The following is a 287,745-nucleotide window of genomic DNA, read 5'->3' as shown; positions in this document are numbered from 1 at the left end:
TGCGCATATCTCGTAGTATTGAAAGACTGAGAAGTTCGGCAAATTGGTGTTGGTTCATTCTCGGAACAGCGCGAAAAGACGGGAGGTGAAAAACGCACTTGAACATCTTAACACCTCATGGGTGTATGAAGGGTGCTTGGTTGTTTCATGGCTACAGCCCTCACGTGTTAAAGGATAAGCTAAAACCGTGGATGTGCACTAATTATGCTTTCTTGCTTACCAACATTTCGTGGCAAGTAAAACTTACCGTCTTTTCTGCGCCTTTTCCTGATTGCGCGTGTAATTAGTGCTCGTGGTCGTGTGCAACAAAATTTTTATAGCACTGAAGCAGAAAGCGTTTAGCCATGAGACAAGCATACACCCATAGAGATGTAGTTTTTCTTTCTTTTTTTTTTTAGAGTGAAGGAAAAAGACAAGACAGCGTTGATTGTTGGCTGAATTGTTGTCAACCGAATTATTACTGGAGGGAGAAGACTATGTACCTATATCTGAGCGTCTCGTGCAGCATGACGCCCCAGACAACAGCGAATGCGCGCCCGGAAAGAAGCACGGGGGCAACTACATCATGTACTTTCAAGCCAGCTCCGGAATGGACCCCAACAACCGCTTGTTCTCCAATTGCAGCCGCGGCAACATCTCCGAAGTCATCAAGCCCATGGTTGCTGGCACGTCACCCCGGGAGAACTGCTTCGAAGGCGAGCTTCTACCGGTCATTTGCACTAAAGCGCACGAACCTCTTCAATGGGCGGTTTGGGGAGGGCCGTGCGATGTTTCCCAAACACGTGAACAAGGAAGTCGGCTCAAGGTTGCCGGCGTAGTTTTAGGAACTGACATTACAACAGTTAAATATGGAACTGCAGTTGTTCGAACACCGTGGCAACGATGGGCTTTTTTTTTTTTACGATCTGACACGACTTCGTTAATGAAAGTGCAGGACGGCATTTTTATTCTTTATGGTTTCATTTTGTTGCTTAGTAGCTATGCTTAAACATTTTAGCGCAGTTACGTTCTTCTTTTTGGGGGGGGGTTGACTACTATATCACCGTATAACCTACTTTTCACTGCATAAATATTGATACTTTCATCAATCACGTGTCGGTAAATCTAGGTACTTAAGCAGTAACCCTAACCTTGTGCTGTCATTTTTGTGTAATATTCAAAGAAAACATTGTAAAAGAAAAATTAGGTGCTGAATGAGGCTAAATCATTGCCATAAACTGAAATAACGGCGAAAAATTAGCTTCGAATGTATACGAGTGTATGCGAGACGGTCGGCGTTACAGACAAATCCATTCGCTGGCCACCCTACGTAACCAGTGCTGGTTGAACTGCTGTGAGTGCTTTGTAGCTTCCACTGACAGCCGTCGGATATCCTATGGACGCGGACTAGAATAACGCTCACGTACTGTGCACTTGGTGCATATCTTAAAGAGCACCAGGGAGTATACTTTATTCCGGTCCCCCCCCCCCCTCCCTACGGCTTCCCTCGTAATGAGATCGGGATGTCGGCGCGTAACAACCCAAGTATAGTTTAATTTATAGCTATAGCAACCTGTTATTCTTAGTGCGAAGCTTCCGAAGAAATTTATTTATTTATTTATTTATTTATTTATTTATTTATTTATTTATTTATTTATTTGCCATGTTTTGTTTTGTTTTATTATTTTCCGCTGATTTTCTTTAGCTATTACCTGGGCAAAGATGGCGCGTTACTTGAGACAAAGGTTGCTTGCGTTGCAAATCGCCTTTTTTAGCTGGCTAAATTAACATTTGCCGCCTGAAATACCTTTCGTGTGGGGGCTGCTTCAATTGATCTTATTGATTGCATCACCTGAAGTGCACCGGCGTCGGGCGGTGCGTTCTCGCCAAAACTCTGGTGGCAGACGGCCGCTCAGGAGCTCCGACACAAGCGGCGTTGCTGCGTGCTGTTTGATCGACGTTTGACGTCGACCACGATGCCGCGCGTCCTCGTTGACTGTTTTCGCCGTCGTTGACTGTTTTCGCCGTCATTGACTATTTTCGCCGTCGCTCACTGTTTTCGCCGTCGTTCACTGTTTTCGCCGCCGTTGGCTATTTTCGCCGTCGTTGGCTGTTTTCGCCGTAGTTGTCTGTTTTCGCCGCCGCTGCATGAGAACTGTTGTGGAATTCCCTAAAAGGAGTGAAGTGCTCAATCGCACGCTTTAGTTCTCATATTGAGAGGGGGGGATCAAAAGTGGGCATGACAGATTTATTAAAATACAATTAAAATTAAAGCAAGGTTATGTGGCCAGGGGATAAATAAGACAGGCGACCAGAGTTTGAGAGAACAGTTAAACTCGAGGAGGAGCTTTGCGCCGGTCCTCACGGTCTTGTAAGCATGCGTAAATACCTACTAACTGAGATGAAAATTTGCAGGCGGATATATGGAAACACGGGCGACGCTAGAAGGATTCTACCGAATAGAATTCTGTAGGAGTACGACTGCCTGTGAATTCCCCATACAAACAACGTGTCCGCTAACTGCAGTCAATTGATTTTAGTTACTCATGTGGCTTGTGGGGACAGTTATCATCGCACTTTGTGTGCCCCTGGCCCCATCACTCATGCACAGAGGAAGATTTTAGGTACCTCACAGTGCCTAATGTTCAGAAATCTGTAAATTTAAATTTTTGTCCTCCTACATACTGCATATGCGAAGGGCACGTTACTAAGTGATGGAAATGAGACGATAATGGCAAGGCCAAATTACTGGTACTATTCTGGAAAGAGAGAACCTATAATATGCAGGGGACCTTTCCTCAATCGCCCATTTCTCAAGGACACTTAAAGGGAAGCTGAAGAGTCTGTCGAATTCAATAAGACGTTCATTTACGGATGCGGGAACCTTCTAAACCATGCAAGTAAAATTTTGTGGGGGATTTTTCACTTAGGAGCTACGCAATCGTCGGTTAAAATTGCGCCGTAGCTCCGTCCCCGTCGAGCGCCGCGCGCTGCTGCTGTCGCTGACGATGCGAGCGGAGACCGGAAACCGCGGCGTAGTGACGTCAGGACTGGTGTTCCGTTCCTTCGCAGTCTCCGCGACCGTGCCTTACCGGGCTTATTTCTGCGTGCGTGCCGTCCTAATCTGCTTCGCTCGACTCTACATTCCTTTGTTTGTGTGTATATAGGAGTGGTAGTTGACGTAGGCCGATCATGCCGGCGTTCTGTGCAGCCTACGCTTGCACGAACACCAGCGGCCGCGACGATGTTCCGATGTTCCATTAGTTCCTACAAGACAAGAAGCTTTCAGCTAAGTGGGAGGCTGCTGTGAAGCGAAACAACTTCAAGCGCGACGTACTGACGTACTGACGTACCATGACGTACTGCTCTTCACTCATTTTTTCTAGAAAAGCTTTCAGCTTCCCTTTAAGCGAGAACGGATGGACATAATGAGCTAATCAACACTTTGAAGGAAAGCTTGATTAACAGCAGTGGAGAACGAAACTAATGGAAGCGTTTTATGTTTGCATAAGCTGGAGTGAGCCGACGAAAGGAAATAATTACGCTCGCGTCCCATCTTTTCCAACTCTGGTCTGCCCTTGCGTTCATATGTGACGAATGAAAACAATGCCCGAGGTTAGTTGTAGCAGTTGCCAGCCCTGTCCGTTCCTTTAGTTCTTTGGTGTGCGATGCTCGACATTCTATCTCCGAATCAAGGGTGAACCAGTCTGGATAAAGTAAATCACCTGCGCCAATTCCTGCGGAACCGCAAAGATCGAAATATCCGAGAGGTCGAATTTAAGAAATCGCAGCAGAATGAACGAGTTCTATCTCTTTTATTGATTGAAATGACCTGTAATATATTTTCACTTCGTCCTTTTGAAGCGCGAATCAACCAGCACGCTGTGAAAACCGCAGTCGATCTAAACGTTGCCTCAGGGTTGGACTGTTAACATCTTGAAGTGGCAACGCAAGACGACAAAGACAAGTACCAACTTGCCCAAATGTTGGTTCTTCTATTGGTCAGTAGCGTTGCTAGCAGTGTCGTTATCCAGTGAGCGGGCCACAAACATCATCACTCTCGTTGGCGGTGAAAAAATTGTCACAAAGGGCCGTCCGGCGAACTTCTAATTTTTTCAAGGTTTTCAGGAACCTCTACCTTCTTGAGGGTGAGCCAGTGAGGCGTCACTTGTGGTAGAATTAAACGAGGTGGCGTACTTTCGCGTTCGAAATAAATTAGTATTTCTTCAGTAGCAATGTATGGTTTCTTGCCTGGACTTTTCATTGCGTTCGAATTAAGCGGAACGTCGGACTAACAAAGGTCAAATTAACGGGAGTCGACCGCACTGCTTACGGCATGGTTCTAAATGTTCCGAGCTTTATAATAGGTTCGTAACAGCGGCCTGCTGGCTACCAATTCCTTTTGTTCCCTGATTGGAGATACATTTATGACAGCAATACCTCCGGATCCGTGCAGAGGACAGCCGGCCAGTCTGCGGCAACGGCATTGTCGAGGGCAATGAAGAATGCGACTGTGGCTACACGGAAACCGAATGCCTCGAACCATGCTGCTACGCACGCCACAACTCTGTCAAGGCCCCAGGATGCACTCTCAAGCCCGGCAAGTTATGCAGGTGAGAGTTGCAAAGTACTACTCATTACTCATAGCAAGTCCCATTCGAAACAGCGGTAGCGAGTGCCCACTACAACGACTACGATAGCAAAGACTGTACGACCACTTGTGGGCAGCGATGACATGGCCGGCCTCGCGTCGCTGGGCCGGGGTCGAATAATCGGTGCAAACGAATTGAGTTGCTTGCAACACATTTTACCATGCGACATGGTAGCCTTTTGGCCCTTCGTAAATAGAGACACCTAAACCCGACGGAGCTTTAACTGCTGCCACTGTAGAAGCCACCATGACGTGTTTTTCAAGCAATGCGCCATGCGCTGGCCAGCAATGCAATCAAGACTTGGGCTACTGAGAAAAGATGCGTGTGGTCGTCTGTCTTATTGGATGCTAATGTGAGCACAGTGATTTCAGCGCCACTACTGGTGTGTACCATCTGACAGAGGCCAGCAAGGTCTAAGAAGCTAGCATATTATGAAGTATCTGGGTAACTGCGTTCAGTATTTCCAAAGAACACAACAGTCATACCTATGGTAGAGATAAGGAAACCCAAAACGATCTAATTTTCCTTACACGCTATGAGAGATGTAGAGAGAAAGGAAATGGAGGTTAAACAGTTTTGCTGCTGGTGGGAGTTGAGCCCGCAAGCTCCTTCCGGCAAGTTTCCCGAAATGTGGTTGTATCAGAAATCCCCTGTAGGTCATGGCGAGACCAATGACCTGCATGCTGTCTCTGTGCATATGCGACAGTATCAGCCAACCCACAGTATTACGCGTCATTTACTGCACTCCATATAGGCCGTGCTATCACACAGCTTAAAGTGTTTGTGTTTCCACGTTACGAGCCCACGCAAACATTTATACACTTTTTTTGGCTGAGGCCGGGTATTTACGTTTCCACATTAGCGATGGCAGTCTGTCTCGAACAAGTAGCTTACGAGGTGTCGTAAGCCACTTGGAGTTGCGCGCTCCAACTGCTACGTGCGGCTTTAGAGCCCTGTGGTCAGAATGGGAAGCTTAAAGGGTCGTTATATAAAGAAATAACGATATTCTATGTATTAGTAGGTTACCTAATACACTTCCAAAAAGCCACTCTTACCGTTATAAGACGCTTAGTGCGCCAGAAAAGATGTAAGAACTAAAGACGCGGGGAGTCGCCGTCTTCAAATTCGCACACCCGCTCACCCTGACACCATAGAGTTTGACGTCGTCTACTCGTGCCCTGCAGATTTTTTTTTATTGGTAAAAATGGAGCACACCGTATTCTTAATGAACGAAAGACTAAAGTTTGGAGCATTCAGGAACCTTTACTGAACCACAAGCGGCCAAAATGCGAATAACTTTCGTTGAAATATGTGATGTCACACTCAAGTACCGGCCCCGGAGTTCCGGCACGAAATTGAAAAACGCAACACCGACAGTAACTTTCCTTCCGAATTATCAATCTACTGCCACAAAATTACAGGAAGTAGTGTTCTTGAATATTAGTTTATCAATGTAAACACATTGGATGTTTCTCTTAAGCGTACATCCCTTTAACATAAGTCTGGATTTTTGCCGCTAATGAGGGCCTCCTTGCGCAGCCCTACGGCCGGGCCCTGCTGCGACAAGGATTGCATGCCAATGCCAACGACCAAGGAGTGCGCCGCCGAGACTGAATGCCGCGAGCGGTCTTACTGCACGTATCCTCTTCATAGCATCGTCCAGCATGGATTCATTCGTGTACTATGCCGTTTAGCATATGGGATGGCGTGTATTGCAGCGAACGCCTTAGAGCCACCAATGGCACGCACGTGCCATCAGCATAAATTGAAAAGTGAAGAGGAAATAACTGATGAAAACGCTTCTGAAGCGTAATTACGTGGAATGCTATGTGTAGGCGCTGTGTAACCGGTTTCTAAGCAAGCAGTAGTTCCAACTATACGCTTCAGTGTCTGAAATAGGTCACTGTTCAAAAAATCAGCTGAACCCGGAAACGGAGCAATGCCTCGGAGTATAGTTTCGGAATTGGTCGCGTTTCAATTTATGCCGAAAATTCATGTCCTGCTTGCAGCGTACTTGCCTAAGCGCGCAGTAGCTGTGTGGTCATACGTGGGTTTTCGTCCACCTACCGTAAAACCGCCGGTTAGAGAAAACTTTCTTTGAGCTGGCGCTGTCGTACTGTAGGCCACTGTTCGTGCCATGAAGCATGATGGCTCCCATTTAGCAACAGCTGCGCCCCATGCGACTCTCTACAGTCAGGCGAGTATCTAAAGGTCGGAAAGTGATCGCGCGCCCTATCGCGATGCTTGGTGCCATCGCTTTTTAAATTGGCTGTTGCCTCTCGCACAGCGACTAATGGTGAGCAGTCAATCATGAACCATGCACCCTCCCCCACCCTTCTTCCGAATGCCCGCGCGAGTTTTGACAAAAGCGTTCTGACGCCATAATTGTTCGTAGGAGAAGACGCCACTCGATCGGAATGTTGGAGGTGGCCGGCCAATAATCGGTTTCTACGTCCACACCACAGACACGGCCCCCACCTAAAATTGGAAACCCATCTCGAAGGCGATGCTTTTGCTGACAGCACGCGTCTGGAGCAATCGGAGAGCTGGAAACATGTCTTTAACGCCATATTCTGTAAATTACCGTTGGAAAACGACTCTTACGAGCGAAAAGATTGTGGCTTAGGCCCCAGATTGTATGGACCCAAGGACCTAGGTAAACGGCTCTAATGCGCTCTGCATACTCTTGTTCCCCAGCGAAACGCCATTGCAGACGCCTTTGTACTTCTGCACCACAATTCAGAAAGGAGTTTCTCGTCCTTCCCAATGAAAACGTCTGTAGACCCTTCTCACGTCAATCCCGTGGGTGCTGCCATATTTGATCACCTGGTGACGCGTCCATTGCTTGCCTCAGCTTACCTCCGTTTCGTCCGTGTTTACAATGGATATGCATGACGCCGGGTTAGGCCCAGCAAATGTATTTTTCGGCGGTTATTGTAGACTGTGCGCAAAGCGTTGGCAACAGCTTCAGAGAATATGTAAGCGCTTTTGGAGCTCTTTATGCGTTGTCCAAACGGTGCGATCAGCGCACATGCATGGTGCTTGTAGGAAAAGCCGCTGGAAATGTATTGCAGGGCTCTATAACGTAAAGCTAGTCCAATATGTTTTCTTTTTTCAAATCTCCTTGCGTGAAATTTACGTAACCGCCGACGCAAGCATCGGGCGGTGACCCACAGCATTGCCTGAACAGCCCAACCAAACGCTCTCCTCGTTTATACGAGGCGACTTTTGTTTGCTTTCAAAACGCATAACATTGCCTACATTGAGCGGTTTTTCTTATCTAATTGGCTAACAAGAGCCGATGAGCACGCTCAAGTGGAGAGGGTTTCGAGATCCAGCGCACTCAACATAGATAATCGGATGAAGAAGGAGGTACCGGCACCTGCGATTGGTCCTCTTTCCCTTCTTTAGCTTGCGGTGGCTTGTCTAAAATCGCGGCGGCGTGCAACGGGCAGTTAAAAAATGCCGCTAAAACGGATTCTCAGCAAAGACGAGTCAGAGCGATGTCGTATACGTGCCGAAAGGGTTCGGTAACGTTATGCGGACACGCAAAAAGTTTTTTTATACGCAGAAAACGCATGCTCTCCGGCAGGCGCCAGTAGCCAGTGCATGAGCGATCGGCAGCAGCCATCTTCTATTCCCTTCGGAACGGGGCAAAGTGTGGCTATTCAGAAAAAAATTCACTTTTGTTCGGCCTATTAATGCCTCTTTAACACGTTCACGTCACTTCGACAGAATTAATTTTCGCAGTTTTGTGACGTCGAGTGACAGATAGGTGATGTGGGCGCAGCGTGAAACCTTTTGACCAATAGCAAAGGACTAATGGCGAAAAGGCGTCGAATCATAAATAATTATTTTTCCTTTGTTCGGTCGAATCATGCATAAACAGTGTGTACACGCCCTATCAGAAGGGGAGCTATCGCGGTTTTCGTGACGTAGCGTGACAGACAGGCGGAGTGGGGGTGGTCCAAAAAAGTTTTGATCGATCGCGGAGGGCTGATTGCAGAATTGGCATAGAAAAGTTAGAAAAGTTTGGAATAGATTTACGTTATAGCGCCCTAAGCTGTCCAATCATTTCGCTTCTGAATTAAATCAGGATGGGTGTCTTTTCCTCGTCGTTATTTAGTTGTGAATTCCTTCGAATTAGCGGCTTGTCATGTTTATGCCTCAGTAACGCTCTTAGGTGTGGTCACTATCTGATTGTTCATTTCGGGCCTTCTGGTTCGCGGGTGTGCTCAGTTGCGGTAAAATTGCTCTTGCGAAACACCAGGCTTGGAACGTAGAGCTCCTGCACTTTGTAATAACTTGTAGCGCTGATTTATTATCGCTCGCCACTCGCTTTATTCTGTGGACCGTCAAGAAACATTCAGCTCCGAACATTTGTGTGCTGTCGGTGCAGTCCGGCACTCATGCTTCGGAGCACCGATTCAAGAGCGCGCCCATTCTCTTATTCTTGACACACGGGCGACCGAGTGTGTTTAAGTCTGAGCGTGAGTTGTGGTGGATGTGTGTAGATAACGCACGAGAAAATTACTATGCCCGGAAGAGCCGATAATGCCTTTGTCACCGCATAACTAGCGGTACTCACTCCTGCCGACGCTCCGAAGTCGAAGTCCTTTCCTTGGAGGTTAGCGATACAACGCTGACGTAAAAGTGGATTTTTCATCCTCCAGGAAGGCCACGCATCGTGAAGAGCCGGCGATGCAAGCAGTCCTTGTACACCAGAAGTCCGTGAACTACACGTATTCAGTCCGTGGCTACACATATTCATTCCGTTCCTGTATATGCGAGTCACTATTTTTTTGCAACCAACGACTGCAGACACCTTCCTTCTAAGGAATCGAAAACGGTATCGCGTGAAGTCGACGCCACACTGCTGCTGCTTCCGTTCAGGTCTGCAGCTACCACAATAAGAATACTACACACACATAAACATACGGCTTCCTTTAATTCGCAAGAATGTGCTGTTGGGCTACTGGGTTTGTCATAGTGCTATTTTTAAATTTAAACAAAAGCACCACTTAGCAGCGACGGTTGGGAAAGTCGGGGAGGGCTCGCAAAAAAAGCGTCGCTCTAGAACGAGACATCCAAGTAGGTATGACAAGACAGCGCTGACTATCAACTCACGTTTACTGTTCGATTCTACGGAATATATATATAGGCGTTAGTAAGAGAGCCAAGACATTAAGTTTACATTCTGTACACTTGAACACAAAGCACCAATTGATAGTCGGCACTCTTTCGCGTGTATTTGACTGGCCCGCTATAGCGCCCGGAAAGGAAACGCTAGTTCGATTATTTACTGTTCCAACGCCTGTTGTGCATTGTTATGAGCCGCTACCGAAAACACGATTCTGCAGCGCACATGTCCCCAGTCCCCAAAGTGTCCCCAGTTAGGGAAAGCCGGCCGACGAAGCCCATTGCCCTAGCTAAAGAAAGTAGCCCAACGAAGTGCAGGGTGTTCCAAGCCTTGACATCGCCCGTAGAAGCAAGAACGCTGTCTGTCCTCCCGGGAAGCCCAAGGCCAACCTGACCGTTTGCAACAAGCGCTCCCAAGTGTGCATCAATGGCGACTGTGCTGGCTCTGTATGTCTCACGTTCGGATTGAAGGACTGCACCCTTGTCGGATCGCAGTACAACGTCGACCAGAAGTGCCTGCTGGCATGCGAGTCGGAAGACGGTATGTCTTTTACGCTAACGTTAAAACAATTTTGACTTTTCGTTTTTAAGGCGATTAGCATTCTATAGGAACTTCACGTACTTTTAAGGGCCCCTCACCAGGCCACGTGCCAATCTTTTGTTATATGCTGGAAGTTGTTACGTCCCCTCTCGGGAGCGTTCTACAGCGAGCCATTTTTCGAATTGGTTCATTATAATAGCCGAGATATAAATATTTCAATGCCACGAACATATGATTTCAGGAGGCGAGCGTCACCGCCAACAAGGATACTCCCTCCACTTGCCCCATCTAGCCTCCGCAAGCGAAATCCTTTCCTTGTGTTCTCCCATACTAAAGCTGGAGCATTGCGTAACCCATACGTCATGGGCCTCACCTTCCTTTCTTCTCACCTTCTGGCTGTGCTCCGCACTTCCGCTGACGGTCGCGTGTGCGAGCTGCTGCATTTGTCTTTTTTCGCGCAGCGCACGATTTTGCGCGCTGTGCACGAGAATACCCGACTATATAGAGGTGTAAGTCAGTGCTACGCGAACACTGAGGCAGACGCAAGCGGAACACAGAGCATGATCGCGCGCTGGAACACGGTAGAAAATGACATAGTTTCACTCTCAGCGCGCGTGACTGCACGACGTAGGAACAAGCAGACGAAACTGAAGTGCATCACTCTTGCTGCGGTGCGAAGTAAAACACGCAGACATTCGGTTTGTTTGTTTTATTATTTCTCTAAACTGTAATTCGTCTGTTGAATCAACAGATTACACAAAATGACAGATGTTGCCTTGGATAATTCTCGAAGTGTCTCGTGCCACTATGAGCGACGTCACAGCACATACATGTACGTAGGCGTAGCTCCTGAGCGCGGTACCAGCAAGGAGAAAGGCAAATAGCGTTTTGTTTGAAATTTCAGCTCTTTCCGCGGCGCGTGTAGATGCAGTGCTTCGCAGACACGATCGTGAGCGTGCATTGTGAGCACTGCGCTTGTCGGCTCAAAATGGCCAGACCTGGTGGGAGGAATCCTTTAAGGAACCACTTTGCTGCCGTTTACTGGGTAGTGCATAGTCAGCTGGGTAGAACGTCTGGTTTGTGTGATGAGGGAACAAGGTTTGAGACCAACCATCAGGCCAACTTTGGTCGCTGGGTGTGTGGGGGGAGGGGGGAGGGGGGAGGGGGTATGTGCCGCTCTTCAATGAACCCCTTTCGTGACTTGGGTTACCGGGTATGTGCCACAACGTCTGTGCCGCTCTTTGTGAACCTCTTTCTGATCAACTTGGGTCTGTTGGTATGTGCTATGCGACGCGATGTTTTCTCACTAGGTCTTAACATATATTTTATATATATATATATATATATATATATATATATATATATATATATATATATATATATTTCTTTCTTCCCGTTCTTCTAAACCTGCTTGGTCCTTTTTGTTTCGATTCTTTGAATCCAATTCACTGTCTCTGTTTCATTTTCTTTCTGATGAATCCTGGTTGTCGATTTATATATATCGATGGTCATATATCGATGGTCATATATCGATGGTCTGTTTTACAGTGTTGCCTATAATACATTAATTTTGTCCTTTGTATATAAATTATTAGGTGCAGTTTAAAAAGCTACACTCTTTTTTATTGCTTTATTATAGACTTGTAAACGGAATAAATTTATTTTCGGAAGTTTTGTGATTTTGTGAATTTTTATGAAAGCATCGACAGCCTAAATTAAAATGCTCTTCCTACAGCCACTTAGTTTTTACTATTTCTTTTTTCATGAAGCAAGCGTCATCGAATTCGGTGTTGTCTCCGTTCCTATCTACTTGAATAGCAGCCTCCGAGCTAAAGCTTCCTGTTAAGAGCAAGGTTTAGCTCGGGGGCTTCTATCAAAATATGTAAAAATAATGTTGTTGTTTTTTTTCTCTCGCCAACCACTGCACCGAGTTTTGTAAAGTATGCTGCATGTTAAAAAAAAAAAGTTCTGAAAAGCTTCTTGCATTTAAAATAAAAAGTTAAAATCTTATGCTTGTTGAAAGCGGAGTTGGGATTTAGCCAGTCAATTTAAAAAGAAAATGAGAGTCACAAAATTTCTAGAAAGATAACTGTCACTTTACAACTCTGATTCAGCAGTGAAAAACGATATCACTATTCAGTAAACTGCACCTAATAACACACATATTGGGACACATCCACTCGTCGTATCTCAGATGTAAAATGTTGCTACATATCTGCTCAGCCTGATACTAGACTGTTTTATGTGGTACAAATACGGCTGCTGTTGGCCTTTAAGGCAACAAAACTGACGCATGCAATATACTGCGGCTTTATATGGTAATAGATGCAGTGTTGCTGTTTTAGAGGATTTTTATACTCGCTTGTTCGTAGCCTGCCTCTCGGAAAACCTTGTATTTCGTTTTATTTCACTTCATTTTTCTCATAGCATTGTGAGCGGATTCAACAAGCACCTCTTGCCGATTTTAGCGGACTTTTTTATCTTGTTTTAGCGATATGGCAACACTAACTGGCATTCCCTGTACCGTTATATAGACATTACCAACTGTATACACTCCCCCCCCCCCCCAGCTTTTCTCGCATATTTACGTCGGAGAAAATTCGACACTCTTCTTTAAGCACCACAGTAAGCGAGTAATCGTATACCAGCGCTTCCTGTATTTCCAGCGTCGGTATCATAATAATTGCTACTACAACGAAAATGACTATTTATTGTATTTCATCTTTCTTGTTCAAATGTATCATCGCTAATTTTAAGTATATTCGAAAGAGATTGAGCCAGATCACAGCTGACTTCATTTGTTTAAATGCAGTGTTTGCAAAAAAAAAAAAGGAATGGTAACAGTGCGCAGCGATGTAAAGGCCCACTTCATAGTTCGTTTCACAATCCCTCCGTACACCTGGACTTAAATGACGCCGCTTTCGTTTGTTCTTCAAGTGTGTCCATAAAAAGTGATCATGTGGATTCGGAAACCTCTCCTCAATTCCATGAAGCTGTGAGTTTTTTTTTAATCGCTTGAGGAGGAGTGTGGGGTGGCAGCCAATGATGAGAGGGACAGTGGATGCATTGCATAAGCAGTATCGTGGTTTGCCACGGAAAGTTTCTCTGGGCCATGTTATCTTGGTAACAAAATTTTGTAGGACACCCAAATCGTTTCGTTCTTTTTTTTACCTGCCTTGTGGAAATATACTTCAGGTCTATATAGAAAAGACAATTCTCACATTATGAATGTATGGCGGACTACCACTCGACTGCATCAACAAAATGGACCTAGAAACCAAGAATTAACACAATCTTGTGTGATAACGTTCACCAAACGACACCAATCCTAATTGCAGCATACAATAAATGGTTCCTAAATGTCGCCACCACGTAGAACAATACAAGCTCAAGAAAAAATATTATAAGCTATGTAAGAAAACATTTCTTGTGGGCAAAGCTTTTATCAACGCTGCTGCGTATGTTCAGCTGTAAAGCAAGGTTTATTACTGGCCTCCTTGACGTCGTTAAAGAAGACAAGACATTTGTCAGCTATGCAAACCTTTCACGTCGAATCTAGGGAAATTCTAAGTTCTGGAATGGTGAATCTGTAAAAGCCTGGAGCGTCTCGTACGGAGCCATTAAATGTGCTGGCAAAAGTGGGAGGCTCGGGTTCCCCATACGTAGCCGTATACGTTCATTCCTGGCGTCGCTAACTTCCGTCATGCAAAATTGCTTCAAAGAAGGCATGTTATTTGAACACCGGAGAATACAGCGCTTCAAAGTATAAACGGTTCTACACACAGAAAAAACACGACAAGAACAATTCGAGCGCGTCATTATTTTCCCTTTGTGAACAAGCGACTCACAAAGGACGTATATTCGCGTCGCCTTGTTTTGTCTTGTGGGATCTATGACTCATCACTGGGGGTTACCTTTTAAGCAAGCTGCTTGAGGTAAACTTCCTAAATTCTATTTTGTAGTTCAGTGCTATGATACCATTCTTAGTCTCATTTCGTACAATGATGGCTTAGTAAACTTATAATAAGCTTCCCCACAATAGGAACTTTAATGGGGAAAACACGGAGACTGGCCTGATTGATAGAGAGTCTAGCCTGCTGCCCCAGGCTAGAGGAAAGGTTTGGGGGAAGGAGAGACAGGGTAGGAAGATGATGGTGGTATGTCAAAAATGGTGACAGCTGCTGCATATCCTACGAATTCTGTGCAACGCGCGCATGTGCGCTTCACGACACATACACCTTGGTGGAGGGGTCGAGGGTGGAGGGGCTACAGGAGCGTAGCTGTTCCCGCCCCGTGTCCGAGTGACACAGCAGTTGCTGCGGGGCGTCACCTATTTGCCACAGCATCGGCTTGAGGACCGAGTCTGGTAGGACGCTTCGAAGCACTGCCGTTGTTCTCGTTGATACTTGGAGCTGCAAGCCCGCGGAGGTAAGCGCGGCCATGTATTTGTGTTCTGGCTTGCTTTGTACCGTAAACGCAGAACTATAAGGCCGCCACGTCGCAGTAAAATGCAGCAGTTCTGGTCGCCTCTCACAGCGGGAGCTTCAAGGAGGCTCATTTACAAACTGGAATTGCGTTCGCTATGAGCAGGTTACGCGACAGGCACTTTCTTCGGAGAAGTTATCTCATGCTGAGCTTGTTGCCCGTTGCGCACGCCTCGCGTGGCATCAGTGTGCGGTTTGATATCTACAGCGTTGCGTGGCTGCACCCACACTCCAGCTACAAACTGCATCCGCAGGTAAATGCAAGGAAGCGTGCCAGCACCCCAAAATGAAGTCGTTCTGCGGGGTCAAGTTGCAACCGGGGGCCATCTGCGAGGGCACTCGCGGTTACTGCGACGTCTTCCAGAAGTGCCGCCGCTCCGACGAGCAGGGGCCGCTGACGAGGCTGCAGCAGACGCTATTCGGCGGCCGGACCATCAATTCCGTCAGAGATTACATCAGCGTGAGTGCATGCGCCCATGAATCTGGGTCTCTATTCGAAAAAAAAAAAAAGAAATATAAACTGGCACGGTAGAATTGTCCGCAAAGGTAAACTGCAACCAATCCTGCTGTTCGAAATATTGTTTGCGAAGGCGGCCTGCCAATCGGAAGAAGCACTTATGAAAGAGCGTCCGAATTCACAAAGCTTTTCGTTCGCGCGTGCTTTTTTTGCCATAGGCTTGTTAGCTTCGCTATAATATTAGTCCAGCATCAGGATTGGCTGGAATTTTCTCTCAATAATTGTAGCGTAAGAGCCGTTTGTGAATACGGGCCGAGGACGTTTATGAATTCGATCCTTGAACCTCGCCTTTGCATGTAGGTGGTGTAGCGGTGGCGTAGAAGAAGAGCATCCGCCTCGCGTGAAAGAGGACCGTGGTTGGAATCCCGGTACCGCGCAATTTTCCACCGGATTAAAAAAAAATCTGCGTGTTGATAAAATTGCGTAAACAAGGCCTGGAGTGCGGCCTGATCCCGGTGACCAGAAACGGTAACGCATTCCCTCACCAGAGCTGGATCGGCCACCCTGGTGCAGTACTTGGCCACAACCTCCCATATATCAATACAACAATCAAACCCCGGCCCTCAGTCTCCAGCAACTGCGAAGCAACTGACCACGGCGGCGGTCAGACCTGTGGCGCAGCAGAGGGTGCTAAAAATCCCTGGATCCGGACAGGCCGCCATTGGAATCTGAACCTGGCAACGTTTAACACTAGAACGTTATCTAGTGAGCCCAGTTTGTGGAGGAATCAGAGGACAGTAAATGGGATATAACAGGGCTCAGCGAAGTTAGGAGGACAAAAGAAGCATATACAGTGCTAAAAAGCGGAGAGACGAGAACTGGGAGTTGGATTCCTGATTAATAAGAATATAGCTGGTAACATACAGCAATTCTATAGCATTAACAAGAGGGTGGCAGGTCTTGTTGTGAAACTTAATAGGAGGTACAAAATGATGGTCGTACATCCAGTCATGATGACCAGGAAGTCGAAAGCTTCTATGAAGACGTGGAATCGGTGATGGGTAAAGTCAAAACAAAATACAATATACTGATGGGCGAGTTCGATGCCAAGGTAGGCAAGAAGCAGGCTGGAGACAAGTCAGTGGGGGAATATGGCATAGGTTCTAGGAATAGCAGAGGAGAATTATTAGTAGAGTTTGCAGAACAGAATAATACGCGGAAAATGAATACCTTCTTCCGCAAACGCGATAGCCGAAAGAGGACGCGGAGGAGCCAGAATGGCGAGACTAGAACTGAAATAGACTTCATACTCTGCGCAAACCTTGGCATCATACAAGATGTGGACGTGCTCGGCAAGGTGCGCTGCAGTGACCATAGAATGGTAAGAACACGAATTAGCCTAGACTCCAGGAGGGAACGGAAGAAACTGGTACATAAGAAGCCGATCAATGAGTTAGCGGTAAGAGGGAAAATAGAGGAGTTCCGGATCAAGCTACAGAACCGGTATTCGGCTTTAACTCAGGAAGAGGACCTTAGTGTTGAAGCAATGAAGGACAATCTTGTGGACATCATTAAGGAGTGTGCAATAGAAGTCGGTGGTACCTCCGTTAGACAGGATGCCAGTAAGCTATCGCAGGAGACGAAAGATCTGATCAAGAAACGCCAATGTATGAAAGCCTCTAACGCTACAGCTAGAATAGAACTGGCAGAACTTTCCAAGTTAATCAACAAGCATGAGACAGCTGACATAAGGAAGTATAATATGGATAGAATTGAACATGCTCTCAGGAACGGAGTAAGACTAAAAGCAGTGAAGAAGAACCTAGGAATTGGCAAGAATCAGATGTATGCGTTAAGAGACAAGGCCGGCAATATCATTATTAATATGGATGAGATAGTTCAAGGGGCTGAGGAGTTCTATAGAGATTTATACAGTATCAGTGGCATCCACGACGACAATGGAAGAGAGAACAGTCTAGAGGAATTTTAAATCCCACAAGTAACGCCGGAAGACGTAAAGAACGCCTTGGGAGCTATGCAAAGGGGGACGGCAGCTGGGGAGGATCAGGTAACAGCAGATTTGTTCAAGGAAGGTGGGCAGATTGTTCTGGAAGAACTGGCCACCCTTTATACGCAATGTCTCATGACTTCGAGCGTACCGGAATCTTGGAAGAACACTAACATAATCCTAATCCATATGAAAGGGGACGCCAAAGACTTGAAAAGTTATAGACCGATCAGCTTACTGTCTGTTCCTTACAATGTATTTACTAAGGTAATCGCAAATAGGATCACGAACACCTTAGACTTCTGTCAAGCGAAGGACCAAGCAGGATTCCGTAAAGGCTACTCAGCAATAGACCATATTAACACTACCGATCAGGTGATGGAGAAATGTGCGGAATATAACCAATCCTTATATATAGCTTTCATTGATTACGAGAAAGCGCCAGATTATGTTGAAACTTCAGCAGTCATGGAGGCATTACGGAATCAGAGTGTAGACGAGCCGTATGTAAAAATACTGAAAGATAAGCGGCTCCACAGCCACCGTAGTCCTACATAAAGAAAAACAAAATCCCAATAGAGAAAGGCGTCAGGCAGGGAAATACGACCTCTCCAATGCTATTCATAGCGTGTTTACAGGAGGTATTCAGAGACCTGGATTGGGAAGAACTGGGAATAAGAGTTAATGGAGAATACCTTAGTAACTGGCGATTCGCTGATGATATTGCCTTGCTTCGTAACTCAGGGGCCCAATTGCAATGCATGCTCACTGACCTGGAGATGCAAAGCAGTAGGGTGGGTCTAAAAATTAATCTGCAGAAAACTAAAGTAATGTTTAACAGTCTCGGAAGAGAACAGCAGTTTACGATAGGTAGCGAAGTACTGGAAGTGGTAGGGAATACATCTACTTAGGGCAGATAGTGATCGCGGATCCGGATCATGAGACGGAAATAATCAGAAGAATAAGAATGGGCTGGAGTGCGTTTGGCAGGCATTCTCAGATCATGAACAGCAGGTTGCCATTATCCCTCAAGAGAAAAGTGTATAATAGCTGTGTCTTACCAGTACTGTCGACAGTGAAATCGTGTGCTGATTTCAGACTACTTCGTGAAGAGTCGTGTGCGCCACAACGACTGCCCCGCAGACCATTGCTGCCAAGTGATGTAGCTTCGTTGTCATGGAGCAATGACCTGGAGCGTCACTTTTTCAGAGGAAAGGATCCAAGCTACGATATCGGTGGCGGTGCCCTTTTCTTAGAACCTATAAATTTCATTTCATGGTCATGATGTCATGATGAATTATTATGAATCTCCCAGTGAGCTGCTGCGAGAGGATCGTGATGCGCCGCTTTCATGCGATAAGACCACGCCACATCAACTCGACGATGAAAAAGATGCCACCAAGGTCGACGCGAAACCGGTGTCGGAGCTCGTAATCGTCAAACACATCGAACGGATGAGCACAGTCTCTAATGACGCACTGACTTTGCCATGCCAGCGCAACCAAACATATCCACAGAGCTCGAGAAGCAGCGGCAGCCATTACGAACTGCGCGCTGGCACGCTTGCATCAGGGTAGAGCCGGGCGAGAATTCATGGCCGAAAAAAATTTCGCCCACTGGAGAGATGAGGCGGACGGTTTCGTTTTGTACCCATGCGAATGAACGATCCAGCAGCGTAAGGGTCGCCATTCTGGAGATTGTAACACTGCGTCATATTGTCAAATTATGCAATGGCGACATTTTGAGCCAATCAGAAAGGCCGTAGCAATACTATCTGCCAATGAGAGCTGACAACACGATGATTTCGGCAGTATGGCAAAATTCGGCAATGTTCAGAATGTCATCCAATGTTGCATTGAGTTCCCGAGACGCGCTTGCCTCGGGCGGTGCTGGACGCAGAGGGGCGCCGGACTTAGGGGCTCGGTGTACCTTTTCATTGTTCGGTAGATTAACTTACCGGCGGGGCAAAACGCTTCGTGTGTGTGGCCACAGGTGTTCTTCTTTTCTTAGTTCGCAAAACCGGTGTACCTCACGACTAGTCACCTCACGCCGAAAAAACAAATAGAAAGCCCTACTCGGCGTGTCAATGTGTGCTTCATCCTCCTTATTCGAATCCACGCTCCTCGTGTGCAGGCGCACCCGTTCCTGTCGCTCTTGTACCTCGGACTATTCGTGGCATTCATGGCGCTGTTCTTCCGCTGCTTCTCTGTCCACACGCCCAGCAACAACCCGCACAAGCCGAGCAGAAAGTTGAAGGAGACTCTGCGGAACCCAAAGAGCTTCTTCGTAAGTGAATCTTGGGTAACGTGACAGTATAGTTCGTGGGGAAAGCGTCAAGGTCAGACGGTGAACGATTAATTGACCCACAACCGTAACGGTAGCTTACAGTAGAAGCAGTGTAACAAAGCAGGGACAGCTGATAGCAGCTGAGGGCAGCTCGTATCCTCACATTTTAGCTGATTGCTGATACATTGTAGGAAGACGTATGTCCCTCTGCCGTAGATTTTGCTGCTGAAAACTGACCGCCAATAAAGCCCGCGCGTCTAGATTTTAGAGCAAGTCGTTGAAACTTTTGCCAAAAGGGATTTGTTCTCCTATACCGTGGTGCTTTTTTACGGCTGTTATTTCATTCTTTCCCACGACATTATCATTTTTCTTAGCAGAGTGTTCTTCTTGTGTTTATGACGACTTCGGGTTGTATTTCGCTACCGTAACAAAAAAGGAGGTTTTACGTGCCAAAACCACGATCTGATTATGAGGCACGCCGTAATGGGGGACTACGGAAATTTAAGCCACATGGGGCTCTTTAACGTGCACATAAATCTAGCCACCGTAACAAAGACTCCGCGGCCATACCTTTGGATCCTGTTCACGGGGAAAGTAACGTGTGCAGGACGCAGGTTTCTTCGGCATGACAATGTTACCCACGCCGCGGCCCAATGGATACGGCATTCAGCTGCTGAGGATGAGGTCTCGGGTTCAGCCACTGCTTGCATGCCGATAGGGTGGAATGCGAAAACACTCGAGAGATCCTCGGGTGGTCAAAATTCATCCGAAGCCTTCAACTAAGGCGTCTCTCATAGCCCTTACCGTTCTTTCGCACAAGTCCCATTAACCGCATTTCACTTTGAGTGTAAGCTGTAGGCCCGTTTTCTGGTGCTTCCTGACACTTCGCTTTACGAAAGAACGTAGTCGGGCATTTTCACTTGAGTGGTAGAGTTGAGAACAAATTTCTGCCTCCACCTGCGGTGCTAGAAAGATCCTTCGTCGCGTTAAACTGGATCATGATGACAAAAGCAGCCTTCTCTTTGAAAGCCCCGACACGTTTGTTGCACTTTTCCTTGGCGTTTGCAGATGAAACCGTGAAGCTGCATGGTGTGTGCCTCAAGGAAGCTGTGCCGCGTTCATGGACAACAGAGGCACACATCGCAGGTTGCATGAGGCATCCTGGAGCAGCCTGTGACGCGTTGCATCTTATCTCAGATGTGACGCCCGCTATAATAATAACTGTTCTTCGCAAAACATTTTAACGTCATGGGGTTCATGTTAGTAGCTTAAGCGTTCCTAAATGTTCTCTGTACGTTATTCTCAAGACAGGGAAAAACGATTATTCGATAAAGCCATTTACTGTCTCGGTAAGACTCACCTTGCAGCACGGGTTTTGTGAAGCCTCGAACAGAAGGAGTCCGAACGTATTTCCGAAGTACCGATTTATCGTACTGTATTTTCCGGAGTAGAAGCAACAGATCTTCTTCCATATTTATCTTTATTCTTCAGCAAACTGTCAATGCAGAGCTTGCTAAAGGGGCAGAGGGTAAAGGCTGAAAATGCCTGATGAAGGCTTCTGAACCTTTACACTTTTGCAGTGGCAATAGCATGCAAACGAAAAAAACGAAGCGATGTTTTCTCTGCAGACACGCTAAAACATACAGAAGAAGCACGGAACATAACGTCCCCCCATTTTACTTTTTACAATATCAAAACCATATACCGTGTATGTACATATATGTGGTATTAACATAGTTATTTTTCGCATTTCATTTTATGAAATACATGTTTGGTGTATAGAACAAAAACTTAACAAACGTTACATACCCATGCATTTACTCATACTGACATGTTCATTTAGTATGCGCGTACTTAATACACATACACAAGTTACACGCATGCATATATTTATGCACTGTGCGAATCGATGTAGGCGAAGCTTTCTGTGGTGTTTGCTTTGAATCACGATAATCACCGGCGATGTCCACGGTGAATAATAGATTTTTTCAAAGTTTAGTCTGGTGAGAAACACTATGGGAGAGATGCTTGCTTGGAGAAAAAAAATAGGTCAGAAGCGAGGACACAAACTACACAAAAAATATTTATGAGCATACTTTAATTCTGAAGTGATAAATATTTAATGCGCTTTTGGGAGATCTCTATACTGTTACTACCGGTAAAGATGTTTAATTTTTCTTTGACCTTGTTCAGAGCATAAGGTTTAGTACAGAATTTTTTTGCGCGTACATTTTGTATGCGTTTGATTCTCGTGGATGAACTGTGTCGAGTGTGTCGAGTATTGACCCGCACAAATTTTACTCCGCGTAAGCGCTACAGCCTTACGCCAAGCATTGAAATTACTGACCCACGATAGGAAAAATATACCTTCAAGAAACAAAACTCGCCGTAGAGACATCGGAGGCAGCAAATTTGCCCAGAAACTGGGTTGTATGATGTAATGTATCTATTTGACATTAACAAGCTTAAAATTAGGACCATTGCTGGCGCCCCACAAAAGCACATTCTAGGTATCGACACCGGAGCCCCAGTGTAACTCAACACCAACGAACAAAACTAAGATTTTTAAAAAAATATGCGGATCCCACGCACAGTGGGAATTAATGTAAGCGAAGCTTTCTGTGCTGTTTGCTTTGACTGACAATAATTAGCGCCGATTTTGACGGTGAATATTTAATTTCGTCAGCGTTTATTCTGCTTAGCACACACAACACTCAAGGAGAGACTTTTCATGGAGACTTTGTTGTGCGCCATATTCCATAACCTCTGAGACGGTTCAGCATTGTCATTGCCTCACAGTGCATATCGCATTGTGCTAGAAGTATCACACTTTAATTGAATTATGGAGCTCTACATATCAAAACCCCAATCTGATTATGAGGCACACCATAGTGGCCGACTGCGGATTAATTTTGACACCGTGGTGTAATTCTTTAACGTGTCGCTGAATCTAAGTGCACAAGCGTTTTTTTTTTCGCCCCCGTTGCTGCCACGGTAAGGATCAAAGCCGCAGCCTCAAGCAGTGCCATAGCCGCAAAGCTACCACGGCGGGCACAGATGTGTTGAGGTGTAATCGCTTCCGTAATGTCACCTAGACTACACGGTGCGCTTTAATGCGGCTCTGCTTCTGCGGGCACTGCGTAAGTTGTCCGCATGACAAATTTTCATGGTGCTTACTTTTTAGAAATAGCAGAAACGTACCGTACCGTGCCTTGAACTTAAATGTATACCATTTGCCCGCGGCCACCGTCGTGTCTATAATAGTAGTGTTTCCTTGCCGTCTCACGTCACCTTTTCCTTATACATGCCCCCTCCCCGGCCTCTTTTGTGGGAACTGCGAGCGAAGAATGGCAAGAATCACCCGTTTCATGACTGCGTCAGTTCTACCCATTCTCTGTCTCCTCTTCCCCATCCTATCTACAATTATATCTACATTCCCTCTGGACTTGCGCGTTAGTAGAAAGGTAAGCGCTGCAATTTCTGCAATGCTTTTGCGGGGGGTCGCGGATAATAACAGCGGTCAAAAGACTAATGTAGCTATGCCTAGGGTGTTCCGAGGGCATTGTGCAAATTCGACGCGGTACAAAGGTCCAAACGAGTTTCTTGAGTCTCATTTCCTCTCTTCCGCGCTCCTGTCATATGGGCACACGCTTAACCACCTCCCGACGCGGTGTGCCAGACAGCAACAGCAGCAGCAGTGGGAAAGTCGAAAAAACCGGCGGAAAAGACTCTATAACTCACGAAGGTCAATAATTAGAACCTTGTTCAAACGGGTGGACAACTAACGAAATTAAGCAGCAAACAAATCGGATAAAAAAGAGACGTCAGACGTACAGGTATACAACATTGTTCATATTTAAACAAAGCTGATATAAACAATACAAATAAATTTCATGAACACCTGCGTACGCAGGGGCTCGAGACAAATTTTTAATTTAAGTAGCTAATGTATGCATGGATCGGGTGAAGGGGAAAAGAACTTTGGTGAGAATGAAGAAAAGGAAAGCGTTATCCTGAAGCAACTACTTATGCCTATGCAGACGATGTTGCGCTTTTCGAATCTGAAAACGACGTCCACACGCTATATTGACGGCTACAAACTTAAATTTGTGCCCTGGAGAGGCGGTTAGATGTTAATCAGTTTTTACTCAATGCTAGGAAATGTGCCGTTCTCGTTTTTCCGATACATGACCTAGTGCACATCTCATTTTCTTACCACCATCAAGACATACCAGTGGCACAGTCTATTAATACCTTGGAGGGATTTATAACGCCTCTCTCAACTGGCACCCACACATAGATCATGCGATGGAAAAGGTACCCATGCAACTGGCATTTTACGTAGGCTGAGCAGTCGTCCAATAGGTCTGAGCAGAGATACACTCCTAATAATGGATTGTATGTACGTTCGTCCTGTATTAGAATTTGGCTGCATGCTCTTCTCTAGAGCTCCAGCTTGCAAATCCCACCCTCCAATCCTCTTAGAAAGAGAAGCATTACGCTTGTGTCTAGGGCTTCCTAAACTTGTTGCAAATTCTGTTCTTTATCTAGAATCCAGGGATCCTACTCTTTTCACAGTGCAGGTGTTCTTGAGAATTTGTGAATAACTGCTGCGACGTTTTCAAACAATATTTATTTCCCAGCCTGCGTTGTCTTTTGGCCTCAACTGGCCACGATTACATACTCCGCAAAGCAGGCCGGGAGGCCGGCAGTCCGGTAATGAAAAGCATTTACTCGTGCGAGGGAGCGATATAAGTACATTTGGAACCAAGTGACATAAACATCACGAGTTACTGGTCGGGGGGGGGGGGGGGGGGGGCATTCAGGATGACAGCGCCATCTCTCCACATCTCTCATTTAATGTTGAGAAAATCTAGAACTTTGATCTGGCAACGGGTGTCGACAGGGTTCGCGACGTGGTCTTGTACTTGTGCACAACTGCTGTCCTCTGGCATGGAGGTCATCGTCTTCGGAAACTCGCGGTTAGGATGATTCTGGCTCTGGTTGAGCTGCTGCTTCTCACAGGCGCTCTCGTGTACGACGGATTTCACAGTCACTTTCGGTCTGCGCAATCACAGACCTTGGCGTCTCGGCTGGCCGTAGAGCAACAGCTGGAGTCCAGGTTCTCTGAAGAATGTCGAATTTAGTTACATGTTGTAGCGTCAGCGTGGACAAGTTTCTGGCATTGTGGTCGTAGTAAACCTTCTGCTGACACCGGATCGCCTGAAGGCGGTCCTGAACATCTTTGCTGGGTATTGCTTCCTGTTCCAGGTGCTTTGGTGGTACCGGCAGCAGGGTCCACATCTGCCGTCCCATCAGCTCTGCACAGGAGACCTGAAAACATGATCCCTGGGGGTATTACGCCACTCAAGCAAAGCAATTTCGAAATCTGGTGTTCGGAGGAAGCACTTATGTAGCAGCTTCTTTGCCTCCTTAGCAGTTTTTTCTATACTGTTGTGTGGGTGGTACTGGCTTGACGTGAAATGCACAATGTCTAACTTGCTTCAAAAAATATTTGAACTCGCTGCTACCGAAGGGTAGTCCGTTGTCGCTGTACAGTTTTTGTGGTAGCCCATGCACAGAAAACACTTGCGCACACCCTGTATTGAGCGTATTAGCTGTGGTGGGGTGAAGATCTCGGATTTCGAAGAAAAAAGGAATAAATATCCACCACAACCCTCATGGGAGATTTGAGCCCGGATCGTGAAACTCTGCCGGATTTAAAATAAAGTTGTTTCCATTCATCCATATCAATGTCCACTCCGTTTGCAGCGCATGCACCTCAGCTTGCAACGTTACACAATAACATTGCGATACAAACCAGGTAAAAAGCTATTTTTAGCAGACGATTTATCGTGGTTCCCCGGTAATATTATTCGGTTTCGTCTTCCAATGCAGTTTCAAGTGAATGTCCTTGAATATGTTTCAGCGTCGAAGCAGCGCCTGGAAAACACTGCGCGCCGCTACAAACGGGGATCCCGCACCTGTCACTATCAGTGAATACGCAGAAATAGCGTGGCCGGACAACAAGCAGGGGATCCAAGAGCCGGCAAGACCGTAGTGAACCTGCAGGGAACAAGTTCACGCAAAAGACGGGCTAGTCTTCCGCAGTAACAAGGTAATTGTACCGAAATCGAAACGGGCAGAACTAATGCATCTCCTTCACGCAGCGCATGCTGGAGCAGATAAGATGAAGGGAAGGGGCCTTCAAGACCTTGCCTCGTCGCCGCCTCTCGGGCTTGCTGGACTGCCCACTCTTGCGTCTTGAGGTTGGAGCTGCGCAGAGCTGCGACCCACTTCGACGCAAGAACCTCCGGAGCTACTGTCATTGTAGCTGATATAACATGACACTCCCACAACATGTGTGAGAGTGTCGCTGTAGTTTCCTTACATAACTTGTAAAGAACACTCGTGTATTGCGCCGGGAAAATGTGCCTCAATCGCACCGGAGTGGGGAAGGTTTGTGTCTGTAGTTGTCACCAAACGACTGCCTGGCGACGTTTCAGTTTGGGGTGAGGTGGGGGCAATTACCGCCTGCCTAGCTGGTAGTTCTTGGTGATGTCATTCTATCTGACCAATCGTTCTCGCGTGTTTTGAACCAGGAGTTCCGAACTCGAAGAGGCGGCCTCCGATTCTGCACCGCGGGTCAGTTCTCGCGCAGAGCGGTGTGCTACCTCGTTGAAGTTAGAGGGCCCTCGTCAGTGGGGCTGGCGACGGGTGCTGGGAACCACATGATCGCGGTGCTATCGAAGTGCTGTCGACCAGCTTTCCTTAGGATCTTGAGAACTTCGGAGGAAATGCGCCCCCGCGCGTAGTTGCGAAGTGCGGATTGTGATACCGATATTCAGTAAGCCTCTCATCAAAGACCGATGATCTCCTTCGACGATCACGTCTGCCTGGCCGAAAATTTAATCATGGAACTTTGTGCATCATTAAACTATTGCAAGCGTTTCTTTTTCTATCTGCTCATAGCATCGCGGCGCTTCTGTGAGAGACCTGGACGACAAGGCGACTGGATGGTCATGTTGCAACAAAACAGCCCCTACGCCCAACTAGTTGGCATCAACCGGAAGTGTTACTGCCTTCTTTGGGTTGAAGTAGGAAGGAACTGGTGCCGTTATTAGTGCCTCTTGCAGTGCTGCAAAACTGGCTTGTTTTTCTGTCCAAACCCATGCGTTATCATTTCGCAGTAGTTCCCTAAACGGTTCGATCAAGACAGACACGTTGGAAATGAAAAGCTGTATAAAGTTCATTGTCCCGAGAAAAATTTGCAATTGCTTACCAGTTCTAGGCTCGAGTATTTCCAGGATGTCCTGCACCCGCTCTGCATCGATGCGCAGACCTTGTGTCGTGCGGATGTGTCCCACGTAACCAACCTCCGTCAGTAGGAAAGTGCACTTTCTTTTGGTTAAGTCGCAGATTTTGCTAATGGCAGCGCGTCAGCAAGAGTGTCAGGTTGCAGTCAGTCTGGTTAACCTCCCTACCTTTCCCTCTTCTCTCTCTCTCTCTCTCTCTCTCTCTCTCTCTCTCTCTCTCTCTCTCTCTCTTGCAGTCATGTTCAACCTTTGTCTTGCCTCAAACCCGTACATAATCAATTACAACCGCGATACGAAACAGGCTGTCTAACAAGCGATGTATTCCAGCTTGAAAAATGTATGGGGCCCGACGATATTCCAAAGGGCATTCGAAGGACGCGATATCGCCCGTATGGCGTATTCATAGTACAGATCTTAGAAGTTTCTTCTGTTAGTTTAATTTGCCGAAATATCGGTGCAGCATCCAGCGTGGAAAAAAGAATCTTGCCCAGGACAGCCGCGGAACTATGTCTTCTAAAGTTGGCATGGGGTAGTTTGTCCGAACCAAATCGTCCAGTAGTTTTTCCGAACAAACGCTCAGGGCCATTGGATCGAGGCAAACACGCACTTTGTCTTTTTTCACCGCGGTCACCATGTGGCTCAACTATTGGGTGGGTTCATTTACCTTTGTGATGACGCCCTGTTGTTCCATGCGCGGCAGTACTCCATCTTGCAGCGCCTCGGGAACCCTCCTAGCCGGCACGACAGTTCCCACGCTGCCGTGTCAGTTTCAATGAGTATTCCGCACCTTTCAATTGTCCGAGCCCACCGAAAATATCTGCTACAGGTTGTGCTGGGGGGGTATGGTACCCCACTGGCAACTGTCTGTATGCGGTATATGAATCCCAGTCGTTCAGCGACTGTCCCGCTGTGCGTGACTGGAACGTCTTGTTCAACGACGAAAAATTGATGTTCGCATTTCCTGTTGTTGTTGTTGTTGTTGTTGTTGTTGTTGTTGTTGTTGTTGTTGTTGTTGTTGTTGTTGTTGTTGTTGTTGTTGTTGTTGTTGTTGTTGTTGTTGTTGTTGTTGTTGTTGTTGTTGTTGTTGTTGTTGTTGTTGTTGTTGTTGTTGTTGTTGTTGTTGTTGTTGTTGTTGTTGTTGTTGTTGTTGTTGTTGTTGTTGTTGTTGTTGTTGTTGGCGTGGGGCAGAAGCCCGATTTTCGCTTTTGCCATAGCCATATGACGAAAGAACTCTGTGAGAGTCCCGCTGCAAGCTTGCTTCGGTTTATCCGGTAGCTTTGCCGGCTCATGTTTCGAGATAACGCAACAGTTTGTTCGCGCGTTACCGGTGGACCTTCGATGTAAACTGCTGCTATCCATCTACCCACTTCGAGCGACTTGATCGTTAGTCCCGCAAGAAAAAAAAATGCCTCTACAGGATATATCCCTGCCCGTGCCTCCCACAGGTCTTTTCCTTGTCCGATGGCGTTTTCTGTGGCGCCCAGCAATTTGCTAACCCGGGCAAAATGGTTTGGTGTCCCGCACTTCCTGCAGTTTTATCCCCTCGCTGGGCAGTTTCCGACACTGTTGACGCACTGTTGACGAATCAGGTAGCCGCACTTACTGCAGAGCTTCCTTTCAGCTGCAACTGAGTTCCCTATCATATTGTGTGTGCTCCCCCGTCTGCTGCGCTTATCTCTTGGAAGTACTGCTTTCCTTGCTCTTCGATCAATACAGCAAATTTCCACCGTTTTTGCAGCGAAGCTGTCTATGGCAAGGATCTGGAAAAAAATTGTCCGAAATGTTGACAAGAACAAGACGCGATGGCCGCTCTGAACGTTATCATCTTCCGTCTATGTATAAAGTGCATTGCCATTTTCGCGTGATGTTATCAGTCGCGGCGGTCGCTCTGAATGTTATAATATGCGACACATGCTCTGGGAGTGTGCCGGCAACAACGGTAATCAAAGCAGCTCCGTTGGCGACGCGTCCAGAATCGCGGCTGTTGCCAGAGTAGGAGAAGGCTCGAGCTCCGTTCTTCCCGACGCCGCCCCGGATGCGGGAGCCGCCGGGGACCTTCTCCGTAGGCGTCGCCGCCGCTGGGAGGCGGCTATCAGAAGTTCAGAGCTAGCAGACCAGCTCTGGGCCGTCCGGCAAGCCAAAGATGCCGCTCGAGTCCAAGAACTGCGAGCCGTCACCTGAGGCCACCACATCAAGAACTGCCGGACTATTCTTTACTAAAGTTTCTTCTTTTTCTTATCGACCATGTAGGACGCATGACCTTCATGGCCATATATAAAGCGTGGGATGGCGGCGTTCCTTCGTTCCCATTCGAAGATCTAAAACTATAATAAAACGCAAAGTGTACCCACCAATCGTCGACTTTAACTTCGACCTAGCGCACCCCGACGGCCAGTGGATTGTATACTTCCTGTTGGAACGGTTTGGAATCGCATGCTACGCAGACGTCAGTGTGCCGACTACGGGTCACTGGTCGTGTATAGATTTAACCTTTGCCAAGAACGTACCTAGCATAGCAGTAAAACTGACCGTGGTGTACCACAGCTACCACAAAGCTATGGTCACTGTGGTAACGAATGCGACAAAATAAAGACGATAAAAGCGATGAAGTTACGCGTATGTGTCTTCATTTTATCAATATAGTAATAACCACATATATCGTTCTAGTTGTATAGTCATCCCAATACAGCTTCTCTTGTTGTCCTCCTTCACAGAGTGGAAGGGCACTAAATGTTTTGGTAAGAAGAGCTTTCCGCTAAAAGTTTCTGCTGCAACCACAAGTCTCTAACACGAAGAACGAAACGGCTGCGTAGCATGCGTTCTTCAAGAAGTCCAAATTCACAGTTCTTGGTTAAACTTTTCAGCTCAATCAGCCAACCATTGAACGGTTCACCTTCTTTCTGATCCCTAGAACCGAAGCGGAATTCATAGAGAGTCAAGTTGTTTGCTAGTCTGTAGTAGTCTTCAAACTTTTTGGTCAACTCTTGGACATTTGTTTTTCCTCTTGCGCATCAAACTTCAAAGTGTTGTATGCTTTCCTGCCTTCTTCGCCCTATGCTCACCAGAAATATTGCTGCCTGCACATCGCGTGGCGGCTTGGTCATTTGTGTAGTAGTGGCAGATAGTTCAAATTCACTCTTCCATGTTCTCTAGTCAAGCCAGGCGTCGTATGACGTATACAGGGGCTTTGGCGCCGGCAGTATTGTAGATGTAACTGGTAGCAACGTTGGCGTTGTTGCGAAATTGTCGTTGTTGCAGAATACAATGTGTAATTACTTCCACATCGTATTCTGAATTGCCTATTACAAGATCGTCGGCAGAGCCTTCAAACAAACACCGCAATTGCAACAGATGCTTCGCAATGTGATGAAAAGTCAGATGTAGGTATATTTCCGCCCTTCCTGATTGGACGTTTTCTCTTCGGCTTCCAGATTTCATACATCTCTCTGGCCAAATTCATGGTAGTGGTGCTGGCTCTATTAAAACTAAGTCCGTCAATTATATCAGCCATGAAGTCACTGATTCGTTATCAATGTGCCCATCCTTTACTGCTTCTAGTGACCCTCGTTTAATGAGGACGTTTCATTCATAGGTACCTGGAAAAGAAGTGTGCGTTAAATTTGGGCGCCTGGCCTTAAAAGGCTACTTATAAATGAAATTCCTGGTTCTCTAACCAAGGCATCAATAAGCGGCCCAATTCCCCCATATTGTCATTTGGCTGCTCATGTCACTGCTATTAGATGCGCAGCAGTGACAGTGTGACAGAGTGACAGTGTGAGTGTCATTGTGCAAGCAGTGTCAGGCTCTGCAATAACTAACTTTGTCGATTACCGTCATGCTTTATACTTCTCGCATAGAGATTTTTGTCAAACACGAAAAAGGGAAGTGTCCACCACGGGGCTGCGCTGCCGTATACCTACGTTAAACTTATACCTACACATGTCTGATCTGGTCTCCTCGTCATTATGCTCATTCTGCGGCAAATCGGAGACAATAGACCATTTCTTGTCGTCTTGTAGGCGTTTTCCTGCAATAAGAAACATCTCACTGGAAATACCGCTTCGTAATATTGGCCTAGATTTATCTGTCTTTGATTCTATCTTTTGGAGCCTGTATTATTGGGTTCAGTCACAGAAATGTTTACTTGGCAATCCAAAATTACGTAATTGAATCTAGTCGATTACCATGCTAGTCTGATCATCCCCCATCACCCACCCACCTATGGTTCTTCTTTTAGATATTTATTTACGTATGGTTAGTTTGCGGTCTTATTTTAACTCATGCTTTTCTTCTGATTGCTTGTTTTTTAACTCTCACAAAAATTTTACTTCCTAAGTTCACATTCAAATTGTTAGTTCCCTTGTTTTTATCGACCTAATTTAACCACGCAATTCATGGGCAATCCTCCATTGTGGGTTTACGCCACTACTACTCAGGCCAACAGCAAAAGCAACAAGGAGACGATATAAGTGCATAATGAACATGAAAAATAGACGAAAATATACGCAATAGAGAGGTATAATCAGCATATATTCATGAAATCATATGAATCACCATGTACACCGACCTTGTCTTATATAGCGTAGACACTTGGTTGTACTTTTTTCTTTTGACCTAAAGTAGCATAAATGTCACTGATAATTACAGAGCATACATTTGAGTTTCCTTATATATACTGAACGAGAAAAGAGCGGGTTAACCGAGGGGCTTGATATTTATTAGTCATATCGTAAGAAGCCAACAAACACTGACACCGAGGACAACATTGGGGAAATTACTTGTGCTTAGCAAACGAAATAAAGAAACGATAAATTAATGGAAATGAAAGTGGAGGAAAAAACAACTTGCCGCAGGTGGGGAACGCTTCCACAAACTTCGCATTTCGCGTGCGATGCTCTACCAATTGAGCTACCGCGGTGCTATGTCCCCATCCACTTTCTTGAGAAATACATACTAGAGTCTAGCCATAAAGTTGGCTTCACCTTTGTCTCACCTGTACACACAATGATTATATCTTTTCTTGCTTTCTTCTTTTCCTTTCCCGCCATCCTCGTCCTAGGACTTCTCTGTGCCCGATTTCCTTCCCTACGCAGAGTAACATGTAGGCACCTTTCCAGGTCCATCGTCTAAGTTTCCTTTCTTGCCATAAATCTCATCCAACTAGCCCAACTTGAAGTCTTAATATTCCTACGTATATGCCGGCCGAATTTTTGCACTTCAATTAAGAGCCTTCTCTCTGACTCTCTTGATTAGTGGTTTCCCTACATAATCATATAAGTAAAGGCCCGGCTTACTCTTTGACGTATGCAATTCCTTGAAGAACACATATGTGGCGGTGGTGATGACCCTGCCGTCGATTACGTAGTTTACGTGCGCTTACGTAGTTTACGTGCGTTTTTACGTGCGCTTCAAGCCATTCTTGAAGTATGGATGCTGTCACAGCTTCATTTAGCGCTCTTTAAGATACTTTTGCACCATTCTTAGACACCGGTGTCGAATGTGCTTGATAACCTAAAAAGACAAAGCCTGCTCAACAGAAACAACAAAAGAAAGTTGGCATTCATTTTTAAGGAGCAGTCTATTTCGCTTTGCGATTCATATGGGTAATTGTACTCGCAATATTTTTAAACAAAATGTAATTAAAATTGCATGCATTGATATGCTCCTTTAAGCTGCACTGACGATGGTGAGACGTTTATAGGCTTGCTTCCGCCTTGAATTTATTTGTTACACAATGTTTTAATTTTCACAAATTTCAAATTTAAATTGTTAAATTTTCTTATTTTTATGGGGTTCCGTATCAATCAACTTCCTTTTGTATTAATTTTTGCACATATAGGCATTTTTTTTTGTAGTTCTTTCGTAATTCCTCGTTGAATGCGTGCTATGATTAAGAGATTCCACATCAACATTCAACAGAAGGCCTCGAGGCTCGAACGAAAGCCACGTGCCCGTGCTCGAGGTAGAAGAAGAAGCAGAACTGAAGCAAGTGGTTCGAAATGAACGCCGGTCTCGCGTCTGCCACTGGCGGCAGAGGATGTGGTCGAGGATTCCAAAGGGGAATCAGTTTCTCGGGTAAGCGCTGTATTATTCGTTTTTTCAGCCAGCAAGGTGTAAGATACGTATAGATAAGCACGTCCGCAACAATGTCCCTTCATGCTACTCTTCGGCAGAGCGATGATCGAAGCGTAATCTGGTGCTATGAAATGGGCGTAACATACCAGTGAAAAGTAGAACGAAAGAAAAATGGTCTCGTCGTCATGGCAACTGGCACAGAGTCCCCTCGCTTATCACTCACAGCATGGACGCGAATTTTTCTTCCCTTGTCACGCATGCTAGCATCACAACGTGCTAGCGTGACGCCGGCATGGTGTGACGGCTCCGCGAATGGCAGAATGACAGGGTGCTAATGGTTATTTGCCAGATACGTTTTAATACGAGCACTAAACAGCGCTAAACAACAGGGCAAAGAGAAGGACACAGACAACAGCGCTGAATAACAACCAAGGGTCTTTATCCTTTCAGTTGACTGAAAGAATAAAGACACTTGGTTGTTAGTCGGCGCTGTTGTCTGTGTCCCTATCTTTGTCCTGTTGTTTAACGCGCTCGTAATCATTTCATTTCAGTTTTATTTTCCAGAAAAAATTGACATTTCTGGTAGGGATACCTGGGCAAAAAGCTGCTTTTTGGCAGCTTGACTGGAACATGAACCAACCTTGACATGAACCAACCATCTCAAATGCGCACTCTTCTACGTTTGAATAGCGCGCCAAATTTTGCCTCTCGTCTTAAAATGGACTTCTTTTGGTATCCTTGCGCGAGATTGAGCGCTGACGACGAATATTTGACAAAGAAACAGGATCATGTCATCTTATACGTTGCACACACACAAAAAAGAAGGGAGGGGGTGCAGAAGACAATGTCCTAACAGCAGGAATTTCTAATGGAAAAGCATTGCCGCCTCTAACGTGAGAGGCCTATGATCGGATAGTCTTGTTGTGTGTCCTTTTCGAAATATGGGACATTGTCAGGACTTCCTGAAAGGCGCGCTGTCCACACCTAAATTGCACGTCTTACACCGTGCCAGCAAGTAACGTTACAGAAAAACTACACTTTATACCACGCCGAAAGCGAGACTTGAACGCTGCGGCAATCCTATTGCATTAGATTGCTTTACTCTACTAGCCTCGTGCCTCATGTGTGCCCCACCTGCGCTATGAAGAGAATCGGTTTGACACGAGCTGTGGATGATATTGCTACGAAAGAATTATTCCTATTGAAGAGCAAGCTTACCAAGCTGTTGAAGGTGACAACCTAGCTTTGCGCGGTCTGTTAGACTTTCAATTTCCTCTTTCTTTACGTAATGAAATAAGAGAGGCGAAAAAATCGTTGCACCATACCAGTCTGGGTGCTTCGCGTAATGTGAGTCGGAAGCTGTAATATGCAAAAAAACGTGTACCAGATAACTCCTTAGAAAATGCGAGAGTTAACTTAGCTTTACTTGATCGTGTTTTTAACTGTTTCCCCGAGAAGAGAGGGAAAGGGGGAGGTGGACAATACGCTATTTCCTCCCGGACTGCATATGCTAAACGGGTATTGCTGAAAATAATCAGCCTATATATCATATTGGTTACTGTTGTTGTGCTGAAAATAATGGTAAGATAGACCCTTTATGACAATACACCAGGAAACATCGTTATGCGAAATAATTATCAGTCGCGGATCCCCTTCCTATTCTTTCCTCTGTAGGCCAGGGCCGCAACCCTGCCAAGCTGGACACGGCTCTTCACGTAGGAGCCGAAACATTCGGTTCTTAGATTATTTCGAGCAGGAAGAGAGGATGCTGTCTCACCTAATAGAGAGTTTTAGAAATACCGCACCCAAACGTCCTTGCGTGCCGAAATCCTCACACTATGCTTGCATTCTTTGTACTCACTTTGTGTTCTCTTGAACACCCGGCGGTTCTCTAACCCTAACTCTAGTTGAGCAGAATCTAAAACTCCCTAACAGCTGCGAGCACGTCCGCGAAAGATCAACGCACGCAATATCCTCAAGCGTGAAACCATCCTTGCAATGATGGTCAAAGTTCAGGCTAGCTGTCCAGTGCGCCAAGTCATACCAAGGCAGCGGTTAGGTAACAGTTAGGAACGTGTTCCGGTAACAAACCCCTGCCTTTTTAAACAATTGCAATACGGTCACTGTCTATTACATTTTTTGTTTCTTCATGCATAACTCAAAGTTCTTGGAGACCAAGCTGTTCCCTGATCTGAGGATTTTATTCCATTCATTAACCGCTTCATAATTTCGTGATCAAAATATTCCTTTGTATTTCCTGCGTTTGCCAAGTAATCTTTTGTTGAATATTTATATATGTTACACATACTCTTACTACTAGGGCCTTTAAAACATAAACATAAAGGCATAAACACAGTAAAACTATTATCAGTTCTACAATGTACGTCATTGGATCTATAGGCGTTACATACATGCCTGGAACGCCATAATGAATGACGTGCAGGAGTAAAACAGCAATCATCAAATTCATCACACCTGGGATACACCTAAGCGTTGCAGAAAATTGCCCCGTGTAACTAACTGTTCATAATATTCCTTTGTATTTCCTGCGTTTGCCAAGTAATCTTTTGTTGAATATTTATATATGTTACACATACTCTTACTACTAGGGTCCTTAAAACATAAACATAAAGGCATAAACACAGTAAAACTATTATCAGTTCTACAATGTGCGTCATTGGATCTATAGGCGTTACATACATGCCTGGAACGCCATAATGAATTACGTGCAGGAGTAAAACAGCAATCATCAAATTCATCACACCTGGGATACACCTAAGCGTTGCAGAAAATTGCCCCGTGTAACTAACTGTTCATAATCACTCCTGCCTCTCCCCCTCCCCTCCATTTTGACCCCCACGTCCTTTCAGTCATCAATGCTGTTCAACGCTGTATTGAATAACGCAGTAAGACGTAGAATAGTCTTCGCATGATTGGTATATGTTGTACCGAAATAGCATAACATCGCATGGATGGGTCAAACTGATAGCAACGTACGAAGCGCTTTTACACAAAAGCTATCCACCGCGATGGCTTAGCGGCTAAGGTATTGTGCTGCTAAGCACGAAGTCGCGAGATCGAATCCCGGCCGCGGTGGCCGCATTTCGGTGGGGGCGAAATGCAAAAAACCCAGTGTCCCGTGCATTTGGGGCAAGTTAAAAATCCCCAGGTAGTCAAAATTAATATGTAGTCCCCCACTACGGCGTGCCTAATTATCAAATCGTCGTTCTGGCACGTAAAAACCCCAGAATTCGAATACATAAGAACTACTCTACGTCGAACAGCGACGCGCACCAAACAGCCCTGTGCCGCTGGGTAAGCACTTTTCCCACGCTTTCTGTATAATGTTGTTTGTTGTTCCAACTCCCTTGATTCACCATCCTTGCATACATTCAAAAACATTCTCTTCTCGTCGGCAGAAGATTCAGTTCTTAGTTATAGTTTCTTCATGTAAGAATGAGACGCGTCACTTTGCAGCACGAAGCCGAGTTTCACGCCGACTACTCTCATGATGAAAAAAAAAATCCAGATGCAATACGCGTCTTGGTATTTATATGTAAATCGAAGCTTTCGTGAAGTGGTTAATCAAATTTAATAAATTCGCCCATTTCATTTCTGCATCTTTGGCGTGAGGTAAACCGGCGCATGCGCTCTTGCGCACCCGTGTTACGTAATGTGACAGTGGCCCACGCGGCTATCATCTCGAGGAAATATAGTTGGCGTTGGCACGATAGAAGCACGTGCGCGGTTCTGGCCTGATGGTTATAGCATCGGGCTTCAGTTCTTTGCTGATCGAGGTTCCACCGCACCGTTGGGCACGTTGTTCAGTTTGTCTCAAAATGCGATCTATCGGGGAAGAGAGCAGCAGTAGCAGCACCCAGCAGCGCCCTGCAGCAACGGTCAGGAAATGGGGTATTCACTGTGACTGTTTGTTGCAGTCGACCTACGAGTCACCTGTCGTAGCGATCTAAAAGGTTACTAAGGAATGGAACTAAGCAAGGTGGACGTAGGACTGCATACACGCTTCGTCAGTGCTTTGCGTTTATCCCACCACAGCAATGTTTCGTAATTAGATTTCCAGCGGCGTACTGCATTCCTTGAGGCTGTGAAATTCTTTTCGTCAGTGTTGCTCCTCCTTCGCATCGGATGCGTTTCTCCTTCCTCCCGACACCGCAACTGGTTATACAGATTCAGCTGTTCACCCACGCTTTACAGGCTCCGTGCTCTATACGTATTCTTTTATACCCCTGTCAAGCGGGCAAGTGCACTTACAGAGAGTGCACTCGGTTTTAAGTGCACTCTCCCAACTCTAAACGTCGAAAGCGGAGTGTACTAGCAGAAGAGTGCGCTCCGGTCGGAGTGCGTTCACGGAACGCACTTGCTGGTCGAGTGCGTAGCCTCGCACTTAGCGTTTTCAACGATAGGAAAATGTAATGCATAGGAAAAGGACACAGATGTTCATTCGTGCTGTTGAACAGCTTTTAACAACATAATCCGATCAGAACTCGCTGATATTCTGTTCTAGCAGGATCAAATGCCGCCTTGTCGCACGCCTCCATCTTGTTCTGGATTGGCTAGGCATTCCTCTTGGCCGGCCTTGACTTGCAACACTCTTATGATAAAAATATTTTCGACTTGTGTTGAGTAAATATATATCAAGATTGTTTTTTTTTTATTTATAGTACAACTAGAGCAATCGCTTTTTAGGTTTCTTTTATTCGAATATACATCTTCAAAAAACACGATTTTAGTCTGTCGCTTTATTTTTTAACTGCGAGTGCGCTCTGTGTTCCCCGTTTAGCACCGCGTAGACTTAAGTGTCACTCAAGATCAAGAAGTGCACTCCCCGTAAGTGCACTTAACTTGCCCGCTTGACAGGGGTATTATAGTGTGTATGCAGAGCCAATTTTTAAAGAATCCTCGCGAAGCAAGCAAATAGATGTAGGCGGGTTGAAACATTTCAAGTAGCTATGAAAATGCTTGTAGATACTAGTGAGCTGTTTAATTATGTGCGTAGTAAAATTTTAAATTTGAAGTATTTTTTTAAGTTGTAAGAAACCATAAATGTGCGTGGGCAGGCGAACGGGTGACGATAACCGTCGGTGACGTCATTTCAGGGGCCAACGGAGGTTTTTTTCGTAAACTTCCGTAACAACCTGGGGTTCAGAGATATCAAGATAGAATTTTACACATAGCGATTGCACGCAGTCCACATTCTTGCGAGGTCCTTAAAGATGATTTTCTAAATTTCTAATAGCCGTAAATAACAAAGCAGCAAGGAACGTCGGTTTTAATCTTCTGCTGGGACTTTTAGGGGTGCTGTCGATATATGCTTCCAATTGTTTACATAGGTCTTTATTTTTTAGTCATCTTATCAGACACCCTAACAATCCTGTATCCAGTACTGCCCACAAGAATAAAAGAAGAAAATAAGCTATAATGGAGATTTTTATGTCTAGTTATACAATGGAAGTGACGACGAACAGCAATCAATCATTCGGAAACTACAACGCTGGGACGACGATACCCAAATAAGACATACGAGCTCTTGTATGTGTGTTCCTTGTCTCGTTGCAGCACTCTTGCTTCCCAGCGATGATATACCAACTAGCCAAACTATTCATCCTACAGCAATCAATCAATGAATCTTTACTCCAATATCAGGGCTGGAGAAGTTGGGTATCATGGTAAAAAAGCCCTTGAAACGGCTTGACAAGACCTAATGGACCACCATACAGCTCAGGCGCACAATACACCTATCTAGAAAAAATTTATTGCGAACAATAATAGCGTCGCAGTAGCCAAAGTAAAAGTGCAGGATTAATACGCAATACGCGATAAAGTAAGAGGCGCGTGGTAGTGCTTCACAAATATTTTGGTGGCTGCGTCCATTCGTTTACTTAACCGACGCACAATTAGGTTTACGTAGCGCTGGCACAGTGTATCGTTGTAGCTCCTTTCGAAACTTTAGGTCAAGGAATTCGAGAACACGGTCCAGTGTCGTTTGACTAGTCAGTGGCTTAGCGGTAAGGGTGCGTGTGGGACACACCTGGAACGTGCACCCCCTTCCCTCCCTCCCCCCCCCACACACTCCCTAAATTTCTGTCTTAGTACTCCTACTTCCCCCCCCCCCGCCTCCTCGCTCCCCCAATCCCCGGTCAAGTGCGTGACACCCACACCCCACAACCCCTGAAAAAACATTTTGGCTACGCCACTGGCCAGTGTCACACATGTCCTGAAACAACTGCCACTGATCGGCATTTAAGAATACTCCAACACCGGCGAGGAACAACCTTGCGGAACGTAAAGCGTTCTGGAATCTGAAATCTAGAGAAAATATGGTATGAATATCGGGAGGCGGTTATTTTCGACATTACTGGTATAGTGTAGCGCTCGTAGAAGCTCAATTTTGGTCTCAGCGAGTGCCGCAATATGTTTCGAAACTTCGATCGAGAACCTTCCAGCATTTGTGAACCAATGAGTACGTAATTAAGTTTTTCTAAGGGCAACCAATTAAATTGCCTCTTATATTATTAAGTAGATTTTGCCGCAATTAGCTAGTTGGCTGCGTGAGACTGAGGACGACGCTACAATAAGAATTTGGTCGCACGTCAAGGCAATTTCGCCGCAGCGCACACACGCAAAAACACATAGATCAAAACATCTTCAGTGGGTCGAAAGGTTTGAAATTAGTCATGGCGGAGTTTACTGACTTGGTCAACTTAATACTATGAGCTTCGGCATACAGTGTTCTAACTAGAAAACCTGTCTATGCTTCAGAATAACTGAAAGGTGGGCAAATTGGTTCAGATTTATGGCTAAATCTTGGGAGCGTGGCGTAATTCGGCCAGTAGACACGAAGAAAATAGAAAGGACATGCGCAGTATCCCAACATTTTTTTATTGAAGGGAAAGGCTGGTGTATATAACAAGAGGCAACAATCCTTTTTTAAAGAAAACGCAAAGGTAGGTTAACAAGGCTCTGTCATTGTTTTTATCATCACTTGGCCTTGATAATCTACCTTGGCGAATGTTTTTTTTTCTTATCTACCGCTGCCTCTTTTCATAAAAATAAACGGTTCCCTTCAATACAAAATTTGAAAGGACAGTGCATACACTGTCTGTTTTCTTCATCTCTGCCCGCCTTGTCACGTAGCGCTGCTCAGGCTTAGTTATAAAGTTGTCTATGCTCGCCATTCTTTTAGTGAATACCATTTCATTTATTATCAATCCTAACCAGGTGGAACAACGAACGTAACGTTCAAAAAACATCTCTGTGCAGGCCTTTTCAACAGCGGGCAGGACACCGTCGGGGAGGCAGCGTGGAAGCCTGTACTGTGCTTATGCATTGTCATCCTGCTCCTGGCGGCCATTGTTGTCTTCCTGCTGATAGCGACAGAAAGCTCATCGGAGACACTTCATCACTGTAAGCGCCTGACGTGCACGGACCCGTACGAAGCACTGGGAAGCCTTCTGAACTACAGCGTAAAACCTTGCGACGACATGTACGCCCACGTGTGCAGCAGGTGGACCAGCAACGCAGAGCATGCGGGGTTCCTCCAGGAGTCGCTCGACTACTACCTGACCAAGATGCACGACGTCTTCGAGACCTCAGATGGCAACGCCGTGGGGGAACAGCTCAGTGATGGTTTGCGGACCGGCGGCGTCCTCTTCGCGCAGTGCCTGGCTGCCATAAAAGGCAAGGACAAGATCCAGCAGGAGGCCGTGGTTCTTGTGCAGGAGCTTTTTCTGAAAAGAATAATTGACAGCAAGTCGCCGACCGAAGCCATGAGGGAGGGCACGGAAATCTCGTTCACGTTCAACCTGAACGGTTTACTAACGTTGCGTCCTCAGCGGCTGGACACTACAGTGGTGATGTACGCATTCAAGGGAAGCGCCGTGAAGCCTTCTTTACCAGCCACCGCTGATGTGAAGCAGTGCGTCAGGGACTTCGTTTCGTCCACGGCCATCGTGACAGACGTCCAGGCAGTTGCCACTGCTGTACTGTCGTTGGATCGCATCGTGGCGGCACATCATCGTCGTGCAAACTCTGTGCATAAGAAGATAGCTGCGAAGCTACTTCAAGAAGTGTCTCCCACCCTAAAGGCGCTCGTCGCAAATCCCATGGAACGCCTGACTAAAATGTCCAGCTTGAGCAAAGGATATCTTCTCGTTCGCGACTACGAAAGCACGCTGGACCTCGTTCACTTTTTTACGAGACCTTCCAGCTCATACATCCCGTGGTATCTCGTGGTGCAAATGCTGGTTGACGTGCTCCTATTCGACTACGTGGCGAGGTATGAGCTGAACGACAAGTGGCAGGCGCTGCGTGCCTGCTCCGGCGTCGTGAACAGGGCCATGTCCCACGTATGGTCATCCCTGAGCAGGCAAATGATGCTGAACAAGACGAGCCACGACCCCATTACTGAACTGTTCGAGAACGTCAGGATGGAGCTCACCTCCAATAACGGCTACCTGCACAAATTCGTGAGCGATCCCACCTTTTCTCGATTGCGGAATGCCCTCGGGAATATCTCGTTCGTGTCCAATCGTGAGCTCTTGGAACACCAACGTAAACTCGTTCTCAGGAGTAGTTTGATGGTGCCGTCCAATCAGCACTTCGTGCGCTCCTACGTAGACGTTCGCCAGAAAACACGTTCTGTGTCGCTCACCTGGCCTCCGGACGTTCTCTGTGACATCGCTGCACTTTTGGAGATGGAACTGACCCCGTCATATAGGGACGAAACGAATTCGCTGTTCCTCTCCACGGCCCTCGAAATGCCTCACATTTTCTACTCGGACGATACGGCACGCTTGCTCAACTACGGTGTGCTCGGAGCTGCATTGGCGAGAGAGCTGATCCTAGCCGTCGTTCCGGGCGCACAATTGGACAAGCTCACGGCGGTGTGGACGTCGGAGGCGGCCCGGCGGCTCATGGATCGCATGACTTGCTACGTGGACATCGCTGTAACACATGAGGAGCGTAACGCGACCGACTTCAAGTTGGAGCTCTTCCCATGGTTGATGAGTGCCAGGGTCGCGTATGACGCACTGAAGAGGCACTTCAGTTTTGCGCAGGCCGACAGCTCGACGTGGAAGACGGTGCAGAAGCAGTTCTTTCTGCGCTTCTGTCTGGCGGCGTGCCATTCGCCGAACGCTGCGGTGGTCAGCCCTCGCGACAAGTGCATCTGGCCGCTCTCTGGGAACCCCGCGTTCGCCGAGGCATTTGACTGCCCCGATACCTCGCGCATGTCGCGTCGGATGTGTCCAACATAGACGCTCGTGTCTGGTGGACGTTGGTTTATCAACTACGATTTTTTTCTATTGTCTTTTATTTACGTGGAGTATGTTGCTTGCGCTTGATTGTCATCATAACGCAACGGAGCCAACCATACTTTCGTAACTGCGACAAGAACGTTTTTTTTAATCGCTGGCGTTATTTTTTGCCTAACGGCACTTAAATCGTTGCCTTTTATTCCGATCTAAAGACTTCCATATGGGTGTGATTGTCCGTAATTATATAGAAGATATAGGAACTGTGTCTTCATCTCGCGCCATAATGGCAAATAGCAGTGAATTATGCTAATTCGTGCAAAACTTTCACAGCTTAGTTTATCATTGAAGTTAAAGTTGGCTGTGAGTGGCTTCAGAAAACTTTATTAATGAAGATGCACTTTCCGTGAGCAAGTATAGCGAGTACCGTAACGTGGTTCTATGGAATTTTTTTTTTGTTTCTGCTCGTCGTTTCGCACTGTAAAGTATGGAGCCGACAGCTGGAGAAAGGTACAATAACCGTAGTGGCAAATGAGGCTTATCCGCTTATTTACACAGCTTACATGGTATTGACGACCTTAAAGGCAGCTCCGCCTGCCTACTCGGCGTATTGGCAGAGAATCACATCGATTTCAGAAGAAGAAGAAACTTTAATAAAGAATAGTCCGGCAGTTCTTGCTGTGGTGGCCTCAGGTGACGGCTCGAAGTCCTTGGACTCGAGTGGCATCTTCGGCTTGCCGGACGGCCCAGAAATATATCGGAGAAAACATTTTATTTCTGTGTGTATTGTGGGCATGTATCATACACTTCCTCTTTTATTACCATGCTGGCCCTATGCTTCATCGCCTGTACGTGTAATCAAAGTTGTGCGTTGAGCCTGCGTGTGGCTGGCTGGCCTAATTGTTTTCCCATGAATAAGGGTTATAAAATATATTACCACCAAAACAACCTGGAAACGCATTTTGAAACAAATTTACATTCTCTCTGTATTTTGTATCGACTTCGCCTCCCCCCCCCCCCCCGCCCTTCAAGTAGCCGCTATTACCGGGATTGTCCAAGGGGTGGGCGGTTGAAATGAACAGGACAGTACGAAAAGGATCCTTGCAAAACATGGTTCTTGTGCGTCTCTTACTTGGTTAAGTATCACAGTAGAATACAGGGCGCACCAGCGGGTAAGTAGCGCATGCTAGTGAAGTGCGCCTATGCAAATTAAGTTTTGCCAGAAGACAACGCCAACTCCGGAAGCAACATGCATATTTTTAATGCAGCACGCTGGATGGCCACGAAGGCCCCCTAGAACGACGGGATTTCAGCTGCAATAGCGACGAACGACCTCAATGTCAGTGCTACGCAGCACCAGAAGCGCGTTATCACACAACTCTTGGTTCACGATTCTCGCAGACGTATACGATGACGTCAGACAACTCGGTAACGTCGCCTAGTAACGGGTGCCAACACCCGTTGTGTATTGTGCACCCAATTCACGATAAATATTTCGCCCCCGTCTAAATGTGGCTGCCTAGTACGGGAATCAAACCCGATGCCTCGTGCTAGCAGCGCAACGCCATATGCACCAAGCCATCACGGCGGGTTTGCTCGACTTCTGTTGCAGCCACGACAGTGGCCGGTTTGTATAATGAAAACAGACCCTCAGCCCGCTTATCTACAAAAAAGCTTCTCTACAGCCATTGCGAAGCAAGCGCATGCAATCCTTTTAAGTGAGATGTACGCTTTCTCACGAACATTTTTCGAATGCGAGTGAAGAATCGAATGCTCTTGGACATAAGTTCGTTCTTGGGTTATATCTAGCCCGATTCCTTTGTTCACTGGAATCATATTGCATGATAAATGGATTTCAGTTATTGGGGCTCGCCAAAACCGCCTTACTCCAGAAAACTCTTGGGGCAGCTAAACGTTGCCTCCGTAGAGTCGTGTCATTTTGCCCGTTTAGCGGAGTGGTGCGTCTGCAAACGTGCTCACCCTGTCGGAAAAACCCCTGACGTAATTTCTGTAGCCCCCACTCGTAATTATAAGCCCGCATTCAAACCACTGAGCCCCCCCCCCCTCCTCCCGCACCATGGGAAACTTAAACCAACCACGCGTTAATCATAGGTGTCTTTATTACGACACTTACTGTACAAGCTCGTTGAACTTCACATCTAAGAAAACAGCGCTCCGGAAAATTTTCCTGGTGCTCCTGACAGCGATCCGCGGTCAGCACGCCTCGCCCCAAAGGTCGAGGAGCGACTCCTTGACTCCAAGCACAAAAACGGCCCGGCCGAATGTCACATACGTCGTGGGGGCTGCAAGAAGCGTACATGCATGCAAAAACACGTGATGTCGAAGTGATCCTGTATGACTCGACGAGTTATCTTGTACAGCGCTGTCTATAGACTACATTGCCTGTTTTGTAAACAAACGGGGTATTGTGCAGGCAAACAATTCCACTCGACTACACGTTGACGCATCGTTTCTTTCTCTGTTCGCGACTTTGAACAATAATCTTCACCATGTAACCTCTATAAATTCTCCCTGTCTGTTCATATTGCCTTGCCGCAAAACTTTCTAGAGCACAGTTTATCGAGAAAAAAAAACGTTATGCCCTCATGAAGTGGGACGGCACCGCCACCGAATCTTCGTGACGTCACGCTCTAGAGCTTCTCCATAATCCAGTGTTTCGCAAAGTTACGAGAGAAAAAGCAGCTGCAAAGCAAATAAGTAGAAGTCGGCGGTGACAGGTATTCTGCAACTTCAGCTAGCTCCCTGTTTAACCGATTGCCTCCGTCATCATCCCTGCTTGAGGGTTGAGCGCAAATGAACGCTTTGTATTCATTCGTCGCATCTGTGCGCTGAACATTTACGTGTAAATATAGTAATTTCAGCGTACGTTTCTTTTTTTTTCCGATACGTGCGGCAATATACGTGGTACTGTCAACCAACTCACCAATTTTACACTGTCTTACTATTTTTCTTTTCTTTCGGCGACACTGACAGTGTTCACGACACGAGAAAGCCCAGGAAGAACTTCGTCCGCTTTCTCCGCTAACCCGATAAAGCTCGTCGTCCGTTCAAGTGCGGTCGGGCGATAGCATGCAGGCAAGACGAAGTAACTTGGCTAGCGGGCGGTTAAACACGAAGATTCGCGTTTTAATGTAGGCCGTAAAAACGTTCGTTTCCTAAATGACCGGTTACATGTTCTAAGGCTTTCTTGTTCTTGCTGCCTCTACATCTGGAAGACATTCGTTGAACAAGTTTCTTGAATTCTTTGTTATTCTAATACCCTCTTGCATATATGACCTGTATTTTGACTTTTAAAGGGCGGCAGCGTGGTGTTAAACAGCAATAACAAAATCGGGTATGGTCCCACCACTGCAATTGTCGCGCCGCATGTCACTGTAAATAACCCGTTATAAAGCGTTCATCGACGTATATATTTCTCGCTCTCGCTTCAGGAGAAACCGGCGCGTAACACACAATCACCACAAAATTACTGATGAGCAGGCTTCACTATGCATCAATGCTGAATATCACGAAATGATTTTCGCACATTCTGCAGGTCGTTGCTCGTTAATTTGACTGCACCTTTTCTATAGCTCTCTAAGCGTGCACTGGCACTATTCATTATAATTTAGCTGCAGTAATCAGTATTTCCGGCAAATATTGCTGCCTAGCGAATATGTTCTTGCCCAGCATATAGTTCATTTCCGTCAAAAATAAATCAAAAGAGAAAGGCCTGCCCACCAAAGTCGACTTGAAAGAAAAGGTCGACATTACATGGTATATGTATTGATATGTACTGAAATTGGGGCATTAAAGAATAAGCAGGGTTCTATAATTGCATAATATTTTGGCAGTATCTGCATCATTTTCTTCGGTCCATTGTCAGACGTTAGATTTCTTTCTGGGTCCTCTTATTTCTTTTATTGATGTCCAAAATTTTCAGTCAGTTTCTTCTTTTTTTTTTACGCGCATGCACGTCAACGTTGACTTCTTTCGCACCAACTTTGGTCGACACGCTTTTTTTTTTTTTACCAAGAGGCGAGGTGTGCCTATCCGAGCAATATTGCAGTCTATGGAGCAAAGTAGGTAATTTTCGACTCTATTGGCACTAATAACGCCCGCACAGTTAACTTTACCTACTCTGCGACTTGTTCTTAGTTGTTACCTCGCTGAGACCTATTTTGATACCTTTTTCGGCTTGCTACAATGTTCTGGAGGCTCGAGAGGACTGTTTTTGACAAAGAGACTAGATGGATACCCAGATCCGACGTATGCCAACTCCGTGTGAACTCGCCGAAGTAGACGTTGTCGTAAACAAATCTAAGACTTCTATTGGCCCCGAGCCTAGCTGCCTGTGGAAAGCAGAATGAACGTTACAGCGCAGATTAATCCTACCGTTAAAGCTCTAGCCAGTCGCCGCATGCGTGATTACTGCCCAGAGCACCGCGCATGCGCAGACGGCTCTACGCAGGCGCCGCTACGGTAACGGTGAGAGCACTAACACCGACGTAGTTCGCGCGATCAGTGCAAGCAAGTCGGCGAAAAGGAAAGCGCAGTACGACAGCCACGCGAAGTGTGCTTGCAAGGTTTTCCTCTCTTCGCATCATCTTATAAGTTTATGTTGCCAAATGAGTCGATCACCATGTTGTGAACTATAGGCATAAGTGCGTTCCATATAAGGCTTCAATATTCACATATGTTTTGCTGTATGAATTTTGCCGGTGGTTAGTGTGTGCATATCGATCCAACCAACTCGATTTGATCGCACAGACGCGACGTTTGTATCCAATGAGCAATGTATAGCAATCTAAAGAAATTTGCGCCCTTAAGAGTGTAAGAATGTTTACCATGTACTATTAAAGCTATAAAAAAATCTGGCTGTACTACACGACAGCGAGCTTAAATTACAACTGTGATGGGAAAAGCCGCAGTTGAAAACTTGGGACGGATTCACATAGCCTTTGTTTAGTAAGTGTCCTTTGCCACTGGCTGACCGGTTTGGCTAACGATATGTCCAGCATTAGGATCAGCTATAACTGTTTCTTACGAACGCTTATATCGTAACAGATTTTTCTACATATGGACCCTCTTCATTCATTCTGACCGCCTGCGCCGATATTCACAAAGCGTTTCATTCGTAAGTGCTCCTTGCCATTTGCCCTTTGCACCTTTCCACCTTTGCCAAAGAGTCGCCTTCGCTAATAATACGTAATTGGCTCAAGTTCCCTCTGACAAACAATTTTAGAGTAGGAGCATTTTGCGAACACGATTCCTGGGACCAAATTCACTAAGCTATATGATCGTACGTGCTTTCTGTCGCTTGCCGGTCGCCTTCGCTATAATAATACGTCCAGAGTCAGGCTTGGCTGACGTTTATCTTTACGAACAACAGCTTTTTGTGGATACGGGCCCTGGTGGCGCACCAAATGTCTGAACTACAACTATTAACGTTTGCTTCACGCAGTTCTCGCGTCGTCTGTCGCACCTGTCACATTGTTTACGTGCCCACCAAATGTCGCCAAAAAGGGAAACTTCATTCGCCCCCATCAAGCCATTCTATCTTACCAGTTTTTGAACGTGAGGACGCTAGTCATGGGACAGACCAAGCACCCCTTATGCACCCATGAGGGCGTTAAAATATTTAGTGCGTATAAAGCAGCGGCATTGTGATTGTGTGATACCAACATTATAGCCGGCTTACGTTTGTTTTCCAAGGGTAGCGTAGGATGTTCTTGAAGTCGCGGTGTGGCCTGAGTGGGTGGCTGCTGGGCGTGTGCGCGGAGAAGCAGTGGAAGAACAGCGCCATCAGGGCCACGAAGAGGAGCACGTAGAGGGCCGACATGTACGGGTGCAACTGAAAGCCAATGCGAAACCAGAGGGCCTCGTTTCATACAACCCGGTGCTCGCGATGCGCTTGGTCTCTTATGAGTTGAAAGCGTAAAGATTAACCTCGGTAGTGTGGCGTGTTTTGCATTGAACAGCGCAAGTTAGGAATATGCTCAAGTAAAACTCTTGCTTGGGCTAGTTGGTTCATGCTTGAAGTGGTAAAGGCAAGCCGCAGAAGACCAGTACTCAAGAAGAAGAACACAAACGACAGGACCGGCGCCACTGGCAAGCTGAGACGGCGATCAGGTTGACGCACAAAATGGCAGGATCGGCAGCATATTTCTTCTACATTGGGCCATTTCTTTCAACAAAGCTTTCGCACCGATCCTGCCATTTTGTGCGTCAACCTGATCGCCGTCTCAGCTTGCCAGTGGCGCCGGTCCTGTCGTTTGTGTTCTTCTTCTTGAGTCCTGGTCTTCTGCGCCCTGCCTTCGCTAGTTCAAGCATGAACCAACTAGCCCAAACAAGAGTTTTACTTGAGCATATTTCTTCTACATTGGGCCATTTCTTTCAACAATGCTTTCGCACCGATCCTGCCATTTTGTGCGTCAACCTGATCGCCGTCTCAGCTTGCCAGTGGCGCCGGTCCTGTCGTTTGTGTTCTTCTTCTTGAGTCCTGGTCTTCTGCGCCTTGCCTTTACTACTTCAAGCAAGTTAGGAAGCCAGAGCTGTAATATACCTTCTCTGCTACAGCAAAGGCGCAGAACGCCGGAACAAGGTCGACGTTAGGTACTTGTGCAGCGGATGTTTGTGCGTCTCGTATCCATCTTTGGATCTGCAGTGTAAAATATTTCATACCCTTACTCTCTTCTAAGAGTGGCAATTATTTTACAGTGCTATAGTTGCGCTGTGCAATGTTCAAGTTGCGCTGTTGCGATGTTCAATGCTAGTACGCATCTCCGATGAGTGGCCGAAGCCCGAAAACAAACCGCGGGCGGCCGGCAAAACACAGGCTCCCACAGCTAACGTGCAGCCAGCCTTTATATATATATATATATATATATATATATATATATATATATATATATATATATATATATTAGTAAAGTTATTAGTAATTTAATTTAGTAAACAATTAGTAAATTTACGTGCACGTAAATAAAGAGATGCCCAAAATGGGACTCCTGGCAAACTGAAATCGATATGTTGAAATGTTCTCTTAAAACATACTACTGATATACTGGCTGTAAAAATACCATTTTATTATAAAAAATGTATAAATTATTTACTGCTAATGATTGAGTATAGATATCACAAAACAACTGGAAAGCTTTTTTTTTTCTTTTTCTGGGAATGCTGACAACGTTGGCACTATTAGATAGAAGGCATGCCCTTCTTTCTTTTAATACTTGCCCTGTGTTATTTCGGACACCCTGCATATATGCTCAGCTTGTATTTATACAGACAATATTGTTTTCTTTCGTTTTCTCTGTGTTTGTTCAGTAACTCCTTCAGCCCGTGTGACGGTACAGTTCTGACATGTAAACCTGTAGATCGCTTGGGTGTTCTGAGTGTGCGCTTCGTGACTGATGAGACGATGGGCGCAAGCGACGTCGGGTGATGATAAAGGCACCATGAGGAGCAGAAGTTTGCACGCATGTTTCGACTCTGCTCGCTCGCTTTCCGGTTACGCAGGTATGGATTGAGACCCTGGTGACTTTGTCAGCGCCTGCGTGACAGCAATGCTGTGTTGCAGCATGCCACCGACCTCATTGCAAGACAAGTGTTATCAATTGCTGTCAACTCCCATTCCAAGTGTATTGAGACGACGGTTGTTAAAAGCGTACGCCGCACCGAAGACAGTCGAAGAGATAATTGTATATGTCCGGAAGGTTTAGATTGCCGCGAACCCTCGTTTCGAAAATGGGCTGCGGTCCACAAGTTCCGATCATTGGTGAAGCATAACGACATTGTGCACCGCTAGTACTCCCAAATGAACGGCCTAGCAGAGAAGGCCTTGTAAGAACACTGAATCAACGACTTCCCAGGAATGTTTGTAAATTTTGTGGACAGTTCCTATTGCATCAAGCTTTCTTCTTCTTTCTTTTTTACGCTACTGCGCGTACTCCTTTGCCAGATAGAAGAACGCCGGTAGCTAGGTCGCCAGCCCTATTGAATAACATTCTTCCGCAAATGTCACGAATTTTTACGAAATGACACAGGAAATTGCAGTCAACCTTCCTTGCTGACACCGATGGCAAGTCCTCTTGCTGCCGCGCCAATAGACATCGTGCCAACCCCAGTGACGAAGCCACAAATGACATCCACAAATGAACACACGGTTTGAGGGGAAAGAACACTGCGCAAGTATCAGCAATCGCTGGCCACCTCAAGCCGAGCATCAGATATCGGAGCAGCGTCGCCGGCTTTCACGGCGCATGCCCGAACCGTGACATCACAGACCACAGAGTTGTCAAGAACGAATGCTCCAAATAAATTATCTTCAGTTCCCGCCATAGCGCTTGTCATTAAGCGATGCTACGCTGAGCGTGCGCGAGGTAACTTTTTTGTCCTGTACCAGCTGGCCCTCCTGTCTCAACTCTTATACATCCATTGCCTGTTGCGTAGTGTCTCCATCATTCGGTGTTTAGGGGGCTCGTTGCCTCTGAAGCCAACCGCGTTGGATGGACGCAATGTTCTACAACCAGTACGGTATGTAGCCGGTGCGCCTCGGCACACCATCCATCACTTTGATCGTTATTCCGTCTGAGGCGAGCTACGACGGACTTTTCGAGCTCAGCTCAGCTCACACGCTGCCCCCTCCAGCGTTACGGAAAAGTGCGTCGGATTCGCATTTTTGATGCAACAGCGTTGCGTGAACACGAAAGCCGGCGTTCAGTTTAGCTGCGCAACGGCGAAGCCAAGCAGGCGAAACATCGCGTTTTGAGACCACAAAAACGCAGTTCCGCTCAGCCAGCTTGGCCGCGGTGCGATGGTGATGATCTGCTTTCCGTTGCTGGCATAAGCATGGTACGCAAGTGCAGTTGGATTATCACTGAACGGCTGTGCACAGCTTGTTACCAGAGCGGCCTAGTCCATAAACGTTGTCACAATTGTCTACTGCTGCGGCGCCTACACTTTTCTCTCTGATACAAAGCTGGATTATTCACCAATCCACAGGTAGCGCTGCCAAGGCTTCGCGTGTAGTTCAAGACAGCGGACGTTAACGCGCAAATTCAGCACACCCAGCTTTCCATTGACCCCAAAGCACTGCTGTGACAGTTGACAAGGCAGCTTTCCAAAACTTGCTAAAGAGCATCACGCACTGTAAATGACACCGCGCCTAGGCGCTCCCTATCCGCAGACAATGCATTCTAATGTATAGTGTAAAGCTTTCTGTTTTGTTTGTTTGTGTGTGTTGTTTTGTTTAGCATTAGCAAATAGTATTTTTTTTTGTTCAGAAGCCGTCAGAACTGTAATGTTCTTAAATGTTGTGAAGTCGTGATGTACAACTGGGACCTGAATGCGCTATAGCGACAAAACTAAGCATCTGGGAATTAGTAAGACCAGGACCCCACACAATGTCGAAAAGGATTTGACCGCGTATCCGTTTATTTTGTTCGCATTTCATTGAAGCATGGTAGTGAACTTCAAACAAGAGAAGACGTCAATTTAATGTCAGCACAGGCTGCATAAGTAGTGTCAATAAAAAATTCCTTCAGGAATTCCTCTGGGAGTTGTCTATGTACGCTAAGCATTGTGCCCCTTGCTCAGTTCCTTGCAGCCCGGTGTCATTATCATTGTTATGAAGCTTGATCCAACCAGTCTAAAGCTTATCAACCCTTATCAGTCATTGTCAAACTTATCAGACTCAATCTAACCCTTGTCAACTCTTATCGGTTGTTATCAACCTTATCGGAATAGATCCAACCTTTATCAACTCTTATCGGTGAATTGTTATCCACCTTTTCGGACTTGGTCAAATTCTTTCTATTCTATCGGTCAGTATCAAACTTAACACAATTGAACCGATGCTTACGAAACCCTTAGCTGTCCTTATCAACCTTATCGGACATGATCCGACCCTCATCAACTTTTATCGGTCCTTATCAACCTTATCGAACTTGATCAGACCCTGATCAACCGTTATCAGCGCTTATCAACATTATCAGAATTGATCAACAATAATTATTCCTTGTCGCTCTTTGGCACCTTATCGATCCGCGTCCAATCACTATCAGCCGTGATGAGACCCATATAATCTCTCATCACTCCTTATCATCCTTATCAAGTCATTGACTGCTTATCTGTCTATGTTGCGGAACGTGAAGCGCATGAGCCCTCATATATCGGTGGCATTTTGGTCGGTGAACAGTGCTGCCAACCTCTGAAGCCAGTTTTCCCCTAAATCAGATAAATTTCCTATATTTCCCTAGTTTCCTTTTTAGAGTACAGTTCACTTTGCCAATATACTTTTTGTAGGGATAAACTTGTTTGTTATGCAAATAGACTGCCTACGTATAGGTTGTTTATTGCCAGGCTCGTTTTTATAAATTTAACTAATGAAGTCGCTGCTTGCCGTCTAAATGATGTTTCAGTGCAACTTTTTGCAATACAATTTTTCTTTCCTTCACAAATTTTCCCTAGACATAAAAAGTTTTCATAGACAAGACATAAAATTCCTAAATATAGGGAACTTTCTCTAGGCTTCGCAGCACTGTCGGTAGAGAAACGCCCCAACAGAAGGCGCATCCCGCAACCACCGAGGCGCAACGAGGATGTAGCATGATTGGCATTACATTTTCGCAAAATCAGAATTTTTCCTGATGTCTGCAATGCACCAACTCGGCTCCACATGTAGTTCTAGAGATGGCTTTTATTCCATAATCACCAGATATTTCAACACAGCCTTCATAGAAACGTTTTATAAATTATTTTCTTCATAGTGATACGTCCTGCATGACGGAGAGGTTTCCTCGTTGGGTGGGCATAGAAATGCTCACGCATCTAAAACAGTGTTTCGCTAGTTGGTTCATGAAGCTTTAGAAAAAGATACTAAGCAAGCAACCGACAAGCACGAGAGAGTTGTGTGTGCTCCGCGACTCCGGGGAATGAATATTCTGGGCAGAAGCGAAAATTAATGGAAGCGTTATATATTGCCTCCAAATGGAACGAATGTGTGAGGGGAAAGTCTATTTCTTTGTTTAGTAGTGAAGACAGGTTCATGCGCGGCCGGTTGAGGTAACGTAATCATTTTGCTAACTTTATCGGTATTTGTTATTTTCTCTATGTTTTTTTAAGTTAATGTACGCTGCGTCCTTGCACATGTGTGGTAATATCTATATATTGACGGCTCAGATTGAAATATTTACTTGAAAGCTTGCGCTTTTTCACGACGCTACCTCTCGTGCTTGTTTTACTTTTTTTTTTTTTTTTTAAGATGATGAACGCACTATATATGCCCCGTTGCACGAAACTCCGGCCGCAGCGGCGTGACTGAGCAATGGTACCAAAAATGGCCGACGGCGCAAAGAGTAAACGCACGCCAGAAATGCCCGGATTCACGTCAAGTTCGTCAGTGAGGTTCCTCTAAAAAAAGTAAACTAATGGCTTTGAAAAGAAATTTTGGTATATTTCTGTCTGCGTGGGAATCGAACCCGGGCCTCCGCGGCGCGAAACGAGCGCGCTTCCTCGACGCCACGGTGGCTCCGCGGTTCTGGCTGACTAAAAGGCGTGGCCTAGTACGTGCGTCATTGGACACGTGACGACGCGATCAATGGGGAGGAGGTGGCGCCACGTCACGAATGTATAAAATGAACGCTCTGCCTCCCGCGCGTCGCTTGCTCTTCGAATTTCATCAGTACTGTGTTTACCGCGATGGACTCTGAAGCGTCTACCTCAGCAGTAGCTGTTCAACGTGGTTCCGCGCGGAAGTACGCCTCAGATGAAGAAGCAAGGCAACACAACACTCTAGGTTTCTCAATGGTCCTCTCAATCGACCTCATCCCACCACCGCCGACACGACCGCAACGTTTCCAACACGAAGGTTACACGCCAGACATATATCCTTCTAATGACGAAGACATTGTCGCAGCGGAATATGACATAATCACGACAGACCTACCACTAAACATAGAGGATCGCACAGCTTGAAATAAAATGCGTCGTTCAGCAGCAAAATAGTCCGATTGTTTCCGGTCTGTGGCAACGTATACGCCAACACACACTTAATCACGCAAAAAGAACTTTAATGCGTGCCGAAAACATCGAGCGAGAAAATTTCACCAAAGCAACTATAAGACTTTCGCATCCCACACGTAAGCAGCCTTAAGTGTCTTTGCCGAATTTTTCCCTTTCTTGCGTTGTTTCTTTTTCCGAAACGTCATCAGTGTGTTACGCAATTTTGTGCTCTTAGAATGTCCCAGGTTAGGTGCGTGCTCAAAATATCCCACAGGCGGGCCGGCCGGCTCACCCTAACGTAATCGCTGACAGATTTGTAGGTGTCCGGGGCAAAAAGTGTCTCCTCCAGCCTCGTCAGCAATCCCTGCTCATTCGAGCGGCGGCATTTCTGGAAGACGTCGCAGTAACCACGCTTGTCGTCACACGAGGATCCCGGTCGCATCTTGGCCCCGCAAAGCGACTTCATGGCCGGATAGTGACACGCGTCAGTGCACTTTCCTGCGGTGCCAAATCCAGTGAAAAAGAACAGTTCACAAAGCGGCAACACTGTACAAGGCAAAGTAATACTGTACAAGGCAAAGTAATACTGAATATCCTGCTTGAAAAATGATGACGACAACGATATTTGAGGGGGAAGACTGCGCCTCTCGTCTACCGTGGAGACTCGGTGGCTATGGCGGTATTCACTGAGGTTGATGCTTTGATTCCCTGCCGCGGCGGCGGCATTCCAATAGGTGTGTAATGCGCATGCACTCGCGCTTTTAGATTTAGAGCGAGAAAACTGACAGAAAGGTAGCCAATCTAAAAAACAACTGGATGCCCTGTAAAGGGAGTCAACGGATGGAATTAAGAGAAGGATGACGAGATGTTTTAATAAAGCAAACAAAATATGGGCCCCATCGCAACTAAGTGTAACACGGCTCCTGGAGAGCGGTAAGGAGCTCCTAGTGGTTAAAATTATTCCGGAAGCCCGCAATGGCGTATATCACACGCAAGTTATTGCTTCGGAACTGTATAAATTTTAGGCATATCAATTACTGCCAGCGTTTTCGCCTGATCTGCTTATGTCAAGCAGCGCTATGTGAACTACAAATCTTTGTTACGACGTCTGTAATGTCGGCCGCAAGTCACAACGAATAAATCACAACGTCACAACGAAGTAAAGCTCACGCTCTCGTGTATCGCTATGCCGAAAAAAATTACATGCACGGCACTGACAGCTGTGTATCCTTTCCCTTTACTTCCGATTGTCGTCGTTCATGTTGTCTGCTGAGCTCGTCAAGTAATTAGCGATTATTTAGACTTTACGCACAACAGAAGTCATTGTTTGACGTACCTTGGTCCTCGCACGCAATTAGGCACTTCTCGTCGACCGTATAACCGTCTCCCGACAGGTAACACTCCCGCATGCCGTATTTGAGGCAAATGGAGCCCACACAATCGCCGTCGATACACATCTGCGTGCCCTTGTTGCAAGCGGTGAGGTTGGGCTTCGGTTTTCCTGGGGGGCAGAAAGCATTTTGGCCGCTGCGTGTCGGGTCAAGGAATGTGCCCCCCTGATTAGATGATGCGACTAATACTTTCTTTATGCGAAAGCATCAAATGGCCCACTGGGCAAAAAAGCCGGCGTCTGTACGGCGAAACGGCTCCTTAATTTCCATTGGCTCCGACACCTCGACGGAGCAGAGCGGGCGACACGGAACACCGGCTCCCTTCCATAGCGCGCCAGGTGTTGGATGAGAGGAGAGGGCATAGCCACGGCGTGCATCTCTCATCCCCACTGGGCTTACTGCTGCGCGCGCTTGCCAGCCTTGGTCGCTGCTGCTGCTTCCTCGGTCTCCCGTAGCACAGGACGTCAGTGGCATGCGGCGTTCGTAGCGCAGGCTACTGCTGATTGCTGGCTCGGGCAGCACGTACCGCTATGGATACTGAAGCATCTACATCGGCGGCCGCCGCAACCTTGATGGTAGCAAACGTGCCCGTCTACGCCAGTGCGTTGCATACGAGGTAAAGGAGCTGCAGAATGCAGTAAAACGAGCTGACGCACGTCGTGGCAACGCCCTCTCCCCTCACGCAACACCTGGCGCGCTAGCGCTGCAGCAGGCGTTCTATTTCGCCCGCTCTGTTCCGTCGAGGCTTTCATGTGAGGGCCGAGTTCTTCATCAGGCGCCGCATTCAGCCATAGCGGAACGTATGCATGCGCACTGTGCCCCTGTGCTGGAATTCCATGCGCTTAATGGCGTCTCACCAGGCCCCATGGCAAATTTTTTATACGCTGGAAGTTGTTACGTGTCCTCTAGGGAGTGTTCTGCCGCAAAACTTTTTCAAATCGGATCAATAATAGCCGAGATAGAAATATTTCGCTGCCGCAAACCCATGATTTCTGCAGGCGGGCTCCAATGCCAAGCAAGACTCTCTCTTCACTCGCCGACTCTAGCTTACGCAAGCGGAATTCCTTCCCTGCGTTCTCCCAAACCGCACCTCGAAGATCGCGTGACGTATACATCACAGGCCCCGCCTTCATTCCTTTTTCTCCTCGCTTTTTTTTTCGGCGTTACGCACTTCCGCCGACGGTGTCGAGCGCCAGCTGTTGTCTCGTTCGCGCAGCGCACGATTTTGCGCACTGCGCACAAGGACACATGACTAGCGGTATACTTCAGTGCTACACGAATACTGAGGCAGAACAAGCGGATCGCAGAACATGATGAGGCGCTGGAACACGGTAGAGAATGGCGTAGTTTCGGTACCTGCGCACGTGACCGCACAACCGTGGGAAGAAGCAGACGAAGCGGAAGTACAGCGTGCTTGCTTCGGTGCGAAGTAAAACAAAAAACACGCAGACATTCCGTTTCTGTGTTTTTTATTTCTCTTAACGTCAATTCTTCAATTCAAGCAACAGATCGTACCTATAACAGATGTTGTCTTGAATAATTGTTGAAGTCACGTGTCACCACGAGCGACGTCACACTGCGGACACGACTACGTAGGCGCTGGGGGCACGACTATGTCACCATCCGGCTTTGAGCGCGGCAGCCGCGACGAGAAGGGAAAACGGCATTCGGTTTGAAATTTCATATCTTTCCGCGGCGCGTAGCGATGTAATACTTTGCAGACACAATCGTTATGATGCAATGTATGCTCTGCACTCGTCAGCTCAAAATGGCCAGACCTTGTGAGGGGCCGTTTAAAGTACTCGACCACGTATAACGGTGCGAACGTAGAAACTGTACAAAAAGAAAGTCGAACCCATTTAATCGGAGTACTCGGTAACAAACCACGCAGCTAAAGTCGAAAACATCACTCGCAGCGCAAAACTGGAAGGACCACTCAGCGGCATTCAATTGGACATTAATGCTTTCGTATTCATTCACAACTCCTAAGTGCTTAAGTGTCCTCGGATCTTTTGCTTTCTGCATGGAATATGAGCCCGTTAAGAGGAAGCTTTAGTGCGAGTGCTCCTATCTAAATACATGTAAGAGGAGAATTCGTTTTTCTCGGCAACCACTGCACCAAATTTGGCGAGGTTTGTTGCATTTAAAGGAAAACCTAATTCTAGTGACTGTTAGTTCCGAGTTTTTGATTTAGGCCTTCAATTTTGTAATAAAAGTTGGCAAAAATGAGAAATTGTCAGAAAAAGAAATATCAAGTTTACAACTCTGTAACTAAGCAATGGAAAATGATATCACAGCTCTGTGGATTGCATAAAATAGCACATCTAAAGCGGACGAAATTGATATGTTACACATGAAAGTCAGAAAATTTAGTCATATGGAAATACAGCTTTTGCTGAACCATTGTGAACAACGTAACAAATTCACGTACGATACGAAATGGCATATCGAATTTGTCCGCTTTCAATTATCTAATCGCTGCCATTTACAGAACCGTAATATCTGTTCTTGACGCAGAGCTATTAATTTGTAAACTTCCTTCTTCTATCTTTTTTTTTCAAATTCTCGGATTTTGGAAAATCTTTTTCTCAAAATTCAAGCCCTAAATCGAAATTCCCCTTCCATCAGTCACTAGAATTTAACTTTCTCTCTCCAATGCAACAAATTTCACTAAAATCGGTCCACGGGTTATCTCAGAAAAACGTTTTGCGTTTTACATGTATTTTAATAGGACGCATCGGAGTCGGGTCCCAACTAAAGCTCCTCTTGAAAGGAAGCTTTAGCTCGGGTGCTCCTGTCTAAATACATGTAAAAGGAGAAGGCGTTTTTCTCAGCAACCACTCCTCTAAACTTCACGAGGTTTGTTGCATTTAAAAGAAACACTTAAAATCTAGTGACTGTTTGTTTCGAGTTCTCTGTTTAGTTCCTCGGTGTTTTACGAAAAATTGGCAAAAATTGCACATTTTTAGAAAACGAAACTATCAGGTTTACAACTCTCCAGCTCAGCAAGGAAAATGATGTCACAATTCTGTGAATTGCATCTGATAGCACATCTAAAGCAGACAAAATTGATATGTTCTACATGAATCTAAAAAAAACTCAGTAATACGGAAATAAAGTTTTTGTAGAAGCCTTGTACACAACGTAGCAAATTCAAATTTGTCCGCTTCGAATGATCTAATGGATGCCGTTTACAGAACCGCGATATCTTTCTTGAAGCAGAGCTATTTGTAAACTCCATTCTTCAATTTCTTTCATACTATTGAATTTTGTAAAATCGTTTTAACAAAATTCAAGCGCTAAATAGAAAATCCGTTTCCTACAGTCAGTAGAATTTGCCTTTCTCTCTCAAATGTACAAATTTCATTGAAATCGGTCCAGAGGTTATCTCAAAAAAAGCATTTTTGCGTTTTAAGTGTACTTGAAGAGGCTGCGTCGGAGTTGGGCCTGAGCTAAAGCTTCTTCTTAAGAGAATCCGCAATACTGTGGAGTCCAGGCACCTGTTGATTAGCGTAAATACGGTTTGATGGCAATTGACTTACTGCAAAGAGCGAAAAGCAAGTCTCTGACGAAGTCAAAACAAATCAGTGTCAGTTTTGACATTCGATTGTGTTAAGTTTGATACCACGGCGGTTGATCGACTACGGCGTCACACTTGCACCTAGTAATCTTTCTAGGAACACCTGATGTGCATAACTACTGCAAGTGCACTGCCAGTGCCTCCAGCCCTTACAAAAATTTTTATAGAAAGTCTATAGACAGTCTATAGACGTCTATAGACTGTCTATAGACGTCTATAGACTGTCTATAGACTTTCTATAAACCATTTTGTAAGGGAGCGCAGAGCCAGCAGCTTTTCTCTTATAGATAAAAAAGAAAGGATACGAGCAGAACGCTTCCTCTCGGCACTCGGTTGCAGGACGGCAGAGCAGGTCAGAGGGATGCAGGTTGCAGTCACTGCCGCAGCAAGGTCCCGCCGACGGACTGCAGGACAGAGAACGTGCAAAGCGCGCGCAAAGCACAACGTATACACTCACGTGCAGCATGAACTGCGACCCGGTGCACGTGTTCAAGAGGGCCCGCCAAGGCTGCGCGGCCGCGGCGCCGACATACGAAAAATTGGTGTTATTAATGCCCGTAATTGTAATTGTGTTTAGTTCTCCAATGATTCGTATGTCGGCACTCCCACGCGCGCAGTCTTTGGGCCCTTCGAACACGTGCACCGTATTGCAGCTGGAAATTCGAGGCGCGTTCGCGCCGTCGCCTCCATCGGGCTGTCATGGTATCGATGTCGTCGATATCGTGACAGCACGACGGCAATACCGGTACGATGATGCCGCGTCGACAGCACGCGAGGATACCGATACCGTGATGCCGTTTAGCGCGGAGGTTTAAGTCTCCAGAGACATCAGAGACGCGTAGACCGTTTGAATGCAAAAGCTATGCGAAGCGAAGTGGGCTTCGCTCAATCGGCCCTACAGCGCAGCCGGGGCAGTGTTCTACTTTTCCGCTGAATGCTTGAGCATCGCCTCCTCTAATTGAAAATAGAGGAGGCGCTTTCTTAAGCGTTGTGTGCACAAATAGTTGTGTCCACACAACTGTCTGAGCGAAACAGAGCATAAATTTCAAGCTACGAACGCCGATGTCTTTGTTTTCAACTCAATAGCGTTAAGGGTCCCGTGTCGCAGGAAATCTGGCGTCCACCGTCGGACGTAATTCAGGCAAAAGGAATTTCGAACCGCGCATACACAACCACGCAGGCCCTCCATGTAGCGCAAGGTATTTACTGAACAAATTGAATTTCTCGAAGTAAAATACGTGAGAAAAATCGTAAAGTGCGACTTACATCCAACCTACAGACATGATAGCGTCGGATCGTAATTTGAATACACGAGAAAACATAATTGTGCTACGCGGAAACTCAAGAAAATACTTGAAGAAAAAACAGCGCTAAAGAGGCGAGGACTAATAGGAGAGCATGCACGACGAGCGTCGTACATGTTCCTTTAGTCCTCGTCGTTTAAGCACTGATTTTTCTTCACGTATGCTGCACCAACTCGCCCACATCAAGCTCCTGCTGCTTCAAGAAAATTCAGACCCCTTTTTCAGCGTTTCTACCATTCGAAAAGGGTCCATGGCCTCCGAGATTTGTGCGCGCCAGCACGCGCAAACCTGAAAGGCAATAAGCGGCGCGCCCGGTTCCTTTAAACAGCTCCAGATGGTGCTCGTCTCCGCCGCTGAAGTCAGAGGCGATTGGAAGATTGGTGGGAGAAAAGTAGGGAAACGACAGACAACGGAGGCATACAAAAACAAGTTCACAAGGGCTGCGCGCGGAGCGCCTGCTGAAGATGCTCCCGTTGTTGGATGGATGATGTGTTCTGGATGCGAAGATTGGCTCAAGCTTACGAACACACCATTCGAGACTATCGAAGAGGCAGACACTGTGGCGTCGTACATGTGCCACAAATTCGAAGCACTTGGGATGTTGAGGGATGAGTTCGCGCTATTTATGAAGCACGAGTCGGAGAATTGGCACCTAGTCTTCGAGCACGTAAAGGCAAGATTTAAGGAAGAAAGTGACAAAGCTGCCACTGAAATGCGGGCACTGCTTTGCGGAGCTTACCAAAGAAAAGTACAAATGAGTTGCTCTAGAGAATCAAATGGAAGAACTACGACGGGCCTTCCTCGGCCGTGATACTACCGGACGGTGCGACCGCAAGCCGACCGACAAGGCCCCGGCGACGGCAATGATGAAATCTGCACAGAATAGTGTGCTGGGATCTTCGACGGCTGAAACGCTGGAGGAGAGTACACACAGCATAAACATGAACAAGAGCCGGACCCTCGATATCCCAGATAGGAAAGAAAAGGAAAGTCGCGATCCTAAGAATGACCCGGGGTGGAAGGCTCAATTAAACATGAAGAAACGAAAGCAGTTGGGCCTGAAACTGTCTACTGTGATGACTCCCGAAAATCCTGTTCCTTCCCAAGCGAGCACTAACAACGTGGCTTGTCCGCAGGCAACGGCACCTCGGCTTGCGGTTGTCTTCGCGACGGAAACGCGTATTGAATTAACTATGCAGTTTATCGTATTTCAAAGAGGAGCAGGCTTGTGAAATTCCCTACAAAGAGAGATTCTGCTTTACAGGAAGTTATGACAAAGGCGGATGCGCGACTGATATTTGGGGTGCCGCAGAGGCGATTATCATCATCCATGCTGGCCTCCAAGGCATTATGCAAAGCAGCGTAACTATAGAACAGACGGCACGTAAACTCAGCAGTACAATTCCGACCTGGAAAAAGAGAGCAGAGAAGCACCTCTTTGTGTTATATGGTATACCTGAAGTGTCGGACGAAAACGCCTTGTTTGGAAAGTGTAAACAGTTTAACGGTCACTTGAAACGAGCGTGCACAGAACTGGGTCCGCGCGTGGAATTTGTCAGGGCACCACACATGGCTCAAGTTAGCCACCAGGGCCTGGTGTACGGACAGACCACGGCGGAAGAAATGAGACGGCGTCTGGGCCATAGACTATGCGCTTTTTTAGGCCTTCGTCCAACACACGCTACCCATCACCAATTGTGGATGAATACGTCAGAAGTATACCCCTATTTATGGCGGCCCTTGGACAGGTAATCCTCCAAATGGCAGGGCGAAGATTGCGGCTCAAGCAAGTACGGCTCTCCACTACGACAAGTAGTGGCCATAACTGGACGCCATGGCCTTTGCCATCGCAAACGGAGCTTCAGAATCGGTTTGATGAATATGAATGGTGCCTGCCAGGAACAGAAGTGCAGAAAGTTGCATAATGCTCTAAATGCAGAAGATATCTCTCTCTATGCAGTTTCAGAAACGCACCTCCGCAATCTGGAGCACCCCCTTGTGCATCTTAGATGGCATTGGGCAGGCAAGAATCGAAATGGAGATGACCTTAAGTGCGGCGGCGTTGGACAACTGTGGCGTCAGAATACGCAGTGGCGAAGTGCCGATGACATTGTGGATCATATGTGGGCCCTGGGGGAGGCACTGGGCAGGCCTACCACTGTGTGTGTGGTGTATGTGTCCGTCGGCAGCAAACAACACACTGCCAATACTCAGCTGGTGTAGTGCATCCTCAGGGAGGCAATAAAGTTGGCGGCAGACAGAGAGATTCTCACTGTGGGAGACTTTAATAGGCACGTAAGTGAACTGGACGGGTTCACAGATGGAAAAGGACGCCTCTTGTTTCGAATGACCGAAGAGATGGAATTAGTTGTGGCAACCCCCTGAAGGCGAACGCTAGTTTCGGTTTCAAGGAGCATCCGCGCTCACAGCGGTTGCCGGACGTCCTTACTTATTTTCTTTACTTGTCTTTTGGTGAATTATAAATCGGACGAAGCGTGGGAAGTGGTTGTCTTTTTGCGTCCGCCAAGTTTACCTCCGCTCACCCTCGCCACTCGCTCAGCGATATCACAAGTGAGATCGCGCTTGGTCAACTGCTTCGGTTGCCGTCCCAAGTATGAAGATGGGATAGATAAGACAAGAGAAGCTTGATCAGGCGTGCGACGGGCGAAAGACACAAGAAACCAGGTCAACCAAGCGTCAGACGAAGATGGCTAAACGGGGGATCGCATGTGTTGCGCGGCTCTGTGGTGTTCCAACAACGAGAATTCCAGTTCTGCAAAGTTTTTTCAGGTTTCCTATTGACAGTAGGTAAGCACAAGTATTTCACTTTATTTTCTGAGTAGGTATTCATTTTGCATCAGTAAACCAGATTTGAGTCGGCTGAAACAGGAGCAGTATCACTCTACCCATTCGTCATGATGGCAGCCCATCTGCTGTCGGTGAAAGACTTGTGCTGAAGAACTTGAGCGCGAGTTTGTTTTTATTGCTCAGTTGCCTTGCCTTAGGCTCAGCTTCGGTGCATGCAAGTTTTTGAGCACCTCTGTTACAGACGAGGCGCTATGTTAATTGTTTTGCTGGCAAAACGTATTTAATAATACCAGTAATGCAAGTGTAGCCTATTTAATGATAATTAAGTACGAATTGGTTATCCCTCTTGCGATGATTGGTTCCTTGCGTTGCTGTTGTGTCAAATTAGTGTCCGAATACTCGCCGCGCTTTTCTGTATATATGGATATGACGCAAAGTATGACGACAGGCAGATTATATGCGATTGTAAGCGCTATAGGAATAAGCTCCCTCATTCGGCATGTACTTCAAATAATAAGAGCGGTTATAAGCTACGTCCTGTTCATGAAGATGCATGTGGCCAGTTTAAAATACTGTGGGTCCTTGCTTCTCATGCTGCCAATGAAATACATGTATTGTACTGTACCTTCTTTCTGTAAGCCACAAAGTGCGTCACCGTCATGACATACCTGACAGTCAAGTTCCGTGTAACCAGCCCGTGATGGTTAATCTTCGCATTGGTTTGAATCTTCTGGAACCTATGTTCGCTCATTATGTATAAATTTCAGTTGTGAATCAAAATTGCTTCTGCAGATTGACACTTTCGCACTGCGTGGAGGTCAGTCTTTTTCCAGAATGGAATGTGTGAATAAAAGAAATACGTTCGACTTTTACTTGTGTTGAGCTTTGGATGACTGAGAAATCGGCCAGCTTTAGTTGATTTACTTGGCAACACACGAGCAAAATTAACGATTGATGGTGCCAAGAACTTATTTTCTTTATTCCGCCCCCCCCCCCTATATATGTGGACTAGCTGAACATGTCGCCCTAAACATAACCACAAGTTGGGAATTTCAAAGCGACTACTTTCACGAAATGACGACATGCAATATATTACCTGCGAATATTGGTAGTTAACGACGGTTTGCTATATAAATATTTTTCATTATAATTGCTTGGCACTGGTGAGTACGAGTGCTGTCCCAGTGCCTTAAATAATGAATGGAAGCTTCCAAGGTAAATGCGGCAGAAAAGAAACGCTTCGTCAACACAGCACCCTTCAGCGGGTCTGCTCCGTGATTTGAGCAATGTCGCCGCGCGGCCAGCGGACCTACAAGAGAGCACGAACCCAGCCCGCTTGCACGCGAAGTGCGGTAGGAGGGCTTCGCGGCAAGCCTCCTTATCCCGGCGGCGCGCCCTCTCCCTATGCCTTCGGACCTCATCAGTGACATCATGGAAGCATTGTTTTGTTTGTGAATTATTTCCAGTTGGATATCAGGCAACCGCCAGTGGTGGAAGCGGTGCTGCCGCCACGTATCGGCATGGGACCTAGTTTCCCCAAGGGAGGTATAAGGAGTTTCCGCACCATGGTTGTGGCAAATCTGAAACCACACTGCCATGGCCAGGTAAGCTGGAGTGCCCGTGGCAGCTCCACATCCATCGATTATGCCCTGGTATCAACAGGCCTTAACAACCCTCTTAGGAAGATGGAAATCGACGAGGAAGCTTTATACAGCCTGGACAACGACCACAATCATCGGCCATTTGAGTTCAGCTGCTCGGGCAGTTTGGCTGATGTCCAAAGAAACGGGGCAAGTACTTGCCCAGCCGAGCCATTCCGGATATCGCGGATGAGTTCGAGACGAGTGCGTTGAAAGTAGGGCACTCCAGGCACATTTTTGCCGTTGCCGTCACCATGATCTGTATAAAGACCAAGGGCGATAACAGCATCGCCGTGCGCCGTATGCTGTATGCGCGTATGCTGTATGTGCCTGCGAGGGTGATCCGACGATCGCGGCTCAATCTCGCATGCGCAAGGGAGTAAATCGGGGAAGAAGCGCACCGTCTTCTGTCGCGCGCAAGGAAACGGAGGGAGGGTAGGTAGGGTGGGGGGTGTCATACAGCTATAGCAACTGCGTATGGCTTGAAAGCGATCTGCTTTGCAAATAGAGTCTAGGTGGGCCGACGGCTCGCAGCTTTGTGCGGGCAGTTTTGTCACCACTCAGTTTGCGTTGAAATGATAGACAGCACGAAGGTCACTTCGCTCGCTTCTGCTGCCGCACTTCCTCACGCCAGCGTTTTGACAGCCAGTGTGCGCGGTCGTCGAGCGGGATGTGTGCATGTTTGCTCTGTGCCTGCTGGCACCATGCTTCGTTAGTTAGTAAGCGAGTGTTCACAAGTTTATACGGCAGCTAAAGCTACTATGCTTACTTATTATGGCTGTGTACTAATTTGCTATCGCAATCGATGCTTCTTCTTTCGGGCGACACTGCGACTTTTTTTCCGCTTTGACCCTCCTAATACTAACGCGTTAAAAAGGGAGAAAGAAGAGGGATCACAAGAAAATTTATTCACCTGTAGGCACGCGTAAACTGTGGTATGAACACAGCGTACAATTTAACGTATCGCACATACAATACTTTTTACTTGATATAAACGAAACACATGAGCAAACAAAATAGTAAATCGTGTCTGCTTGATACTGACTTTGCCACTTCCACTCCAAACACATTGTTATACAGCACGTACAAAATCATGAATAACATGTTGGTAGAAAGTGCACGCAAGACTGCCATCGACAGAACGCTATCTTGAAAAGCCTCCGTGCTTGCTCTGGCTAGTCAGCAGATTTCGCCTGCCTATGCGGCTAGCATTATTAGCAACCACAATGTAAATCTACAATGACGAAGTTCATTACGATTCCTTAATGTCTTTTAAAGTATCGTCAGTTATTGCAGAGTAAATATATCTTTGTTTATTTATTTATTTATTTATTTATTTATTTATTTATTTATTTATTTATTTATTTACAATACCGTTACTCTCGTTCGAGAGCGTGGCAGTTGGGCAATACAGTATATATTCATGTATATCAGTATGCATGATTTAAGTATAAAACACGATTAAAGAATATCTAGGTAGAACAGCTAAATAAAGGAAAGGAAGAAAAAGAAAAGCAATTGTCCAAGGACAGTAATAAAAAAAGGACGCCGAGTTTAGGAATACAGATGAAGGTTTCCACATGATATAACTAACATGATACTCAAAAAAAGAAAGAAACTAGCATTGTAGAACACGCATGTAACCATTTATACATGAAATACGAACGAACGGTAATATAACCCTTAACGCGCCACGAAATTGTACAGTATGGTGGAGAGGTGCGGTAATAACATATAACACTTAGAGAGAGAAAAGAAAGGATTTGAGAAGAAAAATCTAGGCAAGAAATTAGCAGGAAAAATGGCATTACAACAATCATCTTAGGACTCCGAATTATACAGTATAATATAATAATCATTTAATTTGGTAACATAGCATGGTATATGTTGACATAACAGCAACTAATTAAACATAAAAAATTAAAACAGTGCAATATCTGTGACGATGATTCACACGATGATAAAGAACTTTATTTATGCACTGCTACTTCTACCTGTGAGTTAAATCCTGATAATGATTCGATGTTGGTTATAGCAGGATTAAGTCGGTTCCATTCAGCTACTGTGAAGCGAAAGAAGGAATACTTAAAAGTGTCGTTGCTGCATGTGCATTCTGTTAAAGTGCACGCATGTTTGTTACGCGTTTTTTGATGTCTCATAATATGAAATTTACGCGGACACATCTACCTTATAGTTATTTTTAGTAGCTAAACTAAAAACTTCAGTCGAGCTTGTTTTGCTCTGGTAGATAGCGTTTGCAATCCAGACTGCGTTAGTAGATCAGTCGGTGTGTCAGCGCGTTTATATTTATTGCGAATGAACCTTATGGCCTTTCTTTGGTGTTGCTTCTAATTTTGTCATGTGAGTCATTGAATGAGGAAACCAGACCGTGTTTACGTATTTGAGAACTGTTCTAACGAACATTGTGTAGGCCAGTAGCTTCGTTGATGCGGCAGAGAGCGCAAGGCTTCTTTTGAGGAAGAATATTTTGCGTAACGCTCCTGCGGTGATATTCGTAATATGTTTATTTCACCTGAGGTCTGAGGTTAGTGTAACTCCTAGTTATTTATGCGGTGTACTTCAGTTAGCAGTATGCCGTTAATCTCATATGTAAATTTAGATGGTCTTGTTTTCCTTGTTACGGTCATGGTCACAGATTTTTTATGTTAACTGACATCTTCCAATTAGTGCACCAAGTAGCTAGAGTGTTGAGGGATGTGGTCGCTATAATTAGCCTGTAAATATACGTACATGTAGATATATGCAAGCAGAAATATCATGCGGGTACATTTTTTTTTCTACTGGGAGTGCAGAAAGGTATTGCCTACTCACGGTATGACCAAGCTGATCACTTCTGGACCTGGGTACCTGCCCGCTCGTTACAATGGTTCGTGCGTGTTGCGATGCTTCACGTATCTGTACATTACATCAGATTCTTCTTAATATTGAAGAGCCGCATTATTACTAAAGCAAATATCTTTCACCCGTTTTCGTGATGGCGGGTCTTTCACTCCTAATGCGAAGGCACCGATGCAAATGGCGCGTGCCTTCGCGCCAATGAATTGCGGGGCGCATTCGTCGCCAAACGCCAACTGTCACAGCTATTTGAATAAGTACTAGTTATTTGACTATTACAGCTCTCACGTGCTGCCGCGCGAGGGCATCAGAAGGTTTCGATGCTGCGATGTCGCGTTCGGGGACAACCCCACTCTTCTCGCGCCACCCTCTCCCTCTTTGAGAAGGCTACGGCGGTCGGACAGAAGTTTAGCAGTCGCCTTCCGCACCGGCGTTCACGCGCAACAAAGTTACCCGTTCTAGCCCCGTTGTATAGCGTTGTATAGCGTTACCCGTTGTACAGCGTTGTAGCCACCACTACAACGCTATAATACCACCGGTTAACGACTCTGTTCTGCACAGAATTACGAAATGCATGAAACAACGAACGCCACCTAAATAAGCTCACTGCAACAAATATACGTCTGCAAGCGCATCAGTATTTTATGAGAGTGAACAGCTTTCTAGAAGCTTTCGGCATTTCAATTGCGTTAACAATCATCATCGATGGTTTCTGCACAATTTAAACCAAGGCGACTGTTCTATTTCCCTTGCTGCGGGAAAGTGCTACGATATAGAATACAGCTTTTTTTCGCGTGTCCCTAACGTCCTCAGATTGGTTCAGTAGTTTACTAACTCGAGAGTATGTACGGCACACGAATTTTAAATACGAAAGGTTCAAGCTGAAGCTTCTTCTTTTATAAAAGAAGAAACGTCGGATGATATACAAAGGCTGGTCCCTCTAAGTCTGTGAATCATTATTTGCAGTTTGTATTTATTCTTGCTACAAACCGGCAAGAAAGTGTAGTCACATGACGCCTAACGCAGATATATATCTATATATCTGCGTGTATATATATATATATATATATATATATATATATATATATATATATATATATATATATATATATATATGTGTGTGTGTGTGTGTGTGTGTGTGTGTGTGTGTGTGTGTGTGTGTGTGTGTGTGTGTGTGTGTGTGTGTGTGTGTGTGTGTGTGTGTCCCCGCAGATAGACAGCGGACGTGCCAGCACGATCGTTTCAGCCAGTTGGAGCGTGGTTTACATATGTGGTTTAGAAAGTACCAGGAGTGACACCGTACATTCACTTTGGCATGTGCAAAACGCCAGCCTGGAGAGACATGGAGTGGCAACTCTGTTAGCCAACGGGACCTCACCTGCAAGCGGCGCCCGACTTGAGGGTGCACCCTTGAGCGTTGACGGTATTTCTGCGGGCGTAGCAGCACTTCTCTTGGCATTGGGCCTCGGTGTAGCCGCAATCGCACTGCTCCTCCCCTTCGCGTAGGCCGTTGCCGCAGATAGGCCCGCTGTCAGCTGTACGGGTTTCCGGAAGCAATAGCGGGTGGGAGAAGGTTTACCAAAGACTCGTGAATAGCGACCATCTTCGTTTTAATTTTATTGATCATAGTTCGCCAGGAAAACGTGGGAGACACGGCTGTGCACAAAAGCGTGATTTGTGATTAATTATGTTTCTTCGCCTTTCTTCCTCCTTTTCTTTTCAGCGAGTTAGTCTACAAATACAGGGTGTCCGGGTAAATTTAATAATTTCAGGAAAAAGTCGAAAAAGAGGCCATAAATTCAGCAAAACAAAAGTTATTGGTCACGCGAGAAAGGGACATAATTAGGTGAAAAGATTTCAAAGTGACATTACTCAAAGAAGTTACCCTCAGCATCCACAACTGCCTTAAGGCGGCTCCGGAATCTGGCACATGCGACCTTCACCGTGTCCCGAGGGCGACCAGCAGTACCCCCCCCCCCCCCTTGTATCTTGTCGATCAACGGGGTCTTGGTGTTGCTGGCATTAGCGTTTGGTTAGCTCCTCAAACTTGCCCCGCACATAATAAATTATAGGATTGCAATCAGGGCAGTTTTGGGGCCGGTGAAATCGTAAAAATTCTCGTACAACCACTTCTGAATTTTCCCAGCGGTATGACAGAACGCCGAGACTTGATGTCACACGTAGCACCGTCCGGCAGTACCCCTACACACAAGGCTTCACAAGAAATGTACAGCAGCTCCACATACCTATTCGAATTGAGGCCCGAGTCCCTATGTAAAGGCGTGTGAGGGCATCCCACTACGCTCACTGTAGACACATCCAAACGCCTTCACACTGGGGAAATTTGGATCTTTGTGACACGCGGAACATAGAAAGCTATCTTCAGCCACGGCTGCATACTCTGCATTGATTGCGCCCCTGCTTTTCATGTCGTAACTCTTTTACGGTGTTTAAAGTGCATAGAGCAGCTGTTTTATTGGCGCAATTTGGCTGCCCGGCGCGAATCATCATAATCCGTAACTCTTTTGTAATGTTTTGTTGGCTTCCTCGCGCACATTTTAATACCGTTTGATTTTATTGATTTATGAGAAACAAAAGATAACAATTATATTTCAACTAAAGCAATATATATTGGCAAAGCCTATCTCTATCTAATTACACCAACTGTCAAATTTAACACGACCATTCGGTATAACCGATATGTACTCGCTAAATGTTCCTTTCTTTCGATCTACTCTTTTCATATCATCTATCGTGCCCAGGGTTAATCGCGGGACAAGGACATCGTGCGAGCCACTGACATGAGCCGAAAAGAATAGGCGAAGAAAGAAATCGTTACGAAAGTGAGGCCGTAGCTCTGAGGCGTAATACCCCGTGACATTTACAACGAAGCTGTCACAGCGACTGAAAGCGCTCGAAAAACGGCATGAACGTGTTTTTCCGATGTTCCATGAGAACTAAATGATGCCCCGCGTTTACATTTGCGAATATTGCAAAGAATGTTCTGGATGATTCATGGGCAAAGACTGAAGTCTGTGAGTCAAATCACAGTCAGTCAATCAATCAGTTAGTCTTAGGTACCAGATAGAGTAAAAACCGACATATAAAGGTGGGACCCCGGAACCATAAGGCCGTTGGAGGGATCTTTGTAGTAAACAAAAGTTTTCACGAGTACGAATTAATAGATAAGGATAAGAATGAAATTCAGAAGATGCAAGGCAGTACGTGATTATGCAATTACATAATGCTTAGTTACAAACACATAAATATACAATACATAATAAAATTATGGGGTTTTACGTGCCAAAACCACTTTCTGATCATGTGGCACGCCGTAACGGAGGACTCCGGAAATTTCGACCAGCTGGGGTTCTTTAATGTGCACCGAAATCTAAGTACACGGGTGTTTTCGCCTTTCGCCCCCATCGAAATGCGGCCGCCGTGGCCGGGATTCGATCCTGTGACCTCGTGCTCAGCCGCCCAACACCATAACCACTGGGCAACCACGGCGGGTACAATACAGAATCATGCAAGGCGATACATAGGAAACGTTGTCATGAAAATAAAACGTTCTTTTTCTCTCTATTTTAAGGCGTTAGAAGATGTTTAAGGCGTTAGAACGTTATAATGTTTCCCCGGTGTCCTCGATAAATCTAATGTGGCGCCTAGTTTATATTTGGTGAAAGATGGTAGCGGAATACGGGTGATTGTGCACGCGAAGTTTAAAGTGTGCGCGTAACTACGGCAATTGCAGCAGATTATCTATACAAGTGCTCGAAAGCGTTGTACAGCCGTTATACACCACGTTTCCTAGTTTTATAGGATGAACAAATGTGGCACGATATTTGCGCTACCGGGGAATGGGAGCCACATTATGGGTCATGCGCTCGCATAAATTCAGAAGCATGTGACGTATTTACGATCTTTTCAGAACACTATTTGTAAAAGCGCCGCAGAGCGTTGCACGTGTTGTTTCACGAAGCACGTATAATTTTGCCCACTGTTCTTGGAGAAGTGAGTTGAGCCAGCTTCATTTCTCATGGAAATGTGGGGAACTTTATGACCGATAGGTACACAGAATTTTAAAGTGTTGTTGTGGTTAAATTACGGTCTTTGCAGTAAACTTATTTTTCACTGCTCGAAAATACGATCATAAGAGTTATGCGCATGTTTCCTCGGTGTCCTGGGGGAATAAAATGTCGCAGTGAAATTAAATTTTCAGGAAGGCCGTATTTTGGGTTATGCGCGATGCATTTTAAAATGTATAGTTTATTTACGGCTACAAAAAATATTAATGCACCTTCTAGAGTATTCGCTGATAAATTGGCTGTGATTCGGCAAGGTCGGACAAGTATGCTGTGCTTGCTTATTCGTTCGTTCGTTTGTTTATTTGTTTGTATGCTTGCATGTTTGTTTGATGGACGCTTTTTGTTTGCATGTCTGTCTGTCTGTCTGTCCGTCCGTCCGTCCGTCCGTCTGTGCCTGTTTGTTTGTTTGTTTGTTTGTTTGTTTGTTTGTTTGTTTGTTTGTTTGTTTGTTTGTTTGTTTGTTTACTGCGGTTAAATAGTTGAGCACGGTTAAGCTGGCTTTGTAGGTTTCAGCGCAAGAAGATGTACTTTTATAGGCGTCCCAGACTAGCTACATTTGTCGTGATCTTGACGAGACACCCAAGTTCGTGTTCATTACGCGTCTCGCACTGTTGTCGCACGCTGCACGCACCGCAGGAACGTGGGCCATAACAGCAGCGTCATTCCTTCCCCCGTGTAGTATGCCTCCTGATGGCCTCCTACAGACCTCACTTTCTTCCTGAATGGTTTAGCAATATTTTGGCTTGCATTCAGTACAGTGCGTCGACTGGGAGGTTGTGCTTAACACTTTCCGAGAAAGTGAAGCCAGTAAACCGTTACGCAAGTTGTGACGGTACGAAAGCGAAACGACCACGGTGATGCTTTTACCTTCGAAGCAATTCTCCCGCTTGCTGTCACCCTTCAGCATGGGCTGTATCACTCCGCTGATGTTGCCGATGCTGCAGTTCGAGAAATGGAAGTTGTTGGGAAGGGCACCTCGGGTGGCTTGCGGGTACATGATGTAGTTCCCACCTCTCTTGTCACCCGGCACGCACGGGCTACTATCCGGCTCGTCGTGCTGCGAGGCGAGGACGTTCGGCCACTGTGACGATGATTACTCGCCGGCGATTGCACCCGCCAAACAGTTATCTTAAAGCGAGTTGCTTTCTTTGCCTATCTCGCCCGTTTTCGTGGAGGTCAGTGTTATAGACAGACTACTAAACCGGCGCTCGAGCCACTGGAGATAACGCACATGACAGATCGTCAGATCGGCTTATATTTATAGCTACAGATGTGCCGGTTAGCGACTCTGTTCTTGCAACGAAACAGTAAACGCCGCCTAAATATACTCACTCCAACAAATATACGCCTCCGAGCGTATCGTTTGTTTAATAAAGCGAATAGCTTTATACAAACGTAGGGCTATTCGCTAAGACTCAAAATCATCGTCGGTAGTCTCTGCACATTTTTTTTTTTTTTAGGACTGTGCAGCACGAGCCTTGAGACCTTCCTGAGACATCAATGTTGTGTACATGCGCCTCGCTGCGCATCCACGGCAACGAGGCCCCAGATCCAATCAGCACTTCAGCAGCTGACAAAATGGACATGTCCTCTAGGTGGACTCTTGCAGAATACTTCCCCTGCACTTTTCCTCCCATGCCCTGGCGTGCCGTGCACTGGTGTGCTACGCTGTAGTTTGCGTGCCTTAAACTATTCTAAAGTACATCATACTTGAACACACCCCACCTGGAACCACGGGGAGCAGCATCGAGGCGTCCCCAGGTGTTGCGTTACAGTATTTGCACATGCTGAGATGGTACGTCACAGGACCGAATGACGTACTACCTAATTCTGAACATTCGTGAGCGCTGACGCTTTTGTCAAGTTGGTACAACTGCATTGCAGAAACAGCGCAACTCACACGAGCGCAGAAAAGAAAAAAAGGCCAGCAAATCCCACGCCCTGTGGGAATCGATGTTATGCGAAGCGGTGTGCGGGGAGCCTACCAAACTAATGAGACGACCATAAGAGCCCCAAGACGTAGGCGGCTGTTTCATGACCTACATGACAGGCATGTCACGACATTCATGTCATGACCTGTCATTTATGTTCCTCATACAGCCCTGTCGTACTTTGCCAATTCTGGTCGTACCAAGTTAACGAAACGACCATGAGAGCACCAAGACGTAGGCGGCTAGATAGATACTGTCAAAGTGGCAAATGTTCGCCCAAGAGATGATTTGCATTTAAAATTGCCCCCTTTCACCCGAAGGCGAAGCATTAAGATCGACAGCATGGTTTATCGTTGTACTGAAGGCGTCTCAGGAGGCTAGCGTGATCAGCGTGGCGTTGCAGGTGTAGCCCTTCGGATGGCGCACGAGATGCGATTAACAGAAAACACACAGACGCTACTCGACACCGTCAGCGCTCTGCGCGTTCCAGTTTGGCCTTGGCAGAGCTTGAAGGTCACATTTATGGAACCAGGCGTTTTCTACGTTTGTACCTGGAGCAGTAGAGCTCGCTCTACTACACCACCTTCAGACCAATACGTTCCTTAGTCCGGCGGTCACCCGGTACTTCATGCCGGAAACCTCTGGCATGTGCCCGACTTGTCAGGTCCTCGCCGACACCTTTCACGTCGTGACTTCGCGCCCCGCTACTCCACTCTTTCTCATTCCCTTTTCCCGTCCCTACTAGAGAGGCTTGGGAGGAGTACCTGCTCGGCTGCTCTACCTTGGAAGCTCAACGTTCCTTGGTGCGCGCGCCCGGGCAGCGGCCATCTCCAATGGCGTCCCGGACTAGGGGCTGCCACTCAGGCGCACAGCAAGCAACTCTCTTATTAACTTCTTGAAAAAAATGTTTTTACCACCACTACCACCACCACCTATCACTCTAGAACTCGCATACCGGCGCCCAAACTGGCGCGGCCGGCGTGTGTGTTCTCTGTCTACGTCCGTGTCAAGTTGCGCTGTTTCTCACCAGCATCTGAACATCGCGCTTCGCGTCCACCACTCAAGTCAGCGCACTCACAGGTGATCCAAAATTGTGACCCATCTCGTGACAGAAGGTGATCTCGCTGGAGGCCTGTGACACTTGATCGCCGTAGTTGAGGAACGTGATGATGCCCGTGTTGAGGCTGAGCCTGGTCAGCCCGTGCTTGTGGCCGTACTGGTCAGTCTGTACAAGCTGGCTCTTGTCGCACACACCCAGAGTGCTCGCTGCGTGCATGTTAAGTTCACTCACTTCATTCACAGCATCGTTCATGCCGGGTCCACACGTAAGGATAAATCGTCATTTTGGTGGCTCGCGGATTTGGCATCACGTGACACGTACTTCACCGCAATCGTGTAAACCACTGCCTCTATATCCAGTTCCAGCGCGGACAAGTTCGCTTCTTTGAGCCTCTCTTAATTCCTGCTCTATTAACTTTCGTGTTACGCTAAATATTTCTATTAGCAAAAACAAACAAAAGCATATCGTTCCTGATTATTAGCTCGCTTGCTGACAATATTGGCGTAGCATGTATACAAGCTTGACAACTTGCTCTTGGCGTACGTCCGCATTGTATATCCTGTGATATTACGTGCAGCACATGTCCTGCCTTACTTTGTTCTTACAAGACTTCGAGTTGCCAAAGCTCCAAGGTGCAAACAGTCAAGTCATTTGCTCTGAGAACCGCAGCTGTAATAGCGTTTTATACATTTCTCCATACCTTCGCTGAATCATAGGCAAAGAAAAAAAGGGGAGGATAGAGGACCTGATCCACAAAAACACCTTTAATGAAAGAGCGGTTCGACCTGTAAAGCCAATAGCCAACATTTCGTGAAGTGGTTTGCTTGCTTCTTTTGGGATCCATTGAGTGCATTCTGTTCGTAAATCTTCTGATTTCCAACCACCCAGTTCCTGTTGCTCGAAATCTTAATAGCTTAAAACAAGCGACACGACAAGAAGAGAGACACAGGGCTGAACTTCACTTAATATTTTCCTCCTTGGCGAAATGCATGCCTTTCTGAACATTTCCAATAATGCCAACCTGCTGGAAGTTAGTACCCCGCAGGTCGCTTCATCCTGATGTTCGTTTTGCTCGCTGTTTTCTCTCATCATGAACAAGCAACCAGCCCAAATTTCCGTCTATATGTTTATATTCCAAATTGCGCTTAAGCGTAATGTATTTGGCACCGTGGCGTAAAAGAAGAGACACTGACTTGTTGAATTTCCCACGTAGGCCAAACCAAGGACGCCGTCCGCGAAGTCGCGGTATGTCCACGTGTACGCGAGGCAGTAATCGTCGAAATTGCCGGACCGTGCCGTCGTCAGCAGGAAGAGAGCCGCGTCCATGTGCTCCTGACAGAACTGGTTCTCCTTGTCTGGGCAGCTTGCGGTATCGTTGATCTGCGGCAAACATGTCGGCCCTTTTAGTAGGGTCAACCAGGAACAATCTCCATAAATCTTATGCTGGACCTATCATTAAGCCATTCATAATTTGTTCATTTGACACCGAGCGATATACCTACTGGCCTGTCTGACTGGATTGAGCGGCTAAGCCCAAAGAGCGTGTTGGGACCTCGGTTTAGCGGAGGCAAAGAATACGCGTTTTGACAGCTTGAGAACGGAGAGTTGACTGGCTTTATTCAAAAGTAAAAGCAGGCGCCCAATCGGGCGCCTGCTTCCAAGAAAGAGCAGGGGGCGATGACCCCCCGTGGAGGTAAGGCTAGGTAAAATTTTCCAGAAGCGGAGACGACGTAAAGTGACGGACGGTTGCTACAAGCGAAAGCGCCGAGAGCTAGGGCCGAAATTCGCGTGTTCGACTTTTGGGACTTCTTACCAGTTTTGTTGTTTAACTGCTGTAACCATTGCTTTTCAGAGTGATTCACTTGTACCACGACATAAATACCTTAGAAACAAAACTTTACTAATTTATGTGCTTTGTACTTTTTCCAAGTTTTCTGACCATTCCTCAACTGTTACGAAACACAAGATGTAATGCAATGAGCACGAGTCCGTATCACGTGCCAGTCACCCGCGCATCATTTGTTTCCGCCCAGATATACTTTTCTGGCGAGCTTATATCTAAACCGCACTGTTAAGGGTCGTAGCAACTATCAAAACAAGTAACTGGTTCGTACAAGTTAGCACTTACTACGCATTTTACTTCTTTAACAAGGAAGCTATATGTTACCACGGAATCTCTCCTGTTCTTTTCAAACACGCGAGTTCTCAGGTGGTGTTCCTAGGGATAATTTAGAGAAATTACACGAACTCTATTACTGAGACCCATTGTCGGGACAGGGATCACAGAGAAATTGGCACGCTTCTCAGCTTACCCAGCAGTTAAGGTTGAATTCTTTTCCCCATTTAATTTCAGGACGCTGCCCTTATATATCTATAGTCTCCAATACACACGCGTTCAAAATACATCACACAAAAATACCTGAAGACGCCTCTCACACCACACGTCTTTTGGGGTATCAGCGGAACCGACTGTACCAATAATGTTTTCAGGGTGCGTTAAGCCCAATTTACTGACTCCTTTACGATCTTCTGCCGTGTGAATCATAAGGAAAAATTCCGGTGGTGCTATAAGCGTTAAGAAACTGACTTTCTTTGTCATCACTGCTTTCTTGCTGAAAGGAAGCTTGCATGATCCGACTGCACAAGTTCACGGAGCAGGAACATTTGAGGAATTCATAAAATTTATCGTGGCTTTGGTTGTCAGCCTGCAATTCGGTGTTGCAGTTTGGTGACTGAGAAGGGAAGTTTATACGATGCACTCTTCAGTTCTCGTGCTCCGGAAACTTCAAAAGTCAGGGGTACGTGTATGTTGCCGGTGATAGGTGATACAGAGACTGTGCTACGTCTGTTTACATGTCATGCCTCAGAAAATGGTGGTTGGTGATGGATCGGTCGGTGTCCAATCAGTTATATAATGTGTGTGTGAAGGTTACATGTGCGCCGAACACAAAACATTGCACGAAATTACATGCCACATATAGAGAGAATCTTTCATGTATCAAAGGTGGAGGGGTCGGCCTGAGTGTCGTGTCTCTCGCCTGCTACTCCACGTTGGGGAAGGAGTTTAGGCGAACGACAGATATATAGTACGGAGATGAAGCAAGGTACGGTAAAGATGATCATAGCTGTTGCACAGTTTACAGTTCGCGTGTAACCCATATGCGTGAGTGCGTCACGGCACATCCATCATGTCAGAGGTCACATATAGTCACAACAGGTCATATAGGTCAACAGTCAACAGGTCAACAGTCATATAGGTCACAACAGGTCACATATAGGGTGAAAGTAAACAAATTTGCACGCATCGCTGTAAGTTGTACAGTGTTCAAGTACGGGCTTCACCAAAGCTTCGTTTTACATGTGCGCTGGGTCTGCATGACTTTGTGCCTTTATTTTATGTTTTGTTTCTTTGTTTTGCATTTGTACAAAAAGTCATAAAATAAGCTATTATCAAGAGATTATTATAAAAAATAATCGGCCCTTCCACTCTGTCAAGAAGGACGACTAGCGAAGCTGTTATGCGTTCTTCTAAACTGACGAAATTATGTATATGTGTGACTATATATATGCACTTAAAGCCCACGTCTCGCCAGTGCTGCTTTGCAACCGCCGGCGCTCAAGTTCCCAGTTCTGCTCATGCCGCCGTTCTTGACGGGCACGCTGCGGGTCCTCGCCGTACGGCACACACGACCGGCCAGGCTCATCGACGGGCGCACGATCGGTCTTAGCGGCTTCCTGCCGTCGGAGCGCCCATTCCCTCGGTCGCTCCCGTCGTCGTTCTAGAAGGAGATGTTGCTCCTCTTCGGTGCGCACGATACGCGTTCGCCCCATGGAACCGCTCCAATAAGGTCGCTAGGAGACCACTGACGTCACTCTATAGACGAATACACATTGGACGATACACACGTGTACATTTATTACGGCCTTTACACGGGCACACTCGCTATAGCGGCGCGCCCCCCTAGCGGCAACGAACGAGGGCCGCGCCGAGCACAATGGGCCATCAATCATTACACTCGATACTTGCGACGAGCGCACTAGGATGAACAATGGGCCATCCATCATAGGTTTTGACATTCATGCCAATGAACCTACAAGACTAGACTCTCTTTTGCACTAACTCTGGAGAGAAAGTAAAACATCTTTATTAATAATATTTGAATGGCGAGAGCAGTGTGGGAGGAACCCTAAGTCCAGGGTCCCTAAGATGATTCCGGCGATGTTTCGAGCCCGTTGTATTACAGCTCGGAGGTCCTCGGGAGGTCCGTCGCGGAAGGCATCGTCCCACAGCTCTTTGTTGCGTAGGGGGTAAAGGAGAGTTGGCAAGGGAGGAAAGAAGTTTGCAGTGCACTCAATCGTGACGTGGAATATTGTGGGCGAGCTGCCACAACCAGGGCAATGATTTGCATAACAGTGTGGGTAGAATTCATTGAGAGAGACAAGATTTGGAAAAGTTGCGGTTTGTAACTGGCCTAATGCCACTGCTTCCTCCCGCGAGAAGGACAGCGGTGGTGCTGCGTGGGTGCGACGAATGCGTGTATAATGACGGAGAATGTCTTTGTAACGGAGCAAGGGATCCCCCCACTCTGAACTAGTCGCCTCACCACGCCGAGTCGCCCGGAGGGAAGTTTCTCGGGCAACCGCATGTGCGCGTTCGTTACCCGGCAGCGAGGTATGACCAGGGGTCCAGAGTAAGTGGATGCGGTGAGGTGTGGTTGGTGTATTTTGCGGGATCTGTTTAAGAATTTGATGTGCCGCTCTCGGGATGCCATGTCCTGATAGGAACGCCCGGGATGCCTGTTGCGAGTCCGTCAATATATACACTTCCTCAGGAACACGGATGGCGTATCGAATTGCAAGAGCAACACCGAGAATTTCTCCGTAAGCGGCATTTGTTCTGCGCATTGCAGCAGAGTCTCTCAGGGATTCGGTGCCATCCAAAACTACCGAAGATAGCCCTTTTGAGTGCGTGATGTGTCCGTGTATAAAGTATGTGTTTCCGGGATGTTTGCAAGCATGCGGCCAATGTATCGTACACGGGCTTTGCGCCGCCCTTTGTCATGCTCGGGATGCATATTACGTGGCAATGGATGAATATTTAGTGCTTGGCGTATCGCTGACGACAAGATCGTTGGGCGGGTTTCAGACTCAAGGGGTGGGACAGAATATCCTAGCCGTGTGAAAGATGGCGGCCTGTAGGAGTGAGTAGGAGGCGCTGGCGATGGCTGACCCAATGTGCCTCTAGCAGCTCGCCTAGTGTGTTATGTGTCCCTAAGTTAAGGAGACGGCGTGTGGAAGTATAGTTTGGGAGGCCATGGGCCAGCTTCGTCGCTTTGCGAATCATTGCGTCTATGCGAAGTTGCGCTTGGATCAACCGCTGAAATGGGAGATGGTATGTAAGGCGGCTGATCACGCATGCCTCCACCAAGCGCAGCAGGTCCTCTTCTCGAAGGCCCGAGCGCCTGTTGGAGACCCTCCGGATCACGGCCAGAATTTGCTCAATCTGTCTGGATAGAAGGGAAACAGTGTAGTTTGACCTGCCATCCGCTTGGACGTGTAGGCCGAGGATACGAGCACGATTAACCTGTGGTATCGGTGTGCCATCCACGTGCACAGTGATAGGGGAAGTACAGGAACGGCTCCAGGGGCGAATGATTATGAGCTCCGACTTTTCCGGAGCACATCTTAAGCCGCATTTTCTCGCGTACTCGGAAACTGTATCGACTGCTTGCTGCAGTCGGTCCTGGATGGCTCTGTCGGAACCCCGTGTCGACCAGATAGTAATGTCATCCGCATAAATAGCGTGGGCGACATCAGGGACCTGGTCGAGTAGCCGGGGGAGCCCTGCGAGCGCGATATTGAATAGAGTAGGGGAAAGAACTGAGCCCTGGGGTGTCCCACGTCCTACAAGGCGAATCGTACCGGATCGATGCGGTCCCATTCCTACGGTGGCTGTGCGATCTCGAAGAAATGCGCGGATATAGTTGTACATACGAATTCAACAGTGTGAATGTGCAACATTGCGAAGGATGAGGTCATGTTCAACATTATCGAATGCCCCTTTTAGGTCTAAGGCGATGAGTGCTCTCGTTTGGGCGGACGACGGAAGTCCTATGACCTCCTTCCGCAATTGTAAAAGCACATCTTTGGCAGACAGATGAGCCTGATATTCGAATTGAGAGTTAGAAAAGAATGATTTTTCTTCGAGGAAGGGCTGCAGATGGCCGCAAGAGTAGATGCTCCATGAGCTTACCAATGCAGGATGTTAGGGAGATGGGTCGTAAGTTTTCAACTTTAACAGGCTTGCCCGGTTTGGGGATCAGTGTGATGTCGGCGTGTCGCCATGTTTGGGGAAGCATGCCCTTGCGCCAACAATCATTGAAGATATGGGTGAGGTGGTTAATATCCGCGTCACGGAGGTTACGAAGGGTGGCGAATCGGATGTGGTCGGCTCCCGGTGCCGTGTTGCGGCGTAGGTCTTGTAGGACCAACCGCACCTCGTCAGATGTGATGTCTGCATCGAGAAATTCGTTCGCCTCGCCTACATAAGGATAGTCAGGGTACTGCGGCGGCGGGCCTGTGGGTATGAAATGCTTCTCTAGCTCTCTGAGGAGTGTCGAGACATCGTCCCTGTACTCGTGCATTAGGATGTGCAGCTGTTGAAATGTTTTTCCCTTTGTTGTGGTGGGATCTGTGAGTGAGCGAAGAATCGACCACGTTTTTGCTGTGCTCAATGTGCCTGAGAGGCGATCGCAAAATCCTCGCCAGTTATTCCTCGTAAAGATCTCTGCATACTCCTGAGATTCCCGTGTAATTTGATCTATACGTTTCCTAAGTTTGCGGTTGAGACGTTGTCGTTGCCATCGTCGTGTCAACCCTCTGCGGGCGCTCCAAAGATGAAGTAAATGCGGATCTATGTCTGGTGTCTCGGTTGTGGTGCGCAGTGTGCTCGTGGTGGGGCCTCTAGATCTTGTGCGAGAGAGTCAAGCCAGCGTTGGTACCCTTGGCGCTCAGGTGGGTCCTGGCGACGTTCCCTGAATTTCGCCCAATCCGTTATACGCACATTTCGCTCGGGCCTGCGCGCACCCCGTAATGACAAGGTGGTCGCCACAATGTAGTGGTCACTACCAAGGTGCTCCTCTAAAGGCACGTGCGCAACGACTGGGCCAGTATTGCGCACGAAAGTAAGGTCAGGGCAGGTGTCACGAGATACGCTGTTGCCCATCCGAGTGGGGTGCTCTGGGTCGGTAAGCAGTGTGTATCTCATGTTACAGATGGCATTCCATAAGCGGGTCCCTTTAGCCTGCAATTTAACGTAACCCCATGCAGTATGTGGAGCGTTAAAGTCGCCGGCCACCACACAAACCCGTCGAGAAAACATTTTTTCTTTGTCGACGCGACGGTATACACGCACGGACGCAGAAAATTTGTTGGAGTGGCCATATACAGCTTCGCTGTAGAAAGCCGCAATTACGATCGAAGCCAGAGTGACGAAGTTTTAGAAAAATGTATGCAATTTCTATCGTTCGTATGCTTTTATAAACGTCACAGTGTCGGCACGCGGAGAGATTAGCGCCAAATTTATCTCAAGTACACTTTCGGTGCGAAAGCATAGGTTCTATAGCGATACCTTATTCACCTCTAGCAGCCGATCCTGCAAGCGTGCGCGCGGAAGACTGGAGGGAAAAAGAAAATAAGAAGTATATATGCCTTATATGCCTAAGCATCTTAGGATGTTCAAATAAACTGATTTGATTGATTTGATTGATTGAGCATACGCTGTCATTATGGGAATGGTACCTTAATTCGGTGCACGGTGAAACTGACGTCTTGAACTCCGCCGAAGCTCGTGCGGCGGTAGACCTCGGAAGCCCGGGCCACGTGACCAGCAATGAGCGTGGAGAGGCGCTCGCGCGTGCGCGCCGCGTCGCCGTCCTGCTCGTGGTAGTGCTTGTACAGCAGGTGGTCGACGGCAATGTGCAGGCCGCACACGCGGTAAGTACGCACGCTCTTCCTCCGCTGCACGGGACCGGCCACAGGGCCACCGTCGTGCTCGTCTTCCGCGTCGAGGTAATAGTGCTCCTCGGCTCCCTGTGCTGCCAATGGCCTCCGACCCGTCCAACGCTCGGTCCTTGAGCCGTGTACGTGGCTTTCCTGTGTACAGGGTGTCCCGGCTAACTTAAGCCAGATTCTTTAAAAATATATATATGCGATTGCCACGTAGCGGGACAGAACCAAGGTAATGTTGTGGGCCGTCGCTTGGAGATGCTCAGTCCTTTTTTTCATTCCGCCTAACTATATGATTAATCTTAATTAATTAACTTCTTGAATATTATAGTTAGATGAAAATTGTCAGTGAGAAAATTGTAAAGCGACATGGAATACTCCCGATACAGCTTTCTGTTGCTCAATACGTGCTACAAAAAGTTTTTTCCGAGCGTGAAAGAAGCCCGCAAATTCACGCAATATTGCCGCGCGACTGGCCGCTCGAGGCAGTTTGCGTGTATTTGCAGGCAGCTTTCACGCTCGAAAGACACTTTGATGTAGCGCGTATTGAGCAACAGAAAGCTGTATCGGGAGTTAGTCATGTTCTCAGCTGCTCTCACGAACAGTTTTAGTGTAAGAATATTTTAGTGAGTACGGGTCACGATGGTTGCATTATTCCCGCGATCGAGGTATGTGCCGGTGTTCGCGCGGGGTGGAAGTGAACGAAAGGTTGGCCTGTAACGCGGCAACAGTGCACAAGTCAACATTTCTTGTTTCTTTCCTTTCTTTTTTTAGAGAAAGCAGACGCTAGCACCTATATATTGCAAATTTCGCTTAAATATTTTTTAGTAATAATCGAAACGGGCAAAAAGTTATCGAGCCCACGCGATGATTCGAGCTTCCAATCCGTAACGCTGTAAAACGGTTGCGTAAAACGCACCTCCGTATCCCGCTTCAGTGCTCATGCGGCTGTATGCTTAAGGTTACGAAACAAAGCGATCGAAATGAAACGACTGGGTGACTCCGTCACCGTAAGGTTACGGAATAAAGCGGTCGTACGAAAATACGCCGGCGCTAGTGTACGGAAGTCGCCACTCGGTGCTCAAAGATGAGATTCTCACGCCAACAGCAGCTGTGGCGGACAATTTATTTATTTATTTATTTATTTATTTATTTATTTATTTATTTATTTACCCTCAGGTCCTTTTGGCGTTAGAGAGACGGTAGCACCTATTGCAAATTTCACGTAAATATTTTCAGTAATCATTGACACGGGCAAAAAGCTATCGCGTCCATGCAGACGGAAGACCAGATAGGGTGTGTATCACATAACGAAAGAGATACGGTGCGGTCAGGACAATTTATAGGCGCCGTATAGTCGCGGCTTAGCGGAACGCGATGCGGCCTATACCCGGCGCATGCCGTAAGACCACAGCTATGGCAATACTTAGCCTTGCCTTCACGATCGACGGAGTCATTCGGCCACATTTCTAATCGAGCTTCTTCATCAACCCCGTCTAGCCAGATTTATGTCCCGTGTTTAACTTTTTTCTCATTCTATCTTTATCATCAAACTGGTTGTACTTGCGAAGTCTGTATGTGTGTGCACGGCAACCTGTTCTCAGAATTATTCTCTCTCTCTCTCTCTCTCTCTCTCTCTTCATATGCCCTATTCTTCTTTGATGCTTCTCCGCCACTGGACCAACTACCTAGCCTCCTGCTATGAATCCGACAATTTTGGGGGAGTTTTCACGGTGTTCTGACGAAATAAATACGTAAACGAACTGTGTTGCTTTGAGCGCGCATACAGCACATACCTTTGAGGTAGCCTCCTGCGTTCGCCTGGCGGAGACTGCCAGCTGCTGCATCCAGCGTGCGGTCTCCCCACGTACACCGCACCATCCTGCGCGAGGCATGCGAGCGTCTTCGGCGGCGTACATCACCGAGTGAAAAGGCGTGCGTCGGGCGAAGAACTTGTGCGCCCCTTCGACGTAGAAGCGGCCCCAGCGGGATTGGATGGACCCTTCGAACACGCCGTTGTGCAGGCCACCGAACACCCGGCTGGAGGGATCGCCTGCGATTCCCGGGGAGGGGGGAATATTATTATTATTATTATTATTATTATTATATTATTATTATTATTATTATTATTATTATTATTATTATTATTATTATTATTATTATTATTATTATTATTATTATTATTAAGTAAAGCAGATTTAATTGAGCAGAAAATAATTATATATTAATATTAATTGAGCAGATTTCTGCGTGGAGTTTAACATATAGTGCTATAATAACTGCACATTGACATCATGTAGAAAAGTATTTCAGAGCCTATCGTCTGGTTTCCTTTCTTCTTTCTCTTCTAATATTCACGTACCGAACACGTTTATATGCGCCGAAGAGAAAGTGATCCCGTGGAGCTATTCCACGAACAGGGTTTCTTACGTAAGCGAGTTGCAAGTCCTGTAGTAGTGTACAGTCTAAACTTACAAATAGCGCACGGAGGAGGCAACATGACACATCGACTGTCGTGTTTGTAAATTTAGGCTGTATGCTACAGTAATTATGAACCAATTAGCTCAGGAGAAACTGTTCTTAGCAAATTGTGAGGGAAACGATGCGTTTCTTTCTATCGCCCCCCCCCCCCCTCCACTCTCCACACATGCGCGCTCCTGGCCGCATGCGAACGTAATTTTACCTGCTGAGGTCTCTTTTTTGGATTTCTCAGAAGCACATTCGCGCATAATGCAAGCAGGCTTTACATTTATGCGATAGGACACCGTGACGCACATGCATATCAGGTACGTCTTCATTGTACAACATACGGAAATTCATTTTGACAACAGAATTACATGACTACAGGGATGTTGAGCAAGCAACACTTGTGACTGATACATCTCAATATGCTATGATCATCGTTAACGCCGGAAAAGGGAAATGTGCGCAATGCGCTTGTGACGTGTCTATCGCATGACGAACGGTGAAACTTGATTTAATCTGCGAATAAAGTGGCAGCTGAGCTTGTACCGACAAGTTTGCCGCTGTAGATGTGACCGATATCCGGCTTCACTCGACCGAGCCTCGAGGTCTCGACTACGAGGTCCTTGTGAAATACGGACGCGTCTGGCCTCAGCTTCAGATGGAACAACCTGCGAAATGAACACATTTTTTTTAGTAACTCATACAAGCATTTTCCGTGTGACGTCGCTCCACAGTACGCAATCATTATGCAAAATGGTAAATTCTCAAGACGTCCTCGAACCTACTCAAATCCACGCCAATGCTGAGGCTAATATGAAGTCAGCGACTTCACTTAAGTTTGAAATAATTTTCTAGTGAGGTAGAATCATAAGCTAAAAGCTCTTCGCGCATGTTTCACGTAATGCGGCTGCGATTCAACGTTATTGCTGCCATTTGGGCGTGTATAGTGAAGCTTTGGTACGAGCAAAATTAAAAGTTGCTGATTCCCTTCACCCTCCCAATGCAATACAGGTGCTCTGAGAGACGTCTTAGTGGAGCGCTCCGAATAAATTTTGATACCTCGGGTTTCCATTTTTAAAGGCGAAGCTTAAGCGTCGTCGAAATTTTATTGACAGTGTTTCAAAATGCTCCGATATGTATAAATGTAATTGTTATACGTTTAGAGCTGTTAGATCAGCACAAAACGGAAAGAATAAGCACTTTCTCGCATGATATAAATCGGGTTCACTGAGAGTTGAATGTACCGCGCCGTAGCCGCGTAGTCAGGCGCGCCGACGCGAGGCAGTTCAAGCGCGCCATAACGTAGAGGAGCTGTTGACCGAGATCGCGTCGCGTTTCGACGCGTACGAGCCGTGCAGCACTGTCTGCGCATGCGTGGGCGCGCATCCACAAACGTACGTGTGGTCTGGGCTTAAAGAAGCGCAGTCGACGAAGCTACAAAGGAAACCCATACGGGAAACCTGTAAATGGCCTGAAAGAAATTGTGAAAGGCTAACCACAGAGAAACTTACGGAGGACCATGCCTGCCTCTATAACGCAGCATTTACTGAATCCGCGAGCTCAGTGTCGTGTGTCCTTGCCTGTCGAAGCCTTGGAAGCGGAGGTGAACGATGCCGTGCCGATGCTGCGAGTCGCTGCCGCCCAGTGATCGCCTGACGCGCACGTGGTCCCTGTGCACCGGCCGCGGCTCGTACGACAGGGGCTCGAAGTGGCGCACGAAACCGTTCAGGCGGCGTGCTGCAAACGCACGCACGCAACACTCGCGTATAGGCCAGCGGGTGTCAGTCTCGCCACACTGATTGCTTTTAACGCGATAGCGTTTAGGACCCCGTGTCGCAGGAAATCCGGCGTCCGGCTTCGGACTTCGCATCGGCAAAAAGATTTTCGAACCACGCATGTATTTTATTTAATTACACATGCTGCAGCCTCGGTGAGGCTATTGCAGGAGTGGGCAGCGAGGGAGTGAAGAGAAAGAAGAAAGGGAAAAAAACAAAATACAGGCACAAAAAATATGAATATCAAGTAAATGCAATTGTTTTCAAACATTCTTGCACAGGTAAAGAACGAATGCTTCCAGGTAGTGAATTCCAGAGTTCAATGGCCAGTAGAATGCAGCTATACCCAGGCCTTTCATACGATGAAAGGAATTGACTGAACTAATTGAATTTCTCAAGCTAAAATACGTAGAAAAATCGTAAATTACGACTCGCGCACAAACTACAGACATAATAGCTCTCGGATTGTAATTTGACTATACGAGAAAACATAATTATGTTTCACGAAAACTCAAAGAAACCTCTTCACACACACAAATCTGTCGCGGCGTCCGTCATTTTACGCGCGCCGGCGCGATGTTGTCTTGGGGTACAGTGAACTAGAAGCCTTCCAGGGGCGCTATAACGTAAAACTATTCCAAACTTTTCTATTCCAATTCTGCTATCAGCCCTCCACGATTGGTCAAAAACTTTTTTCGACCACCCCCACTTCACCTGTCTGTCACGCGACGTCAGGAAAACCGCGATACCTCCCCATCTGATATGATGTGTACACACTGATTATGTATGATTTGACAGGAAAAAGAAAAACAGTTATTTCTGATTCGACCCCTTTTCGCCATTAGCCCTCGGCTATTGGTAAAAAGTTTTCGGGCTGCACCCACTTCACCTGGCTGTCACGCGACGTCAAAACCGCAAGAACTCACCGCGTCAAAGTGACGTGTACGCGATAAAGATGCATTAATATGCCGAACAAAACTGAATTTTCTTCGGAATAGCCGCAGGCTGCCCCGTTCCGAAAGGAACAGAAGATGGCTGCCGCCGATCACTCAGACGCTGGCTATTCGCACCTGCCGGATAGCATGGGCGTATTTGCGCATAATAAAACTTCTTGCGTGGCCGTGTAACGTTTTCGAGCACTTTCTGCACGTTTACCCCCTCATTCTGCCAACTCTTCCTTGCTGAGGGTCCGTTTTAGCGGCATTCTTGAGCTTCCGTTGCGTGCCGTCGCGATTTTCTACCAGCCACCGCAAGCTAAGTAAAGGAAAGCCGACCAATCGTAGACGCCGGCACCACCCTCTTCATCCGGTTATCGACTTTCAGTGCAGTGGCTCGGCCCCATCGAATCCCTCTCCACTTGAGCGTTCTCCTCGTCTCTTGTCAGCCAATTAGAAACGACAAGCCGCTCAGTGTAGGCAATGTTATTCGTTTTTCAAGCAAACAAAAGCAAACAAAAGTGACCTCCTATGAACGAGGATAGCGTTTGATTGGTCTGTTAAGACAACCCTGCGGGTGACCGCCCGGTGCTTGCGTTGGTGGTTACGCAAATTTGACGTCAGGATATTGGAATAGAAACATATTGGAATAGTTTTACGTTATAGGGCCCCAGTTCACTATACTTGGTGGGCCACGGAGCGGCGTGCCCGGTTCCTTGCATTAACTCCAGCTGGCGCTCGCCTCCGCCGCATCGCATACCCAAAATAGAGGCCGTAGTTCCACCACAAAGCTTGCCTTCGTGCATAGCGTTCGCAGCCAGCGTTTCCAGGTTAGCATTACGGTTACATACGCTCCAGTTGCCGGGAAGCGTGAGAAGCAGTCAGGGATCTTTGAATGCTATCTCGTTCCACTCTTAAAGGCGAAGCGTCCTACAAATTTCTTTTTTGCGTCTGAAACGTGCCAAACGCTGATTCGGTAGGGATCCGATTACTTCTTCGTTAACATGACCACTACCACAACAAGCAAAGAGAAAAGAAAGAGAATTGGGGGATGTGTGTGTGTGGGGGGGGGGGGGGGGGTGCGCTGCTTTTAAAGCGAAGCTTTCTTTGCCTCTTTTCGGCTTTTACACTGCTGCTGCTGCTGTCTTGCACGCCGCATCGGGAGGTGGTTCAGGGCATGCATATACATGGTAGGAGTGTGGCAGAGAGGAAAGACGACGCGAGAAGCTCGTTTGGACATTTGCACGGCGTCGCATGTGCACAATGCCCTCTGGAGCTCCCTAGGTGTCGCCCCAATACCCTCTTGACGGCTGTAATTATCCGCGACCTCCCGCAAAATCATTGCAGAAACTGCAGCGTGCAACCGTCCAGAGGGGTCCCTTCTGGACAGTTGCACGCTGCAGTTTCTGTAATGGTTTTGCGGAAGGTCGCGGATAATTACAGCCGTCGAGAGGGTAGGGGAGGTGGACAGAATGTTAGAGAGGATGTAGGGGAGAGCAGGCAGGAGAATGGGTAGAACCGACGCAGCCACGAAACGAGTGAATAACAGCCTTGCCAGTCTTCGCTCGCAATTCGCATATATGTGGGGAAGGCGGGAGGGGGAAAACGCGACGTGAGAATGCGAGGAGACGCGACGCTACTATTGTAGACACGACAGTGGTTGCAAGGAAAACGGTATAAATTTACGCTCAAGGTACGATGCGGCACATTTCTGCTACTTCTGAAAAACAAACACCATGCAAATATGTCGAGCGGACAACTTACGCGTGGCGTGCAGAAGCAGAGTAGCATCAAAGCATCGTAACGTCTAGGCGACATCGTAGTACCGTAGCATCTGGGTGTCGCGCGTCATTTCAGCACTTATGTGCCCACCGTGGTAGCTTTTGGGCTATGGCATCCCGACCACGGCAGCCACATTTTGACGGGGCGCGAAATACAAAAACGCTCGTGTACTTAGATTCAGGTATCTGTTAAAGAGCCACAGGGGATCAAAATTAATCCCTATTCTGCCACTAAGGCATGCCTAACAATCCGATTGTGGTTTTGGCCCGTACAGCCGGTATAATTCAATTAAATTTTAACACTTCTACCGCGATGCGATTTGCCGTGTGAAGCAATGGCAGTACTAATCTTCTCGGAGGTTATGAACAATAGCGCACAACGCCTCAAGCAAACATGTCTCGCAGTGTTCTGGGTACTACATAGACAAACAGCAGTTGTGCACGCAACGTCACATTTGCCATAAACTCACCACTCCAGTATTGCACTAAACGCTGCAGAAATGAAACATCCGCAGTCAAAATCACCGCCACTTATTGTCACTCAATGCAAACATCACAGAAAGCTTCGCTTACGTCGATTCCCACAGTGCGTGGGATCTGCATATTTTTTTTTTCATTTCTATAGCAGTTGTATGGGCACCCCAAGCGAATTTCTGCCGTCGGCGTCGCCGGGAAGCTCCGTTTAAAGTCCAAGGGCGATAACACCGTCACCGCACGCCCTGGTGAGCCGGAAGTGGCCTTTTCTTCTACGTGTGGAAAGATTGTTTTGAGATGCAATTTTCTAGTGTTTCTAATCCTCTTTAGTGAGTTTTTCCTTTTACTCTTTTACTTTTTTTATATATATACACCGACTAGTCATGCTTGTAAAGTGCCGCAAGAGTATCTTCAAGCTGCAACTTTCTATCCCTATCTCATTAAATAGTGCACGTTTTATGTAAATCTCATATTGACCCGTGTACATCGCTTATGTCCTTCATGTGATCGTTTTTCACCGTTTGACCCCTGTTACAACGTTATCGCTCGGCGAAAGAGGCGCATTCCTGTATCGGAACTTTCTCGAATGTTGTCGCCGATTATATAGCGGAAGAATCTTTGCCTAATCAGATTGCATGCGCAAAGAGAATAGCGCTGTGCATTCTAAAACATGCGTGAACCCCGGCGATATACAACGCTGGAAGGTACGATTAGTCAAATAGCCGACGCGTCTAAACCATATTTTTACGACAGGCGATTGGTCTCGTCGCTGCCGTTGTGCTTTGAGTGTTATTTCTCTGGGCTTAAGTTCGCCCATTAATTAGTTACTTTCTTACCTCGCGCTTTTGGCAGTGCCTTATTCTACATTGTCACGACAGCGCGATAATATATCGATACAATGCACCTATTTATTTATCGGAGCAGATAACTTGCACTGAAGGAACTCTGCTTTTCTTGGGTGAGGCTTGAACTGAACTCTACCAGATAACCAGCGTACCATGTATAAGGGTCGGAATATAACATTTCAGGTCTAAACGTTAGCACTATACTGGTTCTATAGGAAAAAGGCAAAGCTGACGTCACGGAAAGCGGAATGCTTGCAACATGCGCTCACGGGCGGTGTTTTGGACGTGCTGAATAAGGCACTATATACAGAAGATACTTAGGACGAATCAGACCGAACTCGAGAACCCGAACAAAAAGAAAAGTAGAATTTTGTGACCGGAGCAGCTTTTGTCATGCGCTTCTGTTCCACGTACCTTGAACAAAGCCCGGAAAACAGGTCAGTAGGAGCAGCAGCAGCCCACCATAGAGCATGGCCGTCATCTTTTTCTTCTTCTTTGCATTTTCCATGCTGCACTTTGGTTTTGCTCGGTGCCTGACGCTATGGCTAGACCCACTACGGGGTGTCGACTATGAATCGGCTGGCAGTACTAGATGTAGATGCAGATACTTGGAAATACTGGCACGTTCCCATCCTGTATTCTCTTCCCCCACACATTTCCTTTTTTCATTCCCTCGTAACCGTGGCTGAGTTAGTGGAGATCGAAAAACGTTATATGCTTGTTTTCAAGTTCTTTTTTTTTTCAAATATAGCACTAATGAAGTTTATATTTTGAGGAAATGTTAAGGGTGATATCCAGACACATTTTGAAGTGCTTGAGTCAATAGGGGGGAAAACAAAAATTGCTAAAGCGTTGTTTGTGATCTGTTTAGATAGGGGTACGTTATATATGGAACGCTTACGAAGTTTCCTTTCTGCCTTTAGGGGACCAATGATGACAACAGCAATAATGTTACACACACACACACACACACACACACACACATACACACACACACACACACACATATATATATATATATATATATATATATATATATATATATATATATATATATATATATATATATATATATACGGGACCCTGTTATGGGTCATGTGTGCCGCAGACTTGAAGTATGTAGACTGATTATGTGCCTTGAAAACAATGACTGAATTCTTGTTTTCTCCCAATTTTCATACGTTATTTGCGAGACACGTCGTTGGTTTTCCCAGTTCCTTCGGTGAAGTATGTGACGCACGTTGCAGTGGAGTACTCCACTGATGCAAATGATGACCAAGTTTTATATATCCGTGTTTGTTATGTCGAAGTTTGACATCTCTCTTTGATTGCCTCTACTTTTGGACGCTTTCTCAAGGGTGCTTGTGCAACAAATGATCTTCCTTGTAACACAGCTTGCTGTAGTCGTTTTATTCTTCATTCCTTATGTTTGTTTGTTTGTTTGTTTGTTTGTTTGTCTGTTTGTTTGTTTCCAAGAGTGGTTCATACCCGCTATGGGGGATTGGCCAAAAGATCGCTTGATTTTTAAGAAAAAGATTCCTTGCGCGAAGCTTGACTTTTTTCTCTTTGGAATGATACTGAGTCTTTTAAATGTCAGCTTTGTACCATTCTCAAAGCAGTAACAGTGGCATTAACTAGATGGAAGCAAGAAATGTATCAGGACAAAGCATCCCCCTGACACCTTTCTTGTGTCCATATTGTTGATGCTACAGATATATTACAGTTTAAAAGGGTACTGACACGAAAAATCCATACCCTGCTTCCCCCCCCCTTTTTTTTGTTTATTCTTTAATATAGCTGTCGACCCCATATAGTGTCGCGCCAGAATTCCTTTGATGAGCCAAAAAATCCCCAATTATATCCTCCTTTAGGGTGACTATTTCAAAATGCGGGCCAAAAGGAGCGCGAATTCTTGACATATGGTTTGCTGACAAGTCATCTCTGCACGTAACGAAAATCGGAGGTATAATGGTCACAAACCACTGAGGCACGAGCCGAGCCTGATCCAGTGGTCGCAAGCCGAACAATGAGCTGCAATAATGCCACATAACCATTGTTTCCAATTTCACTCTGTGCTTTTCTGCATTCGACACGGGATATAATAAGCTTGGTTCCCTGCTGTCGTTTCGATGATGATGATCTGTTGGCATCCCCTTCTAAGCGGGCCGGTGACAAATAGTCACGTAGACTGCTTTGAGCTAATCAGGTAATTTATACATGCTTATCAGTATAGAATTTTGCTTATTTCTTCTTCATTGTTTCTCTATTTCCTAAAACCCATATATGTAGCTGCCTTGTAGCTATATTTAGCAGGTATATAGAGGTTCATATAGCAGGTCTATATAGTTGTATAGCATAGGTAACCACCGAAGCCTGTAGCGAATCCGGTCCCTATCAATCTCTTCCCCTTTTTTATTTTTTTATTGCGATAGCAATTATATGGACACTCAGACGAAGCGGTCTACTAACACCTGCCCCTTAGGGTGACATCGGGCTCCCTGGACGCCTACGAGCGGTACCGGAGCTCCGGTGTCACCCATCACGGACAATGAAAGTTTTCTCACTCACTCCAGGCTCATTTCTGCCGTCGCCGTGATGTTCCGTATGAGTGAAAGCGTGTGAGGGTGAGTGAGCGGACGCGGTTCAATTTCGCTGCGCGAGCGAGGAACGCGGCCCTGATGCGTGCCCTCTCCTGTCGCACTCGAGGCAGCGGGGTGAGGCGAGGGAGGAAGGGCGTTCTTCTCCGGTGGCTACTACGCTGCCTAAACTTCCTCCTCGCCCGCCCGCCGTACAGTGGAGACAACCAGAGAGAGACACAAACACACAGAGACAGCGCTGTCTCTGTGTGTCTGTTTCTACGTCCTCGTTGAATCACGCTTACACATTCTATCACTGTTAATTTAGTTAGTAAGCGAATGTTTACAAGTTCATACAGCCAATAAAACTACTATCTTTACTTCGCACAGCTATCTCCTAATTTGCTTTCGCAATCGGTGCTTCGCCTTTCTGGCGGCACGGCGATTTTTTCACGGATAATTTAAACGTCGCTTGCTTATCTCGACTGCTTACCGGTTAATGCATGCTTCTATCCTCTTTGAATCCCAGCTCTTCCGGAAGGTGGGCGTTACCTACAGGTCTCGCTGGATCAATACCTTCGCATTGCATTAGGATGTGACAAGTTGTCTCCGGATTTGTGCAGAACGTGCGCAGCGCCCTTCTCACGTTCTCCCGCCTATCTCCCGTTATATGAAGCTTTTGACAAGGCGATAACAATGCGGCTTCGACTACTACACCGACCCGCATCAGTGGCACCGCGCGACTCCCCTTCCCTCAATTTTTGTGACGCACGGAGGTTGCCTTTGCAAACAAATTTTATGCAAAAAATTCCGCGCGGTTTTTGAATTCACCACATTAAATGACGTTATATTTCTTTGCTTGTTGCGTGTTTGAGGAATTGAGGGCGTCATACCATGATTACAGAGTCATCGGCTAACAGACAAAAAAAAAACAAAAAGAAAATAGGCGGGACGGAAATTTCGTGTCAGTTTTCCTTTATTATGAACAAGAAGAGAGAATGTATTTCTCTCCTCCATATTCGTTTTTAACCAGCTTTAGTTTGCACCAGCAGACTTTTGGCGGATTCCCCAGAATAAAGCAACAGTAACCGACTGTTGACAGTAACCAACAATCTTGCATTTATTTTGCACAGTGCCTGAGTGTTTGCACCCCATCATACACAATTAAAAATGATATTGTTAGATTAACATTACCTTTGCGAGATATGAGCTGTGCAAATTTTAAATGTTATATCACTCCAGAAGAAAGATGCCATTGTGCCATCATCGTTAAATCTTACTGCTATGTATACTACAAGAGATTAAGTGTGATGCTTCTTGCTTCCAGGGAACTGTAACAGCATGTCAAATGTCGTTTTTCATGATTGCAAAGAATTTTTAAGCCATACTAAATACGAATGAGCAGTCATGGCATCAAGTCGAGTATGAATAGAATATTTTTCTAATCTTGAATTTCCATATAGACCTTGAATAGTTCTTAAACAACAACCCTAGTCTGGGACTTAAACAAATTTACCTAGAAGCCTCCTTTCTTTTTCTTTTTCTTCAAAAGTAGCATGCTTCAGTGTCCATGGTTACTGCCATGGTTGCTTTGTTTTGGCCTTCTGATCCATGCCTTATTTTAGTGAAGCATTATGCGTAAAGTCTTACATTAATAAAAAGGTGGGTATAGGCATGGCAATTTAAGAGTAAAAATTGACAAGAAGCCTTTAAGAAATCATATGGTTTTGCACTGGCTTCATCACCAATATGAGTAACCAACACCACACAATTCTGCATACGAATGAACACGTCACAGGTTCCCACACATAAATTTAGCACGAATATGATACATCAGCACACCTAACCTTCCCACTATACTTTCCTGTGAATGGCTGAAACAGGGATGAGCATTGGTTGACAGATATCACACAAACATGTTTGACCACAACAGTTAGATTAGGCAAGTGAACCATAATATTTGGGAATTCGTTCATAGAAGAACTTCAGATATTTCTAGTTCACTTGTGCAAGCAAATGCACTGCTTAGCATTACCTGTGGAAAGCTATTCACTACATCATGTTTTAAAGGAGCATTGACATGATATTCTCAATGTTTTTTTTTAATGTTCAGTGAAGGTCCAAAGCCTTTCAACTCCCAGGAAAAAATTCTCATAGGAGTCAGAGTGCGCTAAAATTATCCTATATTTGTTTCTAAAAAGCAGTTTCTATTTTGGCACCCAGGAGCATAGTGCATCACGAGTCATGACACACTAATTTGCTCCATTCCTGCGATTGCAGCAGCTTCCACGCACAGGCGCCTCCAGAAGTGTGTGCAGCAATCGTTTCCTTTTTTATAAGCGACATCATTGTACCTATATCAATTGCTACGAGACATCAGCAAATATCGCTTTGTGTCCTGATGTCCCAATAATGCTGATGGCATTGCACTTCAAGACTGACTTTAGTGTAAAGTTTTGAATAATTCGCATACATTGTCCAACCCATACTTGCTAAGGGTCATCCCTTTACTTATAAGTGTGAGGAACTGACTTGAATTAGGTTCTGTTGTCTGAGCAATTGAAGAAATGAAAACAGCAATCTAGGTTGATTTTAAGTTAAATCATGGCTAAAGATAACTTCCTAGAATAATTGGCATCTATGTACAGTGAATAAAGTCATTTATAGTTGTCATCTTCATGGTGTACGCTTTTCTTATGCACCTTCAGTGGGGACTCTCTTTTCACCTGCTGTTTTAGTATACCTGTGGCATAGAGCAGTGAAGTAAAAAGCAATTAAAATGTCAAGCTTAGAACGACAGAAAGCTGAGCTAGTTGGTAAGGACTCATTATGCAAAATAGAAGTGAGGCATGCAGACAGGACACACGAATAGAGAAGTGGACAACACGAACGCCGACTATCAACTGAAAGGAGCACTGAGGCAAAAAAAGAAAGAAGACACAAAACTCATCTGCGCATGCTCAGGAATGGTAGCACCACGTGTCAATCGGGTACACGTGCCGGTCTACGTGAGAGATAACTGTTAAGGCACTTAATCTCTTCCTATGTAAAGTAATCGAAGGCTGACTCACACACGCACTTCCACCATTATAGATATGCCATGCCTCCACCATAAGACGCGTATCTTCATTCTTATGCCTGTACAATATCGTGCATTCATCTAACTCTGGCGTGCAGTTACAATCTCGGCAATGTAGCGAAAGATTAGAAGGCGATCCACCGGTTAACGACCTTTTATGTTCCATTAGCCTCTGATTGATACACCGTCCCGTTTGTGCTACGTAGAACTGGCCACAGCTAAGGGGAATTTTATACACCACACCCATACGACAGTCAGTAAAACTGTTGTTCTTATTGTGCTTTACCGGACAAATATCTGTTCGTTTTTTGCCTTTTACCCGCTCCTTTTTATTCTGTACGGCAGCGCATATCTTACCTAGCTTATTGGGAGCAGTGAAAGCAACATTAACATCATATCTACTAGCAACATTTTTAAGCCTTTTAAACAAGTAACGCAAGGAGGGGACAACAGTTTCAGGAACCATTTAATAAATACCAAGCCCATTTTGCTTCTACCACTGTCAACCATATATGTTGGTGCCACATTTGTTGCCAAAGGACCCAAGGAACCTATATCACTGCTGGAAGCACAACAGTGTCAATTCGCAACTTCAGTACACATGTAAACATTCAAAGTTAAGTGTGCACCTTGGAAATGCTTGTCCCCAGGACCCCTTGAAATTGCAATTGATTATATGTGCACATCTGAGCCAGCAGAACTCTCTTCACTGAGTTCGGTCGTAGGGTGTGTTTGTATGCTTTGTGCAAGTTCAAAGGGCTGCTCAGCCAACACCTGGGCCACCTGTACAACTGTCGAACCATCTTCGTTTGTCTGGACAATTTGCACCAACTTCACTGGTTGCTCTGATACTTCATCAGTCACTGCAGTGGTAAGAACTTGAGGCTCAGATAGAGTGCTTGCTGTGTCGGTGTTCATTTCTTCTGGAATGGCTGCACTGGCCGCGGCAAGGTCAAGGCTCTCATAACGAACTGTCTGCACTGTGAAAATGTTGTCCTTGTTGCAGAAGTAATTGAAGCGCGTGTGACCCGATGGCCACTTGAAGCGGTGCTGGGAGACCAGATGCCGTGACAGCGAGTTTCCCTTGGAGTACTGCTTCTGGCAGATATGACACATGTAGATGCCCTTAGGGCACTTGAGGTGTTCATCACGTATGTGGTTACGCAGAAAGTGGCTGCTACGCTCGGCGAAATCGCAACCATCGTACGGACACGCATAGCCCTTGTTTGAATGCGTCAGCAGATGCTTTCTCAAGTCGCACGGTTGCTTTGCAGCGTAGTCGCACAGGTCGCAAGCGTAAGGCCGCAGGGACGAATGACGCCACTGCATATGGCCCTTGACCGCCGAAGGCGTCGGGCACGTCATGTCGCACAGCGGGCATTTGTACTGGTTCACGTGCAGCCGCATGTGGTCCCGCAGAAGGCGCTCTGAACTGAAGCTGCGACTGCAGTAGATGCAACTGTGGCTAGATCGCTCGTCCTGGCGCGCAAAGTGGTCCAGTAGTTTCGTGCGCGACGAGAACACGCCGCCGCAGTTCGGGCATGCCAACCTTTTCTCCTGCGTGTGCGTACGAACGTGCTCCCTCAATTTGTACATCGTAGCAAAGGTAGCCTCACAGGAACCCCAACCGCAAGCGCAGGGCAACTTCGACGACGACCGCGCCCCGCCGCACGACTCTTCTGCGTGGCAGCTGACGTGCATGTAGAATGCTTCGGGATTTTCGAAGCAGTCATCGCAACCTGTCCACTGGCACTGGTACTTGTCGGGAGTTTCGGAAATGATGTTGCGAGAGCCCTTGTCCATTAGGCAGCGCATAGTTTGCGCATTTTGTCTGTCCAAAAGGTTCTGGCCGTAACATTTAATTTTACAATGAAAAGCATGATAAAACACATGCGTGCGTAACTCGGAGGTATTACTCAGCGCCTCGGCGCAGTCTCGCCAAGGACACATGTTTGTTTCCACAAAAGTTAGGTCATCGTCCAAGTGCTTCCTTACGTGCTGGTAATATACAGGGCTGTCGTCGCACGAGAAGTCGCACTGGTCCCATTCACAGCGAAGCAGCAGCTTCTCTTCCTTGAAGGCAACATTAGCAGTTGTCTTTTTGCGTATCATTGCCTTTCGAACGAAGATGAAACAACGCGACGGCTAGGATCACATTTCAACTGCTTAAACTACCAAAAATCCTGCTACACACTTTTCCCACCAATTTTATCCGCGTTTATCGGTTTGACTTGCATTGGATTGGCTTGAAATGCCATTGACAACTACAATACGGCATTTCTTGGAGAGGGGGACATTTGTGTTAACTATAAAAAACGCACATTAAGACGGAAATTTGGGAGAAGTTTGTGCAGAAGTTTCTCACTTTAATTCTTATAAATGTCCTCACTTTATGTCCAGCCTCCGTGATTCGAACATTATTGAGGTTTCGGTCAGTGGTTTCGGTCCGTCCGCACACGACGATCACCCTTTCCGTAATAGTGAGAAAGTAAAATAAGTTTTTAATGTTTGGTTATACTGTACACAGTCCTCTTTGGAATAAAAAAGAAGCGAGATATAAAATGGTGTGCAGGCGGGTTCCAATAAATTAAAGGCATAATGCTGCACCATAATAAGCCTTTAATTTTCATGGGCTTCAAGAGCTATAGCTTGCGTGATGCCCCTTGGGCGAGTAATGTGTCACGTGAAGAACTAATTCAGCAATATTCAGAGTAATCCATTTATTTCCTGGCCAGTACCGCATTGTGAATATGATCCGTATGTCCTTGCTAGATTAAAGAAAAATATATTGTGGTGCGGCATGGTGCTTCATTGAATTGTCATGGTGCAATCTATACTGCTTTTTGACATTTGTCTGAACCTTTAAAACAGACCTGCAAAAGAAAGAGACCTGTTTGTGTGGTAACATTATGCTTTTAACCAAAGATGCGGTGGGGGTGCAGGCTGTCATTAAAAAGCTTGGTTCAATCATGTTTTTAACCATGCAGTACAAACTGGTGCACTGCCTTTTGCCAGGCTAGCAGGCGCCTCACTTCGTGCAAGCATTCTTTGCATGCAGGAAAAAGCATGACTGCCACAACAGAGTGAGAGAAAATTTAATGATACGAAGTGCAGAAAGATTGGCCTGAGGTACATTCATCTAGCTGGCTAATCTGCACTGGGGCAAGAGGGAAGAGCAGCATGATGGGTGAAGATGACGACAGAAGGAGGATGTAAAACATATAGCAAACAATTAGGTCTACTCAAAGCCCATAGTCCACACACATACTTTTTAAAAAGTAAAGTAAGGTCTGAGCTGAAAACTAGATTTAACGTCTTGCTGAGGGGCCAAAATAACATCCTCCGACAATGGTGGGCTGTCGAGGCACATAAGATCACTGCTCAGCTTTTTGTCACTTTTCCATGTACTGAGGGACACAGCACATGACCTATAGCCTCATACATATGTGCGTCCACTCAACAGCACAGCAGATATGATTTATTCCAGAGTTTTCATTCTTTTGTTTATTCATTGCACATGATGCAACACACAAGGTGGAGTTTTCCATATGTAGCATACATACGTAACAATCCTTTTATTATTTCCCGACAACATAAGAAAAATAAAGGGAACCAATTATTTGCACATTTAAATTGAGGTCATAACTTCAAGGTATACCTATCTGGACAAACGAAGAGAAGAGAGATGTCTTCTTCACCAATTGAGAGAGAGAAAGAATGAGAACAACAGTGAATTAAGACAACTCCTCAGAATTCAGTAAAGTATGGCAATACTGTCCTAAGACCACACAGCAGTGCATCAGATAAATTGTATTGCACTCATATATGTATAAAGAAAAATTGAGGAAAACACGAAGCTGCATGAAAATATGCTTACAGAAGGCAATGCAACAATAACGTTGTGTGCATTTAACTCTCTTGACTAGAATAAAACTGCAGCTAATATCACATCGTTGAATATAAGAAAGGAACATTCATAACAACTCACAATGAAATTGAAGCACAAAACATGGCTTGGGCTATAGAGTATGAAATAGGTAAAAATTACAACAGCTAATCAATAAATGGAACATCATTTCATCTACCTGTGCTCCACCATGGTAATTGCCTCATCCAACAGATGTCTCTTTTCTGAAGTGCACAAAGACGCGCACAATTGCAGCCAAGAATGAGTGCTAATGAGCTGCCACATTTTAAACACAATCAAAGGGAGCATAGTATGTCATCAGCTGCATCTTCATTGCAACTGAGCCTGTCTAAATAGTATCCAAGGCGTACCAGCAATATATAACACCGTAATAACCTACTGAAATTATACAGGTATCAAAAGTACCAATTGGGCGGCAGTAAACAACTTGGCAAACTATGGTGATGTTATCCATTACTAAGCCCTAGCATTGCTTTGGGATATTGCCATGACTCAGTCAATCTAATTTCATTACCCTTTCTCCAGTTATTTTCTTGTATGACTGTTTCTTGAAGGTCAAACAAAAACAGTTCAAATTTACATGTGCTAAAGATAAGAATTCACGCTGTTGCTATGTTTCTCCACATCTAGTGATTCCCATCAACAAATACTTTATCTGTAAACAGTAAAATGATTATCAAATCATAACAGTAACACCCATTTCCTATTCATTTTAAAAATTATTTTTCACAATCATGAAAGCGTAGCACATTTATACAATGCAGCTCAAAATGCAATGCACTAAGAAAAGTAACAGACGGTTTTGCTATGTTATTTCTATAGCTCCTGTCATTTGTCAACAATTCCGCCACAATTCCCGGAATAACATCGGCTCGTTCAAGTAACCATAGATATTTGCTAAACAATAACTGGAAATCATGTTTGTATACTCTAGACATCTGTAAGGTATTTTCAAATTCCTGACAGACTTTCACTTGGATCGACATAGGCAAGCATATTGCATGCCAGAAGTCCAAGTTTATTCATCTTAAGCAAAAAAGTCAATATTAAATTCAATCGCATGTGGGTAATCCAATGCCTTTAAAACCACATAGTTTCAGTTTGCTCGCACTTATATGCAAGCAACAACTGGGTCACAAATGGGTGTTGGCCCAAGACACAGGTGTAAAGTTAACATGGTGAATTTTACCAGTTGTAAATATGCCTTATATACTCAATGTGATTAAGATTTATCACATGGCATCTTTTAATTTACAACTTTTATTTAAATTTTCCAATAATTCTTATTACCTATTCAGTTTCATGAGAATATGTATTCATGAGAACATGAATGGTTGAATACGTTTAGATCTGGGTCAGAGTTCGCACATTTATTTCTATTACTGACATTTTACCCATAATTTTTCTTTGGAAGAGACGACGAAAGAACGTGAAGTGGCAGAACCTTCATTTTGTGAAATGCCAGAACAGCAATTAGTAAGCATCCATTGTATGCACATCCACTGGGAATATTATGTAAGCTTCCATACATGTGCATATAATGCCATGAAGATCTCCTTCGGATAACCAGTATGAATATTCCTGTATAATAAGACATTCAAATCATAATAGGATGTTTCTTGGATTACCATGGTCACTTGGGTCAGCATGACAACAGCATGAGTGGATTGATTCCTAGCTACTCTTGATGCCAGCAGTCTGCACCGATACTAATGGTCACATCATTGATCAAAACATTACCACCATTCACTGCATTAACAGTGATCAATTTGGTGGACACTGCCCAATTCAGCCATCAGGTGAATTATCTCAGAAACAGTTATCCCCCAGCAAGAGAAGCAAACTCACAGAAATGACACATCGTTTTTTATAACAAGCAAACAACTGCAGTAAGACTAACTACATGGCTGTCATGATGCAAGCCAAGAACAACTACCCCATGGCCAGTGAAAACTAGTAAACTTGCATTGAGCACTATAAAGCCTGCAGACTTCTTAGAGACCAGGAATGCCATTACACATTGCAACCACTTAAAGAGCCATTCTTTGCGCACCATCGGGTTGTTTGTCTGGCTACATGGCAAAAGGCCAGCAGAATCTGACAATGACTCCGAGAAGAGAGCATACCGTACATTAGAAATTTGCCTCAGGATTGCAAAAGTTACCATGTGTCCATGCCACAGGAATACTACCTGGTGAGAAATGCGTTGTCATCGTCTATGCGAGTTATCTTAACAAGCACTGTGCCAACAAGGGAATGCTGAGATATGGAATGTTCAGCTTGTTTTGAATGCTGTTTGGCTTATAACAGACACAAATAAAGCTTTTTAGGAATTAAGTTTTCACAACAAGCCTTCGCCTTTCCATAATAAACTTTGCATTAAAGTTCATTTGCATATACAGTCGAACCCATTTTTAACGAACTTGCTAGTTCTGCAAAAAGTGGTTGTTGTATCAGCAGTTAGTTATGTGTAAACTCAGCCTTCAAAACAGGAGAAAATTAACAACACTGTAGCTAACATCAGCAGTTATGATTTGACAGCACTTTCGTCTGACACCACCTTAATTTTTGTTCCTGCCACTTTTTAACATCTAACTGCAAGGTTTTTTAAAAGTGTCATCTAAAGAACAAAATGCGTCGTTGTGGCTCCTTCGAAACGGCACCCGGTTGGTTCCAATTAACTGCCATTTTGAAACAGCTAACACATTTGCCGCCATTTTTTGTGTCCCACCATCATCGGGACACAAGCGTATTCTGCATACGATAGTGAGGCATTCTAGTTGGCTTCCGGCATTCTAGCTTCCCCAAATAGCTTGTCACCAGCCAGTCTGATGATCTTACTGCTTTGGCTGCTAAGCCTAATTAGCATCGTTTCGTTGGGAGTTGGCAACAAAAGTTGTGGTTTTTTGCCATTTGACATGACAACAACTTTGTTCATGGCCGATTTGATTGCAGCACAGCACGCGCTATTCATGCCGGAAACATTGTGCCAATTCATGCTGGAAAACGAAATCTCTGTCATTATTTTAATGCTAGAAGTAGGGCTAGTTGGCAATACTGCAGGGAAATGCAAATAATTGCACAAGTCCAAAAGGTGTTTGAAAAATCAGTCAGCGACTGTATTTGACATTTTTGTTGCCAGGATATATAAATTTTAAGGCACCTGCAAACCAATATTTGCTTCGCTATAACCAATACCAAGTTGGGTACATTTTCAATTTCGTTATAGCAGTAGAACACTCTATGAAAATAAAGTGTGGCCAACTAAATTTTATATTTACTTCGTTATATCAGATAATTCATCATATAATCGTGTTTGTTATATAGAGGTTCAACTGTATTAATCTAAGGAATGCAGCACATTGTAAATTTTTTTGGTAGAGATTAAATCATTATTACAGACAGAATACAGGTCACTCCATCAGCAGTGCCTGTTTAATGTTCAATTTATTTTGCCTCTCAGAGAAAAACAATCAGAAGCCACTGTTTGCTAACATTCCCTTGCATGCAGCAGGACTGTAGTGCTGCTTTTCTCTCTAGGTAATTGTAAGTAAGTATCTCTACAACCCCTTCACTCTTCTGTGAACTAAAAGCATAACTCAGACATGTAGGCAACATAAACATTGTGCCGAATTTATATGCCTGACAGTAGCTTCAAAAGCATATACAAATACAATGCACAAAAGATGGCAACACAGACTCAACAGCGTTCATGCCCCACTGCCACACTCCATCCACCATATACAATGACACAGCTAACCTCGTGATTTAACACACATAAATAGCAACATTCATTTGCACGTCTTTGGACAAGCCCTTCCTACAGATGTGAGGAGTCCCTGCAGGAGTTCAGCACCTCCTGGTAGTCCTGTTCGAGCACGCGGTCTAGCAGAAGGCAGTCAATCTGCCGATCATCGAGAGTGCCACCGGTGCCTGTGCTTAGGAGACTGTCAGTGTCAGAGCCTTCCTCGACTGTCTGCAGCCTTTGGGAAGTCCCGTCCAGAGTGAGTCTTCGAGCTGCTTTTGCCAATGATGCCTCAATATCCAAAGCAATGACTGGTGAAAGGTCTTCGAGGGTGGCAAGGGTGGCAAGGGGAACACCAGGGGCACTGTGTGGGTGAAAAGAAAGGCCACTTAATATCAATGAAGGTGTCAATACTCAACCATAGTTGAACCACAATAACTCGAACTAAAATAATCCAAGATTCTGGACTGTTGTAAAATTGAACAAGTTAAAGAAACAGGCAGGATCTATTCGAGCATCATGGTCAAAGTCAAGCGATAGCTTCTCGGTAGACCTGCAGAGGTAAGCTGCTGAGTAGACTTATTGGTTAGCTCTACTGGATAATGCTATGAGGCGTGTGGATGATGCGATTTGTGATGATGTATTGCCTCCAGGATCGGCTTGTACTACAAACAACATTCAAGCCATTATGAGGATACATATCATGCACTGGTGTCAGGCTTGGCTCACCAAGTCCGCTGACTGTGAACACTTTGATTACACAGTCTCCAGGATCGGCCTAATTAGCTTAGCAAGACAGCCATCCCAGCAAAATGGCAGAATTGTATTTTTTGCGTGTATAACCCACACTGAGGATATAAAAAATTTAGGAGTAAAATCGGGGTGCAGGTTATATGCAGATGCTGCCTTGAGGTGGGTGGCACTTGCCACACTGTCAAGAAGCCACACCATAAGGCAAAAATCACCCCTCGAGGCAAAGCTCGCATATAACCGACACTGATTATATCGGGGGTTTCCAATTATATTCGGTGCTTCGGGCAATCTCTGCCGAGTATGAACAATCCTTCGGCAACTCTGTATTGCTTTACATTAGTGTGCATAGTTAGATTCTTTTTCTCTGGTCCCCCAACTGCACCTTTTCCTTAAAATCGTGACTGCCTTAATCATCATCACTCTATTTTTAAATGGGCCCTGAACCGCTTTTTATCAAAGTGTAGACAGGCATTTGAAGTGAAAATAGGCTATTTCATAAATACTTTGATGCAAAACGTACTCCAATGCGTTCAGCAGAAGCGGAATTATTGGCAATCAAACACAGCCTTCGCTGTGCTACCGTTTCTTCTTCAATGACTTGCACTGCGAAGGCTATGGCAGAGTGGGGCGTGCCCACAATGCTCCCCCTTCTAGATGTCCCCCTGGTGCGCAGTTAAAATTTTATTTTGGATGTTAACGTAGACGCTACGACTTCAGATTTTGGTGCCTATGACATGCTAAACATAAGTCAAACGCGGTTGTCCTCAGCGAGCTGCAGTGTGCTTAGCCAGTGTACTCGTAGCGGAACCCCGCGATGGCCGCAGCTTCTACGCTGCGTAGCTGACCACAGCTACCAATAGCAGCCGCGTACGGGGATCCGCTTTATTATCAAATAAAGCGTCCAGAAGAGAGTGAAGAGTAGGCTGTTCTGTGGAGCTCGACTTATGAGCTCCACACACTGCATACAACAGCAAAACTTGGCTGAGATGTTCATAGCAGCACATGCTACTCGCAGACTATACTTTTCACGGAGGCCGAGTGGTGGTTCAGGGCCCCTTTAAGTCTACTGCAGGACGGAGGCCTCTCTCTGCGATCTCCAATTACCTCTGTCTTGCACTAGCCGATTCTAACTTGCGTGTGCAAATTTCCCAACTTCGTCACCCCACCACCATGACTGCCTTGTAATAGAATAGTAAATATGGTACCTGTGATTTGCGGTTATCATGACCTCAATCTAAACATAATGCCATGTTTTAGTGACTGTGAGGAACAAAGTAGCAAAAATTGTGTATTGTGAAAGTAACTCTTTATTGGGTGAACCTGTGCCCAGAAAAGCAAGTGACAGTCGAAGCACAATAGCAGCAAGCACACTCAGCATCAATCGAAATCTGATCTGTAGGTTGTGGGGATGCACGACTCTCACGCATCCCCTGATATGTTGTTTTCTCGCATAACTCCCGTCTCCTGTAATCCGGCTTTGCTGCATGGATTTACTGCGGCGGTTAGTGTGCTTGCAGGGGAGCACGAGAGATGGTGTGAGTGTTGCTCTGCTAACGCCACCCAATGGCGGGGTTACTTGGGCGCAAGAAGGAGAAGGCTCTTGCTCTTTGGTTTGGCTCGGGGTTGGCAAGCGGCGTGGATGTTCTGAGCGTGTGCCGATCCATGCTTCTGCAAGACCGTCTCGCAAGGCCTACCCCGGAATGGACGAACACGATCGTTTGAACGCGCCAATGACCGTACACACGAATGACCAGGCGTTGGTGTCTAGTGTGGGGCGAACATATTCGCTCATTATCTAGTCACGGTGAGTCGGACTTCCATGATTTGTCGCGCACCCATCGGTATATTTTGTGGATAGCAACTCAGCTAGCAGGCATTAGTCTATGAAAGGTGCAATAAATGCCCTTGTGATTGTTTGCAATACTGTGTTGTCGTCCCTTTGTCCCAAGAGCACGGGTGAGAACCCCACAAGGTCAAGTGCGTTTGCTTTTATAGATGACTGATCGAACGTTCCACCGTAATCGCTGGCACCCGCTTGCCTTCTAGAAAGTACTACACCATTCGTGTCGTGCATGCAATCTGATTACATAAGGTTCAGCAAGAACATACACAACAGACAGAATCAGCAATAACATTCCAGTAAGTTCCAAATCCTGCAGGCGTGCCTTGTGCTGAGCGACAACTTTAAATAAGTGGATGAAATACAGTCCCAGGAAAAAGGATAAATAAGTACGCACATAAATAGCATTGTTCTATATATACATAAGCCTGCAGCTCGCAGACAAATACTTGGTGAGCAGTCACTGTTTGTTCTATCTAAATATGCACGGTATTGTGCTAGCTTTCGCCACTTCTTAAACTTGCACATTTGCCATTTCAATAAAGTAGACCCCTGTTTCCCAGACAGAAAAACAAGTAGTTAAAAAGGCAGCCAATAGCACCAAAGTCTGAAACTCGTGTTTTACATTAGTTTCTGAACATTACAGCGAACTCTGTTAACAACATTTTGAACATGTTTGTCTCAACACTTCTGAGATTTAGCTTGCAAAATCAGTGAACAGAACTGTGATTCTAGTCTGTCACACTTTTTTTATATGGCTGACATCATGCATTGGTAAAATTATTTACCCATTGTTGTTTCGAGCAGGTGCAGTTAGATCAAGCATAATTTCTTCGTTGCCATTGCACTGGGTGGTGTCCGGGAACATCTGGTCTATCACTGCGGCAACTAACTGCTTTAATGTCGGCACAGCAGATTGTGGAACCCTCACAGGCTTCTCCTCTCTGACTTGTGTTTGAGAAGGCTTGGTCGGAAACACCCGGTCAACAAGTGATGAAACAAGTCCTCTGTGCTGACTAGCTGGTGATGGTGATGGGCACATCGCAGGTTGATGACCTCCCTGCACAAAGTGAAAACCGAGCTGAGAATAAAACTCGACTCAAAAATGCCCCAAACCTCAGTACAGGAACACCTAGCTGTGTTACAAACTTTACTGACCAACAATTGTAAAAACCTAACCCTTTAAGTGCAGTGGACGAGTCTCACTCGGTTACAATTTTGTTTTTTCTTTCAAAAAGCGCCATGGATGAGTCTCTCATCTACGTGTTTGGCCGCTAAGGCACCCACGCACTCTGTACATCCAGCAGAGATCTTAAAATTGATAGCTGCCAGTTGCATGTTGCTGCCTCCTCTGCCGTGCTTTTTTCAGAAGAAGCTCTTACTTGTCTGATGGCATGGCACTTTGTGGACTTTATCCCGTACAGCAGGCAGAAAACTAACAAGGCCGTGCATTGTCTCTTGCAAAGGTCGAAGCAACACTACCAATGAAGTCTATAAAGTGACATCATTCTGGTGCAAAGAGTGCGGTGTGGAACTTTGCTTTGTGTTTCGAGATCTATCGTACGAAAGCAACATTCTAATCCTCCATAGCCACTTGAACTTTTACATTTGCAAGCTCTCCTCAACAAATGCTTGCATTAAAATGTAACTGTAGCATCGAGCGGTTGCGACACAACTGAACCCCTACCAAATCTGACATTTCTAATCAACGCATGTAGTTTTTGTTATTTCGTATTTTCAGACAGAAGTTGTGAATTACCCCATGTTATATGTATATTTCGAATCTCCAAGAAATTTGCTATCCAGACGAGCAATTTAAAGAAATGTCATTTCCTGAATGCCTTTTTCTCGGTATTACTTAGAGGATTACCTAATAAGCTTTTTGCAAAACAAATGCTCCAAGTTTGTCAGAAAATAATGTTTGTCTGCACATGATCCCAGTCTTTCCCGAAAGTTTCGAAGCAACTGTGTGAGTGACAAGATCTTCTATCGGGTCCTCTTGAGGGTACTCGTGGCATGACTGGCAGCTTGAAATTGGGAAGAGTGAAGTGTACTGCTCTGCTAGATGACTGGAGCCTTGGAGCAACAAAAGTTGTTCAGTGGCTCCAATGTGCAGCGTGACAACAGGTCTGTTCATGAATACAGTAGCTTTGAAGCCTTTGATAAATACTGTACTGCCAGCATACAAAGTCTAAAATACGGACAAGCAAAGTAGAACAGGTTTTACTTAGGGGTGTTATTTAATTCAAAAGCAGCAGCATTGTTCAAAACAAATATTCCCCAGAAACACGCTTCAAGTACTGAATTGAATAAAGAATGTTTCCCCATGTCTGTATTGAAAGAGAACACATCACTTTAGCAATGCAAACATGCTTCCATTAAGGAAACAGAAGAATTCAACCAAATTGATGTAAAATGTCTGCCCACCATCACAGAAGGCAGGAACCCTAAGGAAGAAGCACAGCAGAAAAAGCTAAAGTACTCTTATCAAGATTATATTGTATTAGAGATCAGAGATTAAATCAGAGATTGGATCACTGCAAGATACCCTGCAAAAATACTCTACTGATCCAGACATAACCAAAGGAACCTGTGCCTCTGGGCAAAAACAATGCCTCCACTGAAGGACAGTTTCTCATAGGGGTAATTGTAGTAATGGTTCACAATTCCTGGTTGAGCTGGTTTCATAACAGACATTTTAAGTTGTCTTGCAAAGTTATTTCTCCCTGTAGGCTTAATAGTTGTCCTTATCCTGTATATTTGGCAAGAAATAAATACTGGAAGGTTTCAAAGACACCAACTCCAGCCAAATAACTACATATTTGATTTGTATTTGGAACTTCAAGTACTCTCACGCCCCTAGCCATTATTTGCGACACAACAGGTCACCAGACACACTACAGCAACAAGGTTTCACGTCTGCAGAACTTTGCCAATGCCACATGCACAGGTAAATGGGGCACCACAACATACTTTAATTTGCTTTCGTATGTTTCATTTCACTATGTTGATGCACTGAAGATAGAGAGGCGTAGACTGCTAAGTCACAGGAGACTAGGTGCAGTTCAATTCTAGAAAAACTAACTGTAAATGGCGTTTTATAGGATTTAGAGTCCCGAGGCTGTACTGTGTGCCAGAAGAGATGCCATAGCGACCATCTGGGTTATTTAACATGCACCCACAGTGCAGCACAGGAGTATTTTGTTGCACCCTACGCCCACTGAAATACAGCTGTGCCAGCCAGAAATCGAACCCATGGGCTTGTGCTCAGTACCAGAATGCCATAACCCCTAAATTGCTGCAGCGTGCGAACATGATGTAAATGCAAGCACACTCTGAGTACTTTCCGGGCATCAAGGTGTCGAAACTTCACACACATATATGAAATTTTTATTTCGTGTTCTCAGTTATCCTTCATTACTTGACAAAAAGGATACTTACTCATGTATTGCATCACATAAAGAAATGCTCATTCATATCACTGTTGCATGTGTGCATGATGTACCACATGCATGAACAAGCATACAAATGCTCATTCATATCACTATAGCCCGCTTGCATGGTGTACCAGATACATGCAGAACGCGTACAGCACACTCATGTAAGCACTCATGTAACTAGTATTCTAAAGCATAGAGCCCTGATTACAAGCAGCAATTTCTTTTAATTACTTTCACAGATGTATTACCTGAAATAGAACACTTATGAGCATCTGCATGGACACATCATGAAGCATTACAGTACTAGAGATTACGGTCAGAATAGCAGAAAATTGGGCAAGTAGGTTTAGATTCATGCTTTTGGGAAGTGCAAGAGACAAAGACAAAGAATGGAAGAACAACAAACACTCAGCGCCGTGTTTGTCATTCTCCCTTCTTTCATCTCCGCCTCTTGTGCTGCCCACAAGCACGAGTGCTAGAGACACCACTACACAGGGAACATGAAACAAAAATATAACACATGAGGGAGTAGGCATGACAAGCAAGTGCCCTCTGTATGCCTTAATCTTTTTTTGTATTAAACCATAGTCTTTTTGCTGGTTGCATTCATGTTTATTATGCACCAACAGGTCACCCAGTAAGCATTCTTAGTGAATTGCTAAACAGCATGAAAATGCTACTACAAACTGTGAAGCTTTGTGCAGTGCGTATGAACTAGCAGAGCAATAGCTGAATATTGCCATGCATCATTTTACATTTTGCCTAGTATTCGTTTCGACCAAATTATCACTGTTGTGAAGTTGTTTCTTGCCTCAAGTTGTGCCTATGGTATCCGGAATTTCTTGAATGCTGTTGCTAATTCCACACAAAAGGAGGCATATCTATCAGACTGCACGCACATCACAAATAGTCTAAAGTGTGTACTAGCACATGCTAATAATCCAGAATGTACACTGAGACAAGTATAAACAGTGAATGCACCCAATTTAGGGATTAGTTTCAACGAATGACAACTGTGCTCGCCACTATTGTTGCGATTTGTGTGTTGCTTATTTTTCTGGACATAAGTTTGGCCAACAAGAGTTAAATTTTATTGCAATAGCAATTATACGGACACTTCAGGTGGGTTTTTGCTGTCAGCATTGCTGTGATGTTTCGTATGATGTCCAAGGGCGATAACGCCGTCGTCATGCGCTGTAGGCTGTATATGCGAGTGAAAGCGCGCGAGGGGAGCCTACAATTGTGGCTCAATCTGGCGCGTGCAAGGGAGGAAAGCTGAGAGGAAACGCACCATTTTCCTTCGTGCGAAAGGCTGTGGGGGGATCGGAGGAGGCGAGGGCAGGCGGTGTTGTTCTCAGGAAGCAACTGCGTATGCGACCGTACACAAGGGGAACTGACGATCGCAGCTCAATCTCGTGCGTGCAAGAGAGGAAAGCAGAGAGGCGTTCTACTCTGGCAGCAACTGCCTACTTTGCGTGGCCACACGTGGTCACGCACGCTATATCTTGAAAGCGATTTGCAGACGGCTCATACCTTTGTACGTGGCATGTTCTCACCACTTTGTTTGCACTGAAGTGATAGACAGCACAAAGGTCACTTCGTTCGTTTCCCCACACCAGTGCTTTGACAGCGAGCGTCGGCAGTCATCGAGTGCAATGTGTTCATGTTTGCCAGTACGCACTGACACCATGCTTGTTAATTTAGTTAGCAAGCGAATATTTCCAAGTTTATACAATCCTTACTACGTATAGCTGTCTACTAATTTGCTATCGCAATCGATGCTTCGTCTTTCGGGCAAAACTGTGACTTTTTAACTCCCACTTTCAGCAGTGTTTGGTTCTTAACTGTCAATTCAACATGACAATTAGTGCTTCTGACGAAATGCCTTTACACCTATTTACAACTACCATTGCTTTATGCTTATCTTTGTCAATCAGCGCAAGCACTCCACATGAATGATGAAAATGTGCCAAACGGTGACTGCCACAGTGCTATGAGAGGCCTGTGCACACAACTACAATGTCAATGATCAAGAACCCAGCCCTAGTTAGCTACGTACAACCCTCAGCTGAGGCCATTTCAAAGGCACAGACACATGGCACAGGTGATGACAAGTTTTTTAGCTACACCAAAAGGTGCTAAACACAAGAGGTTTTGTAATTCACTGATTCCAAGCATTACTGTTGCTGTATGTCTTTTTTTTTTTTTACTATGCTCAAACATGTTTGGATTCATGTACAGTTCTTGACTTTTTTTTTTTGCTCCTGCAACCACTGTTATAATATGGGTCTTTTTCTTTAACACGAAGTCCTCTGTTGGAACATTCTTTTAGGGTTTATATTTAATGTTTATGCTCTCTCCTTTATAAGCCTGAAGAGGTCTACAGGGTTTGCACATAAATAAATAAAAATAGCGAAGCTAGGGGCAGTCAGGAATCTTACCTCAGAAAAGGCCCTTCGAATGCCTGCTGGATGCCTTTGAGTTCTTCGAGGCTCAGGCAATTTTCTATATGTCTCTTCACTGCAGATATCCTCATATATTTTCAGCATCTGCAACAAAACAAGTGATACATTCGTCAGCTAGCTTGCAGAGACTGTAATTGAGGTTGGTTATCCAAGTGTGATAATATTGGTTGGTTACGTGGACAAACATACACTGAAAGAGGTCTCGCAGTAAAAAAGACTGTATTGGGAACTCATGTTATGTACAGCATGGTACAATCTTAAGAAAACAGCTGATCTGTATTCAAGCCAACGTAACTTCAACATTTCAACTTCATGGAAAAAATTGTTAGTGTGAAGCATTAAGTAAACTTCTATTGATAAATAATTATTTTCCTGGCCCTTGTATTTAATAAGCTAAAATCACCACTGAAACATTATTTATGTTTTATTTTTAATTTTTATTAATCAAAGCATCTTTCATTTAAAAGTAGACTTAATTGTACACAGAGAATAGATCCACATGGGCATATTTAAGAAGTTTACAAAGCAAGCAAATCATGAGCATAGCAAAGCATTGCAAACAGTATTACTATATATATTGCAGAAAACATCTTGCTGTAGCGAACTCCAGACTCACAGGAGCACTGGGTTAATACACTTTGCAAAAAGAGGTAACAGTACAGAAGTGGAAAACAAATTTGCGATACAATATTAATGCTAAGATAGAGTCAAACATTATGACAAATTGAAGCTTGACAAAAATATGGATGAGCAAAAAGTGCATTTAAATGAGAACACTGATGGCAGAGTCTATGCTGAAACAGTATTTGTATTAAGTAGATACAGAAAAAATGAACTGTTCAAATATTCACAATTACTTTACACCACAGGCCAACAAATTGTTTCCTGATGCGGACTGATCAAGTTATGAATAATTCGTGGAACAAGTTGTGCCTATGAATAAATTGCAAGAAATTGTGGTTTATGGGGGATATTAGAAATACCCCAAGTGGCTTGGCAAGCCTGAAGAGTAGGATCAGTAAAAGTGCATGTGCGTAGAACCAACTTGGCTTGGGCGGTGTGAAAAGTGGTAAGCGTACATTAACTTTGGATTTGCTTGTTCTGAAACTCCCTATTACCAACATTGCAGGTTGAGATTCACAGGCTGCAGTTGACTGAATCGTTGGTACTATGGTGCTCACCCTTACAGTGCAGTAACTGCCCGACAGCAAAAATCGACTCGCCATAGTTTTCTGGCAGCCATACCAGGTGACACCAGTACTTATGTATGCTAGCACTGTACTGCAGAGAGGGTGGTGCAGGCATGTGAATACACAGCTGACTCAAAATAATTCAAAGCCCTAGTTCTGTTGTTTCTGTAATCTGAAGTTGAATAACAAAAGGAGTCAAACACAATTAGGACTTGTCATAAGAATACACATACACCCAGTCGTGCCAGATTAGGCATCCAGCCAGAAATGGGTATGCACAAGTATGGGCATTTCAGTAATGGCTGTTCCCTATTTTCAGTCCTTTGCAGTCATGGGCATCAACCTAATTTGTGACCATTCCAATCAGGAGCCATATCACACATTTAGATGCCAGGCAGAAAAAAGGGCTCAGGTAAACAAATGTGTGTTATATGATTTTTTTTAAAGGAAATTTGTGTATTCCTGAGGCTTTCAACAATACTTGAGCACTGTGTGGTAGCGCTCAAAGCACTTTTCTTGGTACAGGCCAGGATTTGCACTGCAGGTCTTGGGGACCTCATTGTCGCTTCCTTTTAATGTTCTCCAATCTGAGGACCTTTACTGGCCATCTGAAGGCCAAATATAGTCATCTATGGCACTAAACTCATCTTCTGATTGACTAAATTCATGTCAACTTTGTCCATAAAATGCACATGCCTAAAACATTGCCATCATTTCGGCCCTTCACACCACAATTTGTACGAAAATCTCTTCAAGCATGGAGGAAGGAAAAGTGCTGCCATTGTCTGGAGACATTGCGAAGTGCACTTTCTATTTGAAAAAGTTCACAAAAGCTGGTGCTACTAACTCAAACAGATGTATTCAAGTGTACTCTTGTACTGCTTCAAGAGGCTGACAACCAATCACAAAAATGTTTCCTCAAATGACTAATAAACATTACGTTTCTGCATATTAAGTTTTCTGCATATTAGCCTTCAAGCTTGCACTAAAATGCACACTGCATCTGAAGAAAAATTGGTCAAGAGGAAACAATGTAAGAGGGAAAATTGCAAAGGACAATTAAAAGGAAACTACTAGGAGGCATCCAGAACAGCGACAGCTCGTCTAATCATGACGACAGTAGGGATGCCATGACAATGACGACAGCACAACAATAATGGTGGCACAAGAATGGTGACTCAACAACGACAATGGTGGCAAGGGTGACAACAACAATGAGAAATGATAGCATGATAACTCCAATGACAACAGTGGCTCAAGCATTTCATACTAGAATCGAATGCAAGGCAGGAACAAGTAGTTTTCCTTGACAGCAAGAAGCACGATAATTATAGGCATTTTGATCATGCCAGTGAGAGACTCTACAAAATTTGCGCAGAGTACTCTAAACAGCTGTCACTGCAAAACAATCCATAGCCTGGCTTTCATACCTCTGAGCTAGAAAGGCTAGAGGATTTCACAAGACGCTGCGGGAAGCCATCACCCACGGCGTGGGCAAAGCCATCATCACTGCTACCACGGCCGCAGCAGTCATCGCTGCTGAGCAGACTGCTGCCGCTACTGCTGCTGTTTGGCATCAGCAGGCGGTCCTGGTGCATCTGGTCGCTGATTTGCTCCAAGTTGTGCAGAGCCTCAGTGTACGAGAACTTGACCCGCATGACATCCTCTTCCATGTGGAAGACTCGTTTTTTCTGCTCCTGCAGTGGACAGCACCAACAGGTAATTGGTGAACAAAAACTGAACAGACCCCAAACAGCTTGCAAGCATGGGCAGCACATGGGGTTTCACAGCAAGGCTACTAAAGGGAGTTCCATGACAGCTTTTATGCGACAGCAGCAGTGGAAATGTGGGGCACCTCGGTTGGCATCAAACAGAAGACAGAAAACAGCCAGCAACACATCCTGTGTAGCAAATCCAAAGCAGCCGTACTATGACCAGGCTAATGCAAAGCGTGGCCAGACACCGATGCTGACAAAGGCGGCAGGGCCATACAGGAACATGCAAAAGATATAGCGGAGGGTATAGAAGTACTAAGCTTGACTATAGTGAAGTGTTTGAAAAGACTTCGGTATAGCAAAGGAACTACACTGGAATATAATATGCGTTTCAAAAGCCTTTGGTACATTTTGGGCAGTACCACACCAGACACCTAGGACTTCAGGAAAGTGTGAGAGCTCCTTCATACAGCATTGCTGTCTTTCTGCAACGAGTTGCTTGAATTGGAATACTTCTATGAGGTTTCTTTTTATTTTTTATTCTTTCATGAAGGTGACCTTTAAGTGCCCACACCAAGAACATCCTAAAGTCTACTTCACAGCCTACTTGTTCATTGAAGGCCTGATTCCAGCACACTGTGATTTATTGCAGTTAAGTAAACCCTCACCGTTGCAACACATACGAAATGTCGGATATAGTCCAATGCTGTATATAATCTTAGCCAAAATATAGTCCATTTGGTTACCAACTAAAGCAGATACCCCCCGGCATGCAGCTTAGCCATTCTAGCAGGTCATTGCGCAGCCTAAAATGCAATACTGCAGCAAACTGCACCGGAAACATGTTTTATGTGATTGCCTTGCAAGTTCCTGAATAGTTTACGTGTTGTAAGCTGAAAACCAGGCACCACATACATATGACTGCATAAGAGTAGGCACTAGATGGTATCTGTGGTAATTAGGCAAACTTCACCCCTTCTATGAGGAAACACGGGCAAGGCACAACCTTTATGAGCACTGTCACAAGTGCCAATGATGCCATAAATAAAACATATGCCAAATCCCAACAAATGACACAATTTAATTGAATAAATAAATAATGGAAGGCAAGCAAATGTGGCATAGCAATAGAAGTGCCACATTTTCTTTTTTTTATTTCAGACATTTATCTCATTGCTATGCATAGTCATTGTGAATCTTGCATTGAGCGAAGAAACTGCAGGAAGAGAAGTGATGGAGTGGCCTCGCCTCTCTTCTTTCCACGTTTCTTTGTTTTTTTTTTTTGCTCAGCAGTGTTTATAATGAATTACCAAATAGCTTAACAGTGAACCCTGGCAAATAGTATGGTCTGTTTTTGCTCTATCAGCTAAGATAGCCAGGTATTGGAAAGCAAAATATTTTTGAAACATGAAGTCAAAAGCACACATGCGAAACAACACATTTATGAACGTTATACATCTGTTTGCATTTTTCCATAAGTGATGCCTATGGATTTAGCCCTTTACCCTGATACCTATCCTACTACAACAATCAAGAACTGCAGACGGCAAAGGGTGCAATTATCATGGTGAGGCATATTTTGGCACTCGAGTGGAGACATTTTTGTTTTGTTTCAAACTTATCAAAGACAATAAAAAAGGACAGCAGAAGTTGGCCCCAATATGAAAACTAGCCTGCCACCCTCCCCCAACCCCCCAAGAAAAAAACTTATTTGCAGTTTTGCCCCAAGAAAGCATGTACAGCAATACCAAGGTTTAGCGTTCTGCTTGAACTCTTCAGACAGTGTTCTAACGTATGCGCGGATGCAACATAAGAGGGTGTGCCAAAATTTTTAGCACCCCTAAATGCTTCAACACACCATTTAGGGCCTTTAATGGCATTGTACAGGTGCCACTGTGCTCCCTGCAAAGAGTGGCGCCTGTCAAATGACATCATTTTCAGAGTGTAAGCACTTCTATTTTCTGAGCTTTTTAATAGTCAGGACATTTAGTATAAAAGGCATGCACTGTGAATAAAACACTTCATGACTTTCGCACACACATTGCAATTCTAAAAAATTCTGAGGAATAATTCAGCCAAGAACATAGACGTGGTCTGACAACTGTCTTGGTTGAAAAGTGCAGCATCTACCTTGCATATAGGGGATAGGTAAAAGCATACCATACTTAAGCATAAATATATATGGAACAACATGGTGACGGCAAAAATTAACCTCTAGTGTCCACCCAATTGCTATTATATTGCACAACAATATTGTGTAGTTCCACTATACTACCACGTCGTCTTGTAGTCTGTCAACATCTACACTGAACACAGCTGCATGCATTATCCAAATGTATCCCTCTTTAGTGTATCACTTGGTACTTCTCCAATCGCAAAATTATCATTTTCAAATGGCACACATAAACAAAGAACAAGTTAATTTGAATACCATGGTGCTGGTTGTTGGTAAATTGAGATGTGGGAAAGAAAATTTTTGAATTTATTTTTCTCATCTCTGTCTGCTGTTTTTCTCAGGTTCAGTTATAGGGCACATACATAAACACACACACACACATACATACATGCAACAGAGCAATGGGTAAGACGCTGTGTTGCAATAAACAGACTGAACAGACATACACATGAACACTGTCATGCAGCTAACTCAGCTGGACCTCACTATAGCAACCACCAATCTAGCAAACAGATAAATATTTTAAAAAGATTATTTTATTACACTTTCGTTTCTCGTGATACCTCGAGGCAAATCCTCTGAAGGAAAAAAAAAGTAAATGCAAAGTTCATTTAGTCGTAGTCTAGTTCTACGAGAGCTCTGTAACAAAAACAAGCAAATAAAAGAGCATGCTTTGGGCCAGGAACACTTGCGGCTCTTTTACAAGCAACAGTGTCACTTGGGTGCCTTCGGTGCCTTTTGCGCGAGCTTCAGCAATGGCTAATTTGTTCCAATGCCTTTGCCGACTATTTTAAAGAAACATCATTCATAACGGATTTATTTTTGCTTCCAATTCTGCTTTTTACACCGAGATTCAGCCACAGAGATTCTCTGTCAGCACAAATCAACAGAAATGAGCAACTCCCCAATGGCCAAATTAAATGCTGTCATCAGTAATCGTATCAAATGCACTCATCTGCTTTATGCCACAAATTGCATGTGCATGCAACAGTATCTATGTCTAGCATACTGTGGTAACATAGTTATTCAGTGCCAGGTGCAAGTTACTAACACATGCACTTATATAGCAAGCTTTTCATTTACATTTGTTTAGAAATCCTGCCTTAAAAGATATTCATGCAGAACCATTCTTTCTTTTTATGTAATACAGCAAGACAGTCATTACATCCGAAAGTCATTGCTAAACTTACCTCAAGAGCTTCATTTAGCTGTGCCTTCATCTCAAAGTATGGCCTGAAAGCGAGCAAGCACATAAACATTCTCCCACCTGCCTTTTTACGTTCATGCAGAGACCATTAGCAACCAGACCACCAAGACAAATTAAATGAGTTTTTATACTTCTGTGGTCTACCCCACAAAATTGACGCTTTTGCACATGGTAAGCAAGTGACCATACACAGTGAGAAAATAAGTGAAAGTTAAAAATGCGGCACGCATCAACAAAACAGCTTCTTCTATAAGGCCAATAGAATAACACTGAACTGGCTTACTGAGTACAATGATGCATGTTAATAGCGTGCAACAGCAAATCCAATGACCACTTCAATGAGTAATAACTCTCGGCACAATGCACAAGCATACTGCTATGCTTGCGCAGTGTTAGTTTTTCAGGCACTAGCACGGAATATTGTGACATGCATTAAAATTGTTATAACAACATGTGTATCCGCTTCAAGCAAGAATGATGCAGCGAACATTTGTGGTTACTACAGGTGCTAAGTTAATTACTGCTTTTAATAAAGTTGTACCTGACATTGCTGCACACCATGGCACAGGACTCCTGATTTATTTCAACTTTATGTACAAACAATCTTACAGCGTTTACCCATACATAAATTGCATCTTTTTCCTTATGATGAGCAAAACAACGACAAGGCAAAAGCAGGAGCCAAGGTTTTGACAGGTAGACTTGTCTTTTTTGAGGCAATCTTTCTTCTGTCAAACCGTTGACTCCCAATTTTAGCTTGTTCTTGTTTTGCTGATCAGCTTGAATTTCCATCTCCCGCCTTTCCCACGTTTGCCCATCTTTTTTCTTAATATTTCATGTGCATGACAGAATAATCCAATTTGATGCATTTATTCTCAAAATGTTTTTCAGAGGTACGAAAATCAATTATAATGATCATTTAAGACAACGAAAAAGATGGAGCATTTCTTTTAACAGCATAGCAACCACGGTACAGCAGGTGACGGCTCGCACAGCCTGTCATGTAGGTAGTATGCAACACAGCAGCACTAATCAGCATGATAAAAACCTGCAGCAACTTGTATGGCTCCCATGAATTTGAGCACGCCATTAATTCTTTTATACTCCAAGTAGCAAAATAAGAGGGCAAAAAAAGCCTATGTCTATGACACTCTCTCTTTTGAACACCGCGCTGACCATATTTCCGGTCAGCATATGCACATTTTTCAAATGAAACTTGGTAGTCTGGTGCGAGCTACTGTCTGCACCATTTCGCAACATGTGAAGTCACGCAGAAGCAAAGTTTCCTGTGTGCTATTGCATGCAATGCTCAAACCAGGAACAAGACATTCAGACACTGCCTTCCGAGTGGCAGACCTTTTCAATGGTGAGTACGTCAATAGGTTTGATTAAAGCATAATAAATTATTTTTTTTCCCTACGTTTAGGCATAGTGCTGAATGTCAGCAGGGATATTAGCCCTTTTACGTCAAATGTGGTACACCCCTATATGTGAAGGAAAGCAATGTCACGTGAATATGTTCAGGGTTGCCAATTACCAGGCCCAAAACAAAGCCGTAAAATCCTTCAAAGTACTGTAGTACAAAAATATAGGCAGCCTAAATTACTGATGAGAAAATTACCCAGGAAAGCAGGCAAGCTGCGACCAAATAATGCACGCAATTAGCCCGCACTTTATGCTAAATGATATAGTGAGAGAGACAGCTTCAATTAATGATTTCAGTGTGGATGTTAACAAGGCACAAAAGAGAGCTTGAAGCCCTGTAATCATTACAGTATTACGATGGTATTACTGGAAACATTATGGTAGATAATGCTGATGTTTAAAGAAGTCATGAAGTAGCTAAATGTTAAGAGGCCAATATTATTATTATGGGGTTTTACATGCCAAAACAACTTCCTGATTATGAGGCACGCCGTAGTGGGGGACTCCGGAAATTTCGACCACCCGGGGTTCTTTCACGCGCACCTAAATCTAAGTACACGGGTGTTTTCGCATTTCGCCCCCATCGAAGTGCGGCCGCCATGGCCGGGATTCGATCCCGCGACCTCGTGCTTAGCAGCCCAAGTTAAGAGGCCAATAGCCACATAGCTACAATGTTCTAAAATTAGCCAATTTAGTGCATAGTTGGCAAGCCTGGCAACCCTGGATTTATTAGCTGTGGTGCTGTGCTGAAACAAGCATTTCTTTTGTGCTTGCATACACATGTACTGCTCATGTGACGTCACATGTGCTATACACATGTGAGAATATTTGTTTTCTATCAATATAAGTGTGTGCACGGTGATCACACATCCAACACAAATGAGATTCACGTAGACTCTCATTGTGAGCACAAGAAAACAAGAAAGGCTAAATGAGTGCACTGAAAAAAGAAAGCACTTCAGCCCAGCGCAATATGTGCCGTGCAATATGTGCATGCCCCTCCTGGCGCATGCACATGTGACCACTTGGGACCACGCATAGGTGCGTAGAAAGAAAGAAACGAAAAAGTAGCCAACATATGTTTATGAAGATTCGTTTTTCCAGTGAAACCTTTACATTAGCAGCTCAATGAATCCCAGTCGATCATTACAGCAATAAATATGTGTCCTCTGGTTGAACTCCCTGCAACAAGATGTTGCTACCAGCCTTGTGGCACCCATGTATATTGTATGTACGACGATTGTATCATGCATTCAACTGTAAGAATAACACAATTTTGAGACAATTGGAGATCACCAGAAAGCCTGGCTGATCTTGAGAATGTCTAGAGTAGTGACTAGGTTTCAAAATTGTCATGCGACACTCCCTCATGGTCTTTTCCCTTCCTCCATGAGAATAGCACACCCTACAGCAACCTGTTGATTGGATTGCAAAAACTTTTTAATGCCGATGCCAATATCTTGTCACTATTGCAGCTTTGGTTTCATACTTGAATGTAATGTACATGTCATCTTTTAAGACATTTTAATACATTTTATAGAAGAAAGTGCACACTTGAATGCAGTACCTTTGGTACGTGCCTCTGATATTCCACGAACGATAATGCACATACTGACAGGCCGTTAAAACTCTCTGATATTATACAAAACGAGGTGCTACAATACAACAACGCTAACAGCCAAGAAGCAAAAACTTTTTCTGGGCTTTTCGCTGCCACCACATTTCAACAAGTCATAAAAGGTGCTGCAACCAACACTTTACCAAATACAAACACCATGTTAGTTATGTGCAGTTTCCTAGGTGTACCGCATAAAAGGGCGTAGAGGTGGCATCATTGGCACTATGCAGTATGATATTGACATACAGGCATTCGACAAAAATTAGCAGCTGCTGCAAATTATGACTATGACCTACATACTGCACAAATCTCAGAACTTTCAAGAAATATAAATATTTGTGATGGTGAAAATTCTATCACATTAGCGAGAAACCTTTCATGCAGTATCCTATAAGTATTTTATATCTGTAAGTTCTGCTGAAAAACCTAAATCAAATGTTTAGCACTGCTGAACACTGTTCACGTGTTCACATGTGTTAGCACATCTGTTTGATTTGCTGTTAACCACAGTGTTAATTAGAGCAAGCAATAATCAGGCCAAGGACGAAAGGAAACTTTCTAACAAAGAGACAAGCATGCTTAAGTAACATAAAACAAGCAGAGTGGTAAGTCTTACAAGGGAACCAACAATGGTTATCTAGGATGCAAAAGGCTTCTCAAAACGTAACAGGACTTGACAACAAAAAAGTGGGGCAAAGGAAAAGCTTATGTATGTAAAATACATAAAGCTGAGGTACTCACAGCAACTGAAGTTCATGCTGGTTTGCTAAATTGTTAAGTTGTAGCAAACTTCTGCGTGCTGACAGACTAAGAGGTTGAAGGGGCAGGACAGGGATGGGGAGAAACAAAAATGACAATTGCCAAACCTATAGAGCATTCCTTTATTTAAAAAAAAAGAAGAAAGCAAGCAGTTGTATAATATATATATCGTACTTGACACATTATTTCAGGTCATCAGTGGCACCTGTGTGAGGAATGACCTCATAGCATGCAGTGGGCAAGTTTACCATTCCACCTACATTACAAATCATTTAACATGTATGTGGCCTTTCACTGCACATAACTGAACACATTAGCGTGATTGTGTGTGGCTCGACATTACTGTGGCAATAAGCTAAAATCTTGTGGCAACCATGAAGCAAGATATGCTTTAGAGGAAACATTACTGACATAACTGCTACAAGCTACAAGTTAACACGATAAAAATACAAAAGGGATCAGAGTGGATATATAGTTGTTTGGCTGTCATGGCGATCATGGTGATAAAGTTGTTATCTTTACCTAACAGGGTACTCCAGCATGCTATGAGTTCCAAGTCACTGAAAGTGCCTGAGACCTTATTTGTCTACACCAGAATGTAGGCTTTCTTTTTCCTAGCAACATTTATTTTTTTTTTGCTGCAGCTGTAACAAAAACATTATTTATCCCGACCGAACAATGTCAAGCAAAGCTGGAAAATGATGTGGCCATTGCTTCTGAAATGCCACCAATTTTGTTACAACTGTGTGGTTAGAGCTTTGCTTGTTGTCTCACATCTCGTAGAGCCTACTACAATGTGTGGGCCTGCTTGCTGCTGAAATAGAAGCTACGGTCCTTTAAAGTTTACAAAAAAGCGTGTTTAGATCAACCACTTTCAATATTTAACCAACTTCTGGCCTACCTTCATCACTATACCATAGCTTGAATACATATGAAAAAATGACGTCACCTCAAGCATCAGCTTTGGGAATTTGAGTACCTAGCTCGTGTACAGTATTTAGCAAAAAATCAGCTACAGGTAGGTCCTCACTGTTTCATTACAGTAAAACCTCGTTAATATGTACCTGGTTAATTAGTAATTCCAGTTTAAATATAGTCGTGATGAATCCCCCATCCTGCGGTTATTGAACTTAATATATTGGCTGACCACTTAAGCCGTAGTCACTTACCATGTGGCAAACAGTTTATGTATAGACGGTTTCACTCACGCGATAACAGCAGTGAGAGTGCGACCCCAAGAAACTTCCGGTCACAAAGCTTATCAGTCTAATGCGCCGGAACACAAAGGGCGTTTTTAAGTTGTCTGACTGTGCAGAAAGTCCATTTTTAAGTTTTGAGATAAAAGGCATGTCCATTACGTCTCAAGACTAATACATATAATTTTTCGTATAACTTATAGCAACCTAGACTAGTAAAATCATCGTCATGTATAGAGGAAAAGTGTTGAAAATCTGCGGGCTTAGATTTTAATGCACTCCTGGTACTCAATATCCCCACCAATGCTTTTTTTTGTTCGCTAGCGGGCCAGGTCAGTGAGCAAAACCGGAAGCCATTCAGGGCCTATGTTTGTAAACAGTAAAAGGGTCTATAGTACTCACTTCATCTTTAGGTGCGCACAAGTGCGAAATGTAGTGTGCAAGGACCAGAGATAGTGAAATTGCGGTGCACGGACCTTTTATGGACTGCAGTTGCCACCGATAGTGAAGCCAAAACATGGGGACCATCATGTGTTTCCTGCTCCCGTAGCTTCTGGCGCTTCCACGTCATTCATGATGATGACGGGTAAGTGGATGATGGCCTTCCGTATCTGATGCAGCGTGCGTGTTAGCCGTCATAACCGTTAACCGTGCCCGTTAACCATTCACAGAGAAGTGGGGCCTGCTAGAGAAACTGGCTCACGGCCTTGCCGAGTTTGAGGATGTCATTGTCGCTGCCAGGCTGCCACAGCGGCAAGTGAAAATCATTTGCTGCCTGCTTACAAATACTTGTAAAACTTGCCTGTGTGCGTGTTTGAGTGAGAATTAAGACACAATTATTTTCTGGCGGGTGAGTCAATAGCTGTTCAATTAGTACATCACTTAGTGGGTACCTTATCCCCATTCCCCGCCAACTATGTATTAACGAGGTTTTACTGTAACAAATAAGAAAACTTGGTTAACTTATGAAATGCACAGGCACTCACAAGAGAAGCCCGACACTCTTACCTCATTTTGATTTCCCCCTGCCTTCTCCAAAAGAACCAGCACTTGGTAGCCTTGTATTCTTTTTCCAGAACTTCATTTTCTTTTTCTGAACTACAGCTTTTGGCGCAATATTTTTTTTGGAAAAGCAGCAAACTGTGGTCACATTTTGAAGTCCTCGCATTTAGCAGCGCTACTACGTCTGTATAGTTCACCACCTTTACCACAAACCATCAATGCTGCTACATAGGGTGTTCTTGACATGATCTGGGTGATTATTGTTTGCACGCCATGCTCAACATAAGGTGCGAATACTATTTAAATGATTGGTAAATATTCTGCTTATAAGTCAAAAGGCAACATCAAATTATTCTACTAGTACTATAATCGCCCATAGACTAAGAACAGTGTGACAAATCTATCTTTATGGTAATTGGTACACTAAATACAGCAACCAATTACTGTAGCTCATCCCCACTATCCTTGTTTAAGTGCACTTTAATACACAAAAACAAAAGGCAAATTTAAAATGAGTTTGGCAGCCTATTTGCGACAAAGAACTCCTTCTTTCTAGCTCTTCCTTTTGCAGCAACTGCACTGTAAAGCTGCAAGTTTGTTTGTTTGTTCTTTTCTCTTTGGCACATAACAGAGTGTTACATCTGTTGCACAATCTATCAAAAGTGAAATGTGGCTGTCTTGTGCTGGCCTGCTGCTAAAGCTCACTCCCGAGACTTACAACAAACCTCGGCACCTAATGGTTGCCAAAACAGATGAGGCAGCTAGTGCGCAATATTTACACTGATTTAACTATGGCTGCCTTTGTGAAAGTAAACAAGCTATGCAAATTCTGAAAAGACAGCACCAAACATGCCTGAACTACTTAACACTGTCTATATGCACAGAAGCCCTGCCCTCACAGCTTCAACTTCACAGATAAGAAAGTTGGCAAAATGTATAGTAGAATTATTACTTTTATTAAATAACGACACTTGATGCTACAAGACATGACACCAGTCTGGTCTCTCTATTAATTTTCTGCACAAATACCCACAAGATCATCATGGCTGACAATACTACCTAAGTATGAAACTGAACAGAACGTCATTCTTTCATAAAATTGAGAGGGAAAGAGTGTAACCAATGATGTTGATAGTACTACCATATTTACTCGCATGATGAATGCAGGCCCACTTTTCCAATCAAGAAGTGTGTTTCTTCTTTTTCTCGCATAATGATCGCACCCTGAACTTGCTGCTGTGAAATAGGAGACACACAGTACGATTTGGTGTCTGATACGGCGTCCGGCGGGTGCGATTGTGTCTGGTGCCATGTCGGATGCAGAAACACATCATTTCTCCCACATTTATTGCGATAGCAATTATATGGACGCTCTAGGCACATTTTTGCCATCATCATCACGTCGTCGCCCTCACCGCGCTCTGCATACTGTAGGTGTGAGTGAAAGCGGGCGAGGGAAGCCGATGATTGTGGCTCAATCTTACATGACAAAGGAGCCCTGGGGGGAGAAGGGGAGGGAGGGTGGTGGCATTGTACTTTGGCAGTAACTGTGCATTACACAGCAGTGGCCCGCCCTATCTTGAAAGCGACCTGCCTCAGGGGGCTGAGTCGATGGCGGCTCATACCTATGTGCAAGCTGTGTTCTCGACGCTCATTTTGCATTGAAACGAATACTTCGTGTAGCTGTCTACAGATTTGCTATCGCAATCGATGGTTCACATTTCTGGCGAAGTGAACTTTTTTTAGAGGTGGCCGTAGCAAAAAAGTCGCTCAAAATTTTTAACCCGCATAATGAACGCAACCCCCAACTTTGCGCATATTTTTCGGGAAAAAAAGTGCATTCATTGTGCGAGTAAATACGGTATGTGTTAACGCTTAATAGAGCAAAGTTTCAAATAACAAGGAGGACATAGCGAAACAACGCTTGCACCTATTTTATGTGGGTACCCACACTGGATGATGTCAACAAAAGAGAGTCCAAGAAATTTTTTGCAAATGGGAAATGACCCATGACATTAAAGGGGCCTTGCAACACCTTTTTTAAAGGGTGTACATATATGCATGGCACAAAAGAGATCACCTCACAAGACGTTTTTTTTTTTTTAAATTCTAGAATGTGCCTAGTGTGAGTGCAGTTGTCCATCAAATGCTGCCTCTGTCGTACATCGTGATTTTCCCCTCTTTTTCATCGCTTTAACTGCGCCTGAATCTGTGTTGCTGAGCCAATGCACAGCCATCCTTGCGCAGAACTCTGGTACTGGCATGATATCTAAGACTAGTTCATTGTGCTACAATAATGGCAAGACCTACAAGATTGGTTCATCACACCACAACATAGGCATAGTGGTTCTCTACCACCAGTTGGCACTCGCAATTTCTAAAGAAATAGTATGGTGGTGTGTGCTATCACGCTGTTTCAAGTGCAATGCTCATATCATCATCATCATTTTTCCCTTGTGATCCTGTTGGGGGAACTGCTTTGTCACAATGTCTGTAGATATCCAGCCAATAGCCATTGTGCTCATTGGTGCATCAATGAAAGTACGAAAATTGGTGAGGATTTCAAGCAGTCATAGGAAAGGGTAGGCAGTCTTTTGAGTGAAGCTCTATGCTCCCCTGCTGCATAGAATGAAATAAAACTTGGCACATGCGTTCATGCAAGCATTGTCCAGTGGCTAAAGAGGTTTATGTGCCGTGTTTAATAAGTACTGCAAGGCCCCTTTAAGGTAGTTGTCTGCAGAGTGGCTTTTTGTCACAGCCAGAGAACAACTTTTGATGCACTACAGGCAGTAACTGAATTATTTCCTTAGACAGTAATTTAATAATTTCATTCCCAGCTCTCTATGCAGTGATAAAGGAAAAGCAGTCCAAAAACCTCACCTGGCCTTGACAATTGACTTTTTGAGAGCCTGGTGCAGATCAAGCACTGTTTGCTGCTGGCCTTTGCAGGCGTGCCATAGTCGCCCCTGCTCGGCCCGGCTCACCACCCGCTCACGCTCGGCCTCGTTCACCTGAACCAAGACCGCCACATGTCTTTGTCAGGAGCAACAGCATGAACATGGTATGCATCATGTGATAAGAATGCAAAGATGCAGGTCGGCAAAAAAAGAAAAAAAGCTGTTCCCCTCCTCGGTCTCCCGGCTTTGGGTAGCGAACCCCACTTTCTGTTCTAATTGATGTCCCTGCCTTTCATCTTCCTCCACCTTGCTGTCTCAAGAAGGGAGAAGAACAAGAGAAAAGGAAAGTATCCGTGAAGAAGGAAGGCACGTGGAAGGTGACGGAAGAGGAAGAGAAAAATACTAAGCCAGCGCTTAGCACCACTAAATCACTAAATATACGTATTCTAGGGTACAACGAAAGTTTGTCTGGTCAGGCAGAGGTTGAAGTGAATTTTGGTAACTGGCCAAGCCTGAAGAAAAATTAATGTTTTGTAACCGCATATGGGTACCTCGTTCACTGAGTAAGACAAGCTAACGGTGTTAAGTATGTAACACACTCATTACGTTATGGACACTGGGACAACGCTAGTATTGTAGTGAAGGAAAAGAATGTGTCATCCTGATGGCTGCTGGAATCACTGATTATTCAGTCAACACTAGCTAAGATGAACCGGACACTAGGAAATATATCACCCGTTTACACATGCTCATTATACCACGTGTTGCACACTTAAGCAACAATGTTAGCTTGTCATACTCAGCGAGCAAGGCACCCGTACGCAGTTCTGAAACATAGATCCTTCAGACTTGGACTTCAATCGAAATATACAATAGCACATTTAGAATGTAATGATAGTGATGTCTCGATAGTTGCACGTGTTAATCATGGGTGACATCGCACACTCTCATTTATCAAAGTGACATTTTGATACCTTATATCTCTTACAAACTTGCAATTTCATGCCCAGATTCCCTTTTGAATTTATTTCCCTACCCCTGTCGCCCATTCTTTAACAGACCATTGGTTATCTGTTCTACACGCTCCATGGTCTGTCCAACTGCACTCCTCCTAATGTCAGTTACCCTAATTTGTTCTCTAAGCTATACTGACATCATCTTATCTCATAATGCTACACCTAGCAATCATTTTCTATTCTATCGCTTGTTCTATTGTAGTTAGCTTCGTTTCAGGTTTTTTTGTTGCCTTCCACATATCGACTCGGCAACTATATTAGGTGCACATTACTAGTCATAAATTTGTTTGCGTTTTTAATCACTCCAGCAGCAAGGTGTACCTATTTGTCTGTTCTACTTTAAAACTGTGGAAAGTTGTCTCACCTCCAACTATAAGGCAAGATCCAAAATAGTGAATTTTGGTACATGATTCCAAGGTAGCAAGCAGTGACACACGGCACATGGTATGCACAAATTTAATTATTTGCTGTATTTTTACACAGCTGGTGTGAACATATAGCTTTGTTTACGTTCAATTACTTTTCGAGGATAGCTTTACTATTGTGAGGCGTAACACCCAGAACAGTGCTTCATTGGAACGATTGACATTCTTCACTGCTGCCTTATTTAATGAACTCACACTGAAAGTGATATACCAATAAGTGATATCAACTGAGAATGTGGTGCTTACCTCTACATTCCCGAACATTCTTGCACTCAACATTCCACTTAAACTCAAAACAGTGGATGGCAGTGCCACCACTCGACTGTAGTGGTCAACGCACTTCATTGACACCCCACAATAATTTATGAGTGGGAATGTTGTAACCAGGAGCCCTTCTTGTCTATTCAAGATGCATTGGAGTGAAAGTATATTTTCCAAGTAGCTCCTTCTCACCACATAAATCACCAGAAAGCGTAACTGAAACATATAGTCTTTTTCAGTCAAAAAGCAGCAATGTGTTTAACCGTATTTATTCAATTATAAGGTGGTTACGGTTATAAGGAGAAGGTGTAGTTTTGAGACCCAAGAAAAAGCATTTAGGTATGTACGCTAATATAAGGCTATATAAAGTAATCGGCGGATTATTCAGACTTGGTGGAAATTGCCCGAAATACAGCATAATCGAAAGCCCCCGGGATAATCTGTGCGTGTTAATTTTGCCTTGAGGAGTGACTTCATGGCAACATGAATTTCGCCTTATGGCTTTAGAGCAGTGCAGGCCATGCTGCCTTGAAATCACTCTTCACAGCAAAATTTGCATACAGTCTAACCCACCTATAACAATCCCAGATATAACGAATTATCGGTTACAATGACGACATTTCACTGGATTTACGATTCTGCAACCCTGCCTATTATACTGCATCCAAATATAACAAACCTTTTCAAAAGTGCTGTACTGCTACAATGTACACTTCAATCTTGGTCACAGTAAAAGAATGGCACACCCACAATTACAAAGTGCAAGAGAACAAAAATGAAGTGGTATTTAACTGCCGATGCCGGCGTATTGAAGGGCAAGTCCTCATATGATGAACTACTGACAGAACGACGAATTCTCGCAAAGCTGTCGACTTTGTTATAAATGAGTGACTGTATAACCCCCACCCCGCCTTTACTATTCAAATTTTCTAATTCTCAGTGTGGTTTATATGCCCACAAATATAGCACTGCCTCACCTGACAAGGCTTATTAGTTGCTAGAATTTGCACTGCCATCTAAAATCTGGATCGCCAAAAATGTGGCGTTGTTCCTGCCATATTGAAATACTGGTAACTGAATCTATCAGCCTTGCATATAAGGCGGGGGGTGACTTCAAGGCTAAGAATAATAGGAAAAGACCTCACCATGTATTCAAACAAATAAGGTACTTAGAAGAGTTGTAGTTTCTAGTATAACCTTGTTTGTGCCCATACGGGTTTCCTTTGCAGCTTTGTGCTACTGTTGGGTTCGTCTATATGTTACTTTCGTCTTGTGTCAAGTCTATTACGCTACAGTACATCGTGTTCAGTCAATACAACCTATTCTAATTTCTGTTATGCTAAATGTAAAGGGTTAATCATCATCAGGTTGGTGGCAGCAATGAACTCGCAGCCATATGCATCCATGTCCACAGCTGATAGCTGTACAGTTACAGCCAAAACCTTAGCCAAACCACAAACAATGGCAATGAAGCTGCCAGCGCACTAACCCGAACAGTAGCCTGGTTGAGCATTTCTTGAAAGACAGGGTCCAGAGAACCCTGGGCACCTTGACGCCGCAGGCCTTCTTCCGCCAGTGCCACCATCTGTCGGGCAGTGCAATGTGCCAACGACGCCCGCTCATGCCGCAGAGAGGCTTTGCACGCTGCATCTTCCAGCTGCAGAATGAATTCACAACCTCAGTCATAACCTCCGACAGAATCACTCGTTCACTGAAAGGTTGATTCACATGGCAAACTGAATAGACTGATTCCACAATGAGTTTCACTATCAGCCCCAAGATCTTTGAGTAGCACCCTCCTATGTGCGACCTTAGTGGGTGAACTCCGTTGCCATGCCGGCTGTGCTCTCACGATGTGAAGGTGACTTGAAGCTGTCGGTCGGCTTGCTCTGCTCAAGTTTTTGAAATGCGAGTCTGCAGGTTTTCGACCAGTATGTATGGAATGCTCTACGACACTACTCCCTGCGAAATCGAGCAAAGTAGTCATCACCATACTCAGTGTGGATTGCTCCTGGCGTCGTCTGCTACTCATCAGTGCGAATATGTGCATGTACAGCACTGGCTTTTTGCCATTGCTGTTTCGTTTTTATGGGGCACTCATAATGATTTGTCAGCCCTTTTTTGACAATGAATTTCGGCATTTGGCCTTCAGTTACAGTGTCTGCGCTGTAATAGTGTACTTGTCGGCTCAGCGCACGCTGCTTGTTGGGTCATGCACTCAGTTTGCCACAGACATTCCCATTTTGTTGCTGCCCAGCACATCAAGCATATCTCGAAAGAATTTTGATACCATTTTCAGGAAACTAGGTGGTCGCTACAACATGTCAATGCATGCACTGCTTAGCGGCATGACAGCAAAATGTGGTATGAGACGTCTGATAGAATGGAGGACACAATTAGTGAGCAAAACAAATTATGTAGTTCTATGCTGCAGTACTGCATAATTTTTAATTAGAATTGATTACTTTCACCATGGCACAGCTTGCCCCTGCATGTTAGTCGGCTCAGCGTAACCCCCCCCCCCCCTTTTTTTTTCCTTCCTTGCTTCTGCCGTGGGTAGGATGCACATTCTCCAGGCTAGATTCACCCAGCAATGAGAATTAGTGCTATCGTGTAAAACAGGGAACAACCTTTTCTTAGATCACCATTTCCAATATATTTTGTTTCCTAGGCAGGTCATACGCATTTCAAACTAAAGCAAGAAAATTGATAAGTTTAGTTTTGCTGGTACTTGACTGAATAAGTAGCCGGAATGCTAAACACACAAAGAAAAAGAAGGGGGGTTCTGTGTTTCTTTAACACAATATTATTATTACTACACTGATTAAGCAATATGTTCCGGGTGGTTTCCAGTAGTCGGAAAGTATGTTGAACAGAAACAGCATTATGCTAACCTAAACAAATTTTAGTTTTTTTGTTTGCATTAGAATGTGGTAATGAGATTTATTTGGTAGAAAATAATGCAAAGCATGCTTGATGATTGGGAATGACAGCATGTGGTGCCCCACTAATATCTTCAAGGTAAACTGCTTGTCAGTAAAGTAACAAGACTATTCTTGTCAGAAAAAGTTTTATATATATGCAACACCAAGGTGTCTGGAATCATGAGTGAACTGTGAAATTTGCATTCAACAAGAATGCCACTTAGTCAACACGAAATTTTACGAATGAGCCCTGCGATCGTGCTTCATTTCCAAAGCTGCACAGACACTCCTTTACTTGCTTGGCGCAATGTTTTATGACTGAGTCATGAGGTCGTGTCGCTGCCCCCGAGAAATGTGGTCATATGAAAAAAAAAAAGACTATATAAACAATAAGTTCTGAGATTTTACGTCCCAAAACCCCCAAATCATTATCAGGCACATCATGAAGGACGCCGGATTAATTTGGCCACCTGGGGTCCTTCACTGTGCACGTAATTCTAAGCACACGCATTTCGCTCTTATTAAAATGCAGCCACCATGGAAGGGGTCGAATCAGCAACTTCAACCTTAGCAGCGCAACACCATAGAAACTGGGTTATAACACAGGGCAGTTATATGGAAGACACATTTATATATAAGGTTTCTTGTCCTCCTAATGCTGTCAATTATAAAATTAAAACTGGGAAAGAATGCAGATAGTAACTGGAGAGTGCCATGCTATGCAAGCACGCAGTCAGAGCGCGAGGAAACTCATGAAAATAAAAGTTATTCTAGCTGGAGCGTGGCAGACGACAAAGGCAAGTCCCCTGTCTGACGTACAAGAGTACACCGATCGCACACGAGTCAAATAGACCCTGTTCCCATAGCAAACTGAACAGACTGATTTCACAGCAAGTTCCACTATGCCATTCCTGCCACAAAGCATGCCGGTAGCCATAGTACTTAGTAGACTTCAGGGAAACTATAGTTAAATCTACTTTGTGCTTGTACCATGACAAAACCACTTAGCCTTCAGCAAATGGCAAGGGGATGACAATAAAATTATTTTACAAAAGGAGTGTGGTTGAGGAGAGTGACCACACATCATTCTAAATTTCACTGGAGGAAATCCACAATGGCATTGTCCTCGATGTTCCCTTAAACATTGTCCAAACATTCCTCTAAGCATTGCAGCAAAGACTACCATCAGTTCAGCACCATCAAGGTCATTGTGCACATGCTCTCAACATAGCGAAGTCAATCTATCAATGCATTTTGACCCCATACCAGAGCAGCATGCAGCAAGGCACAAGGGCCAAGTCACCCAAAACTTGCTGTTGTTGAACCTTGTTTCATCAGTGATTTTGCCTGGGGACAAATCATGACATGGTTCAGCAGCACTCTTCTGCACATAATTTTACGTTGTTGTTGAGCCATGTTATGCTCTGTCTAGGGAATGGGTGATTTCACCGATTTTATTTCCTGGTTTTAATTGTTTGAGTGTCCCAAAGCAATGCAAAAGCTGTGAGTGATACTGTAGTGAAGGGCTCCAGATTAACTTTGACTACCCTAGGGCTCTTTAACACATTTCCAACATTTGGCACAGAAAGGTTTTTGTCTGCATTCTGACCTGTTGTAGTCGGGAATCGAACCTATAACCTTGTGCTCAGCAAAACAATGTTACTGCGACTGAGCCAACCCTGCAGGCTGTTGGGGACTAAATCAGTAATTCGGTCTGCCTTGTGATTCTACTTAACTCTTTCCTTGCTACAGAAAATGTGATCATTTTCAGCGTTTCCATGCATTACTGTTTTATTAGTCATAACATAAAGTGCGATAAATCAAAGAGTTGCAATATTGTAGCGCTTTTTTTTTTTTAACGGAAGCAAAGCATAAGTAACTACCTGTAATATTTTAGACAACTTTTATCTGAAATGCCAAAGAAGCACATGGAAAAAAATTTGATTGCAATTTTAGTGAAAGTTTAAATGTGCAATTTGCAAAATATGTGCCTTCCTCAGAGTTTTCAACATCAATTAGTTAAGCCATGCTAAAAAATTACAATAGTGTAAATTTTGTCGAAGTTGACATCACCCCAGTCAAAATACTGCACTAGTCAGAAAAAAGGTTGTGCTGCAAGTATGAAAGACAGGTTAAACCTCGATACAACGAAGTAGGTAAATTCGGCAATTTGCTTCGTTATATCGAAATTTCGTTGCATTGAAACTCGACCTTTTATGCGAATAAGTACTGCCGCCGATCGATTTTTCTTTGATGGAAAGGGGTCGCAGAATTTTCCGAATTATCGGGCAATCAAAAAAAGCAAATTTCAATGAGAAAACAATTCATTTTGATGAATTAGGGAGTCGGCGACGAATGATACGGTTTCATGCCGTGTCGACGATATCTTCACATAGGCGGTACGGATTGAGCGAAGAGTCACGCTTTCGCGTACCCTCTGCCCCCGCATCTGATAACGTTGCCCACGTTGAGACCACGCTATCATGAAAAGCACCGGCAGCGAGGTGAGAATGCTTCGCCTGCCTCTCGATCCAACGGGTCACCGAAACTCGAGATTATGCAACCTTCAATACTAAACACACGGGATGACAGCTTACATGATGCGACGCCGACTGGCCACGCCCTCTCTTTGCACACACGGCAGATTAACTCTAAAAGCAGGGTGCGCGGCTGCGTATGCACTCAGTTGCGCTTACAGCCTCGCGCAGGCACGGCCGAGACGCGCCAGAAACCGCGAAGCGCCAGCTTACTCTCCCCATCCCCACCCCTCGCATTTGATCGCGTTGCCGCGAGCGAGCTCCCCTCCCCCTCTTTAATTTCCTTTGCTCGGGAGGCAGGCGGCACTCTTTACGTGAAGCCACTATCTTCTCACGCTCGCACTTCTTCACTCGCACCTAAAACACAAAGTGCGCGGGGCGCCATAGGATCTTATCGCACTTGGACTTTATACTGAACATGATGCGGCTTCACTTCGGTGGTCGCTCTTGTCGCGCCGCGCGCGATTTGTGAGGTGCCATTTGCATGCAGCCGCTTGTAATTCAATCATTTGACCAGCTGCGTCCGTCCGCGGAAGCTTTTATTTATTGTCTCAGCATTCCTCTGCTGCAGAAGCAAAATTTCGTTATATTGAAATCGCATACAAACACACTTTGTTATATTGAGGTTCTAATTACATGGTATTCTTTGGACAAGAGGTTATGAAAAGTTAGATACTTTGTTATATCGAGGTTTAACTGTATATCACTAATCATGCAGAAAGCATTTGTTTTTACGCCTTGTAGAAAGCTTCTAGGTCCTTCCTTTGTGCACTCTCTTAGGCTTTCAAAGCAGTGACAGCCTAGGCAGGAAACATTAAATACCTTCCTCTTGGCTAAACATGCTGAACCAGCTGCACACAAAAAGCAAATTGATTCATGCCCCTTGAATTACCACTGGATCCTTCATGTGCTGTGTTCAATATTATTAGTGAACAATAAAGCCATTCATACAAGTAGCGCCAAAGCAGTATGAGACGAGATTGATTGAAAAGATTTGCAAAAGGCCGAGCTAAAATCAACTGGGTGCTCTTTGCCAAGTGAAAACTCCATACAAATGGAAGCATTTCTCATATAATATGTTATGCATTGTTGAATTAAATTGTCCTAATGCTGGGAAAAAATAAAGTTGCATACTATATTATTTGCACACAAAACTCAAAACAATGCGTGCTCGTGAACATAAACTAAAATTTGAGGCACCTTAGCAGCACAGCTGTCGGAGCAGAAAATAAGAAAATCTGAAAGAATTTGTTGAGCCCTTCCTGTCTTCACTGCTGTTGGTAGTTAAATATACAGCAGCCAAGTCATTCAAAGTATGATACCTTCTGCCAAAGTGTTATTTTTCAAGCCTCTAACGTGCCAAGGATTGATGGCACATTGTGGTTTTCATATCCCGCAGATATGACCTATACTTCACACCTTACATTGCTCTCACTTTCTTTTTTTTCACTTAGCACCATTTCTTGTGCATCGCAAGTGGACTCAAAATTTTTTGCAGAATATAATTAATTCTTCCAAGCTACACACTCTTAAAATTCCCTAAGAAAATTATCACCAGGTGTTACCATGAGTTTAGCCTGAAACTGTTCTGCCCACACATCAATACAGCTAAATACAGTTTTTATCTCCTTTGGAAAGCCTTACCTGGTAGTACTGCATGTCCTGTTCCTCTTAATAATTTATTTTTGCATTTGCAACTATGTCATATTCCAATATCTGGGTTTAACATTTTTGTTGCTGTTATGTATCATTCTTTGTAAGTTCTCTTTGTATCCACACCTGCTATAGCCCTTGCAGGGCTGCAGTATGTAAAAAATAAATAAATATGACCAAAAATAAAAGTTCAGCAGTACAGTGTGTGAAGTTGCTTATAGAAAACTCCTAAGTTGACTTTTGGCAGCGTATTTTAAATAACACTACCGAAGTGCCTGACAAGGGGTTGGCATCCCCCTACATTACCCTTTCTTGCTTTACAAGTTCACATAACATTCAATGCAAATATGCCACACTTAATGTCTCTGCTATTTCATGCATGCTAGTGTGCAGCGTAGGTGTGCATGACAGCAAAAAAAATATCTGCCTTTCTTCTGAACAAGCTATGTGGACAAACAATTATAGTCAAACATGCCTTTACAATAGAGTGAGTGAGTGAAATGACTTTATTGAAGAAACCAGCACATCGAGGCCTGGGCTTACTTAGGCAGCACCAGAGGCAATAGAGGGACCCTCTCTCCCAGCCACTTCTCGAGCTCGCTGAATGGCCCATAGTTGGTCTCGCAGATCTGAGCTGATCAGTGCAGCTTTCCACTGCACCCGAAACTGTTCTGAGGAGACTACATTTTTATTCTGTTATCATCATCATCATCAGCCTATTTTATGTCCACGGCAGGACGAAGGCCTCTACCCGCATCTCCAATTACCCCTGTCCTGTGCCAGCCAATTTCAACTAGCACCCACAAATTTCCTAATTTCATCGCACCACCTAGTCTTCCGTCGTCCTCTACTACATTTCCCTTCTCTTGGTACCCATTCTGTCACCCTAATGGCCCAACGGTTATCTACTCTACGCATTACATGACCTGCCCAGCGCCATTTTTTTCTCTTCATGTCAATTAGAATGTCATCTATACCCATTTGCTCTCTGATCCAAATCGCTCTCTTTCTGTCTCTTAAAGTTATGCCTAGCATTCTTCGTTCCATCGCTCTTTGTGCAGTCCTTAACTTGTTCTCAAGCTTCTTTGTCAGTCTCCAAGTCTCTGCCCCCTGTGTCATCACTGGTAAAATGCACCGATTGTATAACTTCCTTTTCAATGATAACAGTAAGCTTCCAGTCAGGAGCTCACGATGTCTGCCGTATGCAACCCAACCCATTTTTATTCTTCTGTGAATTTCTTTCTCATGGTCCGGGTTCTCTGTGATTAGTTGACCTAGGTAAACGTATTCCTTCACAGACTCTAGAGGCCAACTCGCAATCATGAATTCTTGTTCCCTTGCCGGCTATTCATCATGATCTTTGTCGTCTGCATATTAATCTTCAACCCCACTCTTATGCTCTCTCTCTTGAGGTCCTCTATCATTTGTTGCAATTCATCTGCAGTGTTGCTGAATAGAACAATGTCATCAGCAAACTGAAGCTTGCTGAGGTATTCGCCGTCGATCCTTGCTCCTAAACCTTCCCAGTTTAATAGCTTGAATATTTCTTCCAAGCACGCAGTGAATAGCATTGGACCGATTGTGTCTCCTTGTCTGACTCCTTTCTTTATAGGTATCTTCCTACTTTTCTTGTGTAGAATTAAGGTGGCTGTGGAATCTCTGCAGATATTTTCCAAGGTATTTACGTAAGCGGTCTGTACTCCTTGATTACACAATGCCTCTACAACTGCTGGTATCTCTACTGAATCAAACGCTTTTTCGTAATCTATGAAAGCCATATAGAGAGGCTTATTGTACTCTGCGGATTTCTTGGTAATCTGATTAATGACATGGATGTGATCCATGGTACAGAATCCCTTCCTGATGCCTGCCTGTTACCTTGGTTGACTAAAGTACAATGTTGCCCTTATTCTATTGGAGATTAGTTTGGTAAATATTTTATATAATACTGGGGGTAAGCTAATGGGCCTATAATTTTTCAATTCTTTAATGTCTCCCTTTTTGTGGATTAGTATAATGTTTGCATTCTTTCAGTTTTCTGGGACCCTTGCAGTTGATAGACATTTCGTATAGAGAGCTGCCAGTTTTTCAAGCATTATGTCTCCTCCATCTTTGATTAAATTGACTGTTATTCCATCTTCTCCTGCTGCTTTTCCCCGCTTCATGTCTTGCAAGGCCCTTCTGACCTCATCTCTAGTTATAGGAGGAGTTTCTGTAACCTGTTCATTATCATTCCGAATGTAGTTCTCCAGAGTCCTCTGGGTACTGTACAGGTCAGAATTCTTCCGCTGGTCTTATTATAGCTTCAAGATTGCTGATGATATTACCCTGCATATCTTCCAGTGCATACATCTTGGTCTGTCCTATGCCAAGTTTCCTTCTCACCGATTTCAGGCTGCATCTATTTTTTATGGCTTCCTCAGTCTTTCTCACGTTATAATTTCGAATATCACTTACTTTCGCCTTGATCAGTTTTGACAGTTCCGCGAATTCTATCTTATCTCTCAAGTTGGACACTTTCATTCTTTGTTGTTTCTTTATTAGGTCCTTTGTGATTAGGGAGAGCTTGCCTCCCACTTCAGTCGCTTACTCTGAAGCCAGCCGCATTATGGTTTCATTCATAAACTCTATGTCATCATCATCATCTCTCTGTTCTAAGGCTGCAAATTTGTTTGCAAGTACCAGCCTAAATTTTTCTGCTTTTACCCTTACTGCCTCTAAGTTGACCTGTTTCTTCCTGACCAATTTTGCTCTTTCTCTCTTCAAATTGAGGTGAATCCTAGCCCTCACTAACCTATGATCACTGCACTTTACCTTACCTATCACTTCTATTACCTGCATTATACTGGGTTCGGCAGAAAGTATGAAATCAATTTCATTCCTTGTTTCACCAATAGGGCTTTTCCATGTCCACTTTCTGTTGTTACGCTTCCTGAAAAAGGTGTTCATTATCCTCAGCTTATTCCTTTCTGCAAATTCTACCAGCACCTCTCCTCTAGCATTTCTAAAATCGATGCTGTAGTTGCCAATTGCCTGTTTTCCTGCCTGCTTTTTCCCTACTTTTGCATTGAAGACACCCATTACTACTGTATACAGAGGTTGCACTTTTCTCATCACTAATTCAACATCTTCATAAAATTGATCTGCTTCTTCATCGTCGTGGCTGGATGTTGGAGCATAGGCTTGTACTACCTTTAATCTATACTTATTAAGTTTGATTGTGACTACGGCTGCCCTCTCATAAATGCTGTAGAATTCGTCAATGTTGCCCGCGATGCCCTTATGGATTAAGAATCCTACTCCGTATTGTTTCTTTTTGGGGAGACCTCTATAGCGAAGGACATGGCTGTTATTCAGCAACGCATAAGCCTCACCAGTTCTTCTAATCTCACTAAGGCCAATGATATCCCAAACAACGTCTGATAGTTCCTCAACAGTACTGCTAAGCTAGCCTCTCTCGACAGAGTTTGGCAGTTAAAGGTTGACAGGGTCAGTTTCCATTGGCGGCCTGTTTGGACCTAGAAATTCTTAGCGCCCTCTGCTGCATTACAGGTCTGACCGCCGCCTTGGACAGGTGGTCCGCAGCTGCTGGGGACTGAGGGCCGTGAGTTAATTGTAGATATCATTGGGGAGGTTCATGTGCACGTTCCCATAGAATGTGTTCTAGGGTGGCGTGTTCTGCCCTACACAGTTTACACAAGTCATCCGGGTACAGTTTGGGGTAGATGCGATGTAGGTGCACTGGTTTGGGGAAGGTTCTGCTTTGAAGTCGCCTCCTGATCTGTCTAACTTGGAGCTAGGAGGTGGGAACCTGCACCTTGATTTTTGGTAGAAGCAGGTGACGTCACAGAATCTGAACATGCTGTCCCTCTCCTTCCAGGCCTCCCCTCCCGTTCCTTCGGGGGAAGCTTCTTCGCGAGTGCGGTAAGTAAGCAGGAATAAACATTTACACTGTATGACGAGTGCTTTTCAAAGAATAACTTCATATCTTGTTTGGACATGCAAAAGAATAATTGTGTATGATTATTCAAGTCGCTTTCATTGGACAAGGAATGCAATATAACATACCATACTTACATGCGCTCGCTTCTTTTTGAAGTTTGCATGAGCTTTTTCTGTAACTGAATATCTGTACAGCTCCTTATGAAAAAAAATTGTGGAGCTGCAACATTCATATGGGGATGGATTACCAGCAAAGCTGTTTAGGCTGCATACATGGGCTTCATAAATTATGAAATCATACATATTTTTCATGCGGCACAACACTATGCCGACACAAGCTGGCCTTGATAGCCCCCTGGGAATGCATGCCCGGTACTGCACTGTCTGCAGGATCGGCGCACACATTCCTGTCGCCCATACGGACGTAAGCCGGCGGGGGTGGCCCCGTGGGAACGCATGCAATGGAATGCATACAGGGGCTAGAGGCAAAAATTTCGCTGTAAAAAAAAGGGCACAAGCAACAATGGAGACCAAAGAAAGATGACATGATCAGTGCCTTAGTGTCGCCTTTTTTTGTCCCCGTTGTTACTTGTGCGCTGTTTTATTTTTGTAATGTTGCAACAAGCCCAGGTCTCCAGTATTCTGTACAGCTCCAGTGCAAAACAGTCCTCACTTCACATTCGTAACGCAAGCTCCATGCAGAGCCAATGTGCCAGCATTTTTTTATCAACTGGTTCACAAACGAATATCACTAGTTTTGCTGACATTACCAAGATTATCATTAAAGTGCATTAATCTCACCTCTTTCACTTTCATCCTAGCCTCATAATAAGGCCGTGCTTTTTCTACATGGCTTCCCAGCTTTTTGGCAAGTTGATTAATCTTCTGTGACGACTCAGACAGAAGCAGGCGAAAATTGGACCTTGCTTCCTGCAGTGCATCGAGAGAACAGATCAATATTGGTTATAAGAACATATAGTAATACGAATGAATAATACTGCTGTTGGCATAACTCACATCATGTGTGTCACTACCATTATGGTTGCACATTTGGTGAATGGTTTATTATGAGGCTCGATAACTTGATCTAGTATAATCAGGCTGTGTACACATACAACACTCGACCAGTGTGTCCGATGTAGAATAAATAAAAACCGGAGAGGCATACCCGAGATCAAGAGTATGAAAGTATGCATACGAAAGGTGCGGTGAAAAAAAAAAAAAAAACCTGAATATGCCTTAGCAAGTAACTTTAACAAAAGAGTGCAGTTCAGGTTTAGCATTGCAAACATCGCATTTTTCAGTTTCAGGTTGTCAGAAAAATGTGCCAAGATCATTCTTTTTTCTCTCTGCAACACACCTAGCTGGGTAATAGTACTCGATCGGTTCTAGGTATGGCTCTCAAAACTATGTGGCGGGGGTATCAGTGCGTCTGTCCTTGCTTGCGCACAAACGTTCTCTCTCAAGCACAGGGCAAACGCTCAAATAAACGCCTCTTTCTTCGCACCGCAGCACGCCATGCACTTGCGTGTTCTAGATGCAACTTTCAGCGCGGTAATTTATACCATTTTGTGTGCCCTTGTATCGACCATGTAAAGCGATAGAACGAATGAACTAGCTGCGAGAAAATAACATATACTACTCACATCAAGTTCGATTTCCAGCTTATTTATAAGCTCTGTGGCCGTATTCAGGCGTTCCAGTTCAAACTGCAAAGCGAAAGTGACTCGTCAACACGCGCACACTGCTATCCAGGATGACAATATCTACGTCATTGGCAACAGTGTGAATTATATTCACCTGGACTCGTTGATCGAGGGGCTCCCGATCATCTTGATCACTGCTGTCTGGCAAAGATCCTTCGTCCGAGAACGCGGTGGACATATCGATTTTTGGGCTGGTCCCTCCGCACGAGTTCAGCCACGATCAAGCACGACACGGAAACAGTTATCAGCAGCTAAGGACAGATAAATCTTCTAACGTAACAAGATATTCGTCCATGTTGTCACATATACATTGCTTTCCTTGTCCTTCCTTGACTTTTTCGCTGACGATGCTGACTTTCGACAGCCATCACAGCGCCTTGCTATCTGCCGACGAGTCTGCCTGTTACCTTTAAACATGGCCGATACATTCCTCTCACTAGACAAATCACAACTAGAGCATGAGGTAAGAATGTAATTATAAAAAATAAGCCATTTAAAAATCCATATTTATAATTGACATAAATTGGCCTAAATTTAAAGCTTTATAGTTTGATGTAAATGAAATATTGCGCTGATCTAAAAAAAAAAGCCGCTAGGTGTGGCGCTAGCTACATAACTTACTTCAGATACGTTGTAAATTTGTACAGCCACGTGACTCTTTCTCTCTCTCAAAAACATTCAGAGCTCCGAGGAGAGATCCCCGCAGCTGGGAAGTCCTGTTGGGAGCGGACTACTGTGGGCGTCATGGGCGAACTTTGTTTCTGGTTTGGATGCCTATGGTGAATGCTGTCATGTTGGAGAACCACTTCTGAACTCAGGTAAGAGTGCAGCCTGCTTTTTTTTCCCCTTCCCAACAATATAGAAGGTGGAGAACGAAAGCTTTTGCACTCGCCATTCGTTGCATCGCCCCAGCCCGCTGCCAGTTCGGGGTAGCTTATATGTTTGTTTTTCCTTGTGTGTAATTTTCATTAGAGACGGTCTTCCTCCCTTGTGAAATGGATTTGGTAAGCCTAATAATTGAGAAAGCGTGTCATGCATGCACGCTGGACTTCGCTCTCTGCTACCGTGCATCCGTTCACAAGCAAGCGCTGACTTTAGGTCGCCTTGCGAGTTGCTGCGAAACTTATTCCGGCGACTTTGTGAAGGGAGGAAGTGGGGGGGGGGGGGGTGCGCTGCGGAGCCGTAGGCTCGCTGCAGGCAGGTAATAGACTCAGCATGCGTCAGTATTTGGCCTTCAGATGCTGTTTCCAAGAGGCGGCGTGTTATGCAACTGTTCGGGGCGTCGTGGATACATCCGCTACGTACGCAGCAGAATCTGCCGGTGGTCGTCGCATGAGAAGGCACACATCGCGAGCGCACGCTGCCGTCGCAGTCGGTAGCTTGCTTTGGCGTTATTTCCTTTTTGTTCGTTTTCTTTCCTGTCCGCTTCTTTCACCGCTGACCTGAGCGCTGAAGCGTTTACGGACAGCGCGCCGGCTGCAGCGTCATTCTATGAGAAGTAGGACTGCAGCGAGCCGCTGCTGGCGGTGTATCTGACCCAGCCATAAACCGAGCCTTCTTGTGTCCGAGCAAAACCTGTGATAACTCTTGGCCGTGGTGCGCCGCAGCCGCGTCACTTGTGGTCAGCTGGCGGCCTGTCGCGCTCTCTCGGCCCTTTGACAACATTGGCGCGGCTGCACATATATAATTCGGAAACGGTGCCGTGACAGCTGCCGCACTTTCGTGGCTCCGCGCGCGGTTGTTTTTCCGCTGCTGTACCCAGAATTTGACCAGCCGTCTCCAGCCCGCTGCTTGCCACGGCAACACGCAAGAAACCTGTCGCGTCGGCGCGCTGATTGAAGGGAAACGCCAGCCGTCGCGCCATGCGTCCGCAACCTGACGTTCGGGCGGCCTTCGGGCTCCCTGCAGGCATTCATCGCTGCCGCGACTAGACGCTATTGTGTGTCGGCGGCGAGAGCCTGTCGTCCTCTTGAGCGCACACTTTTAACTCGTCGACCCGTTTTATTGATGCATTGTTCTTCCATCTCGGTCTTCTTCCTTCGCCTCCCCGGGGCGGGGACATGTGGCCCGTAATTCGCCTCACTGACTAGCTGGCACGCGGTCTCAAATTGCCGTGACGTCTCTCGGGCCTTCGGTGAAAAGGGCAATCGGCCGGAATATCGGACGCGTTGGCTGTGCTACGAGGAAAGCTTCGTCACATGACTACTCCACTCGTGGAGTCGGTACGCACGAAGCTGTAGAGGAAAGTTATATTCGGGTGGGCGCGCAAATAGCAGCGACGCGTTCTGAGTGAACGCTCCTGAAAGCGAGTCGAACTTGCCCGAGGGACGTGCGAAACTGACAAGCCTGCGTGACAAGCTTCGGCGGTAACTCCGTGCGAAAATACACATTGTACTACATCTGTGTGAAGCAAACAAGAAATTACTTCTGGCGCCCGAACTGCTGCGAGTGCACACCAATGTCCTGCTAGGTTGCACAAATCTTCACATATTACTGGCACCTTTTAGCATCTACTATGTAGCTGCTGCTGATGGTTAAACATGCCTTCATTTTTAATGTTTTTTAGTCCCAGTGATTGGGTGGCGCATCTTCCCACCCAGTTTTAGCTACTTCTAAAGGGCCAGGGATAGGAAAACAGTCAGCATTCTCAACCGCGATCGTATGCTACGAATCTACCTAGACATGTGCACATTTCATTCCATATAAGAATAGGTTCTTTCGCGACTCATTATTGTTGCTGCAAGGTATTTATGCAGCCATGCACTCTCCATTAACTTTTGCACTTTTCGATGGACCCCAAACAGTAAAATTCAAGTTAGCTTGAGTGCTAAGTTATTGCCATTGTTTTTGCAGTGCCTTGTCACTGGAAAAGGTGATATGGTAGTCAGGAAAACATGCCTGATAATGAAGGAATGTATTCAGTCATGGCAAATGTATGTACCCAGCAATAACTATTTCCTTGAGCAAAAACAGAACGCAGCTGATGCTAACACAGCATCAGTAGGGTAACATATGCCAATAAAAGTCGTTTGACAAATGTGCTTAAATGTTGTTGCAGCTTTATGTGGATTTATTTGCTTACAATCATTCTCAAGGTCAGAAAACATTGGAGAGTAGTGGCTACGCAAAATAGCTGTAGCAATGTATTATGAGTGTCGAACGAAATGTTTTTATGCGAATAGTCATGGAGAATTATTGTAGAAAAGTGTATAAACATAATGATAAAACCATAGGCAAACCTAGTAACTATCCAATATGATTATTTAAAAACAAATGAGTGCAAGTTACAAAAAGTAGTTTCCTTGTCACAGCATGTTAGCTAATACTTTCATAAATGTATTATAATTTTCGATAGGGACTAGTGATGTGGGAAGGGGTTCCAAGTGTCCTAGAAAAAAAGTTGCCCATGTATGGTTTTTGTCATATGTTCCCTTTATTGTGGATTTGGAAAAGTCTAGAAAACTCTGGAAAAGTCTAGAAAACTCCAACCCTTCTTTTTCCTTTGTGAGGGTCTGTCTGCCTGTGCACCGTAATTCCTGCATCCTGTTCTTTTTTGTTCTACTCCAACCCGGCAGTGTGCGATAGCCACTTGCTTCTCTTGCTCCATTAGAAGCCTGTGCCATGCATTACCTACCTGTCCCGGTCACGTCTGATGGCGTCCTCCTCGCTCCACCCCACTTCGTGCCTTGCCCCATCTTCCGGATTTTCTTTCCTTTGCCTTTTGCGCAACTCTTGTTTTCACTTATGCCAACTGAGAAGGGAGGAGGTCACGAGCTTCTTTGCCAACCTTGAGCAACCAGCCATTCTCTCTCTCTCTCTCTCTGCCCAACTTCAAGTGCCTTAGCAAACTTGGGCTGTCCTTGAAAAAAGAGGCACGCAATTTCTTGCACATCTCAGGAAGGGATTTGGCTTGAATTACAAGTAAGGAGCTTGAACTTGAGGCGAGATATGGCACGCATTCACAATTTCTGTTGATCTTGGTTGTTTGATTCATCCTTATATTGTAAATATTGCAGCCTTTTATTTGTTATTTTTGCAATTGGTAGGGTAGCTTTCTAATTTTATTTAGGTATGATTTTAGGTAGTACTATCTGAAAGAGAAAAGGTTGTATCATTGGCCGATTAATAACCTTACATTTGCCTCCTTAGAATTGACAGCATGCTTTGTTTACGTATAGGTTCTGAACTATCAAGTTTGAATTAGTTTGCCATTGTCTGCTTTAGCATATTCGGCAAAAGCCAAGTACCATAGTTCAAACCTATCTGCTTTAATTGATCTGTCACATGCAGTTCAGGGATTTGAACAGATAGCTGACAAAGTTTGCTCGAATTCATTTATGTGGAATGCAAGCCTACAAAACATGAACGAAAGGAAGATTTTCTTGTTTTGCATGCCTGTCTTTCTCTAACATGGGATTGATGGAATTGCATCATTTTTGTTGTGAAGCCTTTTGTAAGCTCCAACTGCTTCAAATTAAAATTCCATAAACATTTTTATAAATATTTGTGGAAATATAATAAAAAAATTTAATAAATGCAGCAGATTCAATTCATTTGGCAGTTGACTTCTATCATCAAATCATTCATTATCTAGGACACCTTGCATTATCTGAAGTCCGATGTTTTGGCAGTTGTCCTTTGTTTGTGGCTATCGAGTTTATTTTAGATTACTCTTACATATAAACAAAAACAGACTCCATGTTGTCAGCATACCCACTTCTCCTCAATACCCATTGCGTTATGAAATCGGAAAAATACCATTTACATGTGCTAACTACGGATGTCAGGATATAAACTATCAAATACCAAGGCTACTAAACATTGTTGAGCAAGAAATTAATTTTTATGCACCTCACTTTAAGCAATGTATAAAAAGCCTTCTCATACATAATCAAATTATACATAACATGCTATCACACTAAAATTTTTTCATGCACTATATATGTATGCTTTAATCTCCGCTGTAATGTGAATTTACAAAAATTGAAGCATAGTCTTTTCACATAGTCATTGTATAATGTGTAAATAATCTTGTTTATTTGTATTTTCTACCTTGTACTTGCTCGTTCCTGTTATATTTACTTTTTTCGTACATTGAATTATCACGCAAGCCAAATGCGCTTAGGAGCAAGAGCCCCTGTCAGGCCATATGGCCTTTAGCTCTTGTATCCACTTTCTGTAACAAAAAAAGAAATAAACTTCAAACTACACCATGTCCAGGTCCCAGAGAAATTGGTGGCAAAAGTGTATGGGTGGCAGAAGTGAAATTCCCTAAGCAGTAATTTTCTTATGCTATGTCTTGTGGCTGATGGTTGACTTAATGAAGTACCAGCTGGTTTTTACAGCGACGCTGTATAGCTCTAGCATCCAAGGAAATTTTTGTGTCGTAAGCGAAAAACTTCCCGAACGTGGGTCGATCCCGGAGATAGTGCAATACCAGCCCGACCCACGGCGGAGGTGAAGCAGGCTTTAAGCACAGCCCATATGCACTCCCCTACATGGGCCGATACCGAAGATAGTGCAGTGCCGAGCCAACGCCCGGTGGAGGTGCAGTTCGCCATTAGGGGCCCACATACACAGCTTCGCTTGTCATTCTTCTTCAGAGTGGAAGGGCGCAGAGATTTTTTTTTTTATACTTGTGCGGTGTAAGTACACTTAACAAGGTTATAGCACTCAATGTTGTTGCAGTCCCCAACGTAGGCCAGTATTCTAAGACAACCATTTTTCAGGGAGACCTTCACTCTTGCGAGATTTAGCATGGCTATCATTGAAGGTGTTGGCCTCTCCAGGTGGCGCCATTCCTGGCACAATGCCAAGCACGCATTCTTGGCGCAGGGCCTAGAATGCTGTCGCCCATAGACGAGGTATCAATGCAACCGGAACTAGGCGTGTGAAATCTTGCGAAAGGGACATCTCTGAAACTGATTGCTCGACAATACTGTCCCCTTTTTAAGATGCCATAAATGATTGCAACTTTTCTTTACTGTTTAATAAGCCATGCTGCTTTTAATGTCTTGTTTCTATTGTTGTTTTACTATTTCATCTTCAAATTTTTAGTTGTGCAGTGGCTGGAATAAGAAGCTTGCAGATAGGGCAGATTTGTTCTCTGTGCTAATAAAGCATGGGAAATACTGCTCGAAGCAATTGTAAAGCAATGTGGTCACTGGTGAACTATCACGCATGCACTAGCCGTGAAGGTATGGGACAAATTGTTTGAAAACATGTTTTCCTGCTTGCACAATTGTGTACAGACGTCAGAACAAGTACAACTTATATCTTGGTTTTATGAACAGGTCTTGTCAAGCAAATCTCCAACATTCAAAGACAAAATGCATAGATTGTATTAGGCTTAATTGCTAGGTTACACTACGAGCGTTGCAAATGTCAGTTTTGCTGTCGGTAGATTAATATACCAAAAAAGGTTTGAAAATGAAAGCTTTGGTGGTGCTGTTTTTATATATTTTGGGCCAACCAACTATGACATCATGAATTTTGGCCTTGTCTTCTTTCTCCTAGTTAATAATTAGAGTGTAAATTACAAGATGAGAGATATGTCACAGTTAACTTTTGTTGGCTTTTGCTGCAGAGAAAGGGAAGGACCCAAATGCATCGGGCTACATTGAAATCCACAATGTCATTTATGTTGCCAATTTTACTGTCCACGAACAAGATTTTCAGAGAAAGGTTTAGCCTTTACCTTCATTTGAGAGAATGCTTCCATCATAAAGATGCATTTAATAGTCTCGAAAGTAATTCACACATTATGGCATTTCTCTTGAGTGCAAGCATGCACGCAAGCTTGCTGGATCACGGGTGTTCACGATGTGCTCCGCAAGACCATTCCAGTGAATGATAGCCTCTGGCAAATAAGATGAATTAAATGCAGTGGTTCTACCAGTAATGCATTGAAGCTTAGGGGTTGTGTAAACGACATGAGGTATGGTAAGGCTGTACTAGAGGCAGCGTTGAATGATTTGCACTATAGGCTATCTTGTGAAATACAGATTAGAGTGACTAATCTCCATGATTGCCATGTATAAAGGGCGATGATTTAGTGTTTGTTACACTCGAGTGGCAGTTATTTCTGGAAATTAAGTGTGCGGGATGATTTTGAACCAACTCAAGGGAATTAAATAAGCCTGACGAGGTGACCAAATGGGTGATGCGTACTTGAGTTGCAGACAAACAAATGTTTGATAGACAAGCTTACAGGTAGTTACAGGAGTTCCATGGAAATTGTTTTAGATACCGTAGTGTGCATGATGCTTTAGCTGTTTCTTTTAATAAACATTTTAACAACTTTCTGTATGGGAGTGGACCAGCAGAGGTTACTCAGAAAACGAGCACTGAAGTATATATATGAACACACGTGGGACACTAAGGTATTATTGAGCAATTAATTGGAAAAAGAGTTTGTCTGGCTGAATGTCATTAAATTGCATTTTTTGATGTTAAGTGGCATTTGCGATGATGTGCACCAAGTGGTTGTGTGATCGAAGTCACTTTGAAGCACTAGGTGATGTGACGATGAACAGATTTTGTGGCAAATGATGCACTCATCTGCGAACAAACGAATAGTTGATTTAATGTTACATAGCAGGTCGTTAGTGTAAATGAGGAACAGCAATGGGCCCAGAATGCTTCCTTGAGGTACACCAGATAGTACATCACTAAATGGACATGAGTGACTTAACAACTATGAACTGTTTGCAAGATGACAAGAAATTCTTTATCCATGAGGTTGTTAATGAGTCTAGGTTAAGGAATGTGATTTTAGGTATTAAACATGAATACACGATGTGGTCAAATGCTTCTTGGAAGTCTTTTAGACTTCAGTATGCAATCTATTTGAACGTTCTTGCCCATACTGTGTAGCAGTTTGTTAGCAAATTCCATTATTTGAGTCACATGAAAAGCCTTTCCTGAACCCAAGCTGGTTAGTAAAAAAAAAAAAAAAATGCTATCGAGATGCTGCACAATGCTTTATACAATCTATTCAAAAGTCTTGCATGGGGCTGATTTCAATGATATGGAGTGATAATTACGTGCATTTCTGACAGGAAAGCTTTACCAATTTTCATGCCCTTGGGTATTTCTCCAGCTAGCAACTAACAAAACATATGAAAGAGAATATTGCTTGAATGTATGACAGTACTTTTGGGAGTTTTTGTACCTATGGTAACACCGGCAAAAGTTGATACCTTAAGACTGTTTATCAATGCTGCAATACCAGTGACACAGTAGCTGCTGCAGTATTAATTTCTATGGGGCTCATGTATTGGTAATCTACATCTGTTGATGGTAGAATGGTCTTCCTGCAGGAACACTGAAGTAACATAATTATAAAATATAAGTGGGCATCCTTCTTGATTAACTGGCGCTCCAGTCTCATTCAACAAGGGAAAAGAGCTGATGTGCTAGTAGGCGATATCGTTTTCCATAGTTTTTTTATGTTGTGCGCCATAAGCGATTGAAGGTCACGGGTATTAAACTTGGCTGTACCGATGGCACTGCCACATTCTTTATCGCCGGTTTTACATGTCTGCCATGAAGCTGGTGTGCCAAGGCATCTGACTGGGCAGCATTGAAAAGTCACTTTTTCTTGTTTTTCAGTGCACACAACATTCGGTGAAACCATGGTTTAGATGCGTTCATGCAAAAGGAGTGTTATGATATGAGTGTATTAATTCCAGTAAGGAATGTTTAAATAAAGGCCAATTGTCATAGACCGAATGCTGAAAAAACATTGGAAAGTATGTGTTGCAAAATATTTGCCAGCCGAGATTAATTGCAGTGTAGTAATCAGCATGGTTATAATCAAAAATGTGTATGTGCTAGTGCATTGTGTGCATGAAGAAATGGAAAGTGAAATTAATAAAGCTGGGAAATTCAGCAGCACATGATCACTAAATCTCTCAGAACATGAAATAGCACTAATACTGTGGAGATTTAGGTGCACGTTAAAGAACCCCAGGTGGTCAGAATTTCCGGAGTCCTCCACTACGGCATGCCTCATAATCAGAAAGTGGTTTTGGCACGTAAAACCCCAAATATTATTATTTTCTTATTTGGACCGCATTGGCTCAGTGAAAGTTCCAGAACCTTGCCAAGTTCACTCCTTGGCCCCCTTGAACAGAATGTAGCCCATTTTTACTGAAGAGGAATTAACTAGGCCCTAGCAGAAGTGTCATAATTCATGTTGCAGAAGCTGGTTCAAAAGCCTCCAGGCGGCAGTGCCACCTGTATATTCTTTTTGTCTTTTCTGGCTTGCCCAGTGTTCTCTTACTGCAAGAGTGGTATTGGTATTTTGGAAGTGCAACTTCTTAACACAGCACTGGTAAAATAATTTTTCTCTTGTCACTCGAAGCAAAGATGTTATTTGCATAGCGCCCATGAAACTTTTTACTTTGTACTTGTAGATGAATGTTAGGAAAGATTAACACAGGCTGTAAATTATGCAGTAAGGTAATGAAATACTACTACCAGAGGCATGGCACATGGTGCAATACACAAAGATAAACAGCAGGGACATAGAAGTAGTTGGTGCACCATCTTATGAGTATACTATATTTGGAGATGAGTTCAAGTATGGTTCTTGTATAAACGCTTCTACACTGTGAACAAGTATGTATTGATAGGACTGTCATGACTATCCTGTAAACATGTATGGATGTGCTTCCAAGTGTATACTTGGAAGACAGTGCTGTATCCACATTTCTTAATTCCCATGGTTTGTTTAAATTGTGCTGGGCATGTAAAATATCAGAATTCCAACTTGCCCAAATGAGCACCGCATTGACCAAAATTGCTTTTTTTTTCCCCCTCCAGGTGTGGCATCATCCTCCAAGATCTGCCTTGTGAATAGTGTTCTTGTGTATGTAAATATAACCACTCATCATGATCAAGCAGTCTTCCTTCCTTAAGTGGGCCCAAAACAACAAGAATTCCGTCAAAAGCAGTGAGTACATGGGAGCAGTTCAAAAAGTGTGCAGGTTATGTAAAAGTGTCAATTTGCCCATTTTCTGGTCTTCATGCATGTTCATGTTCACTGTGGTTTTTGTTACTCTTTGTAATAAGTAGTGGGAATTTGATGTAATTCGCGTCTGCTACTACTACTGGGAGCAGGTTCCACACAATTCTTTCATTCTGAACTGTTAAGATTCAACCCAAACAAAATTTACTGGGTACTATTGCGTGAATGAGTACTTTGCTGCATAAACTCTTAAGTTATCCTCTTGTTATTGAGTAGTTAATTGCAGAATGCATAAATGTACAAAGTTATTGTGGGAGACTAATGTTTGTGCAAGTAGAATGTGTATCAGAACAAAATTTGCATAAGTAGACTCCTTCTTATGCCACTAAATTTCTTAATCTCATCACACTAATTCTCTGGCTAACAAATTTGTCATCCGTTTTTAGGAAATGGCCAACAAGGATGTTCACCAATAGTTTTTTTAGTTAGTCACATTCTGCATTTTATTGTAATGCATTTCCCTGGAGTGGAAGCATCATACAATGCATGTGAAACTAATTATTCAGACAAATTGTGACACAGGTTAATTTCGACTCAGTTGCACAAAGTTCAAGCACATAGGTGATTGCTGAGAAGAGTTTATCCTTACTTAGGAAGGCACTAGGAATAGTTAAGGAAAATGATATTGCTAGTTTCACATTAGATTAGTATTGCTTGCTCTCCTGTTACTGTCAGGCAAATCAAAAGGAAATAACCTTCCCCCACCTCTTCAATTCAGCCCCATCTGTATTAGTCCACTGCTGGCCATATTGTGTGCTGTATTGGATGTTTAACTAGAACAAAAGATTCAAATGTGATTGGATGAGGCTGATTGACATGTTCACTCTTTTGTCGAACTGGAACAACTTCTTTATTTGGTGTGCTTTGCTAACTAACCAGTAAAGGTGAAGTTCCAAGTTCTTAGATGTTAGTCTTGGGACATCTATGTTGTATTCTGTACATCATATATTTTGCATGTTAATGTGTCTAGCAGAAATGTAATGCAGAATCCACTACAGTAGCTTAGCGATTATGGCATAGCGTTGCAAACCTCGAGGTCACAGGTTGAATCCTGACCGCTCATGTACTTTTATTTAGATGCTCAGTAATGAACCCCAGGTGTTCAAAGTTAATCCAGAGACCCCCATTGCAGCATGCATCAAATTAGGCCACGATTTTGGCATGTAAAACCCCACAATTTCCTCATCTGATAACAAGTGATACATAATCAGGTTGTCGTTATGGTACATAAAACCCCACAATTGTTTTACATTCACTAACCAAACTAATACAGTTTAAGAATGAAAAGCAGCAAATGTATGCAATATTGGGTACATCAGAAAGTGCAAACTAGCCAAAAACTAATTTGTTTAATAACAATAAAAATTGTTCTTAATGTCTTTAAATCACTGAAGACTTCAGCAGCTTTGACCACGTGGCAATGTATCCCAAATTAAAAGCATGCGAAACAGTTTGCTTGCTGTAATTTATTGTAACATCCTGAAAAAGTTTTTCTCAGTGTCAGTATCTACCAGGGAGACTTTTGGGATGAATTAGCCAGGGAGATTATTGTTTATTTTACTAAAACAAAACAAGGCCGGTATAGTGTCACACTATTATAGTCTGCTTTTATTCCCAAACTGCCATTAGCCCTTCGTGGTAGGTCAGAATCGCTTGGGCCCAGCCCATATAGGCTGTCGGTGCACCCATATGCCATTTTGACCTATCACAGAGGGGTATTGGCAGATTTGGAATAAATAGATGGGACTAGTTTTGCGTTACACCATCCCAAGGATGCCAATGTTACGCTTCACAACATTCATTGCACATAAAACGTATGCCTGCAGTAATGATAAAGCATTATGGCTGAAAAGGCTGTACAGTACATATTCTTATAGTAGTTTGATTTTGCATGACTTGCAGAAAGTGAAGTTGAGCTGGGTAAGTGTTTCTCCAGCATATTATGCTGATATGCTCATAGTTCATATGTCAATAGAAAAAAGCTAGGATAATATAAATGCATGTGGTTAAAAGAAGGGTGAGCTTTCATGAAGTGTTTTAGGCCAACACAATGCGCTACAAGTTCAGAAAATTCAATCTTGCTTCTATTAAATCTTTGAGTGATTCGCTTTTTTGGGCACTTAAGGAAGCTTGCAAATTATGAGAGAGAGTCTGTGCACTCTTGGGCTGTATCTACACTGATCCATCGTGCAAAGTAATATATCTGAGCAATGATAGTAGCACTGTAGTGTGCAAATGAAGTAAAATGGAACATTACAAAGTAAGGCTGCTCGCATTCCGCACTGAAGTATATATCGAATGGTGTCTGCGTGCTGGCTTTGAGAGCAGACAAGAGCATTAGGATTGGTGCTTCCCACGGGCCTATCACTTCTGAATTGAGGCCATGGTTACTTCATATTAAAAATATAGTTGTAGTTGCTCACATGGCCTCGTGATTCATGCCACATGCACTATTGTCCTCTATCTTCACTCAGTCCTTACAGATGAACATGCTACTGGGTGACTGGAAGGTTGGCAAGGTGTTTCTAGTGCACAAGTCGGGTGACGTCTTTTCGTCCCTTAACTACATACCCATATTTTTAACATCAATACCTTATAAACTTGGAGCACGTAATTTATTGCCATCTAGTTACTTTTCTAGAGACTAGCCGTTTTTTTTCTTGAGCATGGTTTTCGAAAACACCGTTCCTATGAAACACAATTGATAGCATTTACTAACGAGTTGTTAGCAGCTTTAGACTGCTCACTGGATGTAGTTTGCATTTTTTTAGACTTTGCCAAAGCCTTTGACATTCTGTCCCATAAACTACTGGTCCTCAAACTTAACACACTTAAAATTGATGTCAATGTTATTAAATGCATAGTGTTTTTTTTTACACAATCACACACAATATGTGATAGCTAATGAACTTAGTTCCCATTATTACCCACCGTGGTTGCTCAGTGGCTATGGTGTTGGGCTGCTGAGCACGAGGTCGCGGGATCGAATCCCGGCCACGGCCGCCGCATTTCGATGGGGGCGAAATGCGAAAACACCCGTGTGCTTAGATTTAGGTGCACGTTAAAGAACCCCAGGTGGTCAAAATTTCCGGAGTCCTCCACTACGGTGTGCCTCATAATCAGAAAGTGGTTTTGGCACGTAAAACCCCAAATATTATTATATTATATTCCCATTATTGTCCAGTGGCGTCTTGGGTTCCTCAGGGTTCCGTGGTCGGGCCCCTTCTTTTCCTCATTTACATAAACGATCTCCCCACATCAGTTCTCTCTAATATATGATTAGTTGCTGATGCCTGCATATTGCAATCTGATCTCAATGGTATTTCTCATTTGTGTGACACTTGCCAAATGAATCTGAACACTAACAAGTGTAAATCAATGAGAATAACATGGTCTGCTATTGATTCTAATCCGAATTCTTATATTATTAATGGTTCCCTTCTAACTATGGTTGATTTAGGTGCACGTTAAAGAACCCCAGGTGGTCAAAATTTCCGGAGTCCTCCACTACGGCGTGCCTCATAATCAGAAAGTGGTTTTGGCACGTAAAACCCCAAATATTATTATTATTATTATTCTAACTATGGTTACTTTGTACAAGTGCATAGGCATTCACATCACTAATGATCTTTTGTAGAACGTACATGAATACTTTATTAACATAGCCAATCACATGCTTGGTTTCCTTCACAAGAACTTTTCCAAAGCCCCAGTATCCTTAAAATTACCGTATTTACTCGCATAATGATCACACTCGCGTAATTATTGCACCCCTGAATTTTGTCGTCAAAATTCGATTTTTTTTCTTTCCCGTATAATGATCGTACCCCGAACTTATTGCAGCTATATGTCGTGTGCCAAGACTAGCTAATAATGATCGCACTTACCATCTGTCGAATGCTGTCAAGTGCTACGCAAACGACTCTTGAAGACATACCAAGCAGTCTGCACGCATCGAACATTCTTAAGCAGATGCCCAATTTCATTTCTTTCATCACTTTCCGCACTCCCATGAAAAAAAAAAAAAAAAAGCTACAACCAAACTTGCCTTGGCATTATTACTTGTAGGCTTCATAATCGTTTTAAACCAACAACAAAAAAAAGGCACCTTTCGATTCTTCTCGTCTGCACTCGTGAGCACTCAACAAATCACAAGCGGCAACTATAGTAGCCACGTTTACACTAATACGTTAGAAGTGTACCCCATTCATACGCCGACGCTTGTAACACAGCTAAGATATTTGCCCACCCTTAGCGGAAACGTGCCGTATTAGGATAGTAGTGAAGACAAATGCCGCAGTTTCTACAAGCATGCCCGGCATGTGTTTCTATGTCACTGGCAGCTATGGTTTTGTCGCTGACTTGGCGATATTAACGATATTATTCATTACTGATACGGAAGAAACTGTTTAAATGTGTGTAATGTACTCACGAGAACAAAAGTCTAGTTCAGCGCGTTTGACTTGCTCCGCCTGCCGCCATATTTGTTTTGTTTTCCCGCACTGTTACAGCGGCATCCGCCTGCTTGTTGACCTGTTGTCATCCCGCAGCAAACGCAGGATGTAAAAAAAATTCTTGCGGGAAATTTAACCTGCGTAATGATCACACCCCTGAATTTGTGTAATTTTTTACAAAAAGGTGTGATCGTTGTGCGAGTAAATACGGTACTGCTATACAAGACTTTAGTCTGATCCAAGGTAGAATATGCCTTGCCTGTCTGGGATCCCCCAACTAGATCAATAATTACCTCTATAGAATCACTGCAGGATTGTTCTGCACGCTTCGTTCTCTCAAGCTATTCACGTCATTCTAGTGTTTCACAGATGAAAAAACTTTAGATCTTCCTGACCTTTCTGCACACTGCCGCCAAACCTGACTATGCGTATTTTACAAGGTTTATTACTTCAATCAAAACTTTTCACCAACTTCTGTTCACCACCCCTCATTATGTATCATCATGCATTGACCATCATCTCTAAGTTATGGTGCCGAATTGCCATACTAAATGTTATTACGAATCCTTTGTTCCAAAAACCAGCATCGACTGGAATCACCTGCCTACCTCCGTCGTTTCCCTCACAACACCTGCATTTTTCAAAGCTGCAATTGAAGAAAATTTGTAAAAGTGTAACTGCTCTTATATTTTTGTTTGTATCTGCTCTTACATATATAATGTACATGTATATATTTATTAAATCTTTTTTTCTGTTTGTTCACACTATCACTCCTCTTTGTAATGCCTCACGGCCCTGAGTGTACCTGAGTAAATAAATATAGCCAATGTTCTCTGAAAACATCTGTGCAAGTGCTATAGTCCAGTATGTACAAGCAGTCATGGCATCTTTTTCTTTAATGCCTGCCTGAGCTTTCTTCAGAGCCCAGATGACAGTATAAAATCTAACCTTGGGAACAGCTTGCACAATTTTTTTAGATTTTATAGTGTTGTATTGCTCCTAAGTAACTCCTCTACTGATGGTTTAGTTTGCTTTTTAATATCATGTGCCACTGCTGGTTGGCAGCTGACAAAATTATTATAACTTGTCACTTTCAGTCACACTGAGTCTTGACCATCATGCGTCCATCAGAGCTGTTTCTTTCGTAAATGCTAGTCATGTGATGCAGGTTCTTATGCATAGTTCTCTTATGGGAGTCTTCATCCTTCTGCTTATCGTAGGCGGCCGTAGATGGATCCATCCAGCAGATGCTCTCCAGAAAGGACATGTTGCATATCTGGTCAAGGTATGTTGAGAACTTGCCACAGCAAGACATTTATTGTTCATCTATCATTTACCAATTGCATGAGCCATGTTTTCATATCCCAAAACATGTTTCACTTGTATTGGATGCCTACTGCTGTCCTAACTGCACCAGAAGGCTCGAGTTGCAGATTGCAGCTGCTGGGTTTTTCTTTTCTTGTTGTTGTTGTTGGTCATGCCGCTGTGCCAGTTAGCATTTCCTGCGTTGCTTGAGTTGACTTGCAGAGCCCTTTTCATCACTATGCAATCACAAAATTGAGCAGTCGCAAAAGGGCTTCCATGGTGGCTTAGTGTCTATGGTGTTTCACCTTTAAGCCTGAGAGTGTCGGATCAAATCCTGGCTGCATGGCCGCATTTCGATGAGGACGAAATGCAAAAAATATCAGTCTACCGTGCATTAAGTGCATGTTAAAGAACCCCAGGTGGTCAAAATTCAGCTGGAGTACTCCACTGTATTGTGCCTCATAATCTGAATTGGTTTTGGCACGTAAGTCCCCACGACATAAATTTCTTAGCAGATACGAGTCTTCTGGCCTGTAAAAATCGTTGCTTCATTCACTGGTTTCTCTCTCTCTCTCTCTCTCTCTCTCTCTCTCTCTCTCTCTCTCTCTCTCTCTCTCTCTCTCTCTATTTCCTTTTTTTTTAATGTGTGTTGTTTTTCTAACTGTAGACTAGAGCATAGACAACGTGACTGGTTGGCACAAACGCTGGTTCACCTAAATTTTACTCACATCAGAGTTCAGCCTGCTGGTTTAATCCATTTCTGTCTCGTGAATTTTGTCTGGTGAGTGAGGTTGTGAGCTTCATTCCCAGCTGCAGTAAAGGGGGCATGACACGGTCACCCAACAATTTGCAGTTTTCTGTGAGAAATCGTAGTAGAGGGTCTATTATGGCTATACACATGTAAAAACTGGGCAGTGAAAGTGCAAAAGCACCTTTCTGTCCAAAATAAGAGCTAGAACTTGCCGGCTCTAGGCCCTGCCCTCTGGCACCCTCCGCCATATTGCCAAACCATGTGTGACGTCATGTGCTACATGGAACTGAACCATTGTCTGCTACAAAATCGGCCACAGCACCACGTGACGTTGCAGCATAGCTGCCGTTTGTTGCCGTATTTGCTCCCGATATCGTATGTCATGTCCTGTGCACCACCAACTTCGCATGATGAACCAAGCGAACAGCAGACGCAGTGATGGCGTAGTATACACTGCGCATTTTGAATTTGACCTCATTGCCACCACCTCAAGCGACGAAACATGGCCTACGAGGTTTGCACATGCCAGCCGGTACGTGCAAATCTATATGTAATAAAATCATGTCACTGGCTAATGAGGTTTACTGTGGACCAAATGGGTCGGTGCACCAACATAGTCGGCATCGCGTCTGGCTGCAGCCTCAGCTTTTTCATAGGCATCGTAAACTCGGCGAGCGAATGCAAATCATCATTGTAGCAGTCTGGCATGAATTGTTCAGAGAACCAAACAAAAGCGTCAGATGAGTGCCAGTCCTTCCCACCCATATCATCTCCCAAGCCTTACGCTTGACAGGCTCCTTGTGGAACTTCAAGTACGATACGGAGCGCCCTTTGCACCGTGCACTCTGGCACTCCCCAGTGCTCCATAGGTGCCGCAGTGGCATTGTTTCAGCCGCTGCAAGTTGAACAATTCCACTGGCAAGCTGCACAATGCAGGAGTTTCCCGCATGTGGGAGCAGCTGAAACACTGGTTCCTTTGCCTGATATACATACTCGCTCAACAAGCATGCAGCTTGTGGTGTCATGGCTCGCGAGTGTGCCAGTGTTGCTTCACTGTTATGCCGTTCAAGTGTAATATGAAAAATTTAATTACAAATTACGTGCTGGCTCAAATGCACTAAAATTTTGTCAACACGTTCTTGAACGCGCAAGGATTACCTCACACAATACATATATGATCGAAAATTGGGTGTCATGCCCCCTTTAAGGTGGAATGCAAAAATATTCTGGTACTGGGGCTTTGAGGGACTGTTATGGAACTACAGGTGGGCAAAACTAACCTGAAGTCCTCTGTTTTATCTCCTTAGGATGTTATACTGCATCAATCACTATTTACTGCAACTCCAAGATTCATGCCTTTAGCATTGTAATCTGTTGCTGCTGTTATAAAAATAATTATCTTGCATGTAGTCATGCAAAACCAGCAACTATGAATTTATGCTTGAATTGTCTTGAGTTTAGAGGTCTAATAAAATGTAGTCCTCTAGAGAATGAGTTGTTACTTCACCCAGTGACAGCTATACACATATATGTTCACCTACTATGACTACAAGTATCGCAAGCAGTTACTTAGTTGCAATCTCATTGTAAGTAGCAACATTTAGTAGTGGCACTGTTTAACACGCAGACCAGCACGATTTAGAAACTTGGGCACGTTTTGATTGTGCATGTCTGTCCTTACTTTTTTTTACTACTACAGCATTTAGGCTTGTGCAGCTCCTGTTGACAATGTATAGTGCTCTGGTGCACTCTGTGTAACTGCTTGGGTTCATTCTTCGTAAGCGATATATACTGCTTGCTTGATACTTAGCAGAATGTATTGTGCACTGTCTCGCTTTGTTCCCCAGTTTCTCGGCTTCACTGAAGTGGAACAGTCCAAAGGCATTGAAGTGGTACGAGAAGGAATACGCAAGCTCAAGGTATACACATTTTACATATGATGCGATTTGCATTATGTCAAAATGTGTGGCTCCAGGTGCTTGATCGACTGACTCTCATTGCAGTTTAATCAGCAGCTGAAGAGGTCTGAAGGTGGCAAGGTACCGAAGGTGGAGCTGACGATTTCAGTTGATGGTGTTGCTGTGCAAGATCCCAAAACAAAGGTATGCTTCTGTTTACATTTTTCACTGTAGTGTTCATACTGCTGGTGCAACCAGCAAACAAGTTTTCAGTTGGATGCAAACTTTTGTGCTTTGGCTGCTGTAGCACTACTGCCAGTCCATATGACTAGATAGCATGACTAACATATTTTCATAAGGGATGGGAATGTACTACCATGTTGGGTCAAGACACATGAAGTACCTGTGTCAGAGCTCCCAGTAATACTTATTCTGGGAATTCACTAATACTGAGTGGTGAAATTCCATTTGGAACAAATAAGTTGCAATATTGCAGGTGCCTTATCTGTGTGCACGTGCATATTTTTCATGCTCATGTTTCATTGGCACTAACTGCACTACATTTTCGACAGTTTAGGGACATACCTTATTATACTGCTATTCAAATACTTAAACTTGAACTCTTATTGTATATTTATGAGAGAAAGTTGGCCAAAATCTTCAGTAGTTGTCATTGCCCTTCCTGGTCCAAATTTTTTAAGTGAACATTTGTATTGCTTGCACCTGAATGCCAAAAGTTAGGGAAAATGAAAGAAAAACATTCACACTGGACTTTTTGACAATGAATTGAAGGTTCTTCATGAAATATGAGAAACTTCGTGTATTGTGAATGCATGTGGTTCCTCAGACTCAAATGCATTATCTGCTACAGCTTGTTTCGTCAATAAGGTGACTGGTTACATACACTTGGTTATTGGGAAAAGTAATTGAATTCTAATGAGAATTTCCAAGTAAGCAAAGTAATAGTTCGATTACAATACGTACTATCCAAAAATATAATTGATTACAAGTAATTACATGCAATTTGTTACATACAGCTCTGTGCCCAAGGCTGGTTACATGGTTTGGGCAGCAGGCTCCAAAACTAGAGCCTAACCTTAATGTGATGTGGTGCATGGACATTGGCAAAATTTCAAGGAGAGCCATATTTATTTGCAGCACAATGTCGACAAATTGGTTCATTAGCATTGCTGACTCACATTTCCAAATATATTTTGTTTGATTTTCTAAATATTGCAGGAACCATTGGACCAGAAAGGCTGGATGAAATTTTAATCTGCAGCTGCTCGCTTCAAATTTTAGCGGTGAATTCTGGAAGACTAATCAGATAGTTTCCTTGAATAGACCAGCTTGTGGGAAATCTGTATTGCGCTTTATTCTATGCAGTAGCATTAAGAATCTGCTCAGTGCTCTACTTTTGTGTCACGAGCTGGTTGCCCTTTGGGTTGCAGAGGATATTTCACCAGCACCCGCTGCATCGTATCTCCTACTGTGCGGATGACAAAACTGACAAGAAGTCGTTCAGCTTCATTGCCAAGGAGTCGGATGGCGAACGGCACTCGTGCTTTGTGTTCTCCAGCGAAAAGTTGGTGCGTAGCACTATATTTACCCAACTGCAGCAAAGCTTTGTTGCCCTTGCTCAGCTCTGGAGTGTCTTAGCTCCTGTGTGCTACATCAGTCCTTTTAAGTGCTTTTCATGTGTGATTTGCCATAATCCCCACAATGAACACACTGCATTATTTGCGATTGTGTAAGTAAAGCCATTATGAGGACTGCCACGAAACAGAAATAACAATGAACAAACATTAGGGTCTAATAGAACAGTAGTATAATGAAATGGGAAGTGGAAGTGAAAGAACTTTCGGCAACTCAGAGTGCAGGTTGACCGTTTACATTAAGAAACTCTTCCAAACTTTGGACACTCGTTACACGTGTGGCATTCTTATGACTTCCATACTTAAATAGACCAAGCCATTATGTTCCATATTGTATTCCACTCACTTAATCAGGCCAATATTGACACTGATTACATTCCCAAAAACTTTATTTTTCTTTAAGTACTGCTTTGTGTTAGAACTACTAGCTTATAAACTAAGGGTTCTCTGACATTCTGGCAAAATTTGTGTATATATGTGCAAATACAGTAATTGTGTGGGTCTGGTTTGTGCATATGTCTGCTTTCCTTTGTGGACATCTGTGTGGCTTATACGTGCAGGTTTCTGTCTAGACACTTTCATATGGTACATGGTTTATGTGTATGGCTAGATTATACATTTCAAGACAAGATATGTAGTGGCAATTGTGCAGAAATATCTGCCAAAGCGACAGAAACTGCCGTTGTAGCTCAGTTGGTAGAGCCCTGCAGGCAGCATGCAGAGGCTGCAGATCTTGATGCCTTTGTCAGCAGAGTTACCCTTTCTACTTTTTTCTTTCACTTTTCCTTCATGAATATAACCCTCATATAAATTATAGCATCATAAATTTTATTCATTTCTCTTTTCCTTTTCTTAGCTTTAGGATGTTCTTTTACGTTGGTTGCTTGCCTAAAAATTGAATACCTGCTACAGTAGCTTGGTGGCTGTGTCTGTGTTTCTGAGCTTGAGGTCATGTCTTCAATCTCTGCTGCAGAAGCTGCATCTTGATGGGCAAAATGCAAGAACACTAAACTTAGATTTAAGTGCATGTCAAAGAACACCCCAGGTGGTCAAAATTATAGTGGAGTCCCCCACTATGAGATGCCTCATAAATATATTGTGGGCCTAGCACTCTAAACCCCAGAATACAAACATACACACAGTTGAACCCACTTATAACAATATTCAAGTGCCACAAAAATTCAATTGTTGTAACTGGGTTGCACGAAAAAAAAAAAAAAACGGGGGATTTATTTATTTATGAATACTGCGATCTTGTACACAAGATCATAGCAGGTGGGAAACATTGGCTTAAGATACAAAATTAGACACAAAGAAAACAAAATTGCACATAGAAATTCAACAAGAGAATACAGCGACAAGGTCAATTAACAACAATCAATTCAAATGGTATAGCTGTTTCGAGTGAACTATAATGGGGGGGGAGGCCAGTTCCCCCTACAACCTTCCTCCATCCAGTTTCTGATTGTGTTGACTCGTTTAACTGCTTAACTCTGCTTCCTGCGCACTCCGATCCCTGGCCTTTGTTCATGTGTTGTTAACAAGCCACGGCTGTCGGCGTTCAAGAATGGCATTGGTGTAACAACTGCAAAGAAAGGTCATGGGCGGCAAGTGACATACAGAGCTCACCGAGGCATCGCTGCTATGGCCCCAAAAGGCGCCTTTTAAAAAATGCGCGAAGGTTCCCGCGGCAGCATCTCAGTTTGAGAAATCTAGAAGAAATGCTGGAGCGAGATCGCCACAAGCATCTCCCCATGTACTTCCCCATGGACTTGCACGAGAAAACCGCATGTCTGTCAGCCTCGCTTGCTTTACGCGAAGCTCGCCGACATCCTTCTCCAAGGCATACGGGTGCTCCACGTAGTGAAGTGGAAAGTCCCTCGGAAAAACAAGCCCCTGAGAGACTGAATCATCTACAGGACCTCCCGCAGGGATAATGTTGAGGCAGTCTGCCTGACCACGTCGGCGCTGCCGTCATGCCCATCACTGTCGCTATCCTATGCAAGTTCGTTTGCGATGATCGCCTCATTTGTTACAAGCACTTAGCTTCCAAACCTATAGCAGTGCGCTTTCTTTTCACCGGCAGTGTTGTGCATTGCCGATGATTAGCGGGCGGATCAGCCATCTTCCATTTCGGCGGCAAGTTGAACAAGGCTGAGAAACATGGCCAGGAATGACTTCGCCGCAATGCACAACGGCGAGCACGAGCAACACAATGTCTTAGCAGAATTGCGCAGAATGAGGACCATAGAATAAAGAATTAACTGTGAGGGCCCAGCGAGCAATCTGGGAGCTGTGCCGGCAGCGTTAGTGCAGTTCGCATGGTCCATTCGTTTTTTGGAGGGTGGTGCGGCGCAGAGCTATGGTCGCAGCCCATTTGTGTTTGGAGGGGTGGAAAGGTGATAGGCGGAGAGAAGCGTGCGGCGGCAGTTGGGGTGGCGGGCGATCGTACAGTGGCTCGAATTTCACGTTCTTTTTTCCTTTTCGAGGATTTCGCATTCCATTACCTTTCGGCATGGACACCCAGCAACCAGACTTCATCGTTATAACCTACAATGCAGCATGGGGACATTGTAGTAAGCAGGTTATTTCCCCCATAGCAACCATATAAAAGTTGACGGTGCAGCAACTTTTCATTGTTATAACCAATACATTGTTAAAACCAGTATCATTATAAGTGGGTTCGACTGTATACAGTGAAACCTCGTTAAACCGTAGTTGGCCGGTGCTTGGAAAAAGTATGTACTAAACGGTAGTACTGCTTAACCGAAATAGCATGAGATCGCCCACTTACCTGTCAAAAACGGAACTCAGAGAGTACGATGAAAGGGGAAAAAACATGCAGTATTTATTCACATTGCGCGACAAAAGTTATTTTCGTTTGATGCCGTGGTGGCCTAGCAGCAACGACAGCAGCCTCAAATTTAATGAAGCTGCGAGCCAGCTTTTCAGACAGCCCCCTCTTCTTGGCAAACACTCGCATGGCAGATTCCTCATTGGTGTTGCATATTCTCCATGCACAGGCGCAGTAGCGTTGCAGAAGTTCCAGGGCACCTTTTCATTGCGAGGTGCTGTTCTCGTCTTGAAGATTTCATTCATGAAGCTGACATAACACGCAACTTCTGCCACTGTTGGGCCTGAATCGCCTGTGCTGTCGCATTCCGTGTCATCCTTATCACTGTCGCTAGGTGACACTACGGCAACAATGGCAAAAAGTCGAACTTCGTAGCTTGCATCTCTTCGCGGTCGGAGCAGCTCTGTCAAGAAACTTCGCATTCCAAATGCCACACACTGTAGTCAACGATAGATCCATATCGCGTGCCAGGGCAAACTTCGTGTCACATTCGATGGCACGAACAATGCCTAATTTTTCTTCTATGCTGAGCACCTGGCGTCTTTTTTATCAGAGCTTCGGCATGACGCGAGTCCTTGCTTGCATCACGCCACAACGCTTTGGCACGGCGCCGAAATGATGTTGATGTTGATGTGGCTTCATGCGCAAATGCACAGGGCACTTGGAGGTCTTTGTTCTGATCTGAGGCTTGTTATTCTGCTGGGCCACCATATGGAGACGATGCACTGCTGTGTTGTGCGACGAAAAGTGGGAGCGCTACATGTTAACCAATACATACGCAATAAGCTGGTATGGTTTATGCGGATACAAAACACATTATGTTCAATGGCCGCTGAGTTGAGGATTTGACCTTAACTACTTTTAAAATGACACTACTGTTTAAGTGAGTACCATTTAACAAGGTTTTACTGTGTATATAGTGTGAAGCATTGCTACTTCCTTTCTTCTTGCACATAGATGGTATGGGCGTGCCCTGCAATACTATTTCCAAAGGACAGTCTTCTTGATTCAGGTGTACCGTATTTACTTGGGTAATGCTCGCACTTGCGTAATGATTGCAGCCCTGAATTTTGTCCTCAAAATTCGATTTGTTTTTTTCTTTCCAGTGTAGTGATCGCACCTGAACTCGCCACAGCGATATGTTGTGTGCCAAGTCTAGCTAATGATGATCACGCTTACCATCTGTTGAATGCCATGTGAACGACTCAAGACATACCAAGCAGTCTGCACGCACCAAACATTCTTAAGCAGATGCCCCATTTCATTCCTTTCATCACTTTTTGCACTTCCATGAAAAGAAAAGCTACAACCAAACTTGCCTTGGCTTATTATTTGTAGGCTTTATAATGGTTGTGGTCAACAACAAGAAAGGCGGCTTTCTGTTCCTTTCGTCTGTACTCGTGGGCATGCAACAAATCATGAGCGGCAACGATAGTAGCCACGTTTACACTGATATGTTAAGTGTACCCTGTTCATACACGATGCTTGTAACACAGCTAAGATATTCGCCCACCCTTAGTGGAAATGTGCCCTATTAGGATAGTACATAGTGAAGATAAATGCCGCAGTTTTTGCAGCAAGCCCATAATGTTTCTGTCACTGGCAGCTAAGCGTGCCCATCTGCTTCTGTCCCCTCAAAGTGGACATGGCTACATTATTGCCGCAAACTTGCCAATATTAACAATATTATTCATTACTGATACGGAAGAAACTGTTTCAATGCACGTAATGTACTCGCAAGAAGAAAAAAAAATCGCGTTTGGCTAGTTCGGTTTGGTCCACCAGCTGGCATTTTTGTTTTGGTGTCCCGCACTGTTACAGTGGCAGCCACCTGTTTGTTGACCTGTTGTCATCCCGCAGCAAATGTTTTTTTTTTTTTTCGTTTTGCAGAAGATTTAATCCACGTAATGATTGCACCCCTGAATTTGCATCAACAAAAATTGACGCAAATTCAGGGGTGCAATCATTACGCAAGTAAATACGATTATTCATCTGCTATGACAAGTCCTGCAGCTAGGATTAGTGTGACAGCAGTTCTTACTTTCGGCCCTGTGATATGGTGTTCTGCGTAATTGAGTGGATGCATCATTTTTTATAAAGATGGCTTTCTTTCAAGCTGTCATTTAATTGAAGCTTGAAGTGCACTTACTGTTACTTCTGATTTCCTACAGGCTGAAGAAATCACACTGACCATAGGGCAGGCATTTGACTTGGCTTACAGGAAGTTCCTTGAAACTTCAGGCAGAGACCTTGAGATGAGGAAGCAGTTCATGATTCTCCAAAAAAGGGTGAGTTGTTCCTGCTTCTTTCTGCTACCTGTAACCAATGCAATTAGGTTATCAAACTGCACCTCAAAAGCCCCCCTCTCCACAAAATGACTCCTTTCGATTGCCTGTCCTGCGTGTGGGGCTAACTCTTTTGCACATGCCACCTCATTGTAAGCAACAGTGAATGCCCACATGTGGCTGTACCTCCTAGCTGGAAGAGTGCACAGTCTATGAGACATGCATAAGGGACGTGAAACATTGCTGATCGAAATGCATTACCAACATTTGCTCAATGTGGTGCCGAGCTTGTGTACAGAGTTTGCAGAACCTTAATTGCCAAAAGAACATAAGTGTTCGCACTGAGCAATACACAGTGGCATTCAAAGAAAGGCCAGTCATTTTTTATGCAAACATTTGTTTCGTTGTATGGCCGTGGTTGCAGGTCATGTGAAATAGTATGTTGCAGTGGAGCTTCTTAGTGCAGTCATTGACTCAGAGCTACTGGGATTGTCTTTAGTTTATTGTGTGATGTAAACGTGTGCAGAAGTCGTCACCCTTGTAGACTTACAATCCAGTTGCATTTGTTGGTGTATTTGCATGCGTTTGCTAATTTGACGGTGCTTTTCCTGTTGTGTGTGAAGGTGCAAGACCTGGAAGAAGAGAACAGTCGATTGCGCAAGTGTCTTCGTGACGGTGATTACTCGCACGGTGATGACATTTCCTCCCCTACCGAGACGACCAATCACAAGCCAAAGGCTAAGGTTTGGCTTCTCACTTATGCTTGTTTACGTTGTTGGGAAGCCAGATAAGTCACCCGCGAAAGGGCATGAAAAATTTAGCTGTCCAAATATGTGCTGCTGGCTGAAGATACATGGACGAATCATGCATCCGCAAATTAAAACTGTTTTTGCAAAGATGTGAGCACCAGGGGCGTAGCCGGGGGGGGGGAGGCTTATGGGGCTCCAGCCCCCCCCCCCCCCTCGAAATTTTTTCGTGCTGTCAATGCACCATCGACCAAAGCGACACCCGGGGTCGGAGATCATTCTGGATTTTGTCTAGAATGTCTTTTTGGCGCTCGAACAGACATCTAACCGCGAAGATTGCGAACTCTGGCTGGATTTCGCGGCAACGCCCATACATGGGGAGTCACATAACTCCAAGCAGTCCCATCCGAGCACAAAGTTTCAAGGGCGTCTTGATGGCGAGCGGGCTTGCCACGGCATCTCGTTGAGGCCGCGGAATCTATGGAGCGCATGGATATCAATTGCAAAACTTTATGGGTATAAATCTCATAAGCTCTTGATGCGAAAGGTGCATTGACATTTCCAAAGTTGTGCTTTAGATTTTCAATTGCGGAACTTTGTGGGTTTAATGTTATAAACATTTGACGCCAAAGGTCCATTGACTTTCCTAAAGTCTTACATCGGAACATACAACGAGACAAGCCAAATCAACACACTAGCAGACAAGTTGAGAAAGCACGCAGCAAGGTCCAATGAGACGAAGCGTTGTGGTGGTTCATTTGTGTCATCATGTCACATAAAAAAATATCAACATTTTTTAACCTACGCCGGAACATCCATGTCAAGGCACTAAAGCCAGCCAAAGTAACTACGTTCTTATTTATTTTTTCTACTTTGACTTTTATTTGCGAGGACACATTGAGCCTCTTCATTTCTTTTTTTGTTCTCGCTACCCTACCCGTGGGCTGCCAGAGACAGCCAGAGCGCATACGTACGTTTTTCTCGTATGGCCCCGACCACCATGTGGCGCACTTCGGTAAGCGTTCGGTTTGCTCCGGCCGAGTGGATTTTCGCCTGGCAGAGTTTTGGATGCTTTCTCACTAGTAGAAGAGAAAAAAAAAATAATGGTCGCTTGCTGCCATCACTGTGGGAACTCTGATTTCACCGCATTCGCTTCAGCGGAACCTCTCCGGAAAGTCTTGTTTCGCCGGTGTAGGATACTGAGCAGTATGCGTATGCTTCTCAGTGGACCAAGCATCTCATGTTTTCTTCGGTATTCCTTCTGTAGCCCCATTAGGTGCCCAAAGTAAACATTCGATTCTGGCCAACATACTTTCCTATGCGTCCTTCTTTTTTATACATTTCAGTGCCCCGGCCCCACAGAAGAAAAAAAAAAATAACATTGTTCCGGCGCAGCGGATTGTCGCATGGGAAAGTTCGATTTTGTTACTTCTGCGGAAAGTAATGGGCGACAGGACGCTTCAGTTGCCGGATACGTTTATTATATTATTGCGATAGCAATTATATGGACACTCCAGGCGCATTCCTGCCGTCGCCGTCACCCTCATGTTTCGTATAAAGTCCAAGGGTGATAACATCGTGACCGCGTGCTGCATACTGTATGTGCGAGTGAAAGCGTAGGAGAGGAGGTGGAATGGGTCAGCCGACGATGGTGACTGTCTTGTGTGCGCAAAGGAGAAAAGCAGATAGCAAGCGCGCCGCCTTCCGTCGCGCGCGATACATCGGGGGTAGTGGATGGAATGGGGGCGGTATCTAGGATTCTGTGAATTTATGATTGTGCAACATGTTTATTTGCCTTGTTCGATGCATTATATACAGTTAGTTTTTCTTACATACACAGACTCATTGGAGACTTATACGTATACTTAAATATCTTGTTGCGAGGTTTTGTGTACACATGCAGTAAACTTTGTTTCCAGTGACACTCTTTTGTCCTTTATCAAGCCGTATTTTCGCATTTGTATATCCCATTGTATCTTTGCATTTCTAATGTATGAGGCCGAGTCAAATGAAAGTGAGCCTACCCTAACCGCGCAATAATGGTTCAGTTCATTATCTGCGAGGCATGCGCTAGGAGAGCGGCATGTCTCGTTTACAAAAGTGACACGCAGGTGTGAGGATAAAAATTCTTTAATGCTCTCATACACTGGGTTGAATATGGTTCCGTGACATAATGGACACTTCAAAAGTTGAACAGCTGGGTGTCGCGAAGTTTTTAAAGCTGAGGGTGTTTCCCAAAAAGAAATTAATCGCCGTATGGCTGCCGTGTATATTGAACATTGCATTTCATTGGCCACTGTGAAGCGTTGGAGCAAACGGTTCAAAGAAGGATGGGAAAGTTGGAAACACATTCCAAGACCGGGCCAAAACCATAGTGCAATCACCCCCCATACAATTTAAAAGGTTGATGAGCTGATGAGACAAGAACGGAGGATAAGCATAGGTGAACTGGCATACCGCCTGAACATCAGTCACGGTTCAGTTCACTCCATAATCACGCCCTGCTAAGATCTTGTAAAAGATCGCAGTATCTATAAATAAATAAATAATTCATGAGCACCTCGGTTATCGGCTCTTGAGCGCAATGGATCCCCAAGATTTTGATCCACCGCGAGAAGACAGAGAAGTTTCGCCTGCCTTGACTCATCTGATCCAGTATCACAATGAGGATGATGACTTCTTGTCTGCAATTGTGATCGGGGACGAACCATGATGCCACTACTACGAGCCTGAAACACGACAGCAAAGCTTACAGTGGAAACATTTGAATTTACCACGCCCAAAGAACGCAAGGGCCGTCATTCCCTCTGGAAAGGTGTTGACTTGTTTTTCGATTGTCAGGGGCCATTACTGATAGAATTTGCTAAATCTTGAGAGACTATCAATTGTTTCCAATATTGTGAAACACGGAACGGCAGCGTGTCGCAATCAAGAACAAACAAAGCGGAAAATGGACGAACGGGGTCGTCTTGTTCCATGACAATGCCTGTCCCCACTTCCACATTTTGGGGCAACTGAAAAAACAGCTCAAGGGAACCAGATTTGTGCCGGACGATGACATGAAAGAGTCAGTTACAGACTTTTTGAAGCAGCAACCCAAGGAGTTTTATAAGATTGGAATCACGCATCTCGTTAGTCAACAGGGCAAATGTCTAAATTCTCATGAAGACAACTTTTAAATAAAGTACCCCGTTTGTCACATAGTCGCATTGGCTCACATTCATTTGACTTGCGCTCGTATATCTTGCAGAACTCCTGCCTTTCATACGTGCTCTCTGTTGCGACTATAACTTTGGTGCAATTACTCGCGATACACGACAGGGGACAGCTGCTCCTGCGTAATACATTCAAACAAACGACAGCATCATTGAGATTTTTCACTGGCCATTGCATATATACAAGAATGTAAACACGGTTCTTGAATGAGTTTCATTAACATGTTTGTCCTCAACTTGTTCATTTCATTGCCTTTTCATTTTTCATATCAGTGGCATGCATTGCTTTCCTGGTTTCAAACTGATATAGTTCTAAAGTTCGTGTGATATTTTCTTTATTTGATAAATAGACAAAAAATATGGGAGCATTGATATCAGTTATTGTGGGCACAATTTTTGGCACATACGAGTATATTCTTTTATGAAAAAATGCATATTTTACTTGTTTTGGCAGTGCATAGTGTACAAGAATTCGTTTGCAGCATCTTTGGCAATGGCAATGCAGTTATTATTCATGTATTTGATCCCTCGACAAATTGTTTAAGAGGAAGCTTTAGCTCGGGCCCAATCCGACGCGACCTATTCAGAATAAATACATGTAAAACACAGAAACGCTTTTCTGAGATAATCCTGCTAATCGCTTTTATTGAAATTTGTTGCATTTGAGAGAGAAAGTTAAATCCAAGTGTCTATTGGAAACAGAACATCAATTTAGTGCCTGAATTTTGTTTAAAATATTTTGAAAAATTCGAAAGTGTGAAAAAATAGAAGCACGATGTTTACTAACTAATAGCTATGCATCAAGAACAGATATTGCGGTTCTGTAAACGGCATCTATTTTAACAGTCAAAGCAGACAAGTTTGCTATGTCAATTTGTATCTTACGTGAATTGGTTACGTTGTGTACAAGGGTTCTGTAAAAGCTGTATTTCCACAGTACTAAATTTTTTTGAGATTCATGTGTAACATATCTATTTTGTCCACTGTAGGTGTACTATTAAATGCAATTCACAGAGTTGTGATATCATTTTTGATTGTTGTGTCACAGAGTTTTAAATTTGATAGTTTCGTTTTCTGAAATTTTGTGATTCTGGCAAATTTTTAATAAAGAATTGACCATGTAAATGAAAAATTCGAAACCAGCAGTCACTAGAACAAAGCTTTTTCTTTTAAATGCAACAAACTTCGTTAAATTTGGTGCAGTGCTTGCAGGGAAAAACAAATTCCCCTCCTACATGTATTTAAATAGGAGCACTAGAGTTAAAGCTTCCTCTTAAGGAGGAGGCCGAGCTGCAACGTGAGCCTCCCCCCCCCCCCCCCCTCCCCACCGAACGAAATTTCTGGCTACGCCACTGGTGAGCACTGTTGTATGCAGTTATTGCCATGGGTTATATGTACAGAATTTTTTTTCCAGGCTCTTGTAAGTAGGGGTGGGAGGTGTATGTGGAAAAATATGGTATTTGAATTTCGAATTCAAATCAAACCCTGATTGGCCCAATAATTTCATATAATTTTCTAATGCCTATAAATTCTAATCAATAAAAGCCTTGGAATAGCTACCATGCCATCATGGCCTCAGAGGTAAGCTTGTGGCTGAGTTACAAATCTTCGAAGTCGGTGCTTCGGTGGCATTACATGAATTGTGTTAAACTTTTCTTTATTCACCTTAGTGGCTCATTAGTTGGGGTGTCTGCTGTTGAGCACAAATTCGTTGCCAGTTTCACTCCTGGGCATGGCGGCAGGGTGCAAAAGCACTCGCATACAGCGCTTTAGGTGTGCGTTAAGGAACCGCATGCGTTCAGAATTAATCCAGAGCCCTTGCAATGCAGCATCCCTCATAGACTACTGTGCAGCTTCGCAACATTAAACCCCACAATCGAATTCATTCTTGTTGTGAAATAATTTTGTATTCAGGTTTGATTTGGTTGTCTATCTACAGCAATATTTGATGCTATTCCAGGAGAATTTGATTTAAGCTGAAATTTCAGAATTTGCACAAAACACAATTTGATTTTAATGTACCCTGTGAGTAGCCATAAAGATTTCTTTCATTTGGTTTGCGCTTTGCCTCATCTTTTGTTGAACTACGTTATGTGTTTCGATGCTCGGCAGTTCTGTGCACTATTTACCAACACACTATCCAGTGTATGTTGTCGCAATGTGGCGAAGCACCGAGATCACAAGTAGTCTATTTGGAAGCAACCACCGCAGGGTGGTGAATGACAAGTAGGTTTCATTTATGAGTGACCAGGCTGTATTGCTAGGCCCTCTTTTTTTATTGTTTCTGTTTGCATTGCATGAATGCAATGTCTTGGAACATTTTTAGGCCTCGCAACTGTAAACAGCGCACGAGTGATCGAAGCTGTTGTACCTAGTGTCCAAACAGCCCTTGGGAAAACTGATACATCCCTGAGAAAGTCCCATGAAATACAAACAGCCCCATGGAACGACAAGCCCCATAGAATATGACTACAATGCAGTCCACTTTTAATGATACCACATGTAAAAATGTCTGTTATAGTGATGGGTCGACTTCAGAGCATGAACTTATGCAGTAATGCTATGAGAGAAAAAATGTATCTAGCGATATGTTATTCATCGCATATTGGACATAACGATCGAAATTCTGCATTTTGGGCCGCGTTTTCCATGCAGAATAATCTTGAAATTTGCGTTGCTAAGTTCCTCTTAACGGAAATGGGGCAAAAAGTTTGCCTATGCTTGTTTGTAACTGCCTCCATTACTGCGCAGCGCATCCCGCCAGTGTGCCAATTGCAAAAGCCACAGAGAGCATCGCAAGTTGGCACAGCACCTCACAATATTGCACCAGCTCCTTCGCGTCCGCGTCGCCGGCGAGTGTTCAGAGAAAAAAAAAACTGAAAAAAATGCGAAGCAAACCGCAACTCTGCGCTCCCTTTCTACAATCTCCCTCAGCGAGCGGGGAAATGTGCCACGGAAGCAGTGGTCGGTGCGTCGACAAAGCGCAAAGCTGTGTCGCTTGGGACGAAGCTGCAAATTTCACAAGACTAAATGTATGAGCTTGTGCAGGCGATGATATTGACAATTCCCAACACTGCGAGCACCGCCACGATCATTAAGGTTAGCAGGGATCAGGTGCATCAACAGAAACGGCGGACTTTGAGTGCCAGGGCTAACGCCCCCCCCCCCCCCTATGTATGAAACCAGCAGGATGGCAGCCGCTGACATTAGTGAACTCTCGGACCACTTCGCTACTGGTGATAAAATAGGCAGTGGTTTGATGGAAGAGTTTGAGTGCAGACAGTGCTGCCTCATTCTGCAAAGAATCTCTGACGGGGCGATTGTTGTCGTGACACAGACGGCGTCATGGTGCAACGGAGGTGACGACAGCAGCTGCAGGGACGAGATTGACAGTGGCCTGCCTTTGACAGATTCCAATGTTCACACAAAGTGCACTGTCATCAATAGTCGTTAATCGATTTCATGCATGCCAAAGTATAGCCGCCAGTGTTCATGCAGCTGCTGGACGCGATACACACCGCGGTTGTGAACCTGAAACTTCCACGAAAGCAAGTGCAGATTTCTATTTCAGCGTGCCTAATGCTTGACACGCTGCTTAGAGGTATAAATGAACGTTTCATTTTTGACAGCCTGCTTTGTGCAATGGCAATTTTTTATTGTAAGTGGCAAATTTGGTAACGGAGTTATGGATATAGGTCCAGTAATGCTTTTATATCTTGTAAAATAAGTTGTAAATTAAGAATGAATGAATTTAAAGGTATGTTCGGCAGTTTTTTTAATGCAGTCCAGATGTAGCAATGATCAATTATAATGAATGGATTTTTCGTCCTTCATATCATTATAAGTGGACTGCACTGTATTTTAATTGATTACAACTTTACTCATCATCCAGAATGAGGTGTTTTCACACTCTTGCGCACTACTTTAGGTCGTCATTATAGTGCATTCTTGCTATGCACTGCATGATGGAGCTGACAGTCTAAATAATTGTGCATGTCACTCTTGCGCACTACTTTAGGTCGTCATTATAGTGCATTCTTGCTATGCACTGCATGATGGAGCTGACAGTCTAAATAATTGAGCATGTCTGAAAAATATCTGAAGTAGTGTACTCCCCACACATACATGCAGTTTAAAAAGGAGCAATAAAGGACCACTTGAGGCAGCCCTGCTGTATTGGTACAGAACTGAGCTATGGTATTGGCGACACTAAAACCTATGACTGACAGTACCAGCTGTGCTATCTACCATTGCTCTCTGCAGGTGTGATAGTGTGAGCTGTAAAAGCAAGGTACCAGTTTTAGAGATGTCCATCTTACAAAGTGTCGTAAGTTCTTGCATGTGATTGCTTGATCTCGGATGCAAGCACTTGTAGATAACAGGTCACTACTGTGGAGTTGTTTCCCCAAGATAGATGCAGCCTGAAAAGGAGCATGTAATTTTTACAGCTAACTGTACTACTGATAACACTGGTAGTTATCAGAAGACTGTAGGGAGAGTGCTATCAGCGTCACTTTTTTTTTCTTCGGTAGTATTAAAAAGGATGGGCAATATGGAAGGCATGCAACTGCAATGCATTGGGAGCTGCTGAGAGGTGTCAAGTGCTTCAGTGAAAAGTTGCATTTGCAAGCAGATAAGCTGTTGGACTTGCACTAAGTAGCAAGCTGCCACTTTTCCTGCCTTGAAGCTGTACACACACATTGTTGTCCATAGGTGTTGCACAACTGGCTTGTCTGCTGTCACAGGTGCGGGCAATCTCGACGAATGGAACCAGCAAACCCAGCTCAAGTAATGTGGTTCCAGAGCCTCTACCACCGCCATTGCCTCCCCGCACTGCTGACCATGGCCAGGTAAAGATGCATTTTATTTATCTATACCAACGACAGCATCAGCATGTGCAGGGATCACATAGCCTTTCAGCTCCTGTTTAATAAAACATGTCTGTGTATGAAGAAACTGTTAGGGGCATGCCAACTGTTTTCTTTCTGTTGTAGGCGCATCATCACACTGATGTGTGTTGTAAAAACCAGCACAGTGACCCAGTGATAATGGAATTTTGAGTGCGAGGTAGCTTGCCCAATCCTCGGCCACAATGGCAGCGTTATGATGAGAGTGAAATTAACTTTTTGTGTATTGAGCTTTGCTTACTCATTGAACGCCTGTTTGCTTTAAATTTGGCCTGTATTTCCACAGTGATTTACACAGGAGGGGGGTGGACAACAAGATCTCTTGCATGGTACTTCGGTTCAGGCACATTTTAAAGAACTTAGGTGGTCAGAATTGCTTATAAGCCTGTACTACAGCATCTCGTGCGCCACTGTCCAGATGTAAGATTTCAAACCCCTGAAAAACACCATCATTTACTGCTTCATATAAAGGCCATCATTAGCAAGTTTCTTTTCCAAGGGCAGCCAGGTGTGTGCCGTTCACTCTTCTCACTCTGTTTGAACGCAGCATTCACAAGACCTCTTTGGCCTGACGGTGCCAACTGTTGGCACACGTCTTGAAAACTTGTCCATGGATGACCTGGAGGATTTCAATCCGAGAGCAGAGACTGAGCAAGTACAAGCCAAAACAAATGGGTGTTCAGAGGTATCCACCAACGGTGAGTTTTCCTTGTGGCTGTGCTTCAGAATAAACCTCGGCTATTTGCCTCAGTGTAGTGTTGTAAATGCTTCGGTGCCTCTTTCACTTTCAAATAAAAGAAGACAGCTCAGAAGATTAAGTAAGTACAGGTGCATGTAAGCGCCGCAATGTCTTCATTCTATTACTTTGCCATTTCACTCGCTACAAAATGCCTGAACTGCTTTTAATGCATTATGCAGCTGCATATTGCACGTGGAATAGTATCAGTTTCTGAAATGGGAAACCGGATTGTGTGTTTTATGAAGCAATTTTACTGCACTAAGACCTCATTGGTTCGACCCTCATTAACTCGGAAGATCGGATAATTCAGACTCTGGTCTGGTCTCAGCAGGCATGCGTATTTGGCCGCACATCGAGCATTGTACTCTGGCAGTAACTGTGTATTGCACAACCACGCCAAGGGGCGTCGACGACCGCGGCTTAATCTCCTGTGTACAAGGGAGGAAAGCGGGAAGGAAACAGTCTTCCGTCTGTGTCTGGCGCCGGGACAGGGGAGGGAAGGAGTGGTGCAGCATTTTCTTTGGCAGCAACAGTACGGCCGCGGCGCGCCCCATCTTGAAAACGATCTACATCGGGGGCTGAGTCGATGGCGGCTCATACCTTTGTGCCTGCTGCATTCTTGCCACTCAGTTTGCTTTGAAGCTGTTTGCAAGTTTATACGGCTGCTAAAACTACGATCCTTACTTCGTGTAGCTGTCTACACATTTGCTATCGCAATTGATGGTTCACATTTTGAAACTGACTTTTTAGAGGTGGCTGCGGAAAAAGAAAAGCTCAAAATTTTACCCCACACAATGAATGCACCTCCCAACTTTGCGCACATTTTTTTGGAAAAAGAAGTGCATTCATTATGAGAGTAAATGCGGTAGTTTCATTTTGACTCGGTGCCATGGTTGTGCGTACAATGTCACACACGACGGAAGCTGTCAAGGATGAAGAGTGCTGGCTACATTGCCATGGAGGGGTAATCTGTTGACAACCGGCTCACTGGTGAAAAAAATAATCGGGATGTGCACACAGTAGTTAAAGGCATATCTCGGATAAAGGTGTGCATTGCACTGTGAAGATAGCCACGAGGCCTTCGCCTCTACAAGTGCTTATCAGTTACGAGATGGCGAAAATGGCAGCGTCCACACTGATTTTGTGCAATATAGAAATGGGATTTGCTGATTCATTCAGTAAATGAAAGCTTGTTGAAATAGTAAGCACTTGCTCAGTATTTTATTGCTACTGTCAATAATGCTATTTTCGGTTCACTGACTTTCTTTTTTTGGTCCCGTGAAATTCATGTTAGCTGTGTTTTGCTGCAGTTTAGTGCTGCTGAAGGCATTTTGTTTGCTTAATGGTCTTGTTGCTCAGAGCATGCAAGTTTGGTGAGAATTTCTGTGTTCAAAGAGGCCATGCGATCATTCTTGCATGAGATGCAGGCTAGACTCGTGTAGAGTACACCCGGCAGTGGAGAGTGATGCATGCATTAAAACTGATGGGAAGGTGTTGAAGGGACACTAAACGCAAATATTAAGTCAAGCTAAACTGATAGATTAGTGCTCAAGAATGCCTAAGGCATCAATATTATCACGAACAGTTTTAGTAATAGAGAAATTTAAGTAAATGTAGGACACAATTTGCAACTCACCCGGGACATTCAAGTACTAGCCCAATGACAAAGGCACTCCTCATTTTATTTCTTTCGCCAGTACTCAACCTCTTATAATAGAAATATAATTGCATTGCATTATAAGATGGAAGAAAATGCTACTTGTCCAGTTCTACTCTATGTTTAGAAGGAACTCATTGATGTTACTCTTGACAATGATGCAGGCGATAGAAAGGTTTCATTTTCGCTGGACCCTGTGCTGCCCTCGCCTTTGTGTTTCAGTAGTTCTGTTATCACGTAGTGCTATGCTGGTTTTGCTGGCTTGCTCAAATCCTACAAACTGCACGTAGCAGAGATTTCCACGTTCATGTGATATTGCGAGATGTCCGAACTGTCCACGCCACTTGACCAAGGGCAGCTGCAGTGGCAAATCCAACGCTCCATCTTGACTCCATTTCTCCATGGCCGCGCATTTCCACTTTGAGCAATACCGTACCGCCGTCTGTCGGGCAACATTTTACTCTGATGGCTCTAAAGGGCGGGGATGGTGTTTGCAACGTCGCCACTCCTCCTGCTCAGGGGTGGGCAATTTGATGAGCTTAAGATATTCAGACCCTTCAGACTCAATTTTCTCTTAAATGCAGTCATTTCTTTGCATGAAACACATGCTGTGAGGTTTCTGGAATGGTATTTTAACAGTGCACATTGACTTAATAGTTGCTTTTAGTGTCCCTTTAAGCTTGTGTAAATATCAGAATGGTCACTTAGTAGTGAAGGTGAAGAACAGACCCATCAAAAGGCAAAACAATGCATGCATAATTTTCATTCAAACCAAGCTTAAAGCAAATAGTGAGTGTCAAATAATTTTGAACTGAGTAGTAGTTTGAATTTGAATAGTTGGGCGATTTGCGTAAGAGTTTGACACAACAGCTAGAAGCAAATCTTAAGGGTTTTTTACTAAGATAAACAGATTCATCTTTGGAATCAGTTTGTATTAAAAGTGCCTTCTTAGATCTCTCATGCAAAAACACAAGTTCATCTTCTTTTTATACCTGTATTACAGAAAATTAGTTAACTTTTGCTCTTTGTTGTGATTTTCTACTAGAAGTCTTGTGATGCTCGATGCTTCAGAGGCCTAGACTGTACAGTGTCAGGCAGATTCAACCCATTTTGTCCAGTAAGTGGATAGATGAACTCGTTTGTCAGCTTGTCATCTACTGGCCCGAATACTGCTTCTACGGCCCTCAGTCACGCGTGAGACCTCAGGCCTCCCCTCCCCGATCACTGTTGAGCCATGTGATGAGCGGCAAACTTTTTTACAATGGCGTGCCAACTACCAACATGTGGGCCAGTGGCTAATTTTTGTCATGGCCACGCTGCCTTTGCTTTTAGACCTAACCAATGCTGCTTCTCTGTTGGCAACCGAACTTAGTTATGTGCCTAGTCAATGGAGATCTATTCGCAGTGGCTGTGCAACTGTCAGAAAGCCTTAAAAGCTGTCTAGCAAATGAAAGCAAGAGCACAGGAAACAATGTGAATGGCACAATCTTTCTTCTTAGCTGCCGTTTTTCTGACATCATGCACATGGATCATGTCTAAAAAATTGGGCAAAACACTGAGTCTGACACTCCTGTCGGTGTTGTACATTGGTTTAAGAGAGAAAATGCAATTGGCATAATTGACCGACATGCTCAATGAAATAAAGCCGTTTGTTGCTACTTTCTTAGCACAGGTGCAGTTGTTGGGCTATTTCAGAAAAAATGTATGAGATTGAAGTAGCATAGTTACATTGTTTTAACGCATTAGCATTAGGAGCGTTGAAGTGGAAAAAAGTCTGAAGTGTCTCTCCTCGAAGAGGCAGGATGTGTGTCAAGTGAGCTGCTGAACACTTTGCTATATGGTGAATGCGGTTTAGATCATGGCTCTGGGACCATAAAGATGTGCAATGTAATGTTAACGCATTTCTCTCGTGTTTACCGCAAACCGGCGACTGTGTTTTTTGGCATTTACACTCTACAAACCAACCAGCTGTGCAACTCTACTGTTAGATGACATCCTGAGCATGGGAAAGAGACCTGCACATTGCAGCAGTGTAATAGAGCCATATCATTTTTTTTTCACCATTACAACAGCAACTTTATCTTTCGCAAGCAATATTCATCACAGCCGGTCTCTTGGTGGTGTATGCAGGTACATCAGACACACCGTCCAGCATTGCAGCAGCGAAGGACCTGTTTGGCGCAGAGCCATTTTCGCCGACGAAAGAGGAAGATCCCTTCGGCATGGGTGACTTCTCAAACAACCTTGGAGCGCAGGAACTGGAGAACGCAATTGGCATAATTGACCGCAGGCTTAATGAAATGAAGGTGTGTGTTGCTGCTTTCTAGGCACCGATGCAGTTGTCCAGCAACTGCAGAAAGTGTGAATTGGTCTCTTACAAGTTGGCAGTGCCTTGTGTGTGCTGCTAATAGGTTCACTTTTCTGCATTGTCCCACTTTGCAAATAGGGGCTTCCCAAGTTTCAGTGCCGAATGTGTGTATTAGGGACTGTACCAAAGTAATTTCCGAAACCAAACTGAAGACAAATAGTTCCAGAAGCAAATCAAATATTGAATAGCTTTCTATGTCTACACTATGCCTGCAGGGATGAAAGTTATGGTACTCTTGCTTTAATTTTTTGTTTAATTGGGCACAGTTGGCATATTGAAGTACAGACAACACCCAACTTTTTGGACTCCCTAGGTGTGGCAAAGACATCCGTAAAATGGGGTAGTCAAGAATAATGAATGCATGCTTGTTACTGCTCCCAAGGGCTCAAATCGCCACAGGCACGTCCGAAGTAGCTCTGAAGGCCTGCCAGCACACTTAACAGGTCTATTGGTGTGCATACTGTGACAAGACAGCAGATGCATGCGTGCATATTTAAAGAATACATACTGTGTGCTGTGACATTGGCCCCTTTCCTTTCTTAGTATGCTTCACCGCAGTACATTGGGTATGCATGAGTAACATTGTATTGCCGCGAAGCTGACTTTTGGGAACCGGCATTATGCAACATGCAACCCTTGCCTTACGTTCCGCACTTCGAAGCCTTTCACAAGGATGAATGCAGTTTTCATGCATAAGTTTTGTTAACGAGATGTATGTCATAAAAAATATATAAATTGCCAGAATCAGAATTCTGGGATAAAATTCAACATAGTTTGTAAAGACATCCTTGTAACTAAGAAAAGAATAAAAAAATTGACATACAATATGCATTACCGTCTAATAGGCACTATCTCCGAAAGAATCAAAATTTTTCATTGAACAGGCATTCATTCCACTGCAAAAATTTAACTGCAAGCACTGCAGTTGGGTGTTCCGGGCTGCGGCCGCTGATCTTCTGGACTGGTCTGCGTCATCATCGCTCTGAGTCAGTCTGACGAAAAGGCAGCATCCACATACTCACTGCTGCTCGATCCATCGATAAAATGAGAGACAGCCGAATTGTGAGAACTGCGATCTTTCGAAGTGTGTGAGCCGCTTCCAGAGGTGTCCATTTTTGCTTTCTACTTTGATGATCTCAAAACTTCGGAGCATGTTGAAAATTAACGCCTAGCAGGAAAGAGTCTGTTTCATCCAAAAGGCGAAGAATCGATTGCGATGGCAAATTAGTAGACTGCTAAACTAAGTAACGATAGTAGTTTCGTATAAACTTGGAAACATTCAATTACTAACTGAATTAACAAGCATGGTGTCGGCATGCGCAAGCAAACATGAACACATCACACTTAATGAGCACAGACACTTGCTGTCAAAATGCTGCTGTCAGCAAGTGTAGCAGCAGCAGCGAGCAAAGTGACCTTCGTGCAGTCTATCGCTTCAATGCAAGAGCATCGAGAAAACAGTGTGCACAAAGGTATGAGCCATCTGTAGAGCTTTTTCAAGATACAGCGCATGTGAGATTTGATACTTGTTGGCATATTCCAAGCCCCTCCCCGCCCTCCTCCCTCCCACACTCGCGCTGCCTACCTGCTTTGCTTTATATATGGTGCGAAAGATTGAGCCAGTCTTCAGTTCCCCTTGCACCCAGTTACGAAATGTGCAGTTGCTGCCGGAGCACAATGCCGCCCTCCCTCCCATCCCTCCATGGCCTTTCACATGACAGAAGACAGCATTTGCTTTCCACTTCCTTCATGCATGCCAGATTGAGCCGCAATCGTCAGCTTCCCTCGTGTGCTTTCACTTGCTCATACGATGTGTGGCGACGGTGTTATAGCCTTTGGACTTCATATGGAACATAAAAAATTTTGTTTTTGTGATAAACAAAGCACACTTATCTGTAGGACATTTTCTGTGGTGAAATTTTATGCACAATGCTACTGTGACTAAAATGGTTAGTTTTTGCATTTCTTTTAAATAAAAAATAGAAATTTTGAATGAAATGTGGAATTTGAATTCTAATGGTGCCAATTACGTACATATTTAAGATTAGAACTACTGAAAGAGAAATGTAGCCAAACAGTAGCATAGCATGGGCCTTCCTAATACTATACTAGGTGCAGGAATGCTAAAATTTGGTGTTAATTCAGAATAGTTTTTCTGATTAACAATAGTCACTTGAAAGTGCGAAGGTTAGTCACTCTTACAAAAATTGTTCTATATTATTCATCACCCTGACTTACATTATTGCTCTAAATATTCGCTGTAATTTTCATTACACTGTTTTGACTAAGCTGTTCATAAGTTCACTTACACGGGTAATGTCACCCACTGATGTTTCTTTTTCTTTCCTTTAGTTCGATCTCGACCGAAAGGCCAGAACGGCGCCCATGCCTTTCTATGGGCCCAAACTTGTTATTTCTATCCTAAACTTGGCCTTCACCAGATAACTTAAACTTAACCAGTTGGCATGCACATGCCTGACCCCTATGGTGCCTCAATAGTGACGCGTTTAGTGACAGCACTTCTCAGCAGAGCTTATGAAACAGTGGACATGTTGGAACTCACGTTATGTCCCATTGAAAGTGCCTATTTTCTGCCTGCCTTAGGAAGCCTTCAAGGAACACCAGTATCTGCCAGTTACTGGTTACGGCACTTAACCAATTCTAACTAGCATCTTTTCTTTCTTTTTTCTTAGGAAATTATATCAAAAGCTGTATTCATAGTTTGTTTGCTGCATAACGCGACTGTATAACATGACTGTCGCCTAGATTTTTAATAATTGTACACATTTTAGTCTAATTTTGTCACGCGACAGTCTGCAGCCTTCTGTGCATTTCACTGCTGTGCACCGGCAACATTGTCAGAAATGCCATGTGCATTTGAATGTACTGTGGTGTTCCTGACAGGAAAATGACTGGCACGTGACATTAAATAGAGGAAATGCTCAGTGTTGGACAGGATTATTGTCTATGAAATCACACCCTAGAGGGTGTTCAGTTTCTGTATAAATTGTATGCTGTTAATAAGATGTAACCTTTCCACACAATAACCGTCAATCTTCTTGCATCCTATAGTTTTGTGTTGGGAACGCTGCATAACAATGAGATGCATGGAGTTTGTGACATGAAAGTGTTGGTTGCACGATGTTAAACGTGGGAAATGCACACGAGGTCAATAGTCATTATGTAACTTTTATCAAGTGCGAAAGATGAACAGAAAGAGAAGAAATAAGACAGTGCACAGACTCTCGCCAGTTTATTGGAAAGATCATATACCATATTTACTCGCATAATCATCGCACTTTATTGTCAGAAAAATTGATGCAAAATCGGGTGCGATCATTACACGGGTTAAATTTCCCGCGAAAAGGAAAAAAATTTTTTCATCCCGCGTTTGCTGCAGGACACCAAAACAAAAATGGCCGCCGGTGGTGCAAGCCGAAGGCACTGAATGCAATTTTTTTTTCTTCTTGTGAATACATTACGTGCATTGAAACAGTTTCTTTCGTATCAGTAATGAATAATATTGTTAATATTGGCGAGCTTGCGGCAATAACGTAGCCATGTCCGCTTTGAGGGGACAGAAACAGATGGGCGCACTTAGCTGCCAGTGACATAGAAACACATGGCCGGCATGCTGCGGAAACTGCGGCATCTGTCTTCACTACTATCCTAATACGGCACGTTTTCGCTAAGGGTGGGTGAATATCTTAGCTGTGTTACAAGCGTCGGCGTATGAATACAGTACACTTTTAACGTATCAGTGTAAACGTGGCTACTATCGTTGATGGCTACTATCATTGCCGCTCGCGATTTGTTGCATGCCCAAGAGTGCAGATGAGAAGAATCGAAAGGCGCCTTTTTTGTTGTTGTTGGCCACAACCATTATAAAGCCTACACATAATAAAGGCTAGTTTGGTTGCAGCTTTTCTTTAGTCGTGGAAGTGCGGAAAGTGATGAAAGTAATGGAAATGAGGCATCTACTTATGAATGTTTGGCGCATGCAGACCGCTTGGTTTGCCTTGAGTCGTTCGCATAGCATTCCACAGATGGTAAGCGCGACCATTATTAGCTAGACTTGGCACACAACATATCGCTGCGGCAAGTTCGGGGTGTGATCATTACACAGGAAATATTAAAAAATCGAATTTTGACGACAAAATTTGGGGGCGCGATCATTGCGCGAGTGCGATCATTATGCGAGTAAATACGGTATAAAGCTTCTCATATGCGCCACCTGGCAGACAGAAAACAAACATGGCAGAACACTGACTAGTAAGGCATAAAATGCGCTCAGTCGCATGCCATCAAGATCAAGGGCCACATTAATCCAAAAGATACAATTTCTTCATTTGTTAGTGCAATGGACGATTGGCTTAGTCATCCTAAGGCAGTAAATATGAAATGCTTCAATAATCTGTTGCGCGACCTCCCTTGAAGGTAATTTGCAGCGGGTGTGAAGGGTAGGCAAGCGAAGATGACTGATAGTGTCTTCCCATTGTGGTGATGCTATCAGCCACGATGAAGTGCACAGGGCAGCTTTGCGAGCTTTGCTTGCCAATTTTACAGACTTCATTATATCGAGGTTTAACTATCAGTTCAGTGATTTTGGCGTGAGTCTTCTCTTCCAGTGTGACCGTGGCTGCACGTGGCTATACCGGAGGGGCTAAGCACATGCGCAGCCTGTGCACCCTACTTTAGATGTAAACTGCTACGTGTGCGAAGACTGCATGATCTTGGATCGCATGGCATCGTGCGGTATTCATGCGTGTTTATAGTAGAGGAGTTTGGAAATCTCATTTCAGAGACGAAGCGAGAGGGGGATGAAGCATTCGCTCCCTGCTGCCGGCGCTTTTCGTGATGGCGTCCCACTGAGGGCGACACTCAGTCATGAGGGCAGATTGGATGGTACCGCTGATGTGAAAATATCGTCGACATGGCATGAAACCGTCCTTCAGTGCAGACTCAAATTCAACAGCAATTCTTATTTCTCACTTAAATTTGCTTTTTCCGATCGCTCGATAATTCAGGAAATTTTGCGTCTCCTTCAGTGCAGAAAATGCCATCAATGACTATTTACATAAATGATAGTATCTCAATATAACGAAATTTCGATATAACGAAGCAAATTGCTTACCGTATTTATTCGAATCTTGGCCGATAGTTTTTTCACATAATCATATTCAAAACTCTAGGGTCGGCTTAGATTCGAGGATTTTTAAAAAATGCGCCAGTTTTTCATTGAAACTGCTAAATATGGTGCATAGCTAGTGCCATCTAGAAAAGTCAGTATCACAGCCGCTACTAGCCGTGCCAGTAGCCAGCCGTACACAAGCGAGGTCACCATTTTGACGTGTGTCGTGTCGGCCGTATCGGTGTGCAGCGTGGTGTTATCGCGATGGCACCAAGCAGGAGATGCCACTACAGTGCCGCTTTCAAGTGAAAAGTTGTGATAGCCACAGAGGCATCGTCGAACCTTCAAGCCGGGCGGGACTTCGGCGTCGATGAGAAAAACGTCCGTCGTTGGAGGAGACGACAGCAGCTTTTTGCATGCGCCGCAACGAGGATGGCATTTAGCGGACCAAAGAAAAGCCGTCACTACGAAGTGGAGACAGTTTTGGCCGACTTTGTTCGGATACAGAGAGCAGCTGCCCTTCCAGTGACAACAGAAGTGCTCCAAGCGAAAGCTATAGAACTTTCGAACGCCAGAGGATTTCAAAGCCAGCCGGGGCTGGCTCCAGAAATTCATGAAGCGCTTCGGCTTCAGCCTCCGGCATCACACTTCAATCACCCAGAAGCTGCCAAGCGATTTCGAAGAAAAGCTGATAGCTTTTCAGCGCTCTGTGCTGCGAAAGAGAAAAGCAGCAGGCTACAACCTTGGGCAAATCGGCAACGCCAACCAGACGGCTGTGTATTTTAATATGCCAGTGGCGTACACCGTGAATGAAAAGGGTGCCAAGGAGGTGAAGGTGTGCTCTGTGGGCTACGAGAAGCATCACGTAACTGTGATGCTATGCTGCACAGCTGATGGACATAAACTCCCTCCTTATATGATATTTAAAACGAAGACACTGCCTGCTAAAGAAACTTTCCCAAGAAATGTCATTGTGCAGGCAAATGAGAATGGGTAGATGACGAGTGCGATGGTGGAAGAGCGGGTTAAGATTGTGTGGCGACGGCGTCCTGGAGCCCTTTTCACAAAGAACTCGCTCCTTGTCGTCGACTCTTACCGTGGGAACTTGACCGACAACATGAAGGCTGCGCTCGCCCAAGCGAACACGGATCTCGCTGTCATACCGGGCAGCATCACGGGCCAGTTTCAGCCACTTCATGTCTGCATCAACAAACATTTCAAGGATCGTCTGTGGAAATATTACACGGACTGGTTGACTGACAAAGACCACATGCTAACGGCAACAGGCCGCATCAAACGTGCTTAGCTATCGCAGCTGGTGTGCTGGGTAGCTGCAGCGTGGGACGACATCCCCCAGGTACTTTGATCGTGCGCGCCTTTAAAAAGTGCAGCATATCTAATGCGCTTGATGCTGCCGAAGATAGTGCACTGTTTGAAGGTGACAGTGACAAGGAACACAGTGACGAGTCTAGCAGCGATGACGACGTTGAATGAGCTCTGCAAGTTCAGATTCAATAAATGCTGTTTGCATTTTGTGAACGCTGTACTCTCTTTTTTTGTTCGGCCTACATTCGATGTTATATATATATATATATATATATATATTTTATTTTTTTCGGACTTTAGGGGGTCGGCTTAGAATCGGGGTCAGCCTATATTCAAGTAAATACTTTATTCACCGACCCTGTTATATCGAGGTTTAACTGTTCTACCTTCTTAATATTACACATTGCAGGGGCGAGTACAAAAATTACTTACATAGGCAGTAAATCATAAACATGTAACATACAAATACACCAATACAGGAGACTTCCACTAACTAGACTTTGGTTTACTTGCTTGTTAGGTTAATTTGATTGCAACCGAACATCCTGGCCGGTGTGCATACATTTCTATAGTATTTTGGTCCTGAAATTAGCGTTCACCAGATAATTCAAACTTGGCTGGTCGTCATGCACACGCCTGGCCCCATTGGTGACCACAGTATTGGCTAATAGCAACAATGCCTGTCTTGGCTGTGCTTAGGGTACAGTGAATGCATCAAACTAATCCTCTCTCATTGCAAACAATTATTTTTGGCCGGTCTTATGAAGGCTTTCAAGCAAGAACAGTAGTTCAATATGAATTATTACAGTACTCTTTACCCGGCTCTAATGCACGCATTTATTTTTTGTCCGTGAAAACTCGTCTGAAAATTGCTATGGTGGTGCAGTCGGATACAAATCCAAAACCGCAACCACAGTAGCCTACCATCAGAGCCATCCATCCATCCCAAGATGGAGATCGCTTTGAAGATGAGGCTCGCACGGGCACATACAGTCGACGACCAATTTTTCGGACCCTCAGGGGACCACAAAAATGTCCGAAAAAACAAATGTGCCCCCAATAAACTCAATTTATTGCTTACTATTGAGTTAGAGGCTGGAAAAAGTGATTAATGGTCTTCTGAACCATGCTTCGCTTGCGTGCAAGCAGGTCCGCCTAAATTTCAGCGAGAGTCGTCGTATCGCCGTAAGCTGATGAGAGTTGCGACCGCCTGCATCAGCTCAGCTTGCGTCGGCTGCACTGCTGCAGGAGAGTCGTCGTTCTCGGACTCTGCAAGTACTTGGCAAATGATTTCTTCATCCGTGAGCCCGGCGCACAGTTCCAACTTGCTGCCCACATCCGTGAACTCCGAAAACGAGACGGTCGGGGGAATTTTGACACCTGCAGTGCGAAGGTCATCGATGAGGTGCTCACTGCCAGACAGTTGCTTGACGACACTATCCTCGTCCAAGACAGCCGAGTTGCCATTCAACACAAATCCCACGTGGCGGAAGCAGTTGCGCAGGGTTGTGGGTGCCACCAACTTCCACGCGTCAGCGAGCATGCTAAGTGCTCCAAGTAAATCGACAGAGTAGGCTTTTCCACTGTCGAGGCACAACACCACACACGAAAGCAAGCATGACCGATAGTTCACCTTCAGGTTGCGTATCACGCCTTGGTCCATCGGCTGTAGGATACTTGTCATGTTCAGTGGCAAGAACTCGACTCGCTCAGACTTCAGTTGTTTATGTGCCCGTTTGCAGTGCAGTTGTCGACGAACAACAAAACTTTGCAGCCTTCGAGATCAAATTTATGATCTAGTTTTCTCACATAGCTTTCAAAAAACTGCTGTGTTATCCATGCGTTCTTGTTCGCCTCGTACAAGGCAGGCAGGGACTGTACGCCTTTAAATCACCTCGGAGCTTTCGACTGCCGATGGCGAGCATCGGCAGTTTTTCTGTCCCCGACATATTGCTGCCGACCAGAACAGTAACTCGTCCCTTACTGTGTTTTCCACCATGGCAACTGTCACCAGCAAATGCAAGAGTCTTCTCTGGCATAAGCATAAGTCTCGTTGCAATTTAATATGTCGTCCAGCGAGTACTCCCGTAAGAGCGACTGCAGCTTTTCACAGCGGTAGTCCGCAACGACGCTCAGGTCAACAGCTGCACTTTCGCCGCACAGTTTCTTAATACTGAGATCATCACGCTTTTTGAAGTTTCTTAGCCAGCTGTCGCTGACCTTAAATCCTTCAATGTTCATCTGAAGCACCATCGTCTCGGCTTTCTGTTTGAGAAGGGCACCGGAGACTGGAACCTTGCTGGCCACTGTTGACTTCAGCAATACAAGGAGGGCCTCCTTGAGCTTTGGATAGGTGCCTTGGCTTGTATTTTTCTGACGACACCCAGTAGACTTTTCTGCCGCCTCCAAAATCTTTTGCTTGTTTTTCATGTAGTCCAATAGTCTGTTTGGAAATTTCACTCTTGTGCGACATCTGCCTGTGATCGGCCACCTTCGACGAGCTTGATTGCCGCTTTCTTTGCCATCGACATTGTGGTATACTTGCCTCGGTTCATCGGAACTCTCGAGGTCGACGACAACATAGATTTCTTCTCCATTGTGAATCGGCACACTTGGCTAAGCAGCACACACAGCGCAGTTGTCGGGAAGTTGTCACACCGACTTCGTTGAGTGCCTGCTCGCTGCCATGTTGCACGCAAAAATAAAAGTTCCGGAAACAGCGTCTTGAAGCACTGAAGCAGATTCAAATGCGAGCCACAGTAGCGACAGAACATGGTTTTCGCTTCTCCGCAGCATGACCACGACTAGGCCTACTCGCTAAGCTCGTCAACGCACGGCAAACACAAACAGGCAGTTGAAGGAAGAAAGGGAAAAAAAAGCATTCCGTTACGGCAGTGACGCTGTTGCGGAAGCGGAAGCTGCTAGCATATAGCCTCAATTCAACGTCCGAGTAGCTGAGGAACCGCCATGCAAGACCGGCACTGGTTTAGAGGCTACAGGAGGAAAATGTAAACAAACAAGATGGCGGCAACACAGCTCAGACTGCGCAGCAGTTGGCCCGGCTGACGCTTGGAAAGTCTGAAAAATCGAACAGCCCTCTTTAGAGTGTCCGAAATTTTGAGCTACGTAATACATTGACTTTGAGGTATGTCCTGGGGCCGGGAAAAAGTCCGAAAAATCAAGCATGTCTGAAAAATTAGGTGTCCAAAAAATCTGTTGTCGACTGTGCTTTGTTCACATCACAGATCACTTTCAAGATACGTCGGCCGTGCACCGTAGGCAGCAGCCACTGGAGTAGAACCTCCCTCGCGCGCGGAATATTGAGCCGCACTTGTCGGCTCACTCTCGCAAGTCTGTTATCAGCCAGTGTCGGCACGGCAAAAGTATGTTTTATACGCCCAATTTTGAAAAAAATTGCTGCTTATTTCTTTCGCTGTAGCCGATAGTCCTTTGTAGTGCGGTCCATTAAAAGAACTTCATTGCATTAGTAAAATGGGTAGAACAAACTAAGGCTGAAATATGGTCCTTTATATCCGAAAGTCTATTGTACGCGGGTCTCTTGTAATGAGCGTAGACTGTATTGTCACGTAGTCGTGACAGTGAAGAAAGCAGCAATACTGTGAATGGCAAAACTAGTGTTTTATTGGGCAAACCTGTGTCTTCAAGAACAGGCTACACTCAAAGCACAACGATAGCATAGCGGCGAATACGGTTGGCGATCGGCAAAAATCTGATCAGCGGGTCAAGCGTGTCGGCTATTATACATCAGTCATTGAAGTTTCCAGAGTAATCGCTGGTGCCCGCGTGTCTTCCAGAAAGTTCTACGCTATTTGCGTCGCACATACATGTAATCAGATTACACAAGGTTACAGTGGTTAGAACCATCGATAACATTCGGGAAACTTCCAATACATGCAGGCACGCGTCCTGTGCTGTGCGATAACATTTGTTAGGCAGTGAAACTGGTCACCCGATAAAGATAAACAAGTACAAGTCTTAGTATTCTAAATGATCACTACTGAAGATACTGCTATCAGTTTTGCTGCATCAGACTCGTCAGTGGATGACAGCGTGCTTGGCACAGTGCCAAATGCACGCTCTATTCACGCAAAATCATGTGAAATTGAAGGTATTCCCGCAAGTCATCATGCGAGAATACAACTCCTTTTCTGCCAAAAGTGGTACTTCAGACTCCTGATTATTCAGACTTTTCTGCTGTGCCTAACAAGTCTGAATTACCCATAAGCGGTCTCTACCAGTGTCTAAATACCCGTAAGTGGTCACTGCCCCATTAGGAGTAGCGCACTTGCGGGTGCATAGCACAGTGTTCAATATAGTATCAAATGTGGCGGTAAACGGCAGTTCGATATATGCATAATACATTGCCATACTTTTGCATGGTATATTCAAGGGGCAACACTTTCAAGGGTGACAACACTTGTCCAATCATCCTGTTTTCCCATTATCGAATTACCTGTACTACACTTCCCTGCATGTGCATACGGTGGCCTGCAATGGGGTTGGCCTCTCACTGTTGCTGTCGATCGATGAAAGTACAGTCAATGCATGTACCAAATATTTGTCTTCATACCCCTAGCAACATGACAGAAGTAGACCTTGCTGCAATAGCTAAATGATCGCGGGTCTCTTCACAGCAGTGATTTGTACAGAGCTTACCTCGCATAATTGTCGCTCTTGCTGGTGCAGACGCCGAAAATGGAGTTTGCAAAGCTGCCTGAAGAAGTCTCCCAAGACATGGGCATAACAGAAAAATGAACATAGTGGAGACATGGAAGGCACACAGCAAACCATAATGCATTCCTCCATGCAGCAATGACTGCAGAAGTGAACTTTACAGCCTAGCAGCTTGGCCTGGCTTATCCTGCACTCTGGACACTTTCAATGAGTACTGGGTTTCCTAGGTTTCACTAGTTTCGGTTTTGAAGAAGTGATGGGGCAACATGGCTGATGACCATGCTGACAGCTTATGAAATCGACGTTTCTGCTCACCTGAGTGGTCAAATTGTTATGCACTTGTCCACTTGGAGTCCGAATTATCTGTGTTCTGTGAGGTGCCTGAAATATAGGTAATTTGGTCTATGTGGTCAGTTGCTGTGCCATGAAGCTGTCTGAATAATCATGTTCAAATTATCGGTTGGCAACATTATTCAGAATTTTATAGCAAGTCCTTTGGAGCTTGCATTATTATGAATAGTGCATCTGTCTTGCTTTCTTCATTATTCAATATATCTTAAACATGTCAGTGGAATTTCACCTGTGTTCAGCTGCACTTTTATGGAGCATCTGTAGGCATAATTTCAGCACATCTCTGAGCTGCTTGTTTTTGCAGGTCATCTTTATCACAGTTGTCTCTCATTTCAGGATGGTTTCAGCCGAGGACTCTCCTTTGGAAAGGATGATTTTCTTCTTGAGCAATTGGACCCATTGGGAAGCAAGCCACTTGCCTGAATTGATGAGTGTGAAAATTGAGTCAGCAATGTTATAGTGCCCCCACTCTTCTTTCTTTTTTATTAGAGCTGTTTTAAGCTGAATATTGAGTTCAAGGGGTTTTCTTTTTCCATGTAATTTTGTCGTTTCTTGTACTAGTAGAGCATGACATGGTGAAAGGAAGCCCTGTGTTCGGAGAGTGGACCAAGCATATCTGCCGAAGTGTGCTTTTGTTTGTTTTAGACATGTTTGTTCTAAGAGGCCCACATAATCTCTGCATGTTCGCACATGCTGATGCTTTACGACACATTTTCATTCCACAATTCCAGAGAACTTGGTTTCGGCAGAACCAAACCACTTTTTTTTCGTCAAGGAATTGTCAACTATGTTTGGTGCTTTATTACTACTTTTGCACTTGTGTTAAAGGTCACTAAGGAGACATTGTATAGGTGCACATGTGGTTTTTGTTACTATATGAAAAGGCTAGTCTCATAAGACAGAAGCCGTTGCTTTCTTTTTTTCCCAGACACCTGCCAATCTTTATACGTGAAGGTGTTTTATTTTTCACTTGTTCTGGATGTTTGAGTGTGCTGCGATAGAGGCTAGGTAGTTGGATGTCTAACCAACTCTGAATATAGGTAAGTATTTTAGCTTTGTTGGCCTTGTCCAACACTGGTTCCACCGCGTGAACAGAGCCAGGCATTAGAGCTGTGATTCCTTTCCTCTTCCATTCTTGCTTTTACATTTTGCATCGCTTTCTTTACTTCCTCTCAAACAAGGTTTAGACAGTTGACATATCTAGGTATACGTCTGTTAGGGTTTACCACCACTGTACATGCCACCACTCTTTCATCAATTTTGAAATGTCTTAACAGATGTCATGCCTGAACTGAATGTAGCTAGGTCTTCTAATAACTTCCTACCAGAATGGATATAAATCTCCAAAAAGACTCAAGGGGGGGGGGGGGACGTAGCTGCATATATGCCATTGTGAAGGGGTCTGTAACCTGTTAATAGCAATAATGCTGATATGTTGTATTAAGTCCTGCCTACTCATCTCATCATTTCTATCACAAGAGCATTGTGTGTCGGAACAGCTGATTTCTGCATGCTTTGACCATGAACTTCTATATGTATAACTAAATGGTTGGCAGTGGATAGCTTGAGGAATAGCAGACACAAGTGACTTGCAAATGTTAAAGAAACCTTTGTGTATGCAAGCAGCTATGTCATTGCATACATGCAGAACTGGCCTGGCTTGGGCCTTCTGTACACTGGGCCAATAGTGTGTGCTAACTTTAGGTCAGCTGTTTTGAAGGCTTCCTACTGACTGACTACACTTGAGACTTCCACCTGGGTTTCTGCTCTTTCTTAGCTAAATACTGTGACTTGCATATTTATTTTGACAGCGCTAAAATTTGAAGGTGGGGCAGAAGGTTATTCTTGCGTCTTTAGTGATCAAATCTCACAGGACGTGGTATCTTGAAACACATCTGATGTTTCATTTAGCATAGCTACTTCTCAACACTTGCATGATACAGGACAAATTTAGACAAAATAGCACACATCAGCAGAGATCATGCACTGCACTGGCACAGCCATAATAATGTTTTTTGTTAAGTATTTTCTTTTGCTGATTTTTTGCCTCTACGTAGAGGCACAAGGGCTACAGTAAACTATCTGATAGTAGTAAGAATATAAAGCAAGTAGTCATATTTTAAAAATACTTGTCCTCTTTTGACATTTTTGGCCATCTGAAACATGGCATGATATATTGTCAGCTGTGATCTATTTCGCAGTGTAATGCCAGTAGTAACAAAATGTGAAGCTCAGAAATTGTAAGCATCTTGTTTCACAAATAGATGGTTAAAAGCTGCATAGTCAGAATGAAATTGTTTTTGGACAGTGCAAGTTTGATCCCTGTAAGACCACTAAGGGGAAAAATTTCACCTCTAGTAAACTAAGGCAATGTATGATCAACTCGTCTGAAAGTACTTCAAGTTAAGTTTTTCTGTAGCTTAGTTAATGCTTGGAGGTTTCGCTGTGAAGTAGAACATCACACAGGCATTACTGCAAATGGGTCTGTGTAAGAGAATAATAGGGAAATTTTAAACCATATGGGCAGGTAATATTTATGCAAGGTACATATAGATTTTCAGTTTGAGCAGTAACAAACCAAAAAGTAAACTCCAATTTTATTTATAAAACTAATATGCTGGTCACAGTATTCATCTGCAGATTAATTAATGCGAGGATTGACTGACATGAAATGTGCCAAGTCATAAAGTGTTTTTTAATAGATGCCAAGATAGAGTTGGGGAATCTATTAAAACATGTTATCGGTGTTTCTTATGGTGATGTGCGAGCGTTTTCCCTAAATGATTGCTGCTCTCTGCATACTATGCAATTTGATGGCAACAGTGCAGTGAAGGTTGTATGTTAAAGAAATGACAACTTTCAGCTCTCATTCTGCCTTTTCTGAAAGTTGGCACCAGTGCTTAACAGTGTGCTTCACCATTTGGTTTCATTTGACTTCTCTTACTTTGCAGAGTGTAAGAGAAGAGCCTTGCATTGAATTGTACTGAATTCCCAAGTCTCCACTTACGTCTAAACTGACAGTTGTTGCAAACAGTTGTCATAAAGAACGTAAGCAGACTTCATGTAATTTTACACCCAGAAGAAAGCACCACATAAAAATCCTGGTTCAAAGATGTGTATGTGACATTGTTTGTTGACAATAAAGCTGTTCTTTTTTTTTTCTGTAATTTCTAAATCGCATCGGATTAATACTCGAATGGGTCCGATAGTTCTTGCATGCACAATATTGTCTATGGCACCTGCAAGCGTCCTTGTGTTCCTACTAAATGCAGTTTTGATGGCATTAGATTTGGGCAATATCAAAACTTGAAAAGGTAACATTCTGCTTAATGGCAGTGGTAATTTAACATTGCCCCAACTTGTCCAGGTTTGAGATGGACGCTTCATACTATTACAATTTGTACCATGCACAAATTCCTACATCCGTGGATACCACGCAACCCTCGTGCAATAACCAGTGGTCCGGCATACACATTTGTATAGAGCCTACTCAGTTAAATGTTTAAGGAGGAACCTTTGTGTCATTGCAGTTCAGTCATGTTCCAGGATCACTAATTGAAAGATCACATCAATGACCAAATCAAAACGTAAACTTCTTGATGTGTAGGATTCCATATGGAAGCAGTAGGAAAGTTCCTTATGGAAACAGAAGCATCAAAGTTATTTTCATGAACAGTGACCCAATCTTTCAGTCATGCTTTTTCTACCTGGTGAGAGTTTTCCCATCAAATGCTAGAGTTCATTAGATAATGTTGCTACTTGCAGAGGAATGATGTTAAGGGAAACTGAACAGCAGCAATATCGGTTCACACAAAGTACTGCGTATATGTACCTGGATGTATGTCGGACAAGTTCTTACAGGTTGCCAACTTCAGTGCTTGGCTCTTGCATAATGCAATTAATGTATTCCATCTTTACTAATTATTTATTTATTTATTTCAGATACTGTCAATCCCAGCGGGATTTTTACAGGTTGGGCATATATTATACACTCACAAATAGCGATAAAAACAGGTTTACATGATTTCAACAATATTTGCAATCGACAGAAAGCAGATTTACACATATGGTAGGAAATAAAACAAGGGTACATTTCATTTGGCAAAAGGGGGTGAAATTACATAGGCAAATACAATGCTCATACAGATTTCATTTTATACAATGACTTGAGTGGTGTTATTTCCGGCTAACGTATTCTAATTATTGCACAACAGCTCTTCCACAAGGGTTATAAATTTCGGCAACGATGTGTTAGTCGTTATGAAGGGGTCCAGGCTATTCCATTCTCTTATTGTAAGAGGAAAGAACGAATATCTAAAACAGTCAGTGCGAAATGCATATTCTTTAAGTGTTAATGAATGCTTATGGCGGGAAGGTCTGGTGTCAGCTAGGGATATATACAACGAAGTATTTATTCGTAATGCATTGTGTATCAATTGGAACAATAATTTTAGTCTTGCTAGCTTGGCGCGGTTTCGCAGAGTAGGAATACCGGCTTGTTTTAGCAGTTGGGTAGGTGAATCGCTATTCTTGTATTTGTTAAAGATGAATCTAATTGCCTTTCGCTGCACTCCTTCTAGTTTGTTAATAAGCTGTTGTGTATAAGGAAACCAAATTGTGTTACCATATTCGAGAACTGGGCGAATAAATGCGTTGTATGATAGCAGTTTAATTTCCGGTGGCGCAGCTCGAAGTCTTCTTCTGAGGAAGAACAGCCGTTTTAAAGCAGATGGTATGATACTGTTAATATGAGATTCCCATCTTAGGTCATGTGAAATGATCAAGCCAAGATATTTAAGCTCATGAACTCGGGTGAGCGGTATATTATTGATTGTGTATTCGAAGTCTGACCTATGTTTTTTGCGGGTTATAGATAAAAAGGCAGTTTTTTTAATGTTCAGCTCCATCTGCCACTTTTTACACCACTTCACTACCTCGTGAAGGGCGCTGTTTAAATCAACGTGGTCATTCATAGAGTTAATTTCATTATAAAGAATGCAGTCGTCGGCAAAAAGCTTCATTTTAACGCGGATGTTAGAGGGTAAATCATTAATAAATATAAGGAATAAAGTGGGAGCAAGGACACACCCTTGAGGCACCCCCGATGTAACTGGTACAATGGAAGAAATTTCATTGTTAACAACAACATACTGAAACCGGTTGGTTAGGTAATCTTCAATCCAATTGACAATAGAACCATCGCCTAAAGTTGTTTTCAGTTTGCTGATTAGTTTTCGATGGGTTACTCTATCAAACGCCTTTGAAAAATCTAATGCTATTAAGTCAACTTGTTTTTGATTATCAATGCTTTGGGATAAGTCATGCGTTACTTCAAGTAATTGGGTTATTGTTGAAAGTCCCCGCCGGAAGCCATGCTGGATAGGCGATAATATTTCTGCTTGCTCTAGATAGTTCGTGATATGCTTTAATATGATATGCTCTAATAATTTCCCTACAGTGGACGTTAGCGATATTGGTCTGTAATTACCAACATCACTTTTGCTTCCTGCTTTATGAACGGGGATTACTTTCGCTATTTTCCATTCCTTTGCAAGGCTACATGTTGATAAGGATTTGTTAAATATTAGATGTAGATATTTCGCGTTGACTTCGGCATATCTTTGAAGAAAAGTGTTGGGAATATTGTCCGGGCCGTTTCCTTTTTTTGTGTCTATTGATAGTAATAAGTTCAGGACTCCTGACTCAGTTATCGTTGGCATGCCTAGTGGTCTCTGGTTGTAGTGATTCACCTCCGGAATGCGACCATCGTCAGCAGTGAACACAGACTGGAAGTATGTATTTAATGAATTTGCAAAACTTAAATTTTGTTCCTGAGAATTGAGAGTGTTGCTTTGTTTTTGGGGGCTAAGATACTTCCAAAACTTTCCAGGGGAATGCTTTAAAAAGTTAGGAAGCGTAACTGAAAAGAAATGTGATTTCGCTGTACTAATCTTTGCTTTCATTTCATTGACAGCACACGTGAGTTTACGTTTATGTTGAGGGCCTTTTTTTGTTTTGAGCAATTGTCTTAGTCGCTTCACTTTGCGCTTTGCATGAATGACATCACGTGTTATCCATGGGTTATTTTTATTAGTTTGTTTGGTTCTTATTGGAATATAGTTATTGATGCAGTGGGATACAATGGCTTTAAATCTTTCCCATATTGCGTCTATATCAGTGTCTGAAGAATTAGCGAGTTCTTCAAATGACTGATACTCCAAAACTAAGTAATTAACTATGCTTGAGTCGTCAGCTTTTATAAAGTCTGGATAACTAGTTTGGGAAATAGAAAGATTTGTTGCGGCCTGAATGGGAGTAGTGCATAATGTTAATTTGTGATCTGATATTCCATCTAGCACTGCTAAGTTAGTTTTATTGATCGAAAAGTGGTTGCTCAGAAAGATGAGGTCAAGAATGTTGGATGCATTGCCTTGAACACGTGTGGGCTCGTTGACAACTTGTGACAAGTCAAAACTAAGCATAATATCAAAAACAATTTCTGAACAAGGAGAGCGATAACTCATGGTTGGCCAGTCGATATCAGGAAGGTTGAAATCCCCGATAAGGATCAGCCGGGATTTTGGTACATGAAGTTCCATATACTGATGTAATGATGTCACTACGCGTTCATCAGTCATTAAGGCCTGAGCATATGCTGTCAAAATCCATGGCATTGCAGCAGGTGGTGCAGGAACTTGAAGGCGGCATAGCCACCAGCCTTGCGTTGTCTTTTCTGGCTTATCACTAATTCTCACAGTACGAGTTTCTTTTTGTGTGCGTTCTACAGTATTTTACTGTTGCAGCTCGAATAATTTTTCTTAAAATGTCCCCTATTGCATCTATGCCGAAACGTAGCCAGGTGATAGCAGCACTAGTGATGTCATCTGCTAAGGTTGTGCTCAGCCTTAGATGAAATTTCTTAATGAAGTCGGCAACTGCATTCTGTTTAACTGCTGCCATGAAGTTTCCAGCATCTGCAATCTTGCTGCCGAGAATGCTTTCCTGTTGACGCACATAGCACATTCATGTTCAGAACGGCATTGCGGCACCACCAGAATGGCCCAGAGTACCTTGTTGCATCTGGGATTGCACGGACAGTTAGCGCACACTTGAGGGGTTAACCGACACGTAGGCTAATGTGGCCATTTTGACAGAGCTGACTACGCCCCTTGGGTTCACGGTATGCCAGAAGCAGCAGACCGACCTGCCATGGTTGCTCAGTGGCTATGGGGTTAGACTTCTGAGCACGAGGTCGCGGGATCGAATCCCGGCCACGGCGGGCGCATTTCGATGGGGGCGAAATGCGAAAACACCCGTGTACTTAGATTTAGGTGCACGTTAAAAAACCCAGGTGGTCGAAATTTCCGAATTCCTCCATTACGGTGTGCTTCATGATCAGAAAGTGGTTTTGGCACGTAAAACCCCATAATTTTTTTTAAGCAGCACACCAACCCAAATCTACAATTGACACCATCAGTGTTGCACCCTCACCCCTGTTTTCCATCACCTCTCGCCATCGCATCAACACTGAGTACCTTTGGACAGGGGACCGTAATTCAATATTTTTCCCTCTTTCACTTGTTTACGGAATACCAGGGCACCTCTTCACGTCTAAGTTGCGCAACAGCAGTTTATTTCTTCTACAAGATTTCTACACATACTCCAGCTCGCTCAGTCGCCTCATATTCTGTTACTCTTCATGGTTACCGAGGCCATGGTTACAAGCTTAGGCCCGACCTGGGCTTGTGATATGATGCCTGGGCTCAGCCCAGGCACCTAGTACAAAGCTTAGCCAGGACCCACGTGTGCATGACCAGGCCTAGCCTGTAAGGAAAAAAAGATACATTTTTGTTACTTACTGATTGTAGCATGTGTTAGTCTCACCTTCTCGGGGTCTGATCAGCTGCAGTGTAGAAGCTATAAAAGACTGAAATCCTTGTTTCTCCCATGGGAACATCAGTGAGCTGGCCCATTGCCTATGCTGTTTTTTCTGCTGGTGCACATTCATTTACCTTGATTGTAAAATTTGGTTCTATAAGATCATTTAGCAGGCAAATATGCATATATTCACACACACACACACAAACACGTATCCACAAGCATAAAGCAAAATATAAGCGCACAAGTAGAAAGACGCCCCTTGTGTTAGCGCTTAAGTGTCAAAAGTGGTAACAGGAAAATTCTTTGAAGAGCGGTTTTCTGTGTAACTTAACTTTTCCTTATGCAGAAACAATGTTTGTTGTTGTGGAAACGAGAAATTAAAACATCTATGTATCTATTTTCTTTGCCAAGGTACACTACGAGCCAGCTCTTTCCACATGTCACTTAAGCTTGACACAGAATGCCTTGGACCATGCAATGCATTTGCGTGTGCTCGGAAGGCACGACTTAGGCCAATTAACGAGCAGGCGCGAGTCCAGCCCAGGCCCATGGCTTCAATCCTGCCCCGGCCCTGTGCTGTGCTGTAGTCAAAATTTTGCAATGTCCTGCTCCTATGTGAGCACAGTGTCCCAATGTTGCTACACAGTATTCCCCTGGGAAACGAAAGTCAAACCGGCTGTAAAACAGCTATTACCTAATTTAATGGTGCTCTGAGGCTTGTCACTATTTTTCTAGGGTTTAGAGCTCAATGAACCTCACTTGTAGCAATGAAATGAATAGTCAAAAAAATGTTGGTACAGTCGCCGACCGTTTATTCGGACCTCACGGGGACTGCGGAAATGTCCGAATAAACAGGTGTCCGAAAAAGCAGATTAAGAAAAAAAAATGAAATCCTTTATTTCCACGCGCTTATTCGGGCTCGGCAGTAGGCTTGAAGAAATCGTGAATGCGCCGTTGCACGCTGTTCCATTTACGCGCAGTCAGATAAGCCTGAATCTCGGAGAGGGTCGTACGGTCACTATAGGTGGCTGAAAGCACAGTCACTGTTTGTGCACGCTCCGCATGCGACGGCAGCGTAGCACATTGTGCGTCATCTTCCGACTCGGAGTCATCGTCCGGCGGTGCAGCAGAAACCTGACGAATGATCTCGCCGTCGTTGAGTTCTGCGCATGTCAGTACTGCAGTGTCAGCACCTGTGAAACTGTCAAATGAGGCGGTGTCCGGAATCGCAATGCAACCACTGCGCAGGTCTCGGCAGAACATTTTCCGCATCAGTAGGGAGCACATCGGAAGGCGTCAAATCTTGGGCCTCCCGGCACCCGCTTGCCGGCATTCCCCAGCGAAGTCTGCGCGGGCACTGTCGGCGGCATTAGACACTTGACGCGATGTTTCCTTACGCCGCGTTTGGATCACCGAAACCTCGACACAGCACACAAAGCAAACACCACTGTGCCGACACCAGTCGCACAAACGAAAAACGTAGCCTGTGTAATCGCCACGGATGTAATCGGTAAACCAAGGTAAGCCTAGTAATTTCATGGGCACTGATGCATGCATACCAATATGGGACATTTGCATCTTATCCAGCACCGCCATAAGATTGTTACTTAAGTTCAGACACAACCTTTTTGCCGCCAATCACAGTGACGTCGTTATTCATTCGTGAAATCCACCGCCATTGAGTGGTTGCACGATGTGCAGTGGCAGGCATGAGGGCGTCCTGTTTGTCTGGGACTTGCGTAGCTGCTGTACGAGTCTGCAGGGTTTTCAGGCATGTAGGATGTCGGTCAGGTCGAAGTAGGGCGCCTTAATGGTTTTTCCCTCACCCCCGCTCCGTTGGGGGTGGGGACATTCATTGAACGGGTACTTGGCGCCTCAACTGGTAGTTCCAGACAGCTGCCACCATTGCTTATCCCACTTCGCAAGGCAACAGGTGCGAGGAAGGAGCTGCAGCCACTTGGAAGCTCCATTTTTCAGTGAAATGACTGGTTGCTGCCTGCCTATGTGGGCGAAGAATTCCAGAAATGGTTGGAAACTTTACTGTTTTCTGACAGACGTGACTTCTGAAGGAATGAAAATGGGAAGCATGGCGCAGTGGAAGCCTTCACAGGCAGGTTTTCTGATCACAACACTTGTTTCTCGTCTGCAGGATGTTCTCTTGCGCAATGAAGGATATGATGTTTATTGCGATAGCCTCTATATGGACACACCAAGCACATTTCTGCTGTCGACGTGAGGTTCCGTATTAAGTATAAGGGCGATAAAATCGTTACCGCGCGCTGCGCACCGTATGCTGTATGTGCGAGTGAAAGCGTGCGATGGTGAGCCGGCGATCGCAACTCAATCTCGCCTACGAAAGAAAGCGCGCCGTCTCCATCATGCACAAGGCTCCGGGAGAGAGTAGGGTGGGTGGCGTGTTATTAGGGCCATCCGGGCTGCCCTTGAGCCCGCCCGGGCCGCCGTATCTTGAAAGCCATCTGCGATGGGAGCAAAGTCCGCCACGGGTAAGGGGGGAGGGTGGCGTTTTAATCGGTCAGCTGCGCGCGCCTAGAGTTATTGTATATGCTACCAAACGTGCTACATTTGGCCGCATAAACAGTAACTCTACGCGTGCCCGCCCAGGCTGCGACTTCACAATTGCTACTAAGTACAGCGGGGCGTGGCACTTAGGGAGGCGCCGGACGTTTCGGCGAATACGCGAGTGAGCGAGCGCGAGAGAGAAAATGTGGGGTCTTTTGCTCTGAGTATGACTCTGCCTACGCACTACGAAAGAGGTTTCTTGTGTTGTATGCGTTTGTCCCTAGGCGTGCCAGCATTGCGGAGTGGAGTAGTGTGGTGGAGTAGAGTTTGTTTACTCTCGGACACTGGCTGCCGGTGCAGTGAAATAGTTGAAGCAGCGGACACTGACACCCCATTTGGCGACCGCTGTGTCGGACAAACTGTCTCGCACCTGCGGCGCTCGTGCTAAGTCCTGCCGGATCATAGCTTTCGCGTGCCTTACGGCTATGTACCTTGAAAATAACATCACGGTTGTTTCCATGGGAACAGTAGGGACCGTATAAAGTAGAGGCCGGGCCGCATATATTGAAAATATAAAGGCAGAGCGCCTTAGCAACCGCGGTTGAACGCATGTGGCTGAAAGGCCGCCAGTGACGCTCGACGCTCCTGCAGCCGCTACGAGAATACGTCGCGCTACCCTAACGCCTCTTGCGTTAACCTAACCTAACGTTAGCCTAGCCAAATGTGGCCGAGACTAAAATACAAAAATCCTCACGGCGTAACCACTCAGAAAACGCCGCTCCACCCTAACTCCTTTCACGCTAATCTAACCTCATATAACGTTAATGTGACCAAGTTTTAGAATAGGGGCCCCAAAGAAATAGCGTCGAAGCCATTGCGCATGAGCGAGGCGCAAACTACGTTTGGGTTTTGCTTCGGGCACGCTATTTCAATGATTTAGCGGGAGTCCCAAAAGTTTCCCTAAATGATTTGCGTAAACAAACATGGCGCGCCACCCTTCGAAATGATAGCTCTTAACCTAGCACCAAACTGGGTTTGACTCGTGGTAACGCACGAAGTTCGAATGCTAGGAGGAGTGACTGCGGTTATCGCTTTCTCTCAACTAGCGTGTGTTGTTGAACCGTTGATTCCGAATTCGGTTGTGGATTTTATGGCTCGTAGGCCTAACACGGCTTAGTTTGGCTGGTGAAGGCACGCAAAGTTGGTTAGTCAAAACTAAAATTGTAATTAAACGTGAATACACAAGTCAAAATTACTATTATAATAAAATTGTACATTTTATTTATTTCTAATAGCTTTTCTTTGAAGTCGTAGTAGCGCTGTCAGCACAAGACGCTATCCGCAAACGCAAAGCTCTTCACTCCTGCGTGCCCCAACGCTAACAGCCACAAAGCTCTTTGGTAGACGCACTGCGTCACCGCTGTGAGAATACGCCGCGCCGCCCTAATGCGGCTACGGCACTGTGCCAGGCACGTACCCTGGGCGGGGGGGGGGGGGGGCAGGTGGGCCCGGGCCCCTCCGAAATTATGGGGCATACCCCCCCTCCCCGCCCACGCCACCACTCCTCACACATATTCCCAAAGCGCCGACAAATCCAACTGTTCCGCAGTCAATATTTTGCTGCCTTTTACAGCGAAAGCCATAGGTAACTATACCTTCCGTAGTTTTTTCAGCATCCGTCAACAGAAAAAATCATCATGTGGGCCGATCCTGGTGATAGAGCGGAAGAGATCCAAGCTCAATGGCACAAACCCCTCTGGGCCCGGAAACCTGTCACGCGCCCTTAGAAATCTTCTGAATATGGGCCCACGTATCATCATCATCATCATCATGATCAGCCTGGTTACGCCCACTGCAGGGCAAAGGCCTCTCCCATACTTCTCCAACAACCCCGGTCATGTACTAATTGTGGCCATGCCATGCCTGCAAACTTCTTAATCTCATCCGCCCACCTAACTTCCTGCCGCCCCCTGCTACGCTTCCCTTCCCTTGGGATCCAGTCTGTAACCCTTAATGACCATCGGTTATCTTCCCTCCTCATTACATGTCCTGCCCATGCCCATTTCTTTTTCTTGATTTCAACTAAGATTTCCTTAACTCGCGTTTGTTCCCTCACCCAATCTGCTCTTTTCTTATCCCTTAACGTTACACCTATCATTCTTCTTTCCATAGCTCGTTGCGTCGTCCTCAATTTGAGTAGAACCCTTTTCGTAAGCCTCCAGGTTTCTGCACCGTAGGTGAGTACTGGTAAGACACAGCTATTATACACTTTTCTCTTGAGGGATAATGGCAACCTGCTGTTCATGATCTGAGAATGCCTGCCAAACGCACCCCAGCCCATTCTTATTCTTCTGATTATTTCCGTCTCATGATCCGGATCCGCGATCACTATCTGCTCTAAGTAGATGTATTCCCTACCACTTCCAGTACTTCGCTACCTATCGTAAACTGCTGTTCTCTTCCGAGACTGTTAAACATTACTTTAGTTTTCTGCAGAATAATTTTTAGACCCACTCTTCTGCTTTGCCTCTCCAGGTCAGTGAGCATGCATTGCAATTGGTCCCCTGAGTTACTAAGCAAGGCAATATCATCAGCGAATCGCAAGTTACTAAGGTATTCTCCGTTAACTTTTATCCCCAATTCTTCCCAATCCAGGTCTCTGAATACCTCCTGTAAACACGCTGTGAATAGCATTGGAGATACCGTATCTCCCTGCCTGACGCCTTTATTTATTGGGATTTTGTTGCTTCCTTTATGGAGGACTACGGTGGCTGTGGAGCCGCTATAAATATCTTCCAGTATTTTTACATACGGCTCGTCTACACCCTGATTCCGTAATGCCTCTATGACTGCTGAGGTTTCGACAGAATCGAACGCTTTCTCGTAATCAATGAAAGCTATATATGGGTTGGTTATATTCCGCACATTTCTCTATCACCTGATTGATAGTGTGAATATGATCTATTGTTGAGTAGCCTTTACGGAATCCTGCCTGGTCCTTTGCTTGACAGAACTCTAAGGTGTTCCTGATTCTATTTGCGATTACCTTAGTAAATAGTTTGTAGGCAACGGACAGTAAGCTGATCGGTCTATAATTTTTCAAGTCTTTGGCGTCCCCTTTCTTATGGATTAGGATTATGTTAGCGTTCTTCCAAGATTCCGGTACGCTCGAGGTCATGAGGCATTGCGTATACAGGGTGGCCAGTTTCTCTAGAACAATCTGTCCACCATCCTTCAACAAATCTGTTGTTACCTGATCCTCCCTAGCTGCCTTCCCCCTTTGCATATCTCCCAAGGCTTTCTTTACTTCTTCCGGCGTTACCTTTGGGATTTCGAATTCCTCTGGACTAATTTCTCTTCCATTATCGTCGTGGGTGCCACTGGTACTGTATAAATCTCTATAGAACTCCTCAGCCACTTGAACTATCTCATCCATATTAGTAATGATATTGCCGGCTTTGTCTCTTAACGCATACATCTGATTCTTGTCAATTCCTAGTTTCTTCTTCACTGTTTTTAGGCTTCCTCCGTTCCTGAGAGCATGTTCAATTCTATCCATATTATACTTCCTTATGTCAGCTGTCTTACGCTTGTTGATTAACTTCTGCCAGTTCTATTCTAGCTGTAGGGTTAGATGCTTTCATACATTGGCGTTTCTTGATCAGATCTTTCGTCTCCTGCGATAGTTTGCTGGTATCCCGCCTAACGGAGTTACCACCGACTTCCATTGTACACTCCTTAATGATGCCCACAAGATTGTCGTTCATTGCTTCAACACTAAGGTCCTCTTCCGGAGTTAAAGCCGAATACCTGTTCTGTAGCTTGATCTGGAATTCCTCTATTTTCCCTCTTACCGCTAACTCATTAATCGGCTTCTTATTTACAAGTTTCGTCCGTTCCCTCCTCAGGTCTAGGCTAATTCGAGTTCTTACCATCCTGTGGTCACTGCAGCGCACCTTGCCGAGCACGTCCACATCTTGTATGATGCCAGGGTTAGCGCAGAGTATGAAGTCTATTTCATTTCTAGTCTCACCGTTCGGGCTCCTCCAGGTCCACTTTCGGCTATCCCGCTTGCGGAAGAAGGTATTCATTATCCTCATATTATTCTGTTCCGCAAGCTCTTCTAATAACTCTCCCCTGCTATTCCTAGTGCCTATGCCATATTCCCCCACTGCCTTGTCTCCAGCCTGCTTCTTGCCTACGCTGGCATTAAAGTCGCCCATTAGTATAGTGTATTTAGTTTTCACTCATCGCCCATCGCCGATTCCACGTCTTCATAGAAGCTTTCGACTTCCTGGTCATCATGACTGGATGTAGGGGCGTAGACCTGTACAATCTTCATTTTGTACCTCTTATTAAGTTTCACAACAAGACCTAGCTGCCACCTGCTCGTTAATGCTATAGAATGCCTGTATGTTACCAGCTATATTCTTATTAATCAGGAATCCGACTCCTAGTTCTCTTCTCTCCGCTAAGCCCCGGTAACACAGGACGTGCCCGCTTTTTAGCACTGTATAGGTTTCTTTTGGCCTCCTAACTTCACTGAGCCCTATTATATCCCATTTACTGCCCTCTAATTCCTCCAATAGCACTGCTAGACTCGCCTCACTAGATAAAGTTCTAGCATTAAACGTTGCCAGGTTCATATTCCAATGGCGGCCTGTCCGGAGCCAGTGATTCTTAGCACCCTCTGCTGCGTCGCAGGTCTGACCGCCGCTGTGGTCAGTTGCTTCGCAGCTGCTGGGGACTGAGGGCCGGGGTTTGATTGTTTGGGTTTGAAACACTCCCCACGTATGGGGAGTGTTTAACGCCTGCTTCACCTCCGCCGGGGCTCGGCTCGGCATTGTACTACCTTCGAGATGGACCCACGTATGCGGAGCACTCAACGCCTGCTTCACCAGTGACACGAGTGGGCCCGGAATTGCACTATCTTCGGGATCGGCCTACGTATGGGCAGGGCCCTAATGCCATGCTTCACCTTTGCCGCGGGTCAGCCCGGCACTGCACTACCTTCGCGCCGACCTGCGGTTGAGGTGAAACATTTTGCTTTTTGTTCGGGAGCCTTGACTGTCGTCAGCTCTCACTGCCATTCCATCTTCAAAGAGTGCAATGGTTGTCCACTTTTTCCCTTTTTTTTGGATGGCGGTACCTATGTCATCTCCTGGGGTGTGAAGGCCAGTTTTCTCATTGATTCGGTGCCCGCGTGATTAACTCGAGATGAGTTCAGTTGTCACCTACTATTCAATGATCACGCGCATCGCTGTTGCTTCTTTAGTTCAAGCTTCTTTGTTGAGACTGATCCAGGGACCAGGAAAGGAATTCGGTTCGTAGTTGCCATGGTCTGTATGCTCGTGAAACTAGTTGCAGCCGGAAAAAACGCCAGTTGCGTTTAACTTTTCCTTTTACTTCATTATTTCCTCGAGTGACGGCTCGTCGTGACGCTGGCAGATCCTCTGAACCATATACCCGCTATATGGGTTAGATAAGGTGGAAAATAATACTAGACAGCGCCCATCATCAAACCTTGCAATAACCCTTAAACTCAGGCAATATGACTGTCACCTGTTAACTCGTTTGGCTTTTCCCTAATTGTACAGCACTTCTCGTGCAATATTGGCAACTGGAAATAAGAGTCGCAAGGAGTCGAGAAATTAAGCGATCTACTAAGGGCAAGAGCCAAGGCAACAGCCAAACAGAAAGGAAAAGCGAAAATTAACAAATTTAACCGTTGTTTGTGAAAATATTTATGGATCACTAACTTTTTATTTAAAAAGGAAGTTTTGGAAACGCGGCCGGAAGTGGAGAATAATTTCGTGTGTTTTGAGTGACGCTTCTACAGTTAGCATGAACAGCATGAACCGTCTACCTCATTCATTCTTTTTATTTCCTACAACGCCGGAAGAAATAACTGCAGTTATAAATAATCTAAAAGTGACAAGCGCTGGAATTGATGAAGTCCACCCTGCTAACATTAAATTAATTGTGCACTTAATTTCAGATATACTTTCATTTATTGTTAATTTATTTTTCAAGACTGGTTTATTTCCTTCTGAACTCAAGCGTGGCAAAGTCATCCCAGTTTTTAAGAAAGGCGATAGCTCATTAATAAATAATTACCGACCTATTTGCATTCTACCATTCTTTGGGAAAGTTATTGAGAAACTAATTGAAATACGGCTAACGAAATACCTTTCCAAATTTAATATTCTCTCTTCATGCCAGTTTGGTTTTCGCCACGGATATTCCACAGAGATGGCACTTATTCATCTTACTGATCAACTAAAAAAATTAATCGACGAAGGATTTCTCGCCGCTTCAGTTTTTATCGATTTAACGCAAGCATTTGATAGCATAAATCATAATATCCTTTTTTCGAAGCTCGAAGCTATTGGCATTTGTGGGCCTGCTCTCTCACTACTAAAAAGCTACTTATATAACAGAGTTCAAGTTGTTTCCATTTCCAACGCTTATTCTAGACAGCGAATTACTAACGTTGGTGTGCCCCAGGGATCTATCCTGGGTCCACTTCTATTCTTGGTTTATATTAATGATTTACCTAACTGTCTCTCTTCCACAAAATGCATTCTGTACGCAGATGACACCACTATATTCACATTTCATAAAGATATCTCATCTCTCGTTAGTAAGTTAAATGCTGACTTGGAAAATATCCTAAGGTGGTGTAATGTTAACATGTTATCTATTAATGCAACTAAGACTAAATTTGTTGTATTCTCTTCTCATCAGCGAAACATACCATCCATTCCACCTATCACTTTCGGTTCTCACCGCCTTCCTCCAAGTTCATGTTCATCTTTTCTTGGTATTCTACTTGATTGTAATTTGAAATATCACAATCACATTGCTAACATAAAAAAGAAAATAGCTTATGGTATACGCATCTTAATTAAAACACGCCCTTACTTCTCACGTGCCACATTACTCTCGCTTTACCACTCTTTTGTCCACTCTCACATTACTTTGGCATAATATGTTGGGGTAACACCTATAATACTCATACTGCATCTCTCCAGACAGTTCAGAACCGAGCCATAAGAATAATTACTTACAGCCCACGCTTTTCTAATGCCACTTCCCTACTACGCCAGAATAACATTCTTACCATATCTGGACTCACTAAATACAACCTAGGTATTTTTTTCTACAGATTTGTGAATAATGAGCTACCATCGATCCCATTTTCGCCTTCTAACCTGATGATTCATAGTACCACCAGATTTGCGTTGAATAACAATTTTCTTTTACCAAGAATCCGTACTAACTATGGTAAGCAGTCTGTAGAATTCTCTTCCATATCAATATGGAACACGCTTCCTTTCACAATAAAAAACTCAAGATCTTTATCACATTTTAAAAGAGAACTAAAAATGTATTTTTTATTGTTAGATTAACGACAAGGATTACTGTAGTCGGTCATTGTTCGCTTTTTTCTTCTCTTTTTTGTTTTTCTTTTTTTTTTTCCTCTTTTTTTTCCTTTGTTGTTGTAAATAAACTGCTGGTATTTTGTTCGCGCACAATTTTGCTGCTACCATGAGATATGCTAAACCTTGTTATTTTTTTGTAATCAATCATGTATTTTGTTCTGTAACCGTTCTTTTCCTGTTGCTTGTATACTTCCTTATTATATACTGTTGTTGCCTTTAGATGTTAACTACAATAACTGTTCTTGTACAGGAGGTCCCGATACAGTCTTTGACTATGGGACCTCCTTCTGCATACTAAGTACTTGCAATTGTGACCCAACTTCTAATAATAAATTTTTGATTCTGATTCTGATTCTGATCAGTGGAGCCGTCTAATGTAGCCACTCTGCTACGCTTATGTGGGGGTTTTTCTAACCTTCCGCGGTGGGCGCAGTACGTATAGAACCGCAGCATCCTGTGCTACGCATCGTTACGCAACTTCCCAAATAACAACACTAGTCGGTTTTGGCCATTAAATTGGTAGCGCAGTAAACGAGGTATCCAAAAGAACTGCGATTGTTCTGCAAATATGAGCTCTTCCATGTGCATCTTCCAGGTTGTGCATCTAAACGTGATCAGGCCCATCGCGCCCTACTAACCTTTCTAGAGCTAACTAACTTAAGTTCACATTTGTAGCGTGAACGTTCAACATTCTGTAGTAGCGTGACCTTCAGTGACCGGCCCTACTGTGTGTGATCTGTACTGTGTCCTAACGCTTCTTCCTTCGAAGATGGGAAGTGGCGGGTTCAAACACCTTGTAGTGTCTATTGTGAACCGACTACCAGTGAAACGGTGATTGCGTGCAGCTATACTTGGCGTCTCATCGTGGAGCGCACAATTAGCCGCGTAGCAAACTAGCCATGGATGTGATAGATAATTGTGGAGGCTGTTCGATGCGGCGTCACTTTAATTCCGGCTGCAGAGTCGAAACTCGGCGGAACAACGTGCTAGTGTACTGTGTTCTACTTTAGTCTTTAGATTTGTCCTGTTGCTCTTCCTTTTCTCTTTCCTCCCTTCCTTCCTATCTTCCATTTCTGTGTTGCTGTCACCTCCCTTCAGAAGAGTAGGCAGGCGTTGTGCCCCTTCCGGTGGCAGTTGCCAGCCTGCTCCTCGCCTTCCCTTTCCTGTTAACTGTATATATGTGTATATGTGTTCAAAACAAATAATAATAATAATAATTCCAGAGCTCATTGAAAAACACTACTAGAAATCTTTATTTCACACTTTTGCTTGTTTACTTGTTCTTCCACTTTCATAATCAGAAGGTGGTTTTAGCACGTAAAACCCCATAATTTAATTTTTTTTTCTTTTTGTTCTTGGCAGTGTTCTTCCTGCGTTCTTTCACGCGTGAGTTCGTTTGATGTGGTGCCTTGTCTGTCAAGTAAAGGAGAGGTGTATCTCATAGGCGTACCTCTTAGGTACACCTTATTTGAATTCTCTTTTGCGGGTTTACGCGTCTTTACAGCGAATAGTGGGCATTATTCACATTTGTCGCAGTAAAAGGTCCCCCCCCTCATTTGCATAGAAAAGTTACTTTGGGTTGCCCCCCCCCCCCCCCCGCACCCCACCCCACACCGAAAAAAAAATCCTGGGTACGTGCCTGCGCTGTGCGTTTATTTCACTCAAAGGGTGCCTCAAACATGCACCTGAAAGTCGCGAACAGCAGCATACTAAAAGCCTGCCAAGAGTGAAGGTACTCTTCACTCTTGGCAAGCGCGGGAGGGAGTGGGGGAGGGGCGCCGTATCTTGAAAGGAATCTGCAAACGGCTCATAACTTTGTGCACGAGACGTTCATTTGAGGGATCGCCCGACGTTTGTGCGCAGACGTGAGCAGCGGGCGCGCGAGAGAAATTCTGGGGGCGTTTGTTTCTTGAATATATGACTCTGTCTAAACACTACGTAGAAGTTTCTGCGCTCGTGTTGTATGCGTTTGTCCCCTAAGCATGCCGGCATCGCGGAGTGGGGTCGAGTTTACTCTCCGACGCTGGCTGCCCGAGCGGTGAGGCAGTGGGCACGGACGCCCCATTTGGTGACCGCCGGCCTGAAGGTATGTCGGACAGACTTTCTCGCGCCTGCGGCACTGGTGCTGAGTAGGCGGGCTAGCTGGTTGGAATCCATGATAGAATATGTAAGCGCGATTGAACAAGGACGTAGAAAGAAACATACACACAAAGACAGCGCTGTATCTGCGCGTCTGTGTCTTTCTGCGACCTCGTTGAGTCACGCTTACACATTCTATCATTGTAAGCGAACGTGTATAAGTTTGTACGGCTGATAAAACTATCCTTACTTCGTAGTTATCTGCTAATTTGCTAACGCAATGGGTGCTTCGCCTTTCGGGCGGAACTGCGAATTTTTTCTTCCTCCATGAGCGAACCCACTGCGCTGTCGTTGCTTGGTTTTTCCATGGCCGCGCGTTTGCGTTTTGTGCAAAAACCCGTACCGCTGTCTGCCGGGCGCATGGAGGAAGGAAAAAAACATAGTTTCTTACAATAATTATTGTATGAAACTCTATGGGAAGAAGATAGGAGCGAGCATATATACCGTAACTAAAGAGCAACGCGATTGAAGCCAAACCTGGTGGCCCAACACGTGATCGCACGCCAAACTGCGCGGTTGGTTTTAGTGTTTCCGCTCTGCAGGCAAAGCCACGGCAGGGCAGCCGAACAAACGCGCACCGAATAAAATCTACTGGCATAGATACCGGGAACCAAACTCTTGGCAAATCTCGATTGTTGCTCCGTGATCTCGACGCAAGACGTCACGTGTTGGACCACCATTGTGGCTTCACGGAGCGTTTGCTTGCCAAGGCTGCCTGCGTGACGTAATTCTCCCTCCTATATTCTTCCTTCCTCCATGGTCGGGCGCCATTTTAGTCGGCGACTGCAGCAAACGGCGGTGATGGCGTATGCAACATCACCACTCCCCGGTTGGCTGGCGGGAGATTTCAATTGCGATAACGGCATTCAGACCCTTCAGATGCAATTTTCTCGTGAATTAAGTCTTGGCACAAAACAAGTGTTTCGAGGTTTCAGGTATGGTACAGTCCATGTCGACTTAGTACTTGCCTTTAGTGTCCCTTTAAGGGAGATTAAGGCACTCGAACCCACGACCTTTCGTATGGGCTCGAGTGCCTTAACCACGTGCTGTCACGTTCGAGTGCCATGATAACGTGCTGGAACACGGTAGAAAATGGCATAGTTTCGGTACCTGCGCACGTGACCGCACGACCGTGGGAACAAGCAGACGAAGCGGAAGTACATCTCGCTTCGGTGCAAAGTAAAACAAAAAACACGCGGACATTCCGTTTGTGTGTTTTATTATTTCTCTAAACTTGAGTTCGTCAATTCAAGCAACAGATCGCACGATAACAGATGTCTTGAATAATTCTCGAAGTCACGTGCCACCACGAGCAACGTCACACTGCGGACACCAGTACGTAGGCGCAGGCACACGAGTACGTCAGCCTCCGGCTCGGAGCGCGGCGGCCGCGAGAATGAAAAACGGCGTTCGGTTTGAAATTTCAGTTCTTTCCGCGGTGCGTAGCGATGTAATACTTTGCAGACACGATCGTATGTATGCTCGGCGCTTGTCAGCTCAGTATGGCCAGACCTGGTGAGGGGCCCTTTAATGAATGCCTCGTGAGCGCGCAGGCTTTCGCTTTCATCCTGTTTAGCGTATGCTGAAGTGACTGTCAATTTTTTTGTCCTTTGATGCAGACGACACCGACAGCACAGGAAATAATATGTTCACCTCATAACATCATAACATCGTTTTTGCGAAAAGTCTCAGGAGCACGCGTTCATTCGCCCTTCCGGGCCCCCTTAGCGGGCACAGGGTATCGGCGATGGCTATCTTTATAGTAATCTAGATTTTCTCTAGATCGGGTGAGGAGTTGGCCCTCATCCTGGTCCATGGAGTCTGCGGGAGGTACGCGGGAAATGAGTGCTCGGCAGCCGCCATTCGTGGCCTCACTTCCCGTAGACCTTGGTTTCCAGGCAATATGTTTTGTCGGAGGAACTGGTTTCTTCAAGCTCCATCGCAATATTCTTTCTGCTAGGCGCGTGATCCATCCAGCCGCGTAGTTGCGGCACGCCCCTCGTGCATCCGTAATGACATGTTTGGAAAAAGGGTTGGAAGCAGCTAGGGCAATGGCCACTTTCTCCGCCTGTGTTGGGCCAGGAGCTAAGGTGAGCACGTCCACCCATATAGGCGAAAAGTTTTAATTTTTTCCGAACCCCACCCCCATATATATATATATATATATATATATATATATATATATATATATATATATATATATATATATACGTACTTGGAGAAACTTGGTGTGACTTCGCAGAATTGTTCACTGAAGTGACTGCCTTATGTGAGTATCTACAAGGCCTCATACTATAGGAGAAATCTCCGTTATATCGACACTCCAGGCAAATTTTCTGAGCCTGTTGACCGGCGTAGCTGGATATGTAAGTAGGAAGTGTAGGAACAAACTTCAGGGAGCGGACCAACAGTACTAAAGCAAACAAGGTAGCCGTAGTTCCAGGCATGCACATCATTTCGCATAATTTGCAAAGGATAGCAAGAAAGTTCGGCGTGGACCTAGTTTTTTTTTCCGTTCCCGAACGGTTGCAAGAGCTTTGCAAAAAGGTTAATGCAGACAAGAGAGAGAAGCCCGATTGTGCCATGAATCGCCATGAAAAACACGTTGACTGCATTCAAGGCGTTGTATATTCTATTCCTTTGTCATGTGAGCGCGTGTACAAAGGTCAAGCAGGCCGGTGACTAACCAGTCATAAAGAACACCAGTACAACGTCAAAAAAAAAAAAAACGCTGTCAGGCCACCTAGAGATACACTGCCAGAGCTGCGACTGCGTCCCAGTCTACGAAAACACGACTATTCTAGGGCCCAAGGCAGAATAACCGGAGAGATAATTGAAGACAAAATGAAAGAAATATGTGTGGAATTTCCACCCTTTAATTGGTCCTATCGGAGAAAGAAAAAGTTTCTAGAATCATCGCCTTGAAATGACCCGGTGTGATGTGATTACAGTGATGACACTAGTGGGTTATGTACTGCATCTTTATGTGTTTGCCTCCTTGGTTTCATTATCAATCGGCTGTCGTATAAATAACGCTTGCGATCAAATAACGCGTTTAGTTGAAAGCGCTCTGTATATCTGTCTTCTTATTCTTGGTCCCTATCTTATTGCGCTGCTCCGTGTTTATTATGAATTCAAACCAACTAGCCCGGCAATAGAGTTATAGCTCAGCGAGCCAGCGCCGCCACTGAGCAAGTTGTACCGCGCATGCGCACGGGCGTCTACGCTGGCCCGCTGAGCTATAACTCTCCCAGACAACACACTGACGTCCTTTGGATGTCCTTACGAGGTGCGGGATGTTCCAGGGATGACCCATACCAATCCCCAAATCCTCCCAAATGCGACAAAAAACGACATCCACAGGATGTCCATTAAATCACCTCTCCGGGGCACTCTAGGATCATACATAGATATCCGCAGGATGTCCATTAAGTGTCTTCTCCAGGACATTCTGTGATCATATTTGGATGTTACATATTCCACTGTTCTAGATTAACAGCTCGCACTTCAGCCTCCTCAATGTCTTTATCGAGGGCTTCATTTTCTTGCCTTGTGTAGGTATTTGAGACTGGGAATAAGTCATTGTCGACGTTGAAGTAGCGATTTTTTAACTCTTTAATGAGAGTGTCGTCATCCCCGGGGAAGGAATGATTAATTCTTTGCATGTTTTTTACGCGATGCAGACTTGATTTCATTAGGATCGATTAAGTGCCTAAGCAGGAACCATGTGTTTTTATTGCCCTTCTGTCCGTTCATTCGATCGCAAAGCTGATGCCAGTGTTCCTGACTTAGGAACTGAGAGTGCTGTTCAATTCCCCTTTATAATTCTACGAGCGTTTTGCGAATGCTTTTGTTATGCTTTTGTGATGACCATCGGTTTTGTATGCTCTTCTGTGCTTCCCATAAGTGAATTAGTCTCGAGTCTGTAGTGGGGCCGTCATTCTCATTTTTCCGTCTCTGTGGTTGCATTGTTGGCGTTTTGTAGTATAATATCGATCCATTCTTCGAGATTAGTGATGGGTGCAGGAGTTCGATGATTGTGAGCGTAACGAAAAGACGTCCCCCTGGTATGGAGGATAGTAAGTTTACGTTTCCTGTAGCCCTTTAGGAAGGCCGTGATAGCTACAATGTAGTGATCACTTCCCACGTACATTTCAGTATTGTCCCATGTGGTTTTTGCGATGTTGCCAATGCGCGTGGGGCGCTCCGGGTCGGTTATAAGGGTGACACCATAGACTTGCGCTGTTTCCCAGATATTGTTGCCTTTATTTTCATCCTTTGGGTAGCTCCAGGCTGAATGCCGGGCGTTAAAATCGCCCAGCTCTACGAGTGATGCTTTATCGGCGTGCTTATAGGCTTTGATCATGAATCTGGACGCGAATAGATTTTTGTCTTTAGGGGGGCTATGCAAATTTAGAACGAAAAGAAATTGATCGGCCCGTTTAGTAGGCAGAATTTTTATGAATGCGTACGCCACCTCCTCACATTCCAAGTATATTTTAATGGCTGTCAGATCTCTATGCACCATAAGCGCCGTGGCCGGAGAGCGGCCGCATCGAAAAATTTCCGTGTAGGTCTCATAGCCTGTTAATTTGGCTGTAATACCAAACCCTTGGAGTGCCACAACGTCGGGTTTTTCTTGCGCATCTTGAATTGTGAATACTAGGACTCGACGTTTTTGTCTGAACGCTCTGCAGTTCTATTGCCATATAATTATAGGTACTCAAGCCATCACGAACGTCTATGAGGGTCCAGCCGCGCCGAGCCTATGGACGCTGTGCGATCTGATTGGTCCCCCTGTCGGGTGTCGAGCATCTGCCTTCGACGTCGTAGCTTCAGACGAGTCATTGTCGCCCGACAGATGCGATGGATTTACGGATAGCTTTGTGCTAGGCCTGTATGGGTGGCAAGTGCCTGCTGTTAGGGTTGGCGTCTGACACCACGTGGCGACAGGTCATTCACCCTAACCCCTGAGCCGGAGCCCACATGCACCGGAGAGGTCATTCACCCTACCCGCACCTGAACCGGAGCCCACGTGCACCGGAGGGGTCATTCACCCGACCTTCTCCCCGGATTCGTCGATGAGAGGATCAACCTCTCCCAACCGTGCTTGGCATTGCAGGAGGAGGGGCCCTCTCTCCTTGCCTGTCACGTGTCATCGATAGAAGCAAGATCCCGCCCACACTTGTAGAGAGCTATTTAAGGGGCTCCGAAATGTACTTTGATATACTTCTTACTTGAGACTTCATACTTCATGCTTTCCTTATTTTCTTTCAACTACCTTTGAATAAACCGTGCAAGTTTCGCACTAGCAAATCGTCTCGCCCCTGCTTGGTCGCCATGATCTACCGGATACCTGCAGCCCGCCGACAGCGCCACGCTACCCAATAAGTAATGTCGGTCGAGCTTCGATAGGCAGGCGTCGCTACTTCTCGGCAGCAGTACGGTACGCTACCCTGGAGTACGCAACACTGCACTGTCGTGCTTAAGATAACACTGTTTTCCGTTTATTGCTTAATTTGGTCGGTTAAACTGTTAATGGCATTTAGAATTTGCTCGATTGCCGTTTCTAGTTGAGCTACGCGCGCATCTATCTCTTCCGATTTACCTTTCTTATCACATGTCGATTTTGTTAGGCTAGCTACTTTCCGTTTTGCGCCCTTTAGTTGCCTCAGTTTCTATATATTCTGCCTCCCTCGGAGCGCAAACTACTGGTCTGTTCGCACTGAGATTCTGTGAGTTACTAAATGGGGTTGGTTTGATTTCGAGTTGGCGAATTTTGTCATTAGCAGCAGCCAATTGTTGTTTTATATATTTTATCTGCTCCGCCAGCTCCTGCACCTGTTGGTGCTGTTGCTGCTTTTGTAGCTTGCTCTTCTGGTGCCATGTGGGGTTGCCCTCTTCTCGAGCAGCCTGGCTAGTCTTGGAGCCGGAAAGTTCATCCCTTGCCTGCGTCGCTGTCCGTCCGTTTCGTGATTGCTGCTCGGGCGGTGTCCCCAACGAGGTGGTCACTTGCGGTGTTGTTTGGTAGACGGGGTTAGGTTGACAGCTGCTCCAGGCTACGTGATTGGCAGGTTCGTGTTGCTGGGAGACAAGTCCTCCGGAGGTGGACTTGTCTCCCTCTCTGCTATGCAGAGGAGGGAATGACTCGGAGCGGTCTCGAAAGACGCCTTGGGTTCGCCCTCTTGAGCGGGAATGCCTGGTCTCTCTGGTGGTCTTGGTATCGCTTTTTGACGTTGTTCTCTTGGTCTGTTTTGGTTGTATGAAGCGCCGTTTGCAGTTTCGGCTACCCGTGACAAACGACGCAGAGTGTAATGCACGTTGGTTTCTCTTTTTTCGGTGGAAGTGAGTGCTCTCTCCGCACCTTCGGCATCTGGGGATTGCTGGTCGGGGTTGTGGATACGTCTGAGCGATCTAGCTGGCCTAATTTCCGACAATTGAAGCAAGCTTCCGGCCTCTCCCGTATGGGGTACACGTTTAGGATGAGACACCGATAACGTATCGAGGGCGGTAAGACTCTGCCGGCGAAGGTGATTACAAAGTGCTTTGAATTGCCTAGTCTTCTTGCATTCACAATAGGTAATAGCGGCTTCTTTTTCGATATTTCATTGTGACCCGCCGTGGTTGCTTAGTCGCTATGGTGTTGGGCTGCTAAGCACGAGGTCGCGGGATCGAATCGCGGCCACGCCGGCCGAATTTTGATGGGGACGAAATGCGAAAGAACCCGTCTATTTAGATTTAGGTGCACGTTAAGGAACCCCAGGTGGTCCAAATTTCCGGAGTCCCCCACTACGGTGTGCCTCATTATCATATCGTGGTTTTGGCACATAAAACTCCATAATTAATGAAATCTTCAGAAGTGTACAGTTCATTTCACTGCTGAGCCCGTTTTACTCATGAAATTTCACTGCCAACTGAAGCGGAACTTGGCAATAAATAGTTGCAGCGAAGCAAGCATTTTATTTCATTTCAATAAAGAATTAGGCTTTCGCCATTCCACTATAATAGGCGAGGGAAAACGTATAAAATTACGCGCTAATAATTTTATCTTTGTGGTTACCGCCTTATTTGGGTAACAGCCAAAGTTTTAAGTACGAATTATTTGCAGCCTCGCGGAAGAACAGTGGATGGCGGTTATGAGGGCGTGCGCGGGGCTCCACTGCTGACGTATCCGACTATAGTGGCGTTTTTTTTAATTAGCTCTGGAAGAATTACAGAGAAATATATATTTGCGGTACAGTCACAGTTCTTTTGGATCCCTTGTTTACTGCTCTGCCTAGTGAAGTGCCGAAACCGACTCGTATTGTTATTTGGGAAGTTGCGTAATGATGCGTGGCCTCCAGTCCCATGCAACCGCGTAGAGCGCAGGACGCTGCGGTTCTCGACCTACTGCGCCCACCCCGGAAGGCTAGAAAAACACCTACATAAGCACAGCAGAGAAGTGGCTACACGTCGTGCGTCTCGACTGATAACTGTAGAAGTGCCATTCAATATACACAGAATTGTACTCCACTTCCGGCAGCGTTTTTTTTTATCTTCCTTCTTAAATAAAAATGTGTTGATCCATAATTATTTTCATAAACAATGGTTAAATTTGTTAATTTTCGCTTTTACTTCCTGTTTGGCTGTTGCCTTGGCTTAATTTCTCAACTCCTTGCGACTCTTGTTTCCAGTTGCCAATTTAGTCATATTGCTTATGGGGTTAAGGGTTATTGCAGGGTTTGGTGATGGACTCTGTTTCGGATTATTTTGATTTGCGCTTTATTTAAGCCATATCGCGGGTATATGGTTCCGACGATCTGCCAGCGTCGCGGCGAGCCGCCACTCGAGGAAATATTGAAGCAAAAGGAAAAGTTAAACTCAACTGGCGTTTTCTCCGGCTGCAACTCGTTCCTCAAGCATATAGACCAGCTGACTACGAACCGAATCCTTTTCCTGGATCAGTCTAAACAAAGAAGGTTGAACTAACGAAGCAACAGCGATGCGCGTGACCGTTGAATAGATGGTGACAACTGAACGCATCTCGAGTTAATCGCGCGAGCACCGAATCGATGAGAAAACTAGGCTTCGCACCCCAGGATATGCCGATAAATCATCATCATCAGCCTGGCTAAACCCACTGCAGGGCAAAGGCCTCTCTCATACTTCTCCAACAACCCCGGTCATGTGCTAATTGTGGCCATGTTGTCCCTGCAAACTTCTTAATCTCATCCGCCCACCCAACTTTCTGCCGCCCCCTGCTACGCTTCCCTTCTCTTGGAATTCAGACCGTAAACCTTAATGACCATCGGTTATCTTCCCTCCTCATTACATGTCCTGCCCATGCGCATTTCTTTTTTCTTGATTTCAACTATACCGATCAATACCGTCATCCAAAAGGAGTGAAAACAGGCAGCGAAATGTTGACCACTGAATAGCTGTCCAGTCTCAACATTGATTTGGCGGCGCTTTAGGAATGTATGTGAGGATTGGTGGCGTAGGCGGGGAGGGGGGGTGTATGCCGCTTAATTTCGGGGAGGGGGGGGAGGCCATGGGTACGTGCCTACTGCTCGGTATCCTACACCGGCGAGACAAGACTTTCCGGAGAGGTTGCGCTCAAGCGAACGTGTTACAATCCGTTGAGTCCCCACAGTGATAGCGGTGAGCGACCATTGTTTCTTTTTCTCGTCTTATAGCCAGAAAGCGCCCAAAACTCCGCCATGCGAAAATCCACTCGGCCGGAGAAAAACGAACGCGCACATAAGTGCGCCGCTCAGTGGTCGGGGCAACAAGAGAAACGCATGCAAGAAAAACGCAATCTGGCTCTGGCAGCCCGCGGGTAGCTACAACAATAAAACTGAGGGGGCTCAATATATCCTCGAGAATAAAAGTCAAAGTAGGAAAAAGAATAAGAACGTAGTTACCTTTGCAATGCTGGCTTTAGTGTCTTGACAAGGATGCTTTGGCGCAGGTGAAAAAAGTGTTGATATTCTTCTCTGTGACTTGACGGCACAAATGAACCACCACAACGCTTCGTCTCATCGGACCTCGCTGCGTGCTTTGTCAACTTGTCTGATTGTGCGTTGATTTGGCTTGTCTCGTTCTATGGTCCGATGTACGACTTTAGAAAAGTCAAAGTACTTTTGGCGTCAAATGTTTATAAGAACATTAAACCCACAAAGTTGCGGAATTGAAAATCTAAAGCACGACTTTGAAAATGTCAATGCACCTGTCGCATCAAATGTTTGAGAACTTTGTACCCATAAAGTTTCGGAATTGAAATCCATGTAGATCCCGCGGCCTCCGCCAGATGCCGCGACGAGCTCGCTCGCCATTAGCTCGCCATCAAAACGCCCTTCAAACTTTGTGCTCGGATTCGGCTCCTTGCGTTATGTGACTACAGGGGCATGGGTGTTGCCGCGAAATCCAGCCCGAGTTCGCCATGTTCGTGCCAAAATGTCAATTCGAGCGCCAAAAAAGACATTCTAGACAAAATGCAGAATGATTTCCGGCGCCGGGGGTTGTTTGAGTCAGCGGCGCATGACAGCACGAAAAAATTCCGGGGAGCGGGATGAAGCCCCATAAGCAACCTCCCCCCTCCCCTGGCGACGCCCCTGCCTCTGACATTCGCCAATTGAGCGGGGAGGTGCATCATCGCTATGTTAAATAGCAGGGGCGATAGTACTGCACCTTGTGTGTGCCTCTTGTGCCCATTTGATAGGGTCCATATTCTTCGGTTTCCAAACGGATCAGTGCGGCTCTGTCCTTAAGAAAGTCTTTGATGTAATTGAAGGTATTGGGGCCACAGCTTGCGACACTGAGGTGTTCCATTATGACAGTGTGTTTCACATTGTGCAACTGCAATAGGACATCCTGTGCCGATTTGTGGGGTCTGAAGCCAAACATGGTGGCCGCGAAGACCTCCTTGTTTTCCAGGTACTCCGATAGGCGATCCCGCACCATTGTCTCCGTGAGCTTCCCTGCGCATGAAGTCAACGATATAGGCCTGATATAGTCCATGTTGATGTGTTTGCCTGATTTTGGGATGAAGGTGACAAGTGCCGTTTTACACTCTATTGGAAGGAGAGTTTCCCCTTGCCAGATGAAGGTGATGTATTTGAGGAGGTGTATGTACACAGCATCTGGTAGGTTGGCCAAAAGTTTGACCGTGATGCGGTCCCTACCAGGGTCTAGCTGTGCCTCTCTTCATTTTTGCGAGTGCCGCTTTGAGGTAGTGCAGCTGGAATTGTGCATGGGAATGGAGAATGGGAAAGTACGGAGGAACGCACTGAGCTCGCGGCAACGCAACGCTAACTAGAGGAAAGTCTAGTCCAGTGTGGACGACCTAGCGTTCCGTATTGTCCCTAGAATGATATCCCAACCATCCCTAGATTGCGTAAAAATCTCTAAAATTGTTATAGAGTGACGAAGCTTATGCTTTACGGGGCCACAGCGCTTTGTGCGCATTCTCATCTTTATATGTCATGTTGAATGATAAAATTATTCGTCTCACCTTGCTCGTCGTCGCCCATTCCACAAGTTGCCATTTAATTCGCTAATGCGCCTACTGTACAAAGGGCTCCTGGAACCAGGAACGTATGAGATGCTCTGAATATATAAATATTGTAAACTGTTAAGCATGCATTCTCGAGCGCGCCAAGATAAAGCTGGACAAGTTTCAGAAGTTTCGCGTTTACACGTGCTCAGTGGCGTAGCTAGGTCATCTAGCACCCGAGGTCCATCGGTCTTCTGTCACCCCCCCTCCCCCCGGGTGTAGCCGGCGGGAAGAGGGGTGTCTTCAGCCGTATATGACCCCCCCCCCCACTGGCCCCTTGAACCCGGGGCCCACGGCCCCCCCTCCCCCCCCCCTTTGTTACGCCACTGCACGTGCTGCGCAGCAGCTGCAATGCCTAACCGCGATAATTCTTCGCCCTCTTTCGCGAAGAGCAAACAAGGGTTTCCATAACAAAGCATAGGCGGCAGCGCTGAACGCCCTTTCTCGTAAAAAAAAAACAAACATAATATACTGTTACTAGAGCCGCCGGAAGACATGACCTGTTAGGCCGTCAAGAGTACATCCATATAATAAAGAACCATTACAGCGACAGCCGCTCTACCATTCTAATTATTACAAACGCAGATTTGTAAGAAGTCGCCACTGACTACAGCACCGCTAGTTCTAGTGACCGCTACTTCGGGCGCGCTGCCCCAACTCCACTGGTAGAGCTAGAAAGTTAAGAAGCAGCTCGTTCCAGTAACGTTGCTAAATTCTGCATGAATACTTATAACGGCGTAAATGGCGAGATAACTGCATCTCTAAAAATCCCTAGATACTTCGAAAACGACGCTAAATCTCTAAATAGACCCAAAAGCCCCCAGATGTAGGGATAAATTTCTAGAGTTGGCATCATTGCTCTAGGCATTGATGGAGCGCTCAGCTAGCGCCTCGCTGGCCTCGCTCAACTCGCTCAGCGGAAGATAGCTTGGGTGGAGAGGGCGTCCGGGCGCCTCCAATCGGGAGACAAATCAGCGCGCGCCCCAGTCATCGCGCGCGCGGCATTCGCGCGGTGCCTCGATCCTGGGTAGGAGTGGCACGGCTTGCGCGGAAACTTAGCTCCGGCGCGCTAGCAGTGTCCGCCATTTTGCCATTGTGACGGCGATTCCCGGAGATGGAGCCCATGGAGCTGAGCACAACGCGCCAGATTGGGGACGAGGCGCGGGAAGGCACGTCGAACCCCACAGTCACACAACTGGCTTGTCTGCCGTCACAGGTGCGCCGCGCTCTCATGCGTGCATGTTATCTGCGTCGTGTTCCACGCAAGTTGTAGTTGCTTATTCACACATTGCAGTACGTATTGGGTTCATCTTTCTCTGGTGGCGTTCCGTGTCACATATCTCGCGTATTATATATCTCCCTTTTCTGCAATTAGCGAAGGCTTTGCAGCTAACCCGTGTTCGCTCCGTCTCTCCGTCGTATGCTTAGGTGGCAGCTCGAAACCGATATGTGTTCGAACTGCAGGCCGTTGATCTAAGAATACACTGATTGCACTTTCTGAATTCGAAGCCCAAGCAGGTGGTCACGAAATTTTATGCGTATGAGACGTACCCGATAACGTGCTTGTTCATGTCTTGTGATGACACAATGCCAACTCATCAATGTCGCCGGTGGGTGACGTAATCGCTGCAAGCAGGGATCCTGGAGCTATCGCTTTCGAGTATACGATCACTTACGCGCGATTTCGCGTCTTGTCATCCGCCGCGTCGGAGGCCATCTGCATGATGCGCTGCGCAAGGTGAGGTTGGCCCAGTGCGCGTCCTGCGCCGAGTCGCGCGAAAGTGATCGTATCCCTGAGTGCAACTATATATTTTCAAGCTGGCAACGCATAAATGGGCCGACTATGCCGTGCGCGCGCCGGCCTCGCCGGCGCTGCCATGCTGGTAGCATGTTAACATTTGGCCAGCTGTACCGGGGTTCGATATTACAAACTTTGGGCAGGTTCGGCTTGTCTTGGGTTCTCAGACCACGTGACTTCCTATCAGAACCGGAACTAGCGGGCTGCCAGAACTCCGAAAATCGAAGAGGCCCAGTGTACAGTCAACGATCGACTTTCCAGATGCCCGATAATTCGGACGGCTTCGCGGCGCCATCACGTGCCCTTGTATCGAGTCAATGTATCAAAACGTCTGTAATTTCGGACGCAAGAACCCTTTGCCGTCCGATTTTCCTGACTTTTTGCCGTAACGGCAGGTCCGAAACGGCATTAATTAAAGCCACCACCGCTGCCGTTTTGATTACCTCGCCGCCTCGAACGGGCGCTTTCGCCTGCAGATCTGCTGGCAGCCGAATAGCCACCACTGCGGCAATGCTAGGCCTGGCTGCTTCGGCGCTCGCTATTAAGCTTTTTGCCGTGGGATGCTCTGTTTTTCATTGAACGAATTCGCCGCTGTAAGCAATGGCCGTCCTCGCGATTGGCTTCGAAGCTCGGAAATCACAATGCTTTGCATAATGCCGGTTCCAGAAAGTCGGCTGTGCCTCTGTACACAAAAGTTACTTGGTGAAGGATACGCAAAAGTATTGCGGTGAAGCACAAGCGTACGAAGGGGCAATTGGCAGGGGACATAGTATGTATTCTTTAATTATACACGCGTACAGCCGTTATCTCCTGTCACAGTATGTGCGCCGATATGCCTAATACGTGTACTGCAGGCCTTCAGGGCTTTTTCGTATGTGCATGTGGCGATTTGAGCCCTTAAGGACAGTAAAAGACATGCATTCATTTTTTACAACTGGCCAATTTTTCGGACGTTCTCGCGGCCCCCAGGGAGTTCGAAAAATCGGACGTTGACTATACAGCTGACCAAGAAAATGCTTCAAATGGTCCGTGGGGCGAACGCGCGGCGAAAGGAGGACGAGAACAGAAAAAACCTACACATTGAGGAATGAACTGGAAACGAAGCGTGCTGCTGCCACTTTGAAGGAGCTTGAGCTCAAAAAGCAATTTCCTTGAGGTCAACTGGGCCAGCATAGAGCGACAGGAAACGGAACTCTGTTGCTTTGCACCATTCATACTGTTTCATTTGCCTACATTTTCTCGGAGAGTCTTTTGGCACAGGCTTGCAAAACTTGAGACGTATTCTTTGATGCATTGTGAAATTCTTACTTTTAGTGGGCCTCTCACCCAAAAGCCTATCAATTTGTGAACCACACCAAGGCAGACAACATGCATGTAGTCTAATGGAAAGCCTGAGGCCATAGGTAGACCAAGTGCAGTAAAAGGAGTATGCAGTATGCAGTATGCTTTTTTTACCGGTCTCTTAACACTGTCTTGAGAATTTTTAATTGCAACATATCACGAGGATCGAAAAGCAGCGCGAAGCTGTGTTGTGGGAAACCATATCGAGCGCTGGCAACACAACTTGTGCGTGACTGTGCCACGACGCGCATTCTATAGTTTGCGCGCGCGGTGAGCACTAGTGGCAAGCAATCAATCGACGGTGCTACACAATGCTCGAACACTGCCATTAGTCGCTCGGCTATCTCACTGCTGACAACGATCGTTCACGCTAAGTTGACGGCGACAAATCTTTGCGTTGGAGGCTTCTTTTGCAAATATTTTCTGTTGAGACGCTTGTAGGCTTGTTTCATGCACGCACGCTTTTTTCATTTCTCCTGAGAATGGTTTTGCTCCATCACTTCACCCCGTCCGATGAGAAACGCAGCGACACAGTACACGAACACACCCGCTGCTGAAAGTAGGCACCAGACTTTGGCAAACTTTTCTCGTTGTAACATCATTCGGGAGCAAAATAAAAAAAATGGAACAAACACGTAGGATGTGTGTTTGCAGCGGTCGCCGCGGTATCCTGTTTTCAGGCAAAGCGTAGCGCAGTGTCAGCGATGCTCGCTGCAATGTTTCTTCGCCGGATCACGGCTTAGAATAAACGCACGCGGCACAAATGTGGCATCGTAAGCTCCGAGTAATATTTCTGGCATGATAGAAAATTACAAACAGTTTGGAAATTCACTGTGATGAGGGGTTGACGCGCACAGCTGAAGCGACTTGACCCAGTTCGAAGCCCGGGCGGCCATCTTCTCCGACGGCGGGGTCACCGGCCGTCCAGCCCATGACGTCGGTCCAGAGTGTGCGCCCATTGGTGGATGCACGCGTGCATACGCCTCGGAGGAGTAAACGCCCCCTTTTTCCTAAAGTTGTATCCGACTGTAGCATTTTCTATGTGAATTCCTTTTGCACCTCTAACGCTATAACACGTCTTGTAACAAAACAAAATAGCTTGCGTGATGATCTTAATATAATCAGCTCTACTACTTGCTCATTATGTGACTTCTGTCTTTGATTAATTTAATTTTTCGTTGCGCTTTGTACCACTGTTTCAGCTATTCTGTTTTATTTTTCGGCTTTATGTTCTTTACGTTCTTGGGCACCTTTAAAAAAATAAATAAATAAAAATAAACGTCGATCACCTCAAGCCGTAATATAATCCACTCGTAGTGAGAAGCTGTTAGGTCACCGTACGGCTCCCTTTTCATTCCCGGAGTAATTGTAGTAAAGAAGAAGAACGCCACAGTGGGCCATCCTCTTCAGCGCTTTCTAGTGGGTCAACCTCTCCAGCGCTTTTGCTTGGGGAACGCTGCTTGTGCTGAGAGTCCGTGCCTTGCTCTGACGGTTGGCCCAAACGCTGGTGGCTAATAAACACCTTTACAATATGTTTGTACGTGAAGAAACTGTCAGGGGTATGCGAACCTATGCAAAACTTGCAGGTTCATCATCACGCTGAAGTATGTTGTAAAAACTGGCACAGTGGCCCAGAAGTAATGGAATTCTAAGTGTAAGGTAGCTTTTACAATTATAAGCTACAATGGCAGCGTTATGGCGAGGGTGAAATTAACTTTTTTTGTGCATTGAGCTTTGCTTATTCATTGAACACCTGTTTTCTTTAAATCTGGGATCTACTTCCATAGTGGCCTAATGGCTTTGGCATTCGGGTGCTGCGCATAGATAAGGTCGCAGGTTCGATCTCTTGCTACCACATTTTGATGGGGGTGGGCAGCAAGGTCTCTGGCATGGTACCTAAATTCAGCTACACATTAAAGAACATAGGTGGTCAGAATTGCTTAGAAGCCCTGTACTAAAGCATCTCGTGGGCCACTGTGCAGCGGTGAGATTTCAAACCCCTGGAACATCAATCCCACTTGATCTAAAGGCCATCATCAATAAGTTTATTCTCTGAAGGCAGCTAGGAGTGCAGTGTTTCCATTTCTTTTCTTCCTCTGGGTTTAACGCAGCTTTCGCAAGACCTCCGTGGCCTGACGGTGTCGACTGTTGGCAAACGTCTTGAAAACTTGTCCATGGAAGACCTGGAGGATTTCACTCCGAGAGCAGAGACGGTGCCAGTACAAGCCAAAACAAACGAGTGGTCGGAGGTATCCTCCAACGGTGAGTTTTCCTTATGGCTGTGCTTCATTCAGAATAAACCTTGACTGTTCGCTGGAGTGTGGTATTTTAAAGGCTTTTAGGCCTTTTTCACTTTCAAATAAAAAAAGACAGCTTGGAAGATTAAGTAAGTACAGGGGTGCTCGTAAGCATCGCAATGTTGTCATTCTAGAAACTTGCCATTTGTATTGCTATGAAGTGCCTGAACTGCTTTTAATGCCTTCTTGTACAGCTGCCTAGTCCACGTGGAGGGGCATCAGTTGATTAAATTGGAAACTCGATTGTGTGTTTTATGAGGCAATATTACTACAGTAAAAGCTTGTTGGTTCGACCTTCATTAATTTGGTAGATCGGATAATTCAGGGTCGTCCTCTGGTCTTGGCAGGCATGCGCTTTATTTAACTGAATCGCTTTTGTTAATGTAGACATGCTTGGCCGCACATATGTTAATTCGAGCGGCACTCGGTGCTCGGCGAGTGCGGAGCGTTGCAAATTAGAAAACCAATGCTAGCATCCAACCGAAACAAAGCAGCGGAGTCAGCATCACCATAGCCATCAGCGGAAGTCATACGTGAACGACAGGAACACCGAAATAATTTGTGTGTATTTGTGCCTTTATAGCCTTTACTCTTGCATTTACCACAGCACATGACGCCGCATTGGTTGTGTGCCTTCTAACTGTGTGGTCCATGATCGTGTCGATTGTGGCTGTAGTTTTGTCTGCAGAGGCTGTGGCGAAGAGTAGCTTCGTTTTGACTCAGTACCATGGTTGTGCGCACAATGTCACACATGATGGAAGCTGTCGAGGATGAAGAGCGCTGGCTACGTGGATGGACGATCTGTTGTCGACCAACTCACTGGCGAAGAAATAATCTAGATGTGCATGTGGTAGTTAAAAGCGTGTCTTGGAAGATAATCACGGGGCCTCGTCTCTGCAAGCACTAATAACTTGTGAGCTGACAAGAGTAGCAGCTTCCGCACTGGTTTGTGCGAAATAGAAATGGGATTTGCTGATTCGTTCAGTAAATGAAAGCTTGTTGACGTAGTAAGCACTTGCTTATTTTCTTTATAACATTGATAATTCTACATTCGGTTCATTTGAACAATTCTTTTTTTGGTCCCATGAAATTCAAACTAACAATACTGTACTGTTGTTATTGCTGCTGATGGCATTTTGTTTGCTCGATGGTCATGTTGTGCAGAGAGTGCAAGTTTGGTCAGCGTTTCTATGGGTTACAAGAGGTCATTATCTCTCTTGCATGAGATGCAGGCTAGACTCGGGTAGAGCACACCCAGCAGTGCAGAGTGATGCATGCACTAAAGCTGATGGGGAAAGTATTAGGCTTGTGCAAGTATCGGTATTATCACCTTCTAGTGAAAGTGACGAACAGAACAGTCAAAAAGCAAAACAATGTATGTGTGATAATTATTTTGGTTCAAAGCAAAGTTTAAGCAAATAGTGATAGTGTCGAATAATATTGAAGTCAGTAGTAGTTTGAATTTGAATAGTTTTGGGATTTATGCAAAACTTTGACATAACAGTCAGAAGCAAAACTAAAGGGCTCTTTACTAGCCAAGATAGATACAGATTGATCTCCAGAATCAGTTTGTATGTGCTTTCTTTTGATCTTTTTCATGGAAAAATGCAAGTTCCCTTTTTTATGCCTGCAGTACAGAAAATTCTTTTACTTTTGCTCGTTGTCATGGTATCTACTTGAAATGTTGTGATGCTTGAGGCTTCGGGGCTCTTGTCTACACAGTGTCAACAGTTTAATCTGTCTTGTGCAAATTGAGCTCGGTGCTTTCTGTCTACAGGCAGGTTCAACTCATTCTGTCCACTAAGTATGCAGACGTATTGATAGGAACACTCGTTTGTCAGCTAGTCATCTACTGACGCGAATACTGCTTCTACAGTCCTCAATCATGCGTGTGACCTCAGGCCCCGATCACTGTTAAACCATTTGATGAGCAGCAAAATTATTACAATAACTGGCCACACTGCCTTTGCTCTTAGACCTAACCTGCGCTGCTTCTCTGTACGTTGGCAGCCGAACTTAGTTTGGTGCAGTGTCAACACAGATCTATTTGCAGTGGCTGTAGAGCTATCAGAAAGCCTGAGAAACCACCTCACAAATGGAAAGCAAGAGTATAGGAAACATTGTGAATGGCACAGACTTCGTTCATGGCCACCGTTTCTCTGACATTGCATACATTGATCATGTCTAAAAAAATGAGTACGACACTGAGCCTGAAACTCCTGTCACTGTTATACATTGGTTCAATTGACTGGCAGACTCAGTGAAATGAAGGTTTGTTGCCACTCTTGGCACAAGCGCAGTTCTTGGGTGATTTCAGAAAATTGCACTTAATTGAGGCGGCATGACACATTGTTTTACTGCATTAGCATTAGGTATGTCACAGTGGAAAAAGTGTCGCTCCTTGAAGAGGCAGGATGTGTGTCGAGTGAGCTCCTGAACAACACTTTGCAACATGGTGAACACATTTTAAGTCATGGTTCTGGGACCATAAAGAGGTGCAGTTTAATGCTAACGCAATTCTCTCGCATTCACTGCCAGATCGTTACTGAATTTTTTGGCATTTGCTAAACCAACCAGCAGCACAGCTAAACTGTTAGATGACATCTGGAGCGTGAGAAAGACAGTTTGTATTGTAACATTGTAATGAAGCCATATCATTGTTGTTTTCAGCATCACAGCAGCAACATTATATCTCACAAGAGTTGTTCATCACAGTTGGTTTCTTGGTGTCGAATGCTGGTACATCAACCACATCGTCCACTATTGCAGCCACTAAGGACCTCCTTGGTGCTGAGGCATTTTCGCCAATGAAAGAGGAAGATCCCATGTGCATGGTTCGCGCACTTATGAAGAGCCAGCTGAATGACGTGGAGGCGAACACACTTCGTCGCCTTGTCGATGAAGTTATGGTCTGTATTGCTGCCTTCTAGGCACTGGTGCAGTTGTCGGGCAACTACAGAAAGTGTAAATTGGTCTCTTGCAAGTTGGCAGTGCCTTGTGTCTGCTGATAAATTAGTGAGTAGCTAGTTTGTTTCTTAATCTGTGCTGATAATAGATTCACTTTTCTTTAGTGTTGTATTTCTACATGTCCCAATTTGTAAACAGGGGCTTCCCAAGTTGCAGTGGCATTTACCTGTATGCATTAGGGACTGCCTAAGTAATTTCTAAGACCAAATTGAATACAAATCCAGGGTGTCTACCGACCGGGAAAACCGGGAATTCTCAGGGATTTTCAATAATCTAAAAAAAGTCAGGGAAAACTCAGGGAATTTGCGCTTCTATCAGGGAAAATTATCTGTAATTTTATTGAAAGGGAAAGAAAGTCGTGGTAAAGCTGGCTCGAGTAATAGGAGTTGCCAGTGTTTAGTCAACGACCGACTTTCCGGGTGCCCGATAATTCGGACGGCTTCGCGGCACCACCACCACGCACCCCATAGAGCCTATGTATAATAACGTCTGAAATTTTGGATGCAAGAACCCTTCGCCATCCAATTTTCCGGACTTTTTGCCGTCATGGAAGGTCCGAAATGGCATTGGTAATACCACCTCCACCGCCGCCGTTTTGATTACCTTGTCGCTCCTCGAACCGGCGCTGTCGCGCGCAGACCTGCTGGCAGCCGTAGCCACCACCGCAGCAACGCTAGGCCTAGCTGCTTCTGCGTTCGCTATTAAGCTTCTTGCCGTTCTGTGCCGTGTTTTCATTGAAAGAATTGGCCTCTGTCAGCAATGGCACCGACTCCGGCTTTGTGGTCCTCGCGATTGGCTTCGAAGCTCGGAAAGCACAACGCGTTGCATAATGCCGGTTGCCGAAAGTCAGCTTCACCTCACTACAGAAATATTACGCGGTGAAGCATGCACAAATTATTGTGGTGAAGCTCAACAAGCGCGGGAAGGGGCAATTGTCACGTTACACAGTATTTATTTTTCTTTTAAGAAGAAGAAGAAGAAGTTTATTTTACCACATAAGTACACTGATATATACAAAGCGGTAGGGATGGCAGGATAAAAGCTGCATAACGGCAGCTTGACTAGTCCCACCTCCCCATGAACAACAGGCAGCAACATGGCAAGATATTCGTAGTACATACTTGTGGCAGGGTCAATATATACATATTCACAAACGCATATATATACACACATTTATATATATATATATATATATACATGCACATACGCATACATGTATGCAAGAAAACCAGAAATGACAACTTAAAAATAGCAAAGAAATACTTTTCAACCGACAAACCAAAAAGGTAATTATTCACAGAAATTTTTGCAGTAATGTGCTCTTGGATATATGGCGTATGTTTACATCATTTAGACTATATTTGTCAAGTGTAGAGCGAAGACAGTAGGAGAGTGCTTGAAGGCCATAGTTAGTCCGAGGGCGCGGGACTTCATAGTGTTCCGTATATCGATTTAGGCGAAAAGAAGGATTCCGCTGCAAGTTCGCGATGTTTATGATATGATTAGTACCCTTAATCATGTCACTTTTAAAAGAACACATAAGTTGATACTCGTAAAGGTGGTCTAAACGTAAAATCTTGAACTTCCGGAATATGTCACGCGTATGTCCATTGTAAGGTAAGTCTGAAATAGCACGTAAGGCATTCTTTTGAACCAAAACTAAATTACCTAATGATTTCTTAGTACTATTTGACCACACCAAGTTACAATAGCGCAGGTGAGAAGCAAACAGTGCGGTATAAACCATAAGTTTCTGTGGTATTGGTAGTAGCCTCTGGCATCTGCGCAACATACCTAACGCTTTACTAAGTTTATTTCGTAAGTAATGGTGGTGGTCCCATAGCATCAATTCATGAAACATAGCACCCAATGTTTTTGCTGTTGCGGAAAGTTCTATTTTTGTGTCATTGAGTGTGAGGCATTGGGTGAGATCACAAGGCGTGGACTTCGCTCTAAAGAGGACCGCTTTTGTCTTGGAGCAGTTTAACTGGAGATAATTTTTTACAGACCAGTTATATATCTTGTGAAGTATTTCATTTGCAAAATTGATGAGTTGATCCTCCTTAGTTCCTGAGAAGAATAAACTAGTATCATCTGCGTAAATAATATAGTTAATCGAAACATCAATATTAACAATGTCATTTATATAAATGATAAATAGAAATGGTCCCAATATGCTACCTTGAGGCACACCTTGCTTAATAAGTTTAAACGAAGATAATTTTCTATTTATTGATACGCTTTGCTTTCTGTTGGTTATGTAACTTCTAATTAAATCTAAAACTATTCCACGTGTACCATAACAATTCAATTTTTCTAATAGTGTTCCATGGTTAATTTTGTCAAAAGCTTTTGAGAAATCAAGGAATACTCCCAATGTTAGTTTCATCGCCTCTATATTTTTCAAAATTAGTTCCTTTTGTTTAAGAAGAGCAGTTTCAGTCAAGCAGCCTGACCTGAAGCCATATTGACATGGTGTTAAAACAGAATACTTGTTAAAAAAGGCAGTCATCTTAAGGAGAATAATTTTTTCTAAACCTTTTGAAAACAGTGGAAGAATTGAGATTGGTCTATAGTTAGTGAAGTTTTCCCTTTCTCCACCTTTGTACACCACAGCTACCCTTGGAATTTTCATCTGTTGAGGAAAAATGCTAGAGGTTAGGGAGATGTTGTAAATGTGACTGAGGCAAGGGGTGAGCAGGTCAATAACAAAAAGAATTGGTTGTATTTTTAATCCGTGCACATCCTTACTTTTAGATCGCCTAAATTTTTTTAACACATTTAAAACCTCAGTGTCATCAGTCTCATCAATATACAAAGAATGTGTAAGGGGACTGGGCAAATACATCAAGGCATCTTGATCATAAGTGCTTTCAACTAGAGAGGCAAAGTAATCACTAAATTTATTGGCGAGTGCTTCATCTTTAAGAACCTCATTAGCAATCTTGAGCTCTTTAATAGTACTGGCGGGTCGCCTTGATGATATAACAGAATTCAGCTTATTCCAAGTCTGTTTTGCATCAACGATACCATCGAACATGGAGTAGTAATAGTCACAGTTAGCTTGTTTTTGCAGCTTAGTCAGGTTATTTCGATATTTCTTAAACTGCTTTAAAGGGACACTAAAGGTTACCAGAAACTCAAGTTAAAGTGGTAGAGCAATGTTCTAGAACGTCTAAGGCGTCAATATAATCGCGAACAGAGCTTTAGTAACCGAGAAATTGAGGTAAATGCATGACACGATTTGAGACCCCCCAGCGACATTCCGGTACTAGCCCGATGACGAAAGGTCTCCTCATAATTTGTGTTACTAATACTCAACTACTCGTATTAAAAATATCATTTCATTCGATTATAAGCCGGAAAAAATGCTACTTGTCTACGTCTATTCGATTCTAGGAAAAAATAACATTTTGACGTTACCCTTCAGTAATATGGGTGTTCGAAAGGTTTCGTTTTCGCTCGACTCTGCGCCGCGCACGCTTTGGAGTTTCAGTAGTTTTGTTATCGCGTCGTGCTGTGAGGGTTCTGCTCGCGAAACTTTCATTTGGAACAAGCAGCGAGAATGCCACGTCCATGTGATGTCGTGGGAAGCCCTCGTTGCTTTCCCGCTCCGGAGAGCCGGTGTCGAGGCCGCCGTCGTAGTACGCAACGACGCCGGCAGTGCGAGCCCTCAGAAGCAGGTCGCGCTCGTCGGTGCTCAAATCGCTGAAGTTGAGCCCACCATCGCGAGCCAATCTGTCGGTGTCAGGGTCCATTGCGACGAGCGTCGAAGTTAGCGTCATAGAATGAAGTACCAGCTTATGGGCGTCTTGCGCTGGAGTGTGAGGTATAGTAGCGGCGCCTGGTGGCGGTGCGGGAAACGACATCTGGGTCGTGCCAGCTTGGGTCGTATTGAGCCCTGGCTGTGGCGAAGCACGTTTCTAGGCCGAGTTTTGCGTCGATTCGCACATTTTTATGCCTTGTTGCGAGTGCGAAAAGGCTCGTCGCTTCTCATAGACCACGCCGACCACGCTGCGAGCTCGCTGCAGCCTATAGTTTAACGAAAACGGACTCTCCGTGTGCCGTGGGACGTAACGTGGGACGTAATTCGTTTCTCCTTCCGCTAGCCACCATACTCCCGCTTTCGCTCTGCTGTCGGCTCTGTCTTGGCTCTGTTTCTGGCCGCGCGTTCGCGTTTTGCGCAGAAAAGCCGTAGCGCCGTCTGCGGACGCCGTTCTACTCACCGATGGCGCAACGTTACTATGAGACCATGATGTCAGTTCTCCTCGATCGGAGGGCGGGCGATTTGAACTGCGCTAGAGGTACGCGGACGCTTCAGAACGCATTTTCTCTTAAAATAAGTCTCTCCTTGGCACGAAACAAGCGTTTCGAGGTTTCTGGGATGGTATTTCAACAGTCCACGTTGACTTAATAGTAACCTTTAGTGTCCCTTTAAATCATCTGGGTCACGGCTATTCAAAAACGCATGGTACAGCCTATTCTTTTCTTTTATCATTTTGATTAGCTTAGAGGAGATCCATGTCTTGCGAGCGTGTTTAGGTTTTTTTACGTGCCTGTAAGGAAAGTGTTTTTGGTATACTGTGCACACGATCTTAATGAAGCGGTCATAGGCGCTATTAGGTGATGAAGAGGAGAGTATGTCATCGCAGCTCAACGAGTTTATTTCGTCACGAAAGCAAGAAAGAGATTGTGAATTAATGTCTTGGAAATAAATGTCTGATTTCACTGGGTGCCCCTGTTTAATTTCAACCGTAGTAATTAGGCAAATTGGCAAATGATCACTGATAGCGATACTTATCGGACCATGGTGTAGTAGGTTAGCAGAATTTGTTATGAATAGATCTATCAAGGTGGCTGTAGCAGCTGTAATGCGAGTTGGGGAAGTTATAACATTTGAAAGGCCATGCGAAAGTAGATTTGACAGGTCAGTTTGTTTGCTAGTCTTTGTGAGCATGTCAATGTTAAGGTCACCTCCGAGTACTAATGTATAATTATTTTCATTAACAAACCAAAAGAATTCATCTAAAAATTGAAGAAAATTGTTGATGCTGCCGTGAGGAGGCCTATACACAACAGTAAATAGAGAGTTTTCTGATTTTAAACACAGAATTTCAATGTCTTCACATCATCGAGACCATTCATCAATATACTGATAGCTGATACTTGTTTGCACATATATGCATACACCGCCGCCTCTTGTTTCTCTATTTATGTAGGCCACATTATACTCATCAGTATGCACAATATCGGTGTAGTTGCGGTACCAAGTTTCAGTCAACCTAATGACAGAAAATTTAAATTTAAATTCACCTAGAAAATTCCACAATTCGTCTTTAGAACGGGCTGACTGATGTGGGGATGCGCGACTCTCGCGCGTCCCCTGATATGTTTTTCCCACATGGCGCGTCTCCTGTAATCCGGCTTCGCCGCGTGGCCTGCGTGATGCCCGCGGCGGTCGATGTGGTTGGGGCGCAGTGCGAGAGATGGCGCGAGTGTTGCGCTGCTAACGCCGCCTCACGGCAGGGTTACTGGGGGCGCAGGGGAGAACAGGCTGTCTCTTTCCCGGCGGGTCGGCGAACAGCGTGGACGACCCGCGCGCCGCCGACCCATGCTTCTGCGAGACCGCCTCGCGTGGCCGCCTTGGAACGCGCCACCGTCCGCGTGACCGTACACGCGAACGACCAGGCGTTGGGATCCAGCATGGGGCGAACATATTCGCTCGCTATCCGGTCGCGGTGAGTCGGACTTCTATATTTGTCGCGCGCCCATCGGCATGTTTTGTGGATAGCAACTCGGCTAGCAGGCATTGATCTATGAAAGGTGCAATAAATGCCCTTGTGATTGTTTGCACTACTGTGTTGTCGTTCCTTCGTCCCAAGAGCACGGAGGAGAATCCCACACTGTATGTTCATATGCAGGAAACTCAGTCGATAGGCGCTGATGCGCAACAATCGTGCTTAATTCAGAGGGACTAGTACATTTCAGAGCCATTTTGAAACCTAATTCTCAGCAAAAAAAAAAAAAAAATACAGCCATTGCAATGTAGAAACAGTGCCGTTGGCATAGACGAATAAGATTCTATATATGCAAGACCAACTGCTTAAGAGAATATTAAGGGGAATTTTAATTTTTATGTGGGTGACGCCCTCAACAGCAACACTGTAGCACGCAAGAACAAATGAATGCAGCACTGATGTACTATAGACTCTAAATTGTTCAATATTGGTCAAAAGGTTAACGTTCATAAACAGAACTTCTGTTTCCGACAGTAGTTTAGAGCTCACATACATAAAGACACTATCAGGCGCATTTGCTAGGTACGAAACCACATAGATTCGGAAAATGTGCGTGGGTGTCTGAAGAATCGCGCCGTTAACTGTTTTAAAAAATATCGAGAAAAGCAAGAAGAACCATAGGTTCCTAGATTGTTTTTGAGCCATTCTATTTGTTGGCACCATGACATAAGTGGCGTTGAGTATGCAATAGCGGATAACCTAGCGCACCTTGTCTAGGTCCGAGTCACAGGTAACATGTAGGACAGGCGAATTTTCAGACTTCCGCATCAGGATCTTTCCCTGTGACACCCACACAAACTTCCATTCTTTTTCTCGCCTCAGTTGTCGAGCTCTACCCAATAGACGCTTGTTTTCAACGCACAGATGCTCATTGATATATACAGGATTACTCAGGATTATAGGATCCCTGTCACATGCTGGTGCCGAGTTCATGCTACGTTCAATATGAACAATGTCAAATTTTTCTTCTGTGCTGAGCACTCGGTGTTTTTTATCCCAGCTTTGGCATGACGAGAGTACTAGCTTTTGCACGACCCCACAATTCGCTCTGGCACGGCGCCAAAATGATGTTGAGGTTGAGGTTGATTTGGCTTCATGCGTGAATGCACAGGGCGCTTGGAGGCCATTCTGACCTCTGAGGCTGTTCTGCCGGGCCGCCTGTTGGGGACAACGCACCATCGTGATTACACGATGAAAAGTGGAAACACTGTATTAACCGATACGTATGCGATAAGCTGGTACTGTTTATGCGGATACAAATTGCAGTATGTTCAATGGCTGCTGAGTCGGGGATTTGACTTCACTACTTTTAAAACGGAACTGCTGTTTAAAAGGGTACAGTGTAACATTTTACTGTATTGCATGATGTGTTCAGTGCGGGCACATACTTGATTGGTCTTGTGGTGAGCCTTTGCCCACATGCCGCGACGGCCGCACTGTGTTGAATCCTGGGTTAATACACATGTGTTTGTTGACAATCCGTCTGTGGCGCCTTCTCTGTGCCATATCGACGAACCTGGCTGTACGCCCTTTGTGTGTCGGGGTGTGGAGGAGCATTGCGTCCTTTCCTGACCGCGCTTGCAGAGTAAGCCTTGCTGAAACCCGTCTCCACAACATATATATTATATCAGTTAATATTTGCATGGTATATGGTAAGCACGCGTGCGTTGGACCTTGTGCCAAATCGGCTTTTAGCCTGCGCCAGGACCTGCGCCGAAAGGCTATATGGCTGTTTCACCACTGCACACTATTGCCGGGGGAGAAAGATTCAGTGCATGCATTGACTGTGCTTTCGTCTGTCTGTAGAGACATGACAATGATTGAAATACAAACTGATCAGGTTGCAAGCAAGCGTAAGTGTGCATAGAAATATGTTGACAAAATTCGGCCATATTCTAAATCATCATTTCTGAGGATACTGCTATCCGTTTTTTAGTACTAGACACAACAACAGGCGATGGTGTGCTTGGCACAGTGCCAAGAATGCAGGCTCTCACATATGCTGATGCATCAGGCCCTAGTCACATGAAATCTTGCGAAAGTGAAGGTATCCCCGAAAGTGATAATGCGAGCATACAACTCGCCTTTTCTGTTGAAACCGGTACTTCAGACTCCTGTTTATTCTAACTTTTCGCGGTGCCTGACAAGTCTAAATTACCCATCAGCGACTAAATCCTTTGGAGGCTTAGCCATGCATAGTGTGCTTTAATATTTGACAGATAGTTCTTGTGAATTTAACAACATGTTCAGGTTATACATTTACCGTTTATAAGTTCTTTTTCATGTTCTCCTCACCCCCCCCCCCGCCTGGTTGTCGCTTCCTAAGAGTGTACATGAAGGTCACCAGCTTTTGAGGTGATTGACTTTAGTCTCGAGAAGATTTGCTTTGCAGCACTGAAAGGTTGTTCGTGGATGACCAGGCGAGCAGGCAATGCAGCACGGATGCTGCCATCGGAGGATAGAGCCCAGGGAGCGTCTCCATCTGTCGGAAATGACGACACCTGTATGGGCTCGATGATTGGACAAAAATGATGACACCTGTATGGGCTCGACGATTGGCTGAAAGTGATGTGACCCCGACGGACTGAAGGATTTATAAGCCAGCAAACCACCGGAAAGGGGGAGATGTTCAGAGATGGACTTATTGCCATGGGCTGCAGCGTATGATTTGCTGCTGGCTACCAATGGACTTTACACTGTTATTTTACTTGTTTCTCGGTCGTGTACGTAATGTAAATAACCCTTCCTTTCTACAGGTCCACCTCAACATCGACCAACTCCCGCCCAACAACGGGAAGGTCCAATACTGGCCACAAGACCGTGGTGAATAAAGGGTAAAATCAGACATCCACCCGTTCGTAGCAGTTGCTACAAAGGAAACCCATACGGGTTCCTTCAACTATGAAGCTTTTCTTTCGAGGAACCCGTATGGGTTTCCTTTGTAGCAACTGCTACGAACGGGTGGATTTCTGATTTTCCCTTTATTCATTACTTCTCTCCACCTTGCGGGTTTCCGCAGAACTACAACGTCAAGACCGTGGTGTGCTTTGCACAAGTTGAAATGCTTGTTGCAGATTTTTTTCCAAGGCAAGGTAGAAATTGATGCAGCGTGAATCAAATCAACTTGTACGAATGTGTTGTGTTGCCACCAAAACAGTGCTGTTTCATGAACATTGAATATTTGTGATGCCACAAGAAGTGGTCACTTCCCCATTAGGTGTAGCGCACTTGCATGGGTATGGCGCAGTGTTCAATATATCAAACGTGGCGGTGAACGGTAGTTCGATAGACAGGCTACAGTGCTATACTATTGCATGGTGTTTTCAGGGGCGTGTTAAGATTGTTCAATGTAGACAATAGTTTTATATGTCCGGGTTCAGTATACCCAGCAATGACTTTACTACGCTAGTTACAACACTTGTCCATTCACTCTGTTTCCCCATTATCAAATACTGTTTTCCAGCGTGTGCATATGCTTGCCTGCAACATGGTCAACGTCACACTGTCGCTGCCAATAGATGAAAGTACAGTCAATGTATGTACCAAATTTCATCTTCATTCCCCTAGCAACATAACAGAAGTCGACCACATCATGATAGCGAAATGATTGTGGGTCTCTTCGCAGCATCTATTTGTCCAGCGTTTTCCTTGCCTAATTGCCACCCTTGTTGGTGAAGACATCAAGGGTTGAGTTGGCAAAGTGACCTGAAGAGGTCACTTGAGGCAGTCACTGCCTCAAGTGACCTCTTGAGGCCACTTTGCTATTTAACATAAAAATGAACAAACTGTAGACACATAAAACTTGTACGTCAAAGCGCAACACATTTCTCCATGTTACAGTGACTGCAAAAGTGCACTTGACAACTTAGCAGTTTGGCTTGCCCTGCACATTGTGCGCGGTCGATGACTACTGGATTTACTAGCTTTCTCTAGTTTCTGTTCCGAGGAAGTGACATGGCTGATGACCATGCGGACAATGTATGAAATCGATATTTCTGCTCGCCTGAGTGGTTAAATTAACATGCACTTGACCACATGGAGTTCGAATTGTCTTTGTTCTGTGAGGTGTCCGAAATATTGGTAATTCTTATTTGTCTATGGCACCAGGTTCAGCGTTGCGAAGCTGTCTGAATGATCAAGCATGTTCTAATTGTTGGTCGGCAACATATTTAGAACTTTACACTAAGGCCTTTGGAGCTTATTGTTCTGAAAAATACATTTGTCTTGCCGCGGTGTCTACCAACCGGGAAAACCGAGAATTCTCAGGGATTTTGAGTAGTCTGGAAAAACTCAGAGAATTTGTGCCTCTGCCAGGGAAAATTAGCTGTAATTTCATTAAAAGAGTCAAAAGTCGCGCTAATGCTAGCTCGAGTAACAGAGAGGAATCGTAAGGAATCATCCTTGACGTCCTGTCGTCGGCTGGAGGAGTTGCCAGTGTACTGTCAATGAGCGACTTTCCGGTTTCCTGATAATTTGGACGGTTTTGCAGCACCACCCCATAGAGTCAATGTATCGGAACGTCTGAAATTTCGGACGCAAGAACTCTTTGCCGTCCGATTTTCCGGACGTTTTGCCGTGACTGCAGGTTCAAAACGACATTAATCAAAGCCACCACCGCTGCCATTTTGATTACCTTGCTGCCTCGAACTGGCGCTCTCGCATTCAGATCCGCTGGCAACCGTAGCCACCACGGGGGCAACGCTAGGCCTAGCTGCTTCGACATTCGCTATGAAGCTTGCCGTTGGATGCCGTGTTTTTTATTGAAAGAATTCGCTGGTCTCAGCAATGGCACGGGCTCCGCCTTTGTGGTCCTCCCGATTGGCTTAGAAGCTTGGAAAGCACGGTGCGTTGCATAATGCCAGTTCCCGAAAGTCAGCTTCGCATCCGTACACAGGTGTTGCTTGGTGAAGCATATGCAAAAGTATTGCAGTGAAGCATAAGCGTGGGAAGGGGCTATTGCCATGGGATACAGTATGTATTCATCATTTATTAACTTTTAAAATACCTTTAACAGGGCATTACATAAAGGGTGGAAGAGTATTGAAATAACATATAATGGAGCGAATGCTATTCAGTAATGAACCAACTACGTTACAGGTACAGAGCACACAAAAAAAAAGCGTACGGTAAAGAGCAGTGGAAAACACAAGGCGAAAATTATAACGCGTGCACACGGTATTTCCTGTCACAATACGAGCACCAATATGCCTAATACGTGTACCGACAGGCCTTCAGAGCGTTTTCAAATGTGCTTGTGGTGGTTTGAGCCCTTAAGGGCAGTAAATGACATGCATTTATTTTTTCCAACTAGCCGATTTTTCGGACGTTTTCGCGGTCCCTAGGGAGTTCGAAAAATCGTACGTGGACCGTGCAATTGACCAAGAAGATGCTTCAAGTGGTCTGTGGGGCGAACGAGTGGTGGAGGGAGGACAAGAACCGAAAGGACCTACACATTGAGGAATGAACGAGAAAGGAAGCGTGCTGCCGCCGTTTTGAAGGAGCTTGAGCTCAAAAAACAGTGTTGGCCAATGCCGAGATGCAGGTGTCCCTCATCCAAACCAATATAAACTCTTTAAAGCAATGAAACACAACACTGAGGTGTCGTGTGCAGGCTGAGAGTATGTCAGAACAGTTGAGGTTGACTTACAGACTGTTGAGAGAGAATCCCAATTGTGACAAAGTTCGGGCCTCATACCACTGAGCTTGCTATCAGTTGATAGAAATAGCTCATATTCGAAAAATTTGCTTCTGTATGTATCCCTTTTTTATTCGTATTTGAGAATGTCTGACTCGATTTGCATTTTTAAAGATATTTTATTTGCTGTGCATTTTACTAAACCCTCCCTTCCATTTTCTTTTTGAATGACATAAACACTACTACTTAGTATTCAAGTTGGATTAAGTCATTCTTTTTTTTTTAATTTCGTATGCTTACTACAGAGTGACAGTATCGGGAAATATGGTTTCAGCCCATCTTGACATGAAACATAGTTCTGCATCACTCAGGGAATTTTGCAGAGGCACTCATGGAAAACCTGGAAAACTCAGGGAATTTGGAAATATCATCTTGGTAGACACCCAGATTTGTCTTGCTTTATTATTCAAAACATGTTCAACATGCCAGTGGGGTTCCACCTGTATACATCTGCACTCTATCTGTTGGTATAATTTCAGCACATCATTTAGCTGCTTGTTTTTGCACTTCATCTGTATCACCATTACCTCTCATTTCAGGATGCTCTTGGCCCAGAACGTGTTGGAGAGGAGTGGGAACCGAGTGACTGGTTTGATGATTGAGTCAGCACTAGTGCCCCGCCCCCGTATTTTGTATTTTTTTACGGGAGCTTGTTTAAGCTGAATTTTCAGTTCAGGAGGTTTTCTATTTCCTTTCTATTTCCATTTAATTTCGTCATTTCTTGTACTAGTAGAGCATGACATGATAAAAGGAAGCCCCATGTTTGAAGAATGGACCATGCATATCTGCCCAAGCGTGCTTTTGTTTCGTTGTTTTAGACATGTTTGTTGTAAGAAACTCGCATAAACTCTGCAAGTTCGCACACGCTGATGCTTTATGACACATTTTCGTTCCACAATTCCAGAGAACTTGGTGTCAGCAAAACCAAACCACTTTTTTTCTCAAGGAACTGTCAACTGTGTTCCGTGCTTTATTACTACTTTTGCACTTGCGTTAAAGGTCACTAAGGGGTCAGTGTGCAGGTTCACATAGCTTTTCTTAGTGTATGAAAAGGCTAGTTTCGTAAGACAGAAGCCTTTGCTTTTTATTTTTCCCCACACCTGCCAACATTTATATGTGAAGGTGTTTTATTTCTCAGTTGTTCTGGATGTTGTTTGAGTGTCATGCGATAGAGGCTAGGCAGTTGGATGTCTAACCAACTCTGAATATAGATAAGTATTTTAGCTTTGTTGGCCTTGTCCAACACTGGTTCCACCGCGTGAACAGAGCCAGGCATTAGAGCTGTGATTGCTTTCCTCTTCCATTTTTGCTTTTAAATTTTGCATCGCTTTCTTTACTTCCTCTCGAACAAGGTATACACAGATTACATATCTAGGTATACATCTGTTAGGGTTTACCACCAATGTACATGCAGCCACTCTTTCATCCATTTTGAAATGTCTGTCATTCTGCCTTTTATTGGAAATTTGCACTGGAGCTTATCACTGTGTTTCACCTGTTCGGTTTCATTTGACTTCTGTTACTTCGTAGAGTAAGAGAAGAGCCTTGCATTGAATTGTACTGAATTCTGAAGTTTCTACTTATGTCTAAACTGACACTTGTTGCAAACAGTTTCATAAAGAACATAAAAACTTAATGTAATTTTACATCTAGAAGATAGCACCACACGAAAAATTCTGGTTCAAAGAAGTGTATGTGACATTGTATCTTGAGAATAAAGTTGTTCTTTTCTTTTTCTTTCACTTCTAAATGGCATCGGATAGTTCTTGCATGCAGAATATTGTGTCTATGGCATCTGCAAGCGTCCTTGTGCCCCTGCTAAATGCAGTTTTGATTGCATTAGATTCAGGCAATATAGACAAAAGTTGAAAAGTTAACATTCTGCTTAATGGCACTTGTAATTTAACATCGCCCCAACTTGTCCAGGTTTGGCATGGACGCTTCATACTATTGTAATTTGTACCATGCACATATTCCTACATGCATGGATGCTACGTAATCGTGTTGCATAATCCAGTCGTTTGGTGTACCCATTTCTATAGAGCCAATTCAGTTATTATGGAGTGCAGTGGTGGCGTAGAACTAGAGCATCCACCTCGCGTGCAAGAGGACTGTGGTTCGAATCCTTTTGCCGTGCAATTTTCCACGGGATTATAAAAAAGTCTACGCATTGATAAAATTGCATAAAAAGGCCTGGAGTGCGGCCTGATCCCGACGACCAGCACCGGTAATGCACTCCCTCACTAGAGCAGGATTGGCCACCCTGGTGCAGTACTTGGCCACAACCTCCTATATGAATACAGCAATCAAACCCCGGCCCTCAGTCCCCAGCAGCTGCATAGCAACTGACCATGGTGGCGGTCAGACCTGTGATGCAGCAGATAGTGCTAAGAATCTCTGGATCTGGACCGGCTGCCATTGGAATCTGAACCTGGCAACGTTTAACGCTAGAACGTTATCTAGTGAGGCGAGCCTAGCAGTGCTATCGGAAGAATTAACGGGCATTAAGTGGGATATAATAGAGCTAAGTGAGGTTAGGAAGACAAATGAAGCAAATACAGTGCTAAAAATCGGGCACGTCGTCCTGTGCTACCGGTGCTTAGCGGAGAGACGAGAACTAGGAGTCGGATTCATGATTAATAAGAATATAGCTGGTAACATACAGGAATTCTATAGCATTAACGAGAGGGTGGCAGGTCTTGTGAAACTTAATAAGAGGTACAAATACAAGGTCGTACAGGTCTACGCGCCTACATCCAGTCATGATGACCAGCAAGTCGAAAGCTTCTATGAAGACGTGCAATCGGCGATGGGTAAAGTCAAAACAACATGCACTATACTGATGGGCGACCTCAATGCCAGGGTAGGCAAGAAGCAGGCTGGAGACAAGTCAGTGGGGGAATATGGCATAGGTTCTAGGAATAGCAGGGAAGAGTTATTAGTAGAGTTTGCAGAACGGAATAATATGTGGATAATAAATACCTTCTTCCGCAAGTGGGATAGCTGAAAGTGGACGTGGAGGAGCCCGAATGGCGAGACTAGAGATTAAATGGACATACTCTACGCTAACCCTTGCATCATACAAGATGTGGACGTACTCGGCAAGGTGCGCTGCAGTGACCATAGGATAGTAAGAACTCGAATTAGCCTATACTTGAGGAGGGAACGGAAAAACTGGCACATAGGAAGCCGATCAATAAGTTAGCGGTAAGAGGGTAAATAGAGGAATTCCGGATCAAGCTACAGAACAGGTATTCGGCTTTAACTCAGGAAGAGGACCCTAATGTTGAAGCAGTGAATGACAATTTTATGGGCATCATTAAGGAGCATGCAACAAAAGCCCGTGGTAACTTTGTTAGACAGGATACCAGTAAGCTACCGCAGGAGACGAAAGATCTGATTAAGAAACGCCAATGTATGAAAGCCTCTAACCCTACAGCTAGAATAGAACTGGCAGAACTTTCAAAGTTAATCAACAAGCTTAAGACAGCTGTCATAAGGAAGTATAATATGGATAGAATAACATGCTCTCAGGAACGGAGGAAGCCTAAAAGCAGTGAAGAAGAAACTAGGAATAGACAAGTATCATATTTATGCGTTAAGAAACAAAGCCAGCAATGTCATTACTAATATGGATGAGATAGTTCAAGTGGCCGAGGAATTCTATAGAGATTTATACAGTACCAGTTGCACCCACGACGACGGTGGAAGAGAGAATAGTCTAGAGGAATTTGATATCCCACGAGTAGCGCCGCAGGAAGAAATAAAGAAAGCCTTGGGAGCTATCCAAAGGGGAAGGCAGCTGTGGAGGATCAGATAACAGCAGATTTGTTGAAGGATGGTGGCCAGATTGTTCTAGAAAAACTGCCCCCCCTATAGACGCAATGCCTCATGACCTCGAGCATACCGGAATCTTGGAAGAACGCCAACATAATCCTAATTCGTAAGAAAGGGGACGCCAAAGACTTGAAAAATTGTAGACCGATCAGCTTATTGTCCGTTGCCTACAAGGTATTTACTAAGGTAATCGCAAACTGAATCAGGAACACCTTAGACTTCTGTCAACCAAAGGACCAGGCAGGCTTCAGTAAAGGCTATTCAACAATAGACCATATTCACACTATCAATCAGGTGATGGAGAAATGTGCGGAATGTAACCAAGAGTTATATATAGCTTTCATTGATTACGAGAAAGCTTTTGATTCAGTCGAAACCTCGGCAGTCATGGAGGCATTATGGAATCGGGGTGTAGATGAGCCGTATGTAAAAATACTGAAAGATATCTGGCGGCTCCACAGCCACCGTAGTCCTCCATAAAGAAAGCAACAAAATCCCAACAAAGAACTGTGTCGGGCAGGGAGACACGATCTTGCCAATGCTATTCACTGCGTGTTTGCAGGAGGTATTCACAGACCTGAATTGGGAAGAATTGGGGATAAGAGCTAATGGAGAATACCTTAGTAACTTGCGATTTGCTGATATTGCCTTGCTTAGTAACTCAGGGGAACAATTGCAGTACATGCTCACTGACCTCGAGAGGCAAAACAGAAGGGTGGGTATAAAAATTAATCTGCAGAAAACTAATGCTTAACAGTCTCGGAAGAGAACAGCAATTTACAATAGGCAGCGAGGCACTGGAAGTCGTAAGGGAATACATCTACTTAGGGCAGGTAGTGACGGCGGATCCGGATCATGAGACGGAAATCATCAGAAGAATAAGAATGGGCTGGGGTGCGTTTGGCAGGCATTCTCAGATCATGAACAGCAGGTTGCCATTATCCCTCAAGAGAAAAGTATATAACAGCTATGTCTTACCAGTAGTCGCCTACGGGGCAGAAACCTGGAGGCTTACTAAAAGTGTTCTACTTAAATTGAGGACGACGCAACAAGCTATGGAAAGAAGAATGATGGGTGTAACGTTAAAGGGATAAGAAAAGAGCCGATTGGGTGAGGGAACAAACCACGAGTTAATGACATCTTAGTTGAAATCAAGAAAAAGAAATGGGGGGGGGGGGTGCATGGGCAGGACATGTAATGAGGAGGGAAGATAACCGGTAGTCCAAGAGAAGGGAAGCGTAGCAGGGGACGGCAGATAGTTAGGTGGGCGGATGAGATTAAGAAGTTTGCAGGGACAACATGGCCACAATTAGCACATGAGCGGGGTAGTTGGAGAAGTATGGGAGAGGCCTTTGCCCTGCAGTAGGCGTAGCCAGGGTGATGATGATAAATTCAGTTATATTGTTACGTAGGAAGACGCCGACGAAAAGCTATTTACAAGTATATTTACAAGGCAAGACGCCGCAGTTGACCAAGAGGCAACAGCCCGCGCTAGCTTCCAATCGTCGTCTTCGTCTTCTTCCTACTCGGCTCTTCGTCATTGGGAATACTGCCCCGTAGCACTACCCCCGGCGGCAAAAGCGCCGTCCCGGAGCGACTAAAGGCCGGACTCTGAAGCAGTGTAGTAGCTCTTGAGCCTACTGACGTGCACGACATCACTAGACACCAGAGTAGATGACGAGGTTGAGCTCACAGGAGCGATTTCATAAGTCACAGGCGTCACCTGGCGCAGTACGCGGTAGGGCCCTGTGTATCGCGAAAGGAGCTTTTCGGAAGGTCCGACGTGACGACAAGGCGACCACAGGAGCACGAGTGCACCAGGCGAAAACTGTACGTCACGGTGGCGGGCGTTGTACTGACGCTGCTGCGTGGTTTGCGAGTCCGTCAGTCGAGCACGGGCAAGCTGGCGTGCATGATCGGCGAGGGCGATGGCGTCGCGCGCATACTCGGTTGTTGAGGTCGCAGCAGGAGGAAGTACCATGTCAAGGGGCAAGGTCGGTTCGCGACCGTAGAGTAGATAAAATGGAGAAAATCCGGCGGTGTCGTGCCGGGAAGAATTGTAAGCAAAGGTGACGTAAGGAAGGGCAACGTCCCAGTCGTGGTGGTCCTTCGAAACGTACTTGGACAGCATGTCGGTAAGAGTACGGTTTAACCGCTCTGTCAGGCCATTGGTTTGAGGATGGTATGAGGTAGTCAGCTTGTGTTGAATAGAGCAGGAACGCACAATGTCGGCGATAACTTTCGAGAGGAAGTTACGACCACGGTCAGTAAGCAGCTGTCGCGGGGCGCCATGCACTAAGATAATGTCACGCAAGAGAAAGTCCGCGACGTCAGTGGCGCAACTGGTAGGTAGAGCCCGCGGGATAGCGTATCGGGTGGCGTAATCAGTTGCGACGGCTACCCATTTGTTCCCAGAGGATGACGTGGGAAAGGGACCGAGGAGGTCTAATCCAACACGAAAAAACGGTTCCACAGGGGCGGTGATCGGCTGGAGATGACCGGAAGGTAGCACCTGAGGCGTTTTCCGACGCTGGCAGGGATCACAGGCAGCAATATAGCGTCGGACGGAGCGAGCGAGACCAGGCCAAGAGAAGCGGCGGCGGACGCGGTCGTATGTGCGGGTTACCCCAAGATGTCCTGCAGTGGGTGCGTCATGCATCTCAAAGAGCACAGTCTGTCGTAGATGTTTTGGCACGACAAGAAGAAGATCAGGGCCATCAGGGAGGAAGCTCCTTCGGTACAGAATGCCGCCCTGGAGGACATATCGGCGAACGGATGAGTCGGTAGGTGTAGAGCGCAGACGCTCGATGAGTACTCGCAGCGATAGGTCTCGGTACTGCTCATCGGCGATGTTAGCGAAGGCAGACACAGAGAAAATGCCGTCGGCGTTACTACTGTCGGCGTCGTCAGGCTCGTCTACCGGGTAGCGAGACAGGCAGTCAGCGTCCTTGTGTAGTCGGCCAGATTTGTAGGTGACAGAGAACGAATATTCTTGGAGGCGTAAGGCCCAGCGACCAAGTCTTCCTGAAGGGTCTTTCAATGAGCATAACCAACAAAGCGCGTGATGGTCTGTGATAACGGAAAAGGGTCGGCCATATAATTATGGGCGGAAGGCAAGGCAAGACGCCGCAGTTGACCAAGAGGCAACAGCCCGCGCTAGCTTCCAATCGTCGTCTTCGTCTTCTTCCTACTCGGCTCTTCGTCATTGGGAATACTACCCCGTAGCAATATGTTTGAGGAGGAAGCTTAGTTCATTGCAGTTAGTCATGTTCCACGATCACTAATTGAAAGATTGCATCAATGAGCAAATCAGAACAAACGTTTTGTGAAGAATTCCATATGGAACCAGTACGGAAGGGTTCCTTATGGAAACAGAAGCGTCGAAGTTTTTTTCTTGAACAGTGACCCAATGTTTCAGTCATGCTTTTTCTACCTGGCGAGGCAGTTTTCCCATCAAATGCTAGAGTTCATTAGATAACATTGCTACTTGCAGTGGAATAATGTTAAGGGAAACTGAACAGCAGCAATATCTGTTCACACGAAGTACTGTGTATGTGTACCTGGATGTACGTCCGTCCGAGGGTCAACGTCATACTGTGAAAAGACTGCCTTCACAATTTGGCTGCAATGAAGACCGCTTCAGTAACACCTTTATTCGAGTGCGTTAGAGTAGACAGTCAAGACGCGGTTCTGCCGTCCGTTTGCTTGAGTTGCAGTGGATTGTGAAGGAACATTCTAAAAAATGGTAGCTAGTCCGCCATGCAGACGTTACCATTAAATGGACATTGAAGACGCATTAAATCATTTTAAACTGATTAATTATTGTAAAATTCTTTCTGGATTTGCATTAATTTCGCAGTGATAGTTTTATTATTAGAAGAGAAAATGGGTTGAAGTTCACTACGTTGATTTTTGCACCTAAACCCCTCCACTGGTACTACTGATGTGGGTTTCGAAGTTTTTAAAAAGATCTTTTGGATTGTGGTTTACTACAAGTTCTTAAAGCTTGTGGAGTGCTGGGCTCTTGCAGAATACAATTAATGTGGTCCATCTTTACTGATTAGAAATTAAGGTTTGAGCAGATGCTGTCAAAATCCATGATGTCACAGCAGCTGGTGCAGGAACTTCATGGCGGCATTGCCACCAGCCTTACGTTCTTACGTCTTTTCTGGCTTATCCATAGAATTATCACTGTAAGTGTGTTTTCTTTTTGTGTGCATTCTACAGTATTTTACTGTTGCAGCTCGAATAATTTTTCTTTAATGTCCCCTTAATATTGCATTTATACCGAAATGTAGCCAGGTAACAGCAGCACTAGTGATGTCTTCTGGTAAGGTTGTGCTCAACCTTATATGAAATTTCTTTATGAAGTCGGCAACTGCAGTCTGTGAACTGCTGCCATGAAGTTTTCAGCAGCCGTAATTTTGCTGCCAAGAACCCCCTCCTGTTGACACACAACATAGCAGATTCATGTTCAGAACTACATTGCGGCACCGCCAGAATGGCCCAGAGTTCTGGGTTGCATCTGAGATTTTCTGGACAGTTGGCACAAACCTGAAGGGTTAACTGACACGTCGGCTAATTTGGCCACTTTGATGGAGCTTACTTGGGTTCACTGTATACCAGAAGCAGACGACCAGTCCAAATCGGGAGTCAACACCATCAATGTTGCACCCTAACTCCTGTTTTCCATTGCCTTTTGCCATCACACCAACACCGTCTGTGGACCCTTGGGTGGGGGGCCGTAATTCAATGTTTTTTTTCCCTCATTCACCTGTTTACAGAATACCGGGGCACCTCTACAGGTGTGCAAGTTCTGCAGCAGTAGTTTATTTTTCTGCAAGATTTCTGCACTTGCTCCGGCTTTCTCAGTTGCCTGATATGCTGCTATTTGGGAGGGTCGAGGTAGCAGCATACGAGTCGATGTGACTAAAAATTAAGCAGTGCCCTGCTCCTATGTGACCACATACTATATTCCAAGGTCACGACACTGTATTCTCCTGGGAAACGAAACCAAAACTGGTTGTAGAAAAGCTATTAACTTTGCTCTTTGGCTTGTCCCTATATTTTCTAGGGTTCAGAGGTGAAGGACCTCCATTTGCAGCAATCAAATGAATGGTGGAAAATAAATGGTAGAAATGCTGGAAGAGGGATTTGTGTTTCTGCGCAACAGAATTATGTTTTCTTGTATATTCAAACTACAATCCTAAGCTATCATATCTGTAGTTTGTAAGCGTACCTTACTATTTTTCTGATACATATTACTTTGGGAAATTCAATTAGCTCAGTAACGCCTACGCGCCACGCGGAGGGCCTGTGTGGTTCGGAATGATTTCTCGCTCGCAAGACTACCGGGCACCGACACCGGGTTTTATTGCAACATGGCGTCCTTAATGCTATTACATTAAAATATGTTTGTAGCCTTTTAAGGTAGCAGGATGACCCAGACGTGGATGTTATGTGCTTATTTCCAAGATCGCTCATTATTTTTTCTCCACGCATTCTGTGCTGCCAGCTCAGCTACGCACAAGCTGAGCAAAAAACGCTCTCCCCCATAGCACCTAAGCGAAGACAAATCTTGAAGACCGAAAGTCCCCACATTTCTCACAGAACCACTGGTCCTTACACATGCGCAGAAAGAGCGGTTAAATCCAATTATGATGTGCTCGTGTTCTTTCTGGAGTGCGTTTGTGATGAGCAGCTGATTAGTAGTGCTCTTGGATGCGCACGGCATGCATGGCTCGTGCAAACAGGACTTGACAATTGCCTTTGAGAGTAATTTTATTTTGCTGACTTCGAAGGATATCCACGTAAAAATGGTGAATTCCATACTGGAATAATTGCAGAAAATTTTGCTAGTGTGAGCCGGCCAGCACTGCTAAACTGGGACAGCATAAATCAAACTTTCAAATATGTCGAATTGAATCTATTGTGCACATTAACTTTGCACACATATATCCAATTAGCTGTTTGCCCTTGAAATATATTATGACAGTGGCTCGGAGATCAAGTTTGCTCCTGAAGTGTCGGCTACTGCAATCGCCAGGAATATAATCGGTAAACCAAGGTAAGCCTAATAATTCTATGAGCGCCGATGCGTACAAACGAATCTAGGACATTTGTGTCTTATCTCGCACCGCCATATCATTGTTACTTGCGTAAGTTCAGATGCAGCATATTGGTCCTCAATCACAGTGACATCATTATTCATTAGCGAAGTCCACCGCCATTGAGTAGTTGCGCAATGCGTGCTCGCCTGCAGGTACGAGGGCATCCTGTTTGGGACTCGCGGAGCCTCTGTGTGAGTCAGCAGGGATTTCTGACAAGTAGGACGTCGGTCAGGTCGAAGTATTGCGGGCTGCTGTTTGCGCCCACTTTTAGCAGCAGCGTCAACTGAAATGAACAATTGAATGTTTCAATAAACCTGGGGAATGCTGGCACCACATACGAAGACATGACCATGCATAAGACAAAAGCGAAGCTAAAACGACCAATATGACGTTAAGGGAATGCAGATAACATGCGCTGTTTAACTGTCTGTTGTAGCAATATGTTGTAAACGAATGATAAACGAAAGTTAATTGTGGCCCCATGGCCACGGTACTGCGCATGCGCAGTACTTTCACCCCTAGTTGCGTGCGCAAGCCGCTTGCGTCCCCTAAACTAAAGCTCTCTATAGTCACTTTCGGGAAATGTGCTTTTGCCACATAAGCATGTTTGTGGCCGGAAGCCTAATGGGAGCCAGCGTCAACGCACCAGAATAAGCAAGGCGTGATCACGGCGCTAACGCTAGCGACATTATTCGCTCTTTTAATAGTTTGATTAGTTCGTGGCGACGAGCTACCGCGTGGACCGGTGGAGTCGGCCTTCCGAGAGAGAAAGCAAACGGACACGATCGACCGATCTCTTTACGTAGCATTTTTAAAGATCTTCGAAAGCTAGCCCGCGCGGGCGCGTGCCAGCGGCTCCTGCCTCGTGTAGACGCGAGCGTCTGCGTCGCCGATGCTGCTGCAGAGTAAAGCCCCTTAAACTTCGTAAAGTAGTGCCACGCTTTGAAGAATGCCGCCTCCTCCTCGCGCGCTCGGGCCAAGGCCAACGCCGCGTCGCCTAATAGCATCACATGGGCCCTCGCGCCTTTCATCAGCGCCAATGCCAAGTAGGACGAGAGACAAATGAAAATCTCGCTTTTCCGGCGATTCATGCGCCATAAGGGAGGACTTGAGATGCCGGTGAAAGCGTTCAGCAAGTCCATTTGACCGTTGAACTTTTTTCTCCAAGAAACTGAAGCCTGCGCAGTCCCGCTACAGCGTGTTCGGCCGTGAATTTTTTGCATTCAGCCCCCACCGAAATGCGGCCGCGGCGGCCGGAATTTGATCCCGCGACCTCGTGCTTAGCAGCGCAACGCCAAGTTCACTGAGCAACCACGGCGTGTAGACAGAGGTTTCCATAAAGACAAAAAATATAAAGTGGAGACAGGAAAGATGCTACAATGGCTCAGCCTAATTAAAGTTCACGCAGGCTACAAATAGCCGGCTATTTGTATAGCATCGCAGCCGCACCGTTTCGAAGTGGATGTCATTTGAAATCATCGTCATCGGTCCGCGACGGCGGACGGTCGTGTAATCTGTTATTCCTTAAAGTAGAAAAAAAAAGACTATAGGGTATTTGATAACAGAATATCTGCCAAACCTACTGCAATAAACATTTCATGCAAATATATAATGGGCAAAATAAGTATAAAAATGTGCATGAACAATCGACGATAATTGTCAATGTAAACGTGTAGCTGAACGTTTCTTGAAAGATATTCGCTTCTCTTTTAAAAGGACTGACAACCAATTTTCACGATACCTTTCTTTTTATTGCAATGGAAAGCTTGCCGGTCAGTGTGTCTAACCCTTAAGTAGTAAAACGGAAAACGCCGTGGAACATTTTTGATCGGAATTTTTCGATCTGCAGTGAGGATGTAGTTCACTGGAATCATGCTGAAAACATGACAGGTGAGCGCGATAGGGATTATACGCCGGCACTAGTGGGAGGCAGGCGAGAAGTGCCACCGTAACTGTGAGAAAGTATTATTTTTTTATCAAGCAGATGTTCCTGCGATTAAATGTTTTCCGAAGTGTTAAAGTATTTCTGCGATAATAGCTACGTGTTTTCGGGGTCTTCTGCCCAACTGCTTTGGCATTTAACCAGTCAAAACGAAACCAATCGGATCGAGAACGAAACGACTCTTTTTCACGCGATTTGCAGTTTAGCGGGCTGCCGTTGCATTGCTTGCGCTTTTGAATTCCGAAATGTAGAATGAAGCGCAAGTGCCTAATCATATAGCAACTGCAATTTTAAGCTATAATTATGTTCTGCCTAATAACAGCCGACTGACGTCTTCTGACGTACAGTAATCTCATAGGCTACATCCGAAGTACCAAGGTTTCGCCGCCAGGCCTCGCCACTTACTAATTTTTGAGACTTTCTTTCCCAATTTAATATTATAATTCCTGCTTAAATCGGCAACAGCGTTCAAGATTCTATCACTATAAATCACGGTCATTTCATTTCAATCAATATCTCGCAGCTCATTCTGGCCAGTTGTCAGTCCCTTCAAGGAGGGTTGCGCTTTAAGGAGTATGTTCGTAGTGATAATAATTTAACTATAAATCGATAAATAAACTGGAAGGGAAGGAAAACTGCTGCTAGGAAAACATGTTGTCGGGCTAGTTGGTGCATTGTATTAAGAAAAAACCAACAAAAAAAGGCACACGCAGGAAAGATACAAGAAGACAGAAATAGGCACTTTCCTGTCCTGTATGTTTTCTGTGGGCGTAGTTTTTTGGCAGTTTTTTTTCTTAATAAAATTGCTGCTGACTAACTGTAACTGTCTAGCGTAGTCTGTTGACACCAGCAGCGGTGGGGGGGAGGGTGGGGAATAAAAGGACAGGGATACAGGTATATTGGTTGCAGAAAGGGTGTTTAGGTAGTGTTTTTTGTTTCATTGCGCAATTTTCCTCTGAAAACAGCTGTCATTCATCATAACTGTCGCGGTAGTATATAGGTGGTTATAAATATCGGCCGATTCATCATATATGTCTTGTAGCGAGGTCACCGTTGCGATTTTCGGCTGCGGCGGCCGCAATTCGATGGGTGCCGAATGAAAAAAAGAAAAACGCTGGTGTACTTAGATTTAGGTGTGCGTTTATAGGCGATACAAATTAATCTGGACCTACTTCCCATTAAGCCGTGATTCACAATCGTATCGTCGTCCTGAAGAATTTAATCAAATTTTTAATGCGTGCTGTCTCCAGCGGCGCGGAGCGCCGGCGTGGAAGGCTAATCTCCTCTCTCATCGCCGGAGCCTTCTCCTGTAGCATATACAGGAACACTACTTTCAATCTGCCGCCACAGAGGGAGAGAGCAGAAAGAGGGACGCAACCGAGGTTGCGGGATGGACGCGTCGTTTGCATCAGCACCTTTGTATCGGCGGGGAAACTCCGACCACCACAAAAACGGGCGAAAGATCCGGAGAAACCTATTCGCAAGAAAAGAACACGCACGATAGCACATGCCACAAGAACCCATGTTCATCGCCCGTGTGCGTATATAGAGCGCATAAGCATTCCATAGTTAATTATACAAAAGAGCTGTTTAAACAGCCCTAAGGAGATGACGAAAAGAATGAAGGCGGCTACTGTCGCATACTCTGAAAGGTCTTCGAGAGGCTGCAGTGTATAGTATTGTGCTCATGACATGTACCGCACGTGGACGTCGGCACATCGGCGTGCGTCGCCTCGCTCACCTGCACCTGGATGGGTCGGGTGATGGTTATGCTGTACGGTGTCCAGTGCGAGTAGTGCCGGGTCAGCGTGCTGCTCTTGATCACGTTCCGGTCGAGCACCGAGAGCCGCACGTGCAGTTGGGAGGAGCCTCCCGCGCCGTCGCGGAAGGGGCCCTTGCGAAATCGGAAGCGTAGGCAGGTCGACGCCTCCGTGTCGTTATCCGGCACGGCCAACACTCGGTCCAGAGTCACCGCCGCTGATTCGTTCTGACCTACGGTCGTGGTCAGGTACCCACCGCCTGCAGTGGCGCACACGTATGGCGGCGTTCTTAGAACGTTCATAAGTTCAAAAAAGAATAAAAAAGAAAGAAAGAAAAAAAAAGAAAAGCGTTCGTTTCTCGCATATCGGAGCTGAGAAACTCAAGGGTTCGATTAGATCGCAAGTGCGGAGCAAGGGAGAGACGGAAACAGAAGGTGGATAACTGATTGATTGGCTATTTGACCGGACTTATTGATCGGTCTTAAACATGCAAGCGAAACGCAGAGGCTATCTATGACAGTCGCTGTACTGGAGAGCGCTGGAAAGGGGTGGAGTGGTAAAATCCGGAATAGCGAAATCTGGAACATCGACACGCATTTACAGGAACACGCCGAGTGGGCACGCCTGCGCATCCGCCGTGGTTGCTTAATGGCTACGGTGTTGGGCTGCTGAACACGAGGTCGCGGAATCGAATACCGGCCACGGCGGGCGCATTTCGATGGGAGCGAAATGCGAAAATACCCTTGTACTTAGATTTAGGTGCGCGTTAAAGAACTCCAGGTGGTTAAAAGTAATCCGGAGTCCCCCAATACAGCGTGCCTCATAATCAGATCGTAGTTTTGCACGTAAAACCCCATAATTAACAAAAATTATTTCTGCGTGAAAGAGGCCGAGGGGACTGGAATCGCTTTCTAAACGAATAAAAGAAAGCGTTGCACGTAAATATTACGACAACGTTTTTTTATGTCCCTTAAAGGAAATAATTACCTTATCCAGTTTTCACAATTTGTATCATATGGAATACTGTATAAAAAGCCCTTGTACTTTCATCCTACAATCCCAAATGATCACACGGCATTTTTGATACAGGTGGCGAAGAAAATTGAACGTTTCGTTGCCGGGCATAAATAGCACGTTGGAATGGAATTAGACAGTATGTTGAATAAAGAGAAAATCAGACATCCACCCGTTCGCAGCAATTGCTACAAAGGAAACCCAAACGGGTTCCTCGAAAGAAAAGCTTCATAGTTGAAGAAAAATTCGTCCTGGTCCGGGACTCGAACCCGGGACCACCGCCTTTCCGGGGCAGCCGCTCTACCATCAGATCTAACCAGGCGGCTAGCAGATGGCAGAGCGAAGTCGAATTTGTCGACAACACGAAGCAAAGGCAAGAGTTTGACCTAGTAGTTCTGAGTTCCGGACCAGGAGGAATTTTTCTTCAACTATGAGGCTTTTCTTTCGAGGAACCCGTTTGGGTTTCCTTTGTAGCAATTGCTACGAACGGGTGGATGTCTGATTTTCTCTTTATTCATTACTTCTCTCCACCTTGCGGGTTTCCGCAGAACTACTAGGTCAGACAGTATGTTGTGCAAATGGGGGGGGGGGGGAGCATTCACTGAGCAAATGTTGTGCACATGCATTCAAATGCCGAATGGTTGTGTATCGGAAAACAGTCCGATCGACGGTGATTTGTCACGTAACCGGAATCAACGGTTACTTCAAGAGGGCTTGTTGTTGGGCAAGCGTATGTCGTGTTCTCTGTGTGGTTTCCGTTAAAAAAATAATTCATGGTTACTTCAAGATTGTTACTGCATCGAACAAATCTATAACCAGGCCCTCATCATTCAACGTGACAGTATAGAAAGATAATAAAACATGTTAGGATGGTGACTCTCCTTCACAAACTATATTTGCGTTTCGGCAGTAAAATGCTGATTATTAGATGAAAAAAAAAATGAAGGCCAAATTCCTGCCTGTAAAATTTTGCGCCCAGGACACAGCACCGACAAAGTCATTGTTTACTCCTCATAACTGACGGTATTTTCAGGTGCCTGAGCTTTCTTTTCTTTTTTCTTTTTATTGTGAGGGGGGGAGGAGGAGGTAATGAAAGAAAAGTTTAGTGAAGTCGCCAAGTGGCGCGCATTTCCAAATGAAATGTAGTCATTCGTTTCTCGGGAAACGACTGACAAGCCCTTAGCAAATCACTTCAGACTTTATGAGATCACAGAAGCTAGGGTAGGAATTAAACGTGGCGTGGCCACATGTGTACCTGCTTGTTTACTTTCTATGAAAGGCTCCGCTGCATGGTAAGATTGTCCCATTTGTAATTTCATAATGCAGTCAAATCAGCTAATCTAGCTCAAAACTTTTATTCTGTGCCCTTTGAAGGGGTGGGCCCGAATTCCGGCGCGTTGTCTTCGGTGGTGATACTTTTTTTTATCTATAACGCATAAATCCCAAATGTGCGTAAAAACGTTTTGACGATTTGAGGTGGCATGCGAGGTTTTATTGAACCCTAAGATCCGCCGCCATGGCTCGAGTGGCGCTGGCTAGCACTCGCGGGTCTAGGTTATCAATTCGAATTTTGAATTTATTGCCGCTTGCATACACACGCCTTTAAATAGAACGAGGAAAATGAAGTCAAATACATTGATACTTCAGCGGACGCAGCAACAGATGTTGCCATGGATCCGCAGGCATAATGTGGAGGGTATAAATTCGATTTTCGTCAGACGGAAGAGATTTGTTCTTCCACTTTCACTTCCGTTTTCGCAATTAGAAGTGTTAAGTTTATCGGAAGTAAGTTTCATCTACAACGATTTCTACAGTTCAACAAGGTTGGCTTCTTCACAATAAGATAGCTTGTGTGGGGAAGCCCGCTTCAATAATTTGTTTGGATAATGCATTGATGTATGTGGCACTTGTAACTGAATAAATTACCACAGCATGCTGAACATCTTAAATAAATAAATAAATAAATAAATAAATAAATAAATAAATAAATAAATAAATATTTTCACCCAGGCGTTTCTTTTACTATTCGGGACATGATAGCCAATATCAATGGTAGAGGTGGGTGGATATGAACTTCTTCGAATACGAATCGAATACGAATAGTAAGTATCGAATATCGAATAGTCAAACGTAGATGCATATTTTTGCAGCAGAAGTATTTATTTCAGTATGGGTGAGTACCACGCTTGTGCTGACTAGTGACAAAAAAAGACAGGCAACTATCGGGAACAAATTATTATGTGTAAACACAAGATATTGTCATTAAAAATTGTGCAAGAACAGCCTCTCGGCAACTTTAGAGCTTGGCTGCAAACAAGCTATAGAAGATACAAAATCTATTGTATGGATATAGCTTTCAAAAACGCAGAATAAGTGGTCGCCGAAAAAGGATAAGAAATTGTGTGTGGGGGGGGGGGGGGGGAATTGGAATATTCAAGTGTACTTGACGTCTACGTAAAGCGAAACATTTAAGATTTGTAGAGAATCGTTGCATGAGTACTGAAAATGTTGTGTAGCGAACTGTTATGTAGAGATTATATGCTGTAATGTACTTATTTATAATAAGTATGACAATGTTTGTAATGACAAGACATAAGGCTGAAAGCAAATTAAAACCTAATGGCACATACACAGTATCCCCATGGCCGTGTTACCAGTGGCCGCAGTGTGCACATGCCTTTAGACTACACTGTCACCGGGATTGGCCCATCAAGAAAGTGAAAAGGACCCGTTTCAAGGATAACATCCCACGTTGTAGCTTAATTAAAGGATAAAAGTTCTATTGACGTTAAACTGTCAAAAGTGTGAAATGACAGACTATTAACGGAAATAATCGATTTTTCATGTAGGCTTCCGCCGCGCAATCGAAAACATTAGCATTACTCGTTTTGTTTCATAGTAGAGAATATGCGAAGTTCTGCGAGTGCGTTCCCCCTCACACCACGTTTGTCTCACACAAGATGGCGGACGTTGTCACGGAAGTGGAAGCATAAGCGCAGCAGCTGGTGCTGCTAACATTGACACCATCCCTTTCTCACTACATCTTCGGTCATGAAACTGAAACACATCCACCCAACTGTAGCACAAAGCTAAATTTTCTATATTTGCTCTATATCCTCGTTTCTTTCTCGGCGCGATGATTCCCTTGACGGGATGTCGGCCATCGTGAGTAGGACCACCAAATAGTGTGCAAAAACCTACTTCCACTATATCGTATGTCTCCTATTGCTTTGCAAACTTTTGTCGTTCTCTCGCTTCTGATAATTTGTTATGTTCTGTCTTTTAGCAGGCGAAAAATATATGCACACATTCGCTTATTGCGAAACATTAGGTCATTTTTTAATATTCGAAAATGCTTACTAGTTAATACGAATACATATAGTTGGGGTGTAGTATTTGGTTCTTATTCAAAACTTAGGGTGTTCGCCTACACCTAATTAAAGGCCGTTTTTCATGACTTTTCTCTTCTTCCTGCGTAATATGTATTCCACGCACTGTATCTGCATTCCGCAGTGGGCGCCAGACGTACTCTCCGGAGGCACCGACATTTTATAAGCGTATCAAACTGCAAGTAGTGGCAATGCCTCTCTGTTCATTTATCTTAAATGAACAGGGAATCTGTCAAATGATTCCAGCGCCAGCTCGCGGGTTTTTTTTCTTATCCCACACTCGCTTATAATATGGCCGAGTAGTTTTGATGCGAAAACGTCAAATGGTCGATTGAGCGAAGAAGCTGACGTCTGTCATCTATAGCAGCGAAACGGCATCAAATTTGCCATTAGCTGCGACGCCACGCCTCGAGCTCGCCTCGACGGAGCAGAGCGAAAGGGAACACCTGCTGCCGCAATAGCGCACCATGTGGTGCGCGAGGGGAGAGGGCAACGCCGCGACGCCACGTCACCCTTGCTCTCGGAAGCCTATGTCTCGAAAGCCGCGCAAGCGCTCGCCTGTATTTTAACTGCGCCTCGGCAAGGACGGATCAAAACGCTCAAACGCGTTCGCTTGCCCTGGAGGAGTCCATAACTCGAACGACTGCTATGCGGAGTTCAAATGGATATTAATGCTATCACATTAACAACTCATAGGAAATGCTCAGGTGTCCTTAGTTGCGGCGATGAGCCATCCACCATAGAATAACTTACATTTCAGTTCAAGTTTATTTCCTGTAGTGAAAACGAAGGGGAACCCACTAAAAGCAAATGCGTTCAGTAGCTTGAAGTGAAAGCCCCCCTTGACAAAGCGATGGACTATTTTTTACGAACAAATATAGTTTTGTGTACAGACTTGCTTCGCGTACAATGAATTGGAATCAAGTTTTAAACAGACTTATAGTACAATTTGAATGGTACTCAGAGTTTTCTCGCAGGCAAACAAAACACCTTCGCAAACAATACCCACCCACTGTTGCACATCCATATATTTTTATATGGATATATAGCACCGGCAAACAGCGTCAAATATTCAAAATACTCCCAAATACATGTGCACCTGCTTAGTAGAAAAGAAAACGAATACTATACATCGTAATCTGTGAGTACTAATTGACCGACTTTCCTCGTTGCATGCCCATTCAGAAATTTTTTAGGAATTTCAACAATTGCAAACGCTCCATTTTATTTTCTAAAGCTCTAAATGGTTTATTCATTCCTACATGAGCCATGCAGACGTGACCTGCTTACCGCCTATTAGTCGACGCACTTGGAAACTCCCGTATGGCTCCTCCTTGATGGGGCAGTCGAGACTAGGCATGTGGAAATTGCAGTAGAAGATGGTACCCGCCGGTAGCGTTACCTGGGGGCCGGCTTCCGTCTCTGACTCTGGAAACAAGGTGCGCAATGCGAAACAGATCACGCAGTGGGAGCGTGAGACGGCAGGTCGCACGTAAGAGCTCTGCACGCGCGCGCGAGAACAGTTGACGAGACGACACCATGGCTAGTCCCATGCGCGCACACGTGCGCGACGCAGCGACCAAAGGAAGGGGACGTTCTAGCCGTCTGTCGTGGCTTGCCATGGCGGTTAGTCCCGTCTATTGTAACGCAACACTCGCGCTGGTTATGTTTTCTCGAGTTGTCTGCAGGACTTCCGGATCTCCTTGTCGGCGCACTGTCAATAAATTGCGTTACCACCATGTGCACAGGGCGTCGTCTCAACTAACGTTAGCCGAGCTGTTATACATCATCATCATTATCATTATCATACGTCCACTGTCGGACGAAGGCCTCTCCCAGCGATCTCCAATTACCCCCGTCTTGCGCTAGCTGACATAATATATATATATATATATATATATATATATATATATATATATATATATATATATATATATATATATATATATATATATATATATATATATATATATAACAATGCAATATATGATTAGGCGATCTACGGTGTTCGGTCATCAGTCCTTGTCCGCTTCTAGGATCATTTTGTCTGCTAATTGTCTGGCTACTACTTAGGCACGTTAATTAGACTTTTTTTTTTCATTTAAAGGAATACCTTCTGATAGAAACCGTTGTTGCGCCCTAAAACATCTAGTTCCGTCGTTCTCAGCGCGCCATGGCTCGCGCAATTATTCTTTTCCGCGCTTTGCTCGTGGCGCGCGAGATACAAAAAGCGCCACATGATGACGCGCCTGCTCACCGCAACACCAGCGGTGCCAAAAGTGATTTGAACTAACTAACTCCGCCTATTTCCTCACTCGGAAACCTACCGAAGCCGATAGCGGTGTGCGAAGAGGGATTTTTGAGACCGAATCGGGAATAGGAATCGAATAGCGCCAGAAGTGAGCCATACCGTATACTTTTCGATTAGTTTCCGAATAATGAACACCCGTTTTCAAATGACGTCCACAGCCTAGTGCTTATAACGTTAACAAGTTTCTGTCATTAAATTGCACGTTTTGTAGCGTTATTATTAAAAGTACAACTGCAGCATTACGAACAAATAAGCTGTCTCTTCGCATACAAAGTTTCTGCCGAGAGTGTGAGTGATCACTGTACAGCCGGTAAAGGCTTGAGCGACGCAGGCTGCTCCTCTACGTAAACTCTCATGCTTTATGCCCATACTATACCCGCGGGGACGAAGTTAATCGTACTTTCGCTCCAATGTTTTAATGCGCACTGTTAACGTTTTCATATACTCGAAAACTACTCGAAAAATATCCGTATTTACGAATTGTGGCTACCCATTCGGTATTCGGAAGTATAAGATAACCCTAGTGTCACATGCCCAGATGTCAACAAGTCAGAACCCAGTGAATGTAGTAAAATCAAGTTTTATTTGTTTATTCATTCGGCAACCATGTGGCGAGCTGCATGGGACGCGCGGCGATCGCAGCGTACGCAAGGACGTGGTGGTCGTACTGTTGTAATTCATGTTATGCTTCCAAGTGTCGTAAAAGCTTTATTCGTCTATGTACTGTGATTCATTTGCATTATATCTTACTTGTTTCGATCTTATGTTTTTGTTTCCGTCGTTCACATGTATACTACATGCAAACTCAGTGTGACTCACTGCAGCTCTGTATACAACCACAACATTTTCGTTCACTAAGAAAAATAACAGGCCCCTTTCTTTTGCCTATCTTAAGCGGGGTACAGCCAGTAGTTGGTGTGGCGCCTTATAGTTCACCAACTTCCTGCGTGTGTACCTTACCACGCTTTCTCAAGGCCATTTAGGTAATGGGCTCCCGTGCTGCAACTCATACTGAGTGCGATAGTAATTAAACAGAGTAAGATGTGTTACGGGCGAACCAAAACATTTACAGCGAAGATGTTAAAGGGAAGTTCCACAACGGTTCTCGGGCAGTGGCATCGTGATTGGCAGTAAATGTCAATGAAACAGCCAGTAACGCAGCCTTATACGACGTCGTCGGAACACGCAGCTAGAAGTCGGCTTCGGCAGGGTTAGAGCAGTATACGGAAACATGCGTCGGATGTAACGTAGAGAACAGAAGATATATCAGCTAAAGTACGGGTGAATCATATCGAAAGGCTCGTGTATAGCAAAAGAATCCGACCAGATATAACGAAACGATTGCAAAGTTTTGGCTAGATTGTCCGAAGGCTGCAAGAACTTGCTTACACAGCTTCGCTGTCTTTTGTGTGCGAGTTACTCCGATTGGCATACATCGGCGAATGCGTTTTTGTTTATTTTGTGACGCTCATTATTTACAAAAATTACGCAGTATCACCGTGTTTTAGGCGGAGTCACCTTAAGACAAGCCTAATTGTTATGTCCCGGCATTCCCATCTTGGCACACCACAACTCAGAGAACTCGCGTACACGATGGCTCCAAATTTTTCTCTATATATATATAGGTAAGGCTGTAAGAAACTACGATTTGTGTGATCTGACGATAAGCGGCGTGCTCTGCATGACGCGTCACTGTGTCTCGCTTTGTGCGAAACTGCAGACTCTTTTAAAAAGTCTTCTGGTGCTAAACGTTAGAGTTTCCTATTAAAATTACTAGAGAAAACTGTATAGACCGTTTTATTGGCCAGGAGGAACCTCGAACCAGCGTGCCACGCCGTTCTCCTCGCACAGCTATGTGCCGATCGCCGTTTCCCCCAGCGGCAGCTTGGAACGGTTGCGCTGTCATTGCGAATTAACGCGATTCTGACATGTTCCGTCTGTGATTGCTGCGATGTTAGATGACTCAAGGTGAACGGGCTTCGATTGTGCTGTATTCGGCTGCAAAAATAACTTTCGTAAGCGTATGGGAAGTGCATCTTCAGCCGCGGCGACTCCATGGACTCCGCCGCTGCGCGCCTGCAGACAAACGTCCGCTCTGAATTGCCAGCATACACAGAAAATACTTGATGCCATCAGCTTCACCGTGTATACGTTCAGAAGATTTTGTTTCCGGTGAGCGCACGGCGAGTTCCCATTGGCTGAGACGCCACGCCTCGACGGAGCAGAGTGGGCGAAACTGTTGCGGCGATAGCGCGCCGCGTATTGCGTGAGGGGAGAGGGCATCACCGCGGCGCCACGTCACCCTGGCTTTCGGAAGCCGTTGCGTAGTGCCCGAGCCAGCACCGCAGGCTGCTTGCTGGCTTGCTTGCCCGGGCAGCACGTACCGCTGTCGTCTGCCGGCCTCGGTCTCTCGTCGAGCAGGACTTCGGTGGCATGCGGCGTTGGCACCGCGGGCTGCTGCTTCCTGCTGGCTCGAGCAGTATGTACCGCTATGTTGCACTGCTCGCAGCGCAGAACTCGAAGAACCACTCAGCGGCGTTCGACTGGACATTGATGTTTTCGCATTCACAACCAACAGGAAATGCTTAGGTGGCTTCAGATTTTTTGTGTGTGTAAATCTTGATGCCGGGGTGCCAGGTAAACAATGCTTACAAAATAGTACAGCGAAAACTTGGAGCAGGAAAGCTAGAGAGACATGTTTCCTCGGAGCTCTGCTAGTTACTTGGATTGGGATGTATACACTGGTGTGGCATGCCGCATGGCACACGGAAACACCTCTGATTGTTGTTACCTGAGTGATACCTTAATAGAGTATAAGGCTATATACATGCAATAACAACACGTTGCGCGCTTGTTACGTATTGACAATGTTCAGGCTTGATTCGCCTCCTGTTTCGATCGCAGGCAGAGCTGTGGCAGCGCCCCTAGGCCCATCGGCGTTCGATATTGCGGCTGTATTGACCCTTTTCGCGGATCACTTTGTTCTACAGAGAAACGAGATGGCGCTTTTGGGCGACGCGCCGCCCGTTGCCTCAGTGACAGCGGACGAATGCGTAACCATCACTGCTTATACCGTGCTTCTGTGCGATCAGCTTCTGGAAGTGCAACTGAGTTTGCACTGACGCACTCTGCTCCAATCTGCTGCAAATTGTGGAGCGGTGACTTGAAGACGTGTGTAGTAGTTTGCTGCAAAAGTTGTGGCCGGCATATTGAGGAATGAAATGAATCTATGTGGCTAAGTTCACGGACCGCTGCTGTAACTGTCCTTACGTGTTATTGGCACTTCGAGATCTACGGCTTTTCCAGAGGATACAGAAATTTGCTCATCCGCCAGTGTTATATCGCTAACCTCCAAAGAAAGAGCTTTCATCGTCGGCAGAAAGAACGTCGGCAGTCAAAAGAGGGCCGCTACTTAAAGGGCCTTTCACCAGGTCTGGCCATTTTTAGCTGACAAGCGCAGAGCATACATTGCTCGATAACGATCGTGTCTGCAAAGTATTACATCGCTACACGCCGTGGAAAGATATGAAATTTCTAACCGAACGCCGTTTTTCGTTTTCGCGGCAGCCGCGCTCCAAGCCGGAGGATGACGTACAAGTGCTAGTGCGCCTATGTACACGTGTTTTCGCTGTGACGTTGCTCGTGGTGACACGTGACTTCGATAATCATTCAAGGCAACATCAGTTATTTGCGTAAGACGTTGCTTTAATAGATGAATTAAAGCTTAGAAATAATATAACACACAAAGAGAATGCCTGCGTGTTTTTGTTTTACTTAGCACCGCAGCAAGGGAGATGTACTTCCGTTTCATCGGCTTGTTCCTACGTCGTGCAGTCGCGCGTGCAGAGACCGAAACTATGTCATTTTATACCGTGTTCCAGCGCGGGATCATGTTCTGCAATCCGCTTGTGTCCGCCTCAATATTCGTGTAGCACAGAATTATACCGCTAGTCAGGTGTCTTCTTGCACAGTGCGCAAAATCTTGCACTGTGCGAAACGAGACATCACGGCAGCTCGCGCGCGACGCCGTCAGCGGAAGTGCGCCGCGCCGCAAGAAAGCGAGGAGGCAAAAAGAATGAAGGCGGGGCCCGTGACGTATGCGTCACGCAATCCTAAACGTCTGGTATGGGAGAACGCTTGGAAGGAATTTTGCTTGCGGAGGCTAAATGGGGCTAGTGGAGAGAGTGTCTCGCTTGGCAGTGGAGCTCGCCTTCTGAAATCATGCGTTCGCGGCACCGAATTATTTCTATCTCTGCTATTAATGAGCCGATTTGAAAAATGTTTCTGGCAGAACGCTCCCTAGAGCACGCGTAACAGCTTCCAGCGCATAATCAAAATTTGCTATGGCGCCTGGTGAGGGGCCCTTTTTAAGCAATGACAAAGTAGTGCCCCCTAGTATCAGTTTTGGGCACGTTATCTAGACACACCTACCCCAACTGGCACGCAAACTCACGCCCATTCTATCGCCAGCATATGAAGCATAAGTGCAGGATATATATATATATATATATATATATATATATATATATATATATATATATATATATATATATATATATATATATATATACAATGCATGGCGCAGTGAATGTTTCGCAACGGTCCACAAGAGTAAGCGAGTTACTAGCGATAATACATCTTTGCTACGAGGTATTACAATGTACACAAAAGCTACCTTTCAAGCCTTGTGCGTAGTAAGAAAAGGTATACCGGAACTGTGCACACCAGCGAGCGATTAGGCAGAAGATAATAAGACAGGGACCGCACCGAGGAACTTTTCGGAATCATAAATGTGACAAGCCGCTGCTTCAAAGTATCTGCCAAATAAAGAATGAACAGCAATAGACATAAGCGGAAATTCATAAGCGGAAAGTTTGGATAGATCGGAATACATAGTAGCCCCACATTTAGAACAAGCACCATGTACGCTGCTCGCGCCGTTTGCATACAGCTTAATCAGCTCCTAAAGTGGTTTGACATGTTCTCTGAAGCTGTGGCCAAAGCTTCATGTCATACAGCCGATATCTCCCGAAGCAGTGGTTTGCTGATCCGCACCGACGTCATACACATCCATTCTAAGCATGGAGGCAACGGAGGCAGCTGAGGCAAGCAATGGACGCGTCAGCACGTGATCAAACATGGCAGCGCCCACGGGATCGCCATGAAATGGGCCAGCACCGAAGCTCAAAGCTTAGTAACGGCACACTAGAAAGTAACAGCATGGCGCTGGATGATAGACGGCGCTGTAGTAGCAAAATGGCCGCGCCCTCAATAAAACAGTTTATAGTGTTGCGATAGTTCAGGTGCCGTGGGAATGATAGTTATTTCATGGACTTGTCAGAACTTCGTGCTCCTGGCTTCAGACGTTCTTGCGGCTTTATTTTTACCCTGTACCTGCCTCTATTGGCCCAAATATTGAAGCAATCCTACTTTTTTTAAACGGAGAAAGCAATAAGACTTTGCGTAGATGCATATTCACTGCGAAATGTAGTCGTTTGCAATGCATATTTTTATTGAACATGTTCAGTTTCCAAATACAGAATGTCGTTCGAAGCCAGAAGTACGAAGTTTTAGGCAAATCAATGTACTAACCATGACTGACAAATCTACACGTCCCGTACTGCAAACTTTCCAGGGTTCCGAGTTTTAGTAATATCTTTTGTTGGGCACTCCATGTACTAAACTTGGCGCTTGTGAGAATGCCCTTGTGGTTGCGCCACACAGGTGGCATCAGATCACCAGTAGTCATCGCATTATTTGCCTGGCACAAGATGTAAACTGCGCTTACTGCAGAGAGAGCTGAAGGCTGACTCGTTGCGCCCTCCGAAGATGCTGCTGCTGCTGTTTCCCACACACCGGGTTCCGGGCTCGCATCGTGTGCACGGCTCTCCCGGCAGATACACGCGGCTCTTCAGGTAGTTGCCGCTGCGGGGCGCGAACATATCACTCGCTATACTAGGAAGTGATCGCGTTATAATTTCAATTCTGGCTAATTACAGAAAACGTAAGCGATCTGAAGTGTCTTTTATTGGTGACCCCGTAAAATTTAAGGCTTATTAACGAAACACGTAGTGAAACAGCGCCTGCTGCTCTCGCTCTCTCTGTCTCACCCTTTTTATTAGTTGTCTGGCAAAATTTACTTGCATATTCTACTTAGGGGCGTCGTCACTTGTACTGTGTAAGAGCGTGTTTCTATCACAAAACCCAACGTAGGATACGATGTTTGATACCTTGAATGCTGAGTGTGCAACTCTAAAACTCACAATGGTGTTGTTTGACACGCTGGGCGCGAAGTTTCAGTTGTGGATAGATCACTAAATCAGTTATTAAGTTAGCGCATGTCGCCGGACTCGGTGCACTCGTACCTCAATGCCTTCGTCCAGCAGTTTGGAGCACGAGCTGTTAATTCGCTGACTAAGCGTGCACTCATGAGGTGTCTTCGTTAGCCGAGTGGGAGCTTCTGTATACGTGAAGATGGTTAGGCGGGTACGTGTGCGAACTTGACTGAAGCTCTGTGGTGCGCGAGGCAGTGCTTGGTGTGGTGGCATCGAATTCGGACGACTCGTGCTAGGCACGTGGCCGTAATATAAAGTTTGAGCGTATCGCTGCCGAATGGCAGCGTACACGCAAGGAGACTTGCGAGGGTGCGACGCAACGCACCATGCAGTGTGACTGTTAGTTACCACGCAATCTCAGGAATGGTTCTGTCTTTCCAAAATGTGGCCGTACCTAGTCATCGCACCTTTCCCCTTTCCGATACTTTTCTCCCCGAAAACGGCGCGCTTCTTACGCTCGATCATTTGACGACAGGAAGGTCCGATAACGAGACAAGCGAAAGTCTTCTTTCTTTCTTTCTTTCTTTCTTTCTTTCTTTCTTTCTTTCAATGTAAGTCGAGTCTTGATATAACATAAAAGAAAAGAGAACTACCTAACGAGGCTGAAAAAGCACATTGTTAATCATTAGTGTCCATTTGTTCGTGTTTGTGTATCCGTTGCTTGCAGATAGTATTCGCACCCGTCCTACCATGGCATCAAAGCTGTGATAAAATTCGCTAAACAACAATTTTTGCTAGTCATAAGTATTGAACTTCTTCGCATCCTCGCACACCCGCCGTGGTGGCTTAGTGGTGGTGGCGTTTCGCTGCGAAGCACTAGGTCGCAGGAGGATATCGCGGCCGCGGCGGCCGCATTTCGAGAGGGGCGAAATCAGGATTGATTGTTTTATTTAACACCCTTGCACCGGCCGCGTAGTGTAGTTTGCGGGAAGCTATGTCTTTGGCACGTGACCGTACACCTAGCACTAACCTGAGAACCTTGAACTTTAGGTCAATCTTCTTACGTAAAGGGCTGCTGTGTGAACGCGTGCGTGTACTGTTGTCTGTAGGGCAAAGTCTAAATGGAATGAAGTATCCCTCGTGAATGCGTGAGAAACCAGATGCTCACCGAGTGCAAACACACTCGTTATACGGAAAGTTCGCCGAATCGAGACAGAACACTCACGCCGGACCGTAGTTGCAGACGTAGGACTGCACGAACCAGCGTCTCCTTGTGAAGAGCGAGTAGCCACAGCCGATGGACCACGTCTTGGCCCACACCATCTGAGTTGCAGCACACGGAAATCTTGTAAGTGACAGTATACTGTACGGAAATATTAGGCTACGCTAGAGTGATAGATCAGGCTTTTGAAAAAGCAAGCAGCCAACTTTTATTTAAGTCTTATGTGCCAGAAAAGAAAAAAACAAAGGGAAAGAAATTATGGCAGAAGTTATGTCACCATGGCTGTTGACGGTAAAGCGAATACATTTCGAGCAAAGTAGCGACAGAACACATTCCTGAAGTCAAGTTTATTTAACATGTGTAGTGGTAATTCTGCGACTTTCAGTGCTTCGGCTATCTGCCGCATACTCCGATATTGTTCCACTCTACTATAGCCCTCGCTTGGCTAAGTCGCCCATGAGCATGGAGGTATGACAGCGACTGTATGACGCTGAGGCAGTGACGATAAAAGGATGAAAAAAGAACGCAATCGATGAAACGACAAAGGTGCATAATGACTACGGCATGACAACAATGACGTGACGCGACTACGTGACAAGACAACATAAGGGCAATGAGATTACGACTCTATGACGACTATGCTGACGACGATGGTATGACGAATACCGAATGAAGAAGCCAGAATGACGACGATGACATGACCAAGACTGCACGACGATGATGGCATGACAACGGTGGCATAATCACGATTGAATGATGACCCTCAGACAACATTACGATAAAATGATGAACAAGGAATGACGTCGTTGGGTGGACGAAGGCAGTGTGACGACGACGGCATGACAACAACGCGATGACGATACCGAAGTGATGACGATACCGAAATGATGACGATGGTGAAACGACAGCGCGACGACAGCGGTATGATGACGATGGCAGGACAAGAGTCGGATGTCGAAGTTACATTGATGACGATAGAATGGCCGTGACGGCATTCCGAAGATGATAAAAAAATCAAATTATGGGGTTTTACGTGTCAAAACCACGATCGGATTATGGGGCACGCTGTACTGGGGGGATTTCGGAATAATTTGGACAACCCGGAGTTCTTTAACGTGCACCTAAATCTAAGTACATGGGTGTTTTTGGATTTCGTCCACATCGAAATGTGGCCTCTGTGGCCGGGATACGATCCCGCGACCATGAATACGGTATGACAATGAATGCATGACGACGACTGCACGACAGCGGTGCAGTGACGACGATGGTATGAAATTGGCATGAGATCAACGGGATGACGACAAGTGAACGATGACAATGGTCTGATGATGACTGTGTCACCACGAAAGATGTATGACGACGATGGAGTGAGGACGACAGCATGACGAGAGTCGGATGAAGAAGCTTTAGTGACGATAATGGCACGACCTCGACGGCATTATGACGATGGTCTAATGGAGATGGACAATGGTGGCATGGCAACGGCTGCCTCACGACGGCGGCATGAGAAAGGCGGCACAATCGCGATTGAATGATGACAGTATGATTACAATTACAATGAGGAAAAAAGGTTGACGTCGAGGGAATGACGAAGGTGGTACGAAGACGACGACATGACGACAATGAGGTGATGTTACTTAAGTGACGACAATGACAAAATGTCACCGTGATTACGACGGGGTGCCGACGACTGTATGACGGCGATGGCCTGAAGAAGACGGCATGCCGAGTGTCGAATGACAGAGCTGAAGTGCAATGACAGAGCGGCGATGCAATGACCACGATGGCATCACTACCACGAGCCCATACCTAGTGACACAAGTTCTTGTACAACTTGCGCGACTGGGTCGGTGTAGAAGGCGTGACGGCGATGGCATGACAATAGTAAAATTACGAAGCTGGAATGACAACAATGGAACGACCACGACGGCATCACGACCAGGAGTATATACGTAGTGGCCCAAGCAAGTAGACGGTTAACTTGGGTCACTGGGTGCGTAAGAGGCCGGAAGGAAGGAAGGAAGGAAGGAAGGAAGGAAGGAAGGAAGATAGATAGATAGATAGATAGATAGATAGATAGATAGATAGATAGATAGATAGATAGATAGATAGATAGATAGATAGATAGATAGATAGATAGATAGATAGGCTCAAAATGGCTGAAGCAGGCAAAGAATGCTATTCGCATTAAAAACCCGAAGGAATGAAAGGTCGGCGCCGCCGACGTAAAATTTACGCCCCCCTCCCCCCCCCCCCGCTACCCCCTAGGACTGTGGATTGTGCGAACGTCTCACCGAAACGTGTCACGGCCGGCCTGGCCGTAAGTGGCGCAGGCTGACACTTTCAGTGCTAGTCTTTTGAACATACACAAGTACTCAAGAAAGTTGATAGGAGGACGGTCCCTACTGCCGGTAGAGTAATAAATATAAATAACAGAGAGAGTGTAAGAGTGGGGTTGAAGATTAATATGCAGAAGACAACGATAATGATGAATAACCGGGCAAGGGAACAAAAGTTCAGGATCGCCAATCAGCTTCTAGAATATGTGAAGGAGTACGTTTACCTAAGTCAATTGATCATAGGGAACCCTGATCATAAGAAGGAAATTCATAGAAGAATAAAAATGGGTTGGATCGCATATGGCAGACATTGTCAGCTCCTGACTGGAAGCTTGCCGTTATTATTTAAAAGGAAGGTATACAATCAGTGCATTTTACCGGTGCTGACATATGGAGCAGAGACTTGGAGACTGACAAAGAAGCTTGAGAACAAGTTAAGGACCACGCAAAGAGCGATGGAACGAAGAATGCTAGGCATAACTTTAAAGGACAGAAAGAGAGCGGTTTGGATCAGAGAGCAAACGGGTATAGACGATATTCTAATTGACATTAACAGAAAAAAAATGGCGCTCGGCAAGTCATGTAATGCGCAGATTAGATATCTGTTGGACCATTAGGGTGGCAGATTGGGTACCAAGAGAAGAGAAGCGCAGTAGGGGCTGGCAGAAAACTAGGTGGTGCGACGAAATTAGGAAATTTGCGGGTGTTAGTTGGAATCTGTTGGCGCAGGACAGGGGTAATTGGAGACCGTAGGGAGAGGCCTTCGTCCTGCAGTGGACATAAAATAGACTTATGATGATGATGATTACGATGACGACGACGTAATAGTTCTGCGAAAACCTGCAAGTTGGAGAGATGTAATTAATAAAGGGAAAATGAGACATCTACCCAATCGTAGGAATGACTGCCTTTGTAGCAATTGCTACGATTGCGTGGATGTCTTATTTTCCCTTTATATATTACAGCACGCGCATTGCGGAAGATAGGGGTTCAGCACCCACGTGAAGCAAGTTGTTACTTGTCTTTTTGTTGTTGATTTTATATTTCAACTAAGCTATTTCAATTAAACGTAACAGTTAATTTCTTGTGTGGTTTCGGCGGCTTCATTGTCTGCTGGAAATAGTTTACCAAACAAGCAAACAAAAATTGGGGCCCTTGGTTGTCCTTGCGGTCCTCGATCATTAAAACTGTGCTTATGCATTTGGATCACAAAGAACCTGATGGTAGTGCGAAGGCAATATTGACTCTACTGCGCACATCACATCTCTGTATTGCAATGCATATTCCGCGTAAAGGCCTGCTCTCAAGCAATCAAGAGTGGACCGGTAAATATGCAACGGTAAGGTCTGGACCTAGTGTTGCTCTATAGGCTGTGTTTCATTGTTTCTGGAACTTTAAAGCTTTATCCAAACTTATTGTGTGATGTTTACCTTGTAAAGAGAAATATATTTATAGAAATGTGCATTTATAAAAATGTGTTATTGTATTCAATCCCCCTTCCTCTCGTTATATCCTACCGCTACACTCTTTGAGTGACATTTTCTTTGGTTCGATAGAAGAGCACACTAACTCTAAAACTGGGAAACCCTTGCTTTTTTTATTTCATAAACTCAGTTGTGTAAAAAGTAAACTTGAATTTAATTCTTAAGTAAATACCGACGCACAGAATACACGAAGATTAAACACAGATTCGTATGTATCTTGCTTGTGTCGTTGCCCAACTGTGCATTTAAGTTCTGTCACGCGGAATCAACCCGACGAATCAGCCACAGTGACGAACTTTTGACTATGCATTAATCGATTGCGGGTGTCAATTAACAGAGCTGTTGAGGCCCTGAGGAACCTCTAGAACAATTTCTTTTGTCCTTATCCCTTTGCGATGTCTTTTCTGATTGCCCTTAAGAATGAAGGCCTGGGACACTTCCGTGAAGCACATTATTCCTATAGGTAAATTTCCTTATACGGTTAAAAATAATCAGGCTAGTGGCAGTAAGCTGCCACACAGTAAGTCTTCTAGTTACAAAGGAGTGGGACACTGTGGGAGAACTCAAGCGCGGGCAAACTGCTTCGTACGAGGTGATTCTGGAAGCAGGCTCCTAAAATTGAGAAAAATGCTTCCTAACAACGCATCTGCTCGCCGAATATAGCCGCTGAGCTAGTTCAGTACATGTTCGTTGTGGAAGCGACGCCGGCATCGAAATAAACCTTAATTAATATCGACCTCAGTTACCGCCTGTCTGCGAATCCGATGACGGGGCAGCTGATTGGACAAAAGAATGACGAGCGCACACAGGCAGCAAGCACGCGATGGAAAAGGCTGAACACTGCCGCGCCTTTCGTTCCGCCAGTTCTCGCAGTCCCCAGAAAAAAAAGATCTGTCACCTATCGTTGTTGCAAATTCTGGTGTATAAGAAAAAGCTCAAATGACAAAGGGACCAGCTTATCTCGCCGATATAAGAACGGACGGCTCGAAGAACACGGTGCCCACAGCATACCAGGACTGGATATAAGTACTATCGCGAAATAGCGCTAGGAAAAATACAGCACCGTTATGCATCGTCGAGCATAAGGCAAAATGTATTGGTGCATTAATTCAGCATGCACGTACCTGGCTGAAGGTGCCGTAGTACTGCCTGTAGATGTAGGGCGACATGGCGGCCGGCGGGAACTGCTTGACGCTGTCGTACCAGTAGGCGATGGTCGACCGCCAGTAGATCGGCGGCGCCGTTCGGGAGCGGATCTTGTAGTTGCAGATGTTTTGGCCAACGGTGAAACTCTCTGGCAGTGGGGCACGCGTAGAGATGCGAATTGTCGGGGGAAAAAAAAGAAAGTTCAGTGGTGATTTAGCGGTAAATGCTAGAGAAATGCGTTTGGCGTTATGCATCGCACTCTGTGAGGTTTCCGATCCATGAATAAAACCGCGTTCGCCACATTGCAAAGTGTTCTTCAGCAGGTAACTCGACACGTGTCCTGCTTCTTCCAGGGGCGAAGTACACCTGACGGTGGTCCGCAGGAGTCCATCGTCAGTTGCACTACATGTATGTATGTATGTATGTATGTATGTATGTATGTATGTATGTATGTATGTATGTATGTATGTATGTATGTATGTATGTATGTATGTATGTATGTATGTATGTATGTATGTATGTATGTATGTATGTATGTATGTATGTATGTATGTATGTATGTATGTGTGTGCGTGTGTGTGTGTGTGCGTGTGTGCGCGCGCGCGTGTGTGTGTGTGTGTGTGTGTATGTGTGTGTGTGTGTGTGTGTGTGTGTGTGTGTGTGTGTGTGTGTGTGTGTGTGTGTGTGTGTGTGTGTGTGTGTGTGTGTGTGTGTGTGTGTGTGTGTGTGTGTGTGAGTGTGTCTGTGTGTGTGTGTGTGTTTCTAATAAGCGAAACAAGACACCGCTTTGGGTCTTATTGTGGCTGTTTTCGCAAGAGTTCTACACAGTGTGTAGAGCTGAAAGTGGAATTATTTGCGATATTAGGTAGCTACACTTATGTGCCGTGATCGTCAAGGGACTGGATTTCCTGGTGAATATGTAGGCTGTTATATCTCTGCAGTGAGGCGACAAAGCAGAAAACGAAAGCGTCACGGGCATGTGTTGAGAGGTCTTACTAAATTGGATTATATTTAACGGTCACGCCCAGTGAGCCCTTTTACAGAAACAATGGTGTATACGAGCGCCTCAGTAGGGCAAATTTGCAGAAAAGGCTTCGAAGATTTTTGAAACTCCACTAGCCCAGCACTCATGTGAAGGGTATACAGGCACTTTTGGAATAGACGCTTTCGAATATGCGCGCGCCAAACAAATCTCGAAAAAAAAATTGTTTCGCGTTTTGAGGTACTTTTGGCTACTTGGTATTTCTCATTTTTGTGAACAGGATAGGCAAGAATATTTCAGCATATTGTGAAAATGCTAAGGGACTAAATTTTCGCGAAAGCCTGTTTTGGAGATTTTAGAGAATGAACTGCAATTCACGGAATGCACTACTTCGGTGTGTGCCAGATAATATAATTCTGAAATTTAAGTGTGACCTATAATATCGGAATAAATATTGCGTAGTAACCAAGAACAAATCAAGCCAGCTGTCTGACAACCAACACAGCCAACAATAACCAACGTAATAACGAACAACAAATCAAGCCAGTCGTACTTTGTACCAGCAAGTTGGTATAAAGTACCGCCGTAGACACGAGAATCGCTCGCATAGACGACAACGGTCAACGCGTGCGGACACTCACCGACGCGCCTGCAGTCCGCGCAGTCCGGCTTGACGGCGCACATGCTGGCCAACTTCTGAGCGACGGTCGCCAGTTCCTCATTCCACTCCTGCAAGACACGCAAGGAGATGCGGGAATCACAGAGCTTGCCACTAAAATCACTGGAGGGAAATCTAGCGCTGCGTTCGTTCGACTATCATGGGACTGATGGTTAGCCCATAGATATGCGTTATCTTCGTGGCTTGTGGCTTCAGACGTTCTTGTTGCTTCATTCACGGCGCCTCATCTGCATTTATTGGCCCTACATTCGAAACAATAATATTTTCGTCCATAAACGCCAAGGGTTATAAGACTCTGCGCGCATGTGTAATCACTAAGAATGATTGCGCTTCAAACGCACCATTTTGCTGAAACATATCGATTTGCAAAGTGGCAAAGCCGTTTGAAGCCAGAAAGACTAGGTAAATCAATGTACTTCTACCATTGTCACGATGGCTGAACCGCCATGCTTGCAGTTCCCGTAAACACTAACGCCAGAGTTCGCTCCAGGGATTTTTGTAAGAAACTATGGTGCGAACGAAATTATTTCAGACCTGCCGTTATGCTAATGAGTGATCACAGCGAGGTCACTAGGCGCAATGTCATGTTTACTGGCCCTTATAATATAGGGAGGAGACAATACTACAGAGCTCTCTGGCGCAACAATGCTACTTGATAACGCGGCTATATGTGTAAGGTGATTGTTACAATCAGACAGCGCGGAGTCCTGTGCCTTCTCGTTCTTTGTTCTGTGTTCGCCACTAATTGCGCCAAAAGCAACTTGCTTCGATATTCAGCACGCCTACACGGCCACTCGTATTGTTTTTTTTTTTCTGAGTAAGTACGTCGGAAGAAATTCAGCGCAAGTATTTGAGTATATTCAAGAAACTCTTGTTCAAGAGGGACATATCTACCTAGGCCACCGCAGCTGTGTGAGCTGGCAAAATGTCTTAGTCCAACAAGCAACGCGCGTTGCATCTTTAGTGATAACAGTAAAAATTATGTGCCAGCTGTAGCAAAAACGAAAAAGAAAAGGAAGAAAGAGAAACGACTTCCAGAAGGAGTTTCCTTCTGTGTTCGCCGTGTGCACTTTTGTCATACCATGTGGTTAGCACAGTCACATGAAACGTATTTCAGGCGCATATTCGGCGTCCGCGTCCAATTTGCAGCACGCAACAATGACGTCGTTATCATGGTCTCAAGGCGCATCATACGGAATCTGCTTTAATCGGTAACCGCATTAAACAAATTTCGGCCAGAATAGCGTACGAGCGAGTGTGTGTTTGATGACTCCCTAGCTCCTGCATGCAAGCTATTACCTGTAAAGTTTTTTTTTTACCGCGAAGCTGTATACCTCTACCGTCCAAGGAAATTTTCATGTCGTAAGCAAAAAAAATCTCAGTGCCCTTCCACTCTATGAAGAAGGATGACCAGCGAAGCTGCGTATGTGGGCCCTTTAATGGCGAACTGCACCTTTGTCGCGGGTCGGCCCGGCGTTGCACTATCTTCGAGATCAGCCCACGTATGGGGAGTGCTTAACGTCTGCTTGACCTCCACCGCGGGTCGGCCTGGCATTGCACTATCTTCGGGAGCGGCCCACGTATGGGGAGTGCTTAACGCCTGCTTCACCTCCGCCGCGGGTCGGCTCGGCATTTCACTACCTTCGGGATCGGCCCACGTATGGGGAGTTTTCTGGGGCTGCCAGGAAATAATCACCGGTTGGTAGAGGTAAACAGCTTCGCTGTAAAAGAGATCGTGGCCTAACGGTTAGAGCGCCGGGCTGCTGTGCTCGAAGGCACCAGTTCGATATCAGCGTTGGTCTCCATTTTCTTTTTAATTATGCGAGGCGACACACGAACCTGTATACCTAGCTACTTACCTACGTGCCGCAAAGTGCCAAGAATGAGACAAGGAATGCTTCGCATTAAAAATAAACGCCGTTTAATCGGTTGACACGTTGAGTTCACATCGTTACTTCCAGGTTTTAAACGTATTAGGCTCTATGAATATGTATGAATACGAATATGTGTCGGAGAATTAAGAGTACTTCGCTAAATGGAACATCGTGTAAAAATCGAGCTCGTTTCAATCGATGTTCGACCGCAACCCAGAGTCCCTCTCACCAGGTACATCATGTTCGCAGCGGCCGGCAACCCGCTGGCGGCCTCGGCTCCCGAGGCGAGCCGGTTGCGGAAGGCGTTGTGCTGGTCCACGATGAGCTGCCGGTCGGCCTCGGAGACGCCCTCGTGCAGCAGGTGGCACGACTTCGGAGGCCGCACGCACTGCGTGTGCCGACGGCTGTAGCGACGGTACAGGTCCGGGCAGGAAGTGGCGTCCACGTCACTGCCGGGGCGACGCAAAGAACACGCAGCGGGTAAGCAATCCCCATCTTCTAAGACACTGAGTGCCGAACCGAAACCTTTTTTTCGTTCCGGTTTTCTTTCCGATTCAACAAAAACGGTTCTGGTTCAACTGCAGAGGGAGAATATGATGGTGTTTGAACTGGTTTACGTTCGTTTTCATTTCTGAAGAATAATTGCAGAAATAACAGCCATCAGTTTATTCGGTAAGGAAGCTTTACGCTGCTGCTAATTTGCATGGGAAGGCTACCCCTGTCATTCTTTTGGTCCCGTGTAATTCGTATGTACAAATGAATTGTTCAGATCCAACGCCACTGCTGGCGTCTATGTGAAGCGAAGCTTTAGTGAGAGAGAGAGAGCGAGGGTGAATTATTAAGGAATCCCAGAGGGGACCTCTAGCTTGCTATTCTTCTCTTTAGAAGTAAGGCAAAGAGGAGAAAAGATATGACAAGTAATGCTGATGATAAGCAGTAGGATGCGACCATATACGCGTTCTTGTCCAAATGGATCATTCACAGCCTCGAATCGCAGCCGGCGTTAACCGAAAAAGTTTGAGAGAGAATTGATCGCTTGCTTCATTGATATTATGTCCGACCGAGGGCGCAGTAAGAATCTTTTGCTGACCTGCCTGCTGTTAACTGCAGCTAATAAAGAGGTTTTGTGAATACGCGGTCCCTGAGCTCGTATTCATAAAAGGGTCTTACGCTATAATTGTTCGTAAGAGAGAACTTGAGCCACTTCTGATGCTGGACATATTATTAGCGAAGGTGGCCATTCAGTGGTAAAGCGCATACTTATGAACGTGAGGCTTTGCGAATTCGACGTTCGCATCATATTCGACAGGAACACAGAAAAGGGATCCTGGAATCCCGGAGAATTTTTCTGCGAGATGTCTTTTCCCGTGCAGCTATAGCTTGCCTTATGCTAGTTCGACTGCTCTCTATCATTTCTCCATAGAGCCTCACCACCAAGAGGGCTGGTGACACCTGCTTATAAATAAAACATTTGCAACAACCCGGGATAGTAGGTAAAAAAGCTTCAATTGAAAAACAATTACGTTGCGGAAGCGTGTGTCGGAAGCAATATGTCATTTCTATTGCGCCTACTTCAACTTGGGCAATAAAAAACCTTCGCCCAGCTAGGAAGGGCTCCTTTATCAACGGGCATATATGGGTCTCCGATTAGCGGAAAGCTATTTGACAGTCACCAGTTTCAAACGCATACGGGTGTATTAGTAATCAGCCTTCTCCACGACGCAATACGCTGAAAAACGTACTAATGGTGCAGCTACTTTTAAAATCACGAGAAGATGGTGTGTGCTTACAAATTAAGTAGCGTAGTTGAGCCACAAGTGCAGGCAATGTACGGATAAAAAGCTCAACAAAAAGCGGCCAGCCTGAACCGAAAGCCCATATTTTTGTTTTCCTTTTCGATTTCACTCCGGAGCGGAAAAAAATGAACCGTAAAGTTGCGGTTCGATACCGTTCAAGCAGAAATAGTTTTTCTTTTTTTGGTTCTCTGTTTTTGGTTAGCTTATGGTTCGATACCCTGCTAACACATAACATGCCCACGAATATAATCCAGAGCTTGGAGAAACAGTATCTTACACAGAAGCCTCACAACAGCAACACAGATTAAACTTCAGCCGTAATCGACAGTGCTGCTTCAAAGACTACTGATGCGATATTTTCTACTCTTTATTATTTACGTAATATGAATGTCCTAAATCACAGGGAAAAAATGCAGGAAGGCCTCGTAGGGTCCTAAATAATTTAATGTAGTAGCTTTTCTGCAGCCAGTTTCGGCTTCGTTTCGCAGGAGGTTACTGTGCCGTGACGTCATGGCGCAGTATAGGTAGTTTCATTGGAGCACGACATTGTGACGTTTTGACACTCGCTCCGGCTTGCTCGGTCTTCCACTATGCTGCTACATTGGCATTCACAACGATTGGCCGTGTCCTGGTACCACGTCACTACCCATTCCATCATGACGTAACGACACAGTAACCTCCTGCGAAACGAAGCCGAGTCTGAGAGTAGAAAATGCATTATATTAAATTGTTTAGGACACTCCGAGGGCTTTCATCATTTGTTCTGGTGATTAGAGGTTTAGGACCTTCGCTATAAAAGCAAAAATATGAACAGTCAGAAATACCACGTCGGATTTCTTTAACACAAAGTTCACTTGTCATAACTGGAGTCCATCGATATCCCGTTATTGGAACACTCTTGATAACTTCAAACATCGTTCTTGGTGGGATACCTTGTCTCCAATGGCTAATGTAGCTGTGACGATTTCGTGAGCGTTAGGTTGTTTTGTTCTGCGGCGCCTGTACGTACAAATTACCCGCCGTGGTTGCTTCGTGGCTATGGTGTTGGGCTGCTAAGTACGGAGGTCGCGGGATAAAATCCCGGCCATGGCTGATGCATTTCGATGAGGGTGAAATGAGAAAACACCCGTGTACTTAGATTTAGGGTCACGTTAAAAAACCGCAGGTGGCCCAAATTTCCGGAGTCCTTCACTACGGCGTGCCTCGTAATCAGATCGTGGTTTTGGCAAGTAAAACCCCATAATTTAATTTGTAATGCGTGCAATTATTCCGAATCCGCTATCAGGGGTAGCTGTTATGAGCTGCATGCCCCATGTTGATTTGGCGATGCGTTGGTAAGCACGAGGTCGCGGGATCGAATCCCGGCCACGGCGGCGGCGGCGGCATTTCTGTGGGGAGACATGTAAAGACGCCAGTGTACCGTGCATTGGGTGGACGTCACAGAAATCCAGATGGTCAAAATTAGTTCGGAGTCCCCCACTACAGCGTGCCTCATAATCAGATCGTGGTTCTGGCACGCAAAACCCAATAATTTATTAATTTAAATGTTCCCTTTAGCTCCTTTATTTTAATGTTTCAGCTTGCGCTACGTCACTGTTTCATGGCACCTTGTCCTAGAGTAAACCAAAGGACGCGTACCGATCTATCATTCAGGCGCATAGCCCTAAGGTGAAGTTTCTTTCCACTAGGGCATCGCACCGGGCGCGCGTCTGAGTGTGCCGTACCCGTCGAGGCTGGGCAGCAACAGAGAGATCAGGCCAGCCACATCTGCTGCGTCCGCCGCCAGCGAGCAAACTGACGCCGCGCAGAGCCATGCTGCAGCCCAGGCAGCCACTGGACACCGCGGCCTGGCGGAAGGGGCGCCGCCTCGACGCCTGCGAGGAGAAGTGCAGGGTACAGCGCTGGGAACGAACCGGAATTGCGATTTCTTCCCGAAACAGAAGGTTGAGACCATGTGCCAGCCTGTAAACTCACAAACGTTACACCCTTAAGCGTGCTCATTTTTTCAATGGATAACACCCTCGCCTTTAAGGTTATGAAAATGATATTCCGAATGACAGCGAATTGTTACTGCACGCGTCATCATAGAAGGCTTAGTTGAAAAATAATAATTCTCACCGCCGTGCGCAGGCATGCAGCAGTATATGACACGAGAATTTGACAGCGATCTGTGGAATTCCACTTATCGCAGTTTTCGTCTCGTCTGTAGCAGCTATCATGTTTACTTACCACAAAATGTCGATGAAAAACGAAAACTTCCTTCATCCTCCATTGATGATTCGATTTTACCCCTAAATGTTTAAGGTGTCAGCCATCGGACAAACAGAGCATGAAGGGGCAACAAAGGGGCCACAACACATCTATGTACCGGCCTAGTATGAGGGCAACACCCTTCTTTCCACCTCTAAGGTGATTGGAGTTGAGAACGTGAATGTTTTTATCGGCTCTTTCTTCTAGAAGATAAATTGGCGACACTTTATGACAAGGACTTGATAATACATGAAGCAACCACACCGATCGCATGTGTGTGGTTTCGAATTAACGAGTACACAGAAAAGAAAACAGCCCACAGGGAACAGTTAGGCCCTCGTTACTCTGCTGCCTTTGCGCTTTGCGACTGACACAGTATACTGTCACGTTTCCGTCGTACCTGCACCGACGTCCCTGCATGCAAGATTAGCCAACAATGTCCCCCCCCCCCCCTCCTTCCTATAGTGTCAGTTTTTCAAGTATTACCGTCGTGCTCGGAAATTGATGTTCACCTGACGTATAAGCCATTCCACCAGGAAAGATATAATGGCTGCTTAAGTTATGAGCGAGATCAACACGTGAGAAGCCCTGCGTGACGGTGACTTCACCCGCGGTAAGTACCAGATGAAATTATACCAGCAAGCTTTGGAACAATGCGATCGCTATACTGTCAGCGTCATCACTGAAACGTGTAGGCCGTTGGCCTTCGCACTGGACGTCAGTGGTAATGGCACGTGCTGGCCTTCTGTTGAGCTGTTGCACTCAGCGTGCACCGTGGTTGTCTCAAAGACGCAAAATAGTTTAGGGCGATGCGAGAAACGAACAAAATGTGCCCCTTTCCTTGCGCGACACTCAAGGAGGACACGTGAACTAATGGACCTCCTTGCATGAGGCGATTATAGTCCGTATGAGACATATTTTAGTTGAGTCATCGAGTATTCTCGCCAGTATCAAAGCGTCTCGCAAATTTTGGCGCTGCCACAAGGTATCCGCGAGTGCCGTTCGTGGTTGATCATCAGAAAATAAAGATCAGAGGGTTAAAAAGAAACCCGAGCCATTCTGTAGATCTAAAAACCGACACTCGATACCGGCCAGAATGAGCATTTTATCTTTATTGTCCGCGCGCTGATCACGTTTATAACAGCGAATAACACATAAGTATTCATCAAACTCGCGCTAATGTTATCGACCTTACACAGGCTGATGCCAAGGCTTTAAATTGATATCTTTTCCTAATGTTCCCAGACTAAATCGCTCGTGGCTCAATTCTCCATTTCGCTTATAATTTTAACGTAGATGAGTGTAAAAGACTGGAGCAGTCTCTATCCTGTTACGTCAACTGAGTACCGGTAAACGTATTACGCCACCACAAGGCTTTTTGCATGGTGTGAACGGGAGTGTTTGGAACGGCTCTGCTACTGAAGGTTCCGGTCAGTAACTTCCAAAGATTTCGCAGTGACCGCTATTTCACGTACCACCTCGGCGTTATACAGCGCGCGTGCTTTCGTTATAGATGCTCTACAGACTAATGATCTTAATATTCAAATGTCATATCAATCGTACTTTGATATTTGTAAAAAGTACACGTCATGTGCACATAACACCAAGTGGTTTATTCAGTCGTTCTTTGTGGGATGTCTCGGAAGAACACGTCTTCCCAGCAATGCAGCATTGAGGTGAAGGTTGTCACCACCGGTACGTGTTCAAGCGAGATTATATAGTGTTTGCATAACGTGCACCACGTGACCGACTATAACAGCTTGTTCACAAACACCGAATATAAGGAAGAAGCCGGTAGTAGTCGGGGTGATGAAAGAAAGGAGAGCATAATAGAAGTAAAAGCAAAGGCTGGTTGATGGCGGCGAAATATTTCGTTGAAATGTAGATATGCTCCCTTCCTCGCAATCATTCTCGGGTGGAGAAAATCTCTCTTTGGACAATACGGGTTGGGGTGGTTCTTACGCCTCCCTTCAAATGGGTCTGAGGTCCAACAACTGAAGACCTCGTGAGCAGTCCAAAGTGGGCTCCTCCAGCTTCTACAGCGGATATTTACTACCCGTTATGCTTTTTCTAGGTAATAAGGGCTAGAGCACGAACGCATCAGACAGTATTAGAGTTTGGCTTCTGGATAATACCTTTGGTAAGCCACTACTGCAAGTAGTACCATAAGGAACGCATTCATGATTTTATGAAAATACAGATATTTATGCCGCAAGACAAGCTACACGAAAAAAAAGTGATGTAGATGATGCTGACCAGCGCCAATGACGGTGTTGACGTAATAAGCACCTCATACTTACTTCTGCTGCGGAATTATAACGCAATCTGTTGATAAATTTCGAGTTTATAGTTGCGGCGCTATAGGTAATATCGTCCGGTGGTGTACTGGCGCGTTTTCCGTGAAAATGGTCAGAAATGTACGAGCAACCGCACGGCAAAACCTATACGCACGTTGATGATGGTCACAGCCACGTCAGACATCGTCGCTCAGCGCCAATCACCTATTATCAGTGGGGGTGAGGCCGATGTACCAAAGCAATTCGGTTCGCGTTAGTGGTCACTCTATTCCCGCCCTGTTCTAGACTGCGCATTTTCTTAAATTTAATTACCCCCAAACTATGATATACTATCAGTTCAAACAATCGGCGAACGAGACATGTCGTATGTCGCTTCTGATCTCAAACAATTCAGTTCTGACGCTTAGCTATTCGGCGCAAGGAAGAACGCACACTGGCGCATCTATACATTTCAGCGCACCTGAAGTCATCCCTGCAACAGGCTTTCCCATGTCGCTACCATGTAAAAAAGCTCTGGTGCTTGCTTGATTGCTTCTTTTCACACTACACTCTTAAACAAATGTACACCTTTTGAGGTGTATATTTGCCACATGACGATAATCGTCACACTCTAAGAATAAAGTTTACACCCTTTGGAGTGCCCCTTCTGCCACACAACGATACTCATCATCTGCCTTGATGCGTTTCCTTTCTTGGAAACGCCGCGCCCGCTACTTTCCTGGCGGGAATGCTATCATGCTGATAACGCGCATGCCGTTCGTTACTGGAAAGTACCGGGCTCTCAGTGTTAAAGAAAGGAAACGCATCAAGGCAGATGACGATTATCATTGTGTGGCAGAAGGGGCATTCCAAAGGGTGTAAACTTTTCTTAGAGTGAGAGTGTACAGAGAGAGGGAAATTCTAAATTGGCGTCGACAGCAACCCCCTGAAGGCGAGTGCTAGTTTCGATTTCAAGGATCGTCCGCACTCCAGGCGGTTGCCGGACATCCGAACTTCTGTTTATATTTCTCTTTTTGTGAATTTCAATCCGGGCGAAGCGCGGGAAGTGGCTGTCTTCGTGTGCCCGTTGAGCTTACCTCCGCTCACCCTTGCCACTCACAAGTTGGATCGCAAGTTGGATCGCGCTTGGTCATATGCTTCGGTTGTCGTTCCAAGTATGAAGATAAGAAAGATAAGAAAGAGGAGCTTGATCAGGCGTGCAACGAACGGAATACGCAGGAAACCAGTCAACCAAGTGTTAGAAGAGGGCTAAATCGCTGCATCGCCTATGCTGCGCGGCTCTGTGGTGTTCTAACACCGGGAATTCCAGTTCTGCGAAGTTTTCCGGGTTTCCTAATGACAGCTGGTAAGCACAAGTATTTGTGTTTATTTTCTGAGCAGGTATTTATTTTGCATGAGTACACCAGTTCTGTGCAAGCATCAGTGGACTGAAATAGGAGCAGTGCAGCTCGAGCCTGCTGTCGGTGAAATACTTGTACTGAAGGGCTTGAGTGCGTATTTGTTTAGTTTTACATTTTGTGCACTCTTTACGTTGTCGACACATACAGCCAAGGCTAAAGCAAAGAAAGAAAGACGGCCGTGATGTTTTATCAAATTGCAAGAGCAATGACGGCAAAAGGATG

General features: G+C 44.9%; 8 protein-coding genes across 11 annotated transcripts in view; 4 read left to right on the top strand and 4 right to left on the bottom strand.

The window, feature by feature from the left end:
* The window catches only part of LOC142583620 (disintegrin and metalloproteinase domain-containing protein 10-like), a 26,068-nt gene extending 5,178 nt beyond the window's left edge, over nt 1–20,890 (top strand). The window contains exons 2-8 of the mRNA XM_075694111.1: nt 506–695; nt 4,436–4,592; nt 6,171–6,269; nt 10,118–10,311; nt 15,050–15,255; nt 19,394–19,546; nt 20,615–20,890. Of these exons, the coding sequence (XP_075550226.1) occupies nt 506–695; nt 4,436–4,592; nt 6,171–6,269; nt 10,118–10,311; nt 15,050–15,255; nt 19,394–19,546; nt 20,615–20,626 (1,011 nt within the window). The 3' untranslated portion in view covers nt 20,627–20,890. The remainder of the gene's footprint in view (nt 1–505; nt 696–4,435; nt 4,593–6,170; nt 6,270–10,117; nt 10,312–15,049; nt 15,256–19,393; nt 19,547–20,614) is intronic.
* An 11,961-nt stretch (nt 20,891–32,851) lies between these two features.
* On the top strand, nt 32,852–43,144 carry LOC142583065 (uncharacterized). Its single transcript, XM_075693350.1, has 2 exons — nt 32,852–32,937; nt 40,219–43,144. The coding sequence occupies exons 1-2, from the start codon at nt 32,862–32,864 to the stop codon at nt 42,210–42,212; spliced, it is 2,070 nt and encodes a 689-aa protein (XP_075549465.1). The 5' UTR covers nt 32,852–32,861; the 3' UTR covers nt 42,213–43,144.
* Nucleotides 43,145–44,367: 1,223 nt separating this feature from the next.
* On the bottom strand, nt 44,368–91,664 carry LOC142583619 (disintegrin and metalloproteinase domain-containing protein 10-like). Its single transcript, XM_075694110.1, has 12 exons — nt 91,571–91,664; nt 86,927–87,083; nt 85,893–86,014; nt 84,677–84,933; nt 82,674–83,027; nt 76,067–76,253; nt 69,173–69,329; nt 59,492–59,590; nt 55,552–55,742; nt 54,508–54,713; nt 47,911–48,063; nt 44,368–44,512 (listed from the first exon to the last, which is right to left on the bottom strand). Exons 1-12 carry the CDS (start codon nt 91,662–91,664, stop codon nt 44,495–44,497), a joined length of 1,995 nt encoding a protein of 664 aa, XP_075550225.1. The 3' UTR covers nt 44,368–44,494.
* Nucleotides 91,665–97,263: 5,599 nt separating this feature from the next.
* On the bottom strand, nt 97,264–99,053 carry Hinfp (Histone H4 transcription factor). The gene has a single exon (XM_075693349.1). The coding sequence runs from the start codon at nt 98,921–98,923 to the stop codon at nt 97,484–97,486; it is 1,440 nt and encodes a 479-aa protein (XP_075549464.1). The 5' UTR covers nt 98,924–99,053; the 3' UTR covers nt 97,264–97,483.
* An 836-nt stretch (nt 99,054–99,889) lies between these two features.
* Nucleotides 99,890–143,074, bottom strand: LOC142583062 (uncharacterized). Of its 2 annotated transcripts, XM_075693344.1 has the most exons (11): nt 142,726–143,073; nt 142,572–142,634; nt 141,727–141,855; nt 131,359–131,526; nt 128,151–128,281; nt 123,055–123,120; nt 119,254–119,296; nt 115,603–115,869; nt 112,959–113,066; nt 107,866–108,137; nt 99,890–104,848 (listed from the first exon to the last, which is right to left on the bottom strand). In XM_075693344.1, the coding sequence occupies exons 1-11, from the start codon at nt 142,807–142,809 to the stop codon at nt 104,560–104,562; spliced, it is 1,620 nt and encodes a 539-aa protein (XP_075549459.1). In that variant the 5' UTR covers nt 142,810–143,073; the 3' UTR covers nt 99,890–104,559. The 2 variants fall into 2 exon arrangements, with proteins under 2 accessions (XP_075549459.1, XP_075549460.1); XM_075693345.1 differs by lacking the exon at nt 123,055–123,120 and having other exon boundaries at nt 142,726–143,074.
* Nucleotides 143,075–143,313: 239 nt separating this feature from the next.
* LOC142583063 (PTB domain-containing engulfment adapter protein 1-like) lies at nt 143,314–196,162 on the top strand. Of its 2 annotated transcripts, XM_075693346.1 has the most exons (13): nt 143,314–143,449; nt 152,460–152,589; nt 154,567–154,584; nt 158,339–158,403; nt 161,022–161,093; nt 161,178–161,276; nt 162,524–162,661; nt 167,753–167,869; nt 168,490–168,609; nt 176,573–176,677; nt 177,282–177,432; nt 181,261–181,436; nt 193,338–196,162. In XM_075693346.1, exons 2-13 carry the CDS (start codon nt 152,529–152,531, stop codon nt 193,422–193,424), a joined length of 1,209 nt encoding a protein of 402 aa, XP_075549461.1. In that variant the 5' UTR covers nt 143,314–143,449; nt 152,460–152,528; the 3' UTR covers nt 193,425–196,162. The 2 variants fall into 2 exon arrangements, with proteins under 2 accessions (XP_075549461.1, XP_075549462.1); XM_075693347.1 differs by lacking the exon at nt 154,567–154,584.
* A 16,499-nt stretch (nt 196,163–212,661) lies between these two features.
* On the top strand, nt 212,662–244,112 carry LOC142583061 (uncharacterized). 2 transcript variants are annotated; one of them, XM_075693342.1, is made up of 4 exons: nt 212,662–212,933; nt 228,771–228,923; nt 231,698–231,865; nt 243,956–244,112. In XM_075693342.1, exons 1-4 carry the CDS (start codon nt 212,811–212,813, stop codon nt 244,016–244,018), a joined length of 507 nt encoding a protein of 168 aa, XP_075549457.1. In that variant the 5' UTR covers nt 212,662–212,810; the 3' UTR covers nt 244,019–244,112. The 2 variants fall into 2 exon arrangements, with proteins under 2 accessions (XP_075549457.1, XP_075549458.1); XM_075693343.1 differs by lacking the exon at nt 212,662–212,933 and adding an exon at nt 224,358–224,736.
* A 9,122-nt stretch (nt 244,113–253,234) lies between these two features.
* Nucleotides 253,235–276,388, bottom strand: LOC142581945 (CRISP/Allergen/PR-1-like). Its single transcript, XM_075691379.1, has 6 exons — nt 276,224–276,388; nt 271,280–271,377; nt 269,568–269,704; nt 262,759–262,896; nt 257,047–257,324; nt 253,235–253,646 (listed from the first exon to the last, which is right to left on the bottom strand). Exons 1-6 carry the CDS (start codon nt 276,266–276,268, stop codon nt 253,560–253,562), a joined length of 783 nt encoding a protein of 260 aa, XP_075547494.1. The 5' UTR covers nt 276,269–276,388; the 3' UTR covers nt 253,235–253,559.
* Nucleotides 276,389–287,745: the final 11,357 nt, after the last annotated feature.

Source organism: Dermacentor variabilis, chromosome 5, assembly GCF_050947875.1.
Source record: "Dermacentor variabilis isolate Ectoservices chromosome 5, ASM5094787v1, whole genome shotgun sequence".
Taxonomy (NCBI): Eukaryota; Metazoa; Arthropoda; class Arachnida; order Ixodida; family Ixodidae; genus Dermacentor; species Dermacentor variabilis.
The sequence above is the reverse complement of the archived record's forward strand: the minus strand, read 5'-3'. Positions and strand labels throughout refer to the sequence as shown.

Excerpts from the sequence above, each read along its gene's own strand:
- LOC142583063 (XM_075693346.1), top strand. The coding sequence starts at position 152,529 with ATGATCAAGCAGTCTTCCTTCCTTAAGTGGGCCCAAAACAACAAGAAT. Across the intron at positions 161,094-161,177 it reads AAGGAATACGCAAGCTCAAG|TTTAATCAGCAGCTGAAGAG; the intron begins GTATACACATTT and ends CTCTCATTGCAG. Across the intron at positions 176,678-177,281 it reads GCACTGCTGACCATGGCCAG|CATTCACAAGACCTCTTTGG; the intron begins GTAAAGATGCAT and ends GTTTGAACGCAG.
- Hinfp (XM_075693349.1), bottom strand. The coding sequence starts at position 98,923 with ATGATACGCAAAAAGACAACTGCTAATGTTGCCTTCAAGGAAGAGAAG.
- LOC142583062 (XM_075693344.1), bottom strand. The coding sequence starts at position 142,809 with ATGTCCACCGCGTTCTCGGACGAAGGATCTTTGCCAGACAGCAGTGAT. Across the intron at positions 128,282-131,358 it reads TCAACCAGGCTACTGTTCGG|GTGAACGAGGCCGAGCGTGA; the intron begins GTTAGTGCGCTG and ends GTCTTGGTTCAG. Across the intron at positions 104,849-107,865 it reads CCTGCTCGAAACAACAATGG|TGCCCCTGGTGTTCCCCTTG; the intron begins GTAAATAATTTT and ends TCACCCACACAG.
- LOC142581945 (XM_075691379.1), bottom strand. The coding sequence starts at position 276,268 with ATGTCGCCCTACATCTACAGGCAGTACTACGGCACCTTCAGCCAG. Across the intron at positions 271,378-276,223 it reads ACTACGGCACCTTCAGCCAG|ATGGTGTGGGCCAAGACGTG; the intron begins GTACGTGCATGC and ends GCTGCAACTCAG. Across the intron at positions 269,705-271,279 it reads GTCTGCAACTACGGTCCGGC|CGGCAACTACCTGAAGAGCC; the intron begins GTGAGTGTTCTG and ends CGCGCCCCGCAG.
- LOC142583065 (XM_075693350.1), top strand. The coding sequence starts at position 32,862 with ATGAACGCCGGTCTCGCGTCTGCCACTGGCGGCAGAGGATGTGGTCGA. Across the intron at positions 32,938-40,218 it reads AAGGGGAATCAGTTTCTCGG|GCCTTTTCAACAGCGGGCAG; the intron begins GTAAGCGCTGTA and ends ATCTCTGTGCAG.
- LOC142583619 (XM_075694110.1), bottom strand. The coding sequence starts at position 91,664 with ATGGAAAATGCAAAGAAGAAGAAAAAGATGACGGCCATGCTCTATGGT. Across the intron at positions 87,084-91,570 it reads TTTTCCGGGCTTTGTTCAAG|CACGCCGCCTGAACGGTTTC; the intron begins GTACGTGGAACA and ends GTGCGTTTGCAG. Across the intron at positions 83,028-84,676 it reads CGCAGGAGGCTACCTCAAAG|GAAAGCCACGTACACGGCTC; the intron begins GTATGTGCTGTA and ends CCCTGTACACAG.
- LOC142583061 (XM_075693342.1), top strand. The coding sequence starts at position 212,811 with ATGCGTTTGTCCCCTAAGCATGCCGGCATCGCGGAGTGGGGTCGAGTT. Across the intron at positions 228,924-231,697 it reads CGGAGGTATCCTCCAACGGT|ACATCAACCACATCGTCCAC; the intron begins GAGTTTTCCTTA and ends TCGAATGCTGGT. Across the intron at positions 231,866-243,955 it reads GCCTTGTCGATGAAGTTATG|GATGCTCTTGGCCCAGAACG; the intron begins GTCTGTATTGCT and ends CTCTCATTTCAG.